This window comes from Tursiops truncatus, chromosome 10 (assembly GCF_011762595.2).
Source record: "Tursiops truncatus isolate mTurTru1 chromosome 10, mTurTru1.mat.Y, whole genome shotgun sequence".
In the NCBI taxonomy this organism is placed as follows: Eukaryota; Metazoa; Chordata; class Mammalia; order Artiodactyla; family Delphinidae; genus Tursiops; species Tursiops truncatus.
In genome coordinates, this window is record NC_047043.1 from 4,090,932 (window position 1) to 4,379,289 (window position 288,358).

A 288,358-nucleotide genomic window follows, 5' to 3' on the forward strand; every position below is an offset into this window, starting at 1 on the left:
CTAATGACCTCCGTGAGTCTCTGATTTATGAGGACTGGGGGGCCTGGGGTGCAGGGCTTCCAGGTTCCTCAATTTGTAATAAATACTGAGATTTAGAGAAACCGAGAGGCGGCAGGACAGCTCTCTGCATAATTACACCTCCCAAAGGATGTCTAAATCTCTCCTTTCCTCATGCATGCCCAGATGGGGACAGGGCCTTCCTGGAAGAGAGACATGGTGGAAGATGACAGAATCCAGGTGGCACTGAGAAGAGGTGGGCTTCAGGGCCACCAACAGCGTGGGAGCCTTGACCCAGCTGTGGCTGCCACCTCTGAGAGGGGCCCGCCTCATTTCCATTTTCCAGGACGAAAGTCCTGCTAAAAAATTAAAATAGCTTTGGAATAACCAAGTTCTGGCAAGTGATGGAGGATTTGAGAGCTGATCCGTATTTAGCCTCTTGTCCATCGTTATAGGTACATTTCTTACCTATCATCAGACACTTAGGATTAAAGTAGGTGGGTGTGCATCCCAGACCCAGCCTTTTGTCCCTTTCCTGATAGGAAAGTAGCAGCCACTTAGCCGCTGTGGCTTCTGGTGGCCACCAGGGTATTTAAGACTGTGTAGCAAAATTAAGGATGGTGCAGAAGATGGTCACTCCAACCTATGGGAAACAAGGAACACCTTTTGCCTTGGCTTTATTGGAAGGACCATTATGGGGGTGGGGAGGTTCACAACTATTTTTGAAACATGAAGTAGCAGTGTGTGTGCATGTGTATTGCAGAAGATGGGAGTATTTCTAAGGTCTGCAGCAGCTAAAATGCAGCTGGTCCACCACAGTAGGGCTCTGCTACCCTCATTTGCCAGTGGGAGCTGTGCTTTCCAGCCAAGCTCTGGAAAAAACGCCACTGGGCCTGTCCATGAACTCCCTCCTGGCCTGGCCTGGGGACACCTTGCAGATGGAGGAGGGAGGGGGGAAGCAAGAAAGGTAACTACTCTAAAGCTCCGAATTGGCTACCAACTCCGCAGAAGTGATCACTGGACATTTGGGACATGCTCCTCTTGGGCAAAGTCATTGGCACAAAACAAAATATTCTTTCAGTCTCTCTCCTAGAAAGAGGAAGAGGGATCTGCACTCCCTTGCTGCTCGCGAATTTTCTTGGCGGGCACCGGAGGGGAGTTTTATTAGAGGAAGTGGACAAAATAGGGGAGTGCCTTTCGTTTTAAGCGAACCTAGTAGAACTACCAAAAACGCCCCTCAAACCAAACCAACCGTTCTTCAGGAAGTGCTCATTCGCGCAGCAGGAAAGGGAGACGAAGACGGCCTCAAAGCGCAGCGAGGAACTGCCAGCTGCTCTCCAAACCCTCGTCCCCGGTTCCAGCGCGTGGATTGCGCGCGCCTCTGTGCGCGCGGGTCAGGCTGCGGAGGGTGGGACTGGGCCCGGCGGAAAGGATCATCCTCTGCCCATCCCAGGCCACAGGGTCCCCTTGGGCGGGGCAGGCCCCGGCAAAGGCCTGAGGGTGGGAGCCAGAAGGTGAGAAGGCGCGGATTCGCACTGGTGCCAAATACAGACCGCCGGCGGGAGGCGGGGCGCCCTCCCACCTCCGCAGCGCCCCACCCCCCCCCGAAAGGAAACCTCGAGGGCCAGAGAGAACACTTACGTGCACACGGTCTTGATGTTGGTCTTGTCATCCAGGCCCTGCGGGTAGTTGGCCATGCTGTCGCCCAGCTTGAGCAAACAGTCCGAAAAGCCCTTAAAGACCGCATCGCACTTGCCCGCTGCTCTCACGGCCTGCACCAGGTACGCTGCGGGGAGGAGGGAACACCGGTCAGCAGGACCGCGACCCCGCCCCGCAGCCCGACGGCCCGCCCGCCTGGGCCCAGCGCGCCTCACCCCGTCCAGCGGTGTCCACTAGCGCCCGGGCTCGGGGAGCGCCAGGTCCAAAGGTGAATGAACGGTTTGGCCCGAGAACGAGCGACCCGCACCCAACTGCGCGTCTTCTGCGGATGGCCGGTACGTGAGCGGTGTGGACAGGGGAGGCGAGGCCCTTCCTATTGTTCTACTCCCTCCCGCATCTGGCTCCATCTCTTTTTCTGTTTCCATCGCCCCCTCTTCTCACCTCCCCCGCCTCTTTTATTTCTCTCTTTCTCCTCACTCCCTCCTTCGTTTCCCAACGTTTCCCAGCGAGCCCGTCAAGGGTCTCCAAGTGAGATCTTCCCTTTCTGAGGTGACGGAGGGGGTCCGAAAGCACAGCGCGGGGGCGAGGAAGGGGCTGGGAGGCGGCAGAGCCGGGGGCCGGGAGCCGAACCGAGCGCCACGTCGGGCGAAGAAGCCTCAGGCTCGGCGGGCGCTCAGCAAACACTGCTGAATGAACAAACTAATAAAGTCGCTGGAAGCTACCAGCAGCCACCGACATGGATTGTTTCACTCTAAGACCGACTGTCTACCATGCAGTGTGCGTTCCTAGTGAGGTCCTCGCTCCCCGACCCCGAGAGACTGGGCGAGGGGACGAGTGGTCTGGGGCAGTCGCGGCCCGGCAGAGTCAGGATGTGTCTGAGCTAATGACCCCGGGTCACCTCCGCGGAGGCCAAACCCGTGAGGCCGGCCCCTTGCTTCCTTCCGCCTCTATCCGCGGCTCGGCTCCCCTGGAAAGACCGGCCACCACTCCCGCCAGCGGGAGGTGGGGGGGTGAGACCCTTCCTCGCCAGGCCCCAGCAGTGCGTCTCAGGGCCCAGATGGCTGCCGCCAGGGGCTCTCGGCCTCCAGCTCCGGGCTCTCTCCAGAGGGGACCGGGATCGCAGTCTGGGCGGTGGGAGGAGGTGAAGGAGAAGGGGTGGGGGAGGAAGAAACCCCGGCCGCACCGAGGCCCTCGCTCCTGGTCTCAGGTCGGCCAGACCCCGCGGCTCCAGGCGGCCGGCGCGCTGCCGTGGCCATTTCTCTCCTTCCCAAGGCCCACGAACTGGGCTAAAGATTCCGAGACGAGCGGCCAAAAGCACCCGGGACGCCAGGAGGGCGCGCATGAAGCGCAGATCTGCGCTGCTGGGGCGAGAGGAGGGGAGAGAAGGGGCGAATCTTCTCGGAATGGAATTCGGCCTCCAGTGCCTGGACCCTGAGCGCCGGGCCCTTCCCGGCAGTGTTCAGGGCGCCGCGGCTCGCGTGTGGGTGTCTCCGGGGAGGACCTCACCACCCCAAGCCGCCGGTGCCCAGAGCCGGGCCAGAAGCAGGCGAGCGGGAAGGTGACCGAAGCTGCAGAGGCCTCCGAGAGCGCACCGTTTGCAAATTGCTGCAGGAAGAGCTGGGCGGGACTTGCGCTTTCTAATCCGGAACGGGAAGCTCTGGGGAAGGGACTCGACCTCGGCTCGGGCAGATACGTAAACCGTTATCTATCTCCCGGTCCCCCTACGAAACAGTAAGAGCCCTTGCGACTGCAAGTGTCAGCTAGAACACTGAATAAACGAATCTTTGTTCCAACAGAACGCAGTCCCGAGGAATTCAACCCTGCGCGGCGCCCTCTATAATCCGTACCACAGATGCTGCTTTGCAGCGAGGAAACGAAATAAAATACAGTCCATCCTCCCTCCCGCCCTGGCACCCGGCCTCTCCTTACCCCTTACCTCCACCCCCAAGACTCGGTGGTGAAAAAGTTGCCCCTAAGATGCATTGACACTATGTTAAAGGAGAATTGGGGTTCGCCGGGGTGGGGGGCGCGGGAAGCGTTCCTGTCGCGTTATCTTTCCAGGGGCTGCTGGAGGAGAAGACATGTCACAGCGCGCATGTGTGTGTGTGCGCGCGCGTGTAAAATAAGAAGTCGTGAAAATTTCTGTTTTTTTTTTGCAACTGTGACTCCGCGGTCTCTGGCTGGCTGGGGAGGCCGGGGGCTTGCGCGCGGGAAGTGTTTCGCAGGCTCACGCCTCCGGGCAGGGGGCAGCCGGCGCGACCCTGTCCGTCCTTCTTGAACCCTCGTTCAGCGAGGCTCGGGCGAGCGACCCAGGCTACTTCCCCGTTCTCTGCGGTGTCCGCGTCTTGTGCCTTTTCCTTCCGTTCATTCATTCGTTCGACCTCTCATTCATTCCAAACTTCCTCCCGCCTAGCCTTCATTTGCCTTCACCACCCCTCCACCTTCCCGTCCCTGCCCCACCCCCCGCTTTTCTTGCCAAATGTCAGTGATTTGGGACAGTTCCCAGCTGGGAATTAATAAAGATCGAGGCTCTGGTGCGGGAAAGGGCAGACATTCGGGAACAAGTATACTCCATTGCAATTCCACAGCCAACAAATGGTCATTTTCGGGCCGAGGTTACTGTGTTCCAAGCGTATTTCGCATACACAATCGCTGTCTTTTTTTTTTTACCCCATCCATAGTAAGGTTATTTCCTACCGGGAAAGCAGATTACAATCCCTATATCAAAAACAACTGCTGTCTCCGGCTCTCTAAAAATCTGCAGGCTAACTGCAAAAGCCACATCCAGTTATTTCCAAGATTTAAGGGATTTGCTGCAATCAGAAATGTTCTTTATTTATTGCAGCTCTTTGCACTAATGTCAAAGATTCAAAACAGCCAGATTCAAAACAGCAAATCGTTTCTTAGAATTAAAGGCAACGTCAACATCCTGCATCCACACATTCTAAAGCCCCTACAATGTTCATGCAAAAAAACCAGATACTCAGAATCATGTCAAATGCATACAAAACCCACTGCAAAGAATCCATTTTAATATGCAGATAACTCCAAAGCCTGTTTCCCCCACATTTCTCGTGAAGAAAAATGTTATGTATTTCATCTCCTGCCCCAAATCGATTCCCTAAAGCCCCTCCACCCCCCGCAATACTGCAAGGATTTGTCTGCAAAGAATGCTACAGCCTGAAGTGATAGGCACCAGCAATTCCCTCGTCTCCAGAAAACCCGTTTGAAGAGTTTCTATTTTTTCTCTTGTCCGTTCTATTAATAATCTGCTTCACTTTCACTTTTAGGCCACATTAATTAATGCTCTGACCCGTATCAGAGATGGGGGTTTTCTAGCGCTCCCTTCCATAATGCCTTCTTCATTTTGGATGAAAAAATGTGAACTTTTAAACAACGACAGTGTAGCTAGGACTCAAGGTTCCTTAACATAAAATGGGGACTATATAAACCCACCCGTAATCAGTCCCAAACAAACAAAAATAACAGGCACCCAACACGACATATTGCAAACACTTCTTAACCCCTTCTTATAGAGAAAATACTGATGCCTATGTGGAAAGGAACAGGCAAATGAGCATAGAAAATTATATCCACATATATTTAGCTGAACTCAAGCTCCTCAATGATAAGCATATTAAAAGATGTACTCTGGGGTTCCCTATCATTCTCAGTTTGCCCCCCAGCCCGGTCTGCGTTGCCCGGTATCAATGCTGCAGCTAGGATACTGGGGCTGGGGGGGGGTGGCGGGCGGGAGGATGACAAAGTTCTAAATGCTGCAGTCTGAACCCCAGAATATCTTTGCTTTCTGCACATAAACTTTCCAGTTGTAGCTGCCTAGCCATCTTGTTCCTGCATTCACCTTTTGACCCTTAAAAATAATACCTTGCAGTATCGCAGGGACCAGTGCATTTCCCCAGAGCGCACCAAACCTGGTGAACCCAAGAGAGGGGAGCAAAAACGGACGTGCGCTTTGGAAAAAGGGGGAAAACCCCTCCAGAAAACGCCAGCCGCACACATTTCCTGGCGAACGTTTGGAGTCTCTCTCCCCCCCCCCTTTTTTTTAGGAAAACCAACCCGGGACGCCCGAGTCCCTTGGATCCCATGTCCCACCCCTGGAGGTTTGCCGCCTTCTCCGCACCCCAGGGCGGCCGCGGGCCAGTCGGTTCCTTTGGGCACCTCGGCCCCGGCCGTCCGCCGTACCTCCGCGAGCCCGGCTCGCCGGCCACTTACCTATTTGCACCGCGAGGATCAGTGAAATATATCTGCCGTTCAACTTAAGTCCCATCCTACGTTTAGTCAAACCATTTGCGACCGCAGACCTTTAAATAGTTAGTTTAGAGAACGCGGGGGGAAGCTGAAAGATAGGCATTGCCAACAAGTTCCAGGAGCGACGGAGACTTTATGCACGGGGAAGGCAGAGGGAGGAGAGAGAGAGAGGGAGCGAGGAAGAGAGAGGGAGAGGGGGAGGTGCTGGGAATGGTTCACTCCATTAGGAGGGGCGGAGGAAGTACAGCCTCACGCCCACGAGCAGGCCTGACGTGGGGGATGACACGGAATGATTCTTTTTCAAAAAAAATAAAGACACCTTGGTAGAGAATCGCCATTTATAGTCATCAGAAGCTCGAATTAATCAGTTATCTCCAATTAATGTGCGATCCGAACGAATTCTCGCCTCTCGGAGGTGACCATTTCCCCAGCCCCGCGGCCGCCCACCCCCCGCCCCCCTCCTTCTCGCTGTTCCCGGGCCCCCAACCCCGCCCCCTCTCTGCGCAGGACCGGGGCTCCCTCTCCCCGCCCCGCCCGGAGCCGGGGAGTCCTGGCGCGCCCACTCGATTGTTTCAACCTGCTCCCCCTTCCTCCACCAGCAACTCGGCGAATCCAGCCTCCTCCCTACGTTGCAGCGGGGTTTAAAGCAGCGAGAGCGGGAGAGGGAAGAACTGCTCAGCCGGCCCCGTTAATTCGACAGGCCCCTGGGCCGCCTGCCCCGCTGCACTGGCCTACTCTCTTCCTCCAACCCTGCAGCTGCACTCGGGGCACAACCTGGAGCGCGTGAGCACACACACACACTCACGCCCGCGAGCCGAGCGGAGCGCCCCAGACCCTCCCGCACACACGGCACGGGAGCGCGCGCACACGCCCAGGCCCGCGGGGTTTAATCTGCACACGCGGGGGCCCTGAAATATACACCTCGCGTCTTCGGTGACGCCCCCGCGGGCGAGGGGCCGCTTCAGGAGACGCGGCGACACCTGTATTGGGGAGCGGGGAGAGCAGGGAGGAAGGAACCTCTGCAAAGACGATTTTCGGACACTAGGGATATACTGACTCGCAGAGCTTTCGGAAATTTACGAGGCGATCGCTAGTGTGAGGGGTTCCTTCTGATCCTGATGCGCCTCTTGAGGTTATTTGTTGGGCCGCACACACACGCACACACGTACATCACGTACGCACACGCACACCCGCGTCCACACACACCTGCACTGTCTTTTGATGCTCGGGCGCAAACCCTGTGTAGACGCAGCCTTCTCTGCAACCAAGTGCTTCTGCAGCTGCGCCTGTGCCCGTGCGAGGTGCTACCGCGACAGCGTGAGTTAAGGATGAGAGAGGAACAGAGCTATTTTCTTTCTAAACGCGGTTAAGCTTTGGTTTCCTTCCCTTCCTCTGCACCAAAAGAAGCCTAAATCCTAGCTTCTTTAATCAAATGCTAAGGAAGGAGCCGGCCGACTCTGAGCCCGTGAAGAGAAAAAAGAAATGAAAGATGAAAAGGACCCGCTAAATCTCCCAAAATTACAGGAGAAAACAAGATATTAAGTAAGCGGTAGATATGCAGACGGATGAAGGCGATATTGAATCGAATCTGCTTCTCCAGGCACTGTGCCACCTGCGCGCCCATCTCTTTGGAGATGCAGAGACAGAGAGAGGGCGAGAAGGGGGCAAAACAAGGGCGGTGGGACGTGCTGTGGAGGCTGAGGGGATGAAGGGGTGCGCGGGGGCTCTGACTGCGGCCCTTTGTGACGCGGAACGTTTGCACAGGGTGGCCCCTTCCCGCATCCCGCAGGTGCGGTACACCCAGAGCTGGGGGCCCGAGGGCCAGGGTTCGGGGCCTAGGGGCGGGGCCTCGTGGCCCCACCCTGTTGACGTCACCAGGCGGACGGGCTGGGCGGCAGTGGGGGGTAGCCCTTCCAGCGTCCAGGGGCGGTGTGGCAGCCCCGGGTGTTTCCTTTTCCTGCGCTCTGAGGCTCCTGGAAGAGCCGAAAACTTGGGCGGCCAGGGGGCGGGGCGGGGGCAGGTGGCGAGAGGCGGGTGTCTCTTGGACCCGCCCCCGACGCCCTCCAATGGCAAGGCGAGAGGTTGGTCCGAGGGGCGGGGCCTCGGGGAGCCGCGGTAGGCCCCGCCCACAGCCCCGCCCCACCCCTCGGGGCCCCGCGCGTGCTGCCCGCCAGGTTTATCCCTCCTCCGCCCAGAGTTGGGGCGCCGGCTCCGAGCCCAGACCGTTGCAGGGCCCGACGGGGGGCGGTGTAAGGCTTTTTGCCCTTAACGTCCTTGCCTTTCTCCCGCTCACTCACCCGCCCTCCGCTCCCGGATCTTACAAGACGTCGTTTTCTGAGAGTGCCCTGGGATTTCCCCATCCCACCCCCTGTCATCCGAACTTGGGGCGTTGGGGGTGTGCAAGCTGGCAGCGCTGAAGGGCTAAATAAAGCAGAGTGAAGCAGAGGGCGGGCGGTTTGCGCGTGCGCACGGCCACCAGCTTCGGGTGGGCCGGTCCTGGGTCCCAGCCCATCCCGCGGGGTGGGGCGCGCCGTCGCTGGAACCCCGCTGGCCTTCCCTCCACTTTCCTCCACTTGCAGCCCAGCCTCCCCTCGCTGGTGAGGGTCGTTTGGAAAGTGAGGAAGTGAGAGAGCAGAGTCAGTACTGTGCATAAACGATATTGGGGTAAATGGTTGAAAGCAGATGCTAACAGTGTTTTTATTTTTTAATTCTTAATTTAAAAAGTACTGGTCTTTCTGCCGTCGGGGCTCCAAGAGAGGTTGGTTTTTCCTAATTTCTTTATTAAAGGATAATGAAATCCAGGGTTGCCAACGCATGCTGGCTCTTTGGGAACATTGCGGGCAATATCCACGGTTGAAGGTGGCCGTGGAGAAGGTTTCCTCCTTTCCTTTCTTAACTTGAAATGTCTACTCCACGTCATACTTGAGGCGAAAAAGCAGTGGACTGGACACGAGTGGGGAGACGCAGGTCCTAGGCCTTGTGTCGTCAGTAGTGCGGTGACCTTGGTCTGTCCCCACGCTTCTCTGACTTGCAGTTTGGTAATCTGAAAAAACAGCGGAGATCGGACTACGACCTGATCTCCAAGGCGGTTTTCGCCTTTGGTGTTTTGTGGACTGGAGGTTTTCCAGAATACTGTGGATGTGCAGCCCGAGGAATAAAGTCCATGCAAGGATGCTTGTTACAGGTGCCTTCTTGCAAAAGGCACGTTTCCTTTTGATAAGCAATTTCGTTTAAAGTTAAAGAAACATATGCAGTTCAGGATTAAAAAAACCAAGAAATTGGTGCTGTTTGGATCTGCATATCAAAATGAGCCAGAGGTACCCCTCCCCCCCGAAGGTAGGTCTGCATAATTAAGGCATAAATGTGCAAAACTCCTGTCCCTAAAACTGCCAGAAAGAGACCACGTCTAATTTGAAGCCTGGTTGGCACCACCTTCCTTTCGCGGTTCAGGGTCCTGCAGCTCCCCCCCACCGCACGCCTCCGCCCCCAGCGGCGCATGCAATGTTCCACACACATGCGGACACCAGGTGTGGCTGCGTGTGTTCTTGCACTGGTAACAGGGCAAAGCATTGAGCCAGTCCATTTCCCAACTCTCTCTACCAATCCATCCTAAGTGGACTTTCCAGATGCTACCATTTTAAAAACACCCCTTTGAAATTATTTGCGAGAGCAGTAGCCAGGTCTACTAGGAAATCCCACCTCTTCCTGGGTCAGAAAAAAATCCACTGCTGTATTAGAATGGATTGCTCTAACGATACATCTCTCTCATAAATTTAGTCTGTCATTTTTTATACCTTCAACTAGAGTCCTTAATCAAAAATATGAATATTAATGTATATAGCTCTTTTATTTAAAATGACGACAACCATACCATATTTAAATAATCATGTGAACCAAGAGGGGGTTAACCTTTTTTCGAGATATGGTGGTAGAGTCCTAATAAAAACCCACTTTGGGAGGCTTGGGTCTCCCTTTGCCTCTGCTACTTGGTAAGGTGATTTTTCACTCTTTGATCACTGCTTTAAAATTAGTTGAGACGTCTAGGACTTAAATCTATGGCTGGCAGAAGAAACTTGATTTTAATGCAGAAATCTGAATCCTGGGAGCAAATGTTATGTTTGAAATGTATGCGTGTGATTACCTTTCTATTTAACAATAAATACTTTATTTTTTTAAATTAACATTTTTATTATGAAATAGATGCACAAAACAGAGCTGCACAGCTCAGTAATTTATCACAAAGTGAACATCTATGTGGTCCCCCTTCAGACTGAAACAGAACATGACACCTAAAAGCAATCTGTATTCCTAGATAAGATCCTAAATCAAAAAGGTCAGAGAAATCGTTGGGACAGTTAGCAAAATTCGATTGTGGTCTGTGAATGGGACGTTAGTTGGTACTAATGTTGATTTCCCAACTGGAGAGTTGTAGGGTGATCACACAGAAGGTTGTCCTTGTTTGGGGTGGGGACACACTGGAGTACATAGGGGAGATGAGATGTCATACCTGCAGCTTGTTCCCACAGGGTTCAGAAAAGGAATAGCAGTAATGGGGATAAATAGACAGCAGTGGGACAACACAATAAAATGTTAAATTGGAGAATCTTTGTGTGAAGGGCTATGGGAGTTCTTTGTACAGTTCCGGCAATTTTTCTTTATGTTTAAAGTTATTTCAAATGAATTATTTTAAAAAATCTACTCCAGGTGGTTTAAGGGCTTAGATAGCGCCCCGCCCAAAAGCTTTAAAAACTAAGTGAAATATATATCAATAGATGAATATTCTTAAACTTTAAATAAGCATAAAAAGCATGAACTGGAAATGATTGACAAATTTGACCATGATAAATGAAAAACTTCTGTTCATAAAGTAACACCTTAAAGGAAAGGAAAGGACAAATTACCAAAATCACCAAAATTGGTATCAAGAACTAAAGAATTCCTGAAACCATTTTTTTTTTTTTTTTTTTTGCGGTACGCCGGCCTCTCACTGTTGTGGCCTCTCCCGTTGCAGAGCACAGGCTCCGGACGCGCAGGCTCAGTGGCCATGGCTCACGGGCCCAGCCGCTCCACGGCATGTGGGATCTTCCCGGACTGGGGCACGAACCCGTGTCCCCCGCATCGGCAGGCAGACTCTCAACCACTGCGCCACCAGGGAAGCCCTAAACCAATTTTTTAAAGCATGTACACATGCACACACACACACCCTGAAATAAAACTGGGCAAAAGACGTGAAAAGGCATTTCACAGAAGAGAAAGCATGTATGGCTTATTCCAGGAATGTAAGCAAAACTGGCTTAATGTTCAAACCCTCAGTGTCTCCATGTCTTTCGTATCCTGAGAGCCTCTCCTTTGGGGATGATCTCACCCTGGTCCATGTGATGTTTTCTCACCACCACACTCACACCAAACAGTCGTGGTGAGACTACTTCATAAACCAGGTGTGTTCTTCTCAATGAATCTCCTTAGGGAGTAACAGCATGTTGACCCGTTCCACCTCTGGGGATGTTAACCTCAATTGCCTGGTTTGTCAGGTGTCTCTTCCTCAACTTCATCATTTCTCCCTGTGTAATTGGTAAGTGTTTTGGAGGGAAGTATTCCGGGATTACACTGATTTCCTAGTCTTTATCATAACTCCGCATGAGGGCCCTAGCATCCCCCGAGCACTCCCAAGTCAACCACCTCTATGATGGTTACCAAATGGTGATTCTCTTTTTTCCTCATTTCTTCTAAATTTGTTACTTGACATTCTACTGTAAGGAAGAACTTCCTTCTTCCCACCCTTCTTTCCCTTCTCCTTCCCCCTCTTCCCTCCCTTCCTCCCTCCTTCCCTTCTCTCCTGCCTCCCTCCCTCCCTCTCTCTTTTTCTCCCTTTCTCTCTACCTTTCTTTATTTCTTCCTCTTTCTTTCCTTCCTTCCTTCTTTCTCTTTCTTTCTTGCTTCCTTCCTTCCTTTATTCCTTTATATCAGTATCATCTCATGAATTTCTGTTTTATTTAATGTGCTGTAATCCCCTCTCATTCCTATTTTAAGAGTCTCATGCTCTACTGACTGAGCTAGCCAGGTGGCTTAGCCCCTATTTTAATGCTCAAATTGTCCCCTACTTAGCCGGTGGGGGCCCCTTCAAGCCGATTTTTGTGTCCTCTCAGTGTATCCCGATCATTTGTTGAGAGTTCTTACTAGCTGACACAAAGGGATATTCTGGGCTCGCTTTGTCTTGACCCAGCCCTGGAATCAGTCCTTTCTCTAAAAGCTCTGCTTCTTTGCAGTTTCAAAAGCAAGATCTAGGCCCTGACAGTGCCTGTCGCTGTTCGGGAGCAATCGTTTCTGGGCCTCCTCAGAAGACAGAGTTGGGAACGGGATGTGTGTTCACACGCACGTACATACACAGTCCTAGTTATTTCACCTGCTGCAGGAGCTTACTAGCTGTTTTCAGGGAACTTACTTAATTTTGCAGCTCTTCCTTATTTCTTTCAATGGAATATAGTTTGATTCCATTATTTTCTTTTACACCTGGAGGAAGAGTTAAAAGTGACATTTGTCAAGTAGCTGTTTATCCCCAGAGTGAGAGCTTCAGCAGCACATCAGGATCCTGTGTCCACACAAGAAAGAGCAGCCACTTCTCCCAGCAGAGCCTATGGGTGTCGTCTTTCCTCTTCTTAAAGTATTCCATGATTTTTAAAAAATAAGTTCAACTGATTCATCTGTTTGAAACTGTCATTTTACCAGATGTATATTTTTCCAACGATACTTTTGAAAAACGTGATTATATTTTCAAGAACGTGTGCTGCTCAAATGCTGAGACGGTCCTGATGTGGAGGCCAGGCTGGCCACAGATGTCATCGATTATGTTGTGAATACACTGAGAAGGGAGCTTGGCTGGCAGCATGGCAGCCACTGCCTCTCTCCCGTTTCCGTCCTTGTGTGAGGCTGGGCTCCAGGACAGTCTTTATGAAAACTTTTCGGATAGACTTCCTTTCCATTTGTGGGTATAAAGAGGGTCCTGGTGATAAACTTCTGGGTGTCAATCCGTCTCGCCCTGACAAAACAGTGAACTCAACCTCACCGGCAGTAAGTTCCTGATGGTCGTGAATCATTTATTAACACAGAATGGAAATGATCACACTGTAGGTCACACTTGGTGTCAGACCAACGTGGGATCTGAGTTCTGGCTTCCTCCCTAAACGTATTTGCTGTGAAAGGATGGTCCAGTTATTTACTCCTTTAGGCTTCAGTTTTCTTACCTTTAAAATGGGGAGAAAGATATTGACCATACGGGAGTTGTTGAGAAGAGAAAGCGTGGTGTTGTATTTAACAAGCTCACTGTGGGGCATGGCCTCGGAAGAGAGGAAACCTTCTCTGCCTCCCGGGCTTCCGTTTTCAGACCGCAGGGGTTCTCACCCTTCTTACTGGGGGGGGGTGGGCAATGGAGCAGCACACTCTGGGTCTCTCTGTCTCAATTTCCTCCTAGTTCGTCTGTGCCTGTTTCTCTGGAGTCCCTTCTCCCAGTGATTCAGGTCACTGTGCTGTTGGTCATGTCTTATGCTGGCGATGGCCTTCGTTTGTTTTCAGGAGCCTCTGAGATTGGTCCACCTCTGGACAGCTTGCTACGTTCGTGAACTTGGAATCTGCTCTGCAGCCTGCTTACCTCTCTCTCCTTCCAGAGACATGTGGGCGCGGCACATTGGTCCCAAGATTGGAGTGGGCAGAGGGAGGCCCACTTAGGCCTCAAGATTAAGCCATCTTCTAGGCTACAGGGACATATGGTACAACACAGGGAATATAGCCAATATTTTCTAAAGACTGTAAGTGGAGTGTAACCGTTAAAAATCACATAAAATTTAAATAAAAAAATAAATTAAAAAAGCCAGAATACATGCAGAAAAGAAGAGGAGATTAAGCCATCTTCTCTACTCGAGTTTTTATTAGAGGTTTGCTGTGAGATGCCAAGTGTTTGCCCAGATGGATGAAGCTCTTCTCTGTTTCTCATCAGTTTGTGTTCATGTGTGTACTCTGTTCAGGACCTTGGGCCAAAGGAGGGGTGAACAGCACCCCAAAACCCTGACACATTGCACATAGTCACTGATGAAAGCATATGTGTAAAACACATAACCCTGGGTGAACCTGGACCCCCAGGTTTTTTGAGGGAGCCTGGAATAAAGAATTTGAAAGAGATTGAAGCAGCCAAATCTGGATTGTAGTGATGAAGCACTATTTCAAAATGAATAACTCATACTTTAAGAAATAGACTGACGTTAAGCTGAGGTGTGATGGTCTCGCTGGGGTTATAGGTTATGGGTTGAATTGCATCCTTCCAAAAAGATGTGTTGAAGTCCTAACCTTCAGGACCTCAGAATGGGATATTTGGAAGTAGGGTCTTTATAGAGGTAGTCAAGTTAAAATGAGGTCTTCAGGGTTGGCCCTAATCCAATATCACTCATATCCTTATGAGAAGGAGAAATTTAAACACAGAGACCGTCATGTACAGAAAGAAGATGATGAAGACAGCAGCCATTCAACGATGGAGTCAGGATTGGATGTTGCCTCTTTGAACCAAGAAATGCCAAAGATTGCCGGTAAACCACCTGAAGCTAGAACAGTCTCCCTCACAGGTACTTCCTCAGAAGGAACCAACCCCGATGACCCTGGGATCTCAGACTTACAGCTTCCAGAACCTTGAGACAATAAATGTCTGTCTTCTAAGTCACCCAGTTTGCGATGCTTGCGGCCGGCAGCCTTAGCAAACTAATCCATAGAGCCAGACGTGACACTGCTGGCGGGGGTGGGTCACCCAAGGGAGCGGGATTCCTGGGAGGAAGCAGTCTTGGAGAAGGAAGTGAGGCGGGCTTTAGCGTGAGCTGAAGGAAGGGCTTCCTGCCTTCTCTGTGGCCAGAGCTCCACTGGGACATGGGGAAGGCTGAAGTACTTCCACTCGTGGTGGACGTCCACCAGCTACTCTGTCTGCAGGAAGCAGGCGGGAGTGAGGCAGAGCCCAGCACAGTTGTGGGCTGTGGTTGTGGTTGTGTATTGTTTTCTGTGTTGTATTTCCCTTCCGTCACTTCTGATCCTAGGAAAGTCTCGCTAAGAGTTTACAGCTGTATCGTGAGAAGTGATGCCCCACATTCGGGATGAAGGATTCAAGAGGTGAACAGAAGGCACCAGAAGAGGCACAAGTGCTGTCCTGGGGCACCCGCAGGCCTCTGGATGGTGTTTGAACAGGGGAATTTGAGGGGAATGTCCCTGGCCCATTGGAGGTGGCCCTTTGGGAAATGCTTAGAAATATCTGGGCGAATTTTGAGGGAGTGGATAATTGGGTAATTCACAGCAATAAGTCTCACCACATTTAAAGTGTATATAACTGAGACATAATTAAATGAGGGCATACCTTTACTCAAATGATGTCTAAGGAGGATGCTTCCAGGCTTAAAATTCTATTATTTTAATTAAACAAAACTGCCACTGAGTAGTGACTAGCTGTCACAAGCCACGTGCTTGCTTCTGCAGGTGAAGGAAAGTTGCCTTCGGACCCTCAGGCAAGGCCGTGGTAGCCTATCTAGGGCCACTGCTCAGAAGCAGGAACATACTGGCAGCTGTAAGGAGTGACAGCTGGCTGCATATGCAGAAGGCACAATTTTCGCATCTGAAAAACCCGTTGGGGCTGGTGGTTGTGGGGAGCTGGGTGATTTCTAAGATTCTTTCCAGCACAGTAATTCCATGATTCTGGGAGGACAGAAGAACTAGTGGGTGTCAGACCAACAATCTGAGGCTATTCAGTTTGAGGACAAACCACCCTACACATTAAGAGCCCCAAAGAGTACGAAGTATTAACGCCCATGAGTAAACTAAGAGAGCCTTTACGGAGCATCTTCCATAATACAGGTGCAATCTAGGTGTATCGGGGGAGCAAAATGGACCTGGTTTCCAACCTCATGCGTCTTAGGATCTAGAAAGACACAGGTAAAAAAACTGATGAATAATTACAAACTGTGAAAGGAGCTCACACTTCCTCATGGTGTGAGAAAGAAGAGCTATAACAGACAGAATCTCTTTACATTGAGTAATTGTATCAGTGTCTTAGAGCTGCTATAACAAATGACCACAGACTTGGTGGCTTAAAAGAACAGAAGTCTATTGTCTCACAGTTCTGGAATCTGGAGACTTAAAATCAAGGAGTCACAGGGCCATGCTCCTTCTAAAGTTTTTCGAGAGGGTCCTTCCCCTCTAAAGGTTTTACAGAAGGGTCCTCTACTAGCTTCTGGTGGTTGCTGGCACTGCTGGAATTCCTTGGCTGGTAGCTACCTCCAATCTCTGCCTCTGTCTTCACGTGGTCATGTTCCCTCTGTGTCTTCAAATGTTTCTCTCGTTATGAAGATAGCAGTCATTAGATTTAGCACCCACCCTAATCCAGCATGACCTCATCTTATCTTGGTTACACCTGCAAAGACCCTATTTCCACATTCACAGGTATCTGGGTTAGGACTTGACCATGCCCTTTTGAGGGACACCACAGCAATCATGGAGGTTTTCTCTGAGCAGTTGATATTTAGGTTGAGACCTGAAAGAGAAAAAGCAACAGCTGGGCAAAGAGCAAAGAAATCATAAAACTTGAGGTGGGAAGGAACTTGCATGTGTGAGTCTCAAAGAACCCAGCCAGTGAAGGTGGGGTATAGTGAGGGGACAGCAGCGGTACCAGATGAGTTTGGGGCCAAGCAATCCACCTTAAGGAATTTGGATTTTATTCTAAAAGCTCTGGGAAGCCCTGGGAAGCCATTGGAGAATTTCAAAGGAGGGTAGGGTCACATGAGGGCGGAAACGTGACCTGGTCTGGACAGGACAAAGAAGAGCTCTGTGGGTCATGGAGTGAATGGGGCCAGGAAGAGGCGGGGAGTCTGTGCAGGAAGCTATCGAGGTGGCAGGTGAGAAAGGATGGAAAGAAATGGGTGGATTCTTCAGACATTAAGAGACCGAATCAACAGGACTGATCTGGGTCGATTGATTCCTAATATAGGTCTTGGTCTAGAGACACAAAGTAAATTTTTAGGGACTTGCACGTAGCTTAACTCAGCTCATCAATTTAACTTATAAAAATTAAGTAGTATCCACATCAGAGCTTGAGTCCAATGCCTTTTACTAGGTGTTGACAAAAGATGGCCCTCAGGTCACATTTGACCTGAGATAATTTTTGCGTATTCTACGCAGCATTTGAATAACAGGGAGAGATCGCATAACAATCTAGAGTGCCAGTTGCTCTTGGCAAGTCAGGAAAGCTGGCAGCAAAGGGACCCGCAGCCTTTCTTGGCCCAGCGAGCTGGAATTGAGCACAGCTTTCCCCTCTAGACAGACAATGGGCTCTCCGGTCATCCCAGCCTGCGACTGTGTTTTGCTGTATCTCCAACGTACTTCTCTTATTTAACTTCACCTCCCTGGCCCCTGTGGGGCTCGAGTTTGCTCCTCTAATTATAGGAAACAGAATGGTTTCGTTTTGTGCGGCACCTCTGCATATGTCCCTGCATATATGAGCTTGCGTGACAGTGGGTGGGTGGGTGCTGGAGCACGTGGGATTCAGGCTCCTGTCTTCCTCTCTAGAGACTTTATAAACTTGAACCAGAAGGAGTATGACAACGCCAGAAAGTGGTCTGACTGATCCCATGTAAGGATTCAAGTATTAAATTCAATAGAGCTTTTGCTTCTTTTCCAAATTTTAGTTCTTCCCCCTGGAATTATCTGGCATTGGTCATGACAGCCTTTCAAATCACAAAGGACAGTAGTTTATGCACATCATATTCTGTTTAAGAAAGCAGGCAGGGCTTCCCTGGTGGCGCAGTGGTTGAGAGTCCGCCTGCCGATGCAGGGGACACGGGTTCGTGCCCCGGTCCGGGAAGATCCCACATGCCGCGGAGCGGCTGGGCCCGTGAGCCATGGCCGCTGAGCCTGCGCGTCCGGAGCCTGTGCTCCGCAACGGGAGAGGCCACAGCAGTGAGAGGCCCGCATACCGCAAAAAAAAAAAAAAGCAGGCAAATTTTGAGGGGATTTTCACAAACATGATGAAATCCTAAAAAAGAAAGCTTGTATTCGACTCCAGTTTTCAAGGAGATTAATCTTCTTAGAATACGGCAGTTCCTAGGATTGTTAGAAAGAAAGCGTTTCAGTAATTATAAGCGCCTTGGAAAATTGATTTGTGTATTTCCCCCATGAACTGATTTCTAAATTGTGAAACCACAAGGGACTGCAAATTGCATACAACTTCAGCTATGGGAACAAATGTTTTCTTAGCAAAGAAATATGTCTAAAGCTAACGTGAGATAATCTCTTAGCCAGTCTCTTAGAGGCATGCTGCCTGCATATCTAAGTGGGCTTTTGTTCACAGGCAAGCGGCTAAAAGGAAATTCTTGTTTCTGCTCATGAAGAAGTAACTACCATCTCCAGGAGAGTCACAGAAAGGAAATGACTGTTTCCACTTACATGTTCTCCAAACAACAATAAAATGTTTATTAGCAGCAGAATGAAAGGACATATTATACTTTAGATTCCTAGAACTTTACTGAGCTTTATTCCCTGTACCCTTTGGCCTAATTGTCTAGTGTCTTGTCACAAAACAGGATAAAATGTACCGGAAACTTGTGACAGATTGTTCCCAGTTAGAATCTGCCTGAAGTTGAGATGACATCTACAGTCTCCATTAAATGATGGCAATGGTGGCGTTCTAGTGGAAAAGTAGGAAAGTGGTTTTATTAATGTATGTGTTTCAGTTTTGGTTAGAAGCAGAACTCCTTAATAACATTTGTGTTGGAAAATACGGTCTGTCTTATTGGAGTCCCTTATGTTTCTCAAAAACTAAAGTGGAGAGAAGATGGGGATGGTGTGCGATTTGACCAGCAGTTTGTCCAAGTTTCTGTCATTCTTTGGAACCCAACGAATTGTTGACGATTCTTTCTTCAGCCTGAATTGGTTATAAGGAAACGTTTTTCCTCCTGCCTTCCCTCCCTCCCTCCCTTCCTTCCTTCCTCCCCTCCCCCTTCTTTCCTTTAATATAATGCTTGAGGGTTTTTTTTGTTTGTTTTTTTTGTTTGTTTTTTTTGCGGTACGCGGGCCTCTCACCTCTGTGGCCTCTCCCGTTGCGGAGCAACAGGCTCCGGACGCGCAGGCTCAGCGGCCATGGCTCACGGGCCCAGCCGCTCCGCGGCACGTAGGATCCTCCCCGACTGGGGCACGAACCCGCGTTCCCCGATTCGGCAGGCGGACTCCCAACCACTGCGCCACCAGGGAAGCCCTGCTTGAGTTTTATTATATTAAATACATGCATAGATGAATGAATAAATATCAGCTCTCAGGAAAAACGGTTGTATCCTAGAAATACGTCTTAAGCAATACGTCCGGAAATTGGATAGCCAAGAAGTGATTTATGATGGAGCTGACCAGTCAGTGGAAGTGCCGCCTCCGGTTAGGCAGGTGAGAGAACATTCTTGTACTCGTCAGCGGGAAGTCAATATTCATTTGACATTTAAATCAATAGACCCACTTTGGATGGCTATGAGCTCCTTTCCGTGCCTGTGGCATTCCTGTCTGAGTCCGGGCATTTACCCCAGCACATTTCACTGGTCTTTCCCAACCTTCGCCGCCCCGTTTGCACCCTGGAGGACCCAAAGAGGTGATTTTGCAGCACCTGTACCCCCGCTGCCAGAACGCTGCTTGCACCCCAGGCGAGCTGCTAAGGCAGTGTGCAGTGGATTTTCCGCTCTCTTGGGTACTACATCACATTGAATTTAACTGAATAAGAGACAGCATCCATTTTCCCTTGGACCCTGCCCACTGGTTACAGAATGGCATTTGAAATTCTTTACTGAAGCCGACTAGTATAATGTCAAGAGCTGCAGATTGGGGGTGGAGGGAGGAAAGTGGTGGTGCATGCAATGAGCATTTTCCTTTTTCAAAGCTGAAGCCAAGTAGCGTTTACCCCGCCTTGGCATGTAGGTGTACAGATGTGTTGGACTCTTCGGTGATGTTCTGGGATGTTGAGGAAGCCTGGTAAATGAGACTCAGGTTCACTCTAGTCTCCACTAATCGAAAGTAGAAACGTCTGCCTGCTTGCCTGAGAGTATCGACATCAGACTCTTGCGCCAGTACTGAGTATTTGCTCAGAGACCATTACAAAGTAATTGAAACATGGGTGCACATCCCCCAGTCTAAAGATCACATGTATTTATTGTGCTTTTTTTTTTTTTTTTTGTATCTCCCACACTGCCCAGCATTGTGAGGTGCAGAAGAATGATGCTCTTTTGGTGATAAAAAGACTGATGTTTACATTTTTTTTACTCTTTTCTGAACACTGGAAAAAATGAACAATTAACATGAGAAAGGATGTAATTTAGGTAATATAAAATGTTTAATTCAGAAAAGAGAAAGTTCACGATAGGCCCTTGTAGTTGGAAAGGTTTTTTCTTCTCCAGACATTTTCTCCTCTCTCTTGCCACTCGCTGGATAAGATACTCATCCTTTGGGCTTCTAAGATGGGCACGTCTCATCCCTCTATTTGCCACATTTTATTTTATTTTATTTTTATTTATTTATTTATTTTTTGCGGTATGTGGGCCTCTCACTGTTGTGGCCTCTCCCATTGCGGAGCACAGGCTCCGGACGCACAGGCTCCGGACGTGCAGGCTCAGCGGCCATGGCTCACGGGCCCAGCCGCTCTGCAGCACGTGGGATCCTCCCCGACCGGGGCACGAACCCGTGTCCCCAGCATCGGCAGGCGGACCCTCAACCACTGCGCCACCAGGGAAGCCCTGCCACATTTTATAATGATTATACATAGGGTGACTGGACATCCCGGTTTTCCCAGCACAGTCCTCATTTATGTCTGTTATTCTAGAATAATTATAAGTGGCTCCCCCTTGTACCTCCCAGAGTCCCAGTTTAGATTATAAATATAACACAAATATAAACTGAGGACCACACAGCCCTGGCTTTTTAAAATACTGTTGCAGTCAAATAAGCACAATCTAGTAACTAAAAGTCATTAAAAATGTTTCCTGTGTCTCGGGAAGAACATGAAAGATGATCTAAGTTATCATCTACAGCGGCATTCTTCAGAAATCTGTCTCCTCTCTTTCCTAAATGCCTGGTAGCAGTGGCTGCTCTAAAGCCTTTCAAACAAAACACCCCTACCTTCCCCAACACCGACCCACACCTTTTATTTTGTCTTTCTGGCTTCTCTCTCCCTTTCTCTGTCTATGCGGGTTCTCTTTTTCTATCCATTCTCTTAACTCTGTCTCATAAAGTCCCTGAAGGTAACTGGGCAAAGGTAGAACTCTCTTTCGGGGGTGAGGTGGGGAAAGATTCTGAATTGGCCAAAGTTGTCTTGAGTGGGCTGGAAGTGAGAGGAGGGAAGGCTGAGGAGTCTCACTGGTGACTAAACGTTGCCTCTGTCACAAGTTATCTGAGAGCCAGTCTGAGTTTTGCATCCTAGTGGGCAGCACAGTGTTGGCAAAAGGAGCTACTCGACATGTGAGTGAATTGACGTAAATCAAGGAGGACTTTTACCTGGCTTTGAAGGAGGAACAATATCTGTGTGGGTGTAGAGGCAATAGGAGGAATTCCAGGGAAATAAGAATTAAGGTGTATGAAGTTGTGGGTTAATGTGTGTGTGGTGGGATGTGAAGAGACTGGGGAGATGGAATTGGGGACTCTCAGAGGGGAAAAGTGAGGAAGTCTACTGGCTTCCAAAAGTGGAGACAGCCGAGGAAGAGCTCTGGAATTCTGGGAGAGAGCTGTGCAGTAGAGAGCCAAGGTAGGTTCACGAAGTAGGGAATGACATGGTGGCAGTCATAGTTCAGATTAATCTGCCAACTGTGTTTGGGGCAGTTACTATGCTTGTCCATTGGACTGCAGTGTGATGGATAAAGAGCATATAGCACATAGAAGGAACTCAATAAATGATGGCTAACATCATCACCAACATCATCACCCCCATCACCAACATCATCACCCCCATCACCAACATCATCACCACCGTCACCAACATCATCACCCCCATCACCAACATCATCACCACCGTCACCAACATCATCACCACCGTCACCAACATCATCACCCCCCTCACCATTATCACCACCATCACCAACATCATCACCACCATCACCAACATCATCACCCCCATCACCAACATCATCACCCCCATCGCCAACATCATCACCCCCATCACCAACATCATCACCACCATCACCAACATCATCAACCCCATCACCAACATCATCACCCCCATCACCAACATCATCAACCCCATCACCAACATCATCAACACCATCACCAACATCATCACCCCCATCACCAACATCATCACCACCATCACCAACATCATCAACCCCAACACCAACATCATCACCACCATCACCAACATCATCACCACCATCATTTTGATTATTGGGAAAGTCTTGAGGCAGAGAGATAAACTGGTGGGTTGTTTAAGGGAGGTATTGTGGAAAGAAATAGAGAGGCTTCTCTGGGAAGAAAGGAGAATCCATACATCAGAAGGACTGTGTGGTAGAAGAGGGAGGAGACACCTTTCTTAGAGCTCCTTGGGTGAAGTTAGGATGAGAGGAGGGAAGCTTATTTAGGCTCAGCATTAATGAACTTTCTCATACTCAACATGCCAACCATTCAACAGATTGTTCCACGAAGAAGGGAGCTCCCTGTTGTTGGAAGAGCCAAGCAGAATCTGGATAATCATCTGCCAGGGATATTACAGATGCTTTAATAAACATGTGGAAGAGAGGAGTTATTTCCTCTGAGATTCCTTCCACCTGAAAGATGCAAGGATTTGTAGACCTTTAGAGTGTGAGCCAAGTTGGTAGCAGATAAAATGGCACAAAAAGGTCATGGTCTACACCAATGATTCTCAGTTGTGGGTGATTTTGCCCCCAGGGGACACTTGGCAGTGTCTGGAGACATGTTTGGTTGTCAGAACTCAGGGGAGGGTGCTATCGGCATCTAGTGAGTAGAGGTCCAGGATGCTGTTAAACGCGTTGCAATGCACAGGACAGCCCCTACCCCCAAGAAAGGGTTATCTGGCCCCAAATGTTCATACTGGTGAGGTTGGAGAACACTGGCCTGTAGTTTCACAAGTCCATTGACTTCTTCTGTTGAAGAGTGAAGAGAGTTGCTGGGTGGATAAATGTTGGCTCACATTCACCAGGGAGTATTTTCCTAAGCAGTGAGCCAGAAATACTGCCGAAAATGCCCTTTCAGTTGTGGGTTTCACACACATCTTAAAGGTTCTTCTTTTTTCTTCAAAGCTTCTTTGAAGTCAGTGAAACTGGTTAAGAAATGCAGTAGGTGATAAGGACAAACTCACTGTTCGAACTTGTTTGAAACCTAATTCTGGCTGCCATCCAGGAGGCTCTATGGAGTGCAGGCTTGTATTCATCATACTTCCTGGAGGGCAAATGACTTCCTTGAAGGCTGAAGATGAATAAAGAAGGTTCAGGTTTCACAGATTTTTCTTGGTAACCTGGCCATTTCCTCATTTTGTACATGGCTCACGAATAGTTATGATGACCGTAGGTCCAGATTTGCCTGAAACACTCATGGTTTGCCCATAATGTACTGGGGTGATTGTTAATAGTACTTCCTTTTATCAACAAAAGTGTCCTGGCTTAGGCAATAAATTATATGGCCACCTTAAAATTAATTGACCAATGGGTATTTTAATGATACATTCACACCATTTTAAATAATATGCACTACTTAACGTTTGCACTATCAGTTTAAAAATAACTCCCCAATAATAATTTGATTCATCACCATCATCACAATAGCTAATTTGAATAACTTGTCCAAAATAGAGATGACCTCTCTCCTTCAAGCCCCTTGTCAGTCCATTTCCTCTTGTGATCCACAGCCCACATTTACGACTTGCTTGTGCAGACCGTGGAGATTAAATCTGTGGCCACAGAAAAAAGTAAGTAACTTGCGAAGGGCCTTTTGACCTTGCTCTGACCATTGCTCAACCCAGAAACACATTTCTATAAGACAAACAGCCCTTCTCTAACCAGTTATGCAAATTCTTTCTAAATCACAACCAATTCTGTATTAATTTTTACATCCCCTTTTGTCTTTTCTATCCACTTCTCAACTCCATTTCCTAAACCAATGCCCTTTCTTCAACTTTGATTCCCAAAGAGCTGATTTTGAAACACGGTTTAATTGGTTTCCCGAAGCATGTAAAAAATGATAGATCTGATTAGGCAAATCCGTATTTTACAAATGCAATGTATACAGTCTCACCATAGAATACTTTAAACAGAGTATGACTTCTGTTCCATGAAGCTTTCTGGCCATATAGACCACAAACTACTTTCTATTTGTCTAGATTGTATTTTTCCTGCATTGTTTTGTCCTATATTGTACTCTCCTCAGCTCTTTGGGGAAGGGAAATGTTTGTTCAGCAGGTGCTATGTATGGTAAATTGCTGAATGCATTTATGCTGTTGTATAAATAATGAACATTTCTGCATTCGCAGATACTTTGATAGTCACAGTGATAATATGTCTCCCTTATTTTAGCAAAAAAAAAAAAAAAGGATGTAAGAGGTTTACCTTGCTTCAGCAGATAAGACATATCAGGCTGGCACATGACCTTATTTTTCTTCTTAAAACTGGAGTGAGGCAGTCCATGAGATTGCTCATAAAATATGCCAGTTGCTTAGAATGCAAAAACCATGATATTCACTGTGCTCAGTCTTAGAATTCATCTCATTTTCCCTTCCCAGTTGACTCCCCCAGTTTAGGACTCATAGGTTAAATCATCAGGAGATTCTTTTCCTACTCCTTCTCTCTGCCCTCCCAGCTTAACAGGTGATAGCACACATGTAGTCAGAAGCAGGGACTTGGGGATCCATCAGGAATTAGAAAATCCGACCTATCACTTACCAGCTGTGTGACCTTGGGCAAGTCAACTAATCTCTGTGGGTCTCATTTGTCTCATACGCTTTAGGGGTATAAAAAAGGCTCATCTGATAGGGTCATTGTGTGTATATCTCAAGCACCTGCAACAGAGTAACACATAGAGTAAGGCAGCAACTCTTCTTTGTAGGTGCTCCCGTATCCCTACCATTACACGTCCCGCAAGTCAACTGTCATCATCTGTTCAAATACCTGTCCTCGTCACAAGATGGTGAGCAACTTAAGGGCGGGGGCAAGGCTTATTCATCTATATAGCCCCAAAGTCTAGCTTAGCAAATTTTAAGCATTCAGTACCTATTTTCTGAATCAATAAACCAGTAGAAGAATTTGACAGTTTTCAAGGGTGGTAATTTATTGTTACCCTCTCTCCCTACGTTCAAAAGAATTCCCTCGGAAAGTTCCAAACTGTGAAGTGTTCAGGCTCTCCCATGATTTTGAGTACAGTGTTTGATTTGGCTTTGGGGATAACTGTCCCTCTATCCCCACAGCACCAGGGGTAGTCACAGGCTGCCTCTCTGGAGTAGATGCTGTTGGCGCTCTGCCCATGTCATCTTTACTGGGCAGGTGCCTCCAACTCCTGTTGTCTGCTAACAGCACATGGCGGCAGCCCTTTTTGGAGATTTCTCCTCCACTAACAGGAGCCCCTTGCCCACAGATGCAGGGAGATTCTGTCCACCCTCCCTGCCAGGTAGCCTGCTGCTGCCAATGACTAACTGATACAGGCTATATAGCCAGTGCAGCCATAAATAACTAAATAATTTATTAAAAAAAAAAAAGAAACTGAGGACTGGGAAATGGAGTGGCCAAAACTGCAGTTCACCCTTGATTAACGGGGTTTGAACAGCGAGGATGCGGGTCAACTTACACACAGATTTTTAAAATAGTAACTACTGTGGTACCACGTGATCCACTGTTGGTGGAATCTGTGGATGCTGAGCTGCGGACACCAGGGCCTCCTATAAGGTTTACGCAGATTTTTGACCGCGTGGGAGTCGGTGCTTCTAATCTCATCATGGTTCAAAGGTGGCTGTATCAATTTAAATTCCCACCAACAGTGCAAGAGGGTTCCTTTTTCTCTGCACCCTCTCCAGCATTTATTATTTGTAGATTTTTGATGATGGCCGTTCTGACCAGTGCCGGTTTATGGCAAAGGATCAAAATGAGTTTCTTATGAATGTTTAATAATTCTCGACATTTGACAAAGGAAAAGATTATTAACAAAAAGTAGTCTTAAAAGCATAAGTCTAGAATGCCAGAATGTTCTAATTGCATCACTGACAGAAGTCCAGGTTAACTTATTTGTGGAAAACTAGCTGTTTTCCAGAACACTTGGAATAGGACATTCTTGTAAGATAGGGAAAGAGATGACAGAACTGATTTTCCAAAGACTATATTCAAGTCTAGCAAAACTAAACTGAGTGTACTTTCCCTCTGACAATATCAAGATTTTGTAGTGCTTCAAGTTGGAAATTATGAATATCTGTTAACTTAGCCTTAGAGATATGCAGCAAAAAATCTAATAATAGAGATTGTTCATTTATTACAACAGAGAGTTTGGAGTCAATGCATAAGCTGAGTTGACCTGATTTGCATGTTGGTCAGTAGGTTTCCAGAAATGGGTCCTGTGACCACACACAGCATCTTCACCCACAGAAAGGTCCATGTGGGTGGTGCTGGAAATGATATTAAAGACCGTTTATTCTAACTCACCTATGTTATTTTGGAGATGAAGAAACTGAGGAATGGAATTCCCTGGTGGTGCAGTGGTTAAGAATCTGCCTGCCAATGCAGGGGACACGGGTTCGAGCCCTGGTCCGGGAAGATCCCACACACCGCGGAGCAACTAAGCCCGTGTGCCACAACTACTGAGCCTGCGCTCTAGAGCCCACGAGCCACAACTACTGAGCCCACGTGCCACAACTACTGAAGCCTGCACGCCTAGAGCCTGTGCTCTGCAACAAGATAGGCCACCGCAGTGAGAAGCCCACGCTCAGCAACGAAGAGCCAGTGCAGCCATAAACAAACAAATAAATTTATTTAAAAAAAAAAAAGGAAACTGAGGACTGGGAAATGGAGTGGCCAAAACTGCAGTTCACCCTTGATTAACGGGGTTTGAACAGCGAGGGTGCAGGTCAACTTACACACAGATTTTTAAAGTAGTAAATACTGTGGTACCACATGGTCCACTGTTGGTAGACTCTGTGGATGCTGAGCTGTGGACACCAGGGCCTCCTATAAGGTTTACGCAGATTTTTTGACTGCATGGGAGTCGGTGCTTCTAACCTCATTATGGTTCAAAGGTCAACTGGATACATGTAAAAAAAACACGTAAGAGCTCCTTTCACCATGCTCTCAAGCTGGAAAGGCTGCAGCAGCTCTTGCTGTGTCGTCCTGCACTGGTCAGGCTAAGAATGAGCCAGGGTCGACAGCAGTGTAGGAGGGCTGCGAAGGGCATGTTTTCTCCCACCCTCTGCGGTTTAAGGAAACACTTGTCCTTGTATCGTTGTGGCCAAAGAGGTGAGAGGGGAAGGGAATTGTGATTTAATCTGCTAGTAGTGAGGTACCTCCACCTGCACCCCTGTACCCTGGGCTGGTTCAGGATATTCTAGCATCCCCTGTGGCTGACGGGGTCCACACGGCCCATACCCGGCTGAGAGTAACCTGGAGTAGAGGGAGAGATTTGGGTATTGGGGCACGAACACCTCTGGGAGGGTGTGTGGATGTTACATTTTCCCCTCCTTTCAGTCTCAGGGGAGCCCATCATGTTTCAGAGGTAAGGAAATGTGGGGGAGGTCCAGCATTTGGGTCTTTAAGGGTCCATGTGCAAGAAGACTGGATATCTTGAGTGGACCCAAATGGACATCCAAACAGACTGAAGACTTGAAGATGTGGGGACAAAAGCCGGGTGGGATTCACGGGACCCTGTGGGTGGACCCTGAGCACAGCACGGGTGCTGGAGCGTCGCTGCACCAAGTCATGGGCCAGCAGGTGCTGCTCGGAGCGGATCACGCGCGGCCCACACCAATGACAACTGATGCTGGAGCGTTCAGAGCACTCGGAGATCGTTCAACGAGCTGAGTCAGGCTGAAGACGGAGGAAGTTACGAATGAAGGCCATTGCGATTCTGTGTGCAGACTGAATCCTAAATTGGGGGTTCCCTTGTTTGCCTTTGCTATCGGAGAGCAGCGGATCGAAGTCCATCTATCAGGAGATTTGAGATACTGCAGAGGGCTGTTCAGACAAGCAACACATGTGTCAAAAGGGAGGTAAAAGGAAGGGCAAAGAGTAACCAATAAATAAATAACCTCCAAGCAAACAAAGAAACAAACAAAACCCCTCACCATCACCACTGGAGATGGCCTCATTTTTAAAAACACAAAAGCCCAAAAACAAAATATACTATCCCTGTGCCATTGTCTCTCAGGAGTTATAAGCAGCTGAAGGAGGTGGAAAATAGATTGCATTAGTAACAAAACAATCGCCCATGACAGTTTCAGGAGGAATGGAATATTAGTTGAGAAATGATACAGACAGCTGTGAGAAAACACAATGCGTGAAGTCCTATGTTTCTTTCATAAAGTTATTTTTAATGCTAGCAGGCAGAGATATTTTTTAAATGACTCTGTGCCCTTCCTAAGCTCTGAAGTCATGTTACTTAAGACTTATGGTTATTGGCAATCAGGACAGTCACTGTCAACACTGTAGGTATTTGGACAGGTGGAAGGTGGTATCAGAATCTGGAGCATGACACGTCAACGGTGCCTTTTCCATGTGTCTACAGGGAGCTGCTCCATCACCAGGTCCATTACTAAGGTCAGATCAAGGGCCCCTCTCTGGGCACAACCCTCCTGTCTCTCTGAGTAATGACCCAATGTGTATTCTTTCTGAGGATCTTTGAAGTAGATGCTTAGATGCAGCATGTTGGCATTATGACCGTATTTTGACGGAGGGAAAGGAGCTGTAGAATTTTGGCGTTCCATCACTGAAACAGGTACTAAGGTCAAGGTGCCAAATGTATAGCTGACCTCTGTTTGCTAGACGAGCAGCAGTTCTAAATCCCTCTTCCTCTCTTACTTGTGTACCCACGATGGTGGTATCACACATTGCCATGCATATTTCTGGATTTTGATGAATCCCTACAGAATGTTGCAGAGAAGTAAGGCAAATAACATTACATTTTTATGGCATTCATAAAATATATAGTATAAGCATGTAAATAATGAATCAGCCTTTTCGAGATCTCAAAACTTGTCCTTTTACAAAGAAAATATTGCTCATCTAATTTTTTTTTTTTTTTTTTTTTTGCGGTATGCGGGCCTCTCACTGTTGTGGTCTCTCCCGTTGCGGAGCACAGGCTCCGGACGCGCAGGCTCAGCGGTCATGGCTCACGGGCCCAGCCGCTCTGCAGCATGTGGGATCCTCCCGGACCGGGGCACGAACCTGTGTCCCCTGCGTCGGCAGGCGGACTCTCAACCACTGCGACACCAGGGAAGCCCTGCTCATCTAATTTTGAAAAAAAAATGATTGAATTTCTGAAAAGAGGCTTCATGTTTCCAGAGTGTCACTCCATAAGTAATTTTAACAAACTAGAAAGTATGTGCTATTAAAGAATAAGAATAAAAAAAAGTTATTTCATGCAAAAATTACAGGAGGATTTATTAATTTTCAAAATACTCTTATTATAATATTATTTATTTGTCTACCTTTGATCGTGAAGTAACAGTTGGCACGTGACTGACCAGCATGTTCATAGCATCCTTCTCACTCATGCGCCCTGAAGGTACAGACGTACCTATGTTTCTTGACCAACAGTCACACTCCTCTTTAGGTCAACAGAAAAATCAAACACAATCAACTATAAAATTGCAACTCAGAAGCACTACAAAAATGCATAATCCCTAAATATATTTTTATATTGGAATTAAATGTTTTGTTGTTTTTATTATAAAACACAGTACATGTTTATTGCATAATCTAAAGACAAAGTATATAATGAAGAAAGATGACTTCGCCCCTACATAAGCACAGCCTACAAATAAAACACGATGAACAGTTAGGAGATATATATACTTTAACTCTATCTATCTATCTATCTATCAATCGATCTATTGATCTATCATCTATCTATCATCTATCTATCTATCTATCTATCATGTCTAAATCTTCTTTTTTTTCAATGGGATCATACTGTAACCTGCTTTTAAAACTTAGCAACACAGCATGGATAGTCTCCATGTCAATACATACAGAGCGGGCTTCCCTGGTGGCGCAGTGGTTGAGAGTCCGCCTGCCAATGCAGGGGACACGGGTTCGTGCCCCGGTCCGGGAGGATCCCACATGCCGCGGAACGGCTGGGCCCGTGAGCCATGGCCGCTGAGCCTGCGTGTCCGGAGCCTGTGCTCCGCAACGGGAGAGGCCACAACAGTGAGAGGCCCGCGTACCGCAAAAAAAAAAAAATACATACAGAGCTACCACATTCTTTTCATCACCAGTTAAGTGGAGTAGTTGGAGAGGAGGCCACCGAGGCAGGCAGGGGCCAGCTAGCGCAGGGCCTGGTAGTACATCTGGATTTTATTCTAAGAGCAATGAGAGCCATTGGAGGAATTTAGTAAGAGACACAAGATCAAAGCCCATGGTGGCTGCAGTGTGAAGAATGGGTGGACAGAGGATGAGAACAAATTTAGGGAATGAACAGGGCTCCGGTTGTTTCCACAACGGGGATGATGGTGCCTTAGACCCAGTGTTACCAATCTGCTGATTTGAAAGGCAAAAATACCTGTCATTTGACTTCGAATTTCTCGAAGGCTTCAAGCATTGTTTGGATTATTTTTTTGGAAAGTAAATTGTTTATACATTTTGCTTGTTTTGTTTTTTCTATTCTGGTGTTTATTTTTTCCCTTCTTTAGTTTACAGAGCGTTATATTTATTAAGGAGTTTAACTCTTTGTCATCTAGACGACATTTTCTCCTCTGTCATTTGTCTATTCAATTTGTTTATAATATCTGTTATGAAAATTTTTTTCATTGTATTTATTTCTCTAACTTTTGAAATGAGAAGTACATTCACATAATTCAAAAATTAAAAATAAATAAAACAAAGTTGTGCAGTGAAAAATCTTTTTCCCACCCCTGTGCACCCCCATTCAGTGACTTTACTGCCCAACTGTGACAGATACTACTATTATTAGTGACTTATGTATTTTTCCAGAGTTTATTTTTGTGTATAGAAACAAATACATATATAGATAATATAGATGTCGACTTTTCCTTCTTTTATACACAGAAGGTATAAAATGATACACATCATTCTGTACCTTTTTTAAAAAAAATTAATAGTACATTTTGGAGTTCTTTCCATATCAGTACATAGAGACCTTAAAGCTTAGAGTGTCTTGATAAGAAGAGCTTTCCATCTTTTAAAATTATAAACATAATTTCTCATATTTCTTATATTTTGATAGTTTTAATTTTTACATTTATATATTTAACATCTGGAAATTATTATCATGAGGATTGAATTTAACATTCTTTCTTTCTCAAAAGGAGATCCAATTGTCCCAACACTGCTTATTGAATAATCCATCCTTTTCCCACTGATTTGAAATGCCATCTTTACCCTACGATAAATTCTTATAAATGACTGTGTCTGTTTCCAAAATCTCTATTCTATTTCACTGATTGATTTGTCCGGGCCAGAACAGCACTGCACTGCTCTAATTTCTCCAATACTGCAATGTATTTTGTTAACTGGTAAGGCAAATATCCTCCTGTCTTAATTCTTTTCTAAAATTTTCTCATTCTTTCCTTTTCTTTTCTTTTATAGGTGAACTTTATAACTAATCAGTCCAGTTCAAAAAATCTTGTTAAATATTGATTGGAGTTGTATTAAATTTATAGGTAAATTTGTAGAAAAATCTTTAAATGCTGACTTTCCATTTGGAGAATAAAATGTCTCTTTATTGATTGAGCCTTCTATGTTTTTCCTTTATAGGTCTTTTCTACTTCTTAAGTTAATTTCTAGTTACTTTATATATTCTTTGTTGCTATTAAGATGGCTGACTCCCTTTCTCATAATATTACCCAACTGATTATTTGTCTCTGAGTTTTATAAATTTATTTATTTTTATTATAGCCTTTAATATAGAAAATTCCAAACATACACAGAACTAAAGGCAACATGCAATAAATCTTTGTGTTGCTATCACCCAGTCCCAACAGGCATCATCCCACAGCCAATCGCATTCCATCTGTATCACGTGCACAGTCCCCAGCAACTTCAGGTTATTTTGAAGCAATTACCAGATATCTCATTTCATTATACATTTCTAAAGGATACAGTCTCCTTTCTAAAAAAAGAGTATAACTACAATACCATTAGCATGCCTAAATAATATTAACAACAGTCTCTTAATATCATTAAATGTCCAGTGTTTACATTTCCCCATTGTCTTTATTTTATTTATTTATAAAATAAATGTATTTATTTATTTATGGCTGTGTTGGATCTTTGTTGCTGCGCACGGGCTTTCTCTAGTTGTGGCGAGCAGGGGCTACTCTTCGTTGTGGTGCACAGGCTTCTCTCATTGTCGTGGCTTCTCTTGTTGCGGAGCACCGGCTCTAGGCGCGCAGTCTTCAGTAGTTGTGGCACGCGGGCTCAGTAGTTGTGGCGCGTGGGCTTAGTTGCTCTGCAGCATGTGGGATCTTCCCAGACCAGGGCTTGAACCCATGTCCCCTGCATTGGCAGGTGGATTCCCAACCACTGCGCCACCAGGGAAGCCCCCCATTGTCTTTATTTTTAAAGTTTATTGGAATCAGGCTATAACATATTCCAACACGTTGTAATTATCTGATATGTCACATACGTCTTTTAATCTACAGGTTCACCCCACCTCTTTGTTTGTGGTAGTTGCTGACAAATTTTTCTGTGTGGATCCCGTGGTGCCTGTATTCCTTCCAGTCCCCTCATCAAGGCCTCTCAACTCACTTCGGTTGGTTGTGGCTCATTCTCCTGTGGATTTCCAGGAAAGGATCATGGGAACACGTTCCTGAGTTCTTGAATGTCCACAACAGCTTCTCTGCAGACTTCATGTTTGAATGTCAGTTTGATTGATGTGAAATTCTTGGCAATTGTGAGGTTCTTCTGTTCTGAGACTGACAGACACCCTGTTATCTCCCTCTGTGTCCTTCTGCACAGTGGCTGATACCGCATGGATCTTGTGGCCCTATCTGTCCCCCCCCTCGCTCCTCCTGTTTGAGGTTGTTGGGAATATCATATCGTCTACTTTTGTTGTCGATGTTATCTGTGCCTTATTGGTTATATGATTCTAGTTTCTCTTTTTTATGATGGGAGGGGGTATTCAGGGAGATTAAAAAAGCTCTATAATTACCTCAACTCAACAACTTACCAAAAAGTATGGCTTTAAAAAGTTTTTCTAGTCAGCCCTTCTGATTTTTTTAGGTGGAAAATCATACCATCTGCTTTTTATTCCCAAGAGTTTGTTCTTGTTCTCATACTTTTCCTCTGCTGATTTTCTTTTGTCTTCCCAAACTTCTCAAATCTCACTGAGGGTTCAATCTGGAATATTTTAGAAGTTCTGTCCATTACTGCTTTAATTTGGTTTTGGTGGGAGCAAATTGTTTTGATGACTCAGATATTTTATGTTTGTACTTTTAAGATTATCATCTAGGTTGGTAAGTTTTGGGAGGTGGTGTAGTCTCTATCAGTAGCTATGTGGACGACTGTCTGGCTTCCTGATGGGCTTCTTTCCCTTCCATGTGCCCAGCAGTGGCAGGCAGCTTTCGGAGGCCACGGTCTGAGTCTCCCTCAGATGTGGGGCTGTGAGAGCAGCTCCAGAGCTATTTCCTTTGGGATGTACCAGCAAGGAACAGGCTGGTGGGAGATGCCCTGATGGATGAGATAGGTAATTAGAGGACCTCACTTGGAAGTATTATTGGTGGCATTTACAGTGGTTGCTTACCATTGGTGATACTCAGTTTTGACTTAATAGTTATTTCTCCAACATCACCCTTCTCTCTCTCTCTCGAACAATTCAGAGGGAATATGAATGGGAGTAATGGCATTAGGGTTACACACACACACACACACACACACACACACACACACACACACATGCACATACAAATGGTAATTTATAAATGTGGCCAATGTAAAAGGCAAATTACTTAAAAATCCAAGTACTTTAATAATTAAATGTGACAAATTGTCTGTGATGCACTTCAGAATTGACAAGCCAGGGGTCTCAAAATCATAGCATCTTGCATGAAAATAAATGATTTCATACACACAATGCACTTCCCATAACACACTTTATATGTTGCGTCATACTGACATAAATGCCATCAGTTAAAGAACCTGTGAGATTCTTCCATTGAACCTGGGTCTAGTCAACATTAGGTAAAAGTTATAAGAGGTATACCTTATAAGCGATTTATTTAACAACTCATTAGTTGGTTTACCTTGAGTTTGATCAGATATGATTAATCACTAAGTCCTCTTTATTCACGCTATGCATACAAAGCTGAACTGTGAGGAAATATCTTTATGACTTTTGTGGTGAGGACACTTTCAAGGACAGAGCTCATTTTAAATGAATATGTTACAATTCATGATAATGAAGTTTACTCACTATTGAATTAGGAAAGCCCGAGTGAGGGCTATTGGCAGTGAAAATTCTCTCAGCTTTAACTTGGTATTATAGCCTAGAACTATGATCCACGTTATTTAGATGCCATGGTAGAAATGGGATCTAAAAATATCTTAGTAGATGTCCTCAAAGCAAAGTAGGAATTATCTCATAGGCAAAGATGGAGGAGGGGGACGTTCCTGTGTTCCCTCTAGATAAAAGGATTTTCAAGTGACACACGGGAAGGACACATTTTGACCATTATCTCTTTCTCTGGAAAGGCTGATGAAATGAGGACATTTTATTCACCCTTAAACGAGACAGCAAGCCAAGTGTCGTTAAAGATGGCTCTGCTCCTGAATCATTAAAGGGCAGTAGAGGAGCGGCGATGAAATATGCCGTTTTTTGACATTCCGTAACATTGCCCTTCGCTGCAGCTGCCAACAGTGAGCAGCTGCTTCTCACATCCCCTGCCATTTCCTAGCTTCGCTGAAAGAGGTCAGCTCTGTTTTCTCATTACGATCTTTCTACCAGCTGGACATCTGGATTCCTAGTCCTTGTGTATCCTAATTCAATATTTTCTTTACTTCGTAAATGACATGGTGGACAGATTGGGCAACCTATGGTAAGAAACATTTTTAGTTTGGTCCCGTGACTCAGCCCTAGCAATTTAACTCAAGAAATCAGCCCATGTGATACAAGCATCACTGTACTTTTCCATTGAGCTAAGACAGAGGAGTGCTCTGTAGGACACGAAGAGAGAAGGGAGACGAGGAAGCAGAGGTCAGCTGTTTGTTCCTGCTTCCCCCAGTTTGCAGACATGTGACAAAAGTAATGCACCTAAAGATGAAGAATGAATAGAGGGCCCTCCTTCTTTCAGTCACAGCAAACTCTGACGTTCTAGGGTTAGAAGATTTCACTTAGAGGGGTTTTCTAACTCCACCCAGGCAACTTGGTAAACATAAGTAAATAAATCTGAGACTGGAAATTCCCATTTAGATATTTGGGTTCAGTAACAGGAATATAATATCCAACAGGGCATCAGATGCCCTCACAAAACGAATCCTGAGGTGTTGGCCTGGGGTCTGCTTGGACCATGGTGGCCCAAGGCCAAGTTCTAGGACCACTCTGGAGAAGAGGCTTCTTCTGGGGTAGGTGTGAGGGATTCTAGGCCACAGGAAGGTCTAGAAGGAGATTCGGGGATGCACATTCAGGGCAGCCCTAGACTCTACTGTTGGAAAGGGCTTTATGCTCCCAGCTGTTGCTTTCTTCCCTCTGGAAGGTGTCTGGGATTCTACCTCTAGAGAGTCATCCTCTTAGCTTAGCTAATACCTCATGACGCTGTCATGACTTACACATGAATGAGTTAGATTTTCCTCCTGAAAGATGCTTTTGTGGGGAGGGGGATTAGGGGTCAGGATGGAGAAGTCCTCAATTCAGATGAAGGTGGGAGGTTAGGGCTGGGAGGAAGGGATGGTGAAGAGGAAGGGGTTGGGCACCATGAAATGGGAAAAGGGTACTGAATATGGGCAAGTCCAATGCTGCAGGTAAACTGTGCTGTTATCAGTTTGCTTATGAGTAGCCTTGGTGAGAATCCAAAATGAGACTCTCCTGAAAAATTGTGTAAGGAATTGTGATGATTCGTGACCCACACGTGGTTCTAAGGGACGTGGGGTGCAAAAGAGATCGCCGCACCTCTCGGATATTCCGGAATGATTCAACATCTTAATTTTTCTGGCTTGATGTCTCTGTCACCACTGAAACAGCTCAGAAACACTGCTGTTTTAGTTTCTGAATATGTTCTAAACCTCTGGTCCTCCAGGTGCGGTCTGTGGACCTGAAGCATAGGCATCACCTAGAAGATTGTTGGAAATATAGACTCTCAGGTCCCACTCCAGACCTCGTGTATGCAAATTAACAAGATCCCCTGGTTTCTAGAGCACCTCTTATAATTGGCTGCACAAATATTCTTTGTCAGAACAGGACCAAGTGACCTTTGTAGAGAGATGCAGAGACAGTTGTAATTTCTCATTACCAGAGCTGAACTCCCCCTTGACATGGCCCTGAGTGGGATCTGACTAATGTGGTTCGTTTAGGCCACATCTGGTCTCACTGGCAAAAAGGATTAAGAGCTTCAAAGGGGAAACAACATCACAATACGTCTGCTACGGAGACTCTTTAGTCCTTGGATAAAGATATTTCATTCTAAATCCCGGAGCAAAGCCAAACACTTGTTTTCATTTGTGATTTTTTTGTTCATGAGCAGAAAAATGAATGGGCCCATGTGGCAGCTGGAAGGTCCTATGTACTATTCCAGCCCAAGAATGACTCACAGCCCCTGTTTCCTAGCTAGAAGAAATAGGAACTGACTTTCCCATTGGCTCCCTTGATGATATTGATAATATTAGGTGAGTATTATTAGAGCCCCAAGACTGTATATTGTAGAAACTCTGATCTAATGTGAAACGCAGAACCTTTTCATAAACATATAAGGAATTCTTTGTACTTAAGAAATCACACACCTTGTAGCTTTAAGATGATGTACTAACTAAATCCGTCTTGTCATTTATCATTGAAGAAGGAAAAAAAACCGGTTGATCAAATAAGTCACATTGTGGTCAACGTCATCAACAGTACCTTGAAAGATCCCATCCTGCCTTTCAAGAGGCTACTGTTTTTTAAATTGAGGAAATACCTAGGAGAGCTTTTCTTTGTGAAGAAAAGAACTTAGTGCATCTGGGTTTTGTCTCCAAGTAGCTGGACTCGTGGTGTTTAGATCCTAAAGGGGGTGAAGCTCTTAAGATGAAGACTTTCTCCCCAAGAGGAGGAAGACACGAGTCAAGGGACTTTATCACCCGAGCCAGGACACCCTATGGTTAGAGCGGCCATCCGTCTGGGTTGTCCCGGACAGCCCAGTTTATGTCTGCTATCCCGAAGTAATAATTACTAGGCCCGTCTCTTCCTTTCACCCAGCTTGGTTTGGACCTTAGATTTTAGATTTATAAAATTTCATAGGTTATAAAAGTTCTGTGTGGTCATTTATACATGGTTTATAAGATGGTCACTATTACGACCCATGTGGTCCTTCATGAGTTGGTCCCGCCTACCATTCCAATTTCCCGGAACTCCTCGCTTCTCAGAATATGACATGTTTTATCCTCTGCGGCCTTGTGTGGGGCTCTTCTCTCTGCTGAAGGGAATTTATTTTCCCCACAATCTGCTCGGTCAATTCCGCTTTCTTCCAGGCTCTTCTCATGTTAACTCTCAGTGAAGGCTCACTTAGAAACCTCCATTCTTTGGTGCTTTCCCAGTACTTTGGTGCACTTGTGGAGTATGTATGGAATGTGTCCTCAAGCCCAGAGTGCCAATCAATACAAGTTTGTGCAAGGGAGAGAGGGAAGGAGGGAGGAAGAAGGAAAGAAAGAAGGAAGGAAGGAAGGACAGAAGGGAGGAAGGAAGGAATTAAACAGGTATTGAGGACACGGGGAGGGGAGAGGGGAAGCTGGGACAAAGTGAGAGAGTGGCATGGACATATATACACTACCAAATGTCAAATAGCTAGCTAGTGGGAAGCAGCCACATAGCACAGAGATCAGCTCGGTGCTTTGTGACCACCTAGAGGGGTGGGATAGGGAGGGTGGGAGGGAGACGCAAGAGGGAGGAGATATGGGGATATATGTATATGTATAGCTGATTCACTTTGTTATACAGCAGAAAGTAACACAACATTGTAAAGCAATTATACTCCAATAAAGATGTTAAAATAAAAAAATAGGTATTGACATTGTAGAGTCAATAGCTGCTAAAAACAAAAGCTGAATTTTGGGGGTAACTTTTATATGAGACTGTGAGATTTCTCTCTAGTTCTATGCCCATATTTATTTTCCCCTTGTCTTTCCCTCATTGTTGGTTGCTATAAACCTCCAAGGAAAACCTGAAATGTCTCGTGCACTTTTTAAGAGACAGAATAGGTGGAGAGAGGCAATGAGATTGCTTCTACTGCAGTGCTGCAGGAAGAGGACTCTGGCCAGAAAGAATAGGTGGAGACAGTTTTAAGAAGGGAGCAGAAAACCCGGTTCCTGAAGCTGGTGCATAAAATACAAAGCACAGCAGGGGGCTAGTCTGGAACTAAGAAGGGTCTCAGGTGTCTAGTTATAAGGTTGAATCTCAAAGTAATCGCTACATTTATTACAATACTATTTATGTAAGGACAAAAATGAATACAAGGGAGTTCTTATTACATGAGGATCTCATTAAAAGATGGACGCTCATAAAAAGAAGGTCTTAAGATGTCAGTGCATTTGGCAAAATATATGTTTCTTCACTTCCTCAAGCAGTGTTTCTAACACGTGTTCCAAGGACCACCTGTACCAGAGTCACCTGGGCTGCTTGCTAAAATGCAGATTCTTGGGCCTTTCTCCAAACTCACAGAACTAGCGTTTCCGGGGGCAGCTGTGGATACAAAATTTCCACAGGTCCACGAGGAGATCCCTGTATTTATGGTAGGTTGAGAAGCACATGAAGGGAGCAGTTCATGGCCTCTCCTCACCATTTTGACCTTGGACAGAAGTGAGCTTCTTAGAGGAATAAACACTTTCATGTGATGGTTGAAGTGGAGCTAAAATAGCCCATGAGACTCCCTGGGAAACCTGGGCGGGGGTGGGGGTGGGGTAAGCCATGGTTCTTCTTTTGGGACCAGTCCACGAAGTCCTTCTCCATGTTACTACTAGGACTGGCTAAGAGGCTCTAGAAAATTCCTCTCCCATGTTTCTTTGCAGCAGAGGTTGAAAGCTATTGGCCCGATATCTTCTTTTTAAATTTCCTTCACCAAGGAAACAGGCATCAGATTTTTCAGCTAACTTATTTTGGCTAGGTTGTGAACTTCCATAACAAGCTCTGTCCAGCTTCTGAAAATCTGTGGAGGGTTAACTACGTGGACCTTTGCACTCAGTAGCCAGGAGATGAGATTCAGGTCAGGACATGGGTTTCCTCTGGAGAAGGAAACATTGCCACGGCGAAGACTCTTACAGCACAATGGTAGACCCAATATTTTAAGAATCCCTCTGCTTTCCAGCTGTCGGTCTATGTTGCATACATGTTAAATTGTAGTGTGTGGAGTTGTTGAAACTATTCTTATTTTAAAATAATCTTTTCTATTATTTTTAATCATTGCCCACAATCTCCTAAATTCATTATTATTCCCAATTTTCAAAAATCCATATAAGAGGTTTGAATCCATGTAAGAAAGCAGATGTGTCTTTCCATGTGGTCTCTGCACTACTCAAGAACACATTATTCAAAATGATGATTTCTGTATTATTTAAGTTGTCTGTTAAATGTTGTTTTTAAACCAGTACTTCTCAATTTGCCTAATGCCTTGAATTGTCCAGCATTTTTAACACGGATATTGTGATTGAACCCACATCTCTCTGGTTCTTAAAATTACATCTGATTAGTTCAAATAGCACATACTAAAGAAAGTCTGTATTTGGTTTGGGACTTAGAGAGTCGGGATAATTTGCTTAGATGGCTCAAATAAATTAATCAGTCAGATTTCCCCTTACTTTGTGCCGCGCACTGTCCTCCATGGTAACACAAGTGCACCTTAAGAGTAAACTTGAATAGCCTTTTTGAACATGAGGGATCGAACACAAGGCATAGTAAGGAAGCATCATTGAGACAAACAGCACGTGTAAGGGTGTTTTGCTTGTCGCTAGTATAAGCCAGGGAGGAATCACCAGACACGACAAATCACTACCATTAGGGTTTATATTCTGGTGTTGACCGTCACTTAAAGGAAAGGTAAATTAACGATCTCAACGGAGAGGTTAGTCAAGTTGAATTCGCTCCAGCAGAGGGCACTGCATCTCTGTCCTTATGCATATACATTTAAATGACTATTATAGACTATGAAATATGCCCTATATTACAGCAGTGTAAGACTACTGTCTTACATAGAGTATATATGCGTATTTAGCATTCCTTTAAGAACTTATATTTCCCCAAAGGCTGAGAGGTTTCTTATGTACGAAAACATAGCTTGTAAATGAAACGTACATGGTAAAGCATTGAAATGAAAAGCAGGTACTGCATTGCTGTATATTCACCCATCCGTATTAACGCATTTCTGGAGTAAGAAAAGTAGGGATTTTTCTTTTTCTTTTCTTTTTAGCATCACTTTTGGCTTTTAAGATAAGGTATGACTGCATTTTTAGGTTAATTTCTTGAAAACGACTTTACAGCTAAAACGCCAGAATAAATACTGATTTTAAGGTTTACTTTTGGCTTGTGCCTGACCGTAGAGCACCGACCTGGTGTCAGCCAGGACCGTCAGCTTAGGCAAAGGGCGCGGAGGTCCGTGGCTGCAGCGCTACCCGGGCCCTTTGCGTGGTGCGGTGCAGGTGCTCGAGCAGGTGCTGGTTAAGCCCCGAAAAACATCACAGGGAGAAGCTGCGGTGAGAACACTTCCCGCCCCTGCTCCCACTTCCTCCTTTCCAATCATTCACGTTCAAACGCGCCGGCTGCCAAGCAATTTGAAGCAACAAGAGTATTAAACACAGCCAAGCAGTTTCTTAGAGTTGAGAACTCGGGCTTTTAAACGCAGAGCAACGAAGCTTTGCAATGCAGGGCTCATTTAGCTGCAGCGACGACGGAAGGGAAAGATCCTTTCTCTCCAATTAACCTGCAACCCACATTGCTCGTAAACGTTAGGGTTTCTAGGGAATAGGATTTGATTGTTGAAGTCTTCTGAATTTCAGCCCCACTGGAAAACGAATGTGTCTTCCTCTGTCTTTATTAAAGGAGAGCTTGCCCTTTAATTGTTCTGCAAGAATTCACAAATTCCTGTTAGAGAATCTACTGCTGCAAAGAGGGCTATAAATTGTGACACTTTCCTAAAGTGTAACAACATACAGGAAAATGTTGGATGTCAGCGGTCTCGATAATATATTTAGAAATATTTTGTTTCTAAAGTGTTAGTGACCAGAGTGCACTGGGGAAGGCCTGGAAGAAAGAGGAGAGATGTAGGCTGGACTCCACGAGGTTCTAGATATTCCAGAAAGTCTGCAGAAGTCTAATTTCCTTCCTGGAAAACTGCTAACTTTTTAAAGACACATTCTCCCTCATTTCTTCTTACTTGATAAGGAATAAAGTTTCAATTAGTTACTAATACATTTTTTCTTCCAGTTTTATTGAGATGTAATTGACATACAGTTCTCTATAAGTTTAAGGTGCACAGCATAATGATTTGACTTACAAACATCATGAAGTAATTACTGTGATGTGTTTAGCGAACAATCATCTTATGTAGATAGAAAATAAAAGAAAAACAATTTTTTTCTTGTGATGAGAACTCTTAGGATTTAGTCTTAACAACTTTCATATCTAACATCCAGCAGTGTTAATTGTATTAGTCGCGTTGTACGTCACATCCCTAGTAATTATTTATCTTATAACTGGAAGTTTGTGCCTTTTGACCACCTTCATCCAATTCACCCTTCCCCCACCCTCCAGTAACCACAAATCTGATCTCTTTTTCTATGAGTTTGCTTGTTTGGGTTTTTTTTGAAGTTTAATTGATTAAACCTATAGCACTATGTTAGTTCCTGGTGTACAACATAGTGATTTGCTATTTCTATACATTACAAAATGATCACCATGACAAATCTAGTTACCATCTGTCACCGTACAAAGATGTTACATTATTAGTGACTGTTTTGTCCAAGCTGTACATTTCATCCTGTGACTCATTTATTTTGTAAGCTACTGGTACAGTTTTAGCAGCTAATGCCATTAATATCCAGTTAAATACAGAGGCTCTCAGCAAATAGATATTTGCTAAACGAGTGGACTCTGGTAACGCAGGACTAAAGAAATCAGATCGTTTTCCACCGCTGTGGCTTTGCTGAGGCTGTTTCTGCTGCGTTGAACGACCTCTCCCCTTGTCTGTGCCAAGTTTAATCTTTCCACCCCATACTTATAAGAGGTTATTTGAAAAAAACAACAATCTAGTTTTGGCAAGGGTGTGTGTGGTGAAAAGGGCAGCCTGTCCACTACTGGATAGGACGTAACTGGTTTTACCTTTCTGACAAACAGTCAGTATGAGCCAGGAATTTCCCTTCCATAGATTAGTTGTACCAAGAAGCATGGGCAAAGATTTTTGGGCCAGTGAATTAATTGAAATATTAATTTTATAATGGGTCTTGGCTGGGTTACATCTAGACTAGGAAATGAATGGAGCTTGAACTAGGTAGGCAAGCCCTGTCCTGACATCTATTTAGCATCTGATGAAACGGAAACTGAGACGTTGTCTGAAGGAGCAGTGCAGATGGAATTAAAGAAAATCATTATGAAAAATTTCAAACACACACAGAAGTAGAGTAATTAATAGCGTAAACTTCCGTATACCTATCGCCCAGATTTAACGACTATCCAAATGTTGCAGCATTTGTGCCTATTCCTTGATTTTCTTTGCTGAAATATCTTCAAGCAAATCCCATGTAGCACACCATTTCATCCCTATGCACTTCAGCGTGCACCTCTCAAAAATATTAACTTTCTTATATTCCTAATGCTACCATCGTCCCTAACAAAATTAATATTTTCTTGGTGCCATTCGATACTCAGCTCATAACCAAGAAAAAAATTATTTGGGAGCGAGAGGTCAGGATCCAAACAAGGTCCATCCATCGCCTTTGGCTGTTAGGGGATGGCAGTATTAAGAGTATTTTCATTCGCGGTTCAGATATATACAGGCTTCTCAGCTAAGCAAGACAGGTGTAGGGTAATGGAAGAGAGATTGAAGGGGAGGAGAGTGAAGCCACTGGAAAACAGAACGTTTTCCAGCTGTTTCACAGGAGACTCTGGAGATGTGGCACCAGTAAGACCTAGACAGTCAGTGGAGGAAGTCTGGCAATGACTGATGTGGGGCAGTCAAAAGTGGCGGCGGGCAGAGCTCAGAGAGGGCGGGGCCCAGGAAGCGGGTGAGGCCAGGGGTGGGGCTTGTCTGTCCTGGAAAGTCTTTATTTTTTCTTCACTTTTGAAGGATAGTTTCACAAGATACATAAGTCTATGTTGATGGGTTTTTCTTTTTTGTTTCAGCGTTTTAAATGTTTCACTTCACTTTCTTCTTTTTTAATATTTAATTTATTTATTAAATTTTAATTTTTTTTAATTAAAGTATAGTTGACTCACAATGTTGTGTTAGTTTCAAGCTCTTTATATGTTAGACTGGCAAGGCCAGTGAGTTTGACATGGCAGAGTCTGGGGCAGTTGAGACCCGTGGAAGCAGGATATAGGATATTTTTATAGACCCCCCTATAAAAATGTGGACATTGATATGGATAAAGCGGGGATTATTTTGAATGTTGAACAGGTTTAGGAAGAGTTTAAAATTATTGTCTTTGTGATCATCAATTGCAAAAAACATTTAATAAATGCTAAGTTGGGATATAAAAAGCAATCAAGAATGTTCCTTGTCTTCAGTGGGCTTTAAGTCTAGATGAGGAGACAACACTTATGCATAGGAAAAAAAATAACAACAGAAGATATATCTACGTGTCTAATTTGTCTATGTGTCTAATGATACAGGGATACTGAGGAAGGATTTAAGCTTCAGAATTCTCCCTTGAGACAGAGATTTTAATACCAAGTTTATAAGACTATCAGGATAAAGACGTATTTTGGCAAGTAGCAACAAAAGGCTTCTTAGGCATTATACATCTTTATAAAGGTTAGACTTTTCCCTCCATTGTAAGTGGGGCAGTCAATATTTATAAAAGGTTGAAAATCATGCATAAACTTAATGTAGATCATACACACTCAAATAAAATTTCTTCTGCACTGAGAAAAGTTTGACTCAAGTACAAATGTAAATTTAAAGTTGAGGTTCTGCTCTATAGCTTTAAATGAACCAAATCACAAAAAACATTTCTGAAATATTTTAGTTTGTGGATTAAAGTCTGAGTATTCTTAAATCACTTGTAAGATTGTCTTGTGCTCATCTAGAAACAATCCATCCTATCTAGTAATTTAAAACACTAGTTTTACACAGTAGCTTAGTAAGTTCTTTTTTTTAAAGATACAGAGTTTTTCTTAAAAAGATTATGATTTCCTTTGGTGAGGGTCTCTTGGTGGTAAACTCTCCCAGTTTTTTTATTTGAAAAATGTCTTTATACACTCTCATTCTTGAAAGAGAGTTTCACTGGGTGTATACCTCCAGGTTTATACTCTGAATTTTAGGTTGGCTCACTCAAGGTATTATTCCACGCTGTTCTGTCATCCATTAGTATAACTATCTTTCCTTCTAAGTAAACTCTCTTTCTCTCTGGCTGCTTCTAAGATCTCCTCTTTGTCTTTGGTGTTTTGTATCCTCATGACAATGTACTTAGGTGTTCGTTCCTTTTTATGTATCTTGCTTGATATCATTGAATTATTCTAGATCTGTCACCACACAAAGTTGTTACAAGATTATTGACCATATTCTTTATGTGTACATTGTATCCTCATGACTTATTTATTTTATAGCTATGAGTTTGTATCTCTTAATCCCCTTCACCTATTTTGTCTGCCCTACCCCTACCCCAAGCAACCACTAGTGCGTTATCTGTATTTACAAGCCTGTTTCTATTTTGTTTTGTTTTTGTTTTTAGATTCCACATGTAAGTGAAATCATACAGTATTTGTTTTTCTCTGTCTGACATTTCACTTAGCATAATACCCTTCAGGTCCATTCATGTTGCTGCAGATGGCAAGATTTCATTCTTTTTTATGGCTGAGTAATATTCAATTGTGTATATATACCACTTCTTCTTTATCCATTCATCTATCAGTGGACACTTAGATTGCTTCCATAGCTTGACTACTGTCAATAGTGCTGCTATGAACATAGGGGCTTACACATATTTTTTTCAAATTAGTGGATAAATACTCAGAACTGGAATTGCTGGATAATATGGTAGTTCTAAATTTAGGTTTTTGAAGACCCTCCATACTGTTTTCCACAGTGGCTGTACTAATTTTCATTCCAACCAGCAGCGCATGAGGATTCCTTTTTCTCCACATCCTCGCTGACACTTGTTTCTTGTCTTTTTGATAGTAACCGTGTGGACTGGTGTGAGGTGTTATTTCATTGTGGTCTTGATCTGTGTTTCCCTGATGATCAGTGATACTGAGCTAAATTTTCATGTGCTTGTTGGCCACCTGTGTGTCTTTTATGGAAAACTGTCTCTTCAGGTCCTCTGCCCATTTTATAGCTGGGTTGTTTTTTGGATATTGAGTTGTGTGAATTCTTTATATGTTTTGAATATCCACCCCTTGTCAGATATATCATTTACAAATATCTTCTCCCATTCAGTAATCTGCCTTTCATTTTGTTGATGGTGTCCTTCACTGTGTGAAAGCTCTTTAGTTTGATGAGGTCCCGTTTGTTTATTTTTGCTTTTGTTGCCCTTGCCTGATGACACACCCCCCAAAATCACTAAGACTAATGTCAGAGAGGTTACTGCTTATGCTTCCTTCCAGGAATTTTATGGTTTCAGGTCTTACATTTAACCCATCAATCTATTTTTATTTTGGATATGGTGTAAGAAAGTGGTCCAGTTTCATCCTTTTGCACGTAGCTGTGCAGTATTCCCAACACCATTTATTGAAGAGACTGCCTTTTCCCCATTGTATATTCATGCTTCCTTTGCCATAAATTAATTGACTATATAAGCATTATATTCTCTGTTCTGTTTCATTGATCTAAGTGTTTGTTTTTGTGCTGTACCATACTCTTTTGATTACTATAGCTTTGTAGTTTACTTTCAAGTCTGGGAGCATGATACCTCCAGCTTTACTCTTCTTTTTCAAGATTGCTTTGGCCAGTCAAGGTCTTTTGTAATTCCATACAAATTTTAGAATTTTTTTTTCTAGTTCTGTGAAAAATGCCACTGGTATTTTGATAAGGATTGCATTGAATCTGTAGATTGCTTTGCAGTATGGACATTTTAATGCTATTGATCCTTCCAATTCATGAGCATGGTATATCTTTCCATTTATTTGTGTCATCTTCAATTTCTTTCCTCAGTGTCTTATCATTTTCAGAGTACACTTCCTTGGTTAAATTTATTCCTAGATTCAAGTTTTTTGGTTGTTTTAAGGTTGTATTTTCTTTACTTATATTTTTGAATCTCAGTTTTATTTTTTGTTACATATTAATTTTATATTCAGAAGTATTAGTGGTTCTGACTTTGTTGTTCCTTTTTTTCCTGCTGGCTCTCACTCATAGTACTTATCTCCATGTGTACTTTTGAGGAAGACTTTGAGCTATGAATTCATTTCCTTCAACTTTTATCTTTGGAAATGCTTTGAGACTCACATTGAAGTTCCGTTTCTTCACAGAGGGTTTGCATTATTTCTGCTAGTTTCCTGAAGCACTAATTATCTTAGATTACAGTAAATTAAATTATGCATTTGAGGCTTTTTTTGTTTGCACGTGGTGTGAACTTGGTCTCCAAATTTGTGTAAGAATCAACTTGTTGTTACAAATTCTTAAGGCAAGTTATTTGCCTCTTATTTAGTACAAGAGTTAAGTGAGGAACGTTTCCAACTAAAGGTTTATTTCCTCTTCACCCTTACAGAAAAGCTCTACACTTTTGGGGGTCTCAGCTTTATGTAGGTATTTTCTATTTGATTCCTACTTTGGTTGAACCCTAAATTTTATTGCCTGTTTCCCATGATCCATGTGGCTCCCACTGTGGAGGCCCAAGATCACTAGAGTTTGAAAGTCAACCTCAGGGAAAAGCCAGTTTGGATGCCTTTTAATCTAAACTTTTCGCTTTCATGCTGACTTTTTTCATGCTGACTTTTTTCCTTTGTAAATTCTTTGCTTTTTTTTTGGTTTTTGTTTGTTTTCTTTTTCTTTCTTTCTTTCTTCCCTTTTTTTTGGCTAGTGCAGCATGAATTTAATATCTTTTATATTTTACTGAGGTCTCATATTATTTACCTTTACATAGCCTTATTATAAACCATTTGGCAGTGTCTATCAAAATAGAAGTTCATATGCCCTTTGAACTAGCAATTCTACTTCCAGAAACTTCTTTGGCAAAGTACTCACATGTATAAAAATATATGCATATCTTTTTGTTCACTGCAGCATTATTTGAAACAGTGAAAAATAAAGTGTTCATTAATGACTACTCCATGCTATGGAGTAATGCTAAGCAATCATTAAAAAGAATGAGTAGAACTGCTTAGGATGATCTCCAAGATTTATAGATAGATGGGAAAAAGCAAAGAAAAAAGAACTCCTTAACTCTTCAAAGTACCTTCTAATTTTCAAATTTTATTTTTGATGTCTCAAAACATTCATAATAGAAGCAGTAGTAGCAACATTATATGCCAAAAAATAATAAAAAATAATAATTTGCTCTGCTGAATGCCTTTCATCTCTAGATTTCAAAGAGCATATATTATCATACCATTGAAGCATTAACAGACTAAACATTTATTATACGCATAAAAGATAAGATAATTTAAAATTTTCAAAATAGAATATTGACATTATAAAGGGCTTTTTGAAGCAAAAGCAATCAAATCTTTTAGAATTTTTTGACGGGTAGATAATTTCATCCACTACAATATTTTCCTTTATAATACCCAGAGACCATATACCTTTTACAAAGGACTTTAATTTTGCCGAGCACTATGGGTAACTTTTAAGTGACTAGAATAGAATTATTTCTTCTGCTAGACATTTTAAGATTATTAATATAGTGAAGTATTGATACCGTATTTTACCTACTAGGAGGAAATGATATTTTAGTTAGATAAATGACACTGTGGAAGGAGACAAACAACCTCTGTTCTCTAGGCAATTGTCGTATAACTAAAGCCAGTCATCACAAAGTACATAGGAAACTTTATGAAGCAGTTTGATTCAAAAAAGAAAGAAATGGAAAAAGATGCAGTAATCTTGATTAATCATCCTTGAATAGATGAAACTACATATTTTAACCAGACACCTAGAACTTTTGATAATAATTTTTAAAAAGCCCACTGGATTTCTACTACTATGGGGGAGAAGCTGTAACACTTTTGGAATGAATATAAATTTGAACCAATTTGTCCTTCAGTGAAAGCTGTACTTTAACAATCTGCTTCTTCACTGTGTCATGAGACACACTATTAACTTGCAATGTGTAGAATCTTCCTGAAAGCAAAGCTTATATCTGCATAGTACTCAGTTCTCAAGAGTGAGAGCCACGCTATTAGAAAGAGTTAAGAAACTCTCAACCTAACATAAAATAGGATGATAAGATAATTAAATCTGTGACAGTTTTATGAGTAATTTGTGTAGAATAATACTGACACATACATCAGGATGTACTAATGATGCAGTCCATATTCAAAGTTTACTTTTACAGCTTCTCGAGTCTCTTGCTTTTCAAACCATTTGGATTTTCCCCTTCTTCCTTTTCTAGGCTCTGAAACAGCTTATATAGTTTGGGAATTTAATTTCTTAAATGTTTGAGAAATGTAATTGTAAACCATTCTAACCCTGGAGTGTTTTGAGGAGATAACTTCATTTTCCCAGATATTTCCAAAGTTATAATCTGTGCTGGCTTCAACTTCTTCTTGAGTCATTATGGCAGCTTTCAGTTTTGCATAAAGTGGTCTACCTTGTTGCGATTTTAATTTTTTTAAGCAAAAGTTATACATTGTGCTCTATTATACTTTTAAACTCTCTTCTATCCCTCTGTTCTGTGTTTACTTGTTTATAATTTTGTGTTTACTTGTTTATAAGTTTGTGTTTTTTAACAGTTTCACAGAATTTTTATTTAAATATAAGGGATAGGACATATATCTGGAAAGATAGAAACCCAAACATTCATAGCAAGTATCCCTGGGTTGTTGGATTATAAGTGATTTCTTCTTTATTAATATTTTCAATGCATTGTGAATGCATCAATTTTTAAATAAGGGAGAATGTAATTTTTTAATGTCTTCATTTTATTCACACACTTTAGTGGTTGTTTCTCTGGGTGTAGAATTTTTCCTTGGTCCTTTGAACTTATTATTTCATTGACTTCAGGCTTCTATTTTTCCAGTTGAAAAGTCTGTTGACAGTCTGTTGTTTCTTTGTAGGTAACTTTCTCTGGTTGCTTTAAAATTTTCCTCTTTGATTTCAGTCCTATGCAATTTCACTAGAATGTTTCTATATGTGAGTTGATGTTTATTTATCCTGCGTGAGACTCAGAATTTCTTCTATCTGAAGCTTATCGTTCTTCAATTCTGGTAAGGTTCTAACATTTTTACATTGATGTCCCATTTTATTTATTCTTTTCTTCTAGAATTTCTGTTAGACACACCATATCTTCTTGTTTTATTCTCCATGTCTACTAACTTTGCCATCATGCCTTCCATCTTTTTATCTCCTTTTGTTGCTTTCTGTGTAATTAAAAAAATGTTATCCATTTCATTAACTTTCTCTTCATAATGGTCATAATTATTATTTAACATACAAAGAGTTGTTTATTAAAAATCCTTAAATTCTAGAAGTTGAATTGGTACATTTGCAAATCTACTTTTTTATTTCTCAGCTGTTTCATGTCTTTTATTATTTTGAACACACTTAATTGGTATTCTTTCTTTGGTCATCTATTATCTTACATTCTTGAGAATTCTAAACCTACTGTCTATGTCTACTGACTCTTGCCCATGGTGAATTATCTCCTCAACAGTTTTGTAATTTTTATGCAGATTCATTTTGTTTGGACTTTCCCCTGTGGAGCACCTTGTGGTCTGGGGTATGGATGCGTCCTTCCAGAGTGATGTGGGTTTGGCTCTGACACAGCCCTAGGGGTATCAGCAACCCAAGATGAATTTCATTTTATTATTTCTTGGTTTTGCCTGAGGTTCTGACTACAAGAGCGGCGAAATTGGAATCTCAAACTTGTATGATGTTCAAGGTTGGGTTTTAGAAATCTCAGAAGAGACCTATTTTTTCCACTCAGAACCCATTAGGTGCAAACGACCTTTATCTTCCTGTTCTAATTCACCCTTTGAGGATGCAACCCTTCAAAAGTTCTAATTCAGGGGAAAAAAAGTTGAATTCGATAGTTAGGGGTGGTATGCAAGAGCAAAGATAAGTAAATGGGAAACATGGGGTTAAAAATAACCTATCTGCACCACAATAACAATACTAACACGACTTGGTGGCAGGATATGGCTGTCTGCTATCATTGCATATGATGTGAATGTCTCTATGGAAATTCAAGAAACTCTACAGGTAAACTGTGGGAACTAATAAAAACACTTGGTAAAGTTGTTAGATATTGATCTATATACAGAAATCAATAGCATTCTTCAACAGTAGCACCAGTGATTGACAATGTGATTGTAAGAAAGACAACATTTACAATATTATCCCAAATTGTAAGACTATATCAGGAATACAGCTACAAAAAATATGACGCCTTCATGGAGAAAATTAAAAACATTTACTGTAAGACATAAAGGAAGATGTAAATAAATGTCGAAACATACCACCTTCCTGGATGAGAAGATAGTGTTGCAGGGGTTTTAATTCTTCCCAAACAATTTATCAATTCAATGCAATTCCAATAAAAATCTCACTCATCAACAATAAAATTCTCATAAAATTATTCATGGAACTCAGTACGCTTTTCCTAAAAGTCACGTGGAAAAGCAAAGAGTCAAAAACAGTAAAAGTTTTTTTGGAAAAGCAGTGACATCAGTGGTAAAAGTACAAAAGCAGAAGCAATAGAAGCTGAAAAAGGAGAAGGGAGGTACGAGACAGATAAAGACGTTATAGAACTATAATAATTAAAATGGACAGTAACATAAGGGAGGGGGGAGTAAGTAAAAAAGTAAGTGAACCAGGTGTTTGGAGAATTATATTACTGGGGAGGCGGTTCAGGAAATCTAAGGTGCAAAATATTTATGATGATCGTAAAATAGGCATCTTCCAATTTCCCATGGTTTACATGGAACTGAGGCTAAGACTGAGTATTCTGGACTGCTAAAGAATATTACTGGCTTCACTAACTCCCAATAAAAACAAGCAAAATAGAACCTACTTCACAGGTTTGTGTCTGTCTTTTATGATCTTTATGGTCAGGTCCTTTATGGAGAGGGGACAAGAACCCAACTCGAATTTGCGCAGCAAAGGTAGTAAGTTTGGCTCACAGAACTGGGGAGTCCAGGGGTGATAACAGTCAACCCGTGCAGGGCCAGGCACTGGTATGAGGGCTTCACTTCCATCCACCCATTTAAGCCTCACAACAACCCTAGTGAGATGGGTTCTGTGATCACTCTCGTCTTACAGGTGAGCAAAGAGACGCAGAGAGGTAAACAGAGCACCGAGAGATACATAAGTTGTGTCTTCTTGTCCATGGCCAATAAAGGACTTGGGAAACGGAATTCTAATATAGATTTCTAACATATTTGTTCAGGGGTGTGCAGTGTAAACTCCAGTTCCACGTCTCCTCTGAAACCTTCGGGGTCTGAATTGTTCACTAACACTTTGGAATGTTTGGTTTATTTGGGGAAACCCCAAAGAAGGGCTAAACTCTTCATCTAGTTTGATGTGGAGCAAACATAGAGACAGCATGTGTGGAAGAAAGAACCCAGGGGTAAAGGACAAAATGGCCTCTGGGTCATACTAAATTGTTTGGAGATTGCTCTGTGACTAGGGAGCCTTCCGTAAGTTTCTGTGCAGAGGCTAATACAACGAAAACAGGGTTATGGGCATTTCAGGCGATATGCCCAGGAAATAAAAGGTGGAAAACTTGGAGGCAGAGAGAGCACTGTGTGCTGCCTCAGCGTGACTCTAGGTAAAGTTAGACTAACTCAGAAGCATAGGGTTGTGGCCATAAAAAAAGCAAGAAGACGTGGATGAGGAAGGCATAATCATAGACAAATCAATGGCACCTGGTGATGGAGTGCATGTTTGGGGAAAGAGAGTGGGCAAAGTTTTTGCTGCTTGTGGGATCTTAGTTCCTTGACCAGGGATTGAACCCGGGCCCTTGGCAGTGAGAACGAGGAGTCCTAACCGCTGGACCACCAGGGAGGAAAGTGGGCAAAATTAAAGTTAACTCTGAAGTTTTAGCTTGGGCGATTGAGGGAATGATGTCCTTGGAAAGAAAAGAAAAATTACAATAAATAACAGGTGTTAGGGGAAAAAAAACCAGAATTCAATTTTAGACAAGATGAATTCAAGGTGATGGATAAGAAACGGCATCAGTTAGGGTTCTTGGAAGCAACCCAAATCAACTCCGGCTTAAGTGGCAAAAGAAATTTTCAGAGTGAGTTTGCAGAGTCTTCAGGAGAATCTGAAGAACCAGGCTTAGGCTACTCACCCTGAAACAATGTCCCAAATCTTGAGGTCCCCCTGGCACTGCCTCTGAGCCTGGGCACTGCAGGATGCCCTGTGTTTCGGCTGAGCTTCCGTGGAGTAGAGTGTGGTGAGTAAGTGTGGGACAAGGTCATGAGCCCCGGGAAAATATCAAAATTTCTGAAGAGGTCAGAGTTGGCCATCCCAGCCATTCAAGACAGTTACAGGGGAGGAGCGAGTGGGTGGTAATGAAGGAAGACAGGAGGTGTGGTCAACTCTTTCATAAGCATTGTAGAGTACACGCTGCACAATTGCAGGCCCCTTATGGAGAGCCCGGCTCTGGAGTGCTGTTCAGCATTTAGCTTTATGCATTTTCCTGAATATTTAATGTTTTCTGGCCGGGGCCTGGGCAGTGAGGGGGCAACCTCTATCAATATTTGAAATCTCTGGTTAAGTATAGAAGTTCTGCATGAGTTTCTGCTGATGTCTGCGTGACTGTAGGTCACGATCATGACTCTTTCGAGACTGGTTTACAGGGGAGACCCTGGACGTGCAGACGGACAGGTGAACTTCTTCAGGATCCACAGAACCGGGTCAAGAAACTAGTTCTCCTGAAATTCTGGTTGAGTCAGAAATTGCATTTGAACTTGATATTAGGCCATTAGCTGTGCTCTCTGGGATGGGCCAGAAAGGGGGTGAGGTCTTTGGAACAGATCTAACTCCCCCAGGGGTTTTCTGTGCCACAGGAGTGTAGGGTGTGTCTGGGTCTGGGGTTCCGCTGGGGCGTGAGGGGCAGGATGCGGCAGAGAGTCCTCGGGCCAGGGGTGCTCAGCTCCCAGTTGGGGACCATGATGTGACTTCATTACCTACAAGTTGCTGCATCCTCTGCAGTAAAAATTCAGTCCACGGCCTCATTAAAATGTGGTCAGAAGAGACCACCGCTTCATGGTCAGTGCAGATCCCCCAGACGGATGGGTTGTCAGTTGGTGTCTGTCTTGTCAGAGGGCCTCAGACGGCCCAGGGTAAATTCTAAGAAGTGTTAAAGGGAGGTGAGCTGGTGGGGTCAGGGCTGTCAGAGAAGTGGGGAGAGGCGAGGGGCGGGGCTGGCAGGTTGTGTGACAGCAGTGATCTGAGTGAGTGAGCTGTCTTGAAGGCTTATTTGTTGCAGTTTTGTGAAGTGAGCCTTTCCAGATGAATTTGAACAGATCATGTGAACAGCTGATGGCCACCTGATCCTCTCACGTCAACGTGATCTTTCTTTTAAAATTCTAAATTCTAGTCCTGTCTCTCTGTTTCACATGGATCTTAGGGGTTTCCATGAAAGCTGTCACGTATTTTATCACCTAAAGGGGTACTTCATCCACTGGGAAGCACCGTATAAATGTTAGTTATTTGTGTGTGTAGCACAAAAGGATGTCGACGTAGAGCAGTCTCAGTTTCTGAGATCCCACAGGCCTAGAGGCCAACCAAGCCCACGTTTCCAAGTGAGGGCTGAGAAGTCCATCCTGTCACCCACCACTCACCTTCCAAGCTGCAGGACTGGGAGCTAAGGATTTAAGGAAAGAGGTGAGAGATTAGCAAGCAGCGTCCTTCAGAGTTGTTGGAAGGTTGCGGCATCTCCCTTCCCTGAAGCTACGTGAGAGGAGCTTCCGCAGGAGCCAGGAGAAGCTGACTTTTGTCCCCTGGAGTGTGTAGGATGCAGACTGATGACTAGTCCTACCTGTGAAGGTGAAAGGCGTGCTGGTCTCCACTTGCCTAGCAAGGGAATGAGGAAAGAAGACTAGCTTGGATGTGAACATCACTCGCAGAGATGGTGGACCAAAGATGCATGCTTTGCCTGGGGACTAATAGTGGATGGTGCAGGTCTAGGGGTAGCACAGGGGTCCCATCCAAGAGAATTGCCTGCAAAAGAGGAGGGTACTGGCAGATACCAGAGGCCGGGTGAAAAATCACAAGTTTCCAGGTAGCGCTCATATGAAGGAGGTTAAATTTGGAGGATGCCCGTGGCGGGTGCCCCATCGCGTCTATCCCAGTGGGCTAAGACCTCTCTAACTCCTCGCCTCTCCTCCCTCCCCATCCCTTCCCACTCCCTGCCACGGAACAGTTTGGTGCCTAGGGGAGGAGGGACAGAAAAACCTGGCTGGCAAATAAAGAGGCAGGTGACATGCCCACCCTTCCTTACCTGCTTCACCTTTGAAGTACGACAGAGCTGGAGGGAAGCGGAAGGTAGAGTACAGTGTTACGGGATTTTGACTTTGACCTAGATACTAGAATTGCTGAAATGAGACTGTTCCTATAAGTAACATGGACCCAAGTCTTTTTGTTATCTGAGAGGGCCTGGAGAGAGGATGAGTCCTGCAGGATGTTTCACCCAGGGGCCAGGAACACACGAGCCCGCAGTTAAATTTGAGCTGCCTTTAAAGACACGGTAAGAGGGAAGAAGAAAGTTTTCTGCTTGGACCCTATAAAAGTGCCACTAGTTCAAAGACGTGATTGCAACAGACTCCTCGAGGGCAGGGAATATGTCAGAGACTCCTTTTTATCCTTGCGCTGCTAAGAATGGATAGTTCTTGAGCGGTAGATCTCCTTGTTGAAAGCCGGGGCTTTGCCTAAAGCTTGTAGAGGGCGCATCAGAATTGTCTGCAGGGCTCAGCAGAACACAGCTTGCTGGGCTCCACACCCAGAGCTGCTGATTCTGTTGGTTTGTTGAGATTTGGGGGAAGGAGCCTTTTCTAATGGACATGTTCCCAGGTGAGGCTGACACCGCTGGTCAGGGGACCACACTTTGAAAGTACTAAAGGAAATAGATCAGGGAAGGCGGGGCTCTTTGTCAATGAGCTTAGCCATTCATTGGTTCATAAATTAACTCAGCAAGTATTTACTGAGGGCCTGTCGTGTGCTCTGTGCAGGTGCCCATTGGGCCTGGGACCATCTAGTTACCTAACTTGTTCGATGAAGCTGCAGCCTTCCCACCAGGCAGGAGGAACGAGCAACCTCAGCTCAGAAACATCCTCTCCCACTCACACCAGTCTCACGCGATGGTTTCGGTTTCCTTGCTTGGCCTAGTTCTGGTTGGAATCAAAGCCCTGCTTCATATTTAATAGAGGCTTTTGTTCTCCCTTCACACAATATATTGATTCTTATAATTGGGCCTTTTTGCTTTTTCCCAAACTACATTACCCACATTAACAGCTAGCTTGAAATGCCATTATAAAACCATACGGGTCTTAGTGGAAGAGAAAGAAAGGAAATGAACCTCTCAGAGCTCCAGCTCTTCCAGTAAGGCGCTCCGTGGATGGGGAGGTCGGCACCGTTTGCTTTTCCGCCTCTCACTGGCTGCAGGTCCCCCACAGTTTTCTAGCCGGCAGGCCAACTGCTTATCCAGCCCTGCCCTGCACACCAGGAACGTTAGAACGTGGTGGGGGAGAGGGTCCCCTATGTTCTTACTCCCTCTTTGCTAATGAGACCTCCAGCCTGTGAGTCTGTGTGTACATTTGCACCCAGGGCCCTTAGCTTATTGCACTGGAAAGAGGGCTGCACAGCCCTGGAGAAATTCCCAGGTTAGCACAGCAGACCTCGTTTTCGTGGCTAGCGTTCCTGGGCTCTTTATGTAGCATTTTGGGCTTACTTAGCCAAGGGCGTGTTTGGTCATTCCAATGTTCCCAAGTTGTGGTTTTGACCTTTTCATTAGTATCAAGGAGATTTTGAACGTAGGTAATGACTTTTATTTGAGGGTTTTCCCCCCTCATCGTTTACTACTTACAGACAAGGGCAGTGAGGAGAGAGGAGAAAGCATCAAAGCCAAGAGAAGTTCTTCAGAAGAACAGTGCCTCACAAATCTAGACCGGGTGACAGGACCTTTGCTTTCCAGGTCCTGACACAACACTGGACACAGTTAGGGCCTGTATGTGTGCTTTGGTAGAACTCAATTCAGCCTATTTTTACTGAAGATCTGCCAAGGGTAAGCCGTCATGACGCGCCCTGGGTGGGGCAGCAAAATGGAAACGCAATCATTAAAAAGTCATAATCTTTGCCCTCTCGTTGCTCAAAGAAGTTATTGATGGTCACATTTATGTGTCAGCCTGGCTGGGCCATGGTGCCTGCATGTGTGGCCAGACATTATTCCTGATGTTTCCGTGAAGGTGTTTTTTGGATGAGATTAACATTGAACTTGGTGGACTTTGAGTAAAGCAGATTGCCCTCCTCAATGTGGGTGGGCCTCATCCAATCAGTTGAACGCCTGACTAGAACCAAACACTGATCTACTGGCCTACCCTGCAGATTCTGGACTTTCTAACACCCATAACCATGTGAGCCAATTCTTTAAAAAAGAAAGAAATGTATTTATCTCCTATTGGTTCTGTTTCTCTGGAGAACTCTAATACAGAGATTTGCACAAAGACACCAAGTAGATTGCATCATTGGGTGTATAGTGTAAGGAAAGTTATATGGGACTTGTTGAGAAGGGCCCTGAGGTATAGGTATAAGGTCCACACATGATGTGACCGGGAAGGGGATCTGCAGCAGAGAGCTCAACCTAAGCAAAGTGCAGACTCTCTTCCGGGAATGGCAGAGTCTAGGTGCCTGGAGGACCCAACGTGAAGGGGGTCGGTGGGAGATGAAGATGCAAGTGTAACTGAGGCAAATTGTAGAGAAGGTTAAGGAATTTAGATTTTATTCTGTATGTAGTAAGCATGTAAAAAAGAAAGAGGGCACATATTTCTACTTGGGAAGAGCATTCTGGTAGTATATGGTGAGATTTGTATCAAAAGGAAGGAAGAGACAATTTAAGAGGAATTGGAAATTGTGTGTAACAGACATAGCCTATTTATTTAAGGAAGCAGGGGAGTAGAAGATAGGAAGGCTAGAATGTGTAAGACCAGCTCCCTAAGAAAGAGGGGAGACCCAAAATACTCAGAAGTAGAGAGAAAGGAGCAGCAGAAAAGGAGGCAGACATGCTGGAGAGTGAAGTTTTTTAGGAGGCTTTAAGGAAGTTTTGTGTTTCAGAGTCAGGGACAGTTTCATCTTCTGGACTTGGTGCAGAGTCCCTGTTAAGGTTTCGTAGTTCCTCTTTGAAGATGAGTTCATCCTGGGCTGTTTTCTCAGGAATAGAATGGATTTGACCAGATCTAACTCCAGCAATGCTGATGCTGTATTATCAAACCCATGTACTTATTTGTGCATGCATGCGTGTGTGTGTGTATGTGTACGTGTGCCTTCTGCGTCTCCAGAAGAGCCAACAGGCACTGTGGGGTGGAAATTTTGACCTTCTGGTTCTTCCATAGCAGTTTCTTCCACCAAGCACAGGTAGACGGTGTCAGAATGTGCTGGCGTACTTCCTGGAACCTGGTAGGTGTTTGGCAATATCTGGTGAACAACTAAACATGTGTGAATGGGGCTCAGAGTCGATCAGAGGATTCAGAAGTTACTCTGAGTGTTGTGTTTTCAAATGTTGAAAGATAAGTACACACACATTTGTATGCACAGATCCACACACACACACACACACTCGCGCTCATTTGCTGTCTGCCATTTTGTATGCCTAGGATGACACAACCACAAGCCATTGAGACAAGGGACATGGCTCTGGTTCTTGAGAGAGAGAGAGTTTGGGGACATGTCTCAAGAGCATAGAAAGGAATGAGGCTTACTATTGTCCACACCAGAGGTTCTTCATCTTGGCTACATGTTGGAATCATCCCAGGAGCCTTTAAAGTGCTGATGCCTAGGTTCTGATGTCTTTGGAATGGGGTATGGGCTGAGACTCAGGATTTTAAAAGCCCCCTAGCGGACTCCAATGTGTAGCCCTAATTGAGAAACATTGCTTTAGATCCCTGCCGTCCAGTTTGGTAGCTGGACACATGACTATGGAACACTTGATATGTGACTGGTTGGAACTGAGATGTGCTCTAAGTGTAAAATACACACCAAATTTTGAAGATTTTGAAGACAGTATGAAAACAAGACTATAAAATCATGTCTCGTTAATAATTTTCACATTGGTGGAGGCAGGCAGAATAATGCTTCCTGGCAAAATGTCCATGTCTTAGTCCCCAGAACCTGTGACGATGTTACCTTGCACGGCAAAGGGATTAAGGTTGCACGTGAACTGACTGTTAAATAAGGAGATTATCCTGGATTATCTGGGTGGACCTGATGCAATCTCAAACGTCCTTAGTTGTGGAAGAGAAGGCAGAAGAGTCCACCTCAGAGTGATTTGATGTGAGAAGCTCAACCAGCCATCGCTGGCTTTGAAGATGGAGGAAGGGGGTCACAAGCCCAGGAAGGCGGGCAACCTCTAGAAGGTTGGGAAAGGGAAGGAAATGTGTTTCCCCTAGAGCCTCCGGAAGAAATGCAGTCTGGCTAACATCTTGCTTTTAGTCCACTGAGACCCATTTTGGACTTCTGATTTCCAGACAGCCAATCTGTCTTGTTTTAATCCACTAAGTTTGTGGTAATTTTTTTTTAATAAATTACTTTTTAAAAAAATATAATAGTGTTTATTTATTTTTACTTGTTGACAGTTTGCTTTATTTATTTATTTATGGCTGTGTTGGGTCTTCGTTTCCGTGCGAGGGCTTTCTCTAGTTGTGGCAAGCGGGGACCACTCTTCATCGCGGTGCGTGGGCCTCTCACTATCGTGGCCTCTCTTGTTGCGGAGCACAGGCTCCAGACGCGCAGGCTCAGTAATTGTGGCTCACGGGCCCAGTTGCTCCGCGGCATGTGGGATCTTCCCAGACCAGGGCTCAAACCCGTGTCCCCTGCATTGGCAGGCAGATTCTCAACCACTGCGCCACCAGGGAAGCCCTGTGGTAATTTTTTATAGCTGCATTAGGAAAGTTGTGACTTACATACTGAAATATAGTAATGTTTTGGACTGGGTTGAATAAGAAATATCAATAAAATTATTTTTACCTGTTTCTTTTTACTAGTATTTAATGTGGCTACTAGAAAATTTACAATCACACATGTGGCTTGCGTTACATTTCTATTGGATGGTACTGCTCCAGACTCTCTCAACCTTTGGATGGTAAGGTAGTATGACTTCTTCTGTCTACCTTCAGTATGACACTAGTCACCATGGGAAGAACAGTGACTTCTAGGAGGATTTCTGGACGGACTGAAGAGTTTATACTCTTGGCCCCTTCTAGCTTGTTGGTGAAAGGAGAAATTGTGTCTCATGCCTGGACTGTCCAATGAATAAATGGTCAGAGGCACTTCTGAGTGACAGCTTTCCAAGTTTACAGAGACTATGAAACCGGCCCAATCAAATAAATTATTAGAGTCTTTTAGAGAAGTAAACATGGGTTAGTATACCTCTTCAGTGTCGGAATACAATTCTCAACAACTGTGCAACTACTGCAGGACAGTAGTGTGGACCTGATCTGTAAACCCACCAAGACCATCACAGGCCAAACCCTTGGGTGACAACTTTGCTTTCTGTAACAACCGTGTTTTTGGTTACAAACAATAAATTTTATGTTTCGATGATTAGGATGGTTGCCTTTGCTTTTAGCAAACACGTGAAAAGTCAACCTACAGTGTCTGGAAGGGGAGAGAATAGGAGTAAAATCAGAGTAAAATCAAGGCTTAATTCCTGAACACACTTTCTTGGCAAGAGAAAGGCAAGGGGGAGGAATAGAGACTTAAGAGGTCATGACGAGGTAGAACGGCAGCCCTTGCTGCATTGGGGCATACAGGTCCCTCCTCGCCCTCCAGCACTCCAGCGAATACTTTGAAAGAAGAAATGAGGACAGGTTGACACATGGAGGCAAAGAGCCTCAAAATTTTCTTTTGTCATGAAATAACGGTTTCTTCCAAACTTGCAAACCTAGAGTGTTGCAGAGATTGTAATAAATGTTGAACTTGCAAAATTAATATTAAAGATCCTGGGTTTGAAGTACTGGGGATATTTGAAGAGCCTGATCACAACACTTGGAGCCATTTTGTGAGTCAAAGGACTTTTGTTCTAGCGGGGAAAGATGCCTAAAACAATCCCCAACAGTATGTAAGGTTCATAGCACGAATGACCACCCCCCTGGGCGTGAGGAGCTTGCATGGTGGACACCAACTCTGTAAGGTTCAGCCCTTGGTGGTTGCTCAAAATGATTGCTATCCATCCAGGAAACAAGCAACTTCCAATTTCAGCATTTTCCCCCTCAAACCCTGATTGTGCCACGTGAAACCGTGAAGCAGGACGAAAGCGTTTTCTGCATCTTCTCCACGGCCCCAGTCCAGTATCTAACACACTTCATGCTACTTTATTTTTCTGGCCAATCCCTATAATCCAGTTACAATCGATTTTTGAGCTGCCCTTGGTGTGGGTGCCCTGCCTCAAGCACGTGCAGTGACAGACGTGGACTCTGTGGGTAATAAAAGCAAGGTTATTGCAACTATCTTTTTAGAACCTCTTCTAATGAGCAGTCTCCACACTAGTTGCAGGAAACATTGTGACGATCTTACAGCCCTAAAGACATTTCTCCACTGTGGGTAAAGTAACCTATGATAAATGAACGGTTTCTCTCCTGGAGACTTCTGTCCACGTTTCTCCTTGTTCATTTGGTGTAAAATCAGTGATGGACCGACAAGGGTATCTGCCGTGCTTTAATTTCCAAACTTCAAGACGCCATCCAAACACAAAGGCTTTCACAGGCATAATGTTGATCTTGACTACCTTCCAGCAGTTTTATATCTTCCTTTCCTTGTAGCTAATGGATCAATGCTACTCACAAAGCCCAGTTTTTCTAGGGTCAGCTTCCTAATGGGATCAAGTCGTAGGATTTCCTTTCATCCTTCTATACCCTTCTGGGAACATCTCCCCCATTTTATAACTCACCTTCCTGACTCCCTTTGGTCCTTTTTAGGAAACTTTTCTTTCCTTCTGAATTCTTAGATCCGTAGGAGGCCAGTAGGAGCCCCACCAAGTCACCAAATCATTCTTTCACCTCAATGTCAGTCATGTCGAAAAACAAAAGTGCTGTTGTTTAGGTGAATGTGTGGCGTTTGGCTAAAAAGAGAGAAAAATAAAGGTAAGAGAATAATTCTTCATATTTTCTTTCTCTGCTTATCATTCTCATTTTTGTATGACATTGCCAAGGAACAAGATAGACTTGCTTTGATTTTCTTTAGTTGTTTCCCTCCTCTGACAATTTCTTAACTTACATGTATAAACTTAAGGGCCAGAGGCTGAAACAATGAAATCTCCAGTCAAACCAGGCAGTCTTATTGCAATTGATTAGATGTCTTTGGTCTTCCTGCGTCTCCCTGGACCACTTTCAATCATTGTCAACAGAGCAGCAGGAAAGAGTCTTAAAAATGAAGCCAGGTCATGTGACTTCTCTACTTAAAACCGTCCAACGGCTTTACTATAGACTGAATGTTTGTGGTCCCCCAAATTCATACGATGAAATCCTAACCCCCAATGTGATGGTATCTGGGAGGTGATTAGGTCACAAGGGTGAAGCCCTCAAGAATGGTATTAGTGCCTCATCCATAAAGGCCCTGGAGAGCTCCCTTGCCCCTTACACCATGTGAAGACCCAATGAGGTCTGAGACCTGGAATAGGCCCCTCACCCAACCATGCTGACACCCTGATCATGGACTTCCAGCCTCCAGAACTGTGAGCAATAAACTTCTGTTGTTCATGAGCTACCTGTTCTATGGTGTTTTGTTACAGCAGCCCAAATGCGCTAAGACAGGCTTTCTACTTCAGGATAAAGCAAAGTCCCTGGAATGGCTCTAAGGCCCTATGTGATCAGGTCCTGAGTCACATTTTGACCTCAGCTTCCAGACTCTCTCACTAACTCTGCTCCAGCCCCCTGATTCCCTTGCTGTTCTTTGTGCAGATAATCTCCCACATCAAAGTTTTGTTCTTGATGTTCCCTCTGGTTGGAAGGAATTTACCCAAGGGATGTTCTTGGTTTCGTGTATTTGTTCAATGTCATCTCTTCACTGGGGCCTTTCTTAGTCATTCCACTGAAAATTGTAACATCCACCTCACCATTGGGATCTGACCCTCCCTCTCCCCGTTCTCTGCTTTGTCATTCTCCTTAGCACTTACCTCCAACATAATGTCTATCTTTAATTAAATTGTAATTTAATTGAATGTACACTTTGTGAGGGCAGAGAATTTGTCTGTTTTGATTCCCGCTGTGTGCCCAGCACCTAGAACAGCGCCTGGCATGTATGAGATGCTCATTCAATGCACTGAATGAGGGGCTGTATCACATCACCCAACGGGGGGATAGAAATAAATGAATTTCTAACTGCGAGATAGAAATAAGTGAATTGCTTCCTCAGCTGTGCTCTGCTGTGACAAATGATTTGTGGCTCTGACTACAGCATTTGTGGAAGTTGACCTTGGTAATTAGTGGATAAAACTGATTTGTCATTAATAGGTTGAAAGTCACCAATGAGAGTAAAAAGGGTCACAGAGTAAGAAAGAAAATCAAAGCATCTTACTAACCATCACTAATAAGATGTAATACCAAAGCAGCTCATCAAACCACAGGAAATAAGAGAACAAGAACGTCAGCTAAAATACACTGCCATTTGGATGTCTTTCTGTGTGCGTTTCCCCCAGCTTTATTGAGGTATACTTGACATATAACACAGTGTAAGTTTAAGGTGTACAAAAGTGATGATCTGATACATGTGTATATTGCAAATGTTTACCAAAATAAGGTTAGTTACCATCTTCTTCACCTCACGTAATTACCATTTTGTTGTGTGGTGGTGGTGAGAACATTTACGATCTACTCTCTTAGCAAACTTGAAGTGTACAATACAGTATTATTAACTACAGTTCCCATGCTGTACCTTAGATCTCCAGAACATTACTGTTCTTGATGATATTAAAAACTGGGTTGTTTTCTTCATTTCTTTTCAGATGGCTCATTGATCGTGTAAAGAAACACAATTATATTTTGTATGTTGATTTCGTGTCCTACAACTTTACTAAATTCATTTATTATTCTAACAGGTTTTTTTTTGGTGTGTGTGTGGGAGGGAGTCTTTAAGACTTTCTATATGTAAATCATATCATCTGCAAACAGAAAATATTTAGTTCTTACTTTCCAATTTGGATGCCTTTTGTTTCTTTTTCTTGCCTAATTGCTCTGACTAGGTCTTCCCGTATTACACTGAATAGGAGTGGTGATAGTAGGCACCTTCGTCTTGTTCCTGATATCAGAGGGAAGCTTTCAGTCTTTCATCATTGAGTATGATGTTAGCTGTGGGCTTGCTATAAATCACCTTTATCTGTTGAGGTATGTTCCTTCTACATCCACTTTGTTGAGCGTTTTTAACATGAAAGGATGTTGAATTTTGTCAAATGCTTTTTCTGCATCTGTGATGATCATTTGATTTTTATCTTTCATTCTATCAATGTGATGTATTACATTTATTGATTTGCATACATTGAACTATTCTTGCATCCTAGGGATAAAACCTACTTAATTATGGTGTATAATCCTTTTCATGTGCTGTTGAATTCAGTTTGCTAGTAGTCTGTTGAGAATTTTTGCATCTATATTCACCAGGGATATTGGCCTGTAATTTTTTTTCTTGTGGTATCCTTACTTGATGTTGGTAACAGATTAATGCTAGCCTTGTTAAATGAGTTTAGGAGTTCTTCCTCCTCTTCAATTTTTTGGAAGAGTTTGGGGAGGATTGGTGTTAATTTTCCTTAAATGTTTTGTAGAATTAACCATTGAAGCCATCTAGTCCTGGAATTTTCTTTGTTGGGAGGTTTTTGATTACTGGTTCAATCTCCTTACTGGTTATTGGTCTGTTCAGATTTTCTATTACTTCTTGATTCACTCTTGTAGAGTGTGTGTTTCTAGGAATTTATCCATTTCTTCTAGGTTGTCCAATTTGTTGGCATGTAATTGTGTAGAGTGATTTTTTATGATCCTTTGTATTTCTGTGATATCGGTTGTAATGTCTCTTCTTTCATTTATAATTTTATTTGAGTCCTCTCTCTCTTTTTTTTTTTTTTTGCAGTATGCGGGCCTGTCACTGCTGCGGCCTCTCCCATTGCAGAGCACAGGCTCCGGACGCGCAGGCCCAGCAGCCGTGGCTCACGGGCCCAGCCGCTCCGCAGCACGTGGGATCCTCGCAGACCGGGGCACGAACCCGTGTCCCGCGCATTGGCAGGCGGACCCCCAACCACTGCGCCACCAGGTAAGCCCTCTCTTTTTTTTTTTCTTGGTAAGCCTAGCTAAAGGTTTCTCAATTTTATTTATCTTTTAAAAAATTCAACTATTAGTTTTGTTTATCTTTTCTGTTGTTTTTCTATCTTTATTTTATTTATTTCTGCTCTGATCTTTGTTATCTCCTTCTTCCTGTTAACTTTGGGCCTAGTTTGTCTTTTTCTAGTTCCTTGGGGTGTAAAGTTAAGTTGTTTATTTGAAATCTTTCTTTTTCTTTTTCTTTTAAATTGAAGTATAGTTGGTTTACAATATTATATTCGTTCTTTTTTCTTAATGTAGGCATTTATTACTATTAGAACTGCTTCTGGTCCATCTCATAAGTTTTGGTATGTTGTATTTTCATTTGTTTCAAGATATTTTTTCACTTCTGTCAAATTAAGTTTCTTATTCGATCCACTGGTTGTTCAGGGGTGTGTTGTTTAAGTTGCACATATTTATGAATTTTCCAGTTTTCCACCTGTTATTAATTTCTAATTTCCTACTATTGTGGTCAGAAAAAATACTTGGTATGATTTTATTCTTTCAAAATTTGCTAGGACTTGTTTTGTGAGCTAACCTATAATCTATCCTGGAGAATGACCTGTGTGCACTTGAGAAGAATGTGTACTCTGCTGCTCTTGGATGAAATGTTCTATATAGATCTGTTAGGTCCATTTGGTCTAAAGCATCGTTCAAATCCAATGCTTCTTTATTGATTTTCTGGATGATCTATCCATTGTTGAAAGTGGGGTCCCCCTGCTGTTATCTGTTAGTATCTGCTTAATGTATTTAGGTGCTCTGATGTTGGGTGCATGTATATTTATATCTGTTATATCCTCTTGATGAATTGATCATTTTATCATTATGTAATAACCTTCTTTGTCTTTTGTTAGCATTTTAGACTTAAAGTCTATTTTGTCTGATATCAGTATAGCTATCACTGCTCTCTTTTGACTTCCACTTGTGTGAAATATTTTTTCCACCCACTCATTTGAGCCTATGTTTGTCCTTAATGTTAAAGTGAGTGTCTTGCAGGCAGAATATACTTGAGTCTTGATCGTTGTTGCTGTTGTTGTTTTAATGCATTCAGCTGCTCTATGCTTTTTGATTGGATAATTTAATCCAACGTAAAGTAATTGTTGATAGGTAAGGACCTTCTAATGCCATCTTATCGGTAATTTTCCACATTTTTGCTGCTAGTAGGTAGAAGACTACATCTCATCACCTTGTTAAGTTTACTTATTAGATCTAGTCGTTTTTATGCAGATTCCTTGGGATTTTGTAGATAGAAGTCATGTCATCTGTGAATAAAGACATTTTTACTTCTTCAGTCTGATACCCTGTTCCACAAAGTTTTCACACCTCAGTAGCTTTGAATGTAATCTCTGTACCCTTAGCTCAGCAAGACTGTTCTGTTTGATTTGGTCTCAACATTCTTGCACTAAAATCTGAAAAGGACTTCCAAGCAGAAAGCTGGAGAGATAACAGGGCTCATTTTGTTGTTTCCCTTCTCCTAAGGATCACAGTTCTGCACTTCCTAATATTCAACATCTTGAAACACTTGTTTATTAAATTTTGTCCGGAGGAGAATCTAGCCTGGTACCACTATTCCACCGTGGCCAGAAGTTGAAGTCTTACTATTGCTTTAAAAAAGAACCTGGAGTCCTGTATCTCACCATTCACAATAGCTTCCTTGTTGACAGATCACATGTGTTGTTCAGTGGAAAATTATAATTCTCCAGAACTTGTTTCAGTTTATTTAATAAATTCACAGACAGACGGCTTGCCATCAGCCAAAACGTTAAAGATCATTCACAGCATCTCACATTAGAACGTGCATCCAGGATAATCCCCAGATAATCAGCATTTGCCACATTTACTGTAGGTTCTACAATAACAGGGTAGTTTTACGAATTAATTTTGTACACATTTCTCCATTATTTCAATTAATTCTTTGTGAACTATTTTGGATAAATTAGTCCTTTTGTTTTCTTTTACTTACATCTTTCCAAGTGGTCATGAAAAGTGCGTAAAATTTGGCAATTGCCTTGACAATTCTAATTGTATTTCTACTATTTGAAGAAAGCTATTTTTCACCTTGACATGTGTAAAAGTAAACCTCTTTATGGAAAAAAGTGTAGTAACTACAAACTCTTATAGCACTTCTACATAATGTTGTTTCTTCTCTGTTTCTTTAATATATTCATTCTTTACATTGAAATTTAAATGTAATCCAGACAAACAGAACCTTGTACTTGGTGGAATCTTTATGACTTTTGAGAGATTTAAATATAGTTTTCCAGTCTGAAAATCAGTCTGATCTAAGTAATTTTTTTTTTTAACATCCTTATTGGAGTATAATTGCTTTACAATGGTGTGTTAGTTTCTGCTTTGTAACAAAGTGAATCAGCTATTGATCTAAGTAATTTTTGTTTTGCTGAAAACAGTTCACCAACAAAATGAATAAAACAATGACAAAACCATAACAAAAGTTTTAGTTTTGTAATAGGCTACTCCAGATCTCAGAATAGTTTGAAATGTTAACTTTTACTACTAAAATATATTTTTGAGAAAAACATTTAAAAATTCCTTGTTTATTCTTAAACTCTCTGTTAACATTTTTGGGATACATGATCTTAAAAATCAAATCGTCTTTTACTAAAGAGAGTCTAATTAAGTTATCACATGTTATTTGGAAAGATCACAGTACAAGTTGAAATCAACAAATTTATAACATGAAGCTGCTACTGACTTCGATACATGCTCTGCTGACTAAAATTGTGTGTATTATTAACCATTACTATCATCCACTTTATGATTTTTATTTATCTTTATTTGAAAATTTTTGTTTCCTGGCTGGGAGTGTACTGGTTCTCATAATATTTTTTATTTCTTCTCGTTATTTTTATTATCTGTATTTTATTGGCTAACCTGATTCTTTTGCTTATGTTCCTGATCTTAACTATCATAGGTTTTGGTTTCCATTACAATAACATAAGAGAGATTTTTGACATTTTTTTCTTTTGGCATAATTTCCAACTTAAAGAAAAGTTGAAAGTACAATGCAAAAACTGTTCCCCTCACCCCGCCCCAGCCATTTTAGTGTCACTAGTTGACATGATATCCCGTCACTGGACTGAACAACCCTGAGTACAATTCCTTCAAACAAAGGCATTCATCTGCGTAACTACAACAGAACCATAAATATCAGAAAATTAATACTGCTATATTATTACTATTCTTCCTTCCAGTCATGTTTGAATTTTAGTATGATCTAGAATTTGGAAAATATCTCAAAATTTCTCTGGTAGTAATGCATGAACAGGAGCGATTTGAATGCATTTTAAAATTACTGCTATGTTATACCTAGTTGCATGACTGTGTAGTCAAATCACTATTACGGCATACCTTTGACTTATTGGTGTGTATGTGTAAGAGTTTGTCACTGGAATACTTGTTTCTTCAACTTACTTCATTGCATCAGTGGGAATTTTCATAATATTTCATCTGTAACTACCAGAATTTATTAGGATTAGGTGACTCAAGTCTGCTAAGATGTGACCTGATACTTGGGATGCATAAAACAGGTGAGTCCACAGCTGACATAATTGTTTGTGTGTGATAAACTCAAGAATTTAAAAAATCCTGTTTTATAGTATTCCCATAAAAACAGACATAGAGTGTTTAAAATTATATATGCTGTATTATTTAGTGCATAGCTGACAGAAGAGTTCTTTCATTTTGATTTGCTACTGATAAGACCTGAATCCTTAGTTAATCAATTTACACAAACTAGCTTCCAGCTCTCTACATCTTAAACCTTCTTTCTCCCACATACTTGCAGGGAGGAGTACCCTAAGTCACATTCACACCACGGTAGATTTCTGTTCCCTGCACCTTTGTGGGTAAGAGATGGCAGTATTCCTAGAGGTTGTTCTTACACTGAGACAAGCAGGAATGACTTCACTACACACAAGGGCACAATGAACCACGTAAGTGTGTCCAACTGAATACAAAGTGGATTTATTCCCAATTCACCCTTCCCTTATTTTGGATCCCCAAAATGCCAGTGGCTATCCAAATGCCCCCTGACTCAGAGGGAAGTGTGACAAAGGGAAACCTGCTAATTCAACTGATGATGGTTAAAATATCTTCCTTTTGCAAATTTTACAAGTATTTATGACCATGTGAAAATGGTGCCAGGACCCCTCCAGGGTTTAGGAATGCTGTTGTGCAAATGAGTGTCCGTGAAGCACAAGCTTTGTTACCTTCCTGGTTAATCTGCTCAGGGGAGTTTGCAGAGGGGTCTCTGCTCTGCGCACACATTTGGAACCTTGGAGTAGCTTCATCCTTCACCTTGGATTTCCTGGGCCCTGTCATTGTGTGACGCTATGAGAATCTGACCTTAAATAGTTTTTATTCTCAGAAAGTCCAAGGCATTTGGGAGGAATACAGAGAAAAATTAAGAACTAAAAAGTTTTTTAGTTTGGTGTAGAAAAAGAGTTTAAATGGTCTTTTTCGTGTGGACTATGAACCTCTCCAATAAGTGAAGATGAAATTAAATTCAACTGACATTTAATTGAGAACTTACTACGTGGAATGCATTATACGATGATGTGGACAACACAGAAGTTAGACAAATCATGTGAATTAACGAATCTTACCTAGATGGCCTTACAAAATGGTTAATTACACCTGGCTTAGGTGACTCAGTAAAAAAGATAATTTATTTTGAAAATCGGGAGGTATAATTTTGCACTAGTAAGCCTTAGCGTGTAGTGGCTATCTCCTTGAGATGAATACTTACCAAAGAGAAGATAACGAATTAGCTTTTTAAGACTAAAATGATTCTGCATTCCAATAACTAACTAGTAATGAAATCATCACTCTTGGTTTATAGAGTGGACTACCTAGACCACCAAGAGATAATCAAAAAAAGTATATCTTTACCATTTAACTTTGAAATAGCTTTTCACTCACCTTTTTCATGTCTTTTCTTTCTCTTCATATATGAGACAGAATTAAATGTAATAGAATCAAAGGGAAATTATCATAAAAGTCAATGAAATTAGGTCCTGCTGAGAGTGACTGCATCTTTAGAGAGAAAGACTACTGTCTTTACCTTCATCTTTATCTTAATCCCCAATCTAGAATCATTTTGGTGAGCTCTGAAGTTGACACTGGTTTTGTGCTCAGCACTGCCCACAGTTGAAGTTGGCTCCATTTAAGGGTCCGCCCCAGCGAGGCCATGCATCTACTTTCATCGCGCTTTCCTAGAATTTCAAACTCTAATATTTTTCATATGCACACGTAAATGAGCCAGAGGAGAGAGGGGATGCACAGGGGAAGCAAAGATGCTGAGAACCCCCTCCCCCCGAGGGCCAGGGAAAGGGGAGGGGAGAGAGCCGCTGTGACCCTGGGATGGAATCTGTGCAAAGAGGGGCCCTGAGTTGTGGTGGATCAGTTCCTGGGCCGCGCAGCCTCCCCCCCCCCCCCCCCCCCCCCCCCCCCCGCTTTCTTAGGACTTATCGCCAATGCATTTACTATCAGCAGATCAGAACTGGTCTTCTGAGACATAAGACATTTCCTTTTTTCATAGCGTCATTTCTTTTAATTCATATTTCTCTGAGGGCATAGTTCTCATACACTTAAAGCCCTCAGGATTTGGAAATAATCAACATCTATATTTCATTCTAAACGGGACAGCTGTATACCTGGAATGACAGGCTTTTTCTTTCCCAGAAAATTACTTCAGGGGCGGCAAAGAGACGGACACAAGAATGGAGTTTGAACATGGCTCTTTTTGTTCCAGGGCTGGTGTGTTTCCTGTGCTCTGTTGAGCTGAAGGACCCAGAAAGTGGGTAATTGCATCCTTAGCCCTAGTGCCTTGTTCTTTACAGAGCAGGCCATCCCAATTTTCTGTGACCTTTAGTCAGGTTATAGACCCTGGGGACCGAACCACTTCAGACAAAGAACCCAGCTCAGCTCCGCACCATAGGAGACTCTTTAGTGCCCCCTGGTGGATGAAGGAAGAGATACACGGTTCCCAAGGACGAAGGCCGAAGACCCAACAAATTGGTTAATTCTTCCCAGGGTGGAGGTGGGGCCGGTGGGAGGCGGAACGATATTGGCTGGATGTGGAGCTGGGAGGTTAGAGGTTAACTGGGTCCCTCCCTTATTCAAACGCTCCCTATTTTGTGGTGTCCTCCGTTGGGCCCAGGTCCTTCATGGTTGCGTTCACTCTGGCCTTCCACTTTGGCCCAGCCTTCCTGTCCAGGGGTCCCTAGCCCTTCCCATGTGAAAGGAGTCCCTCTCCCAGCTAACTCTGATGGGGGATGGGCCTCGACCTTGTCACACATTTTCCAGCTCTCTTGTTCCTGACAGCGTTTCCTCCCGGAGCTGTCTTCTCACTCCTAGGCATCTCACAGCTTACCCACCTTCTTGATGGTGGTTGGCTAGCAATGACTCAATGAGTTTTCCAATGAATTTGTGTCTCCATATATACGCAGTGTTTCTTGAACATCTGACCTCTTCCGACCTGCTAATATAATTAACAGTCATTTTTGGAGCCAGGTTTATTATTAGCTGCCCAGCCCTTAACACATCCTTGCTTCCAGACCTTTACCTGCTTTTATAATACCCCATGGTTGTTAATTGAAAGGCAACTGTCATTAAAAACTGGGCCTCGGGTGCTGTGGAAAACGCCTGGGAATCTACCTAATAAGTTGGAAGGCTCTGTCTTTTTGTTACTTTTACCATCTTTCATTACTAGCAGTCCAAGAGCGTATTGTCTTTATCTGATAAAAAGAGTTGGCCAGAAGGGTGTATTGATGAGGCCCAAGTTATGGGTTAAGAGAGAGGTAATGATATTTCCATCTACGGACACACTGCACATACAATCCATGATAACCACCTGGGCCACAGAAAGGACTGGATGACACAGTGAGCGTAGATGGGGAATTCCCTGGCGGTCCAGTGGTTAAGACCCTGTGCTCCTACTGCAGAGCGTAGATGGGGAAATGGTAGGTTTTCTGCCAAACACGGATCTTATAATAATAAATATTTAGACTTGGAAGTGACTTTAGAAATCATCTTATCCATTCTCTTGTCTAGTTTAGAACCTCATGAAACTATTCCCAGCAGATGGGCTGGCAGCCCAGCCTCCACTTGGGGACCAGGTTGGGGATTCACTACCCTGAGTGGTTGTTTGGTCCATGATGGGAAATTGTATTTGTGGGAAGGTCAGCACATAGTGCCTAGTTTTGAGATAGAAAATGAAAGCTCAGCTTTTCTCCCTTCTGTAACCTTAATCTCCAGATTCCCTCAACCCAGCCTCATTCTGAACCGCAGCAACAGAAGGGGCTCTAGGGTGACTGATGTCTTCTGCAGAGTTGTTTAAAACCACTTTGGCAGTAAGATGAGGAGGGAAGAGGCTATTTCTGACTCTTTGATTATTGTCTTGAGGGTGCTTGTGCATGGGAAAATGGGAGGTACATTTCTGGGAAAACTTGGTCAGGATAATTCAGGTTAGAATGCTTCAGGACCTTCCATTCCCAGGGAGGAGCAGACAGACAATGGGCTATGTTCAAACGAGCTGTGTTCAACGGCCGAGTTCTAACCCCTGTTCCCTTTGATATTATTTTGGCTTTAAAGCTGAGGTCAACGCTAGAAGGCGGAATGGTTAAGAAGGAAATGAACTACTGGAGATACAACATCCCTTTAGGATTTTAGTAGCATGAAAAATACTTGAATGGGAGTAACCGAGATGACAGGGCAGCCTGAATTGTGAGTGCCAGGGAGAGTAACCCTCCCTCCCTACTCTATTGGGTGGCCACTGTGATCATTCATTCATTCAGCAATGCCTATGGACAGATTATTCAGCACGAGGTACACAGTGATGTATGCACCAGAGCCACAGGGCTCTTTTTACAAGAGGAAAAGTGGAGAGCTGCCTAAATGGGATCTATTTTAATCGTTTGAAACTGTTAGTCATTTTTGGCAAAGGAAATCGTCGTGATGGGTCAGCCAGATACTACAACTTCTTTCAACATTTGGTAGGAATTGTCAGGGAAGCCATGCCAAGGCACAACAGAGATGGAAAGAGACAACCTACTTTAAGCTTAAGGGTTATTCATTCCCCACGTGTTAACATATGGTTTGCCATACAATCGCTACTGTATTTGTTGGCTTTTGCGTACGATGACGTGAACCCCAATTGAGGTGGTACGAATTTTAACTGTGAAGGGTGTCGGTTTTCCAGGTTCTTTTCTAAGCTGTGTCTGTAATGTGATATTGAAGTGAAAATAGTAATTCCCCTGTCTCTGGCATCCAGGTTTTGCCTTCTTAGCTGGAGAAGGAGATGAGCAAGCAGGTCCAAGATGCTCATTTAGGGGAATTCCCTGGCGGTCCAGTGGTTAAGACTCTGTGCTTCTACTGCAGGGAGTGTGGGTTCAATCCCTGGTTGGGGAACTAAGATCCCCCATGCCACATGGTGTGGCCAAAAAATTTTTTAAATTAAATTTTAAAAAAAGATGCTCATTTGGGTCTGATCAAATGGTGGTCTGTCAAGAAGTAAATCCTGAAGCTTGATGTCTTCTGTTAAGCAGGAAAAAGCCCAAAGAAACTGAATTAGAACTCAAGAAGTATTCATGGACAGCTTCTTAGGCCAAAGAAGGACAGCACAAAACTAAAAAATCTTGTGTAGCCAGACACTGTGACTTCACTTGGCAGTTCTAAGAATAGTTTTTTTTTACATAAATTTTACTAAGGCATAACTAAGATTAGCCCCAATGATCCCTGACTCCTAATATTCATCTCTGTGTGATTCCTTCCCCTTGACCTTGGGCTGGATCCAGTGACTCACGTTTCATGGATGTGACAAAAATGATGGGGTGTCACTCCTGAGGTTAGGTTACAAAAAGATTTTGGTTTCTGTCTTGTTCTCTTGCTTTCTCATTATGGTGGAAGCCAGATGTCAGGTTGTGAGCTGCCCTATGGAGAGGATGGCAGGACAAGGAACTAGGAGAGGCCTCAGTCAACAGCCAGGGAGGAACTGAGGCCCTCAGGCCAGCATCTGTGAGGAGCCCACAGATGAGCTCGAAGGCAGAGCCTCTCAGTTGAGCCTTCAGATGAGACCTCAGCCCCGGCTCACTTTGACTACAGCCAATCTTGAACCAGAGCAACCAGCTAAGCCATGCCTGGATTGCTGAAGTTGTTGGTTATTTCGAATGCTATGAACGTTTTGGAACACTCATCTTCTGGTGAATATATGCATCATCTTTCTGTCGGATATATATCTGGGAGTGGCATTACTGGGTCACAGCATGTATTCAGATTCAGTAGACACTGGCAAACAGCTTTCCAAAGGCGTTGTACCAATTCACACTCTAGCCAGCAGTGCCCAAGGCCAAGCTTTTATCTCACTGTTTCGGCAGGACTCTGCCGCTTCTCAATTCAGCGTGGGGCCAAGTAGGCCATGGGATTTTAATGGCGTATTTTATTGGTAACAATACTAATAATAAGAAGAATAACAGCAAAGCTAACCTTTTGCATACCTAATTATCTGATGTTTTAATTTTCAAAAAGCAATATACAGACAGGACTTCATTATGTACTATTACTTTATGTGTATCAAGCACTAATAGGACAAAATAGTAAGCGCTACTGAGAATACGTAGATACCATGGTTGTCCTTAAGTTAGATTTCTTAGGAGATAACCAGGATTAAAGGAAAGAGATGGTGGAAGTGGAACACTTTTATATTATGTTTTCAATATTGAGGTTATTTAGGTGAGCTCTGGCTTTGTTTTTTAGCTTAGATTTCCCAGATAACGGCTTCCTTTTCTGCTTAACATTGCTGGTGAGGAGATCACTGAAGCCTATTGTGTTTCATCATAGACAGTGTTTTTCTTGTATTACACCTAGTTTTCAATTTTATGTCATAGCAACGCTTCGTTGATCTATATGAGTTTTTAGCATCGTATACTCGGTAACGCTAGTTGGGATATTATCGAAGATACCTAGCTTTTCTTTTAATGATCTGCATGAAAAACAGATTTCTTTATTAGAGTCATATTTTTTGAATTCATGGTTATAGCCAAGAGAAAGAATAAGACTCATGAGCTCGGCCTTGTGTCCATAATACAAGCAGCATAGAGAAAATCAATTGGCAGCAGCGGGCAAATACCGTGGGCCCTCGAGCCTGGGCAGGCCTGGTTTGAGTACGGAAACACCTGGTGGGAGTGTAAGCTTGTCACTTAAAAATCCCTGGAAGATACAGACGTCCAAATCTGAAATATGGGTGATGCTAGCCATAGGAAACTAGCCCCGGAAACAGTAAAGGAGAAGCAAAGGATAAAATGTCGTTAAGAGTAGGAGAATAAAGATGTCATTATGGGAGGAAAATATTCAAAATCCGTATTACATGCCATGGTTCATAATATAAGGACATGTTCTTATAAGTTGAGGAAACTTTTCTGGGGGAAGGTATAGACTGGCAAAGCGGATGCCCTCGGCTTTCTGAGGAAGTGGCGGTGTCTGGGCTGGTGAGCGTGGCAAGGATGTCCAGTGCATCCTGCCACGGACGCGGAGGACTTGCTTGAATATGGCTCTTCTGTGGGTTTGGGATGGTGCTTTTTTTTTGAGTATAGGGAGTACATCGTTTATTGACCCTGTGTTCCCCCACTACTCCTGACTCGTAGGACAACAGGTACAGAACTGCAAGGGATCATCCCCAGCTCCGTGGATGGGGCAACTCATTATGACCCCTGGTGAGTACTCAGGACACGTTTCTAGAGGGCAAGACTGGTCTAGGGCCACTGCCATCAACTGTGGCAGGAAAGTGACATTTCCTATGTTCGTGGCTAATTTCCAACAAATCTTTATTAGGCTGTTAGGCTGCTTACCTGTAGCAGTGGCCATAAAATTTGGGTTTAGGTACAGCTAACATAAAAATAACTTAACTTTATTTCATTTTGTTTCACATAATTAGAGGTAAATCAGAGCTGACCTGTGGGTAAATCAAGGCATTTTAAGACGTTCAGGGAGAAACAATGGCATGTAGGTTTGTGACCAGACTCGTGAACTGTCCCCTGGTCCTTCACTGGAAAGCTGGGTTGGTGGGGTGTTAGGGGAACTGACATCTCTTCGAGGTTCTCGAAGGAATGGTCCTATTTCCTAAGTTTTTGTGAAAGAGCAATGCCATCCTTCACTGTTATGTCTTCTCTCTCATCTTCAAGTTATCCCTAGTGGTATCTAACCAAATATTGATGGAGACGTGGGTGAGGAAAGGCCTTGAAAATCATAACTTCAAAGTCAAGGTCACTTGCATTGCAGTAAGATATAACCAGAGCACTTAGCCCAGAGGTCTCAGAAAGGAGACCAACTTACTGATTAATGTTCTTCCTGCTTGGAGGAGATGCTCAGTGTTTTGAACTTTATCTTTCCTATCCAAAAAATATACAGAGATATAGAGATATAAAGTTTGTTCTTAACTTTAATCTCCACACATGTGAAGAGCTCTAACATGTGTCCTCCCAAGTCTAATAGTTTAAATATTGCCAGTTCCTTTAATTCTTCCTTTTAAGCTATGATGGCTTTGTTGTCATGTCTGGCACCTTGGAGAGGCAGCTGGAAAGCTGAGCCCAGCTAGGATGGTTGACCAGAGCATCTCCATGTGGCTTCTCCAGTATGGCCGACTCAAAGAAGCTGAACTTTCACAGAGAAGCTCAGGACTTCCATGGAGAGGATTTCAAGAGACAAGAAGTGAAAGCCACCCGTCTCCCTGGGTCTGAGAACTGATAGAGTTGTTTCTACCACATTCCATCGGTCAAAGTGACAGGAGGGTCAACCTAGTTCAAGGGGAGGGCAGCAGAGGTGGATCCCATCTCTCAGTGGAAGGAGTGACAATGATCTTATGGTTATTTATATTCTACCGTCATAAAATAACAAATTCTGATTGTAATTTTCTTCGTGCTATACTTCCCCATCGCCTAAACTTGCTCAAACCAGAAAGAAGAGAAAAGAGCGCCCTTCTGTGTTACAGGTACTTGCTTTTACTAATAGGAAGTAGTCATTAGGACCCGTTATGTTTGAATTAGTTTCAGGGTGGTGAAACATTGCTTAGATAATTACTGAAGTCCTAGAACTATGATTAGTGTGAAAATTAACGGGAGTTCATGAATTGTATTAGCAGCAAACTTATCAAGCATCTTTTAAAAATGTCCATTGTCTCTGAAGCTAGAAGATGTTCCTAAACTCCTGGCAATTGAGGTGAACAAAATTTCCTAGTAACTTTTCTTGCTGCAACTGAGGTGCTTTTTTCCCCCCTTCTCATTTATTTATGTGTTTGTTTTTATAGAGTGATTTCTGACAGACACATTCAAGAAGATGTTGATGTGGTTTTCTTGTTTCCATTCCTCCGTAGAGGCTTATGGGGGTAAAAGTGAGTCGAACTGAGCTGAGGTGCTGCGAGCAGAGGGAAGCTTGTCCCGAGGGGAAGGAGCGTCTCTGGAAGCAGTGGGCTCTCGTGGGTACAGCTTTGCCTTAGGACAGAGGTGAGCACGGCCCTAGGGGGCAAGATCCTGGGCCTCTAGCAGTCCCTGCCCCTGGTAGTGGGGATGCTCAAATTTTAGCGTCTAGGAACTTGCCTGTCACACACTTGGATCCACTTGTGAGATGCATGGCTCCCCTGACACACTTCCTCTCCCACTGTATCCACTTGGGCCCTAGTACACCTCATTTCCCGTCCCTGAACCCAAACGTAGCCACGCCCCGTCGTCTACCCTCCTTCCTGACCTGAATGGGTATTCTACCCCGTACTCGCTTGTCCCTCCTGGACCCACTGTAGTTTTTAGCTCTGAATCCAGTTTTTTCTTTTTCTTTCTTTCTTTCTTTCTTTTTTTTTTTTTTTTTTTGCGGTACGCGGGCCTCTCACCGCCGTGGCCTCTCCCGTCGCGGAGTACAGGCTCCGGACGCGCAGGCTCAGCGGCCATGGCTCACGGGCCCAGCCGCTCCGCGGCATGTGGGATCTTCCCGGACCGGGGCACGAACCCGTGTCCCCTGCATCGGCAGGCGGACTCTCAACCACTGCGCCACCAGGGAAGCCCTGGATCCAGTTTTTGATCAGCAACTTCTTCTAGCCTTTCTCCACAACACAGCCTACAAGGAACAAAGTCTAGTTCCTGGAACTGCTCCAACTCTGACTCACACCTGCACTTCTGTGGCTAAAATCTCTGTAGCTACCTTCTAATGAATGACCCCATGAGTCATTAGGATGTGAATACAAAGAGTGCTGCCTCTCCTTGCTGGATACTCGCCATCCCCCCAGACCAAGGTAACTGCAGTTCCCAGGAAGGGTCGTCCTCTTTCCCTCATCTAGGCTGTTACCTGAGCTCTTCTCCGTGTAATGTTCTCCAACTTACCTCTTTTCCTTTCGATTTTTCAAGAGGCAACTTAAATCTTTTCTCCGTTATTCTTGGAGGTACTAGGGGATGTTTCTCAGGCATCTTTTTCTCTTTATTCCCGTGGTACTCTAGATATATACCTCCATTAACATACCTATCCCCATCTAATTACAGATTGATAAATATATACTTTATACATATTTCATCTATTTCTCTCTCTGGCTTCCCATCTGGCGTTGTGCACTCTCTCTGGGTAGGGACCATGGGCTTTTTATCTCTGAATCTCTAGCATGATGCTTACTGTTCAATAAATACTTGTTGAATTCATGCTTGCGTACAATAGTTAATGAGTGATGGATGGTTAAATGGATGGTTGGAATAAAGGATGGACAGGTGGTTGGAATGCTGGCAAGCTGGATGGTGGGAGGATGGCTGGAGGTAGCAAAGATGAATAAACGGATGACTGGGTGCACTATTTTAGAATAACATTGGAAGGATGTTCATCGATGATAACTTTACACCTGGAACTTTGTGACTTTTGATTGCCAGTGAGTGTAGCACAAACTCCTTTTCATCTCATGTTCCTATTACAAATTTGTGCATTTTTTATTTGTTATTATACTGCAACTCTTCAAAGAGTTTTGAGTTGGTTTTAATTCAGTATTCTTAAAACTCCGGGAGATAAAATGAGATTTAAAGAGCGTACAGTAAAGCAGAGGCTGATTTCACTGCCTGCTCCCACCCCAGCCTGGTTTGCCTCCATGCCTGGCTTCCTAGGCCTTTTTAGCTTCTCATCAACAGGTTGGAAATAATAATATTTACTTTTTTAAAGGGTTGATACAGTAAAATTATTTGAAACACAACCATATTCATACAATCTCTCTCATTTCTCTCTTTCTCACTCAACCATCTCTCTCTTTATCTATCTATCTATCTACAGTTTTGCATGTGTTGTTGTTAAGGCTTGCTTGATATACTCCCAGAAGAACCTTGTGAAAATAAAAGTATTGTTACCCCTCTTTAGTCATCGAAGTTATAAACACAAATAAGGATTCATTAAAAGAATAGAGGACTGGGCTTCCCTGGTGGCCCAGTGGTTGAGAGTCCGCCTGCCAGTGCAGGGGACATGGGTTCGTGCCCCGGTCTGGGAGTATCCCACATGCCGCAGAGCGGCTGTGCCCGTGAGCCATGGCCACTGAGCCTGCGCGTCCGGAGCCTGTGCTCCGCAACGGGAGAGGCCACAATGGTGAGAGGCCCGCGTACTGCAAAAAAAAAAAAAAAAAGAATGAGGACTATAACAGGCAAAAACTAGAATTTAGAGTCTCTGCTGCCATCTGAGATACACTGCTTGTTACCAGTGCTAAAATATGATTTTTAGAAACACAGCATTATTACACAGTGTAGAGTCCCAGTTGTCAAAGGGGATGGGCTGGCTCTAAGGTAGGTATGGCGAACAGGTTTTATTCTGAGTGCCAACACTCCTTATCAGTTGGTAATAGCTGCTTGGAGCACTGTGTGCAGAAGGATCCTGAGGCCCTATCTAAGATGCAATTGTTCAGTGACGTCTGCCACGAATATAGGACCTCTGGTACATATCTGTCATATATTTCCCATCTCTGTTCTAAGACCACAAAAGGTGTCCGTTATGATAGGTATTCCTGCTGGCTTGTCCACTGAGTCACCATAATGATTCATGGGATTATTCATGAAAAAGTATCGACAGAGATTTTGCAGTTTCTGGAAACTGATTTTTGAACCACACTTGCTCCTTTGGTGCATGAGGTTAATAAAATATAGAGAGAGCAGTGAGGCAAGCTAACTGTAACATCATTACCCCTTCGAGTCCTTTTCTCTAAAGGAGAGATGCTTGTTTCACTCTCCAGGGTGGGTTATCTACTGCTAAAGAAGGGTGGTTTCTTGAGCAGCTGTGGTTAGTAACATGTTGTCTTGAAAAATAAAAGTGTTCACTTCTGTGCAGATGCAAATACAATCAGAACTTTATTTTAAGCTTTGATTACATTCTAGTTAATAAGAATATACTCTATTAAGCCAGTTTAACAGTCCAGCTAAATGCATTTCAGTTTAGAATTGAGTATTGGAAGGCTTGGCAAATGCTGGAAGATTACTTAGTACGGTTAGGTATGATGTACCTATAGAGGGGACCAGCGGACCCTCATGGATTCCTGGTGCTGAAGGAACAGTCTCAAAGGCTTAGAAACGTGCTTGTAGAGACCAGAGAATTTCATTGGGACGTTTCCCCAGCTTCCTTCTCATTGTTCATCTTTTCTTTTCTATCTTTCTTTTCTTTTTTTTTTTGCTAAGAATCACACAGTCTACTGACCTAAATCCCATTCTAGGCATATCAATGGGTGATTCTGACAATAAATCAGCCTTGCAAATAAATATCAGATAGCCTTGTCTGTTGGAACCTCGGAGCCTAATACAAATGATGTCAGCATCCTCTGTCATTGGGTGTGTGGTAGCGCTGGTAGTTTGCAGGGTGGAGTCCATATTACCTTGTAGCACCTGTGTGCCGAGCTGAGGTCTCAACACGGGTGATGTGAAGGACAAGAGAATTAGTGGCTGCCCATCCTTCCACGTGTCTGGTCACCAAATCTGCCAGCTTCTCTAACTTGTTGGGTTTATTCCATCTCTGAGACTGTATCTGGACCTGTGTCATTGTACAAAGGAGATGCTTCCAGAGAGACAGGTGAAGTATAATTACTAATTAAAGAGACTAATTGCTCACCCTTACTGTCCCAAGTCGGCCTTGTTACTTTCTAGTACTACAGCCCCCAAAGGGTTAAAGTTAGGGCTAATGTTTCCTGCTGATCAGGCCACAGTGTGACAACTCCTATAAAATGCACTATCAAACTACATTATTTAATAGTTCTGAGTATTGCACCTGCTTTCTTATCTCCTCTTGGGTGATTAAGTTTTCCACAAATGCAATTTGTTAATGTGGGGCCACATCTTCTCACAAGGTGAATCTGTGAAACTTGGCAGGCTCTAGCTTTGCTGCAGGTGCAAGATGAAAGACCTTTCCCTGGCTGTGCCGAGAAGAAAAACGATGCTGCGCTCAATTCCTGGGGAAAATATTCCGACACAGAGGATAAAACTGATCCCAAGAAAGGGGACTAGAATTCTAGGGCCCAAATCATGTGCTGGCCTCCTGTTTGGGGGGCACATTACCCTGAAAAGGCTGAGCGGCGCGTGAGCAGCCCTGTTTTACGTGAGGCCAGGTATCGAGCCAATCCCCTTCCTAAGGGAAGTCCTCCGGCACTTGGAGCTGCAGCCATCTGAGATGAGAAATGATCACTTTTACTCTTATGACCTGTGAGAGCTTAATGAGGGCTTAATTTAAGCTAATGCTCAGAATCCGTTGGAAGATGGAGCGATTAAAAACTAACTTCCACATTGAACAGCCACGCTGAAAAGTGTGTCTTCAAAATACGTGGCATCACCACTCTGGGGCTCGACCAGTCCTGTCCGGGTCCTCACAGCTAAGTTAAAGCAAGAGCTGACTATTTTTGCATTAGAATTTCCTTAGCCAAGACTACAAGGGGCCAAGTGCTCGGACCCATCTCAGCCCCCTGCGCGTCTACATAGGCGGTCGTCTCTGGATCTGCAAGTCCAGCTCGCCGTACACGTGTCTCAAGGAGTCACTGGTCAGGCTGGCCATCAGCTTGCGAGGGCCAGAAACCCAAGGCCGACACACCTCCTCCCATTTCACGGTGGAGTTGGGCCGGATTTCCCTGAAAGGATGGAAGAGACAGGAAAGGTTTTATGCTCCAGAGAGGCAGCCCCAGTTTCCCACCTTGACCAGGAAGCAGCAAGGCCCCTGCCTGAGTCACTCTTTCTTTCTTTTGGTTGATGGTGGTTGGAAGACGGAAGGGCCAGGGTGGCTGATGTCCAGTGGCCGCCCGAATGAGGCCCCTAGATGAGGCTCGAGCAAAGACAGCCCCGTGGGCCCTGGTTCCTCCCGCACAGATGCATCAGCTGGCCCTCTGGTGGACGTGGTCCATGCAGTGTGTGGTAGAGCTGAGCTGAGCACCCGGCCAGCCATGAGCCAGCTGAACTTCAGCTTATCCCCAGGCTTCTACAGTAGCCTTGAGGACATGACTGATCTCCCTTGGTTCATCTGTGGGCTAAAGTACCCTCCTGGCATCAGACTTCTCTCTGAACCCCCAGCTGCCTTTACTGAGGTCCTGACGCTCTAATGGGTTCTGGTCAACCCCCTGGGATAGGCCTGTTCCCAGGCCCAGGATCTGGAACGTCACCCAGCATGCTCTGTAATTCAAAATCCTGTTTCAGCCAATTGATTTCGGTCCCTTGCCCACACACCTTGCTGCTACGCGTTTGTTGCTGATGCCCTAATCCATCCTGAGGGCGGGGCCTTCAACGGTCCTGCTTTTCCTCATCCCCTGCGGCCATGCTCTGAGGTCTTCCTAAGCGTCATGGCCAAGCCCAGCCCAATAGATGACGAAGTCAATCAGGGTGGGGCATTTAGGCTTCTGGAGTATTTCACATATCCCGCCCCCGCCGCTCCCAATGGGATATAAGCTCAGGAGGAGATTACGTGCAGGTTTTATACGTATGAGAGTCCCCTGAGGTGGACACTATGCGACAAATTTTCTAGTTAAGAAAAATGAAGGGATTAAACACGGGAGGCAACGTTTCCATGGTCACACAGGTGTTAATGGGCAAAGGCAAGATTTGGACCCAAGTTTATCTGTTTCCAAAGCACATGCTCCTTCTACTTCTCTATACTAGATTTCATCCTGTATCCTCCAATGAAATGCCTTTTCCGACGGCTCTGCTTGCTTTTTCATATGTCTGATTTCTCAAACAAGACAGATGCCCTTTTGTTCAGTATTGAGAGCTTCCTGCAGGTCTTGTTATTGGAGGATTCCTGGTCTCCGCTCTCTGACTCAGGCCAGGCATGTGCTGGGCAGCTTTGCGTATAACCCTTGGCCTGCACTTTTCTGGGAAAGCATCAGGGATTTGAATGGAGACCACCACGCATGTCTTAAAAAGAGAGAAAAGGGACCAGACTCTTTTTATGGGGTTACTGGGGCACAGCATGTCAGAATTGGAAAGGACTTAGAAATCACTTCATCCGACTGTCCCATTTTACAGACGAGGACTCTGAGGTCCTAAGGAGCCTGTGGAATCTTCCACAGTCACAGATCCTGACGGCCCAGACCCTGGAAGAACAGAGACACACACTGGGGACACAAAGAGGGTGCTCAGAAATGAAGAACGTGTTGTGCAGAGGAATTTGGTAGGTAGATCCTTAGACCCCTGAGCGAGGGCCCAGGGGATGGGAGGCCACTTCCTACGAGCTCCACGGGGTGGCCTGGGAACCAAAGGAGCTGACGGCAGCACTGTGGCTTTGAACTGGAGCGGTGGTGGGAGGGTGGCACAGACGGGGACTGTCAGTGAGTCTAGAGTGGTTCAAAGGCCTCAGCTACAAGAGCCCCCGTTTGCCCTTGGAGGTCAGGGCCATACAGCATCACTTTAGACAGAGCCAGAGCGAAGGAGAAATATGGGGCCATCCACCTGTGCTTGACCTACTGTACATGAAGTTAGAGTCCCATGATATCCTCAAAGATCACTAAAACAACATGAATTTTACCTGGCTGCAGGTGTACATCCTCTGGGATGAAAAGGGGAAAGGCTTCAAATCTTAGAAATCTAGCCGCTAAATAAGAAATCCCTTTACTCTTGTATCTGTGGCCAGTGAATTGGGACATGCCTCTAAGGCCAGGGGACTCCTCTCTCTAGGGCTGCCCCAGGCACTGGTTCTGAGAGTCTCAACGTCTCAATTAATTTGTCATTAGCTCTTAATTTTTGTTCTTTAGAAATGAGGCTATATACATTATCTTATTCAGTTATAGAAAAGCCAAATTATGTGACAAGCGCACACCCAGGGCCTACATATGGGAGTATTTTTCCAACTCAGTAAATTACTTTTATGATTCAAGGTTTGGAAAACGCTGAGCTCACGGCGGGTTTCCTCACCTGTAAAAGGTCTCTATGAAATATTGAGAGGGGTGTGGAGAGGGTGGGCGAGTTAGTATTTGTGCTGCGCTTAGAACCGCGGCAAGATGTGGTTAAATACCACGTATTAGACATACGCTGCTGCTGCTGCTTTGCTATTATTATTGTCACCATCACCTTTGTGGTCATCATTTTCTGCCTGAACTCCCTGCAACGTAATTTAGGAAAGTTCTTCTGGCTTGTATGCAGAGGAACAATTCTCTACAATTCTCTCTTAATTTAAATAATCTTTTCAGTATGAATATAGGTTTTTAGATATTTATTTCTCAGTAGCTGTGCTGTTTTTACCCTGATCCATTCATGCTTTCTTCCCCGGTTTTCCCAAGTGATCCATCCAGAACATTTTGCAAAGGAGTTGTCCCACTTAAGGATATGGCCTGCGGCCTAGAGTGCAGGCAACTCCCTCAAACAGAAACTGTAAACCCTGAGCTTTACTTCATTGTTTGGTCTAACTCATTAACGCGTCCCCGTAATGATATCCATCCATGTATCTATGCCCACTCATGAGCATCACTGCAGATACTCATGAAGAGACACATGCATGCCTAAGTATGCATTTACCTACAGAAAAATGCATGCACAAAAAAGAAAAAAATCATTTCCCCATCTTGCTAAGGGAAGTATAAAAAATAAATAAATAAAGTTCAAAAAAAAAGTGGAGTAATACTGGAATAATCCTATATTCCCAGGGATAGACGTTGTGATAAATGTTTCTCAGTAATGCGCTGAGCAATCGGGATACGCCGGCCATTTATCATCTTGCGCACAGGCAGGCGTCGGGGATTATTACCGCAATAAACTGCAACTATCAACGGTTTGTCCTCCACGCGTCTAGCCCTCTGTCCTACTTGAGAGACTCAAACTTGAAAACAAAATCACAAAGTCGGAGAACTTTTCTCTTAAAATAACTTACGGAGCCTCATCATTTTTTAAAGAGAAAAAGGAATCTGGAAGATGAATTGTTTGATGTTGCAGAAGTATCAAGTGCAGAAGCTGGACAGCTGCTGGTCTGTGGGAGTAGCACCTCCGAGCACCTGCAGAAGGCGTGGGGAGGTCGGGGGGAGGAGGGCAGGAAGGTAAATCATTTTGGGGAGGAGTTGACTGTGTCCTGACTGAGGAGTGGACGCGGTACTGCCTATTCCTCCTTCAATCCCCTGCTCGCTAGCTCCCGCCTTCCAGACCCTCTGCTTGGAGCTCCAGACCCCCTAACGCCTAGGGCCCTCGGATGGGCAGGTGGGGTGGAGACTCCCTTGACTATTCAAGGCGTGGATCTGAGAAAGGAATACAGTCTTGTGAAGGGTTCTGGTTCTACAGAATTGCACTTCTTAAGGGTCCAAGTTGTCACATTGATCTGCCGCTCTTTGATCAGGTCTTGGCGGTATAGGGTACACTGCAGTGTTTCAACCATCCGAAAAGATGGTTGTGGGTGCTGGCTGGCTCAGGTCCGGGCTGTGAAGGTGTGAGGAGGAATCAGGAGGAAACAGAGAAACCAGTGGTCTCTCCGAAGTCGCAAGCCCACCCTAGGTCATAAGTATTTTCTATGTCAAGTTATTTCCAATTTTTGACAGTCTCTGAGAAATAAAGCTTCCCTTGCTTTGGAGAGATCCACCCTCTGGATCTGGATCCCCATAAGACATTGAGGACCTGGCTTTCTGTCTGTTACTGATCTGCCATAGACCTATGCGCTGAAGGTGATTACCGATAGAGTCAACGGCAGAGTGCGGGCAGACATTTGCTTTGTGTCCACCGTGTAGGGACTGGACTGGCCTCTTCCATCCTTTCCCCAGTTCATCCCATTTTGTCCTACCCCAATGTCAGATATTAACAGTAAGAAATGCACCTGGACAGTCAACCCTCTTTGAGCCCTGTGTCTCCTAAATGGTGGGTCATTGCACTGCGCTAGGACTCATCTTTCTTCTAATACACAGATTATCTCCTTCCTTGCATTGGTTTGGGATCAAGGTGGAATTCTTGCACAGCCAAGGTGTCAAAATGGCCAGAGGTTGTGGTACCCTCAGATGAGGCTTTTTGGAGAAGGAAAACTTGGCTACAGCAGGGGGCTGTTTTAAAGAAGAAATGTGTTTCACTTTGCCTGAGCGATACTTGCATCTGATTCGAGTGGGAAGGTGTGAGAATGGGTGAGTGAGACTGTCGTTTCTGATGAAAGCAGGGCTAGCTCTACTGACCTCTCCCTCTAGCTGGGGTTGATTTCTAGTTTAATTTTCTTTTTCTTGCAGCTTTCCTATTAGCACAGGAATGTTGTTATGTTTTTGCATTTTTAAAAAAAGCACTCAAATTATTTTCTCTGTTGTTTATTGCATCCTCCAGCATCAGGTACCTCTTAAATGATGGGATGCAGAAGCTGTGAGCACTGTAGTTTCAAACAAATGCAGCGAGCCCCTAGTGCACACATTGTCTTTAAAGGTGCTTCAGAAAGGGTGAAAGAGGCCTCGCATTTGTCTCACAGACTCCGAGCGGGGTAGCTCCCATAAAGGGCATTGGGGAAATGCCTAACATATCTGGGTCAAAAGGCAGTTTCCAAATCCCTGCACCTCCTTTTTTATACCTTAGAAGGTCACCCCACAGGCAATATGCTAGATTGATTGATGCTGACAGGGACTTCTTTGTGGTAGAAATGAAAGTAATAAACCTCAAAGATCGGGATGCATTCTGGGTGTCACACTTTAAGAGGAGTACTGACCAGTTGGAGGATGTGGGAAACCACGTTAGGGATGAGGGGAATGAAGTCAGTGTAGGAACAGAGAAGACGCAAGGAAGACTGGACAGCTGTTTGCAAACATTTGCAAGCCAGTAGATGGAAGACAAATGTGCCTTACTCTGTACACAGGTCCAGATGACGGGGTTTGGATCATCGGTGGGATCGAAAGGTGGAATTGTTTTCTAACGACTAGAAGTACCTGAACACGGAATGGGCTGTCTTGTTGGGTGACACTCTTTGTCAGTAGAAGTCACAGAAGCTGAGAACTGTAGGGCACAATCTAATGGCGCGAAGTGTGGAAGAAGCAGAGTTTCATTCGTGTTACTACGGAGCGCAGGGCGGTCGTTGGTCCCTTGAATAGGGAACCAAGTCTAGAACGCTCTAGGCTCACCTTTGTTTTACTGAAAGCAACAGTTCTAGAGAGTGGGTTGGTAAGATCTTGGAGGTGGGGTTGGAAAGAAAGGACTCAAGAAAAGGGACATCTTTCAGCGTGATACCTCCGTAAATACGAGAAGAATGAGTACACGAGGAAGGAGTATGGCAAAATTCTTGAACTTCGGGTTCTGCAGTCAGCCAGCCACGTCTGGATGTTGGCTTACTTCTTTAAAATGCACAACTTGGGACAAACCAGTCAACCTGCCAAAGCCTCAAATTCCTCCACCACCAAAGCGAGCTAATTACAGTGCTCACCCCATTGAGGTGGCTTTAAGGATTGAATGATGGAAGTGTTGGTCACAGCAACACTGCGCTTTTGGAGGTAGCAGCTTCTCAGACATGTTCGCTGGGGATTGGATGTGAGTTTGGAAAACATGGAGAGAGACAGAACTTCCTACAACCCCACCTCACCTCCCCACTTTCCCAGCACTCACTGGAACATCTTCCTTTTGGGTTTCGTCACTCCAGGACCATCCAGGTAAATCCAAATATTTTTCAGAGTTTCTTTTAAAGGATTGGTGAACTCAACGGTCACAACCATGTCAGAACCGACTACCTGAGCGCCATGGACCTAAGAAGTGAATTGGGAGAGAGAGAAGCTCCTTAGCAGCACATAAAGGCCTCTTATGCTCTCCTGTATCTTTAACCCTCTTTACTTTTTCTTGTGTTTTACAGCATGGCCACTTTTTGGCAAGGGAACCAGTGCGATGAGGCTATCGCTTTGACTGGGGGATACCTATCGAGAAAAAGATGGGACAATTGCTAATTAGAATCGCACTCGTTTCCCCATTATAAAAACCACCCTAATTAGAATTGAGGTGAACAGCCGTGGCCCCCAGCTGTGGCTTTCAGCAGGAGGTGGAAGTGCATCTGGTGTAGCAGCGCTTTCCGTGGTGAGGGCAGCCAGGCGAACTCTGCTCCTGGAAGGGGTTCAAGTTTCCTGCCGGGACAGGAGGCATCCCTGAGTTCAAGAGGAAGAAAACACTCCACGGGGCCTGCGCCTTCTTACTCGGAGGCACTCTAGAAAGAAATATGTCCGAGGAGGGAGGCCTCACCGTTGAACTCGAAGGAGAGGAATCTGGACACTAAAATAGGCAAAAGGGACTTTTCCTCTGCAGTCACGGCATCTGCGTCCAGGAGGCTGTAAGGCTTTTTGTGGTGAGTTTATCCATCACAAGTGTCAGAAGTATTGGGTATTTGGCCAAGTGGCCAGAGTTCAAGGACAGCTCCGACGCTTACTAGCAGTGGGGCCTTGGGTGACTTTTCCAACCTTTCTGAGACTCAGTTTTCTTGTCTCTGAAACAGGACCGGCATTCCTATGGGGTAATCTATGTAGAATGCTATTATTATTGTTGTTGTTATTATTATTAGTTCTTATGCTGTGTTCACGATGTACCACACACTTGGGACTATATGCTTTCCCAACACCAACACGATGTGCTGGAAAGTGACCAGGGGGCTATAGTATTTGTTTGTTCATCTAGGGGCTTTGTATGCCGAATGGATGGGTCTGTATAAGCTCTAAATAACTTGGGAACGAGATAATATCAGTAGTTCTTCCATCACAGGAAAGGAGTAGGTTGAGTTAACGCATACAAAGCAGCCAACACAATGCATGGCACATTGACAAGGGCTCAATACATTATAGCTCATACTTTTTGGATTAGCAATACTTGGGGTAGTGTGCTTTATTCACCTTATTCTAGCCCACTTTCAACTCCAGTATCTAGCTGGTGTCCAGTACATATTTGTTATATTAGGTTGACTGCTTACAAATGAAATTTATCGGTTGGTTGAGTTTTCTATACATCAACCCAGGCACTATACTGCCTTATTTTTTAAGCGGTCTATAACACAGGAAAAATCATGTGGAAATGAGCCTTTCTCATGAATAGAGGGAAAGAGGAAGGCCATTGCCCAGAGAAGAAGATTCTCGCTCATTGGCTCTAGCATTAAGAATTAGAACCTTATGGCTTTACTCTTTCTTTTTTTTTTTAACATCTTTATTGGAGAATAATTGCTTTACAATGGTGTGTTAGTTTCTGCTGTATAACAAAGTGAATCAGCTATATGTATACATATATCCCCATATCTCCTCCCTCTTGCATCTCCTTCCCACCCTCCCTATCCCACCCCTCTAGGTGGTCACAGAGCACCGAGCTGATCTCCCTGTGCTATGCGGCTGCTTCCCACTAGCTATCTATTTTACATTTGATAGTATATATATGTTCATGCCACTCTTTCACTTCGTCCCAGCTTCCCCTGCCCCCTCCCCGTGTCCTCAAGTCCATTCTCTACGTCTGTGTCTTTATTCCTGTCCTGCCCCAGGTTCTTCAGAACCTTTTTTTTTTTTTTTAGATTCTGTATATATGCATTAGCGTACAGTATTTGTTTTTCTCTTCCTGACTTACTTCACTCTGTATGACAGTCTATAGGTCCATCCATCTCACTGTAAATAACTCAATTTCATTTCCTTTTATTGCTGAGTAATATTCCATTGTATATATGTGCCACATCTTCTTTATCCATTCATCTGTTGATGGGCACTTAAGTTGCTTCCATGTCCTGGCCATTGTAAACAGTGGCTTTACTCTTTAAGACATGTTGATGACTAAATTTATGTCCATGGGATTTTAAAAATCTATATGAAAATTGCAACCAATTCTCCATGGTCATTACATTCAAGTCTCCACCCGCTAAGGTGGGATGGGTGGAGGGCTGGGAAGAGGAGTCGGGGTGGAGCAGACACTGATTATGGTGGTGACAACCGCAGGTGTCACCTACAAAGCATGGATTGCATGCCAAGCAATGTGTCTCAGTGGTCCTCAACCTACATGCACAGCAGAATGTAAGGTTGGTTGAATTTGTTGATGCTCAACCTGTGGATATGGGTTTTGGTATCTGCAGGGGTCCTGGAACCAATCCCCACGGATACCGAGGGATGACTGTATAAAAGTGCATTATTAGAATACTTTACATAGAATCTTTGGTTTAATTCTCAAGTGCATCCAACATATTTTTCCTAAGTTGAAAAAAATTTCAGAACACTTTTTGGTTTCTAAAAATACAGGATAAAGATAACATTTACAAAAGCTGTCTAAGTTGGAGAAAGTGGGACTGCTTTAGACACACTATTGGTGAAACTGTTTGCTATGATCACTTTGATTTTGGGGGAAAAATATTTTGGAGTCATCTGCTTTCTTCGTGGTATGCTACTGAGATTACGGGGACAACCCCTTAAAAATCTGATAATAGCTACTGACCCTTCCTCCCATGGACAAACACACAGTGACAAATACAAGACACATACACTTTGCAGGTAGTTTTAGGGGGTTCACTACAGACCCAGGATATCTATCCATGGCCCTCAAGGGACTGATGGGCTCCAAGTTAAGGATCCTTTACATACTGGCAGGCTACCTCTACAGGAAGATTCTTCTGCTGTGGAAAGCAAAGTGGACCCTTCCAGGTGACTGATGGCAGAAATAAGGGGAATTTAGTATTTGAAAGGCTGGCCCAGGGTTTGGGCCTTCAGAGATAGGCTTTAGATCTGAATATGATTAGAAGATGAAGCCTCCTCAGATAATTTCACATGTCATGCCTAATCAGTTTGCTTCCAGATATGACCTCTGTTATTAGCTGCTGGCACGGGTATATAAATACTTCTCAGCCTTCCCTGATACTGGAGCCTGAAGGAGGGGACCCTTCTCGGGTCGTAGAGTGTTTCTTTTGCAATTAACAAAGGCTCGTGTCCCTTTTCTGACACTGGTCTCCTGCACCCGGATTTAAACGTCCTTTACCTGACTGCTGAGATAATAACGAAACTTAGAAACGCAAACCAAACCAGATCTAAAGCCTGCCCAACACTCAGCACCACTGTCTTCTCTTAGGCAATTGAAGTGGAGGCATTTCCTCCCGCTTTCAAGGAAAATGGAGCGTTATACATAGTATTTTCATATTACGTGTTGATTTAAGTGGTGTGCAATTCGCAGTGTGTGTTCACTATAGAGAAGACCAGCCATTACCTGGACCAGAGAAAAGGATGAAGCATACGTCATACTCAGCGACAGCAAATACTTTTGCACCTTGATTTTTTTCAATATCCCATTTAAAATATTTCTGTTTTTTTTATACCGACATAAAATATGATGCATCTTCAAGTTAAACACCCTTCACCGATATCGACATACTGAGTTCTTGTCTTTTATGCTGTTTCATAATGATCAGTATTCTGTTTCTTTGATAAACAAGAAAGTTACTAAAACACACACACACACACACACACACACACACACACACACTTTTGGGAGGAAATTACTTTTTAGGAAATCACAAGCTCTCTTCCATGGAGTATATGCTTTATAATATGCATAATAACTGTATTCAAAATCAAAACTGAAATGAAGGAAAAAGTTTGAGAAAGAATGAACCTAGTTGTCAATGTAATTCACATGATTTCTTAGTTCACGTCACAGCCCTTACTTCAAGTGCTGTCAATCATGGATTCCACGAATTAGTGGAAAATGATTTTTCCCCTCCTCTCCACCCTACGGTCACTGCTGGTAACAAGCAGTTGCTTGTTTGCAAACCACTTCACCAGCACCGGCACCACAGTTGCTTCTCACTAGCCCACTTAGGTTAGCCTTAACTAAATAATGCAAATTTTTTTTTTACGACGGTCAGGTTTTACGACAGTCAGGCAATGTTCTAAGTCTGCACCGTCCAATGTGGTAGCCACCAGCCACAAGGGGCTATTTAAATTTAACTGAATTAAAATGAAATTAAATTAAAGTTCAGTTCCTTAGTTGTCCTAGCCACAGTTCAAGCACTCAGCATCTACGTGTGTCTAGTGGCTATCATATTGGAAGGTGCAGTTTTAGGGCATTCCCGTCATTACAGAAAGTTCTACTGGAAGATGCTGCTAAGTGATTTACTTATATTAACTCATTTAATCCTCACGACCCTATGAGGTAGACGCTATGAGAATTCATTTTACAGATGAGGAAAGTGAGGCACAAAGAAGTGAAGTGACCTGTTCAAGTTCACACAGCAAGTAGGGGAAGCGGACTTGGATGCAGACAGCCTGGCGCCAGAGTCACTGCTTAACCACCTGCTGCGCTGACTCTGGTAAGTAATAACAATAGTAGCAACTCACATTACTTTTAGTGTTAACTTAGGCATCCTTTCACTTACATTATCTTGTTTGATCCTCTATGGACTCGGCAGTGGACATTAACATTATCCCCATTCTATTGATGTGAAACTAAAACTTAGAAGACAAACAAAATCCCCAGGTTACAGAGCCTGTAAGTTGGCAGGACCCAGATATGAATCTAGGTCTTTCTGACTCCAAAGCCTTCATCTTTAAGCACTACATACACTGTCATCTCTGACAGCAGAGAGGCAAAAATAGTAACCTTTTCTGCCGAAAATAGTTTCTTTATTTCCTGAAACCCACTGAAGAATCATTTGCAGTATTACCTTTCGCCATCACTAAGCTACCAGTTGAGCACAGTGATTACAACTCGATTCTGAGCTAAATTTGAAAACATATATATTACTACTCAACTCCTTCTTTTTGACTTTATGGGGAAAGAGGCAGATTTCTATCCCAGAGTAAAATGTGACAAGGTAGACCTGAGGCCTTGATACGCTGTATTACTTGATGATTACAGGATGTGCTATTTGGGGTAAAGATAGAGACATCATTTAAAAAAAAAGAGCTCAAGCACACTGTAATCATATGACGAGGTAGATGAGATTTGTTGTTCTTGTTGTTTTACTTTGCTTCCATGTGAACAGGGATGCACGGGGAGCGTGTTTTAGGAACCCCAGCTACAAGTGGTTTTCGTTTTCATTCTCAAATGCAGGTTGTTCTACAGCTGTGCTGAGAGGGAGGGGGAAATGCTCCCCTTCCAGTGGAGGCCTCGCTCACGGAGAGTCTGGGACGTGCTCTCCTGGCCAATGGAGTAACCCACTGCCTGATCCTCCAGGACCAACAGAGGATGGAGAGAGAGTCAGCTATCCGAGCATGTAAAGCCATGGCTGGTGGTACCCTGCCTGGGACCCTCCCCAGGTCCGTGGACTTCACCTGCTCAGAGAGCCTCATGGTGGGACCTCACAGACAGACTTTGATTTTCTCCACAGATGGCTTACGGCAGCACTGAGGGCACCGCCGTGGTGGCCGGGATGAAGACAGGGACCATGGTTGGGGGACGCTGAGGGGAAAGCATGCTGGACACAGGGTCTGAAGACCAGGGACCACTGCTGTGTGTCCTCGGGCCGATCACTTGAACTCTCTGGGCCTCGGTTTCTTATGAGGTTCTTGGGAAGATTCAATGTGACATCGTACGTGAAGTGACCTGGCAGAGCACCTGCAACATCGCAATTATTGACCCTAAATGCCACGGAGGTTTGGAGGGAGACAGTGCTGCCAGGGTGAGCAGGAGGACTTCCTCAGCCTCAAGTTCCCCGTGGGGAGTGATGTGGATTCGGGTTCTCAGGCGCCAGAGCCGAGAAGCACAGAGGAGAGGAGCTGGCGGCCTCCACGGACACTTTCTAAAGAGACGTGGAGAAGCCCACGCCCCGTGCCCTGCTCCAGCCTCCCACTGAAGGGCTGTGGACACGGCAGGGGTGCGTCCTGGTGACTGGAACACGTGTCAGAGTCACGGAGAATCCACGGGAGGCCCGGAGGAAGAAACATGCTCGGTGGGAAACATGGCAGGAGAAACGGTTTAGGGGTTGGGGTTCGGGATAATTAGAACACAGAGTTTTGTTCATTTTCTGCCTTGATGGAAAGCTGCAGATACTTAGGTTCTCACAGGATGAAGTGAAACTGCAGTTAAGTCTCACCACGTACCTGGTGGCTGTCAAGCATTTGGGGACACTCGCTCTTCCTCAGGTGGTTCCCCAGTTTTAACCTGTCCTCCGGTTAAAAAGTAAAACAACACATGAACTGGGATGTTGGAGGAGCAGGGCCCAGGCATCCGCCACAGCATCCCTGCCGGCTTTGCTCTTCTCTGGTTAAAGTTGGGGCTGCCACGGGCACGGGTAGAAGAGGGACGAAGAGGATTTTACAGTCGACCTCAGGTGAGTGGTGGGCTCCGGTTAGAACCCAGCAGCACAGTGCTGGTTAAGAAAAGCCAAGACAGTGTCTTGATTCCGAAGCGATCTGGGCGTGGAGCCGGCGCCGGTGCATCTGTGCTAGTTAGGGAAGGGAGCCCCTTTTCCAGTGGACGCAGCGTCCTGCCAGGCTGCGTGGCTTGGTGAGTGGCGAGTGGGCTCGATTTGGTCCCTTCATTATCCACTGTGTGGGCACAGCTCCCACAAGTGTCGGATCCGGTCTGGAGTGGAGACACCCAGAGGAAGCCACCACCCGGGAGGGCAGCAGGGACCTTCCCCACGTGACCTGCCTTCTCCTCACTGCTGCAGGTCCTGAGTGCTGGGAGGACATTCTGCTGGTTGATGTCTAGGAATTACCCCCTTTCCTAGGCCCTGGCTACACTGCCCGGTACAAGAGGAGTGCCCCAAGCTGTGAGGCCGTGGTGGTCGACATGTGAGAATAGAGCAGCTGTGTCCTTGGAGCTGACCGGGGGAGATCCCTGCTGAAAGCAAACTTAGCAGCCTTTCCCCATTTCAAAGAAAAAGTCAATAAAAATATTTTCAATATTGAGTTATCCTCTGATAATCTTTAAAGCATTGGCTACAATTTATTTACAGAGTGGTCACCAAATAACTCTTTGTTGAATGATTAAATACATGAGTGAGTGACTAAACATCGGGATGGAGAAATACCGAAAAATTCTTTTGGCCAACAGAACAGATAAGTAATGAGCAAACGCATGTTGAAATCATGTTAATGCCACTCCAGGACAGCTCCCGCACTTGTGCGGACTGTGCACGACCTGGGGGTGGCGGAAGCAGGGAGGCGCGTTAAAACGCGTGTGAAAAAAATCTCGGAAATGGTCAACTGTTCTTATTTTAAATGTTTAAAAGATTTTTTTTTTTTTAAATCTAGGGGCACCTGTTGGTTTATGGTTTGTTCATGGCTGTAACTTTTTAAAATCACATACATAGAAAGTGGTTTTATTTTTTTCCCAGCAAAATTGTTCCTCACTCATAGGAGAGAATGAGTTCTATTGGTGTCTCATGACGTTCTGAAAAGGCTACAGGACTGTCCTACATGATCATACTAAAGATGCGGTGGGACCCGAGCACTTTTAAATGCCGCTGGGAGTTGTTTTCCCAGATACTGAAAGGAGGTCATGGGGGAACACGTGACCACCTCTCCTCTGTCCCCCAAGTCTCCTCCAGGCTCTTCGGGACCGGCCCCCTCTCAGGAGGCTCCCACAGGGAACAATGCACGTGCTCAATGCCCAGGGCTCGGTTTCAAGGCCACCAGGTGAGCATTGGCCAGAGGGCGGCTCCTGCCCTGAGCAAGTGTCAGGGGCTTGACTACAGAACCCCCGGCACAGAGAGGACTGGGCAGGCAGGGAGCAAACACCAACCAGCAGCCACCGGTCCTGGCAGGAGCTAAGCATTGCAGAAACGGCCCAGATTCAGTCCTTAACCACTTTGGGTTTTATATATGATTGCAGTTAACATTGGGACTAGTATTATGAGTGTGTTATTTTGCAAAAAGGGACAGGGAAGTTCAGAGAGAGAGGATGTGTGTGTGAGAGAGAGAGAGGAGAAAGAAGGAGGATGAGAGGAAGCAGGGAAGGGAGAAAAGGTCTGGAGACTTGGTGGTGGCTATGCCGCGCGATGGAAGCTGACAGAAGCTGGTCTGCATCACGTACTTACTGTGATCAAGGTACCATGTTAAGCTCCTTATAAGGATTATTTCTATTATCCCTCCCAGCAACCCAACAAGGTCAGCAGTATTCCTGGACCCATTCTACGTCTGAGATGTTGACGAATTAGCCCAGAGCAGCCCAGGTAGAATTAGGAACCCGGGATGTCCGGGTCCAGCCATCCAAGCCCCTGTGCTGGGCGGCTTCTCTACAGAAGGGGCTGTAAGGGTTCCCCCCACCCCGGCGTTCCTGCTCTAGTTGACTTGGGTGAGGACGTGAAAACTGTGAAAGCTTCACTGCTCCCTGAGACTGGGAGGAACCCACCGGCACGCTGCCCCCATGTCACACACCACGACTCCTGCAAACCAGCCTCTAGCCGGCAGACCAGCTGAATTCCCTCTGTTGCCCCCGTCTCCTCCCCCAAATAACTGTTCCTTAAACATCAAAATGCTGAAGAATCTTTTCCTGACTTAAAGCCTCTTAACAACAATCAACACGTGGGAAGGCAGAGACAAATTCTATGCCTGATTTTAATAAAATATGCTTTTCTCATCAAAATATTTTGATAGCCTGAGAAAAGAGATGTGTGCTCATTAAAGTTTAATGACTGTCTCTCCCTGCCGTTTTCCATATGAGGATCACACACTGTGACTCACGCATGGTGGGTGCCGGGATGAGTCAACCGGGAGCGCAGTTTAACCCAGTTCCGATATCTGTGCTCACGGGGATGAATGCAGTGCAAGACTGGGTCCTTAGGAGGTAAGGACGTGTCCACTGGCCTAACTGCTTTGGTGGACAGTCATGTGGATCCAGACAGGCGGGCCCCATCGTGGTCCAGGTTGGTGTCTATTTGCTCTAGAAAGGGAGCTGGGTAAGAAAAGCTGCAAACTAGCCCACAGGCGGCTCCAGCCCCCAGGCTGAGCTGGGTCTCCCAGAAGCCAGTGCTTTGGCCAAAGGCTTTGAAGAGAAGGGAGAAAGCAAGAGGTACCGACTCTTGGGAGGTTGGAGTTGACAATGATGCTACATTGATGCTCTAGAACCTCCACGGAAGCCCCCCTGTTCTCAGATCACTTAGGAAGCTCTCAGCCAAACCTTTTAGCCTCCCTTCAAAGTGGCCCCAGGCTGCCTTGCTTGGTCTCTCTTCACTAGTCACCTGCTTCCTGCCTGCGCTCCCGCTGTGGCGGCTTCCAGCTGCTCCCCACACTGCCCTTGCTTATGTTTTTTGTTTTCCTAGCATCTGGAGTGGTCTCTCCATCCATCTCTACCGGCTGAATGTTATCCACTCACCAAGGGTCATCTACGGTTCTACAGCCTTAATCCTTGACACCCCACTCCACTCCAACTCCTGTGATCTCTCCTCCCCGGAAACACCAGGCTGTTCGGTAAATGCAGTCACCATCTTCCATTCTGGTGAAGGTTCCAGTGTGAGAGCAACATAGCCGAGTCTTTACCTGTACTAGCTTCCAAATCAGTAAGATCTGGGTTAGAAGCTTCCTTCCCTCCCTTATCAGGCAGGTGATCACAGGCAAGTGGCTTGTGAACAGTAACAAGGACAAAACCAACAACCAACGCACACTCGGCGTTGACCGTGAGCTAGGCATTAGGTCCCCATTATTTCGTTTTACACTCACAACAGCTCTATGAAGTAAGACTTGCCATCGTCTCTGTTAAACAGCTGAGAGAACAGGAGCTAAGAGACAGTAAGTGATGCGTCCAGGGTTACACAGCTAGTGTGTTGAGGAAACAGGCTTTGAGTTCAGATAGTTTGGTCCCAGAGCCTGTGTTTTGACCACCATGCTACAGGGCACTGCCTTCTCTGGGCCTCTCAGATTTCTCATCTGTAAAATGGGTACAATACTGCCCACCTCGTAGGGTGGAAATGAGGATTAAATAAGATAGTACAGGAGAAGCATAATAGCATAGACCTCAGTACTCGTAGCTACTGTCATTGTCAGCACTGTGTGCCGGTCTCACCACCCCCCCCCTCCCACCTCGGAGTGGGGGGATCCTCCTTCCTGACCCTTGTCTCTCACACCTTCTCATCCTGTACCTTCATCATAGTGACCTTGGGAGGTTCTGTAAGCTGTGGGCCAGTCCCAGGCTCAGAGAGATGGACCAAGTGTTCTAGCGCTTTCTTAGAACCTGGGGACATGTGTCCCTCGTGGTCTGGACCTCTGAGCCACCGTGCTTTTGTACTTTTCAATGCATTTAGCTTCCTCTCCAACTCCTGTTTATGCAGTTTATTTGACTCCTGCCCTGAGGTCTCCTGGGTAACATTTGTTTCAAGGTCTATTTCTTTTCTCCTCCCTTCCCCGCTCCTCCTTTTGTCCGTGTCCTCTCCTCCCCCCCCACCCCCGCAGTCGCTTTCAGGATACCTGCCGTCTGGATACCCGCGGTCCGTACCCAACGCCTCCAGTAGACTAACTAGCATCCTGGTCGCCAGTCCATTAGCCAGTTTCTGGAATTGGAACCTCTCACAGCTCAGGGACACCTGGCTTTCAGAGTATGAGGGACTTTACCCAGGAACACCTCTTCCGCGGCTGGGATTTAGTCTGTCCTTGGCGCTAATACAGTTCATGAGGTTAGCGGTTAAGCGACCGCTTCTGTGAGCATGCACCTGCCTGCTTTCCTGAGCACTCCTGGACCAATTTCCATCTCTCTCCTGCTGGAGTCCCAGTCAAATGACCCTACCCTCTAAATGCATTACCTCTAAGAACTGCCTTTTTGACACCCTTATGGAAATTGAAAAGCAACACAAAACAAGGCAAAAAACCCACACAACTCTTTGTAAAGTAAAGTACACCCTCCCCGTCCAGGTCACTTGAGCTGCAGGAGAAGGGATTTGGGTTCTGCCCGTGGGGAGTTAAACTGCTCTCTGAGTAAACTCGGAAGATGACTAGTCAATAATCCTTCAGTTAATGAGGTCTAAAAGATGAAAGTTATCAGTTTCCTGTATTCATCCAGTTTATTACCAGCGGTGCAATTAAATTCTATTTTATGCTGGGGTTGGATCACTTCCCAGCTGGGGAGAGCTCTCTCCTGAGCCCTTCGCAGGGACAAGCTGTCAGTTCATAATTAGGTGAGTGTGTGGGCCTCACCTCTGGTGGGAAAGGTTCAGAGGCTGAGCTCCTGAAGCAGCGGGAAAGGAGGCCTCCCCCAGCCTCCGGGAGAGGCCTGTGGGGCACCGCAAATGTCCCAGGAGAGCCCGTCACGAGGGCAGCCGCCACGTGGCGGGTGGGCAGGCCGCCCCGGTCACAGCACCAGCGCCTTATGCCCAGGGGAGAGGCAGCTCCTCTGCAGGAACCCCAGTACCACTTCTCTGTTCTGCATTCTTCCCTGTTCTGCCTGCAGACCTGCACCCCTCACTTTTATGCTGTCTCTTAAGGCCTCTTGTGTAGGTGGTACTGTGATGGGCCTGTAGCAGGTGACCTGGGTGACCAAGGAGGCGCGAGGATTCAAGCCTTCCTAGAAAAGGAGGGCCTGGGGTTCCTTCCTCCGGGGCCCTACATGTCGGCCTGCATGGGACTCATCGTTCAGTAGCCCTCAAGGGCCGTCCACACAGCGCTGGACCCAGGGGGAAGGCTGCCATTTTGAATGCTACACAACGTTATTAGCTTTACAAGTGATTCTTAGCCAACGATTCAGAAGAGACACAAGGCCTACCGCTCCCTGCCCGCCCGTTGCCAACAGCCCACCTCTAGAGGCTCTAACATTTTGATTTACCCACCACGTTAGAGGGACGCACCTTCAGCTCTGTGCTAATCACTCAGTCACTTGGAAAGGTCTCCAAGCCCTGGATAAGGCTGCCATGAGATGTCACACCCCAAGAACCCTGATGGACGCCTGGGTTTCTGCTCCCTGGGCAGGAGGTGTCTCGGGAATGTGGCTACGGACGCTGCCAGTGATCCTGAGAAGTGGGCGCAAATAGGCTGCCATATTCGCCTTGCCCTTTCACCCATGCTCACCTCTCCACTGCCAAGTGCCTTTGAGACATTTGGACAGAGGGAGCGGCTAATGGAGAGACAACGTTAAAACTACTAGTAGCCAAACGGACAAAAAAGGCCCTCCGGTGATAGAGGTCAGAGCAATGGCTGTCTCGGTGACGGAGGAGAGAGTGATGGACTGCAAAAGGCGTGAGGGAGATTTCTGGGGTGTTGGATGTTACACATCCTCTGTGTCTGCATCTGGCTGGTGGTTGCCAGGTGTAGACACACATGACAAGTCATGATCATCACACTGACGTTTCGGTTTGTGCATTCTACTGTATACAGTGATAGCTTCATGGAAAACGGTACAGTCCTAAACGCAGGTGGGAGGGATCCGGGCGGCTTCTGTCTGATGCCATGCCTGACCTACTTTATTCTGGAGACAGTGAGCTCCAAGTATCTGTATCCTTTACACATCTCTATCTTCCTCCACAAGCGTGTTTATACCCCCAGGTTATATTTATATCTGCGGCCACGTCTATATATTTAAATCTGGAGAGGAGAGAAGAGTGTTACATGTGCACGTCAGTGTATAGGGTGGTTTACTTCTTTCAAAGAACAGGAGGATCCTAGTTCCTTTTTTTTTTTTGGAGCAGAACACACTTTCTCTCTCACACACACACACACACACACACATATTCATAAACACTAACAACCTTGCCTTTCTCCCTCATCTGAGAGGCTGAAACTGACCTTGATGATGACCTTGGGGATGGTCAGCACAATGGACTTCTGCTTAGCCAGAACATCCTTGGTCTCATTGACACGGGCTGTGACAAAGAAGTGCAGGAACGCCTGCTCCAGCAGCTCGCCCATGTACTCGCCCGCTTGAATGAGCACCTCCTCTTTCTTGACTGACGGCAGGAAAAAAAACATGGTGGTGTCAGGACCTGGGATAGGAGCTGCTTCACTCTTCCCTGAGGGCCCCATCTTTGCCACGCTAGCACAGTCTCCACCAGGAACACACACGGGTGAGGGCAAGTGGAACACAGAGCCCATCAGGGACAAGAAGCTCTCCGGCTTCTGGGGTAAAGAATGTGCTGGAAATTTCACATTCAGTAAAGTCTTCCTAGAGAAAACGTGTCAAATTTCCCAACAGTGCTTTTGCTGTTGTAAAATGCAACGTGACAAAGAGGTTTAAAATCAAGGACCAAGGGGTGTTAGCTGCGGCTGCTTGGATTTAGGCAGAAACAGTCCCAAGGTGACACATGTGGGGCAGTGATGTCCACGGCCACCGTGTCACGGGCCCTCCTGTGATAAGACACATCTCACGCAGGCCACGGGCCACGCTCGAGCAAAGCTGTCAACGGCCTAAACCTTTTCCCTGATTCCTTTGCTCCACACTTTCTCTCCAGCTTGTACTGTACCAATCTGACTTGATTTTTCTATTTAAGAGAAAGAAGCAGTTGAAACCAGTTTTCACCGTAGGCATGCAACTCTCTCCCACCCCTTCTGCTATTTGCAACTTAAAAGACCTCTGTGATCTCAAGGCACCGACAAGGGGAGCATTTAGGTGCTGGGGACGAGCCAGTGAGGATGACAGGTGGAGGGGGGGCATGGTCCTGGCCCCCCTCTGCTCACCATCCGGGCTGAGGACGGGAATCCTGTCTTGCGGCTCTGACCGCAGCCGTGAGGTTCTGTTTGGCTGTGCTGCCCAATTTCTCTCACTCTCGTTTCCCAGAGCCCAGGATTCTTAAGGGCAAAGGGCAGTTCTCCTGCCGGCCGAGCCCGGGCCTGGGCAGAGCCAGGGGCCTCCATCCCCCTGCATGGAATCGAATGTCTCCACCATGGCTTCCCTGCTCAATGTCTGCCTTTGGCCAAAGATTCCTCCCTCTGGTGGAAGTTATTGAAGGAAACAATTCCCAAGGCTGATAGTTTCAAGTGCAGAGGGTGGCTCGTTTTAGCCCTCCCTCACGAGCGGCCGTCCAGGACCCAGGACGCAAGACCCTGTGGGGTGAACTCCAGGGCACAGGGAGGCCTCCTGCCTTTTGGGCTCCCGGACGACGGTGCATCAGGCCGTGGCTACCATCTGCCTCAAGGTCTCTGCATGGATGAGTAGGTGCTGTGACCACCCAGTCTTGGCTTTACCTCACCAGCACTTAGGGACATTTAAAAACCTGCCCTGTTGGATCCCACCCCAGGCCAATTCAATCAGAATCTCGGTGGCTGGGGCCCAGGCTTTGTTTTAAAATTCTGCAGCTGACTCTTACGTGCAGCGGGGCTGAGAAGTACTGCTCAACAACTAGGGGGACCCGCCCTTCCCGCCGCCAGATCAGCCCGGTAAGAGCTGCCACCGGTTCTCTAACCCCACCCACACTTAGGGAATCAGGATCTGTGTTTGAATATGATGCTCAGATGGTACATATTCAAGTTTGAGGGGCTCCCAGAGATAGGAGGTTGTAGCAGGAGATGGGGTGGTGTTAGGGTAGAATTGGGTGAACTTAGGATGGTCTCTGTTTTGAAACGGAAAGTCTTGCACCCCAGAATGCACCCAATTCCTGGCAAAATGGAAAGGATGGTCATCCTAGACCAGTGGTTGTCAACGGGGTGCAATTTTGCCCCCCAGGGGTGTTTAGTAACGTCTGGAGATGCTTTTCGTTGTCACAGCTGGAGGTTGTTACTGGCACCTATTGGGTAGAGGCCAAGGATGCAGCTAAACATCTCACAACACACGGGACAGGCCCCGTAACAACTGTCCAGTCTGAACGTTCGTGGTGCCCAGGCTGAGAGATGGCCACGGGCTATGCAGAGTTATTGGAACGTACTGGTCCGCCCTAGACAAGCAGTCAGCAACTCAGCCTACTGCCTAGGGCAGTCCCATTCCACTTAGAGCTGGCCTTCGGAATCGAAGACCTTGTCTTGACCTTGACCCTCGAATTCTGCCTTTTGGGTGACCTACTCATGTCGCCTCCTTTGGGACTGAGCCTGGACCTTGCCTCCTCCATGGCTCCCCGAGCAGTGAATTGTCCAGAAGATTAAGGCTCTGTCCGTCAGTTGGAGACAACCTCAGACGAGCCCGTGGGGGCTGTTTTCACTTCGCCAGATGGAGCGGCAAAGTGACAGGCCTTGAAGAACATGCATTTTGCCTCTAGCTGCCTCCGGTAATAATAATAATAAAAAAAGGACATCCTCTGGCTATTTCTAGAGGGCCGTGTTTGACCACTGGGCTGTTTAGGTTGGCGAGATGTGCTTGACATCGTTACAGAGGCTCTCGCTGCCTTGATATCAGCCTCGGGACTCTTCATTCTCTGAGGTAGAACATCCTCTAAATCTTGGCACTAAAGAAACTGGGCTGTGTTTCTGAGCCCAAGGGAACAGGGCTCCTGAAATAGCACATTATGTAAATGCTGTGTTTTGCCACCACACAAGAAATTGTTCTAGATAAAGTTTATTAAACGTGGCAAGAAGAAGAGATTTTCATTCTCTGAGTGGTGGAGCTGGGACCCTGCCAACACCATTTACGGTGTCTGGGGAAAGCCGGGGGGGTGGGTCACAGACAGGAGCTGCTTCATCTCTTTTCCAAAGAGCAAAGAAAACTAAATATAGCCAAGTGGAAACGATAGCACCTTTGAAGGTATGGGAGGTTTAAGTTATTCAGATCTTCCCAGCTGATTCTAGCCTACACATTCCCTTTCATCATCAATGTGGAAAATACGCTTCCCGTTCTACTTGGAAAACTTTCTTTGCGACGGACTCTCCTAGGATTGTACCCTGACCTGCTTGGTCGAGGTCTAGAATCCTGTGGCTTTTTGCCATATATTGCAATTGATTTTAGGTTGCAATATGCAATTTATCGCATGCCGTTAGTGCCACCTACATGCAGGGGAAAGCAAGAAACAGTCTTCAACTCCCTTCAGGTTATTGAGGACAAGCCTTGGGGTGGGCTGAGTGCGTGGGAGCTGTGTTGATACTGAGTCAGGCTTCGGTATCCCTAGATCGACGGCTGAGATGGCTCATGTGTCATGCCGTCTAGCCCGCTACCTCCCGTAAGCTCATGCTCTTATTGGATCATGGAGAGAAGGGGAAGGAGATTGCGAGATGGGACTCTAGTGCGGAGGGAAAAGGATGGCATATCGTTCCTTGTCCAGGGGAGTGAGGGGCAGCTGGACCCCAGGCAACAGGGCACAAGTAAAGGGTGGGCCTACTTAGGGCCCGAGAATGCATGGAGCTGGCTCACCACACCTGCCTGAATAGGATGTGGCCTCTGGCACCTGCTTTGCCTCTAATTACTATGTGTGGCCTTGAACACGTCAACTCACCTTTCTGGTCTCATTTTCCCAAAGTGTAAACACGTTGGAAGTTAGCATTTATGAGGAGCCTACTTGCGGGAAGCCTTCCGCATATATTATCTCATTTAGTTTCCTCCACAGCCCCCTTCTCTCACGCCACCCATCCAACCTGTCAACCAATCCCGAGGGCTCTACCTTCAGAAAACACCCGGATCTGGTAGCTGTCACCACCTCCCTCACCTTCACCACCATCTCTCACGGGACTATTGCAACAGCATCCTAACTAGTCTCTAAGCTTCAATTCCACACCGCCTATAGTCTGTTCTCAGCACAGCAGCCGAGTGATCTTTCAGAACCCAAGTTAGACCAGGGCACACTTCTGCTCAACACCGTCTTACGGCTCTGCAGCTCACTCGGAATCACAGCCAAACTCTTTACAAGGGCCTCCAGGTCTTTACCTGGTCTATACCCACTAGCCTCCCCTGGATGCCTTTGCTCTTGACCCTGGTCTCCTTGCTGCTCACTGAACACACACATGAGCTCTGGCCTCAGGGCCTTTGCACTTACTATTTTTTTTCATGGCTGGAAAGCTCACTCCTTCCCTTCTGTCAGATTTCTGTTAAATGTCACCCTATCAGAGGGGCTTTCCTTGACCACAGCCCCCACCCCCGGCACTCCGTCTTCCTTGTCTTGCTTTGTGTTTTCCTATTCTACGCAGAACCATATATATTCACTTGTTTGATTGTTTATTGTGGAGTCCCCATCTTCCCCCCAGGAGACCATCAAGAAGCAACTCATTGCTGTATCACCAGCACAAAATAATACCTGGACTTGTAAGCATTAAATAAAGGTGTGTGTGTGTAGCGGGGGTGAACCAACAACCCAGTGATGTGGGTAGTATTGTTCCCACGTGCAGATGAGCTCAGATTACTTAAGTAACTTGCCTAGGGACACACAGCTAGTAGGTGACACAGTCACAGCTAAAATCCAGATTTGTCTAATTCCAAGGTTCAGGTCCTCTAAATCCACTGAGTCTGTCTGTCCTAAGCAGCTGTGATGACTGTTTTTTCTCCTGAGTCCTTTATACTGACTACGTGTTTCTGTAAGAATTACCTTTCTTCCAAGTGCTAGACCTTCCAGGTTCCAAAACCAATTCCGTGGTGATTTCTGAATTGGTGGCTAGTCTGCTGAATCGAGGGGGATTTGCTTCCTTCAAGATGGAGTAGGTTTCTTGAAAGTAGGATTTTTTAGGGCTAGTTTCTCATTTTTCTGGGAATATCCTTCTGAAGCCTCCCAAAGGTACTTCCTGAGACTCGGGACAGACACCGAATCCAGGAAGCTTGAAAACAAGTGGGACGTGTGGTTTGGCCACCCCAGGCGGGATCATAGTCTTGCCTGCCTCTGTGTTTAAAAAATTATTATTCATATACTTTTTTTCCATTTCTTTTCCTGACTCACCTGTCAGGTCAATGGATCTGGTGCCCTGCCATGTTGACCCTTTCAACATGTTCTGTTTTCTAACTCCGTGTGCTCTGCCTGGAGACCAGGTTCTTCTGGTTGGCTCATTTGGCCAATTGAGTGACCAGCTGTTGTGCACACTAAACACTGGTACCCAAGGGAATGAGACAGGTCGAAATTGCAGTCCCCAGTGCAAGCTGCGGCTTTCTCAATCCCAGTCCTACTTAAACTAGTCTGGAGTTTTCATAGCGAAGAAGACGCTTTGGAAGGCCATGTATGCAAGGGAGGGGAGGGATCGAGGTGCGGGAGAGGCCCCCGGGAGATGGCCGGGAGAGCAGAGCCTCCAGAGCTTCCTGGACAACACATCCCGAGGCTCGAGTTTCCTCTCCCAAGGATGGGCTCTCCCGACCCTGTACATCAGACAGCCCACCCTGCGGAGCTTAGATCTCCCTGCCCCCTACATGGTAAAGCCAAACACACCATTCCTGCTGGGCGGCCCCCCAAAGCTGTCCCTAAGTTGGGAGAGAGGTACCGCCAGCGGACCTGCTTTCTGAGACACAAGCGTCACCAACTCTCCTGTTCACACCCGTCCCCCTGGGATCTTGTTAGAATGCATGGGTCTGGGGTGGGGCCTGAGAGTCTGCATTTCTGACCAGCGCCCAGTAGGTGCTGATGCTTCAGATCCTTGGCCCACCCAGTAAGTAGCAAGAGGTTCAGTGACATTTACTGTTCACGACTCATGGGGCTCTAGGCTTTGAAGATTTCAGTGCTCACTTCTGTGCACAAGTCACGGAGATGAAAGTGGGGGCCTTTCTAGGAAGAGTGGGTCCTGCCCTGTGATTCATATGCTCCTGAGCTCTGGGCCAGGGCTTTAACTTCGACAGGAAGCTATTAGGGAACATCAGCAGAGAGCCAGACAAGGAAGCAGGTGACACATCCAGGAGAGAACAGCCCCCCTCGTTAACTTACAGGACAAGGGCTCCAGTGTCACATCGAATGTCTTGTTCTTGAATTCTGCCTTGGCGACCCCGGTGTAGAAGGTGATATTGCCTGAGAGATAGGCTGTGATGGTGTAGTGGGCGGGGCCGTTGTTACGGAAGGTGATGGTGACCTTGAAGTCTCTTCCCAGCACGACATTCTCCACTTCAAAATTCATGTGGACATCAGACCTCGATTTGACGACGCCCTCTGTGTTGAGGGGCTTTTTAGCCCCATACATCAGGGCAGTTTCTAGGGCCAACCTCTCTTCTTCTTGACCTAGGAAAGGTGCAGAGATAAGGCCAACGTAAGCCACCCGAGAGAAAGTCACCTTAATGAACAGTGTGCTGTGGGCACTACTTGCAGGGCTTGCCGGGCTGCCTCTGTGAGCCACAGGCTTCCCTCTGGGGCAGGTGTCATCATCATCCCATGTTATACATTCTGCAAAATCAAGTTCCCAGAGAGTTAGGACCTGCCTGGCTGCCGGGTTCGGCCTATCTGAACAGGGGTTACTACAGAGCATACTCCAAGGGTTGTTTTTCCAGGGTCACTGTTTCAGGGCTCAGCAGATAGAACTGACAAAACCTAACTCTTCTCAAACTGCGGGATTACTTGGCTTCCCTCCCAATGTCCTAGCCACGTAGCCGGAAGAGTTGCATCTTGCCTTGCACCTTCTACAATGTGAGTTTTCTCCCATTCATGGGTCTGCCCGGCAAGACCTGTCTTCCTCATGTCTCTTTCCACTCGGACCTGTCCCACTTGGCTTGGGAAAGCTAGTCATGCAGATGGCTAGCAAAAGAAGAATCACTTTGAAATAAAAATGCTGGTTTTTATATTTCCATTAACTTTTAAGATGTTGCCTCTCACTTAACTAATAGCAAACTGCAACGAAAATGAAGAGGTTAGTTAATAGTGCTAACAAGCATCACTGAGAGCTAACTATGTGATGGGTGTCATGGGAAGCGCAAATTGTGCTCTGTCTCATCTAGTCCTCAGAAGGACTCTGCAAGGCAGGGACCATTACTACCATCGGTTTCCTTGTGTGTAACATAAGGACGCATACGTGGCAGGGTTGGGAAGTGGTTTACAGGTAGGACATGCGTAAGGATTGGCAGCTACTGGGACTTTGCAAAGACAGAGAAAATGCCAGCACGTGTTGCGAACAAATGAATGTGTATTTCCGCGTGTGCACTAACAATTTCTCTGATTGTCAAGACTGCGAGAATGTGCCAGAAACAACTGGTCCAGGACAAGCATTGGCTAGAGCACATGTTTCACAGCCGACAAGAGGGAGATAATACTAAAGGGAAGGAGTGGCTGTGATAGGGAAAGCACAGTGAAATATTTTAGCGGAGAGCATCTGGCAAATAGGTCCCCAAGGAAGAGAGCGTTAATGATCATGGCTTTGGACGGGCACCAAACATGCATTTAGGCGAAATGTGGGAGGTGAACGCCAGCAGTGGGAACGTGGTCATGGTCAGAGAGGTGCCTCGTGGGGAGAGGATGAGCTGGCCGAGTGGAGGAGGGGCGGTGGAAGCTTCTGGGCTCTAGGAGGGACTTCACAGCGGCTCGTAGGTGGAGGAACCTCTAGCTTCCTTCTGGGGACCAGCCTGTCCCTCTGAGCAGGAGCTGTCAGTGAGGCAGGCGAGGGTTTCCAGGAAGCACAGGTCCAGGTAAGAGGCAGAATTGCCAGCTCGCCGGAATCCCCGCTCTCTGCAGTTGTGGTCTGAGCTCTGATGTCTCACATAACTCAGGGCCATGAATTTGGGGTCGAGAGAATGATCTAAAGCCAGATCACATTTTCTGAGGCTCCTCTGTGGCTCCAGGACCAAGGTCAAAACCACCCTTCCATTAACTGGGTGTCATGAGAGTTCCCTTTATGTCTGATGAAGCCTCTTCTCATTGCTCAGGTCTTAGCTCAAATGTCACCTTCTCAGAGTGTCCCCCCCACTTCCGTTACTCTGGTCCTCTCGTCTCTCACTAACACTTTACCTGGTTTTCTTTCCTTTTCCCAGTACTCGTCGCTGTGGGACATTACTTCCCTCAGGAGAAAGTAAGCTCTGTGTCCCCAGGACCTGGGACCCAGCCTGGCACAGAGGCTCTGGAGGGCTGGGGTTTGGAGAAGCACTTTGCCTTCACGTAGGGACACAACTTTCATCTTTATAATAGATATGAAATAGTCCGGTTTAGGATATCTGCTGTTCGGTTAAGCTCACCTGTGCAAGTGCCACCTGAGCTACCATTCCTTCGATCACCTCATGCTAGTTGTGCCCCTGTGATGTCCAGGCACGGTGCCAGGCTCAGATGAGAAGCGCAGCCCTTCCCACCCGGGTCTAAGGGCACTAGTGCAGAGGGATCACCGCACGCGTATCCGTCACAGATGCTGGGTCAAGCGTTTGTGTGTGGTGCAGGGAACACGGGGCAGAGATTTGACACCACCCGGGGGCAGGGGAGGCTTCTCAGAGGGTTTTTCCTTCCAGAGCGAGAGCAAAGGCATGGAGGCAGGTGGGAGCCTGGCTTGGCGGAGGAACTGTCACAGCTCACCTAGCTGCTGATTTTCACGCCTGTGGGTATGGCGAGGAAGAGCTGCGAGGGGCCCAAAAGGCAACTAGCAGAGGCTTGGCGAGCTCTGGCTGGAATACCCTGCAGGCAACGGAAGCGAGTGAGGGCTTTTAAGCAATGCGGCAACAGGTTGAGATTGATGTCATTAAATATGTCACTTTGGAGGCAATGACTTAAACAGAGGGAAAGAGGGTGAGGAGGGGAAGGTGGCATTGGGAAGCTATAGCAGTTATCCAGGAGAAAAATCATCAGGGTCCAAGCCAATAGTAGGAGCATGGTAGTAATAATAGTTACCAGCAAGAGTGGAAACTAACTTTTATTGGCCATTTATTACATATCAGGGGCTATGTTAAGGGGCTTCCACACCCAGCACCATTTGATTCTCAGGGAGGGGCCGTGGAGATGGAGGGGAGGAGATAACTTGGAACTATTCCGAAGGGGACTTTTAGAGGATTTGCTGCTTGACTTATTCTCAACGTGCTAAGTTTGGGTGGGTCATGGTTTTCTTTCCTGGGGCAGGGAGCACGGGAGAAATAGATCTGGGGTAGGGAGGGAGTGATAGAAGGTGGCATTTGGGAAGGTTCAGTTTTGGGTTCCTATGGGACATTTAGGTGAATGTGGGGCTTAAAAGTGAAGTCTAGGCTGGAGACAGACTTGGGAGAATCAGTATGTGTGTGCATGTTAACACCAGCTACTGGGTAGGAACAAAGCCTAGAAGGAAGAAACATTCTGAGGGGGGCAAAGAAAGGGGAGCTCTGAGTTGCAGAAGAAGATGGAAAAATGAGTCAGGTAGGTTGGGATGGAACCAGGAGAAAGCTGTATCATAGGAACAAAGAGAAGAGAGAACGTCAAAGCAACCTAAGTGTCCAATCAACAGATGAATGGAAAAGGAAGGTGTGGTATGTACACACAATGGAATATTACGCAGCCATGAAAAAGAATGAACATGTTGCCATTTGCAGCACCATGGATGGATTTGGAGGACATTACGCTAAGGCAAATACGTCAGACAGAGAAAGACAAATACTGTCTGATATCAGTCATATGTGGAATCTAAAAAACTAGTGAATAGAACAAAAAAGAAGTAGACTCACAGATACAGAGCAAACTAGTGCCTACCATTGGGAAGGTGTACAAACTATTAGGGATAAAATAAACTACGAGGATATATTGTACAACATGGGGAATATAGCCAATATTTTATAGCAACTATCAATGGAGTATAACCTTGAAAAATTATGAATCACTATATTGTACACCTGTAACTTATATAATATTGTACAGCAGCTATACTTGAATAAAAAATAAATTAAAAAAAATTAAAAAACAATTTTAATTAAAAAAAGAGAGAGAATTTCAAGAATTGTGAGTGAGCAAATAGCATCAAAAAATGCAGGAGGTTTTAGGCAAGCTGAAATCTGCAAAATGTTTATTCTACATGGCGATCAGATGTCTTGGCAACCTTGAGGAGAAGGGCTTCAAGGGTGAGCAGGTGGCAGACCTCAGGGCACAGTGGATGAGACATGAAAGGAAAAGGAAAAGGATGTTGGGTGCGGGCAGCCGCGCAGGCAAAGAGAAGAAAGGATGGACCATGTTTGCAGGGGACTTTATTGTTGAAAAAGAGTTTTGTAAATTTTCTTAACACAGGTGACATGGTCATGGGAAGGAGCTAATAGAGAAGGAGAGATGAAAATACAAGTGACAGAAGGTATAACTGTTGGAACGAAGAGGAAACGGGACCCGGACACCATCACAGAAGAAGACTTCGCCGCAGGAGAAGTTCTAAGAATTCTAGCTTTCCAAATTTTATAGTTTCTTCATCTTATATTTTAAAGAAGGGTATAAACTTGACATTAAGCTTTAGCTCATCGAAGTGAAAAATGATCTTTCCACAGTCTAGTTAATTAAAATAGTAAGTACCTAAATCTGGTAATATTTTTTTCTCTGTTTTCACTGCCACCACAGGTTAGTGGCCACACTCAGCATTTGTAGAGAAATTATATAAGAGATTCAATAATGAGGACCAGGGTGGCAAATGCACAGGCCCAGATGCTGGCAGTCTCTCCTAGACGCCCCTGGGGTACATGGGTAACCACTCACCCTTTCCCACCGCATACACAGGAGCGGCGTCAGCTCCCTTCTTAAACGCCACTCACTCCATCATTCCCAATGTTAGAATATGAAATCCACATGCCATCCTTGATTAAGAAGCCAACGATCCACCTGGAATCAGACGCCAGCCCAGGAGCAGGATGGGATGCCTCTGAAACTATCTATGCGGACTTTAGGGGCTCTTCTGCTTGGACAAGCCCCCCCCCACTTTCCACTCCTCTGAGCCTTGCCTTCTTGCCAGACCTTGCAGGTCTGGACCTCAGCTGTCTTCCCCGTTCAGAGCTGGCACATTTTACTTGTTTTAATCTGGGATTCTCCCTTGGCCAAGCTCCTGACTCCTCTTTCATGGACTGACGTCTGACCCTGATTTGGTCTTCACCACCACCTCCGTGGCTGACCACGCAGGACATCTTGCTGAGCAGTTTAAACAAGATAGCTGGTCACTTGGACGGCTTCCTAGAGGACGGCTCAGCTCTTGTTCTAGACACTGTCTGCTCAGGACTCCTCCACACTGGGAGAGTTTATCCACAATCCCTGTCCTGCTGCCTTTTCCTGGAGAACTCGTTCCCTGGGGAAAGGGTCATCCCCATGTTTCCCTGTTTGTCCTTCAGACTCAGGGAGCCCACAGCTAAGGTCCTCCAGGATCCCTGAGCATCTGTCCAACCACCCCTGTCCTAGGCATCCAACACACAGCTTCCCGCCCGTCTCTCTAGCTATTACAGATGGGAAAGCAGGGCTGTGTGTGTCTCCATCCCGACAGTGTTTGGAGTCTGGAGGGTGGTTAACAGCAAGTAGTTGAAAGGATGAATGAATAAATACGTGGATGTTACAGCCGGTTCCTTTCATTCCTATATGGAATCCTTTTTCCTTTCCAAATCTTTTTGCCTGTCACTCTATCACAAGAGGGCATGGGTCATTTGTTTTGTTTTATTGTGCTTTTTTTAAAAAAATTAATTTAGTTATTTATTTATTTTATTTTTGTCTACGTTGGGTCCTCGCTGCGGTGCACAGGTTTCTCATTGTGGTGGCTTCTCCCATTGCGAAGCACGGGCTCTAGGCGTGTGGGCTTCAGTAGTTGTGGCACACAGGCTCTAGAGCACAGGCTCAGTAGCTGTGGCGCACGGGCCCAGTTGCTCCACGGCATGTGGGATCCTCCCGGACCAGGGCTCGAACCCGTGTCCCCTGCATTGGCAGGCGGATTCTTAACCACTGCACCACCAGGGAAGCCCTCGCTTATGTTTTTAAAAACTCTCTTTTTAGAAAAAAGCCCAAAAGAAAAAAGAATCTTTTGTATCGAGGTTGTGCAGTGGATGAAAACCAACAGAAGAGAAGAGCTATCTATTTCAGGAATACAGCAAAAATTCACGGGTTCAGATGGCACAAATCCTGAATTTCTCAATTCAGCAAACTTTCTCTTTATAGTGCAAATTGCTTTCGTAAATAAGAGCAGGGAGACAGAGGATCTAAAATATTTAAAACAAATTCTGCACTCAGCATTTCAGGAACACTGATGAATATTTAGGTATATGCAAATGACCCTTCATTTTTATCCATTTACTAAAATGGCCTTTGCCATTCCTAAGAAGCTCTGTTGGTGAATCACTTGTAACATATATTCCACGTCCCCATGAAGACATCCAAGGTCCTCCACCTCCTGTCCGCCACTGACCTTGGGGAGACTTGACTCCAGCCTCTGGGCACTTAATGAGCTTAAGGCTTTAGTAATGTCTGCAGGACCCTAAACACACCGGCTGATTCACACCCCATGGCCTTGTCATATTCTCTTCTCCTGGAAACCCTGGTCCAGCTTCCTTAACTGTGGTCTGGGACTTCTCTTATCGGGCTTTGTTTTCCTGAATCTCTTGGTTGGACTGACTGCCCCCTTCTTTGTTTTCAAAGCCCTCAGCAGAATGAACCTATCACTTGCCCAGAAACTGGGTTCTACTCACCGTGGGGCTCCCAGCACCAAACACAACTCCAGGCATAGAGCAGGCACTCAGTACGATGGAGACGGGACTGAACTCAACAGCTCCATTTCAAACATTCCACACACGAAGAGTTAACAAAAACCACCTTAACATTATTTTATGATTGAAACGGGCCTCCGTTCTAATTGGCCTGAATTAGTGAGACTGCAGTGTCCTATTAATGTTGTATCATCTACCTCAGGGGATTTCCACTATATGTCAAGGGAGCAATGCATGTGAAAATAGTTTTCAAGGTACTAAATAAATGTGAACAGGTATTTAAATTTCATTATTGAACTAAAAGTACATTAGTTATGTAATGTTTTCTAATAGGATTATTTGCAATTAAGATGCTTTCATATTTTTATGAACAAGAACACATTCTATATTCTGTTAAAATAGACGTGACTTTAAAGCATTTATTTCAAAAGCCATGTGAAGCAGAATTCTGCTCAAAGCAAACAAACAAGTAAAACTACAATGACACGAGAAATTGTAGGTGTGATGTGTATTCACTCCAGTTCTCTCCTAACTTCCAAATGCTGCAAATGGCCATGCCTTCTCCGGAACACGTCTTCACGGTGACAGTGACTGTAACTACGAAAGTGCCAAGCAGACCTGGGCAGAGCAATCTTCATTCGATTGCAGTAACTTACCTTCTTGGAATTTGTAGGTGTCAGTAATGTCCTTTATGCCATCTCCTCCAACTTGCTTGGTCACGATTAATTTCCCAATGTGGGTGGTATCAAGGGTTTCAACCACATGAGTGCCATCTTTCTTAGCTGTAATGTAAACAAGATCACTGTTGACCTAAAAACAGGAGAGGAGACCATTAGCCAGCATCCAATGTTCCTGTCACCAAAATCTCTAACTCTCAATAGTGTAGCCATGTAGGGTCCCTGGAGACAGCATTATTCATTGTGCTAAGTCATTTACGTGCCAACCATTTCTTTCTTTCCTTTCTCCTGCTGGCAAATCCTACCTCCTAAGGCAAAGCAGAAAGTACCCTGTTACTCTCCTCAGACTTCTTTAAGCTGACAGTGATGGCGTGACCTACTTCCAGGAAGAAGAGAAAGTCTGCTGGGTGGCTCCTGGGAGATTTTTCTCCAGGTAGATGCATAGGTCCAAATCCATCAAGATGTATACATTAAATGTATGCATTTTAAATATCAATTTTACCCCATTAAAGCTTAAAATAATTAAAGCAAGTAAATGGAGAGAAGAAAGGCTGTGATAGGCAGAGGGACTGGCCGCTTCAAAGGTTCTGAGGAAGGTATTTGAGAGACGCACTGGATTAGCTGCAGGGAACACGGGCTCTGATCTTGGGTGTGTACTTTTAGAAAGTTACCTTGTCCTCTCTGAACCTCCGTTCCTGCTTCTATAAAATGAAAATAATTACACTTGTTCTGCCAGTTTCATAGGAACACCTTGGGACTGAGCGAGATAGAATCTATGTGAGCATGATTCTTACAGAGGTTTGTAGACATCAAAATTGAGTAAAAATGTAATGATCATTGCTAGGTAATGGGAAAACTTGATGATAGATCCCTAGCTCTTAAAGATGAGGTTTAAGAGAGCAACTTTGCTTTCTCACAAAATGTTCTGAATTTACGAGAAGTCTGATCTCTGTTAAGGAGAAAGGAAGTAGTCAATATTTATTGACCCATAATGTTTCAGGGACATTTTTAAATGATTTAATTTAAACCCCACAGCGACAATCCTGTGAGGTAGGTACTATTATCCCTCTTTTATAGGCGAGGCACCAAGAGTCAGAGAGTCAGCAGAGTGTTTGTGGTCACATGGCTGGGAGGTGGTGGTGAAGAAGTACAAATGTGGGCAGGGGCATGCCCATTGCACATGCCCTGACCTTCGCCCTGGGTGGTCATAGCACATGCCCTGACCCTCACCGTGGGTGGTCATAGCACATGCCCTGACCCTCACCCTGGGTGGTCATAGCACATGCCCTGACCCTCACCGTGGGTGGTCATAGCACATGCCCTGGCCCTCACGGGGGGGGGGCGGCCATAGCACATGCCCTGGCCCTCACCCAGGGTGGTCATAGCACATGCCCTGACCTCCACCCTGGGTGGTCATAGCACATGCCCTGACCTTCGCCCTGGGTGGTCATAGCACATGCCCTGACCCTCACCGTGGGTGGTCATAGCACATGCCCTGACCTCCACCCTGGGTGGTCATAGCACATGCCCTGGCCCTCACCCGGGGGGGCGGCCATAGCACATGCCCTGGCCCTCACCCAGGGTGGCCCGTGCGTGTGCCAGGGAGCTCCGCAGCTCACTACCTCTCCCGAGTCACCCCACAGGGCCATGGCACCACGTGGTAGGGAGGCGCTTCCAGGCCCGGGGCCTGGGTGGTTCGATGCTGCCTCAGGTTTCTGAGGGGTGATGGTGTTGGCCCTGTTCCTCAGCAGAGTATCCAGGGCTCGGTGGCGAAAGGCACGTGCTGTGAAAGGCTGAAATGCGAAACCAGGAATCAGGACAAGAGAGGACAGAGCAGACACCTCAAGGATATTTCTCATTTTGGAGAAAAAAGTTCAAGGAAACTTTAAATGAGCTTCCTGAGAATTTCAGCCGTCCCTCTGGCGGAGACCATGCAGGCATGGACTGCTCCCTCCTCACTTGCGAACTATAGCCACAATGATGATAAATGTCCTCTTAATAAACAACTCTTAAAGCAGCTTTCAGTTTTCCAGGGAGACAAGGCTAAATATGAAAGTGGATGAATCCTCGTCTCCCCTTGAGCATAGCTTAGGAAATTTATGTAGGCTAAAATCTCAGGCCAGCCCACTACACTGTCCCTTGTGAGGAAAGGAAAGGAGAAACACACACATAAAATGGCTTTTGCATATGTATGTTGGGCGTGAGGGTTTAGGGAAAGGATCCTTTCCAAGTGACATCCGCAAGCTTTCTTTTCGGTTGCAGCCGCTAGCGTGGCGGTTCTCCGTCCTGACTACTGCACATTAGAATCACCGAGGGGCTTAGAATGTATGCCAGACCAGCTGGATCTCTACGGTAGAACAGTCATAAGGGGAAGAAATATTGGACCTAGGCTCCGTGACTTTGGGCAAGTTACTGAATATCTCTGAGCCTGGGTTTGATTATACCTCCCTTGCAAGGCTGGCAAGTAGATAAGCAACACCTGTGAAAGTCCTGTGTTAATTTCTTTTGAGTGGAAAGGAGTCTTCGGGACCCTCTGGTCTTACCCATACGTTTGAAAGGGCTCTGGTCACGCAGAACCTGGGCAACCCAACGTGAGATACGGCTATTCTCAGCCCCACCACCCCTTGCTTCTTGGCGAGACACAGCCACTTCCAAAGTGGGGTGGACAGTAGGAGGAGAGCTTTCCTACCAGGAGGAACAGGATGTGTAAAGACTCTGATACGAGAGCGTGTTTGGATGTTTCAGGGCCCCTGGGGCTCAGCAAAGGTGGGCTGGGTCCTCAGGCTAGAGAGGGGCCTCTCTGCAAACTTCTGCTTGTTGCCCAAGGAATGTGAACGTGTGTCCACTGCCGGCAGAAGCTACACTTCTCACCTCTCAGGATGGAAGCAGCTCTGGTTTTCAGGACCCAGGACAGTGTCTGCTCTCTTCATCTGTTCCCAAGGGGAAGTAACTGCCCTGCAGGCTGTGCTGAGAAGGGGGTGCTCCTTCCAGGGCTTCTGAAGGAACGCAGTGGGTGCCCACCTGGTCCTGGAGCCCTCCTGGCACAACTGCCAGACGTCGAGCCCATGCTTGCCACTCCTTCAGCCCGCGGACGCTGGCTACGCGGCCACACTCCCGTGTGCGCCCCCTGCTGCTGCGTACGTGGGCCTCATCTCCCACCAGGACTGCCGGCACTTGAGGGTGCCACGTGACCCCTGTCTCTCTGGGATACTGCTCTCAGCAGTGTACCACGCACACGCTTTCGCTTGCTCTATTCATTCATGTATTTACTGGTGGCTGCCGTGTACCAGACCCTGCTTTCAGCGATGAGAAGCCAACAGAGCCCACCTGCGTGGAACTTACATTCTAGCAGGGAGAGAAATAATAACACTGAGTCAGAGTACAAGGACAGAAACAACAGGGCAGGTGGTGACGTTTCAGGTGCGAGGTGGTGTGAGTGAAGGTCTCTTCGAGGAGGTGAGCTGAACAGAGATCTGGACGCAGGGAGGGAACAGGACATGCGAAGTGGGGGAGGAGCTGTCATAGCCAAAGGAACAGTATGTGTAAAGACTCTGACAAAATAGCAAGGTCAGTGTGGCTGGAAGGAAATGAGCAAAGGGATGGGGGTGGAGGGGAAGCCAGGGTCCATATCGCACAGAACCTTGTAATGATTTATGCCTCAGTGTATCGTAAAAGTGATGGGAATCCGTTAGAAGGTTTGGGGCAGGGGAGTGACACGTTTCTATCTACATTATGAAGGATACTTCTGGCTGGTTTGTGGAGAAGAAACAGGAAAGGGGCAAGCGAGGAGGAAGCAGATGATTTAGGGGCAGACGTCCCAGATCTCAGTGCTGTTCAGAGCTCAGAGGGTAATGATAGAGATCACTGGCGTGGTTGGATCTGTGATCTTATTGGAAGGTATTATATCTCCGTTAAGATGCCTGAGGAAGGTGAAGAAGAGAAGCCAAGATGATTTCAAGTTTTCATAGGTTATTTGAACAAATGGGTGAACTATTTTAGATCGGACTAGGGGATGCCAAAAAACGGGCTGCATCTCATAAGTGGCAGCAAAATGAACAAGCTTGAATTGAGAACGAAGAATCTGCAGAGAAGCAGTTGCACAGTTAGCACACAGGGAACTGCTGGCCCGGAGCAAGGGAAGGTGTGGCCTCCGGAGCAATGGGGTGGTGACTGCGGCCCCCGAGGAGCCTGTCACTGCTGCCGTGAAAATTAGCTCCGGGCCAGGGAGGGAAAATGGGTGCGTGCATGTGCGTTTGTGTGTGAGTTTGAGTGGGATGGCGTGAGGGGGTCAACAGACACACCTAGAAGAAGCTAAGACAGAAGAGAAGCAGCAGCTCCTGAATGCTTAGTGAACGTGGGAATTGCGTGGGAATTGGGAAAGTAGCCCCGACACTAAGAACCGTTCTGCTCTCTTTAGGAGCCGCAGGTCCCCAGGAGTCAGGGAGGACGGGCCGAACAGCCTCCAGAACCAAGAAACTCACCGCAGGGCTGAGGGCATGAGAAGGGAGGCGGGTAGAGAAGTAAGCTTCGGTCCCTGGAAGAAATCTAGAAATGGGAAGGAAGCGTAGATTTCCAAAATGGAGGAGAAGAGGAGAAGGGCAGAGGTAGGATGCTTTTCGTGCATACCTCTCTTATTTGGGGTCGTGCTTTCACTACAAAAGCCCTGAGAAAACCAAAGGAAGTCAATGAACATGATGCTTGATCTGGCCCGGAAATGAGTAAGGAGTGACCAAGAAAGTCAGTCTGCCGAGAGGCAAGAAAAGGCACGTTCCGGCTGACGTGGCTGGGGTCAGGGAGAGGCAAGCTTAGGCAGCAGGGAGGCGAGAAAGGGAGGGAAGATGCTGTCTAGAACCTGAGTCACATAGACTCTCATTAAAGTGAAATCCGACGCGCCCCATGGACTCCTACTTTAGAACCCTTGAGAAAAGGGTCCTCACGCACTTTTCAGCAGTTGGAGCATCTCTTATAAATGGCTCAGCCCTGAAGCTCAGCGCGTGCCAAAGCAGCAATCCTACACGCTGTCAGACCAGTCTGCAGTGGGTGAGAGAGGAGTAATTATAACCCGAGAGTCCCGCCGACATTCACAACACCGCGATCTATATTTAATAACAGCTCTTGGGCAATTCGCTCTTGGAGGGAGGCTGTTCCTCTCCCCTTCGCAGCAACAAAGCTTAATGAAAATACAAAAACAAGGCTTGGCGAGTTTTAGAGTGATTTCCCATTAAGAAGTGCTCATAGCATCAGAAATGATCAGACGGCAGCTGGGGAGGACTGGATAAATCTTTAAATCTCAAAATGAAGTCGAGAGGGTGAAATTCCAAATACGGTCTGCCTGTTCTCCCAAGGCTTCTAGAAACTGTGATGGTGGGAACAGTAGAAGAGACACTGTTCCTTTCGTGTAATTCACATTTCCGCTTTTGCTTATTTCCGAAACATTTCCCAGGCCCGCCCCCTCCTGCCCCCTCCTTCCCCGCCTGTCGCCGTTTGTCTGGTTTGGGCGTGGAGTAACATCCCAGCCTTCCCGTGTTCCCCGCACCCCCGAGGCCTTCCCTTCAAGGCCGTGCTGCACAGGTTCCCGCCCCTTCCCCGTGGGAAGCCTGTCGTTTACAGGACGAGGTGCCCGTTTCTCAGGACAGAAGGTCCCTTGTCTAGTTCCCTCAGCTGTCGTCATTTGACGCCTCCCAACACATCACTTTTCATGAGCCTGTATAGTTTTTCATTGTCTGCACGTACCATTCGGGGGCTCAAGTTTTCTCCTCTGTGTAAAGTTCTTTCCTTCCTCTGGCTTCTTTCTTACCCTCTTCGCCTGAATAATCACTAATCATCCCTCCAGACATGCTTCAGGCTCTGCTCCCTCCAGGTAGCATCTCTGGCCCTCCTTCCATGGGCTCCTGTAATACTCCACTCATCGTACCGCGGCTATCACGTAGCTGTCCTTGTATCTGTCCCCAGATCACGCTCCCTAGACAGGGGCTTGTGGCCTTTGCTGTCCTGCCTCAGTTCCTAGCTCATATGTCTCAATTAACTTCAACGCGAGTCATTTATCACCCACATTGCTGTCTGACATTTAGTTCCACAGCATTCCTTGCGTTATTGTTATTTAAACGTTGCTGTGTTTACCTACCACCATCTCCATCAAGAATCCAGTTACTTAAGGACATAGGCTTCTGAATTCCCACAGTGTCTGGCACGTAGTGGGAATAGACATGTACTCATTCTAGAATAGTAGCAGAAAGGGGTGTTTACTGGCATGAGCTCAGGTGCCTCCCTGGCTTTAAATCTTAGCACTACTCTTTGTTGGTTAGATGATTGCGGGAAGGTTATTTAACCACTCTTCGCCTCATGTTTCTCTTCTGTAAAATGGGAAGAATTATAACATCCATTTTAAAGGGTTGCTAAGAGCATCCGATGGTAGGCAAAGTGATTACGTAGCAGTAGGCGTTATTTCATTGCGTTCATTCGTGAAATTATACTCTAGGTCAGTCCTGCCTCTCAGCCTCTCATAAACCTCTGTTCCTCACCCCTACCTTCAGCAGCCTCCTGGCCTTCTCCTTCACCTGATGTCTCTTACATTTAATTTGACTTTCTGAGCTCTCTTTGGAGCACCCTTGAACTGCCCTCTCTGCTTCCGACCTCCATCCAGTTCTTGCAGAATTTCAGACCCTTTCCCAAACCGTCCCTATCCACCCTTTAGTGTGCAGCATTCTAGACCCTCTTCTCCCCTCCGTATTCTAGCAGCTGTACTCTCTGTCTCCACTGTTGGAGGATGGCCTGGAATGGCAGGAAATGGACTGGAGTTCCCAGACTAAGACCGTAGTTGGGGTGTGTTCAGGTGTTGTTCCGTGTGCACTGTTGGGCTAGTCTCAGGGTGAAGAAGTACACTCTGCCGTTTCAATTCACGGACCGTCTCCACCAATTTTTTGTTGAGTGATTCATTTAGTCACTTAATTTCTTGGGAGCAGTTGATACCTACTTCAGGGGTCCAGAGAACTAAGCTAAGGTTAGTAAAGCAATTGCTTTCTGGCAGAAAAATCTCAAAACATCAAGGAGAGAAAAATGTTTAAGTAAGAACTGCATTTAGCATGCAGTGCCTGGGGGTTGGAATGATGTCTAGTTAACTTTGTAAACATGAAGCATACACTATGTACCTGGGAAATTTAGAAGTAACAGCCCAGTACCTTATTTTTTGATGTGTTAAGAGGTTGGGAAGGAAAGCAGTTCTTTTCCCCAGCTTCCCACTTACCTCTGCAAAAACGAAGGGTGCGTCAAACTGGAAGCAAACATTGCCGTGCTTAATGGCTTGAACAGAGGCCGGGCCGCACCGATACATCCCTGTATCACACAGAGGAGGGGCAGCATGAGTTTGCCATCTTCAGTTCTGTCCAGATACAGAGCTGATCTGGATCATAGCCCTGAGGTGACTCCGTAGAGACAAATGTTCCTCTACTTCATCACCGAGGTAGCCCCAGTGCTTTCCATGGCCGGAGCGGGCCATGGACTCACGTGTGTAATCGAGAGGGAATCGTTGGAAATGACTCTGCAAACCAAAATTTGAAGCCACGAAAAGAATATAGGGCAACACTATTTCTGCATCTACTCTTCCAACTACAAACAGACTCAAGTGTGTTGGTGCCCAGCCGCTGGCTTACACAGGGCTTATCCTTTCATAACTCGTATCTGGAATGTTGGAAACAGTGATCCGTCCTCAGTGTTTGTGTTGTTGTTTTCACTTTTGTTTTTTGTGTTTGGACGTTATGGACACATGTCAAGTTTAACTGGAGAATCTGGACATTAGCCACACACATGGACCAGGTGCACTCAGGAAGTCAGTAGGCCCACGCTGACTGTCACAAAGTCCTTTGAATTTTAACCAGCTATCTCTTGTTAATAAGAGATTAGCTGCCGTTAGTCACCCAGCTATCTCGTCATGATATATAATCCGGAACACCAGAAAGTGTTGAAATTTTTCTCTTAAAATCCAGTATTGTACTGGCGTTCCCTTATGAGTATGTAATGAACGTTTTTGTGTATATATATATGCACACATCGATATCTTATATCAACACCTGGGGAGAGAAAAGTCATGTCCTAGACCACTGATTTTTATCATCATGCTAAAGAGAAATGGGGCCTCACGATGTGTGTGATTTTATAAAAATTCGGTGGGAGAGGGGGGTCATAGCTGCCACTACTTAGCACACATGTTAGAAGATACGTACCTACATACTCAAGTTTTGAAAGAAATCACACAACCTAAAAAGAAATCAGCGTCTGGAGAAACAACAAGTTAAAGGATGATCTGTAATTATTTGTTGAGTGCTTTATTTTCACCACTGCCATCTATCTTATCACTGTTTATCAGGCAGGGCTGAAGTCTGTTTTATAGCCTAGCAAAAGTGCTTACCCAGATACATTTTCTCTTGTCTTCAAAACTGCTTATCAAAGCAAGAATCGATGAGGTTATATATGTTAAGTTTTATGCTCTTTTCCCCCCTAGAAGTTACAAAATAATCAGAGTGAAGACGACCAGTGAAATGCAGTTAAACCTGGCTGGCAGGTAGTCAACCCTGTACATGCGCCCAGGAAGCACACTTCTGATGCTGTTCCCACTGGGAGGGAGTGTTTCCCACACATCAAATGCAATCATAAAAGCAAAATAAAGATGGGCAGTACATCCATTTCCCTGAGGGAGGATGCGGTTTTTACCGTCGCTGTTTTCCTGCGGGGTGCTGTCCACGACTTGCCAACCTCCAAATCCAATGGGAAGATCAGGCCTCGTCATCCAGGCTTCGTTCCAGCAGTGGTAGTTCCTTAAAAAACACCACCCCAGCGAGATTAAACTTCCCATCACATTCAATGCTTCAGGAAATCAAAAAGTGACCAAAAATCCTGTGACTATGCTACCTATAAATTATCAGAATGGCTTAAGCTAGCTGGAAGCTTCCCAGAGATATACTGGGGCTCTAGACTTAAGTTTTCTGTGCACGTCCTTTCCCACTGGCACCCCTGGGACGGCACTCATATGGCTGGACATTGCTCTCTCCCCCACTAATATCAGCTTCAAGGCCACCCAGAGATATTCTAATCAATGCCTTAAACAATTTTGATCTTAACCCTTGTCTACTGCCTAATGAAACAGAATTTACTATGGGCTCAAGGGATATGGCAGGGAAGAAAAGGTAATGAAAACTGAGATACATATTATCTTTGAATTCCTTTTATATTTATATGTATATTAGATTTATAAAAAGCATATCCCTTTGTAACGATTAAACAACAATGCTTTTGTTTACGGGCTTAGACTATTGCCATAGAAACTGTAATGTTAACTCCTGACTGTAGCTGTCTGTAATTTGTGGCAAATTTCCATCTGGTGTCCAACAAGAAGGAAAGGTTGTCAGGGTAAGTGTCTCTTTACACTTTATCAAAGGTGGGTGACCCATGAGCTGAAGGCCAGGCAAAACTTTTCAGACTTAGCAAGTGACCCTTGAAACAAGAGCATGGGATAAAAATATCATAGGGCTTCCCTGGTGGCGCAGTAGTTGAGAGTCTGCCTGCCGATGCAGGGGATACGGGTTCGTGTCCCGGTCCGGGAAGATTCCACATACCGCGGAGCGGCTGGGCCCGTGAGCCATGGCCGCTGAGCCTGCGCGTCTGGAGCCTGTGCTCCGCAACGGGAGAGGCCACAGCAGTGAGAGGCCCGCGTACCGCAAAAAAAAAAAAAAAATCATCACGAATTGTATTATTACGTCCTTGGAAAGACCTGAAATTATGTGACGTTACAGAAACAATGGGAGCACATTAACCTGTCGGCATTACAGAAAATATTCATATAGTAATAACAATCTAATGGTGGCATGAGGTAGTTACAGCAGTCTTTATAGCACTGGTGAATTTCAGATCCAGCTACCATCCACCCATACCTCAGTGTCCTTCACTGTCAGTAATTCGTGCATGTGCCCATCTCTCTCTGAGTTCAGCTCATCTTCGATTGGCTCAGTTCAGAGGTATTCACTTATCTATGGGCCCATCATGCACCAGGCACCATGCTGGACACCCAGTCATGATCAAGTCATAGGTTCTTGCCCATAAAGAGCCCCACGACTGAGGAGGAATGATGAACACAGAAACCAATTGTGAAAACATTTCATAGGTTTGCTGTGAGGCTTAAACAAGCTAATACGTGTACAGCACTTAGAACGGGGTCTGGCATATGACAAGAGCTCAAACATGGTAACTCTCCGACGTTTAAAAATAATTGATTGAAGTGATGCATGCTACAGGGGAAATTCATTTGGGGTACAATCGGGTCTCAGTCGGGAAGCCCTTGGGGCAGGAGGGAAGGCACCACAGCAGAAGTGGTAGTTGAGCTGAGTCCCCCAAAATAAAAGGGAGTTCAGCAGATTAACAAAAGAACTAAGAACAAAGCAGTGGAGACAAGAAATAGCCAACATGGTGTGTTTGGTGACCTGTATGCTGTTGTGGCGGGTGAGTAGCATGTCTGCATACTTGTGTGCATGGGAGAAGAGGATTGGCAGGTGAAAATGGGCAGTACGTCACAAGACGGTCAGGTACGCATAGTGCAACTGTAGGCCAGGCACTGTTCTAAAGTCTTCATGTACGTGAATACATATGATGTTCCCAGCACTCTACGAGAAAGGTATTGTTATTATTATCCCCCACTTACAAGGGAGGAAACGGAAGCACAGAGAGGTTAAGAATCTTGCCTGAGGTTGCACAGTGTGTTAGTGACAGAGCTCCAGGATCCATGCTTTTAAACACTGAGCTATGTTGTTGGTGAGGATGAGATTGTGAGATCCTTTTATCCCAAGTTAAATATTTTGGTTTTATCCTTGGGCCAGTTAAATTTGCAGATCTGTATTTGTGGAAGCTGGGCGAGGACCAGAGACTGAGCTGAGCTTCCCCTCGTCACCGTGGAGAAGGAGAGGAGCTGTCAGAAGGGAACTGTGAGTGTTGAGGAAGATTTTGAGTTTCCAGGGAGTGTGATGGTTCCATTCACCAAGACCGAATGAAGGAAGAAGAGAAGGTTTGTGTTGGGGGCCGGTGTTGGGTGGGTGACATGTTCATTTGGGACATGATGAACTCGAGTGCCCGTGAGAAACTCAAAGGATGAAACCCAAGAGGCATTTTTATGTACACACGTGACACTCGGAATTTGACGTAGGAAGCCACTGGCGTCTTTATTGCTGATGGAGGAGAGTGGTGAGGCAAACGCCAGATGCAGAGGGAACTGGAGGGGAGAAATGCGGAGTGGATTTCTCCCCCAAGGGTGACCTAGGTTGTGAATGCAAGAACAGATGATAGGGCAGTGGCTAGAAAATAATGCAATGTGGGAAGATTGTTTTGATTATTTTTACGTTAGGAGAGATTGTCATGTCTATGGAGGAAGAACCAGTAGAGTGGGAGTGAGATAAAGATAGAATAAAGGGAGAGATGGAATAAAAAAAGGCTCAAATACCAAGGATGCAGGAGGATGAGGTGGAGAGCAGCGCCATGGACAAGTGTGGGGAGCGAGGCATTGTCTGCAGGGGACGGGGGTGCAGATGTAGGTCAGGGTCAAGGTGTGAGGTGTCGGGGCACGAGCATGAGGCTGGCTCCCACCTGAGAGCCTCTATCTTTGCTCTGAAGCTGGAAGGAAGGTCACGGTGGTCAGGTAATAAGCAATGCTAGTCCCCCTTAAGAACGGTAAACGTTGCACCATCAGGCAGAGAGATCCAGAAAGAACAGCAGTGAGACACTTGCAATCCCACATGGCCACAGTCACGCTTCCTACACAGCCTGCGATGTTTAGCAACCCTGGCTTTCACCAGCACCGCCCTAGGGTAAGAGGCCCCAGAACCTCCTTATTTAAATTCAAGTATCCTGGGCCAGGTGAGCCTTGAACAAGATAAATAAGCTTTGCATTTCAGATCTCAGGTAAAGACATTGCTTTGAGGATTTTATTTCCTTTCAAATGACCAGGAGATGGGGAAAGGTTTCTTCTCTCTGTACTCACTGTCTCTTCCACTTTCACCTAAGACTGAGACCTTATTTGTGTGTTTGGGGTGGAAGAGTTTAATAAGAGGGTCAGGAACTTGTAGCAGTGGGTGAAGTGAACAGAACTTACGCTCTGGAGGGGTTGGGCCTTAGTCAACGGGTGGAAGGCCAGTAGCTGGGCTCCCAGATTGCCACGAGCAGAGGAAGACGTTGCAACTTCTGAAGAAATGGGGCTTTTTCCATCATGCCATTCTCTCTGCTCAGGAATGGCCAGGGGAAATGTGTCCTGGGCCACATTTCCACACGAGGGTCCCCTTTTGGCTGGATGTTCCGTATTTCTGGGTATACACGCCTGCCTTTTGCACCTCAAGTTCCCCTATGAAAGGGGTTAACATTTACAGACATTGCTGAATTCCGTTTACCTACTATCCAGGCTGGGAAAATATATATGCTTCCTGGAAAGTGTTTTTTTTTTTTTAATTTTAAAGCTTTTTAACCTAGATCTGTATCTAGATAAATGTATCTTGCTGTTTCATCATATGCACTTGCAAAGTGTGTGGATTCATTTTGTGACCTCCGCCTGCCTGTTCACCATCGCATTCCCAGAACTAGAACTGGCCCATAGGAGGTGCTCACAAAGTATTGGTTGCTTGAAAGTTAAGGATATCTCCCAGCAAGGCAGGCAGGCATAATTAAATCTTTGTGTGTTTGTTTCTAAGATTCACGGTTTTGTATTTTCTCAGAGCCTTCATTTGAAGCCCGACTTCCCACCATACCATCAAAATACGCAGTGTCCTTTTAAAGTTAAAAAGATTATCAACCTTCAATGTGATCTAGTATCCTTGTTGCCTCTTTCTAAAGAAGCAGGGTAGAAATTAAAATAAAGCCCCCATCTCGTCGAAAGTTATTTAATCAAATTGAAAATAACTTCTTTGGGGAGATGATGGAGGTAACAAGTGAGCATCACATCTTTACTATGTTACTTCCTGTATGTTTCCTGCAGCGGCAGCTAGTGATTTCTAGAACTCCTTTCAAGGATGTAGGAATTTGGTAGTATCGGAGCAAAAGACGCAGAGAATCTTCACCAAAAGCAGAGCCTCACTAGCAAAGCAGCACCATGCGCTGCTGGAGGACCCTGGAAGGGACGTGGCAGCATTGGTTTAGTTTATCCTTTGATTTGGTAAACTCCTTTCCTTAGAATTACATACATGCAGAGATAAGAATGTGAAATGTTCATCCTTGCATAATTTTTAAGAAGGAAAATCAGAAACTGTCCAGTATGTGATTAACTATTTTAAATCACAAAATAAAATACTATTCAGCCATAAAAATCAGATCTGTATGTATTAGGTAGGGAAAATAACCATGGCATATCAATTTTTAAAAATCACGCTGCAGAACACCAGGTACAGTGTTCATCGTGTATGTATATATGTGTGGAAGGCAGAACGTGAAACGATCCTCACACTTGTATAAATCCCTCCCTTTGAATGTGGGTGAAGTCTATGAATAGGATGGGATGTCGCTCCTGTGATTACATTTTTACATGGCAAAGAGGATTTTGCAGACGTAATTAAGGTAAGTAAGCTGTTGATTTTGAGTTAATTATAAAGGAGATTATCATGTGGGCCTGACCTAATCACGTGAGCCTTTAAATCTGGGAGGTCTGGGACATAGCAAGCTAGAGATTTGAAGCAGCAAAGACATTCTCCTGCTGGCCTCGAAGAAGATGGAAGCTTCCATGAGTTCTACAGCTGCAAGGAACTGAACTTTTCCAAGAACCTGAATGAGCTTGGAAGAGAGCCCTGAGCATCAGAGGGGACCACAGTCCAGGCTAACACTTTGATTGCCATCATTTGAGACCCTAAGCAGAGGACCCAGTTAACCTGGGCCCAAACCCTTCGCCTACAGAGACTGTTGGATAATAACTTTGTGTTGTTTTAAGCTGTCAAGGTTTTGGAAATTTGTTATGCAGCAATAAAAAAATGAATACAATATGCAAAGGGACCCATTAAAGAATCTTTAGCAAAATGTTGTAAATGTTCTGAGTAGCTGGAAAGTGGATGACTCTTATTTTTATACTTTTTTCTGCAATGTTTGAACTTTTTATAATAAATATATACTAGTCCCCCTCACCCCCCAAAAAAAACAACCATTAGCAGGACTCTTTTTTATTAAAGAAGGAAGAGCACAGTTCTAACAACTGGCTAAGGTCACATCCAGGGTGACAAGTGCCCATGGGAGGGTGCAGAGTGGACAGAAAACACAGCTGAGACCAGGATGGGCTTCGGGGCTCTGTGTGCTGTAAGTTCAAAGAAAATAGAGTGGATAATTTAAGCAAGGAGTCCTTTACTGCCTTTAACTTGGCTAACTGCTTAAACATTCCACAGGGTCATCTCATCTGCAATCTGTGCAGAAAGGTTTTCTTCCCTAAAAGGGAAGAAAGGAACGTGGGACTGTAATTTTGTTTCTGCAGCGTTATTAGGGCTCAAGGGAGAGCACAAATAAGCCTGAGAGAAAGCGGGGGCAGAGGTGTCTTGGACCAACTTCAAGTGTAAACCAAGTCTTTGAATTCTTTTATTTTACAAATGGCAGGGGGTAGAAGAAAGACCCTGGTCTGTCTTGCAAATTATTTGTGTTTGTCGCAGATGGGCACAGCCCTACCTCTCTGGCCCTGTTGTTATACTCCTGACACAGGCAATGATACTGGTGACAAAAACGACAGCACGCCCTGGACTTGTTAAACTCTGGTCACTCCAGTAACGAAGGGGGGTGGGGTGGGAAAGAAGTAGAGCCAAGTTGGTGGACTCTGACGCTTGCCTAGTAGGACATTCCAAAGTGGAAATAAAAGCTTGGACCAAGAAAAACCTTGCCAGTTGGGAAAGGTAATGAAGCAAGACAACAGAAAGGAATTATTCAGAGGAAGGGAAGTATGCTGGAGGAATCTTTTATGGAGCTGGGGGCTGGGAGAACCACGCTAGTGCAGAATGCAGCTGTTCATTGTTGGAGTGCTGAAACCAGGAAGGGGCATTTGGAGTTCCTCTGGGGTCTTCTCCACTGAAGGCAAAAGTCCAATCAGGCGGAGACCAAGCCAGTGCCCCCTGTAGGAACCAGTCACCCATCAAGAAAAAAGAGAAAGTAATGAAGGTGTTTGTTTTTGCTTATAATATGCAGGGAAGGGATCCTATGATGTTCATTAAGAAGTCACAGTTTAGGGCTTCCCTGGTGGTGCAGTGGTTAAGAATCTGCCTGCCAATGCAGGGGACACAGGTTCGAGCCCTTGTCCAGGAAGATCCCACATGCTGCGGAGCAACTAAGCCCGTGCACAACAACTACTGAGCCTGTGCTCTAGAACCCGCAAGCCACAACTACTGACCCTGCGTGCCACAACTACTGAAGCCCGTGTGCCTACAGCCCGTGCTCCGCAACAAGAGAAGCCACCGCAATGAGAAGCCCGCGCGCCGCAACGAAGAGCAGCCCCCGCTCGCCGCAACTAGAGAAACCCCGCGCACAGCAACCAAGAGCCAACGCAGCCAAAAATAAATAAATAAAATAAATAAATTTATTAAAAAAAAAAAGAAGTCACAGTTTAAGCACAGTCTGATGTAGCACGAAAGACCCAGTTAAGGGGCTGAAGATAGCACGTGTGAGAGACCAAAATGGAACCTTCAAAATGTTCAGGAGTAGATGACACCCATCCACATGAGCCACGTTTGACACCACTACTTAGCGGAAGGCCTTCTGTAATTCTGCTGAGTTTCCCTTGCTGGATTTACTTTGAAAATAGCACCCTGAACCCCTTTACCTCTCCCTCTTGCATAGCAAATTATCAATTGATATTCCTGCTGAAAATTAAGAAAAGATTGGATTTTGAGAATGACTCTAAGCTATAAAAAGCTTTCTATAATAAATTCTGGCCAAGCTTATCCATAATTATTGAAAGGAGTTTTAAAAAATAGAGCCAACTATCTTAGTAGGTACCAAAATTACTGCTTTGCATTATAAAGCTGTTTGTGAGTATACTATTCTAAAAACTCTTATTTATATGACATTTTTCTAGAGGTCTTATTAATCATCAAAAGAAATTAAATTGCATTCAGTATAGCTTAGGTGGTACATATTTTATTAGCTTTTAATTATTTGAAAACTGGTAACTTTTGATCAGTATATATGATGACTCTCAAGCAGAATTTATGATTAACCAAAACATGACATTTTTCTTGTTATGAAAAATGCCTTAGTACTTTCTATGTGGTTTATTAGATGGCTCCCACTTTCTTTTTCATTCTAATTTCCTGAGAGGTATTTGTAATGACCTCTGATTTTATTTACCTCCCAAACTCCTTCTTCGTTCACCCTTAAGTGGAACTCGCGTAGAATAGGAACTGCAGGCACTCTTTGGAGATATTGTAGCCGCAGGACTAGGGTAGATATATGAAAGGAATGGGAAGAGAGTCTAGTGCAGTGATTTTCAACCTTCAAAAATTAATGTCCCTTCCTAGTTTTAAAACAAATATTTTGTAACACCTCTATATTATACTGAAATGAAATCCACAGATTTCTATACACAATTTCTAAAAGATAATATAATGCCCTATAATGTATAGAAGAAATGAAGAAATAAAAATACATAAAATAATATGTATTTCAGATATATGTTAGGAAGATGGTATTAGATACCAAACTATTCCTACAAAATGTAAACCCTTCAAGGGGTGTGGTAGGCCCCCAATTTGGAACCACTTGTAGGGTGGTTAAAAGTGTGTTCTGGAGAAACACTCCCAGAATGACAGAGTAAGGGCCTCCAAAAATCTGCTCCTTCATAAAAATAATGAGGATACTAACAAACATGATCAAAACCGACTTTTCCAGAACTCTGGAAATGAACCAAAGATTTGCAAAAATATAAGGAGGATTTATTCAACAAGAACAAAAGAATCTCAGAACTGTGAGCTTTGTGACATTTTAATTTGCCTTATTTCCACCCCTCTCTCCCTAGCTCCATGGTAGTCTTGAAAATGAACAGCCTTACAACTATGGTAGCCATAAAAACTTGCAGCCTAGCAAACAACAAAGAGGAGAAAATGGGCTTGGAACTCCCTAAAATTCAATAAAAGAATTGTCACTATTAACCTGTCTGGCAGCCCTCTGAAAAGTTCCGTTCCCAGGGCTTATTTTTATTTGATCTGATTCAGAGCTTACTATGTGCAAATAGCCCTACCTATAGGATGTTTCCAAAACCAATTAGAAGCAACTGTTTAACATTATAGGTACCTGAAGAGGTGATACCAACTGGGGATAATAAAAGGCTGTCCCAAAAAATTTAACAGGAGGGACTGAAATTTCCTTAGGGGACTTCTGACACACTCCTGAGAGTCTAGACAGCCACACAGATGTGCAGGTCTGTAAGCATGCCCAGGAAAGCCCCAACAAGGTCCTAAACTCTCACCTCTGGCTGAACTTCAGATTCTGAGCAAGCAGGAAGTGAAGGCTACAGCAGAATTGTGTACTTCCTGCTGGAACACTGAAGACAATTAGCTGTCCACTGAGTTTACCCAGCAGAGACTTCAGTGGCCATGCATGATGAATACAGACCTTAAAGAATTAGTCCAGGAAAGTCACTAAACACACAAACAAGAGCAACAACAACAACAAAACATCAACAACAAATTCTGGAGATCAGGATATCCTGTTTGCAGAGTTAACACATTATATTATTTAAAATGTCCAGGTTTTAACAAAAATTACAAGACACAAAGAAATAGAGAAGTATGGCCCATACACAGTGAAAAAAAGAACCAGTCAAGGGAAACTGTCACTAAGGAAGCCAAGACACTGGGCTTACTAGAAAAAGATTTTAATTCAGCCATTATAAGCATATTCAAAGAACTAAAGGGAACCATGGCAGCAACGTCTAACTAAATGGAGAATATCAATGAAGAGATAGAAATTATGGAAAGGAATCAAACAGAAATTCTGGAGCTGAAAAGTATAATAACTGGAATAAAAATTTCAAAAAAATCACTAGAGGGTCTCAAAAGCAGATTTGATCAGGTAGAAAGAATAAAGAATCAGTGAACTTGAAATAAGTCAACTGAAATGATCTAATCTGAATAACAGAAGAAAAATATGAAGAAAAATGAACAGAGCCCCAAGGCATGTGGACCATACTCATAATGAAACTCCCTGAAGGAAGGGAAAGAGAAAGAATCAGAAAGAATATTTGAAAAAATAATAGCTGAAAACTTTCCAAATTTGATGACAGATATTAATATACACATCCTAGAAGTTAAAAGACCCAAAGAGGATAAACTCAAAGGGATATACACCTAAAATCCTCATAGTCAAACTGCCAAAGCTGAAGATAAAGGGACAATCTTGAAGACAGCACACAAAAAAAGTGATTTGTTATGTACAAGGGATTATCAATAGAATTAAAAATGACTTCCTATCAGAAGCCATGGAAGCTAGAAGGCTGGTGACCATGGTTAAGTTACTGTGCCTCAGTTTCTTCACTTATAAGTGAGGTCAATAATAGTAGTACCTTAACAGGCTGTTAAAATGATTAAATGAATTAATACATGTCACCCACTTAGCTTAGGGCCTGGCACAAAGAAAGTATTCCATAAACATGAGCTATTTTGATTCTTAGAGGTGATTCAATCCTTCCTTCAAGACTCTGGTGCGGATTCACAGCATATATTCTTAGTTCTCTAATGACAGCTCTCGTGGTCTATCTCCAGGTGATTTTCTCAAAAACTATTTGGCTGACAGTAATGTAGTTAACTAGATAATTTATTTGAAAAGAAATATCTATGGTAGCTGTTCAGAATTGGTAATTTGGATACATCACAGGATAAGTTTACAAACTCGTAAGCATCTTAAACAGTTTGGCCTATATTCAGAATATTTCTTCTTTTTTTTTTACTTGGAATTCATTTTTGGATAATTCTTCTTTTCATACACCATGATTAAAAGTTAGGGTAATATAACAATATGAAAGTTCAACTAGTTGGAACGTACTTTGTACAATGTACAAAGTGGATCAGTCTGAATTTCAAAAATGCACCTATGATGTGCAAACCAGCATGCCAAGTGTGCAGACTGCAATTAGAATGAGGATTGGTGGGACTGGCTTAAACCCAGGGCTGGCTCCCAGGTGTGAAAGCTGCTTAACTTCTGCTATAAAAGTTGCCTTGAAAGAGCTTTGTTTATAGATTCAACGCTACCCATTGCAGCAGAGTTTTCTGCATTTGGAGTGAAAAACACAACAAAACAATAACAACTGTACTCTTTCTGAAAAGTACTGAAGGAAGTTGGGATTTATTTATTTTTTTTTTAAGAATCAGGTGCATTGAGGCCAGCCAAAGAGCTACAGCAACTTTCTGTGGCTTGTTTGATCTCTGTCTTTTCTTCCTGGAGAGCTGACATGAAGACGGTTTGCAAAGCAGCACCTACATGTGGGTGAGTGGATCACAGCCTGGTCCTGTGAAGGCAGGCAGATCTTCACTCAGAGCACATGACAGAACCCGCTAACTGTGGGAGGAAAGGCCTGGCTGGAAGAACAGTGACATTTATTTAAAAAATAATAATTTTGGAGCTGAAGGTGACCCTATACCTCATGAAATCCAAAGCCATATGAGAAAATTAAGGCTCAGAGAAATCAAGCAACTTGCCCAAAGTCACTCAGCTCGTCAGTGGAAGAGCTGATCATATTGCCGTGAGCCATGGAGAGAGAGGGAGGGAAAGAAATTGTAAGAATAGTTTGACTTGATTTGGTGTTTTTCCGTGAGATCCTAAGGAAAAACAAAATAAAACTGTAATTTCTTTCCACTTGGATCACTGACTATTTCTTAGATTGTCCCAACTTTGAGCTGAAACTGATAAATACAAATTTGCTAGTTCACAATTATTTTAAAACATTAAATTGAGAAAGCCAGTTTAATCAAACTTACTTCATTTGAAATGAAAAGGCAATAAAGGAAAGAAAGACTCTTGTTAATTGTTTTAGCATTCATCATCTTTCCAATTATCTTTAATATCATATGAGATGCTTAAAACTCTGAGTTCGGCAATTTTCTACATCTGCCGACTGGCCAATCAGCTGGCCTCTGAGAAGCAGAAGGGTCAGCTTATGGGCCTTGGTGCGCACACAGGTGCACAGCCCCTTCTCTTCACATCCTGAGGGCACGAGTAGCACATGTTTCTACCCACCCACCCCACTTGGAACTCCATCGTCCAGGGGTGAAGACCTTCCTCTGGGAACGTGAGCGGGATGGAAAGGGGCGCACGAAGGAGAGGCCTAGAAGATGGACCAGAAGGGGGCAGGGTCTAGGAAGCTGTTGGCGCCAAGAAGGACTTTGAAACATTGTTGACTGTCAGACCCTCTAAAACTAAGAGTGAGGGGTGGGTTTGTCTTAAAGGAGGCAGAACCTGGGATTGGACAGAGGGTAGGGAAGCAGGAGAGGTGGTGATAGATGGTAATAGTGACCCACCCCCATCCCCATCCCCAAAGAGTATTGACTCCATCTGCCTCTTGTGAATGTACAGCCTTGGGGGGCATTAGCCCTTCCAGGAAGAGGACAAAGTGCTAGATGTTCTTGAGGTCGTACAAGAAGGAGTACTAGGGGCTGGATCTTGAGAGAGTGAGTTTCAATATTCAACAACTGTAGTCATAATAATATGGGATAACTCTGCATGAAATTCCATTCCTTCCTGCCTGGTCCTTGAAACAGACTGACCTCTGGTTGCCTCATCTCAGCCCCTTAGACTTATACCCCTGAGTTTTATCTGTGGTCCAAGGTCGTTTCCTGGGCATTCCATCTTTGAACAGCACAGCCAGAAGATTGCAGGGGGTTAACGGCTTTGAGTCTACGGCCGCTGACCATGTGAACAGCCTTCCCCCTGCTCCCCTGGGTTTAGGACGGAAGCCCCTTCCCCTCGTCTCCGTGACTCCTGGCTCACCTTGTAGCCCACCTTATATTTTTATAGCGTGTACCGTGTGTGGTTGTTTCACTCATGAACACTGGATGGAGCTCCTCAAGGGCAGAGACCTACTTAATTTCCTTCTGAATCCTTAGTGTCTGGTATTTGGAAGTATTAGTGTATAATAGTGTTTGTTGAATGAATTAAATGATAATTATCTGTTAAATAAGCGTTTAACATTTTTTCCAACCAATTCCATTTATCAAGTCCTTGCTCTTTGCCTTGCACCCTGTTGGCAAAACAAAAGTAAAATACATCAGACAAGGCTTCTCCCATGGGGGTTGCATACTGGTGGAGGGAGGTCAAGAGGTGGACACAGATCTTCCACCCAGAATCATCAGATCTGGCTACATGCTCTCCAGCAGTAGGACACAGGATAACACTTTCATTTAGAAGGAGAGGAGCCTTTTCCTGAAATACCTTTCATGACCCTAATAAGCACCACCATCCCTTTCTTTTAAAATTGTTCCCATTTCCAGTGTGACCGTCGTATGATGAGGTGACCAAGCTGAGTTCTATCAGGAGGTGGATGAAGGGTCACTTTACTCCTGCCCATCGTGAGCCCCATATCCCTGTTCACGGTTTAGGCTGCAGCCGGACACTGCACAGGCATCTTCATTAAACTGTCCACCGTGATTCACGGATGCCACCCCCCAGAGGTTACACATAATTCTAAACCCATCGGCACGCTGGGGACAGGAGGCTTACATTGCTCCTTCCAGGGTATGTTACCTAGTGTTGGCCCTCCTGGAATTTCAGGTGGGAACCCGAGGTGCAATTCTGCTGCCCAGCTGTGCCCTTCTAAGGTTCCTCGGGCCCTCCCTCTCCTGAATCGCTAAGAAGCCCACTCTTCCCTCTGTCGGGGTCAATAGCATGTCCACTCTGGGCAAAATTGCTGCCCCTGGCAAGGTGAGGCTCTCTGGGAGAGGAAATACACATGTGGGGACCTAAGGTGGCAGACCAGGAAGCAGGCCTGTAAGCAGTCGGCGCTGGATGGTCTGCGGTGGTAAAGGGAAAGGGTGAGAGCGCCGGGTGAAATCCAGACTTCACCCCCCTCGGCTCTGGGTCACACTGAGCGCAGCACACCTTCGCCTGCATCCTTGAGCTCTCCCTCTGAACCCTCGTGCTGCCTTATTTCTGCTTTGGGGACGCGGGACCCAGCTGAGCCGTGGAAAAGAGGATGCCGTGGGTCACCAAGACCCAACTGGACAAATTAATTTACCACATCCTGTACCATCAGGACCTCAGTGTCAAAGAGATGGTGGAGACCCAGGAGAGAGAACCAGGAAATCATTCTCGTGGCTTCCTTTAGAAAGAGGGGGGCAGGGGCCACGTACAACCAAGAGTTTGTCTGAGTGGAGCCTGCGGAGGGAAGTGAGGCTGGGGGGCTTGGGTGAGGCTCCTGAGACCCCCGCTGGGAAATTTGTCGGGCCACGTGTTGCCAGCCATGCTGCACTGGCCTCTGGGTGGTCAGCTGATGCCGACCAAACCCTCCCTGCCCCGCCTCAGCCTCTGCTGCCCCCAGCCCCACCCCTGCTCGCCAACCCTGCAGCTCAGGTAGCCCCCATTTCTTACCAGTGGTCATTACTAATCTCATCAGCAGGGGCCAACTGGGCACTCCCTCTGGGCCTGGCACTGTGGGAAGCACCTTAAATTGCCTCGTTACATTACCATTTAATTGGTAACTACTAAGTTTACCCTCATTCTACTAATGAGGAAGCTCAGAGAGGTAAAGCCGTTTTCTCAAGGTCACACAGCCAGCGACTGCCCAAGCCAGAGCTTGACGTGAGGGGCGGCTGTGGTGACCATAAACTGGTGGACGTGTCCAGGGACAGCCTCCACCAGCCCCCTCAATCAGGGAGGGGCTTAGAAATACTTTTGGTTTTCTGGAACCTCTGTAACTTCTAGGGTTCACTGGTGTTTGCACTGAGGAGGCAAGGTTTCTGCTTTTGTTTTTAAAATGCCCCAAAGTGACAGAAATAGCAGAGTCATCTTAGGACACTGGGCACCCCTCTTCTTCCGACTGCTTCAAGGTGCTTAGGTTGATGGCAACATATTGCCTCCAAGAAATTCCAGCTGTGTGACTAGTAATGAACACAATAAGGGCAGCTAACAGTCATTAGGCACCTGTTATGCTCGGAAATTTTGTCATCTCCACTTTAGAGGACGAAAGAGAGGCACAGAGAGGTTGTGCCTTGCCCAAGGTCACACAGCTGCTTGGTGCATGCCCCAGACCCGACGGAGCCCTTTAATCCCTGTGCTCCACGGTCTGGCGTGTCCCATTCAGTTAGTCAGACCGTCAGCCACCCTCTGTGAGCCAAGCAAAGGGAAGACGAGAAGCCTGGGGCAGTGGTCTGGCTGTGAGGAGCAGGGCCCCGGACCAGGGAACATGGTCCCAGGGTGATGGGATATGTGGGGAAGACAACGAATGGACAAGGGTGATAGAAACAGGGCAAGGAATTCGGAGCAGAGAGCTGACGGAGGAAAGGGTTACCAAGAACAAGGTCTTGTCAGCTTCACACTTCCGTAGCAGTTTGGTGAGGGGCATCCTCACGAGGTTATTTGCTGGGGTGCCCGTGGGGATTTACGGTGGGAGGCCTTCAGATCAAGGAATCGGGAGGAATAATTCTGAGCGGCAGCTGGCTTCAAGGGCACTGAGTGAGTGAGTGTGTGAGTGTGTGTGTGTGCGCGGCGGCGGGGTGTGTAAAGAAGAGGTGAGCAGTGCAGGATGCCAAATAATCCTTATTTTGCCCTTTTGGGCTGTCACAGCAGGCTTAGGGGGTGGCTATTTGCGTCTGTTTTTGTCGTTCCACATACATGCAGGGCTGCGGTGCTGTAATTCCAAGGGCTTAACTTAAATGGTGCTTCAATGTGCCTTTCAGTTTACCGGGGTGAGGCGTTGTCTTGGCTATAGCCGCTAGCTAGTCATTGCTCAGCTCTTTCCCTTCAGATGGACTGCAGTGTGTTTTATTCACAGTAGCGCTTTGCTACTAGTTCAGTGCTTTCCTTCTCTCCCCATTCTCGAATGAGCGTTCACCGGCACCGCTGAGTTACTACTCTGCCCCTACAAGTGTGAGCCATTCCTGCAACATGGGGCAGTTAAGACCCTTCTAACTTTTAATTTCTCTTTAAATGAGCTTATACCTTCCTACCCTCCCCATCTGGATGCTTTTACCACCGCCAGTGTTTTAGCTTTACTGCTTCTGAAGAACCACTCTAGGAGACACACTTTTAGTTCCACTGAGCCAAATTCCACTGAGCTCAACGCCTGGCAATTTCCCTCCCATAGAGACCTTTGTAAATATCCTTTACGTTTGGATTCTCGGGAGTTTTTTCCCCCCTCTTTTGGACAAGAATAAAACAAGAATATTGTTTTGGACTGAGTGGGTCCCAATGGAAAAAAGAAATTTCTTTGGAATCCTAAACTCCCTGCAGCCAGCTTGTGGTATAGCTGTTCAGGGCAGTGAAAAAACTGTGTGGTTGGTATTTGGTAATAATTTCAGTTTTATTTCCACTTCTATCTCTGAACGAAAGATGAGGTCACAGATCGGGGGAACCACATCTTTACCTTCAAAGAGCAATCCTATATTGCAAAGGCCAAAAAAAAAAAAAAAGGGTTGTGGTTTAGGGTCAGATGCTCTTGGGTTTTATTCTTAGCTTACCAGATGTATGACCTTGAGAAAATTATTTTAACCTCTCTGTGCCTCAGTTTCCTCATCTGTAAATGGAATATTAATAAGCACCCACCTGATAAAACTTAAAAAGCTTAGGTAAGATCATGCTCACGCAGAGACTGGTACACAGTAAGTGCTCAGTAAACGTTGGCTATCTTACTCTTAGAGTAGAGAATGCTTGGCTCCGGTGTCTCTGCCATTCACCATAATAGTCATACACTAAGGTAGAGAGGAACTAGTGTAGGCTCTGGCCACTAAAACCATGGCCTTTTCCAGTGGCTGCTGTCGTAATGGGATGATCGATCGCCATTATACGAAGCCCAAACTGCCTGTTCAGTAACATTTCTCATTCATTAGCTAAAAACAATCTCTGACAATCAGACTTTTCTGCCTATGGTATCGAATACTCCTTAAAATAGAACAGAAAGAAACATTAGACCGACTCTGTCTCCTGGTAAATGTATGTCACTTCGACTTGATATCAGCAAATGCCCTTGTAAATCAAACTCACCACACTGAATCCTTGGTGAGTTTGGAGTTCACATTCCCATCTTCTTCCAGGAAGATGTCCAACTGCAAATTGGCATTGTTATCATGGGCTGAGAAATAGTTGGTAACGACTCTCGCCGGTATCCCGAGGCATCGCAAAACTGCAGGAGAGAAAGATGGACCACAACTAAGCACATCACCGAGATGTGATACATACAGAGTGAACAATCCCCTCTCAGAAGGGACCTTCCTCTTTACCAACATGGACATGTTGTTCTCAAACGTCCCACACTGAGGAAGGGGGCCTGTTGTCAAGGATCAGGGCTGCAGAGAGAAGCCTCACTGCCTGATCGTACAAACTGCAGTTGGCACCAACCGAAGCCAGTGGGAACGGGATCCCAGGAACAGGCTTCCCGTTGTTTAGCTGCTAATCATACGATCATCAAAGTAGGACTATTTTAGTCCAGCTCATGGACTAAAATTTCTGAAAATAAAATTTAAAAACCTCAGCTAATAGGAAGTTAGGAATTTACCAAGCAGACCCTCAGTGCGGTTTGCTTTCCCGGCTGGAACGTGCTCTTGTGACACTTGGTGGAGGGTGACAGCACAGATTAATTTTAATCATTAGATAATAAATTACCTGGTTGCATCTCTTGCCGTATATGCACCTATCAATTAAACTTAATCCAAATGCCCTCCCTGGCTGCCAGGACGCCAGACCTCAGGGCTCATTGAAAATAATTCAGCTGACACTTTTAAGATTAATGAGTTGCCTTCCCTTTTTTTTTTCCTCTCAGAATTGTTTAGCATTTTTAACCAAAGACCATCCACCTCCTTCAACAGAACACCCTTGGAAGTCCAAACTTGAATCTGGTAGAGACTCAAGGGTCCTCATTAAATGACTGAATCTTGTTTTAAATTAATTTTTATTGGAGTGTAGTTGGTTTACAATGAGGTGTTAGTTTCTGCTGTGTAGCAAAGCGAATCAGTTATACAGATACATGTATCCACTCTTTTCTAGATTCTTTTCCCACACAGGTCATTACAGAGTACTGAGCAGAGTTCCCTGTGCTCTACAGCAGGTCCGTATTAGATATCTATTGTATATATAGTGGCGCGTATATGTCAATGACTTAGTCTTAACACCCCAAACGTCACCGATGGCAGCCACTACCCGCCTCTCACTTCCATCTTCCTCTATGATTTACAGCCCCTACACTTGCTACAGTTTTACCAAAGAAATGATTGGCGCTCTAGTTCTATTTCTAGCTTAACACTAATTCACGTGATTACAGAATCTGCCGAACTCATAATTTTAAGATTGGTGAAGTCTGACATGGGGACACCAGTGCCTCCTTCCCTCCAAATTTCCTTTTCAGGTTTATCCTCACGGTGACATCACACGTTGGGCCTCTGCCTTTTCTTATCACCAAAGCCGGTGTTCAGGAAGAGATTCGAGGACGCTTTTATACAAAAGGCATACATGAATGGAAGGTGTTTACTATTTTATCTGGTTCTAAACCTAAAGGAATTACACCGGGAGAGTGAAACTGCAGACATCAGGAGGACGTGGGGAGTCCTTTCTCTTTTCCTGGGATCATTTCATAAGAGAGGCTGCCTCTACTGAGCACCTGTACTTAGACTTGACTTGGGAACCATGAGGGAGGGGGGTCTACCTCCAACTGGTAGGCCTTCGTGAAGTTCAGGCTTCCATGTGGAGCTTGAAAGACCAGCCCTTCTAGGACACTGACACATTGGCTACAACGCCGTTCATTGCTCCCAGGAAATATATATTCCTTTAGCCCTTGGGTATACGCAAATGGCTAAGAAAATAATCTTATCCAGTTTGACGCCATGGAGAAACAAAACACACAACCCAAACTCATGATTTCTTTCCACTTGGATCTCTGACTAATTCTTAGACGGTCAGAACTTTGAGCTGAAACTGACAGGCTTCATAATCATTTATTAAAAAATGGTCTCATCCTGGCTTCCAGCCTCCAGATCCTCCTTGATTTTTCTGATTAAAAAACATGCTAACTGGGTAAAACAGTCTTTATTAATGAGCCAGCAGGAAGGACACTTTGACTTGCGCTTAATGTTTTGTTTTTTTTTTTACAGGGCTGTAGAAATGGCGTGTTAATGAAAATCATTACCAATGATGAAGACATACTGAAATAAATGTTTTTTAAAAATACCCACTGAATTAACAATAACATTGTCTGGGCCGGGACAGACAAATGCCATATTGAAAAATGATGCATGAGGCTGAAGAGAACAATTCCGTTCCCATATGTTTTCCTCTATGGATTGGATATTGGGTGGATTAAAAGCAAAAGGGGAAGCTGGGGAGTGCAGATTGTTCATTAAGTTCTGGTATCTAATTGCTCAGGGGCATTGAGACTCACATACAAGAATGAAGATGAACCCACCTGCCACAGTCCCTTCCATAGCTGGAGTAAAAACTAAGTGGGTATGTTTAGAAAATTCTCAGTGATAAACAGTAAGCAAATAAGCATATTTACAAAACTGCTCAATAACAAGCGGTACATAGCTTATTATTTATTATTTTAAATTTTGCTAATTGAGCCTTTTAAAATGTGGGGATTACTAAGAAATAAAACGGCATAGCCTTTCCCTCACATCCTTACGTGGCCCCGGAGACGCTCCATTTCTCTGGGTACCGAACGATGGATTATGTAGGAAATAGTCCATCATTCTTTCTATAAAGCTTCGGCAGTCAAAGAGAAACTAGGACCATATTTGGCCAAGTACAATTTAATTATGTATTGGCTGCGTCCCAGAATAGCCACCCACAAATTCTATAGGTGCAACAGAGCTTGCTAGGTTGCTTTGCCAGGTTATAGATAAGATGTCTTAAGGTGAAATTTCCTTTGCATTAAAAATATATTACTCAACTGGATACTTACATGTGTTAAAGACACCAGCAAAAACCCAGCACTGACCATAGCGGACTGGATTCTCAGAACTCCTGTATTCCAACAGGATGTCAACACTTCCAGTCCAGGCTGATGGGGGGATGCCATAAGCATAGACGTTGTCCCAGCATCCAGCGATGACGCCTTCATCATCCTTGGCGTTAATCTAAATGAGACCATGAGAGGTGAGAAGGGGTCAAGGTCATTTAGAAGAGTCCTCTCCAGACTCTGACACTGGGCAAGTTAAGGTTTCCAGTGCCTTCTGTATTCCTGCATGATGAAAACAGTTCCACTTCTGTTCAGTTCACTGTTATTTGTCAGGGAAAGTGATGTGATGATGAGAGTGTGAGGGGAAACCAAATAACAGAGACTCCCTGTTATATAGCGTATGATTGTCGTAAGGTGGTGTTGAAAAGCAGGCAGGAAGAGTTGTCATGTTTTCTCACGTGCTTGGGAGAAGATACACACAGGACCCTTGGTCTGGTTGGAATAGAGCTGGAGAATGTGTGAGGAAGAGAGGAAGAAGACCTGCAAAAGAAGACAGCTCAAGTAGGGATCTTGTCTCGAAAGAAGGAGAGTTAAAAGCTGACAAATGACAGAAGATGTTAGAGTGGGGGCCCAGAGTCTCATGGTCTAACGAGTTTTGACTTTGAGGATGAGTGGCAGACTCTAATAAATTGAAAAAGTAAGCAGATGCTGTCATAGGAACCATTAAGAATTAATAAGAAATTAGATTCCCATGGGTGCCTTGCAGAGTCTGTTTTTTAAGAAGTTGCATTACAGAAGTATTTTCTTTATGACTGCTTAAGGTGATTAAAGTTGCATAATTTTGTTATAATACATAAAGGGCCTGGGGTATTATAATACATAAAGGGCCTGGGGTATTATAGTTTAAATATAAGGGAGACTTAAGCAAAGAATGGCAATCAAATATTTGGGAAAACCTGGCTACACGTTCAGACCACAGTCATTTGGTAGCAGCAGACCTGAAGTGCAGGAATCTTTCGTGTTTAGACAGTAAAACGGGGCAGGAATAAACAGTTTCAAGGCATCCTGTCAGTTTCCTGGGGGTCACTGCTGAGTCTTACTTCTCTTGCTGTAGCTTTCATTATGTTTAATTACAGTCAGAATTTCTAGGTGGGGAGCATTGGGAGTTCTTCCAAAAACTGATGGTACTTTAACAATGTTTATACGTTGACATGACAATGGTTTATAGACTTGCTCTTCAACATGTGGTCTGTGGACCAGCGGCAGTGGAATGCCCGGGAACTGGCTGGAAATGCAGAATCTCAGGCGCCTCCCCAGACCCACTAAATCAGAGCCTGCCTTTGAACAAAATCCCCAGGTGATTTTTGTGCACATTAGTTTGAGAAGCATAGGTTCAGACTACACTGAAAAGACATTAGTAAGCAAGGTAGAACATATGATTGAAGCAGGTGTGTTTGGATTATGACAACCATAGAAGAGATATTAAAATATGGTGATTTTTCTATGTGTTCATGGCCTTGCTAATTAACAGCCCACCCCCAGCACTTGCCCAGACCCCTGTCTTGGGCTTGCTGAGTTTAGTTTTTAAAAAAGTCTATCCTCCCCAGTGGGTCGTGAGTACATTGAGAACAGAGATGAAAATCGATGCCTTTCTGACTTCTAACAAGTATTGGCAAAGAGCAGGTGCTCAATAGCTGTTGAATAATCCGTTGTGTATTCAACAAGCATACAGGCATTGCACATCTGAGTAAGAGTAAGATCTTCTCTGTGAAAACAGATGGTCTAAAACTCATCAAGCAGAAGTAAATGTTACCAATATTAATACAGAAAGATGTACAGGGAGAGTTGGGTCCCAACAGAAGGAGTAATTAGTTTTATTAGAGTGGAGGGTGTGGTGACGGTTGTGGGCTGGATAGGGAAAATGACATGAAAGCTAGGTCTGGAGGGGCTGAGGTCCAGAAAAGGTTATCTACATGGTAGAGAGAATTTGAATAATTGCTTTGTGTCATGAAGAAATATGGCAACTTCAGGGACCTACTGCAAGTATCATGTAAGTAGGCAATACTGGATGAAGTAGAAACTACTAGAAGAAAACACTGAAGATGTGCAAGCAACTTCTATTTTTTCCCCTTTGACTCTGTCCAGTTAGGTTAAAGGGGAGGTAACTACCCAGTTAATTTGTTTAATGTAGAAAAAAATGAATCCGTTAGAGATTACTGAAGGACCCCATTCAACTAATTGCAAACTCCTTCCTTTGAGGTTAACTTTGACTTTCTCCTGGAACTCCATGAAATGACTGGAGTGCAGCAGGGTTTAGACAACAATTTTGGTTCTATTCATGATCAATAATTCTCCTTGCAGTTGAAATGATTATTTACATCTACATCTATTATAGTGAAGCCTGAAGAGTGCCTTGGTAGGCTATGATGTGGTTTGGTATTTGTGAGTAGGTAGGTTCAGCTTTAACTCACATTACCAGATTCTTATCCTTATCATTGAGAAATAGGGTAGAGCAATGAATCTCAGAGGTAAACGTTCCTAAGTTATGGTTCTGATGACTGATTTTCAAACAGACAGCCATTAATTAAAAGTGTTATTTATAGCATACAGCTGAACCCAATCAGCCTAAGGGAAGAGTAAGGAAAAAAAGAGCTCTCTCCTCTCCAGACCTTTTAATTCTTAATGCTGAGCTGTTCCCCTGTTGCTAGATAAATCACAACTCTCATTTATTAGCATTTAGCCAGATTAGCTACTGTTTTCTAATTAGAATATTGATTTCTGGGGAGCCCAGATTCGGAAAGAGATAAGTCTTTAGTGACAGATGTAAACGGTTAAAGTAATAGCCCCCTCCCTAGACAACAAGATATGTTTGGGGGACACTTCAAGGGCATGCTGGTCCCTTGTCAGTCCACAGCTGACTGTGAGCACCCTATCATGAACTCTGAGTTGAACCAGTGAGAGAATGAAATGTCTCCGTCTTGCATCACTGGTGGTCAACAAGAAAATATGAACCCAGGACTTTGGACAGGGAGCATTATCCAACTTCATTAAGGTTTCACTAAACTGTCCTCTCATAATACCTACAATATTGGACAAAATTTAAAACCAGCCCCTTTGAAAGTCACTGTCAGCCACCACAGTGGCATAACGTAATTCAATAAACTTCAAAACCTGGTCCAAGAAAAGGGGAGGATTTTGGAGTGCGGCAGAGGGGCAGCGTGGCTCAGCTCTAACCCTGACCGCCAGGGCTTCAGAAGCCCTACTGTCAAGTCACCAAAATCCTGAGGTTGCTCATTTGTATTTCCAAATCTGGAAAGAAACAAACTGGATTAAAATGCTGATCTTTTCCTTGTTCTGACCAGAATCTTGGAAATGACTGCTGTGGAGAAGTGGGTGAAAAAGGGTCTGCATCCCTTAAAAGGTAGAGATTCTGGGACTACAGTGGAGAAATGATACAAAGCCTGTTGAGTTATCTCCATGTGGGAAGGAGATCTACCTCCAATTAGGTAGAGTAGATTCTAGAATGAGAAATTTAACAGAATCCTAAAAGAAAGAGCAGAGCCCAAGGATTTTAACAGAGTTCGCCATCTCGTCAGCTAAACTCCCTCCTCTGCTTCAGTCTGTCTCAGGGTACAAAAGAGTAGAATGAAATACATTGGCCTCAAACTGTAGTTCAGAGGTTAAATCAAACTCATCTTGGATTGGAGAGTCAAGATTTTATCTACAGTATATTACAGCAAATAGGACACTTGGAGAAGAGTTATGCAGGTATGAGCATGAATAAAAAAGAAAAGCAAAGAGGAAAGAGAGAGAATGGAAAAACTATACATAGAAGAAAACAAAATTAAGGAACATAAAGGAGTTTCTCACAACCTCCTAGGAGATCACAGACCTAAAGGAACACACTGGGCACCAACTCACATCATCATGCAACTAAAGATAAATTATAAACTCTAAGAAACAGAATAGATAATGTTCAAAATAAAATTAATGACATAGAGGAGAAGCTTGAGGTGAAGAAAATGCTAATGAAAAAGATAAAGAGATGAAGTTATTAGAGAGAAGCTAATAGTTATGGAAGACAAGGATGATACAACATAAGGATAATTAGTATCCTTGAAATAGAGAACCCAACAAATAAAACAGAAGATATATTCATGACATAACATAAGAAAATTTTACCTAATTGAGGAAAAATTTAATCTATACATTGGAAGAGCAATCTGAGCTCCAGGGTAATGCAGAACGCTCGTTACCTGGGAACTTTCATTAATTAATCTAGTTGAACTTAAGCTTAAAGAAATCATTGTTCAGTCCTACAGACAGAAAATGCAAATTAACAATAAGGGGGAAATGGGGCTGTCTTTAGACTTCTCCAGAACAACCAGTTGAAATCATCCACATTTGCATCGTCCTGAGAGGAGGGTGGACCCAAGAATATTATGCATAGCTAAGCTGTTCTGTGAGCATAAGGACAACCAGCACACATTTTCAAACATGAAGGATCTCAGAGAACACAGGACCCATCACAACCCAACCACTTGAAAAGTGATATCAAGATAATTAAGGGATGAACCTAGCACAGATCCCCGTAACAGAGACTCTGTGGTAAAGGTCCAGGGGTGAGAAAAACCCACATACGTGCAAAAATCTTTGGGAATCATAGTAACAGAATGAATATGAATTTTAAAACTTGATAATGTAAAAACAATGATAATCCTAAGAAAAAATTAGACCTGAGGGAGGAAAGAGGAAAGGAAGAATGGAAGTGCTGTTTTAATGTGTTCATCTCTCTTAGTTAACCAACACTACCTAAAACATAATTTAAAACATATAATTACTTTACTTTGTACAAGAATGTTCCTAACAGCTTTATTCATAAGAGGCCCAAACTGGAAACATCTCAGATGTCCATCAGCAGGTGAACAGGTAGACAAACTGGGATATAGAATACGATAAAATACTGCTTTTGCCAGTGCAAAGGAACACATTGAAGACACGTGCAAGAATTGATTGAGTAGAAGAAGTCAGCCCCAAATAGTACATACCGTATGAATCCAGTTATGTGAGATTTAAGAAAAGGCAAATCAGGCTTCCCTGGTGGCACAGTGGTTAAGAATCTGCCTGCCAATGCAGGGGACGCGGGTTCATGCCCCGGTCCGGGAAGATCCCACATGTCACGGAGCAACTAAGCCCGTGCGCCACAACTACTGAGCCCGTGTGCCACAACTACTGAAGCCCGCGTGCCTAGAGCCCACGCTCCACAACAAGAGAAGCCACTGCAATGAGACGGCCGCGCACCGCAATGAAGAGTAGTCCCCGCTCGCTGCAACTAGAGAAAGCCCACGCGCAGCAACGAAGACCCAACGCAGCCAAAAAAACAAAAGTCACATTTATTGTAAGCAATCAGAATAGTGGTTGCTTGCTTCTGGGGATGTGGAATGATTACAAGAGAGCACGAGGGAAATTTCTGGGCTGATGGTAATGTTTATATTTTGGTTACATTGGGGTAGTGATTACCCCAATCAAAACTCATTGAATGTTACATTTAATACCCATACATTTCACTGTACGTAAATTTTACTTCACAAAAAACACATAAAAACCACAGGAACTAACCCTAACCTATACTGGAAAGCGTATAACCACTGTCTGCAAACGTGCTCTGCTGTACAGACTTGACACAGGCTCTGACAGGAGTTGGTAATTAGCTTCATTTCTTATGAAAATCTTTACAACTAGAGATTATTAACCTTGTCTCCCTTGGTAACTGAGGATTCTTATTTGGCCCAAACATATTTTACTAATTGACAGTTGTGAAAGAAATAACAAAAGGTGGACCGAGAGAGAGAGAGAGAGAGAGAGAGAGAGAGAGAGAGAGAGAGAGATACTGAGATCTTAAGCTTTCCAAGCGCTGTCTGCTGTTTTTCATTGCTATTCCACTGCTGTGTGGGGCAGGGCTGGTGTATAGAATGGACCTCCAAAAATATCTGAATGAACGACTGGATGGATGAATAGATGAATGGAAAAGGGAAAGAGCAGAACAAGGAGAGGAAAGGAAAAGGGTGCCAAGGGAGAGGAGAGGGGAAGGAGAGAGGGCAAGAAGGGAGGCAAAGTGCCCTGAGATGGCATATCCTAAAGGGCGGTGCTGGCTTTGCTGCACTTCTATTTATTCATCCTGGGGATGTCTGACCCAGGAGACCAGAGCAGCCCTGACTGCACAGCTTGGAAGGAGTGCTGAGAAGCAGCCCCGTGTTTCAGAAATAGCCAATGTGATTACAAAACAGATGTAGCCCTGAAACCTCATTCCGGGAAGCAATTCAGGGAAAGCAGACATTTAGATTGGCTGTGATTATCACATTCAAGAGATGCCTTGTAAAAAATGTCTGTTTTTCTCCCAATATATGGGGAGCACAGGCATAAGAAATGTAACCTTAATAATTGAGAAGCCAAGCTGTTTGCCCACAAATGGAAACTTCATTACATTGCTAGTTTTTAACCACAAGAGAAGAAAATGATGTCTGAACAGTTCATTTGTCTCCTGAACCCCTCCACCCCAACTTAAAAGAGAAGGATTGAATGAGACAGGGCTTGTAAAAGGCATTACTTTTGTACCCTAGGAGGTCATGTGATATGGAGAGAGGACAGGCAGAGGACAAATACAGGGGACATGTAACATCGTGTGTGGAACAGTGGGGTCAGGCAACCTGAGATCCATTTCCAGTTTGACCGGTGACCTTGAATAAGTCATTTAACTTCCTGATACTTCCGTCTCTTCACCTGCACATTGGTTATTTATGAAACGGATACGGTTTCTCAAAATTGGCTATGAAAACAATTTCCGTTAGGTAAATTCTATTTTCCTACTGGCTTCCAATATATTTGTCGATTGTTAAAAATTCTTCGATAAACAGAAATGAAAATCCCTGGTGAATGAGGTGACCTTATGGCATTATGTTTAGTTTGAAAGGTACTAGAGATCGTCCTGACTCTGTACCTCCCATTCATCACTGGATTCCCTTAGCCATTCCTAAACCTTAGGAAGGTCTCCCGTGCTTGTGGGTACCTTGACTCCAACTTTAAGATTAAAAAAAACTTATTAGAATTAGTATTTTACCCTGTTGAACTACAATCAACGTTTTTCGTTAATCCTAACCGGTAGATTCTCCAAAGTTGCCACCCGTGGGAGCTCTTGATTGAGACTGGAAAGGTTATCAAGAGCAACAGAGACCTCTAGCTTTTTCTCCTCTACCAGAGTGAGGAATGTCATTCTTGACATTCCTGGGCATGAATCATGGAGAGAGAAAATAACAATTTAAGATAAGAAAGCAGATAGGGTCAGAGCTCCAGGATCTCTGGATGGGGGCTGAAATCCACGAAGGAACGTACATCTGGCAAATGGTCACCAGCCTGGAAATTTTAACTCTTAGGCATCTGCAAAATTATGCAGGCGTGTGAGTCATTTTGCCCCTTTTCCAAAACACCAATGGAAGTCATATCTTTACCTTCAGAGGGGGCATGGAGTCACACTGAGTGCTTGTACCACTCCCATTAGAAGTTCTGTTTGGCCGTTAGATAAATCTCTGACGCAAGAATGGGGAAACAAAAGTATTATTACATAAATATGCTTTTTCGATAGAGGAAATTTTTCCAAAAACAAGATCCATAAGGGGAAACGCGAAGAAGCTCCTCGGTGGGGAAATGGTTGGGGACGATGGCTCTCAAGCACCTGAGTCCTCAGGTTTCTCCAGGACAATTCACTCCAAGAAAGGGGGTTTTTAGCTGCTTATAAAACAAAGGAGCAGTTATATAGTGCTTTAACATTTGTATTTATTTTTTTTAAATAAAAGTTTTAGGGAGCTATGCTTTGGCTGGTCTGTAAGATCAGGGACTAGACTTCATGTATTTATTTCTGATTCTAAAGTTCATTTGGGGTAGCTGGGTGGAATTTCTAACCCAAGTGAATGTGTAAGTGTAGTCTGAATGGTTGAAATAGTTCGTTGCTGAACGTGAAGCTTTCTACGAGATGACCAAGTAAACAACTGGGGAAAAATAAAAACGCCGTTCTGTAGTAGCTTCCTGTGAAGCTGTTTAGCAAAATATCAAAGGAGTGATGTCATGCATGATTTCATGCATGGAAGAAAAAAAAAACAGTCTAAATACTGGGACAAGAAGAAGGGGAAGAAAGATGGACAAAGCGAAAAGTAGCTTTATTTTCAGTGTATCTGTGAGATCATGTATGCTCGGGGATCAGAAGCTCTGAAGTCCACTCTGCCTGCAAGGTCTACAGTCATTCGTCTTGTGTTGGGCCCTAGGGAACTCCAGGACCTATACTTCCACTTGTGGTCAGTTTGATTTACTAGCTGGAGTGCAAGATTTCCTTTTTATAACACTAAAGAGTACACCGAACATGACTGGTTAAAAAAAAGTTCAATCTTGAGCTAGTTCCCAAAAGGCACAGTTAGAATAGGGTATTAATGGGGATTAATGATGGCATCGTGTTTCGATGTTAGCAAAAGACCAGGGTTAAAAATAGATGTGTACACCTCAAGGGAAGCAGGAAAGCCCAGGCTGGCGGCGGTGTAAAGACCGGTATTTAAAAATATGTCACTAGTATATTGATAATTTTTCTTCTCTCCCTCCTTCCAAAATTTCCCCCCAAATGTCACTTTTTAAGAAAATTGTAGTTGAAACAAATAAGTCCCCAGAGGGGCAAGTTTCCCCTGACTACATGTTCCTGCAGTGCTTTTGGTGATGGCTGTTTGGGTATAATTTCCACCAAGGAAAAAGGGTTTCCGTGAATGGTAGCATGGCTTATTATTGCTTTGGACCCTTGTCAGTTATTCTGCCACCTTTTCATCCAATATCCCAACATTTGTTAGGTCACTGCTTTGTCCTGGGAAACCTCTGAGGAAAGCTTGAGAGGTTTGCTTTCTCCTACAACCCTATGCTTATTTCATCAGAGACTTTGCCATAGTGTGTTGAAAGGTTCTACTTACAAGTCTGTCTTCTCTGTTAGACTATAAGCTCTGTGAAGGCAGAAACTATGTTTGTTTGTTTGTTTTTACAACTGTACCTAGACTGGAGATTCTCCATAAATACTTGTTGAATGAATGAGTTACTACTGAGTGTTTTACTACCATGAGCATCATTACAGCAATTACTACCATCACTGTCACCAATACCACCATCAAACCATACTTGGTACTTAGTCTTCCTTGGGAACTCTTTCCCCAGGGACCCAATGCCTCTGGCTATTTAGAATTCTCTGATTTATGCCTTTCTTCACTTATTCCCCTATTTCAAAATTCACCTGTTCTGGAACCCATTCTCTTGGGTCCTTCTTTTCTAGGAGCTAGCTACCAGTGACCAGTGACCTTGGATAAGTCATTTAACTTCCCGATCCTTCTGTCTCTTCATCCTTACATTGGTTATTTATGAAATGGATATAGTTTCTCAAAATTGGCTGTGAAAACAACTTCCATTAGGTAAATTCTATCTTCCTACTGGCTTCCAATTTATTTGTCAATTGTTAAAAATTCTTCAATAAACAGAAATGAAAATCCCTGGTGAATGACGGATTAACATGAGGTACGAATTGTGTCATTGGTGCTTGTGTGTTGGTGGTGGCCGTCTAAGGTCTAATATGACCTGAGAGCAAGGACAATATCTAGTTCCAGCTCAACCACTTATTTGTGTGTGACCTTGAGTGACATCGTTTCCAAGGGCCTCCACCCCTTTACCCAGAAGACCCCTGGAGAGTCTTCCACATCTCATGTCCTGGTTCTGTGTGCATTTCGACACAGATCTCCTATTAGTAAGTCTCAACCCAAAGGAGGGAACCTGCACCGAGGTGGGGTGCTAGGGCTTCCACAGTGAATAAACGAGCAGTATCCACAGGGCCAGCGGCCACGGCAGGGCCAGTATGGGAGAACTTCTCTGCCCAGAGCTGCTGCCACACCCAATCAGTCACGAGGCAGAAGCAGGTAGGGACCAGTTACCACCCAGCAGTAAAGGCAGGCTACTGTCACCGTCTCTCCTTTCCCCAGGACCCTGCTGTTCCCGTCACGTGGCACAGCACACCTGTCTTGAGCGTGTGACCGGGGCTCAGAGTCCATGTCTGGTTACTTCACTGTAATTCCGGGTCCGTGATGGAATTCTTTATTAGTGCCCTGTGAGCAAGGTAAGCTTTCAGATGGCACAAAGCATCCTTCTAACGTTTTCCTGGCACATTTCCTAGCAATTGTCCTGGTGAGGACTGTCACATAAGGTACGAGGTGGAAAGCAAACAGTAATCAAGTAGTTTAAAGGAGGACGTATAACTGTTGATACTATGTATAAAATAGATAACTCCTGAGAACCTACTGTATAGCACAGGGGACTCTACGCGATGCTCTGTGGTGACCTAAATGGGAAGGAAATCCAAAAAAGAGGGGACATATGTATACGTATCACTGATTCACTTTGCAGGACAGCAGAAACTAACACAACATTGTTGTGTCTATTGAAGTATCAGGAAGTTAAATTATTTATTCAAGGTCACAAGGTCACTGGTCACAAAGCAACTACACGCCAATAAAAATCAAATAAATAAATAAAATTTTAAAAATGAAAAAAAAGGAGGACGTATAGCTTTGGGCAAGGTTTTTCTTTTTTCTAATCTCAAAAAATTTTTTTCTCTCTTAAATCCATCTGCAGTGTAGCTTCGGTAAAATGTACCACTCACTATTTAGAAAAACCTAACTAAAAGTTCGCTTACGTGAGGTTATAGCATCTCAGAACCAATCCCCAGGCAATGAGCTTTATAGGAGTTTTAGACTTTCCTGTACTTTAGACTTTCTTTCCCCTGGGAAAACCCAATAGCCCAAGGCTGTCCAGATTGTCATAAACTTTCCTGATTTTCACATCAAAGTGAAGTAACAGCAACTCAAAAGAACTAAATATTGAATTTATAAAGGGAAAAAATAGAAGAAAGAAGAACATTGTTTTGAAGGAGAAAAGGGAATTCTTGCTGCCACCGGGAATAACAAGTGTGATTTGAGTACAGAGACAAAATTTCATTTTAAAGATAAAGGAGGCCCCGAGAGGCTGAGTGATTGGCCCTGCGTCACACAGGAAATGCGCGGAAGAGTCAGAACCCAGAGGTCTGATGTGACCTGGACCCGGGCCTTCCCGCAGGATGCTGCCTGCACTTTCTCTTCAGCAGAAGAAGGAAAGCCAGCAGGCTTTGAATAAGGTAAGAAAAGAGATCCTCCACAAAGGCAAGAAGAGAGGGTTACGTTCATCGCACAGGCAGGGAAGCTGAGCCTTCGAGGTGTTTGGTGCTGTGGCCCTCACTGGGGGGGATTTTGACCCAGAGGGACATTTGGAAATATCTAAAGACATTCTTGGTTGTCGCAACTCCTGGCATTTCTTGGGCAGAAGCCGTGGATACTGCTCAATATCCTGTCGTGTGTAGGATACCCCCATAGCAAAGAACGGCCCAAGGTTGTAAACACTAGATGACAAAGATTTTTATCTGGGGACGGTAAAGGCAGATTCAGATCATCATCGTCATCACCCTCATCAGAAAGTTAGATGAGGCAGATAATAACCTGAGTTATTATCTGTGCTTCGTACAGCACCGAGCACCCAGCTCCTTTCTGCAAATTCCTGGCCAGGCTTCAGTGCCAGACTTTGCCGTGACCACAGGAAGCAAATGTGTCTTTGGGGCCCCAGTCACCTGCTCTTGCCTCCTGTCCCCTCTCCACCTGCTGCAGGTGCCCAGCCAGGACCAGGCTTCTCATCCCACTCCTTCGTGGCAGTAACTGAGCCCGGAAATCTCTGCCTTCCATCACTGTCACCTTGGCATGAACTGCAGTCAGTGTGCTACCCCTCCCGGAGAATTTGCCTGTCGCGGTGTATCCTGTTCCAGTATTTGTATCCTATGAAAGGAATTTCCTGCCTCAGTGACCAGGCTGGGGAGATGATGGAGAGCTTTGAAAATGACCATGCAGCTCCCTCTGTGCCCCCTAGAAAACACCCACAGGCCTATCTGCTCGGACCCAGGGCTCTGGCTAGACTCAAGCAACTTCAGAACATTTTCTTTCTGGGCTCCCTAAATACATCTTCTCATATTTTAAAGCAAATCTTTATTGAGAAATGTGAGGGGTTTCTGTTTTGTTTTTTTCTTTCAGTCTTTGCTTAACTTCCCTCAGCAATTTCATGATAGAGTTCCAGGATTTGTGAACAGGAGAGGAACTCCCTGAGTGACCAGAAAACAATTGACTTTTTGGGAAAGTTGCATATTTTTTATTGATTTTTGGAGGCTCCATATTTTATTTTCTAAAATCATTATAACTGAATAGATTTTGGAAAGATTCACAGAGCTCTTCTAAGGATTAAAAGACATAAGAGATATAAAAAGATTTTGAAAACTCTCAGACGTATATTTTGTGTATGTAAACGATGGTACTGGTGGAAATAGAGATATTGCCCAGGGTGGGCCTCTCCCCTAACACCCAAGGCCTCTCCCTCAAAAAATAAAACCAAACTGAACCCCCGAAATTGATTCTGTCCAGTTCTAAATCTTGTGAGTTATAGATTTTCAAAATCAGAACTTCATAGGATTTTACGATTAATACGATCTCAAGGCAATTTGCATTAGGATTCTCTGCTTAATTCAAGGCTTAACAGCTTCCATCTGGCCAGATGCCACCATAGTGTTGGGTTAGCTGCTTCCTGTTTGCGTCCCTCTTGCTTTGGCTTGTGTTAGGTAGTGATTTCTAGACTCGTAAATATACCCACAACATGTGAGTAAGCTCGGGTTGACGAGCATGTCATTTCAGAGTGCCTAAGAAGGAATTAATTTCTATCTAACCACTGCGACAACTGCTTCCCGTCTCACTGCAAACCTGTCATGATGACTTTACAGGAGAAAAGGGAGAATTTTGTCATGAAACAGGGAAAACAGTGACTGACTGCAGGTCTACTGCATGTTGTAATAAATAGCTATTATAAAGAAATTCCCAAATTCTTCAGAATCCATTGTCTTTTCACTTGCATAGTTTACGTTGCATACATAAACTAACAACAGAAAACAAAACTGCCTTTAGATATTAGTTTTTACCTTCTCTTTTTAAGCTCCACTCTTCGTAAATTTACACATAGCCTAGTTACTAATAAAACAATCTTTGTTCTTAAGAGCTAACCATAAATTACATTTCATATCATTCTCAGTCTAATATCTTTATATGAACAATATTTGATTTTGATTTTATTTAACTTAAACCAAACCCAAAGACAGCATTCTTTCAGATGGATTGTTTTTTTAAATAAAGCTTAAGGAAACTGGTAACAAAAAGGAGTATTTGTTGCTCAGTCTTTGATGGTGTGAAATAGCATCTAGCTTGATGCTTTTTTCGGGAATAATCTGCTCGTCAATCAGATTTGATTCACTTCCATGCACCAAGGGCAGGATCTGTGTGTGTGGCACGTTGGTATGGTCCAGGACTGCACAGGACCCGGTCCGCACGACAGTACAGTCCAGGACCTGGGCAACACAATTAATTCACTGCCCAGACCTGACCCCTAACCTTCCCACTCATGAGAATTGTATCTCCTCTCTCAGGAAGCCGTTCCGTTGCAGGGTCTGTGCATTCCCCGAGATGTTTCAGGATGTCCTGCAGAGACCAGCAAGGAAGGTAGAAAATGTCTAGCTTTGGAGTCAGCAGACCTGGGTTCTAGCTGAGGCTTTGTCACTGACAAACTGTCATCACACTGTTTCCTAACTTGTAAAATGGCGTGGGTAATGTCACCCCCTCCCCACTTATCTCATGTGAGTACTGTGAAGAATCAAGGTCCATTTCATAAACTATAAAGCCCTGTGGTGAGGTATCATTGAAATAGAAGCTAGGATTAGTCATTTATTTCTTTACTCTTACTATGGGTGTGAAAATGTAGAAAATTTCCATCTTGCAGGGTTTTTTTTTTGATGCTCTTTGATGTTTTTTTTGTTTGTTTGTTTGTTTTTTTTGCGGTATGCGGGCCTCTCACTGCTGTGGCCTCTCCCGTTGTGGAGCACAGGCTCTGGACACGCAGGCTCAGCGGCCATGGCTCACGGGCCCAGCCGCCCCGCGGCATGTGGGATCTTCCAGGACCGGGGCACGAACCCGCGTCCCCTGCATCGGCAGGCGGACTCTCAACCACTGCGCCACCAGGGAAGCCCTCTTTGATGTTTGTTTGTTGATTGATTGATTATAGTTGCTGACACTTTGTCATGGTCACTCTCAGCCCCTAGGCAAAGATTCTTAAGAATAAGTGATCTATATCGTCCACGTCATCTATCAGCATTTGTCTGAAGCCAAAGCAACACACAGTACTGATGTAAGAATTTTGTTTTACGGCACATGACAAGTTCAGGGAATTACACACTCTTCCAAATAAAAGTTTATTATGTGCAAGTCACCATTTCAACAGCACTTAATGAGCTGACATCTATACTGAGGCAAATGACATGCGTAATCGATTTTAGTAATCAGTGGTTGTTCTTACCATGGCAGATCCAACACGACTGACTTTGATGGGATTCCCTCTGCCAGAAAGGTCCATATTCGCTCTGTCCATCACATACAGGCAAGCGTCGAGGATGCCATCCTCAAACTATTTGGAGAAAAAAATTAGAAACTATTTAATGTCCCCTCTGAAAACAAGATATTCTCTGTTGAAAAATAAAATGAAACCACAACCTCATGTTTAGAAATGTGTATTTCCTAGATGGTAATCACTCATAATCTTTAGCATGAAATATCAAGGTGGAAGGAAGGAGACACCCTCTTTTATTTTTTTAGTAATTAAGAACTTAAATACTAGCTAGAAATACAAACAGAACTACTAGCGAGCTGATGTACTCAAGAGTCAAGAACTGACCTGAAGTTCTTCAGAAGATTGTAGGGTTAATTTAGAGGATCTCTCCAACATATTGGCTCCAGCGAAAAGGCAAGGGAATGAACCATTTACCAAAGTCAGGCCAAAGTCTCAAGCCCTCAAAAGTAACATGAGTCCTTGTGCATATCGACAGTAAATGGCTCTCAGGTACTTCTCAGGAAGGCATTTCAGGTCTGCACTGGAAACAGTAGGAGACCTCACATAGTGAGTGTCTGTCTAAGGTTTCCTCTCGTCTGAGATAAGGTGGACTCCAGGGTCAAAGAGAGGGCAGGAAGGCTTAGAGAAAGGAGATCATATTATCAAGGGAACCATCAGGTAGTCAGTTCAATTTCCTTAGAAAGAACTCCTAGCCACATACAATGCCCAAAATTTCCAAACAAGGAACAAAGACAAAATAGTAAAAAATAAATAAATAAAGGCAAAATTGGAAGATTACACTTATACTGTACCTCATTGTACAGAATATTTCCCTGAATACAGAAGCCTTGTATATTATCCACCCAAGGGCTTAGGACAGAAATCACAATTTTAATGGCTAATTTCCATGTAATTCCTCATTAAAATCCAGTTAGAATAGCAGCTCTGCGTGTATCCTAAACTGATGTGATAGATGCAGAAATGGGTAATTGCACTAGCTCTCCAGGTGAATAAGAACTCATTACTCTGGTTCTTATTAGGCAGCATCTTTCAGCTGCGTCTGTGGGGCATGACAGCCACGAGCTGGAAAGGTAAAGACATAGAGAACTACACTACAAACTACTGGCTTTGCTGGTTGCTCGGACTGAAGTACACAAATTAATGGACTCCAAATGACAGTAGAGACAGGCAGTGGCTGTGCTCAAGGGCATCTGTCCAAAGGCAGGCTGTCTGGGGAGTCCACGATCATGCTTGGAACCCTTTCGCAGTCCTTGCTACCCACCTAGATGACATTTTCCCTTGTTAGCTCTCTCTCTATTGCCACACTGGGGGCATAAATAGAATGACGCCTAAAGGTTAGGAATTAGGGACCCAAGGCGAGAGCACCAGACAATAAGCAATGGTCCCGGGTTGTATGTCACTCAGGAAGCGGAGGACTTGGAACCAGGGAGCCAGGCAGGGACCCCAAAACAGGGGAAGAGCGTGTAGATCATTAGCCCGGCAGGACGTCAGAAATGCAGGCGGGCAAACCTGAACACTGAGAAGGAGCAAAAGGCATAAAGCTGGGTGGACAAGACAAGAGCCAATGATGACAGCCCAGTGGTCAGGCTCGAGCAGGGCTGAGCACGGCAGGGAGAGCCCATATGGAAGTTTAAACAAGGATCTCACGCCAAGAAAGTATCCTGTGACCTGGTGAGGCCAAGTTCTGGGAAATCTGCCCCTGGATACCCAGAACGATGGTGCACAATTGCAACCATTTCAGCCAAAACTCTGAGAAATGACACATTCGCCTGCCCTCACGTTGCTAATGGAAAGTCGTTTCTGAATCACAGGACATGAGTCTGTTTATGGAAATACGGTAAAAATATTCATTTCCTCCATTATTAAAGATGCCAAGCTGAAATAGCTTGAACCACTGAATATCTCAGATGAAATACCATTTGCTACCTTATATCCGGACAGTACTTTGAGGCTGCAGCTGATAAAATGTCTCAAGGTGAAAGCCCAGTGGGCCCTCCTTTGACTAAATGGTAGCATTCTTTTCTAATTAGCATATCTAATCCTAACCCTTAAAAAAAGGGATTTCTTTGAGTTGGGCACTTGCCTTCCTGCACCCTTTGCATTATTATCAAAACACTTTTCCTTATAAGAAAAGAAAAACATGGGTTCATTCCAGGTTGGAGAGCAGAGTCTAAGCTCGTGAGATTTCACTGTACTGAGTTGGCAAAGCATTGCTCACTGGAATGTCATATCATCCACACAATCTCCCATCTCTGTAACATTGTAATAACCGAAAATATGTGATTTCAGCTGATGAATTATGCAGGTGCCTTTCTAAGTCTCTACTCCCAGGCCCATCTTGGAGTCTCAGATCCTGAAAAGCAGGAAATTGTGCTTGTCTAATATCGACAGAGAGCACCCTGCAGTGATACATGGGGCTAAAAATATTAAGTAAAAATGTCCTTGACAATGACAAATTTTAAGTGGCTCACCTGACCATAGCTCCAGCTTCTACTCTTGATGTCATTGAAGTCTCCATAAAAAATAACCCCGATGTCATTCAGGACATACTCTTCTCTTTCTTTTTCATTATCCAGGTATACAGCATCCTCTGCATTGAAATGTAAACATAATGACTATTACCAAACCAGAAGGTTTTCATATACTTGCAAGTTTGTTTTGGTCCTAAGTTGCTAAGTGGGAAAAAAACTAAATGGGAAAAAAGTCTTTTGTTTCACTAAAGGTAGCTCATTTCACAACGTGTAATTTTAGCAACGGTGAACATAATTAGTGGCCTAGATCAGTCTGTAAATGATGACATTTGTCAGCAAAATGCTTCCATAAGTTCCAAGTAGCACAATTAAATTGACAAGTCCCAGTAAACATTTTAGGATTCTGTTGCATCAGTGGTTTCAGAATCAGAATTTTATAATGCAGATAAAAGTCTGTAACACAGATCAAAAAATAATTTCCAAAGTATTCATGTTAATAGAATTCCAAATGATTTTAAAACAAGTCTGGGGCATATTAGGAGGCTGGAGTACCATCTGTCATGCCTGGTTAGTGGCCCATAGGGACGGGAGGAGAGAGGCTGGGCTTTGTCTCCTTTCAAGGAAAAATCCTTGTGCATGTGTTGGTAAGTGTGTGTCCAATCGGCCTCCCTGGTCATCTTCCTCCATTGCAAGGACTTTTCTTCCCTGTGGCTATAATCTCAGGAAAACCTCGCTGCCCATCTGCCCGCTCAGTAATCAGCTGGTACTGATTCCCAGGCCAGGTGTGAAGGCAGAGAAAGCATCTTTAACACAGGCAGGACCATACAGGCTGTAAGTTATACCCAGGTCAATTTGCAGGCTTGGAAATGTTCGATTTTGGTTCCGATCGGGGACATCGTTCATCACATTTCTCTGGCCCTACTTGCCGTCCTAGTACCTTCTCAGGGATCGTTCCTCCTCATTCCCTGATAAGGTTTTTACCATCCCTCTGGAGTAGTGGTTGTCAACCCTGGCTACACATTAGGATCATCCGGGTAGATTTACAAACTCTTGATTCCAGCCGAACTCTAGATCGACGGCATCAGAATCTCTGGGAGTAAGGCTGAGATCCAGGCATCAGGGTCTTTACATTAATTAATTAACTAATTAATTAATGTTAAGCTCCCCAGCGATTCTGATATGCAGCCGGAGTTGAGAACAGATGCTCTAGCCCCTTGCTGCTCAAAGAATGGTGGAAAGACCAGCCGCATACAGCACCACCTGGGACCTTGTGAGAAATGCAGAATCTCAGGGCCCAGTTCTGAGCTACCGAAGCAGAATTTGCATATGAACAAGGTTCCCCGGGATTTGTGTGTACATTAAAGTTTGCCAGGTGCTGCCCCATCCAACCGGCTTGGATCCCCCATTGGGCGGTATTACAGCTTTGACAGAACCCTTCGGCGATTCTGCGGTCTCGTCTGCTCTCCGGTACTTTCTTGTAACTTCCTTTCCAATCTTTGCCTCTTGCCTACCATTAGCCTGGTTTCATGCAACAGTAAATACAGACACGCATACACACATCTACATATTTACTAGTGTCCAATAAAGTACACACATTTAAAGTGTATAATTTCACGACCAAAATAATAAACATGTCCGTCGCCCCAAAAGCTTCCTTGTACCGCCGTGTAATTCCTCCCTCCCAGTCCTCTCCCTGATGTCCCAGCCCGGCCAGGGAACCATTCATCTGCTTTCTATCACTGTAAGTTCATTTGCATTTTCTACAAGTTTACATAAAAAGAACTGTACAGTGTGCACACGTTTGGGGGTCTCGCTTCTTTCACTCAGGCTCTTTCTCTTGAGACTCACTCATGTCGCTGTGTGCGTCAATAGCTTATTCACCCTAAAGCCATTTTATCTTTCTAGAAGAATCAGAGTTACAGGACAGACGTGCCGCAGCCTCCCCCCAGCCCTCGCCAACGTGAACTTTGATGCTTCAGACTTTTGGCCTTGCTGGGTTCCGTGGTTTTGCCAGCAATCTCTATACAGTCATGTGACTCCTCAACTGAAATGACAGCTTCATTTCCAAGTGGAACAAAGCAGAGGTAACATATAAGGAAGTGACAACAGAAATAGCGAGGTCAATAGTCCGGAGTAAAATCCTAAAAGAATACATTTATTTTAAAATAAAATCATCTCAGAATATGTATAAAAGGACATTGACCGTTTACATGCACCCCTTTTACAGCCCGCCCCCAGATGATGCTATCAAAATGGCCTGAAAAGGAAAGGCTACTTTTAAAAAATTCCTCTATAGTAGTGGTTTAACTGTTGTAAGTATTGTAATAATAAACATCTTAGCCAAGTGCGTTTCAAATGCCTGTTATTGAGATAAAACTCCTCTTAAGGCCACTGAGGTCTAGAAGTGTCATTTAGGAATGTTTCAAGATGTTTTCCTTATAATATGAGATGTTTATGGACTTGCCCTATAAGATATTAGACTGTATTATAAGCTACTATAATTTAAACAATTGGTATAAAATTAGATTAATGGGTCAAAATAGGTAGCCTGGAAATAGATGTTACAATATGCGTCTGTCTCTATGAAATAAATTTATGATGAAAGAAATGTTATAAATCAAAGAGGGTGACTGGAGTGTCCATTAATTCAGCTGAGAAAATTGGCTGCTTGGGAAAAGTAAATTTTTTGTACCCCAGAATAAACTGAACATTAATTTAGAATCTGAATTTAAAAATACAAAGCATAAAAAAATTCCAGAGTAAAATAACTGTGAATAGTTACTTGGTCTCCAAGTGAGAAAGTTTTATCAAGACAAAGATAAAAGAAAAAAATCAAAAAGGAAATGATCACTGCATTTTATTTGATATAAATATAAAACTTGAATTTCGGATATAATAAAATATAAAGTCTACAACAAACTAGAGAGATATTTGCAACAATAGAAAATGTTAGTAAATTTTCCTTACATGTAGAGAACTCCAATAAATTGATAAGAAAATCATGAAGTGTATAAAAGAAAGCCAGTAAAGGGAAAACCAGTTCACAGATGAGGAAACGTGAACAGAAAATAATTTAAAACAACTTTAAGTAGTAATTCAAGAACTGCAAAGGCTTCAAAAGAAATTATATGTATATATTCACTTGTCTATGTATTTTATTTTATAATACTCAGTACCAGCTACTGTGTGATGAATTGCCAATCTACTGATGGGACTGTGATTGCTACAATATTTTAAAAAGCAACTTGGCAATTGTATCATTAGCCTTCAAGATATTCATGATCTTTGATCCAGAGCAATGAATCTATCTTCCATTTGGTGCTGTAACTCCTGCTACTACAGACCAACAGCTGAACTGACTGTAAGAATGAAAGCTTTGGGCTTCCCTGGTGGCTCAGTTGTTGAGAGTCCGCGTGCCGATGCAGGGGACACGGGTTCATGCCCCGGTCCGGGAAGATCCCACATGCCGCGGAGCGGCTGGGCCTGTGAGCCGTGGCCGCTGAGCCTGCGCGTCCGGAGCCTGTGCTCCGCAACGGGAGAGGCCACAACAGTGAGAGGCCCGTGTACCGCAAAAAAAAAAAAAAAAAAGAATGAAAGCGTTAAAGGGCTAGAGTACAAAATGAAGTTTTCCTTCAAAATCTTCATTAAATGGCTCTAAGAAGATTGACTCATCTTTGAAGAGCATCACATCGGGTGAGACTCACATGATTGCTGACCCTCCCCAGTTCCCACCTGTTTCTGTAAGTTAGTGTGCTTAACTTCCTCTCTTAATCTATTATATATGAGATCTTTTCTTTGTCTGAGTCAAGAGAAAGAAAAACTTATCGAATAAATAAATTTAATAAATAAAACATATTAAATAATTCTTTAAACAGTGTAATTTATTCATTTAGAGTGTGCCAGGATAAATTAAAAGAACTTCCATCTTAAAATGCTGTGTGAAGTCTATTGTGTAAATGGAGGTATTTTGTAAAATAACCTTAAAACTGTAAATTGACATGTTTGGTCAAGTTTAATTTGTTTTGTTTTCTTTTCCTTTTTTCATTTGAAAACTACTTTAGCAATAATTCCATGATTACCACATTCTGCCATTAAGAGATGTTTGTTAGTACCCTAACACTGCAGAAATCTTAATGAGTATGAACTCATTCTATCCATCCTTGTCAGTTAAGGTATTTGCTTCTTGACAAATAAACCCTTTGATACTTTCAGCCTCAGAAATCAGTCTCAAAGCTATTTCCAAGTATAGTTTGTGTGAAATAAAAATGTTTAGCTTTGGGGATAATTTTTCCAAGCTGACATCCCTTGAGCAAGATACCTTTTTAGTGCTTTTATTTGGTTAGACTACACTTTTTCTGAAATATTTTTGTAACACGTAACTTTTTTTTGTACTTTTGCCATTTGAAAATGTTGTGGTGTAGCTGGTCTGTAATCAACTTGCAAATTGAAAACTACCGTTGGCTTTGTAAGTCAAAAAATAGGTGATTTTGTCCTTGTATATTGTCATTCCATCTGCAGAAATCCTATTGATCTTATAGCTACTACTGGTTTCTTCACAGTTCACAAATGAAGAACTTCAGTGAATGCGACTATTAATCCTGTTGGGAGGTGAATCTCATTTCACCAGAATTAATTTCTGTTTTTGCACTAAAACGATGATGCAGGGTGAGGACACATCACTCTGAAATTGGAAGACGTCCCCACTGAAGGCTCCGAAGTGGCCTGCTCAGCTGAGTTCCAGGTTACTACTCATTATTTTGTTCACCCATTGGGGAATTCGATTATTTTATGTGTTGGGAGACGGCCATTCTAACTACTGTTGACTACCTCTGTTTGGGGAAGATATAACAAGAAAATAAGAAAGAATGTACACGAAGGGCGAGGCTGGCTACTTCTTCCCATACATACTTCCCAGAAGTTGTGCTTTCACTCATATGACCGACAAATAGATTTTTGGATTCACTATGATTTTTCACCAACAAATATTATTATTAACAGATTTTCCTATTTCCACTAGTCCTTGCAATAGTTTGTAGTGTTTCGATCAGAACATACTGTAATAATCAAAAACTTAATTCCATTATAAAAAAATATTGAATAAAAGGCTTTTCAAAAAAAAATAAGTTGAAAGCATCATAACAATTCATGATGCATTTTCTCTTTAGAAATCACATTTTTGGGCTTCCCTGGTGGTGCAGTGGTTAAGAATCCACCTAGCAGTGCAGGGGACACGGGTTCAAGACCTGGTGTGGGAAGATCCCACATGCCGCGGAGCAACTAAGCCCGCGGGCCACAACTACTAAACCCGTGCTCTAGAGCCTGTGTGCCACAACTACTGAAGCACGCATGCCTAGAGCCTGTGCTCCACAACAAGAGAAGCCACCACAATGAGAAAGAAGCCTGCACACCGCAATGAAGAGTAGCCCCCGCTCGCTGCAACTAAAGAAAGCCTGCACACAGCAACAAAGACCCAACGCAGCGAAAAGTAGAAAAAAAAAAAAGAGAAATCACATTTTTTAGTTCTGTCCACTGAAAAGAACTAGAAAAAACAACCAATGCAATGGCAACAGCAAGTACCCTTGAGCCCAGATTGTGATCTCTAAGTACCATTCCTCTCCACCCACCCCCCATTAAAAGGTACCTGGGCTCCTTAAGAAAAAGCAGGTCTGGGTCAGGAAATGTACGAGACTAGACTGAAATACTTCTTCCTACCAGAAAACAAGGAGGTTTTAAAGATTCTAGGACTCATGACGAAGGAATCATAAATCAACTTGAAGGAGCTCCCAATGGCCAAGAATGGGACAATTCAAATAGCAAAAATAATAGTCACTGCAAAGTATTAGAACATGTGAAATACTTCAATATTTGTAGTTTCATAGTGATTTTAAAAATTCATTGGTCACCTTTATAGGGTGCTGAGAATCAACTCCTTATTTAAAAAACTTAGAAATAGGAAAAGAGCCATGCATTTAGACTTTATTCTATGACTGCTACCTCAAGGCACCAAAATAATAGATGCTAATAAATGCAGAAAGAATGGTAGATGAGACCAGCACCATTTTGCAGTCCCTAATGAAATAATGGATCTAGGCTAAAAACATTTGTTAAAAGGCTAATGGGGAACTTCATAACGGATGGATGAGACTGGTAAAACCTGACCCTACTGATAAATCTGAACATCACAAAGAGGGACAAACAGACATTATGAGTCTCCTGACGGGACGAATGCCCCAGGAAGCACACAGCATACGACTTAAGAAGTATATAGTTCTTAAGTGTCCTCTCTGCCCCCCTCCAAAGAAAACAGAAAATAATTCACTTATAGATGAATCTGATTGAGTCTCTAGATAGAACTAACTGCTTAACAGAAAATACAGGGGTTAGAGAAACACTACACCCATGCCAGCATTTGTTCTCTCGTCTTTTTTTTTTTTAAACATCTTTATTGGAGTATAATTGCTTTACAGTAGTGTGTTAGTTTCTGCTTTATAACAAAGTGAATCAGCTATACTTATACATATATCCTCATATCTCCTCCCTCTTGCGTCTCCCTCCCACCCTCCCTATCCCACCCCGCTAGGTGGTCACAAAGCACCAAGCTGATCTCCCTGTGCTACGGGGCTGCTTCCCACTAGCTATTTCACATTTGGTAATGTATATATGTCCATGTCACTCTCTCACTTCGTCCCAGCTTACCCTTCCCCCTTGTCTTTTTGATGATGGCCATTCTAACAACAGTGAGGTAATATCTCATTGTGGTTTTAATTTGCATTTCCCTAATGACTAGTGAGGTTGAGCATCTTTTAATGTACCCGTTGGCTTTTCATATGTCTTCTTTGGAGAAATGTCTATTCAGGTTCTTTGCCCATTAAAAAAATTTTTTTTTTTTTTTTTGCTATTGTGTTGAAAATACCATATTTTGCCTAGCATATTGGCATATAGTAAAACACATGGTAACACCTGGTGCCAATGAAAGTTTAAAGAAATGGATACGCTCGTGTGCTGTGGCTGTATTATAAACTACTGCATCCTTTTAAAAAAATTTGGCAGTATCTATGCAAATCTAAGATGTGGATTTCCTTTGACCAAGCAAAGGTATTTCTAGGTATCTATTCTACAGAAATACATTTGTATGAAGGTGTGTGAAACATTCATTGTAGCACGGTATACTACAGTGAAAATGAGAGGAAATCTAAATATTTGTAAATAAAAGACCAAATCAATTATGGTACAACCATACCAAGCAGTCACTAAAAAGAATATGCTTGTACGGATATAGAAAACTCTCCAAGGTATGTTGTGCAAGAAAGTATAGAGAAACGTGCATAACACAATCCCACCTGTGGTTAATAGAATCCAAACTCTATAGATGTACATATGGACATTAATATGTAAAATTATAGCAAAATATCTGGAGTGAAATACACAGTTGAAGTTTGTTTTCTCTGGAGATGCTCTAGGATTGGAGCGTAGGTGTAAGGGAAAGTCCACTCTTTACCATTTATATACATACATGTGTGTATATTTGAAAGGGCAATGTATTCAGCTAATTGTCAATTAAAAATTAAAACCATTCAAAAATACATTAAGTGAATGGAAGTACACCAAAATGGTAATTGTGATTTGTAGATCTCTGCGTTCTTTTTATGCTTTCATTATTTTTTATTTCTACAATAAGACTTTCATCATGAGAAAAAAGTTATTTTTTAAAGTGTGGTTGCGTTTACACGAAACCACCTATTTAAGAAGAGGTTAACAAGTTTAACTTTGTTGCATTAATTTTTCTTCAAGAACAATATGGTGTGTTCTTTTTTTATTATCAATGTCTTTATTAAATATCTTTGTACAATGATAACTTCCCCCCTTCTTTAAGTCTCCCTGTACTCTTTTCTTCCCAGCACAAGTTGGATTAAGCCTTGTTTTGTAGTGTCCTACGGATGCTGCAGTGACATTCACTCCACTATATGGAAATTGTTCCGTGATTTAATTATTTCTTGAACAAGTATGTGTTTAGTATTTACTCCATGCCAGAAACTTTCTAAGTGTGGTACAAAAACAAACTCTTTAAAACTCATAACATCTCTAAGAGGAAGGCATAATATTTTTCCCCATTTTGGAGATGAGGAAACTGAGGAAGAGAGAAGTGTCCATCCCAAGGTCATAGTGCAGGTAAGAGGTGAAGCCAGGATTTGAATACTAAGCTGTCCCCCAAGTAGACTATGACTCTGAGTCCAAGGGATCAGGGCACGGTCTCCCCAGCGTCCAGCACATTGTGCCTGGGAACGTGGCACAGTAAACGCCAACCGCAAGAATGAGAGATGGGGATGGATGTCTGAGCTTTGAGAGTGAGAGAGAAGTCCAAGAAAATGAAGGATTTATTTTTGGGCTTTGGGTTATTATTGATGGGAAGTCATAAATTTAGGTGGCAAACCATGAATAGGAAGGAGTTCTGCAGCTCGAGCCCAGACCATCCTTTTCCTTGCAGCGGCTGAATTAAACCTTACCTCAGACTCGGCGGGCGTAATCATGAATCCACAGCAGAGGGCAAGGAAAACAAATGGGGAGGCTTGAATTTAATTTTAAATTTATTTATGATTTTAAAAGAAGATTGAGGGCGGAAAGAAGAGCTTTCGTTCCTCTGTTTTTATTCAGATCTGTCACTTTAAAATATAGTCCAAAGCTAGGGTTAAAAAAAAAAAATTACATCCCCATGGAAACGCCAAAAAACTCTCTTTGTTTGATATGCTGACAAAAAACAGGAAAACTTAATCATTTGCCTCTTGAGATTTTTGGTGTTGTTTTTTTGGTGTTGTTTTTGTTTGTTTTAAAAATTCTTTTGTTAGAGAGGTGTGGTGAGGTTTTTCTAGATCTGGGGGGGCACGGAGGGCACTATTATACTATGAAAAGGAAAAATGAGCTGACATGTCACTGTTCTAGTGGCCCAACAATCTGAACTGTTATTGATAGAAAGCAGAGGTGTGTGTGTGTGTGTGCTCGTACGTAAGGGTGGGGACTACGCTTCTCAGTTGCGTGAGAGCTGATAGGAGAAGCTAGGTCTAGAGAGCTCATAGAGTTGGAACGGAAGCACCATGGACCCGTCGACATCCTCTTGATCCCATGAGACCTCTGGCAAACCACCGTCACCACAATAAAACTCACAAGAAAACATGGCGCCATTGGTGATTATGCAATAATACCTCCATCTGCTTCACCCAGCACCTCTGCCACCAGAACAGACCTTCAGCATGCCTTGTGAATAACCACTCTTCCCGGGTGACTTACAGGAGGCAAGTAGTAAAGAAGAACGGCCTCATTTATTTTACGATTCCTCTGGTGGGGCAGTCCAAAAAAGAAAACTGGGGGCTGAGAAATGCCGGGACTCACTTCTACGGCTGATTTCTGGCACCCTTGGAAATTACAATTTGCCGCCTTCCCCCTCAGAGAAAGTAAGAATTTATAACAAACCTGTAAAAATGAATGCTGACCATATTGATTTTAGTATCTGTACAACCTCTTAGGGAGAAGGAGGGCTATTCATCACCACGTGGGTAGAAAATTTCCCTTTGCTTATGTACATGCTATTTTAAAGTTAAAGCAAGTCCCATTTCTAAGGTCATTAAGTTCAAGCCTGGCAAAGGGATCAAAGACAGTTGCAGAGCTAGGGATGCTATCGTATACTCGATCTCTGAAGAGACTGCCGAAGAGCTTAAATCAGAGTTTGGTTCTGCTTCTGATCCTTTGGAAGAAATAACGGCTTGGCCTCTTCAAGAAGGCAAAATGTCTCACGTTTTTAGTGAAGGGAGAAATTCTGAACGAGGGATCAGGAATAACCTTTACTTGCCTCCCCTTTATATAAAAGCTGAGTGTCACTAAAGAAAGAGGCAGGACGTGCTGGGTGAGTGTAATCGGTCTTCGAGGGGGTGCCTTCATCTGGGGAGCAAGTGTGACTCCAGATCAGAGTCGTCGTGATATGTTTTTCCATCTCAAAGTAAATCCGACGGGGCGGTGACCCCAGCAGGCTGTGTGCGCTGTAGGCACGTGAGTCCCACCCGTGGGAATCGGGAAACACCGCAGTGTATTAGGGACTGGCATTTCCAGAGTCTGCGCTTTTTTCCTGGAAGGGTCCAGAGCCACTGTCTTCCTAAAACGGGTTAAGTCAGCCTCTCTAGAGGCCTGCCTTTGTACCTGTGAACTCTGGAATGGAACGAGCCCATGAAACCCAGGCAAGCGATTCCTCAACAGTTGGGTCTATGCGTGTTCCCGGCAAACACGCCGCATTACATTACAGCTCAGGCCAGCTTGGGAAGTTTATTTGATTTGTGTTATTTTTCCAGTTTTGCTGGGTAAGGAATTTTCAGTGTACTTAAATATCTTCAGAAGACAGACTATTATTCATGAAGCAATTCTACAAAGAAAATATCTGATATTCTTTACTTAGCACATTTCCCCAAAGGGAGCCTGTGCCCTTGCTGGGATGCTTAATTTCTCTCTCTCTCTTTTTTTTTTTTTTGCAAAGGAAACTTGTTTGATCTTTTAGCTATCAACCTGGTTTTATTTTTATTTATTTATTTATTTTTAATGGCAGGCTTTCCCAGGGTTCATTAGAACATCATAGAAGCATCTACCCCTTGTTTGTCTCATGACACAATACAGGGTACCCATGGTTCTGGTTCTGAAAATGAAAGAGCTTACCCTGACCAAATCAGGGTAACCAGGTTTTAGCCCCAGCTTGTTTCCTGATTTTTCTGTGTGACCTTGAAAATTTTATGTAATACCACAGGGTCTGTTTTTTACTCTTGAAATATGAGGTTAATAATCCTCTCCCTGCCTCTTGCAGTGCTGGTTATCAATTCAATCCAGCAAACATTCATGAGTATTAACTCTGGGCCTGGCACCGTGTTAGGCTGAATGAGAAAAGGATCCTGCTTTCTGAAACACAGAATGCAGGAAGATACCTGCTTTGAGCATCATTTGAAGATATAAAAAAGAAACCCGCCCACCTAAGGAATTATAAACGACATGAATCGGCAGATGAATTCTGGAACAGACTTTCCAAACCTGCTCCTTCCAGAAACAGCTTTGGACCTTGAATCTGGGGTCATCGATATGTCACTGAAAATAACGTTCACTGTGAGCTCTCTGGGCTTCCTTCTGATTGCAGTGTCACACTGAATAATGCTCACTCGGTACAAGAAGTAAGAATGAGACTCTAATGTGTTAGACACTTGCAAGAAGGATATATGCTATTTCATTAAACAGAAGGTTAGAATAAATAAAGGCTTAAAAATTTCACATAAGCTTTATTAAAACTTCATAAAAATTCAGATAACCAACTATCTGACTGCTGTTGTATGCAAGCATTATTCTAGGGGCTGGCGAGGGTACAAAGATAATCTGCTGACCCGTCTCTCCCTACTCCCCAGTGAGGCCAGTGCTCTGCTACTATTACATGTTCTTGTTGTGTCATGACTTCTTTTGCAACTGCTATAATTCATGTTTATTAGCAGCTCATTTGTGAAACCTTTGCCAGAGGCTCTTTGAGGGCAAAGACTGTCTTTCTCACTACCATATTCGAGTGCCTACTTCAGCATTGATCCTTAATATGTGTGAATGAATAAATAACATCGCTGTACTACCCATGGGTAATTATGTTGTCATGAGCGTTGGGGGAGATATACTATTAATATTTGTGGATTGATGGATGAATGGCTCTAGCCTGAGGGCGTAAATTCTGTTCTGGGCTCAAGGGTTTCCAAGAGAAAGGGGTGTTGTTCATTGTTACCCCAGGAATACCAGGCCTGGTACATTACTCCATTCTGTACTGAAGGGTCTAAAAGACCATGTATAATTACAAAGCACATAGTATAAGAACGAATGTTATAATAAAATACAAGTTGGTCACATGTTTTTACTATTAAAAGCATCCAGGTACTGGAAAGTTATTGATTTCTTTACACTAAATTTAATAGATTTCTTTGTTTAAAGGAAAATGCAAAAATCACATTGAATGAAAAGTTAGAAATACCACATGCTAATTTAGTGTCAGGTGCTAAAAGAGAGAGAAATCTACACACGTACCCACAACACATGTCCCCCATGCATCATGTATGACTTTGACTTTTTCCAAGATGGTAAGTTGTGAGATTACATTCACAACTTGTCTGTGATGATAAGTGCAGTGAACCTAAAAAGCATCTACTTGGAATTATTAAATCAATGCAGCAAACATTTATTAAACATGAAGTATGTACCAGGCACTGTGCTAGGTGCTAGGATGAAGACTGGATTTAAGGGAAAATCAGTGATGGGGAGTGAGGTGGGAAACAAGTGATTAAGAAAAGCCGAACCCCTTGAAAATGACTGGTGCCCTACCAAACAGAGCCATCAAATACTGACCCGAGTACTGAGCACAGGACGGGACACTGAAATCTTTCAGAACACACTCTCTGGCACTAATGCTAGACTACCAATCTGGAACAGTTTGAACTTAAATAGGGAAGTACATTCAACCATTTAGAGTTCCCAAGTGGTCAGAAAAATAAGATGACTTCACAATAAACACCCAGCTCACTCCTGCTGCCTTTGTGGGTACAGTTTTCTCTCCAACACCCAGAGAAGGGCTCTTTCCTGGAACGGACCTGAAGCCTGGTGAGCACAATTAAATTAAAAAGCTAACCAATAATTCTCCGGACGTCCACCGCTGCCCTCAGTAACGTGGTACAGCTATTGATCCCCACTAATGATTGAGTGATTAAGGAGGATAAATTGCCTATGAATACAAAGCAAGCTGAAGGGCTCCCAGCAACAGAGCTGATCATTCTTTATCAATCAGTGCTGTACTTGCCTGTGTAATTTCAGCGCAGTGTCCTAAGACACCTTGGACATCACTTCCATGTCAAGAGTGTGGTGTTTTCAGCATCTTTGCTCACCTGGCTTTATCTTGACAGCTTCTGATTTCCTCTTTTGTTATCTTTTCTCCTTGGGCAATGGCCTCTCTTCTTATGTACTTTCTAGTTGCCAGATCATATCTCTAGGAGTCCATTGTTACGAATTAGCGCGTGCAAGCGCGAAACTGGTTGACTGTCAGGCAACAGCGCATTTGGTTGTGTGTGGGGTTCATCATACGGATCCCCTGGTTGGATTATGCTTTGATTTCTAGGCCGGGAAAACCACAGCAGGAGAGAAATGAAGAGATGACCTCTTTCCCCCATTCCATTCACATCCCCGGGAGAGCTCAGTGAGCATTAACATAAAAATGTAAAAAGGTATTAACTTAAAGGCTGGTGCCAGAATTTTTCTGGCGGGAATAGCTTTGGAAAAGTGTGTAGAAGCACAGATGTGTAGTCGACTGTTGGAGAAGCCCAAAGAACGAAATCAAAAGGCTTGCGGACGTGTTCTGCGTGAGAGAATAAGAGAATTTGCTCCTGAGAGAGGATGAGAGAGCAGAGTTTGGAGGACAAGGGAAAACAAAAGGGGAGAGAGAGGAGGCAGTAAAAGCTGGAGAGAGCCTGGAATTAGGGTTAGGGGGGAGCCAGTGGAATTTTAAGAAGAGTGAACACAGTCTCCTGTGTTTTGTAATAATTATCTTGTGATTATTATGTAAACCAGTGGTCCTGTGAGTGTGGTCCCTGACCAGCAGCACGAGCATCCCCTGGAAACTGGTTAGAAATACAAGTTCTCAGGCCCCACCCAGACCTCATCAATATGAGAATGCTGTACAGAAACCTGTGTTTTAATAAGCCCTCCAGGTGATTCTGATGTGGTCTGAGTTGGAGAACCACGGCACGGTTGGGGTCTGTGTACCCGCGAGTTCCTCATCTGCGGATTCAACCAACCGCAGATTGTGTACTATGCTTACCATCGCTGTTGGTTGAATCCGTGGCACACAAGGACTATGAAGGGCAAATACAGGACTTGAGCATCCGTGGATCTGGGGTATCTGTGGCTGTCCCCGAACCAATCCCCAGGGGTTCCGAGAGACGACTGTAAACCTTTCTTCCTCTCACCGCCCCACACCGAGTGGCAATTAATGTCTAGACATTCATAGATGTCTTGGGTAACTGTTCATGATGTTTCTAAGACAGCACAGGTGTCAGCACTGAGAGATATAGGATTCCTACACGTAGAGATGGCCACAACAATATCCCTAAGAAATTTGCAGAAATGTTTGGACTTTCACAGGCCAAGGAATTAAGGGGTTGTGGCAGTTTTCTCTGGGTTCTGGGGACCGGGGCAGACCCACCTGCCATGTTCATGTAGTAAGCCTGCTTCCCACCTCGCAACTCTTATGTCTCCTCCAACAAGCTTCCAATACTCCCTCCTTGCTTCTTGATCTCAACAGATGATTTCGCTTTACATTTTACTGAGAAACACAGAATCACAGGAGGGAACAACCTCGTCCTCCTTCCACTGAGTCTAGAAAACCTGCACCTTCACCCATATCCTACTCTGCTCCTGTCACCGTGGGGGATGGATAGTCCCACCTATCAAGGGCTTTTCACCTGTTCCCTAGATCCCACCCACTCAAGGATTTCTCTAAGTCAGTGACTCTCAACCGTGTCTTCAAGAATCATCTACAGAGCTTTTTGTAAGCCCTGGATCCCAAGCTGCAGAATGTTTGGGTGGGGAGACCACGGCATCAGTGGCCAAGCCCCCAGGTGATTCCAGGGGGCAGAGAAGGCTGTGAACCACCACCCTCCCTCTGGGCTGTAAACTCTTTCTCCTGGTTGGTCTCCAGCACCAGAAAATTATGTTCACTCTGTCCTGTCTTTAAAAATTCTCCTTTGACCTTCGTATCACCATCTCTGTTTCACAGAAGGTCTTCTTGAAGGAGATGGTAATACCTGTGCCTCCACTTTCTCACCTCCCATTACATTGTAGCCCGTGCCCATCTCTCTGGTTTCTGTCCCCATCACACCAGTAAAACAATCTTTCTAATTTTCCCAATGACTTCTGTATTTTCACAGTGTATGGCCACTTTCTCTTCTTATCCTACTCAACTAATAAGCAGCATTCCAAAGAGCTAAAGCCTGTCTCGTTGAATCAGTTGGTGCTCTGACTCTGTGACACCACGTTCTTCTGATTCCCTCTTACCCCACTGGCTACTCTTCGTCAATCTCCCTGTCCTTTGTTTAGACTCGAATTGTTGATTATACTAAATCCATCCTGTTCTTCCTTTAAACTTGCCGCTGGCTCCTGCTGGCGGTCATATTTATATCTCTAGCTCAGCTGTATCTCCTCTGAGCTCTAGACTCACCTATTCAAGTGCCTACTAGAACTCTCTGGTTTTATTCTCACCTTCCGCTGATCAGCAATGCCCCTCTGCTCCTTTTCTGTAATGCAGCATCTAGTGGTACCACCATGTCATCTCTAGATCTATGTCACTCTTTCGGAGCAGAGGTACCTGGAAGCTGCTCACCATGGCTACAATGGAACACCAAGGCAATGATCAGGTAGTTGAAGGTTATTAGACCATCAACCTCCTGAATGGTCCTCCTGTAAAGTCAATAGGTCAGGCAGCATGACTAACCCTTTTCACCTCTAGAAGAGAGGCCACATTAAGTGCAAATGCATGTAGACATGTGTCCCATCTTACACAGATGATGTAATCCAGAAAAGCTGTTAATAAACCAAAGTTTGGGCAGATCATAGCATTCTTTAAATACCTTAGGGTGTTGGATAGTTATATGAAGTTGTATGATTTTCTTTCTCTAATGCAAATAAAATCAGTAACAAATTCTTGGTTTACCTATTTTATAAGTATGGCTTTTTAAAATACAATTTTCTTATATTAGGCCACCACCTACGTATTCCACCATCTCAGCCCCCCTTGCTGATTCCTACTCTGTTATACCCCTAAATGTTAGGGTTCTTTAGGGCTTGATAGGACATCCTCTTTCCTTCTTTATCTTTATTTTCTCCAAAGGTGCCAATAAGTCCCAAATTCACATCTCTGATTCTCATCTTACATATCAGGATATCTCCAGTCATTTCTGGTTGAGTGTCTACAGTTATCTCCAAGTAAACATTTTCAAAACATTAGTTTGTCTCTACCCCCTCACTCCCCTCAGTCTTCTCCATTATCCACTCATTTGCAGTTGTATCTGGTTGGCAAGGTTACTATAAACAGATCCCTGTACCTTTGAACTGCACATGGCCCAGTTAGCAGCTCCTGTCACCATCAACTTTGAACACTTGTCTCATAGATAAGGATTATTGGGTATAGGATGATGGAGGTGGTGAGTGGGGAGGATAGGATTAGCTCAGTGACATCTATTAGAATAGACAGTTCAAAGAAAAGGTCAGTAGGATCCAGGTTTATGTTATACAGAGTAGAAAACATTGTTGTTCACTTATTATCTATATGTAAGTTCGGATCAAGCCTGATTTAAGTGCAACTCTCACGTTCAAAGTCAGCACTAATATAGACCCATTTTGGAAGATATTGGAGAGCAATGCATATGGAATAAGATGATGTGAGAAGCCTTTGGTCCCATCAGCTTTTATATGTTTCATTACCTTATTTCTTAAGATCTAAACGTGGACTCTCTTCCCTCAATTTTGCTACAACATTGCATCTGCCTCTGGAACTTAAAATCAGCCTCATGCCAAGTATGGAAGCAGGGGGCAGACAAGGAAGAGCAGAGATGCGGATAGGGAAAAGTACTGTGTGTGACTGAGTTTTTAAATTGGATTGGTAGAGAAATCCTTGGACTTGACTGAGTTTATTTGACTATAACCAGATTTAACTTCTGCAGCAGCCAGAAGGGAAGCCTCAAAATAGCAGTAGAGATTAAGTTGTATTATATTAAAATAAAGTTACATGTTTGCATCTCCAGAGTTACAGTTTATGAAGTGTGCACGCACTATGCGTATAAACAAATTTGTAGAATCTGTTAGACATTCAGGCTTTCTCGTCTTGAATTAAGGAGACAGAGAAATTAGTTCCACTACAGACAGGGTCAACTTTATTCTATTTTTCTGAAGCCAGATTACGGATCCTAAGAGTTTTTTTAAAAAAATTGAAGTATAGTTGCTGTACGATATAAGTTACAGCTGTACATATATAATACAGTGATTCACAATTTTTGAAGGTTATACTCCATTTATAGTTATTATAAAATACTGGCTATGTTCCTCCTGTTGTACAATATATCCTTGCCGCTTATTTTATACCTCATTGTTTGTACCTCTTAATTCCCTACCGCTATATCGCCCCTCCCTCTTCCTTCTCCCCACTGGTAACCGTTAGTTTGTTCTCTGGGAGTCTGCTTCATTTTGTCATATTCACTAGTTTGCACTTTTTAGATTCCACATATAAATGGTATCATACGGTGTTTGTCTTTCTCTGTCTCATTTCGCTTAGCATAATGCCTTCCAAGTCCATCCACATTGCTGCAAGTGGCAAAATTTTGTTCTTTGTTATGGCTGAGACTAGATATATAGATATATACCCCACATCTTCTGGATCCTAATAGTTTTGAAAGTCAAGTTAAAGAAACCCTTTTCGTTTACAGAGCAATAACATACACAGAGGGGATACCATCAACATATAGCTCCACAGTTAACTAATGGTGCAGCTTTAGGCAATCTTCAATTGTTTCCTGCAATAAATCTATAGCAGCATTAACTTCAGGTTATGTCCTCATATACAGTGAGGACAAATTTTGTATCTTTTTCTATCTTTAAAACATGGAAAGTGTATGTAGGAAAGGGACGTCTTGTAGAATAATTTTGCCATCATCCAAAAAGAGACGCATTAGAAATATAGGAACTATTTTTGTAATAAGAAAATAAATCCCTGGCCCTTACCTTCACACCAAGGATTGAAGAGAATGTACGTGTCTGTTTCTGGGTTTCGGCTGGTGCGGATTACACCATAGGGGGTCCAGACAGCAACATACATGCGGAACTTCCCCACAATGCAGTCTGGAGAAGACTGGATGGACAGCCGGACAGACCTGTCCTCTCTCGTGATAACTTTGGCTCCCCACTTGCCACTCTGCAGCTCGGAGACCACAGAGACTGGGATGTAGGTTCCCTTGTTCTCCTGAGGGTAGCGACCTATGAGAAGAAAGAAGAAGTATAGTGTTAAGGAGACTTCACAAGCCATTTTTGTTCTCACTCTGTCACCTTTATAGCGAAAGGTGGGAAATAATTCATTAGACTTGAAATCCTGAAACTTGGGTTGGAATTTCACTTTGGCCACCAACTTGCTGCCTGATGGTAGACAATTTTTGTAACTTCTTTGAAGGTCAGAATTGTCCTGTCTAGATTTTAAAAAAAGAATAACAGTGCTTACAGAGTTTTTTGTTGGTTGATCAATGAATTCAAATAAGATGTGGAGATACTAACCTTGGATGCAGAAACAAAAACAGAGCTTATAGGGTAATGTGAAGTCATCAGTACCTGAAATTCTGCCCTCTAAAAACGTAGAATTGCTTTTTTAGGGGTGTAAGGCAAATGTTTTTGTTTATTCTGAATACAATTTTACTATTTGTTATACTACCTATAATAGAGCTACATTTATAAGTTGTCCATATGTCACTATTTTCGTGTTTAACTGAAACGTATTTATTGCCAACATCATTAGTAATTTAGGCTTATGTCATGGGCAAGAATTCAGGCTCCGGAGGCAGATTGTCTAGGTTTGAATCTTGGCTATGCTACTTCCTTTACTTCCTTACCTTTGTAACCTCTGGCAAATTACTTGACCTTTACAGATCTCTATTTTCCTCTCTTTTTCTCTATCAATAAATGAGAATAATAATACTACACAACTGTTATAAAGCAGAAACTAACACACCATTGTAACGCAATTATACTCCAGTAAAGATGTTAAAAAAAATAGTGCACAGTGATGAAATAAAATAATACACGTAAGATGCTTTGCACATAATTTCTCATGCATAACAAATTTTTAGCTGTTATTTCAACAGGAAATTAAACAGCAGGGTATTTTACCGTATGTCCAGGCTCATCATACTTTATGTATAAGCTATCTCAGGGTAAATCTTATTTCTCTTTATTGCTGCCATTTTGGGCCAAATTCTTATTTCATGAGGTTGACCCCAAAACTAAAGTTTACCACTGGGTTCCTGGAAAATCAAAGTCTTCACTGCGAAAGTCAAGCCTCACAGCATTCTTTAACTCTTTGGCTTACAGTTCAATTTATAGTTTGGTTTACAGAATAGTCAAATAGATGGATATGTTAAACTGGAGCAAATCTTTCATTTACGAACGTTTCCCAAATGTATTAGACATTCAGTTCTTCTTGACTTGAAGAAAATTACAAATCAGACTAATACGTCTAAATTATTTCGATTGTAAGCAGAAGAAGCTTTAAAACGTATTCACTTCAATTGCTTAACATAAACCATGTAGAGAATTCTGCATGAAAACAAATAAAAACAATGATTCTTTCTGGCCTCTCCAGTGACTGAGGTCTTTAAAGGATTCCTTGGTAGGCATATTGTTGAAGATAGAGCATTCGAAGGAGGTCGTTCCATAAGCTGCCACTGTGCAATTCTGTGAGATACTTATTCTTAATGAAAATAAATGTATACAGCGCAAGCCAGGGAGAAAGATTAGAACCCCAGTGCTTTGCTATTGTTAGGGGTGTCAGTTTATCAACACTCAGAATGAATATTATCATAAATCCAATAAAGCCTTGAAAATGTTTTTCTGCCAAGGTATGACAGTGTGTCTAGGTGGTGTTCTTGGGAATACGTGGGGCTCAGCTTCCCGGAGCCCGGACATAAATCCACCTGCAAGAATTGTTTGTTCCAAAGGCACAGCCATCCCCATACCTCCTGTATATATGCTCCTCTTTGTACACATTCAGACTGGGGCGTGAGTTTACCCTTTCCTCTGGAGGCATTGTTGCTCTCCGGAGCCCCCATCAGTGCTGAAGTGCAGACATCAAAGCAATCTCGCCAGCTAAAAGGACCATAGTTCATTTATTACAGTGACTCCTGGCAGCTGTTGCCACTAAATACTGACTCTCATTTAGAATCCACAGTATTAAATACGACACAAGTTTGGTAAAAGTAAACTTTTGGAGATAAAATGTGTGATAATGACAGACTTATTAGATTTAGAGAAAAAGGATGAAAGGAATTTTAAAATGAACTACATAAGCAGGTTCCTTTAGGAATACCAAAGGATTAGGAGAGTGTATCCAAAGCTATGTGCTATGAGACTCCGCTTCACCTTTGTACTAACATCCGCTATTGTCAGGAGTATCGAAATAACCAAGACAATTGCTAGTTTCCATTATTCCACTTCCTGTTATGATTTCAAAGACATATTAAATTTTATGTATCAAATTCAAGTTATACATAAAAAAGTAAAGAAAAAGGAGAACCATGGTTTTTTTCATGCTGGCTTTGAGCCCAGTCACAACTTAATCTAAAGGCTAGTTTGTTTGAAACTTTTTCCTTCCTGCAACGATATTGTCTACTGTGTGCTGGGCATTATTCTAAGTGCTAAAGACAGAACAGCAAACAAAACAGACTCCTGTGCTCATAGAGCTTATAGTCTATGGAAAAAGCCAAGCCCGTGCTATTTATGATACGCATGTATTATTTTATTCCTTATAACAAACTGCGAGAGGGAAATCATTATCAACATCCTAATTTGACAAATCAGGAAACTAACACACAAGATCATTAAGCAATTTGTCCAGGGTGATACAACTAGTACCCAGTGGGTTGAGATTTGAACCAGTCAGTCTGGCTTAAGAGCCTGGGAGTTTCACTTCTAAGCTCTACGGCAGTTGTGTGTGCAGACAATGCTTTGGTGTTGGTGAGAATTGTGATGAAATTCTGACTCTGCAATTAACTCTTGGTGCTACCTAGGGCACGTTTCTTAATTGTCTGAAGTTCCATTTCCTTGTCTCTTTGCAGTCCTGGAAATGGGAAGAAAATAGCTTTTGTAATAGAATGAAAGCTTTATGCCTGGCATGCAGTAGAAGTTGACTCACGAGACGTTTATTGTTTGTGTTTTAAACATAACAGTTACTGGAAAGGAAAGCTAGAAGGAAGAAGGGGTGATCTCCCCCCACCCCACGGCCTTCTCTGGTTCTAAACCTGAAGAAAGTGGGCGTCCCGGGGAAAGCAGGTTACTTTTCTTGAGGGAAGTATTGTGTCCAAGGAGAAAGCAATAAGCTGGCTCTGACACTTACTGTGTGATCCTGGCAAAGTATTCATCCTCTCTCAACTAAAATTTCACGTATTCTGTAAAATGGGGATAATATGGTCATAGTTTGTGATGGGGAGGACAGCTTAATAAATGGTAGTCATTGTTATTTCCCCCTTTTCTCAGGCTTTCTGATTCCCCTAATTCGTCCTTTCTCTGTTCCAGGACCGGGAAGACAGGATGGGTTCCCTAATAGCCAACCTAAAGAACCCAAATCTACTTACAAAGGCAAGTTTATTCAAGATTCAAATATACTGAGCTGACTAATATTTCCATCTAGAAAACTTGCACAGCCTCTGCTCCCCCCATCCACTCCCCCCACCAAAGTGATGGCATTCAGTGTTAACCAAAAAACCTTAATAATTCCAGAATTATCACAGAATTATCTAAAACCCGCCCTTCACTAAAAAAATCTGGTTTTCTGAATCACTATGGTCACTGTCATCTCCATTCATGACTTACGTAGGAGGCAAACTTTATGGTCCATGGGCCAAATGTAGCTTGTTGCATGTTTGTGTAAATAAAGTTTTATTGGAACACACTCATTCATTTGTGTATTACTGTGCTACAATAGCAGAGTTGAGTAGCTGTGACAGAGGCGATACGGTCTGCAATGCCTACAAGATTCACTGTCTGGCCCTTACAGTAAAAGTTGGCCAACCTCTGCCTTAGAGAGTTTTATATTTTATTTCTTTAAGGGGTGATTGATTACAGACACTCAGTGTCTAAGACTTGAGCCTAAGAAGAAAATACCATCACCTAGTTTTTTCTTCAAAGAGAAATATGTTACTAAACTAATAACAAACATCTTCACTGCTATGGGGTCAACATTTAGTTTCCTTAAAACCTCCTAGTTAAATCCCTCACAGTCTCAGAGGGTATTGAAGACGTAGGAAATGGGTTGTAACTTTTTACTGATTTCACTAGACACTGCTAAAATGTTCCAGTTTATTACTGTAAAAGTTGTTTAGCGTTGCCAAGGCAGTTCACAGAGAGATGGAAATAAAGCACAACAGGAATGGAGGTTTATTTCCCCGGGTCCCTGTGAGGGAATGTTTACAGGTGGGAAACTGCGGTTCTGTGAGGTTATCACATGCAAGACATCCGTATAAGTGGGCAGAGGCAGACACAGGGCATGGACTGAAACCTCTGTGCTAGAAAGCCCGTTCTCCTTTCCCTGCATCATGCTGCCTCTGTGGGGACGGTGGGAGGATGCTGGAGGGATTACAAAGAGGAGGAAGCCAAGAGAAGACTAAAGGTGCAAGATTTGACGGGATAGGAGGCAGAAGGACAGTTAGGACCGCAGTGGTGGATACGACATGTGTGAGGCAGCAGTGTGAATCCCAGGGCTTAATCACTGGTGGTGAGCAAGAAAACCTGGCAGACAGGGCCTTACAAAGAGGGTCTCTGGGGCTTCCCTGGTGGCGCAGTGGTTGAGAGTCCGCCTGCCGATGCAGGGGACACGGGTTCGTGCCGCGGTCCGGGAAGATCCCACATGCCGCGGAGCGGCTGGGCCCGTGAGCCATGGCCGCTGAGCCTGCGCGTCCGGAGCCTGTGCTCCGCAACGGAGAGGCCACAACAGTGAGAGGCCCGTGTACCGCAAAAAAAAAAAAAAAGAGAGAGAGAACAAAGAGGGTCTCTGGGCTGCGAGGGACATGAGTTGGGAAGGTTTTTAAGGTGATGTCAGTGACAAAAGGGAGAAGGGAGAAGGAGAAGGACACCACTCATTCAGTCAGGCTGTGTGGCACAAGACCAGCCTATGGAGGCAAATCAGGAACATTCCAAAGGGCCAAAAAAGAACCCAGATTCTCAGGCCTTTTCATATACACCGTATGGAAAAGCTGATTATTAATGTGAGACCTGATGTGTCAATAGTACTTCAGGGTCTTGTCAGCTGCTCCGTAACACCATGTTTAATTCTGAATGTAATGATTTCAATGACAGCTCTGGGGAAGAATTTTCCAGGATCGAACTGTGAGTGAGGAAGTTGTGACAGAGTAGTATTTCATTTCACTAAATAGCCCTCTCCCCTCAGGAGGCAGCACGTTTAAGAGCCCTCGATCAGCCTACACTCCGGAACACCCATCCATCAACATCCAGGACGACCCAACAGCTACCCTTGGCCGAATCTGGATGTGAACTTCGGCTTTCCAGAGGTGACCACCATGCGCACGTTCGCTGAAAGGGAATAATGGCTGCACAGACGTTTGTTTTGCTTTTTTCCAAAATTGTGTAACTTTCGTGTTAAAAAAACTCTGAGCAAGAAGAATAGAAGCAGGAAATATAATATCCCAGAAAGGATTCTCATCTTGTTTTTAATAATGTAGTCTTTGAAATTGGACTACTTACTAACCATGAAAAAATATAGTTACCAATTGCGTTCTTTCACACTTAACTAAAATGGGTGTCATTTTCCCAAGTGATCTAGAAATTAACATATGCTCTTAGTGTAAATGTTTGTTTTCATCTGTAAAGCATTTTTCAGGCCACGCTAATACTCCTTGTAAGGGAAAATTCGCTTGGACCGTACGCCTGTATTCAAATGCACCCATGCCTTCTTTTATCTGACTCTCTCTTTATGTATAATATAGACGTGTGAATACAGAGAGAGGCACCTACCTTAACATCCCACTGCGTGTAACCGGGAGGAAGAGGATGAAAATAGTTAATTCCTTTACAGTTTTATTCTTTACTGACCTTGGCTCCATGGGCCTGAGGTTTTTGCACGGCTTCTTCATATTCGTGTCATTTACGTGGTGGGCAAGAGAAATCCACCTCCAGCTCAGACTCAGCCCTACGTGACCTTGGGGGAAACTTGCTCTCAATCATTGATTTTACAGACCTGAGAACCCACTGCATGCTGAGCCCTGCATAGCTAGCACTGCGCAGAGGAAGGTACTGCATTTAAAAAATTAATGTTTTAGTAAGTGGATGGCTTGGAATGTTTTTACATTAAAAACATAATGTCCTATGTGGTGATTAGGGTCCCAGGTAGTCCAGGAAGGCCACTAATTAGCCTACAGTGTGGTCAGCTTAGTTGAACAGGGTTTGCTAATAGAATCATTCTGACTTCACCTTGCTTATACCTAGAACCTGGGAGGACACAGGATGGAGGAGGACGTTCCTGTAATTGAAGAAGGCGCGCCTGTCAGTCACTTTTCCCTGGTGCTCCGACATGTGGAAGCGTGAACCTCAGGACACCCCTACTTCTCATCTCTTGGGCAATCATCCACAACTCAAGCGGCCATAGTCTGTGTTCCACCTACGCTATACTTAATGATAATACCTTCGGTCATGAGAGTCTTAATTAATCACCAGGAAACCCCAGACAAAACTTTTCCTCCTTATTAACTTAGATATCTATTTTTCTTATTAACGGAACTGAAGATATTGTTCTTTTGCTCTATAGCCCCACAGGATACCACAATGCCTTGTAGGTGCCAATAAATGTCAATGGACTGAACTGAGACTTTTGCAGATGCCGAGTCCCATTAAGAACATCACCCAGACCTTAGAAGCCCTGGAATGAGAGCCTGTGGTAACCAGTTGTCAATTCCAAGCACCCTTCACAAGAGACAAAAATTTCTGCTTCTAAACTTTTTCCTTCAAGGGGTACTTTTCATTCATATATAAATACATTTCAAGCTGAGCTCTGACTCCACCTAACTGCAGACTTTCTTGAATAGTGAATTCTTATAAGAGGATTGTCTCTAAGGGACTCATGAATATATCATGTCTCCAGCTGGGAAGGTAAATTTCACGATGTTAATTCATTTTTCCATTTGATTCATTGGTTTTTCCCAAGACACACCTTTCATGTTCAAAATAATCAATCTGTTTCCAGATGGGCCCTGGAAGTATTACAGTGACAGCATGATGCATGGGGCAGGACTGGAAGTGTGACTACAGCAGCCTTGTCAAGGGAGGCAAACCTTGTTTTAACTGTCTTAGAATGGAATGGCAGTGCACAGGGACCGGGATGGACTAAGTCTCTGAATAACTTTTAGGGACACCAGGTTACCAACTACGAAAACAAAACAGCACCACCAAAAAAGCAACTATCAAAAAAGGCACAAAAATCCTAGATGGTAACAACTAAGAGGAAAGCAACATAAATGTTCAAAAGCGAATCATTTCATTACAGAACTCAGGAACCTACGCCTTCTATCTAATATCTTGCCAGTGGGATGTATATGTAAAGTTTACTTATCTATATTTATTTATTTGGATGTTTTCTAAAGGAAGAAGACTTCCTGGAAATGTTTATTCTAGCAAACCAGAGAAGGAAGGGAAAGCTTCTTGAGGACAGGGACTGACTTTTGTTTAACTTTGTACATCTGGTGCCTTGCATCATCTTGGAACATAGTAGGCTCAATAAATATTTGGTAGCTTGATGATAGCTATATATTTTTTTTTTTTGCAGTACGCGGGCCTCTCACCGCTGTGGCCTCTCCTGTTACGGAGCACAGGCTCCAGACGCGCAGGCTCAGCGGCCATGGCTCACGGGCCCAGCCGCTCCGTGGCATGTGGGATCTTCCCGGACCGGGGCACGAACCCGTGTCCCCTGCATCGGCAGGCGGGCTCTCAACCACTGCACCACCAGGGAAGTCCGACAGCTATATTCTTTAAGGTGTCTTGTCTACCTTATGTCACTTTCAACACTTCCTAAGTCTCTTAAAACATTTTTTGGGGTAAGGTGTAATTCTGTGAAATATATATGAAGCCAGCACTGTGCAAGGTTCTTTGAATGATTCAGGAAAGATAATAAGGCCATGCCTGCAGAGGACGGTCGGCATTGTGAAGTGCATATGCCTTCGATGACCGACCACGGTAATAATCTGGACATGAGGAGACAAGGGCCTGGCCCAGGGTGTTGCCAACAGCACAGAGAGGAAGAAAAGGACATGGGATAAAATTCAGAGGACACGTCAACAACATGGAGATAAGATAATTTCTTCCTGGGCGAAATAAGACCTCACGGCTCCTTCAACAAAACTGACCACACTTTGAACATGCCTCCAGCATGCCGAAACACAAGTCATCGCAGCTGCTTGGTGCAGTGGAAACCCAGAGAAGGAAGCAGGTAAAGGTGCTACAAAGTGAGAGAGGATCCCTCTGAGAAGGTGGCTTTGGGATATAATCTTAAACGTGGACAAGGCAGGAAGGAGCCTTCCTAGCGGAGGGAAGAAGGAAAGCACGCATCGTGAGGGAACCACGAGATGCCTGTGGTACGAGAAGCAGCTGATCTGGGCAGGGTGAGGACCAGAGGGACCTTTGACACTGTAAAGGCATCTAGGCTGTGTCCTAGGAAGGACGGGAGAGGGGACAGGAGAAGCTTTACTTCTTCAGGAAGATCGCTCCGGCTGCAGGAAGGAGAATGGTTTGCTAGGGGACAGGGGTGGAGGTTCGAGGGTTGCCGGAGTACTGGGCTGTGGCATGACGTCATCCCTAGAGTGATACTGGCTGGCTCTGGAGGGAAGATGAGTGCCGGGACGCAGAAGAAATACAGGCTTGGTCAGGGATGAGATGCTCGTTCTCAGTGAGGAGGGTGGAGTCAAAGGTGACCCCAGGGTTTTTTCATTCTTCACCAAAGAGTTTTTGAGTGCCTACTAGGTGCTAGACACTGTAGATATTGGGCCACAGCCACAAGAAAAACAGCCATCTCCTCGAACCCTGCGACTCACGACCAGGCTGCAAGCCCAGTGGAGCCTGCTTCTTTAAGGCATCTGCTCCAAAAGCAGGGCCTGCTGTGATTCACTGCTACACAGATTTACTCAAGGAAGCTAGTTCTCTGGGAATTCCCTTAACCCCATGTGTGTGTGTTGACGCTGGAGAGAAGACAGAATATTTTTAGTCTTTAAGAAAAAATAATCAACATAAAATCTCTACGATTTAGATGAAGTTGGTTATAGAACGTAACATTGCACTGAAGATTGGTTCATACGGTTGATCCAATTCCTAAGGAACAGGAGAAATAGAAGTCGGAGAAGGTGGAGTTGAGGTCCAGGCTGTCCACTGGGGAGTAATAACTACTGTTTGTGCTTATTTACTGAGCCTGTCGACGGCCTGGCCGCTCTCACACCCAAGGCCCACACCTCCCAAGACCCTCTTCTGGGTTCTCAGGAAGCCCCCTTCCCAGGATGCATTGCCTTCTGGGTTGCCCTCTGAGTAGGTTTGGCCAGTGAGGGGCTCTGGAGGCAGATGGGGAGATGCTGCATTGTGTGTCCCCGTCTCTCTCTGCTTCTTGGGGGGCTGAGTCTCCTCCATGGCTCCCAGCTCTCAGCAGTGGCTGCTGGGTTCTGGTAAGACCTCCCCCTCCTCCACGTGCCCCAGGTCCACAGTTTTCTGCTGATACTAACTCCTGAGTTGCCTCACTGTGCCATCCGTTTGGCTTCTTAGCTGTTCTCTCACCAGTGTAATCAATTCCTTTGATTAAACTTCTGTTGCTTATAAAACCTAGAGAAGTGTCCACTTTATGCTCTGGGCCCTGAGCCTGCAATGTGTCAGATCTTGTCCTAATACTTTATATTGGCTTTAGGAGTTACGTCCATTTAGTATCTGGGGAAACTGGGGCTCGGAGAACTTAAGTAACTAGCTCTGGGTTACACAGCTATCAAGTTGCAGAACAATGATTTGAACTTCCAGGTCTGTTTGTTCAGTCCAGCACTCATGTCTGGGGAAGGTAATCAACCTCTCTTAGTCTATTTTCCATCTGTAAACCAGACATTAAAAAAGGTGAGCACTGAAATAATAATGTGTGAAGCACATGTCATGAACTGAACAAATTATTATTTTTATGGCGTCTAACGGTTACGACAGCAAATAAAACTCCTTAGACCTATTTTATTTTTATTTCTGAGCATGAATTAAAACGGGGCTGCCGATGTGGCGTGGTGCAGGGATTTACTCAGCATTTCCTGAGCACCGTTTAAGTGCCAGGCACTGTTCTAAGTACTGAAAATATAGCGATGTCTACACGGGTTCATGGAGCATACCGTCTAGTGGGGGTAAACAGACAATAGACAAATAAATACATACAACATCAAACGAAGATAAATGCTATAAAAACATAAACGAAGCAGCTAAAGGGGACAGAGAATGATAGGGTGGGTGCTGATAGGGTGGGGGGTGCTGATTTGGAGAGAGTGGCCAGAGCAGGACACTCTGGTAAGGTGACATTGAGCAGAGGTGGAAGAGCAGGGAGGAAATGAGCTGTGCAGACACCGAGAGGGGAGCATGAAAGTGCGTGCAAAGGTCCTGAGGACGGTGTTCTCAGCAGGCGCCAGGAGTCTGATGTGCCTGGAGCAGAGAGAACACTGGAGAGAGCCGTGGGAGATGGGGTGAGAGAGCCGGAGGATCAAGCAGGGCCTTGTAGGCTGTTGTCAGGATTTGGGAATTTATTCTTCTTGAGAAAAGAAATCAGTAGAAAACAGATATGGTCTACCTTAAGTCCTTCTAAAAAGTCACTCTGGTTGCCACGTAGACTGTGGGAGAGTAATCGAGATTGCTATGAAGATCTCCTGACTCCCCATGATACGCCCACATTGCTTTTTTGATCATGAAAATCCTTCCAATAGAGGACAAACTAGAGATACGGCTAGAAGATTTCTATCCCTGGAAAGAAATCCATTTGCTTCAATGTGTTACTCTGTGATGTGAAACCTGATTACCATAACTTTCCTAAAAGCTGGTTTTCACAGCTGGGAGAGACCTGGACATTGAGGTAGGGAGGTGGTGTGAAACATGTGGCCACTTGAAGTACAAAGTTTACCTACACCACAGTTTTTTTCTAGGGGAATCTGTAGCCCTTCTCTGGCATGAGTCTGAATGAGGTTCTGTTGTTCTAACAACCCATCGAGGTTTATATCCACTAGGATCTAGTGATATTGGGGAGAGAGGATGCTGGTTTCACAATGTCTAGTTTATTGTACTTTGATGGAGTCCATGATTATGAACCACATTGCATACTGGCCTTTTGTCCCTCCTCACTCCAACTGTTATGAAACAATTTCAAATGACGAAGGATGTTTACACATTTCTCGGGATTCTGCCATCCACAAGCTGGGCCCTGGAAGCCCAAGGAAGGTTTGGAGTGGGTGGGAAACACACTGTGGACTGAAAGTAGGGATCACTGACCAGATGCATGGCAGCTAGCAGCTTTGGTGCCTATCTGTTTCTCAATCAGCTTCAGGAAGCATGCCATAAGGAATTCTCTCTTATAGGAACTGAATCTCCTCAACAAATGGCAATTCTGTGGAGTTAAATTCCATTTGTTTGTGTTGTATCCATCATGTAAGCAGCCCGAGGCTAGCGGGTCTTATGAGATTTAAGACGTGTCATTAGCTAACAAAGATAAGATCAAAAGTTTAGCTGAATGTTTTCCAAGCAAAACAGATCTCTGATGAAATTTTCACTAAGACAGTCAATGCTTGTTAATAATTTAATGGCAACAATAATGGGGAAAAGAACAAATCATTGGTAATTATAATAAAATATTTCTCTGTCTTTGGAATGCAAATATGTGAATGCAATACTGTTAAATGAGTTCACATCACCAGAGATGAGGCCACATCACATCACTGAGGCCACTTGGAAAAGTTTCCAACGGGCAAAATTTAGGACAATTTGAACTTCAAATGAATTAAAGATAGTAACAGATTTAAGTAACCTATTTAATTAAAAGAGGAAATCATGAATTCATATTGATAGCAATCATTCAATCAGTAAAAGTTTGATGATAAATAGAATAATTTCATAGTCTGAAGGTACTTGCTTGTAAAGCACTGAGTAATTACAATGGGAACAAAGAGTAACTTGCAGTGGAGGATCCCGACAGACACCATTGTGTTGGATTCTGTGATGTGCTGCCCAGAGACTCCTTCAGGAAGGACAGATTTATCCATAGCTGCTGGGATTGATGGCATAAAATGGTCCTTGGTGGGTCAGCCCTCTTTGGGAGTTACCAAAGCTGAAGAAAACTGCCTCATCCAAGGTTATACCTCATTTAGGAGCAGTTCACATCCAACGGGTGATCAACATGGGTGTACAAAGGTCGAGTTCAGGTGCCCCCATAACAAGAGAGCTCTGAAGAGCCGTCCCATCTCCATAGTTCCTCGTGGGGTCAGCTGTGGCCTTTGCAGGTACTACTTGAAGCTCAACTTCTCTTTCTGCCCAATTCTGCTTCCACAGAGGTTAATCCCAAGGGCATTCCATAATCAACTTCTTGTATGCTAATTTCAAAGTCTACTTCCTAGAGAACCCAACTTCTATAGACTGAATATGCGTATTACCCCCAAAATTCATGTCATAGATGCCAAGGCTTCACTTAAACATATACTAGAACATTTGCTAAATAAGGCTTCAGAGTAGCTCATAGAAACACTAGTATTACAGCCCTTTAAACAGTTCGCTAAAAGCTCCACATAACTGACAGTGGGGCCTTTGAGAGGTGTCTAGGCCGTGGGGTGGAGCCCTCATGAATGGGAATGGTGTCTCTATAAAGGAGACCCCAGAGAGATCCCTCACCCTTTCTGCCATGTGAGTACACAGTGAGAAGACAGTCATCTGTGGACCCGTAATTAGGTCCTCACCACACACTAAATCTGTCAGCACCTTGAGTTTGGACTTCCCAGCCTCCAGAACTGTGAGAAATAAATGTTTATTTATAAGCACCCAGTCTACGTTATTTGTTAGCAGCCAGAACAGATTAAGACATTGACCTATAACTCTGCCTTAATCAAGTAATCAAAATTAATTAAGGGGATCTAAAAAAAGTTACGTGCAACCGGGTAGGATTCACCGAGAAGAACTCAGCACCACTTCTGTGATATTTACTGCCAAAGATACATAACCTGATTGTAATCACGAGGAAGCATCAGACAGAAAAACCCAAACTGGGAGGTATTGTACAAAATCACTGCCTTATAATCTGCAAACGTGTCAAGTAACGGAAGTCAAAGAAAGACGACAAAAGTGTTCCAAATTGAAGAAAACTAGAGACGAGACATGACAACAAAATGCAACATGTGATTTTGGACTGGATCCCCTTGCTATAAAGGATATTATTGGGACAACTGGTGCCACTCAAATGGGGTCTGAAGATTAGACGATCATAATGTATCAATTATAATTTCCTGATTTTGGTGGTTATACAGGAGAATGTCTTTGCTCACAGGAAATACACACTGAAGTATTTAAAGTATTCAGTGATGATGGGACATAGGGTTGACAGCTCTCTAGTGGTTCAGGAAGAAAAACAGAAGTTCTTTGTACCACTCGTAAATTTTCTGTAAAGTGGAGTTTGTTTCAATTTTTTTTTTTAAAGTTTTAAACAACAAACAACAGAACAACATGGGTAACCATTGTTTGTACAATTATCTTGTATATCCATGTTCTCCTTTTTAAAATGTTTTTATTTTTTGGCTTTAAAAATTTTTTTAATTTTATATTGGAGCACAGTTTTCTCCTTTTTCTTTTCTTTTTTTAAAAAAAAATCCATCAGTGACGTAGGTCTTTAAGTTTCTTAAGATGAGCAGTAATTTTTGAGCTTCTTCTCTTTGGAACACCTATATCGACTCTTCAAGAATACGTGGTGAAGGGAGCCTCCGAGTTGCCCCACACTAGGCAACATCCTATCTCTCTAGGCTCATCCTTCAAGAAGCATCAGCTCTAAGAGAATATGGGACGGATGAGGAGGAAAATGTCAAGGAGGAGCTCAACTCCTTGCATAGTAATGGAAACGGGATCCAAGGCTGAAGAAATCAATATGGGGGCCGCTACTTAGTAGAGCATTGAAGCAGGGATGGCTGAGCTCCCACAAGGTGAGGTTCACTGTGCCACGCGAATCTAGGGGAAATGAGGCAGAAAGCAAAAGGAGAGTGCGTTCTAACCTCTGAAGATGATTACCTTGTATTTGTGCCCTAGATTAGCTGTGAGTTTTTCCTTGAAATTTTATCATGATGGTTATAAACACAAGTACTGTCTTTGTGAATCATCTTTATTTTTAAAATTTGGCTAACAATCCGCTCAAGTGTCTTTGACATGTTTAAAGCAATTTGTTTCCCAAATATGCAAGTTAGAAAAGATGGAGACGATGGAAAGGAAGTAATGGAGACAGTGTGTCATTTTCTATCACTTGGAAAATATGTTGCACAAATAAAAAAAAGTTGTTTGATGGAAAATGTCACCCTGGCTGTCTCCACTGCTTCATTTCCATCATGTTAGTCAGAAAAACACTGTCTTTGTATAGTTAATTGCTTCAGAATACCAAGGGCTCTTGTCTACCCTGTGCACTATTTTCCAGTGAAAATAGCATATACGTCCACCTGACTTTGAGATGTTGGACCTCTAACGTGGCTTGTCCCTTCGGGAGCCAGTTATGGGGCTGAGAGGGAAAGCTATTTTGTCTTTTTATTTTCCCAGTCAAGGAAACAGGACTTGAAATAGCATTAGTTCTTGCAAGTCCAAATGGAAAGCATGACACCTTCATTGGAAGAGTTGATAACATTGTGCTGACGACTGCTTTCCAAAAAAATCCAGCACGTGTGTTTCTCCCCAGGTCACACCATAGTGAGAAGTGCTGCACACACTTCATTTAGCTGCTGGACTCCTGGACATCTCCGGCCCCAAGATACTCATTCTATGGTGTCTGGTTTAGTCTGCGGGGGCTGTTATGTAAAATACCACTCACTGGGTGGTTTAAATAACAGACGTTCATTTCTCACAGTTCTGGAGGCTGGGAAATCCAAGATCAAGTTTTCTTGCTGTGTTCTCACGTGGTGGGGGAGAGAGAGAGCTCTGGTCTCTCTTCCTCCTCTTAAAAGTATACAAATTCCATCATGGGGCCATACCCTCATGACCTCGTCTAAACCTAATTATTCCCCAAAGGTGCCACGTCCAAACACCGACACTTGTGAATTTGGGGACCAAAACATTCAATCCATAGCAACGTCTCATCCCTCTTCTCCATCCCCTCTCCCTTACTAAAGGCCTTTCAGTTGTCCTGCCCAGACTATACCTTAACCCATCCCCTCATACCTGGTCTCTTCCCTCAAGGAGGAATCAGTGGAATTCAGATCCTGATTACTGGCTGGTCCTAATATTCCTGACCTGGTGCTGGACCTGGGATCTTAAAAAGTCTTGGAAGGACACAGGGTCCACTGAATGGGAACTGAAGACAGGAACCCATCCCCCTCTCCAAGCTGATACAACGAATGGAACTCAGCTATGGTAATTTATTCATTTGAGATGTTAGGGAATTCTTTTCATAGTGAGTAAATATAGAGGTGAGAGGAAGTACAATGTCTTACCAGATATGAAAATTTAAGCAAGAGTGGATTTGTTAGACACTTGCCATTAGCTGTTAGCTAAGACCAGTTCCCTGGATGAGTTGTCAAAGGCTTTTTTACGGGGTGCAGTGTGGAGATGTTTGGTGCCATAAGCCCAGAGGAAGTCCCAGCATAAGTGTTTCTGAGCCACTCAGTGGGTGATGCAAAATTCTTGATATATTTGGCAGACGCTGCCTCAGTTCCCCCATATGCATAAGGTAGATTATAATTGTGACTACCTTCTATGTCTAAACTGCTCACATTGAGAATGATCACACACCTGGTTTCCATGCTGGTCAAGCCACCCTGATGGGACTCTGGCCTATTTATTCCCCTATTTGTTCCAAGTTGCTTTCAGTGCCCACCCTGTCGAGTCGTAGTCTTCTCCCAGGTGATCTGATTGAACATCCAGCTAATTCAAGGCTGCCACCCCTACCCAGAACCCTGAAGGGTTAGAGTACTGTAGCAATACCCTGCACAGCCCCCAAACCAGAGATCAGGAGAGAGGCTTAGCTCTAGTCTGCTGGAGGGCAAAGGTGGTCACCTTCTTACTCAGTCCCCTCGGGTAGCTTGCATCTCTTTGCTCCTGCAGCGAGGAGATGCAGAGGTGCCCATACTGTGCCCCTGATGGCTTGCTGGGGCCCGCTTCCAGCTCTGTGCCGGCTTCTTCTTCCCTTGCCTTGCCTCATCTTGGATGGCTGTTTCTGCTTGACCTCACCTATGCTGGATGAGCTCACTGTCCCCAGTCTGCACTTCCAAAGCTAGATCAACACTACACCCCACTCAGTCCAATGATCTTGGTTACTCTTCTTCTCTTGAAATGGATTTTCTGTGCCCTGTTTGGACACTGATCCCAACTGTTAGCATCACGAGATTGCTCCCTGTTCCCCTGTATGTTCCTCTAGCTGTCTAGTAGCTTCCTCTCACCTCAGCTCTGATTTGACAATCCTATCCAAGGTTGCCCAGCTTATGCTTCTTTTCCTAGCATCCCATCTAGTTAGTCACCTTCCCTCTCAAAAGTGTCCTGGTTTGGAGGACAAACTATAGGCTTAGCCATGGAGCTCCATCAGACCCTGGTCTGGCCTTGGGCGAAAGTATATTTGATCCCTCTGTTGGGCATGGGTAGTTCCCAGATCTATAAAATGAGTGGGCAGAGTGATGGCTAAGATTCCTTCCAGCACCCTAACATTTCTGTTCTGTGATTCTGTGAAATATACCAAGCTTTGGATTGCTTCCCCTTTAACAATGAGCAGATGCACATTGTTAAATGCACAAACATTTAGAGAGGCGTGCTTTTCAGAGCAGCCAGTCCTAACTGGATGCTGGGCAGTTACTCCCGGGCACTTCTCCTCTTTGGCTCTCAGTTTTTGCCTTGAATATAAACACAACCCTCGACATCTTCATTCAACTCATGGTACCCTCCTCTCCTGCATCTCTCTATGTCTGACTCCCCAGGGTTTTCGTCTTTTCTCTCAAAACTTGTTCTTGGACTATGCATCTCACCTCTTTAGGATACCGCCCTCTGCAGAGTGTCGGAGAGTTATTCTTCAAAGCCAAGCTGTGCAAATTTACAAACGGGGGTCAGTTGGGTAGTATTATCTACCCTCATGGAGCATTTTCATTCTGTTAGGGGAGCTTCAGATGTTATGTGTTAATTCAGAGAAGTGACTACAATGGAGGAATTCAACACGCTGCTGCTGGAATACCTTTCACGTCTCATCATAGAGACACTTGCCTCTCTACCTGGCTATAGACTTGGCAGGCAACGATCTGATGTTCATCAACATATGGCTGGTGAACATAATGTGTGAATGAACGAATGAGATTAAAAATTTGTTTTTATTACAACCCATCTTATTATCAGTCTACACATTACTGCCCTGAAGCCTTTGCTTTTTAAGTATATTTGGTTTCACAAAGTGTGAGAATCTGTTCATCTCCAGGTTAGCAGGAAAGCAGAGATAACAGATCTCTTCTCTCCACTCTCCCCACAGGCATTTCTGATGAATAGATAAAGGGGGTGGATATCATCCAAGTCTCTCTTGATCTGTCACGAGCACAGAGACCTACACCATTTATCGAGCCCCCTTTAAACTGTTCTTGAAAACTAATGGTGACTTAATTGCATTTGATCATGTTAATGAGATTCTGATCTTTGACAAAAGATAGTTTTTCAGGGCTCGTGTTTTAATCTGACATGACGAAATGGATGGTTTAGGAAGCGTGACGATCTTGCTGCGTGGAGAATCCAGATGCCACCCGACACATGCAGAGAACCTGAGCTCTGAATCCTAGTTAGTGAAGACGCGTTCTATAAAAGGTGGGCGCATCCTTTGTGGGATGGCCAGAGTAGGTCTCCCACACCACTGCAAGAATGAGTGGTGCCCAAACCCCAAACGCAGCTGTGAGATTTGATTCAGTTAAGGATTCCTTTGTCATTAGAAATATCGGCAGAACAATAAGCTCTTGGACTTCCAAGAAGGCCTTCCTCCCAGCCTGGAGGGTGCACATTTCCTATCCCTGTTGTGAAATTCCCAGTTCCTCGGGATCCATCTCAAGGACTACTTGCCTTGTCCCGAGACCTTAGCTTTCAACTCTAACCTAGGTCCCTCCTGACTGCCCAGCATAGTGACTACCTGCCTCTAGTACACATTTCTAGTAGGTAATTGTATCCGTTCAGCACTTGATTATATACTGTATAGTGATATTCGTTTACTGTTTGTGGACTTCTTCACACTCCAACTATAGTAAGCTCTTTAAAGACATGAATAATGTCTTAAATCCCCCATCTCACATAGTGCCAGACACAGCAGAGGTTTCTGCATCAGAAATTCACTGGACCAGAGATGAGATGAGATGTTATAAAGGCACCGTAACAGAGTGGAAAGGAGGTAGAGAGGAGCCTGAAGAAGCCACAGCAAGACTCCCCGAAGCACATCCAACAGGACAGCAAAGGAACCTCTAAATGCCTAAGCTGGGCTTCAGCCGGAGATGCGACAAAGCATTTACAGCATCCAGCCCAGCTCCCTGAAGCCTGAGGAAACACCTACAGGCAGATACAAAGATGGCTGTACCTACCTCCTGACGGTAATTTGCATTATTCTCCTAACTAAATGAGAAATATCAAAAGGTTCATCCATGGGACCGTGTGTATGTATGAGAGAGAACAAGAGCAGGAGAGAAACAGACAGAAACGGAAGTAAGAGAAATTATAAGAAAGGGTAGAAAAGATCAGAAGGGCTGAGATAATGAGAAGAAAGAAAAGGGGGAAAGGATAGTAAAAGAGAGGTACAGCGGTTTATAGCCTGTCTTATGGTTGTCTAATACCTGTCTGGTTCCAGCTGCTGTTATAGTAATGTTTTATGAAAGTTATACTTCCTTAAGGAACACTATAAACATTTAGCTTTCCTATACAGTTGCAATATTCCAAATAAGCCTGGTAACTGGGTGATCTTATTAGCAAGCAGCTATCACTAAGGAGTTCCAAGAGCTTTCCAGTTGTTCCCTAGTCGGTTCTTACAACATGCTCGCGGAGTAACGAGAGGGCACAGATTATGAATAATTTGTCCACTTTCATCCTTTCTTCAGTGGGTTTTAATTTCAATCAGTTGCTCTCTCTTTTCACGGACTGGAGACTTAAGACCAAGGGATAACAGTGGACACATTCATTTTCATTAAATGTTTTTTTCACCCACCTCTGTCACCCCCAACTTCACAAACTGCAAGAACTTAGAATTTATGTGGAAAAGCCAGAGGATGCCCACACGCTATAATCCCTGAGTTCAGATCACGAGTGCTGGGAGAGTACAGTTTCAGTTATGCGATGCTAGTTAGCCAAGGTTATGAATTCTAATAAGTGAAAGAGGTTAATGTGAGACACAAGTATGGAGATAGAACAGAGAGAGGAGCTAGGGTGAAGGCAAACTCGGGGAATAAGAAAGAGAAGGAGAAAGGAGGGCGGAAGTCAGGAATCTGTGAGCTTTCTCATTCCAACATCCATTGTCCTTTATCTGTGCTCCCCAGAGCACACTACGTGTGATGAGACACACTGACAATTCCGGTACCCTCAGGATACTGAGCTTTGCTGAGAAACTCAAGCTCTGTAGGATGGGATTAGGTCACGAGGCAGGGAAAGGGGGCTCCCTGTAGGTCTCTGGCACTAGAATGTGCCTGGCAATCCCTCCTACTTTGAGACTAAACAGCCTCTGTCACTTCAGCTAGAACTGCGGGCAAATAATTCTGGGCAGAACTTGGTCTGTGGTTTGCCAGGGTTCCTATTTGACTAACTGAGCTGTCAGCATGGATACTGCAGACACGGGAGAGTTTTGTTTGGAGGTTCAGTGGTTGTTATCTTTTCTTGCTGCCAGGAGAGAAAAGACAAGAGAGCAGTGGTCTCCTCTTGGCCTTTTGGACAGCCTTTTCTTATTTAGTAATAGTCCTTCCCTGGAGAGCCTCCCCCAAGCCCGCTGGTGCTAAGGTCCTTAGGGGCTATAACCCTAAAGGGGAGAGATGGCAGTCTTCTTCCATTGCCCTCCCTTCAGACCCAGGATGGAGTGGGGCGTTACAGAGGGCATATTAGTCATGGAGAGCTTGATCCCACAGAAAGCTGCTCGAAGAGTCTGGCTAGGCTGGGACCTCAGCAAATGTCTTCATTTACGGGGGGAACAGTGAGGAAGATCAGAGCAGAACAAATGAATTAATCCACCAAACAATGTAACTGGGATTCATTCTATGCTTTTACTTGACAATGCATTTGTTCTCTTTTAAAGGGCCAAGGTGGACAGGCCACTGGGCTAAGATTCTGATGGTCTGTGGGGAGGCAAGGACAGGCGACCTCCCCTTCACTGCACCATCCTGGGTGAATCATTCACTCCCTGTGAATTTTGTTTTCCAGATTTTCAATGAGGTTTATTCCAACCTCCCACTTCCCAGTTTTGTTGTGAGAATGAAAATGTGCTATCATGTATGTTATCTCCTATAATCCATGAATAGCTGTTGGAAGTATTATAATCCCTTTTTTGTTCAGGTGAGAAAACAGTCACTGAGGGGGTTAAGTGAGACCACCATTGTTCTAAGTGGTGGAACTAGGATGCTGACTGGGGTCTTCCTGACTCCAAATCATCCCCCCTCCACTGCACTACCCCCCAGCCCTTTTATCAAATGAGCTGTCATCCCTGAAATGACTCCAAAGAGCCAGCCACTACAGCATACTGTGCTTCCTCAGACCAAAGTGCATTACTTTACTATAGGTGAGTCTTGTTTGACTATGCAAAGAAAAACACCACCAATTTTACTAGAGGAAAAATCATTCATAATGATGCTTACACGTTTACCTTGTCATCTATTAGTAAGATTTCAAGTCTCTTACTTATGTCCCCAACAATAATCTCAGACCTCCAGTTTATCTTCCTTACCCTGCCACAGTAATCTAAAAATTAAAAACTTAGATCTTTTAAATCTCTGCTTAAAACTCTTCCATAGAGGCTCCTGGCTACTTATAGAAGAACATCTAAACTCCTTATCTAGGTGTACAAGATTGTCAATATGCTTCCAAGTTTTCTTTCGCCACTGACATTTCCCATTTTTTTCCCATTCCACTGGGTCAACCTCTACTCATCCTTTGATACCCAGCTCAAATAGCATTTGCCGGGGGTCTCTACCAACTAGCTGCATGGTCAATCTCTCTCTCCAAGGTGCTTTCCAGGTGTTTTGTCCAAGAGGCTGGCATTGAACTCAACCTCCAGTGTTCAGACTATCCTCTCCAGACTCTTCGAGGGCAAAGGATAAACATATCTTACTACTTTAATACCAATGCAGTGCTTTGCACAAGAAGCCAAATAAAAATCTGGAAAATAAATATATAAATATAAAAAAGGAAAGTAATCATTTTTGAAAAGTTACTGAATATAAATGCCAAATTGATAGAGTTATTTTAATGTTGGCACAAAAAGTGTCAAAAAGAAAAAAACAGATATTATGCTAAGTTACCATAGCGCATTGACTACAAACGCATGCAAATTCCATCATCCACTCTTCTCAGTGTTCTGCAGAATAAAGGTAATTTGCAACTGTAGTTTGGCATTTCCTAGAGTGAGTTCTGCCTTTTCCTAAAGGGTATCATAACAATAAAATAGGGTGGAGTAGTGTTTGCAGTCAAACCATTTTGGGACAGTTAGGCTAAAGAAGATTCTTTTTTTGACTTTGTACCCCCTCAGAGCCTTTAATATACTAATGTGTGTTGGAGCTCTCCAAGGAGAGGCAGGAAACACAGCATGACCCAAATACATTTGACCACAGAACTTTTCTTTTCAAGGAACATCACACATGACGGGTGTTCATAGAGAGCACACTCTGGGTAACACTGTCCTAGATTCTTAGATGCCATTATCAGTCACTTCATAGAAGCACTTAAGAATGAACACGCTGATCGTCGCTGCACAAACACACAGCAGCAAAAATCTGAAGTGACATCCTGTATCAGTGTTGCTTCAGAATCATGAAACAGGTAGCCCATTTTCATCAAAATCCTGCATAAAATAGTGGGAAGAGCACAGGCTAGGGAATTTCTCTACATCTTTCGAGCTGTATGACTTGGGGCAAGACATTTGTCAGCAGAGACACTGTGCTGTGTCTGTGACAGCCAGGGATGGTGATTCTGAAACATAAGTCCACCGGGGTGCTTAGTTTTTAAGGATTTGGGTGATGCTCTCAGATATGAGAGATGGTCCTTTTCCTCCCTAAGCTCCTGTAGCACCTGCTCACCTCCTAGGTCTTTGATAAAGTTGAGGTCATCAGGCATGATAATCAGTTTCCGATCTCTCCACCAAATATACTAACACGCACCCTACCTCTTTTCCAACACCCTCAGAAGATAAAGTCTTCTTCTGTGTCTTCCCCTCATCCAAGCCACTTGACGCTATGCTTCTATTTTTTCCAGCATTCTCCTGAATCTTCAGGGTTCTTCCTCCACTGCCTTCTTCCCTTCTGCCTACATACAAGTTCAAGTACCTCCAGTCCTAAAACAGACACCCAAGACAAAATACCCCTCTTCTTACTCACATTCTTCTCCAGATATCATCTAAATTTTCTTCTCTTCCAAAAAGATTAAACAATTTCCTCTTTAAACACCTAATTCTCTTGGATTTAGTGGCACTGCCCTTCCCTGATGGCCCCTCTACTCATCTGATCACGTGGTCTTTGTCTCCTCCAGGGGTGGCAGCTCCTGGACTGACTCCCTAAAAGTTGATTTTCCCCAAGATTTAAAGCCTCCGTCCACTTCTCACTTGATTTATGTTTTCTGAATGATCTTGCCCATCTATGTATGTATGATACTCAAATTTCCATATATCCAACCCAAACCTCTTCCCTAAGCTTCAGATTGATATATGGGACCATCGATTGGACATATTTACCTGGAAGTCCCTCAAGTACTTCAAACACAGAGGATCAAATAGAACCTCATTTATATCACTACTGTTTCATTGGCAGAGGTCCTATGCGGTGTGATTAGGAGAGAATGCCTGGGCTCGAATTACAGCCCTAGCACTTTCCAGACGTGACCTTGGGTAAGTTCCTTAATCACTGCGAAGATGGAGATAACTACAGTCCAATGCCCAGAGGGGTGCGTGAAGAGTTAAATGGGCAGCATGTGGCACCTCTGCTCAGTACCCTGTGCCAGCAGGTGAGCTGTCAATGGGAGCCACTAGCGTCATTATCACTTCCCACACTCAGTCTTTCTCTCCTGAATTCCCTCCACTCCTTATCTCATCTGGGAGTGCTGGCAGCGCACAAGCCAGCAACCTGGGGCTGTGGCTGACTCTCCTCCCAGTAACTCCATGAAGACTACCAGTCACACGTCCAGCAGATTTTTCCCTCCTAAACGTTTCTCAAATCCCACCTCTCCTCTCCATCTCTACAACCACTGCCTGAATCCAGGCTCTCACCCTCTCTCCTTTGAGCACCTTCTCTCCAGTCTCAAACCCTCCAAATAAGAATCGTTCATGTCACTCCCATCCTGAATACACAGCAGTCTGACACCCCAGCTGGCTCTAGATAGACACTACTCAAGAAATAGGTGAAATAGAAATATTGAAGTCTTGAGGCCATTTCAGTGTCTTAATGGGGTTAATAATGCAGAATATAGGCAGTTGCTGTGGTCCTATTAATGCTTGGGCATGTGATGACTGTACCCATGAATGACCTCCATCATTGTGCTCAGAAAAGGCTGTACTTTTGGACTCCCAGGTTTGCACAGCTGGAAGGGACTTCCAGCACACACCACTGGGTGTCTACCAGCATCCATGCTTAGCTCCCCTTGTCCCTCTCTGAGGAGACTGGAAAAACGAACTACTTTCACAGCTCCTCTTACAGGTAAGGGTAACAAATGAGACATCAATAGTTTGCTGGGGCTTCTGGGAAAACTTTGCTCTTCTGATGAGAGGGGCAGGCTTTGCTGATACCATCCTTCCCCTCTTCTTTCTGAGGTACCCGGAAATATGAACCTGGCACCGTGGGAGCCATTGAGGGACTGAGGAAAAAGATCAAGAGAATGTCTGAGGTGCTGGCCTCGACATCCCTGTGCTCCCGTAATGGGACTCCAGGGAGAAAGGAACTTGCCCAAGAACCCTGCAGCCACTCTGGACGGCTCACTGGGTAGGGGGAGTCTGTTGTTTTGATGGGGGGACAGCTGGTAAGGAAGATAGCTGCAAATTCTTTCCTTGGAATGACTGCCTCAAAGAAGTATCACACAAGTAGGGAGCCCATGCTAAAGTAACAGCAAATTAACACCGCAAGCTGTTCTAGGTTTTCACAGCCCCAGCTACGGGTTAAGGAAACCTGTAATTAACGCTCTGCCCCATGCCTTCCATGATTTGTCATGGCTGCAGGCTCAGGGGTGGAAAGAGAGAAAAGGCCCCACAGATGACCAGGCATATTTTCTAGTCACACCCACCTCCTCAAGTTCATTAACACCTCCCACATAACTCACAGAGATAGCGGTGCACGGCCAGCAACTAATGAACGCAGTTATCAAAGCGCTGAGAGCGTCTGCAGCACAAGCTAGTGAGGCCCTGGCAGAGGAAAGCCAGTAGCTCCCTGTTCACATTCTCTGCTCCGAGAACCCAGTGTACAATGGTTAAATCTGGGACCACCCGAGAGACTATTTACTTGAATATTTAAAAAGAAAGAAGCTTGATTTGAAGGCAGAATCACATATAAATAAGTCCCATGACTCTAAGTTCTGAGGACAGCCACAGAAGAAAACTCCAGGGTATTAAGACATCCCAGCTCATCTTATATAAAGTCACAGGGAAAGACAAAAGAACAATAACAAAGAAATGCAGACTGGAAGCAAATAAGTGTGGTTATTTTCTCCATATTTTCAATACGACGATAGGTCTCTCTCTTCAATAGTTACATTCTTTAAAAGTAGTGCGTAAATTGGTCTTTGTTGATAAACCTAACCGTCTTATAAACACCCTAAAATAAATATTTGAAGAGACTTTTATGTGTCCTTTATTTTTTTACGAAGTATTCTCTTTTCTGTTTTTTAAATCACTTTTTCACATTCTAGCTTTCTTGAAACTGAGGTACACCCACATATCCAAACATTTGCACTGAATTTCATTTCCAGTTCACACTCGACAGTTACCTCTTCTCATCAGAGCAATTACACTTTTAAAGATGGAAGTAGAGTCGATCTACAATGTTGTGTTAGTTTCAGGTGTACAGCAGAGTGATTCAGTATTTTTGCAGCTTATACTCCATTAAATGTTATTACACGATAATGGGTATAATTCCCTCTGCTATACAGTAGAACCTTGTTTGCTCATCTATTTTATATATAGTAATTTGTATCTGTTAATCCCACACCCCTGGTTTGTCTCTTCCCCCTTCTTTCTCCCCTTTGGTAACCACAAGTTTTTTTCTATGTCCGTGAGTCTGTTTCTGTTTTGTATATACATTCATTTGTATTATTTTTTAGATTCTACATATAAAATGATATCATATAGTATTTGTCTTTCTCTGTCTGATTTATTTCATTAGCATAATATTCTCTAGGTCCACCCATGTAGCTGCAAATGGTAGTATTTCATTGTTTTATGGCTAATATTCCATTGTTTGTATATACCACATCTTCTTAATCCAATCATCTGTTGATGGGCATTTGGGTTGCTTCCATGTCTTAGCTATTGTAAACAGTCCTGCTATGAGCAGTAGGGTGTGTTTATCTTTTCTAATTAGTGCTTTGGGGTTCTTTAAAGATATATACTCAGGAGTGGAATTGCTGGATCACATGGTAGTTCTATTTTTAGGTTTGTTTTTTTTTTAAGGAAACTCCGTACTATTTTCCATAGTGGCTATACCAATTTACACTCTCACCAACAGTGTAGGAGGGTCCCCTTTTCTCCACATCCTCTTCAACATTTGTTATTTGTAGATTTTTGCTGTTAGCCATTCTGACAAGTGTGAGATAATGCCTCATTTTGGTTTTGATCTGCATATCTCTAATAACTAGGGGTGTTGAGCATCTTTTCATGTACCTGTTGGCAGTCTGTATATCTTCTTTGGAAAAATGGCTATTCAAGTCTTCTGCCATTTTTGATTGGATTGTGGGGGGGGGGTGACATTGAGTTTTATGAGATATGCTGTTTTTTAAAATACATAGATTTTTTTATCTCAAAGGCAAATTTGCTATGCTTTCCCTCCCCCACCTTTTTGCTGAAGGAACAAAAGACATTTTATAAAAATGTCTTTTTATAAAAAGAGAAGACTTTAAATGCTTACTGTAGTGGATTCTGTGGTCTGCCACCTAGACCTTTTGTGTTTAGGACACAGGCATCCTTGCCCCGATGCTGGGAACGCTGGTGGCTCACAGCTCTCATTGAACTGGTCTCATGGGTTTACCCTCAGCCATGGAGACCCAACTACACCAATTTTTCCCTCCCTGGGGGTAGCTTGTAGCCAATGACCATCAATGCTAGAGTATAAATGACCCATGCCCTTGCCCCAAGACTGGACAACTCTAAAGATACAATCCAGCTCTAGAGCTCACCATGGGATCCACTGAAACATTTGTTCATTGGAGTTCAACCCCACTCTCTGCCCAACACTGATCCCTTCACTCCCACACTGATGTTGACCCTGAGAGTGCTCCCCAGTAAACTCATTCCACACAAATCTCCTTCTCAGAGTTTGCTTCCTGGAAACCCAATCTAAGACATTCATCTTATTCTTCCTAAGACTTTCATTATTCTAGTTATTTTATGAATGGGTGTGGGAGAAGATCTGAGACCTCAGCCAAGTCCAGTTCAGGGACAGAGCTTCCCCGTCCTCTTCTCACTGCCCTAAATATTTGGCTATAAAGGTGAAGGTAAAAATTCCCATTAAGTTGGAACAAAACTACGGGTATTTACTGAAACGCATGGAGTGATCCTTTTACTAAAAATGTGTCAAGGACATTTTAATCATATCTAGTCCAAACAAGCATGTACACGCACACACGTATATACAAAAGAAAGAGAAATGAACTTAGGGAAAGAAATAAAAATAAATTTTCATCATATTTTAAAATATTGTTTAAAAAATTATCTGTGGATTCTTCTCACCTGAAGTACCCATTATTAAAAAATATTAACAATAAGAGTCTGTTCCCTAAATTAAATTGGAGTTATTTCACTTTGCCTAACACACAGGAACAGTAATTTCGTTTTCCCTTTTCTTTTCGCACAACTGGGATAACAAACAATTCTGTGTAGAACCCAAGCACTGCACTGATGTTGTTTATTCTGACTCTCAGGGATCTCTTTTCTCCTCTCCCCCTTCTATTCTGTCTTCAACTAATTTTCCCACATTTATATACAAATTTGCATTGTAAATTCAAGTAAGCACAAACCATGTTCCTCAAGTGATCGGTGGCCATAGATTTTTTTTCCCAAGGAGGTATTTTTAGTTTTAATTTTATTACATTTAATTTCTTTATATTTATTCCCACAGGTCAATGATTTTACATAGATGCCTCCATATAATCATATCATGGTCACTTTGTTTCCTCCCTTTCTTGCTTGGTTCCCTTTCCTTTTGCTTCTCTTGCCTTTATTTTGGCAGTATTTCCAACATGGAACCCGTATCAACACCAGTGTGTGTGCTTCATATTCTTTTCTGAACTCACAGTATTGATCTACGCACATATACATTTACACACACATGTACAGAAGATCTTATGTACACCCTTCTACATTTTGTTTTCTCACTCACTACCTCTCTTAAAGTCACCTGGCATGGGTCAAATGCACAACCCATTAGGTGACCATATCACAGTATTTTCAACCATTCCACTAATGAGAGTTCTTTACTTTTAGGGTTTTATTTGTCACCATACACAACGCTGCAGTAATAATACCCACTTTTTAAAAGTGGATTTTAAGATTTTAGATATCATTGGTATAGATTTTTAAGACTGGAATTGCTAGGTCAAAGCTCATATGTATTTCTAATATAACAGATATACCAAATTGCTTTCTAAAAACCTTATTAAATTACACATATATCAGCCCTGTATGCTTTTCTCTACGTACACATTAACATTTTATGCCAATTGTATTCACTTTTATTTATACCAGATTTTTCCTGATTAGGCAAATAGTATGTTGATGTTTGGCATTATATCAGACCCATCTTAGAGCATAGAGTGGTCCAGGGGTTGGATGTAATCCCAGCTCCAGCCAACTGTTAAAGTATGATTCCAGGAAATAACACAACTATACCTTACCCTTCCTCCATTATGACCCATGGTATCATGACTGTCATGAAAGGGGCTTGCACATGGCACTCACCAATGACATATTCCACCCTGAAGAGGTCCCTTCTAGGGTTATAGGGACGATTGAAGTCGATCTGGATGTAGAAAGACTGTCCTCTACGTACAATCAGCTTGTTGTTGCTGTATTTGTCGGTGTGGTGATCCACTTTGTTGCTGTCCCATCTCTCCTTGAACAGGTGAACACCCGTAACATTAAGGTAGTCTATACACAAAGAAAACAATCAAGAGAAACCATTGAGTAACTTTGGTTTAAACACAAACTCGAAAAACAAGACTATTTTCCTGAAGACGCAAGGTAGTAAGGTTTATTAGATAAAACGCTATACAGGGGGCTGGTAGATTTGGGAGCCAGTCTCTTGTGACAGCCTTGTTTTCAAAGGAGATTTTTTTAAAAGCATTTTCCCCTTCTGATCTCATCTCAGACCACACGGCACTCACTTTGGGATAATAAAGCTGTGTTGATAATGCCTATCAATAGGTCTAGATACAGAGGAACTGGCACCCGAGTTCAAGGCTTCACTTCCGAGTCTCACGTTGGTTTACGTTATGTCAGGTGCTTCCCACGATGACTACAGCCTCCACACGTTGGGATAAGCAGGGGATGCCACTTCAATTTTCTTAGCTTTAAAAAGGGAGGAATCAAATCTGACAAAGCCTGCAAGGGATGTTCTAAGGACAAAGTTGATCATCAGTCCAAAATTCTCCTCTTACTTCAGGGAAGGTCAACCCACAGCCCCCTTCTTTAATTCTAAAAGTAGATCTTGTCCTTCAAAGGCAGGAAACAGAGGGAACAGGCATGGAGGAAGGGTACCAGCATTCCTATGAGGTAGGTAGGATTGCTTCCACTTTGCACAGGCTGAAACAAGACTCAATTTCCCTGGCTACTAAACAGCCAATCTGGAAGCAAACCCTGGTGTGACGCCGAAATCTACAGGCTTTTCCTCTGATTTTTGGAATCGGGAGTGTAAGTGTCAGTTATATATTTACCTGAGACACGATAGCGCTGGATAAAAGTTAGATGTCCTCTTGCTTTTTTCCCATTCCCTCTGCAAATGATCACTGAATGTGAAGATAACTCTAACTACCTGTCTACACTGCAGTTTAGAAGATCTAGTCTAAAGACAGATTTCTGTGTATGCATTTGGAGTTCTAAAGGGGCACTGGAGAGAGAAGGCTGGGCGAGGTGGCGGGTGTGCACTGGCCTCTTGCCTTCCCTCCCTTTTCCTGACCTTGACTGCTGCATGGTTTGTCCTCATGGCCGTGAACTCAGTGTACACAGAGAGCTGGGGCTTCACCCTGAAAGGGCTCAGTGATTTCCTCCGCTTTTACACAGGAATCCTGTGCAGGACCCCTGGTGCTCTCTGGCCTCATTTTTTCTCAATAGGCAAAATGGAGAAATTGGGTTCATTAAGGTACTCTATAGGTCTAAAGTCTAGGAGTCCCTGCAACACCCTTGATGAATTCAAAGTCCAGGTAATCCTGAGTTTGAATCTCAGGTCTCATAATTACTTAGGTAAGGGATGTTGCCTCTCAGAAGCTGAGTTTTCTCACCTTTAAAATGAAGATACTAATATCTTGAGAATTTCTACAAAGATTCAATGACCTAACAGCGCAATGGGTCTGACTCTATGCCTGGTGCACAGTGGGACCAGAGGCTTCCTTCGAGCTTGCTGACTATGAACTGCCATGGTGCCACTTCTTACATGGTGCTCAATGGACTATCCTGACGGCAACATTGTAGCAAACAGAAAGTGCAAGATGCAATTTTATTTTTGCTTCATCTCAGAACCCTGTAGTACATGGTCCCCTGAAGGGCAGTTTCCTTCCGTTATGCTGTGATGTGAAGAGGTTTATTTCTATAGCTCTCTCTTCCAAGCTGCCTTCCTCCTAAGTTCTCTGGTCTTATTAAGGTCACACTCCCCAGTGCTAAACCAGCTTCAGAAAGAGCTGGAGAATCATAAACGTCCCAACTGAGAAGAGCCTTAGTAATCAACTCATCTGGCCCTCTTTCTTAGCACCATGACTTTTAATAATGTTTTGTTTTATTTTTTAAAAATGTCTAAAAACCTAACTCCTCAGAAAAGGGTTTAATCAGCTCTCCATTCATCAGCACCAATGGAAGGAATATACTGATACTGCACTGTCACAGACTCTCAGAGGGCAAAGGTACTTTCTGGACCATCTGGTAGACCTGCTATGTATTGCATGAAACATCTCCATGAAAATCCTAATACTTAGGCTTTTAGCCTCCATCTGAACTGGGAACCCACTATCTTATAAAGCAAACAGGCCATTTTTAAACCACCCAATTATTTGAAAAATCCTTATAAGATGAACTGACATCTTTTTCCCTGTAATTTTTCTAACCATAGATCCTGGTTCCAACTTCTGCGTAAATATAGAATAAGTTCTATTCATTTCATCTGGCACTCTTTTGGTATATGAAGACTATTGTTAGGGTTTCTCTGAGTAAAACATTCTCCACATCTTCAACTGTTCTTTAAGAAATTATTTCCAGACCTTCTACCCATTACTGTGTTCTGAAATATACATATTCCATTTTACGTATTTCTCTCTTATAGCGTTTTTCCTAGAATTAAGTACATTACTCTGGTTATGGTTTTTCCAATGAAAACCAATGAGACCACTGAATCTTTCAAAATAAATAGTATATTTCTATGATTTCAATCCAAGATACCATTAGTGTTTTGAATACTCTTTTTTTTTTTTTTGCGGTACGTGGGCCTCTCACTGCTGTGGCCTCTCCTGTTGCGGAGCACAGGCTCCAGACGCGCAGACTCAGCGGCCATGGCTCACGGGCCCAGCCGCTCCGTGGCATGTGGGATCTTCCCGGACCGGGGCACGAACCCGTGTCCCCTGCATCGGCAGGCGGACTCTCAACCACTGCGCCACCAGGGAAGCCCTGGATACTCTTATTGTTGATTTACATTAAGCATCTGATGAAGCAAAATGCTTAAAAATACATTCTGATGTCACTTCTACCAGTAGTGGATTAAAACTCAGTCCAGACCCCTATAAGTCATTTTCTCATGTTGTTATTCAGCCATTTCTATCAATGCAACTGTTTTTTTCTTTTTAGCTCAGTTTTAAGGCCTTACATGTATTCACATTAAATTTCGTCCTGTTGTATTTGGTTAATTGCTCTGAATTCTTAAGATAACTTTAGACCCTAAGTATATATTCACTATATTAACATCCTCCCTAATTTCCTGTCCTCCAGGAATTTCATAAGTGTGCTATTTTATGTTGCCATTCAAGACATGGATATAGATGTTGATTAGGACACCACCAAATAAATGCAACTTAAGTAAATGCACAGTGGTGGATACTGAAGAGTGAACAGGTAATTATGATATAGTGTCATGAACACCCTGACAAAGGAAGTATAGGAGTCTGAGTAGGGGAGGGTTTCTGGCTAGGAGCCCCTAACCCAGATTGGGGGGGGGGTGATTAAGGAAGCTTTCTGGAGGAAGTGAGGTATAAGCAGGGGTCAGGAAGCTGAGCAAGTTTTCCAGGTAAAAAGAGAGGTGGGGAAGAGGGGAGGATGAGTGAAGACTGAGGAGAGAGAGTGCGTGGTTTACTTTAAAAGCTGAAAGGTGATTGGTTGGCCAGAGCGTAGCAGTGGGACCACAGTGGAAGGGAAGGCAGGAGCTGCTCCTGCAGGCCTTGCAGACCGTGTTAAGGAACGTGGACTCTAATTGCATTAGGGATCCAGTGAAGAATCTGAAAGAGCAAACGGACATGGTTAGATTTGTGCCTGTGCAAACGTAAACTGCTTCTTCCAGTGACAGAGGGGAAAACGGATTGGGCGGTGGCAGTGCTGGAATTCCAGGTGAGGGGTGGGGAGCGTCCAGTCTGCCTGTAGGGAGTGAATGCCCTGGTCCTGGCGCACTGCCTTAACAAGACGTAGTTTAGGTTGAAAGAGCCTTCTCATCACCTAGGCTCCATTCGCCACAAACAGGAAAGGAATTTGCTTCTCCCTGTCCAAGCCCAGTTCCTCACAGAACAGAACAGAACAGAGCAGCTCATTGCTAAGCTACTTTTTTTTTTTTTTTTTGGTTTTGAGAGAGATATTGTAGATGGAAACTTGGCAGCCTGCTCTTTCAAAGTGACAGCTTTCAAAAGTCTACCTAACGCAATTTAGCTTAATTCCAAAACATCAGAAAATAGACTGCTAAAGAAAAAATCTCTCCTCATGAGCCAGCTGCCTCCCTGTCTTCCTACCCTTCCCCTAATATGAAAAAAGTGGATTAAAAGTGGATTATTTTCACCTTAGCTGGTAAAGATATTCTTCAGAGAATGATTATACCTGTCACAGATGGAACCTTTAAATAAGTTAAATGTTTAGGTTCATATCCTAGGAATTCCCTAGTGAACTGAGATCTCTATGCAATCTTTGGTAATATTATTACCAAACTATAGGTGTAAATACTGTCCATGAGGAGGTAGCTCTGTTTATTGTGAAAACAACAGGGTGAAGTTTCCTTTCTCATATTCCTTTTGGACACCCAGAATTTTAAACTTTCATTAACTTGAATCCTTAAAAACATTTTCTTAAACAGCTTATTGTTTTCAACCGTTGCTATTAAAATATCCTGTACTCTGTATAAGAAATGCTCAGCGGAAGCTAGAAAGAGAGAAATGAGTCTAACACCTCCAGGGACGAAAATCCCTCTATATTTCTATTTCTCTATTGGTCTATTTCTCCTCTAGCCGGAAGTATCTCAACAGCCTCCAAATGTGTCTCCTTCTCTCCATTTTCTCCTATTATTTTTATAAACATAATTCTGATTCTGTCATTTGCTATTTAGAATCCTTTGCAAGTCCCCCGTATCTGCAGGAGGAAAGGTAAGGTCTTCAAGGCCTGTTAGGATGTGATCCCTGCTTACTTTTCTCAGGCTCATCTCCCCTCTCTTGTCCTCACTACTTGACACACACTGTGCTCTCTGCTAGAAATGCCCTTCCAGGCACTTGTCTGCCCGGGGCACGCCTACCTATCGTCTAAGACCTAACTCAGGTGTCCTGTGTTTACGAAACCTTCCTCGTCTCCTTTCCCACTCCACCGACACCACTGGTCATTCCTTTTCTTTGTTTGTTTCATCTACTAGGTGGACAGTTGCTTGAGGCCAGGTATTGACTTGTTCATTTTTGTGTCCCCAGAGAAAGACTGGGATCGTTCCCGACACAATCATTAAACATTTTCCCACAAATCAAGTGGAAAGTGTGAACTGGTTCTATACAACATCGTTTCTTAATCATACATTGAAGGCCTGTTTTATTCTTTCAATAACCTCGAATCCAGAGAGGTTTACTCTGCACAAAGGCGAGATGGATGACTAACTAGTCAGTTAGTTGATTTTGTTCTGACGCGGAGTCGTGGGAGGGAGGAGACGATCAGAAAGGCACAGACCCCATTACCCTGAAAAATACTAGATCCCACTTGCATTTGATTTTTTTTATAGATCTAGCTTGCTTTCCAGTTTGAATTCAAATTGCATTAGACCTGCCAAGTGAGTATTATAATTACTACTGCAAATTGATCACCTACTGTTAATAACACAGAGTCAAACCAGCCCAAGAATATAAGGTTATCTTCCGGAACATCTCCTGCTAAAATAACCTTCCAGACCTGGAAGGCTCTAGAGAGATTTTCAGAAACACCAAATGAGCATGCGAAACATTAGAGATGGATGCAAATCCAAACAATCTGAGGGGATTTTCAGATATTTTTCTCGGCTACAATTGAGTTCAAAGGGGGCATTAAGGATCCCTAAAAACACAGGAGGACATCAAACACCTCCATGGACTGGCTGGTCCCATCTCCGGGGTTCCACCGTCACCTCAAATATCTCAATGTTTCTTAAATCTCATGCTGCCACATGGGAGGGACCTTATGTACGTTTGTACATTTTGAAATACAGGCAAAAATAATTCTTAACCAAATAGTCACTGAAGTTGTGAATTAAAGGTATTACACACGCTCAATATATATTATATACATCGATTGCCACAAGACTGTTCAAAGCGAAAAATCTGGCATTTTCCCTCTCTTGCCTCTCTGCCCTTCTCAGTCAATTTCACAAGAGTCGCATGCTAACGGGACACTTTGGAAAGCTTCCATGTAACAAATGTGGAGAGTTTGTCTTAGGGCTTTGTTATCCTGGAGGCAGTCATCCTCAGGCAAGATCACGAGGTACAAGCCCTCCACTAGTGGCCACTGAGGAAACTGCAAGAAGACGGCACTTAAACCCACGTGATTAGGTCTTAGCAGGGACTTGGGGACAACTTGAAAGACTTAGTCCCAGGACACCCACTTTTAGTACAATTAAACAGAGATTTGAAATGTGCAGGATAACTGGGAAATGGACCTCCTTGATCAAGACAGTGTTCTTTTTCCTCTGTTCTACTCATCGGGGCCTTACTGCTATACTTCCTGGGTTCAGAGGTCCTATCTTCAGAGCATGTAGCACTTAGCTCATCTGTATGAGAACTACGAAATGGATGCGTGTTTAAGAAACCTGGAACCTGTTAATAATAATAAGGTTACAATGACTCTAGGGCTGATGAGTCATTAATTTCTCAAGGGATTGATTTTTCACTGGACACACATTCCTATGCCAGGGCCTGTATTACGTACCCCAGAATGTCACTTGGATTGTGGACACATATGACTGCCAAGCAAATAATGACTGATCTTTCAAAATAATTCAGTTCAAACTAACTCCCCACCTCTGCCTCCAAAAAATAAGTAACCAAAAAACCAGTATCCCAGATTTTTAAAAAGTGTCCTACCTGCTCAAGTTCTTTGGCAGTTTTCTTACTGGCAACATTTTGGTTCATTTTAATTCTATGGGGGCTGCAGGCTCGCACATATCCCCCTTAGAATCAAGGTTCCCTTGGGTGGGTTCCTGACCTTGCAGAGGTATGATAAGCTGCACATTCTGAATCAATGAGCATGCATTGATTGGGTATTCTCACAGCCACTGGTCATTCGATCCTCACGGCAACTGTGGAGTAGGTATTGCTCCCATTTTGCTGATGGGGAAACTGAGGCTCAGAACACTTACATGACTTTCTGGGGGTCCCAGGGTGAGCAAATGACAGATGTGGGACAGGACCCCGGGTCTCTTGAGTCCTGGACCAGGGGACACTTTGCTACACCTCACTGCCTCAGTGCTGCCTCCCATTTCTCCTGTGCCCCTTTCTCTTTCTGCTCCCCCCCCAATTCTTCCAGCACTTTGCCCCCCTCTCCTGGGTCCCAGAGTCTTCTCTGCTAGAGGGGAATTTTGCTAGAAAACTGAATACACCAAGATAACTTGCTTGGTAATTTGACATCTGTACACTTTCCAATTTTATTTGCATTTAAAAAGAAGGAAGGAAGGAAGGAAGGAAGGAAGGAAGGAAGGAAGGGAGGGAGGGAGGGAGGGAGGGAGGGAGGGAGGAAGACTCCTAGACTGAGAAGTGAAGGAGTAAACACCAAGTGCTTACATTGGTTTCCATTTCCCAGCCTATAACATGGGGATTTAGATGAGTTGACTAGCAAGTCCTTTAAAACTCATTTCTGTGGTTCTAATGGTGGCGTTTTAGAGAGTGCAGCAGCTAGTAGGGACAGAGCTCGGAACTCCAAGTTCACACCTTGTCTTGGTCCCTCGACTCAACCGAAGATGCCCTTCAGTTCCGTGAGCCCCCTGCTCCCAGTTTGGATGGTACCCCACGGGTGGTACTGGATATCTCTCTGTCTTCGCAATTGGATATCACACCGTCCAGACATGATACTAACACAATCAAACTTGCCCACCAGACCCAGGCTGTTCTCTGACTTTCTGGGTTTGTTCGTAATCCACATTGTCCTTTCCCTTTGCTTTCAACCTCTGGTCTCTTTCGGACAAGGCAGATTAACCACACACACAGGGTGATCGTGGGCACCTACCCCTACAAGTGGGTGTTTACCCCCCAGTGAAAGCACACAGAGCCCCTCAGGAGCAAAAGTGGGTTTGGGTGCATGTGTGCAACTGACAAAATGTGCTCCCGCTGGATGCCGTTCAGGGACGTGAGTCTGAATGTCCCTGCCATGGCCCAAGGGAGCGGTGTCTGTGTCACCAAGCCACTGCTGGTAACTGGGTCCCGTCACAGCTGACAGGGCTGAGTGGAGGTCAGCGGCTGGCGGCTGCTCCCAGAGCAGGTCCCTCCGGATGGGCGGAGACAAGAGCAGGGGAAGCAGCTTGCCTCACCTGCCCCCCAGCCTGCTCTGGAGAGAAGCAGAGGGCTTCCATCCCCATTACCGTCAGGGTCCAGCATCTCTCACCAGCTCTGAGACTCACAGCGATGGATGCGGGGACGGGGCAGGAAGGAGGTGTGAGCTAGACAATCACAAAAGCCACAGTGTTTTGGAAGTGGAAACTTCCAGCTAGAGAACATTCTTAAAAATAAAACAGTAGGGCTGGAAGAGGACTCCGCTAATGCCCTTGTTTTGCAGAGGTGACTTCCTTGAGATTACAAAGCCATTAAGTGGCAGAACTGGGACAAGGATCCTGGCCTTTTACCACTCAAAAGAGGGTTTGGGAGGCCCTTTCTTTAAAGCCAGAGACTGGTCGTGGACCAGTGTTTGTGGGAGCTCGGTGGAGACAGAGGGTGCTGAGCCAGCACCCGCAGGGAAGGCCGGCCGTGGCGGCCCAGGAGGTGACTGTACCTTGCAGGTTGAAGCCCCGGGGCACCAGCCCATGAAGCTCCATGGTGGGGGGATCATTCTCTGATGCGTTGGAGGTGTTGGGGGGGATGGCTCTCCTGCCTCCAAAGGTGGCCCCCGAGGACTCCGACATTCTCAGCCTCACAGGCTCCTTGAGGGGAGAAAAGGAGGCACGGAAAGGAAGGTGAAGCCAGTTGCATTTGTGATAAGGACTCAGAAACAGGGAGACACATCTGTCTGTGACGACTCTAGAACAACACATTTTGAGTTTCGCATAAATGAACCCTGAGACGTGGCAGGAAGGATGAGTCTAATGATGGAGTACGGTTCCCCAAGGATCTCGGGGAGATTTCGTGTTTGTCAAAACATATGGAAAGCAGAAGAAAGAGGGCTTATTTGAAGAAATGAAAAACGTAAAAGATTTTGGAAAGCAGGGTCTTTTTCTCATTCCCCCTAAAGGCAATCTCTTGAAAGAAACGTTTGCTATCCTATGCAGGTATCTCTGCCCATTTTATATAGACTTATGAGGCTTACGTCACTATAAGAATAAACTCATACACCCATGTCCAGATCAGTGGCAGAGTTACCTGCAGAGCCAGATCCAGAGAGGATCATGGCATCCTCTCAAGCATTCATGTCTGCAAGTTAATTCAGCCAATATTTATCGAGCCCCCCCATGCATTCTGGGCACTTGGGGTACATCTGAGAACAAAACAGGAGGATGCTTGAATTGAAAGCTTCCAGTCTAGGCGGGGTACGGATGAGCCCACCAAGATTCTTAAGTGAACTCGCTCGGTAGGGTGTGAGAAGGTGGTCGCTGCCTTGGGGTCAGGACCACAGGAGGCGGGACAAGGGAGGTGAGATTTGGGGTAGGTGAGGCAGAGGCCACTGCAATATTAAATAGGGCTGTAAATAGCCCGCTCGCTAAACTTACTGGGTCAGCTAACACTGCCCTTGCTCCACGCCTGCTTCCCCTTCCTTTGGAGTTTGTGTGGACAAACAACCCGTTTAATCACCACACCTCCCCGTCGGGGTCTTGTTGACCAACAGACCAGATGAAGGGAGATCTTGTTTCTGGCTCCAATGAAGCTTTCCCCTTGATCACCTGGATTACCCAGTCACGACTCTGTTTCTTCGGCTGTTTTCCGCACCCTCAGAAGATGAGAAGTAGCCCTTACAGAGGCGAGGGGAGTAGACTGTCCCAGAAATGTGTGGAGCGAAAATGGAGCACAGCTGGAGCCCCTTCCTAAGGCACTGGGGCTTGGAAGCAGACAGTAGCGTTTGGAAGTGTAAAGTCTGGGTGGGTATCCAGAAATACCTGCGGCCAGATTTACAGGCTCTGGCGGGTTAAGGGGTGGGGGGAGGGGAGAGAGAAGGGTTACGGATAGAGAGAAGGCAGGAAAAAGCCTTCCTCTGGTGGGGAGTGGCTGGGGTGGGCTGCAGGGCTGCTAGCGGAGGGGAATGTTTGGACAGAGCAGTGCGGTGGCCCGCTGGGAGAGAGAACCATTAAAGCAGAGACTGGGGCGCCCCAGGTGCTGCCCGGGTGCAGGCCAGGCTGGGTGAGCGCAGGTGGGCAGAAGCGCCCCCTTCTTGTCAGGTCTGGGCTGGGGCAGGTGCTCCAGTTCGGCTGCCTGCGGCTGGGGGGATGGGGTGCCAGCGATGGAGAGCGGAGCTGGACCACTCGCAGTGCCAGCCAAGCAGGTGTTCTTACCTGGCCCTGCCTGCCCCCTCTGCAACCTTCTGCATTCTCTCTCCATAGTCCGCTCCCCTGAAGAAAGGGGTGGGGCTGTCCTTTGGGGGAGCACCCCAGGTGCCCCTTTTCAGGCAGCAGCGCCTTTAGGGAAGCTTCGTGGGATGCCTGAGAGAAGGCCTGCTCGGAAGTGGGGCTGCGTAGATGCGGAGTAAGGGGCGAAACGGAACTGGACGCTGGGGCTGCTCCCGATACCCGCTGCCCCGCACTCCGGGCACCAACTGACGGATCGGCCCGGAAACCCAGGGGCAGGAGGTGGACGCAGGGCTGCGGGATGCCCCGGCAGAAGGGGCGGCTGCTTACCTGCGGTTCCCTCCCGAAGTGTCCCAGCGCAGGCTGGCTTTGGGCGTCTCTGGAGTACTCCCTCCAAAGGACACAGGCTAAACGACAGGAAACTTAGCTCTTAAATAACTTCCTAAGGACCCCCCCCCCCCCGCTTCCTCCCCCCATCCCGCAGCGTTTTCTCCTCCCCCTTCTCGAAGGCTGGCGAAGCAGCAGCGTCTCTGGGACTTGCTGGTCACCCAGCCATGCTGCTGTTATTCCGGCATGACCCCCCCCCCGGCCCCCCTTTCTCCCAGTTTCCAACCTGGTGGCTGGGAGCCCCGGGCAGAGTGCCCTGCAGTGCCCGGCAGACTCCGCCCCCTTCCCCTCTCCCACTTTGGTCAGAAGGCTGGGAAGGAGGGGTCTTCCTGCACAAGGGAACGTTTTCGCCCTCCAGGATTCCGAGGGCGGCTGGTGCGGCTTGGCAGGAGGGAGGGTCTGCCCTCCTACAGACAAGTAACGGACAGCTGTGACCACGCACAGCAAGGAACGTGTCCTTGTTGGGTAAATAAAGCTGAGGGGCATGGGCTACATTCCTGAACCATCCACAGAGCCTCGCCACCATCTAACCACAAGATTTCCTGCCCGGGGTGGGGGTGGGGGGATGCCCAGCTGGAGGGAAGATGAGTAAATACCTTTCAGAGTGTTACAAAAATTAGAAAATAACTTTTTTTTTTTTTTCTGAAAACCATTTTGGTTTCTTTTCAAATAATAGAAGAAAAAGAAAAGAAAAATTTCCTTCTAAAATTTTCCATACTTTCTTTTCCTCTGAGTCTTTATATCTCTATAGACTCCTATTTCCAGTCGTGGCTATCTCTAACCTTCTTTACTGTCTCCGTATTTCTGACCCTGTCACTTGATCTAATTTACTAGGGAAAAAAAACGATGCCACTGTTTAAGAATTCTCTCAGTTTTTTGCTACCAAATCTATGCACTCGCCTGCAAACTTACCCATCTTTTCCCTGTTTCTTCTTATTACTACAGTAGAAAGGTTCCCACCTTGTCCGTGGCCAAGTGCGCTGTGTCCCCCCTTTGCCTGTGTTCCCTGTCACCTTCTTCAGGGCCTTGCTGTGCGGCTTCTCCACTCTCCCTCCTGTACCTTCAGGCTCCCTGTCTCTAGCAGTTCCCTCCCATCAGCATGTATTCAATTTCAAGTCTCTTTAGTATTTTAAGAAACCCTTGCTCAACCCACATCCCCCAGCTATCGTTCCTTCTCTCCCCTCTTCGTTGCCAGCTTCTGCCCCCATCATTCTACGGAAACTGTAGTTCAGGGTCATCCATGGCCGTTGCTAGATCCAAAGGACAGGATCCAGTTCCCATCTACTTAACCTTTGGAGGCGCTGAACTCTGTTGCCCACCCTCGCCTTGAAGGTCTTTCCCCCGGGCCTCTGAGAGATGCGCTCTCTAGAGTTCCTCCATAGGCTACACAGACTCCCTTGATGATTTCAGCAACTGCCATGATTTCAGTTTCCATCCTGACTTCTCCCACATCTAGGTCTTTAGTCATAATCTTTCCAGAGCTTCAGAGTCCCCTCTCTAACTGCCTACCAGCCATCTTCACTTGGCATGTCCCAACAATAACTTGCAGCTCATCATGTCTAAGATGAGATATATAATCTTCCCTAAAATCCTGGACCAGGAGTGTCCTGGATTCCTAGCTACCCTTGCCCACGTGGTCAGCCCTACACCCTCCAGATCAGGTTACACAGTTGCCAGGTCCCCCTGGGATTCCTGGCTGTGTTGTGCCTTTGGGACAGGCTTGCTACCCTCAAAACCACTACCACAGTGACACTTCTGGCCTGAGACTCACTGATTATTGTGTGAACATGCATACGTGCTGGTTAACTTTCTAACTCTACCAAACCACCAGGCGAGGAGAGTGAAGCACACGATGGCTTTCTCTTGCCCAACAAATAGTGTCAGTAACAGAGTGCCCGAGGGGACCACGCCGTAGCATGGGTGGTTGAAGCCCACCCACATCACAGACCCTTTGCCCACAGTCCTGGGTCTTAGAAATCAGCACAAAGTTTTCTGACCATACGGTGAGCCTTTGCTGGGTGAGAAAATGTGACCTCTGCAGGGGCAGCTGGGTGCATACACTCAGGTCTAAGGTGTCTTGTCTCTGAACATCATTTGCTTGGCATGGAGGTGGCACAGGGTATGTATTTAAGGAATGTAGCAGCTGGTGTTCAGCTAGGAAAACAAAAATGACTTGAGGTATTTTTAAAAGAGGGAATTTAACGCAGAAGATTGGTTACACAGGTGATGGAAAAGACAAGGTGACAAGTAGGGGCAGATGAGGCAGCAAGAGCAGGGAGGACGTGGCATCAACACGGCATGTGGGCTGGGGTTGCGTGGCCGAGACTGGAACCGCCAGACCTCCACCCTTTCCCAGAAACACTGTCTGGGCTCCCGTAGGAGGAAGGACCCCTCTAGCTCGTTTCTTTCTTCTCCGTCCTCACTCCCTCCACTGTCTCCCACTTGCCGCAGTCAGTTACAGTCAGTCAACGAAGGGGTCAGGGAAACACAACCTGCAGAGATGGCGTCACCATGCCTGTGATGGGGGGAAGGGCCCCAAGACCACCCGAGGTTCAATGAATCACAAGGTGGACCCGCCAGCCTGTCATCCTCACCGCTATGATTTAGGACAGCAAGAAGGTACAAAGCAAAATCAGCAAAGGGAAAAAGCACATGGGGCAAAGGCCAAAGGAAGCCGGGTACAAAGTCACAACGGTCCTCACCTGCGGGAGTCGCACAGCCCACGCTTGGCTCCCAGCTACACACTGTGACGACACGTGTGAAATGGCGTCACCAGGGAGACCATCAGAGACCCAGAGCCCACGAGTTTTATTGGAGCTGCTCACAGAGGCCCCCTCTGCCTGGCACGGACGAGTCTGCAGGCTCCCAGGAGGAAGCAGGCGCTCGACATAAACCACCCCGACTGTACAACGTAGGCACCTCGAGCCATGCCTCTAGGTCAAGGAGTGGTGGGACGTCTCCTGCAATCGGAGGCCCCCTCGCGAGCAGGCCTCTCTAAGGAGAGTGGGCAGGGCTCCGGGGGGGACGCCTTTCTTCACAGCCTCCCCACGCCCACCCAGGCAGATTGGAGCAGAGACAAGGTGGCCTCAGAGCAGACAGTTCCAGGATTGGCACATCAAGCCGTGGACCTTTCATCACGGTACGTCCAGTGCCTCTCGCTCCCTTCCCAGCATTGCTGTAGGGCCACAACCATGGCCTGGAGAGAGGAAACTCCAGTGGGAAAGTCACTGGGAAAATGGAGCTCTTCCCGCCACGTCCCCTGGCCTCACGGGCTCGAGATGGGACCTCTGGGGAGACGTGCATCCTCTCGGTGCATAAGCCCTGACACCTCTTCCCATTTCTCTGCAACCAAAGGGGTCACGATCCCAACATCCTGTTGATAAACCTTGAAGAAAGCTCCAATTTATACCTCGTTGTCTCCTCCAGGGGCAGGGCAAGAAGGCCTGAACACATCACCTAGGGATCCTGGCTCCTGTCAGAAACATGTAGCAGCCTTTGGGAGCTGTAGGTAAACAGGAGGTGCGGGGTGGAGGGATTCCAAGTTCCCTTAATTTGACTCTTTGATTCTGAGTTTTCACTTATATGATATGGACACTCTTCTCTCCGAATAAACTACCATCTTTCTCCTACTTGGCAATACCCGGGAAGCGGACTATTTGCTCAGGGGATGACTTTTCCAGCAGACTCTATTTGATTTACATGCAAAACTTCACATCCCAAACAAACAAACAAAAATCTCAGTCACGTCTGGACCCTACTGGTTTTTTCCAGCTGCAACAGGATCTGGATTTTGATGGTTATAGATGCAGTGGCAGAGGGAGGTGAGTGGATATAAATAACAATGAGTCTTCAAAGATGCCAAACCTCTCAACCTCTCCCTGTCTTGGGGGAGCCTTTTTCCTCCAGTGCCCTTGAGCCTTAGGAGTTGGGGGAAAATTATCCACTCCGGAAGGAGGTGGGGCTGGGGGGAGGATGAGATTCAGGCTGAGCGAAAAGTTTACAATCACAGCTGTGAACAGTTGGAGAGGGAGTGGCCCTCTGTCTCCCTTCACACCTTTCTCAGAGCCTCAGGGGAGCCTTCACAACGTCTGACCACGGTATTTGAAGCCCCAAGAGGGAATTTACAAAGCACCATCCCAGCCGCTGCCACAACAGAGCTTGGCTTCTGAGAAAGGACCCTTCCTCTGACAGAGCTCCTTTCCGTCTTCTTTTAGGAGAGATGGAATCCACGCCAGTGCGCCAGTGACAGCTCTAGAGGGCAGAAGCTTCTCCTGCTTCAGCTTTCCTGGGCATGGTTCCCTCCGGCCAGCGCTTTGCGTCACCCTTAATCTACCATCCCGGGGAGCAGTGGATTGCAGGGCTGTCTCCCCGTGGCTGCGCCCTCCAGGAGGACACACGGAGGAAAGCTGTCTCCTCCTTAGGCGTGAGAGTGAACTAATGCACTTGTGTGCTTATCACTCGCGTGAACATTTCTGTCTTTATTACTATTGTTATTTGTAATTGTGGCAAAATACACGTAACGTAAAATTTACCATCTTAATTATTTTTCAGCGTACAATTCAGTGCTGGCCAGTATATCACATTGTTGTGCAACCAATCTACAGAATTTCTTCATCTTGCAAAACTGAAACTCTACACCCAGCGAACAACTGATCTGAGTGTGTGTGTGTGTGTGTGTGCGCGTAAGGGTATTTGTGAAAATGTGCCTGTATGTGTGTGCCTGTCTGTGTGAGTGTGTGATGTGAGTGTGTGTCCAGGGGCAACGGGAGGACTGCAGAACCACCCAGAAGATGCTTCAGCCTTGCACTGGCTTCCTAGCGCCTCCAGAGTTCTGACTGGACTGGTTTAAAGACACTCCAAGACTTCTTAAATTTAAAAGACTATATAAAATATGAGAAAAGTCAACTAGAACTGGATCTCTTACAGATGAAGTCTTCCAGGTTTGAAGGCAGGAGATCTTCTAGTCAAACGTTGATGACTTAAAGATATCAAGAGTGGAGAGGGCTTCGGAAGCTATAAGCAGCTCCACCAGCACTGACACAGGGCAAAGCCTGCTCGGTTTGTTCAATTCCATTCCTTACTCTGGTGGTGCACAGACTCCATGACCACAGAAGCAAATAAGAGATCCCACATCTACCTTTCCCATGTATCTTGCCTTTTGGGCTAAAAAGCATTCCGTGATAATAAAGCATTGTGAAAACACAGCAAATAAAATGGTAACATAGCAATGCACACGAACATAATGATCAACAGAAGTTAAACTTAACAGTAATTCCACAAATTTGTAACAAAGGTGTTCATTGAAAGGACAGCAGCAGTTGAAAACCACATGTAGCACCAGATAACGGGGGCGCACTGCAAACAAGGCTTGCTTCGTTAGAATTGCCAGAATGCCAGCTGTGTGTGTGTGCGTGTGTGCACACATGTGTGTGCAGGTGTGGGCTCCAGTCCAATAGGAACTCTGCAGGTCCTAAGGGTAATATGACAACTGACGTTAGAATCTAGGCTTCCTCACCTGCTACCTGTGTGACCTTGGGCCAGTTACTTGATGTCTCTGCACCTCAGTTCCCTCACCTGTAGAGCGGCAATCGTGAGCGTGTCTACCTCACAGGTTCTGAAGATCAAAGAAGAAAATACATCCAAAACACCGTGTGCAACCCCAGCACAGCGCTAACATTGAATATTGCCGGTAACAGCAGGTGTGAACTGAACAACCTCATGCATTTTAACTTTTTCTAAAAGTTGATATTACCTTTACTTCCTCATTATCAGGGAAGAGAACAGTTAACTTGCTAATAATTTAGGATGCTTTGGTGTGTGGGGGAATCAGTGGCAGTGCTTTTACTATTCAGTCCAGTAGGTCTTCAGGAGTTACGTCTGCAATTCACTCTTGTCAACGGGGGATTCCATTTATAACTGGCCGGTTGCAGTTGTGTATGTGAGAATACGTACGGGTGTCTTTCTAACGAAGCAAATGAAAACCCTGGCAACACAAGGAAGCTGCCAGGGGAGTGGGTCAGAGAAGGATTTTAGATGAAGTATGACAAGCGAATGGACCAGCTTTTGTGTGGTTGCCCGCTGCCTTTGGAAGCCCGCATCCGAGCAGGTCAAAGGGCAGACCTGCCTGGGCATCTCACCAAACTCCTCTAATGAGGCCTGAGGATGCCAGCTCCAACGCGGTGCCCCAGTTTACGGCACTCACTTGTCCAAGGGCCCTGCTGCTGCCTGTTGTAGATGTCGACGATGTCACACAACATCTTCTTGCTGGCCAGCCGAAGCGCTAGAGCCAGGCCGGCAGGACTCTTCTAAAGCGGAGCAGAGCAGAGACAAACTAAACTTGGAAACAGGAGGAAGAGCTTCCAGTGAGGTCAGGCCGGAAATGGAGAGGACCTGATGTTCTGCAGGGTCATCACAGCAGCAGAACTTCTGGATAAGCTCTATGAATTTCTAAAGCGAGCCAAAGACCGTTGCATAATCGCACGTGTGGGCACCAAGATACAACTGAGGAATGGAACAAGTTCTCGTTTCTTCGATGCTCACTCTGCAGTTTCTGCAGTGAGGTTTGCAGACGACTGTGCCAGAGTCCTTCCTGTGAATGTGTTTCTTTTTGGTGCATTTTTCCTAGCACAAAGGTAACTAGGAATTGTTCAAGTAGCATCTGAAATACTAGCTGTACCACATGGGCGTGATCCACCAGAAACACTTGGTGTCCATGAACGTTGGTGAATCTATTCAGCGCCTGAGTCACTGCTACCAACCTCTTCTCTCTGCACTTTCACTGATTTCAACCATATACACTTGGAAACTTCAGGCAAGATTTCCTTTTGAGAGGGATATAGGGCTACAGGAAAAGAAAACCTAAGTATGTCATAGATGAACACAACCAAGTTAATTAAATCATCTTGAGACTAACATGGCATGGCTTCTTTTAGTCTCTAGTCCCATGAGAGTACCAATTTAATTTCCCATAGTGCTAAGTTCTCTCTCTCTCTCTTTCTCTCTCTCTCTATACATAATAAATTATATAAATAATTTATTAGCACGACATTTATTTTAATTTTCATACGGATACAATTATTTATTATGCAGGAATTCTGTGGTATATATGTATGTATATTTACAAATATATAAAATGTATACTCCATGTATACATAAAGCATATATATGTATTTATGTATGTGTATAATGGGTGTCATAGGGCTGAACAGCCTAGAAAGATACAGAAATCAGAAGCATTTTATTTTGATTTTTAATATTTGGCTTCAAAATACTTTCATTGAAAAACGCAGTTGTATCCTCTATTACTCCTTAAATTGGGATTGATTATAGAAAACCCAGTTGTGATCTATCGTGACCTATGAATACCTCGTGGCTGTAACTTATACCATGTGAAGCTCTTTCATGATGGCCATTTAATTCTCTAAACAGCCCTCTGCAGCATCTCTGTTCACAAATAAGGAAACTGAGGCCTGAAGACACAAAGGGACTTGTTCATACAGCCAGTCAGTTACACATCTGGGACTTGAACTGAGGTTCACACAGTGGCCGCATCAATTTACACTCCCACCAAGAGTGCAAGAGGGTTCCTTCTTCTCCACACCCTCTCCAGCATTTATTGTTTGTAGACTTGAACTGAAGTTTGTTGCAGAAATCAAATTCAATGTCTCAGCTAAAATACACTCTCACCAAGCCATCATCTCTCCCTGACTCAAAATTTCCCTTCAACCCTACATGTTCTAAGGTCCCTCTAGAGTGGGGCTCCTGGAAGATGCCAGTTGCCTCCATCCATCCTCCGAGTGGTGACGGGTAAACAGGCACCTGCTCAGGGCTTTTTAAGCGTACTGAGGAGGAGACGGTGAGGGATGTGGCCAAACCGTACCTGGTGGAGGCCATCCGCACAGGCTCCGGACGCGCAGGCTCGGCGGCCATGGCTCACGGGCGCAGCCGCTCCGCGGCATGTGGGATCGTCCCAGACCGGGGCACGAACCCGCGTCCCCTGCATCGGCAGGCGGACTCTCAACCACTGCGCCACCAGGGAAGCCCGCCGGTGTTTTTCTTATTGGACCTCCATATGGGCGAGGGATTCTGCTAGGTGCTGCAGGGGATTCCTTGGGGAGCAAGAGAGAGATTGTCTTTTCCCTCAAGGGCTCACAGTCAGCCCCTAAGCTCACCAGTGAAGGGAAAGAGCAACGTTTATCCCGAGTCCTGGACCCTTCAGCCCTGATCCTCCCACCCCCGAGAGCTCCTTCCCATGGCTCGGCCTCATGGAATTTTGCTATTCCTGCTCATCCCCTGCACCCCCCTGGTTACCCAGAGCAAGTTAGAGCAACCGGTTATTCTGAGTGCGACGGCCAATCTCCTATCCTCATTCCAACCTCACTTCCCATCTCTTCGTGTCTAACCTGAAAATGCCTTTCAGCACAGGCAGGAAGTATGACAGAAGAATGTTCCGGTCTAACAAATGATAGTGGAAAATGCTCTTTGCTGCGGGGCCTTGGCGATCCAAGCGCACCGCACGTGTTCGCCAGCTGCAGTTTCGATGGTTTCTGTTTTACCCGGCATTAATTTTTTATGAAATCTCTCCAGGGCCCAGGGGACCCATCATTGGCTTTTAGCTCTTTATTCTGCACTGGCGTGGCTAATTGCTGAGATGGTTCCAGGATAAGACTCGCATTTCGGGCAGCTCTGATGTATTTACCAGCCTTCTCGTCTGCAGGCCGCCTTACATCTTTGTGCGGAATTTTAATGTTTTTCCTTCAGAGGGGAGCTGAAGGAATTATTGGGCTATTAATACAGTCGCCTTGTTTAGATCAGTTTTTCACATCGGTGGCATAACGTACAGAACATTGCCAATAACAAACGTCAGATTCTGTTCAATGACTTCAGTGTGATTCTTAAGAAGAGCACGAAAGCTGTGCAGCAGAGGCACGGCGTGTTTCACATGACGTCTGCTCTGGGAAGGAAGCAAGCTTGTGTGGGCAGGTGTGACCTGAAGTCTGTTGGACCCAAGGGACCTCTTCCATGAGCGCAGCTCTGATTTTGCATCAGATGGTGTCTGGGTCCTTTCATGCAGCTAGTGGCTCTCACAGCCTGTCCCTGGACCCTCTTTGCTGCCCCCATTACCAAAGCACCCCATGGACCATTCAGAAAACACCGTGATGTAAAAAAGAAAGGGTTTGAGGAGTCGCTGAGTGCCAAGGGTCTACACGCAAGACCAGTGCTACGATCTCTTTCTCTAATTTCGGATGTCCTTTTCCTTACCAACTTCATATGCTTTCTGAAAAATAAGAAAAAAAAAACCAAAAAAAACCCTTGGTCATCTGGCCTTCTTTCCTTAAAGTGAAGCCAATAGAGGCATAACAAGGATCTGCCTGTGCAGCTAATTTTCTTCTAACGGTGACTGTAGCTGCATACTCTTTGCAGCCCTCCTGCAAGGTTGCCCTGAAAGAGAATTTCACAGCCTTGACTTCTCCAATGGTTTCAACTGCTTACAGAGTCCAGATTTTGCGTAAGCGGCTGTGTTTGGCAAGAAAGACTTCATTTTGGGCAGTTTTGCCTTTATGGCACTAATGCCAGTTTCCTGACAGTATCTCGGGGAGACTGGACCTTGGGTTTGTCTGGGAGATATCCCCCCTCTCTGGTGGTGACAGCTCGAAGGTTATGAGTCTTCATACCCTTGAGTGTCTGGCTTTTGACCCAGCCTCTGGTGAGGACCCGCCCCCTCCACGGTCATTAGCCTCCTTTCTTCTGCAAGCACCTCCCATCTGCTGGGCAGCCTGGGCACTACTGTTAAGTCCGAATTTGCTAGTATTTAACTCACTCATCACAGACCATAAAAGCCTCTGCTTCTTGAAGTCTCTCAAGTGTGTGAAGGCAGGATGTGTGGGGAGGAGACGCCTCTGAATGTGTGTTTTACGGCCTGTTCTCAGGGCAAGGGGGTATTGTTCAGCCGCATTTGTTCCGTCCTTGAAGACAAAAGGCAGTGCTTCTAGCTGAAGCTTTGGCTCATTCAGAAGGAAGCAATCAATTCAGTTCTGCAAGTATTCATTGAACACTTCCGATGACCTAAGAACAGCGCCAGAAGGTGCAGGGCAGTGCCTCTCAAACTGCAGTGTGCAGGAGTTGCCCAGAGAGCCTCTGATTAGACAGGTGTGGGGCAGGGTCCAATCAGTTTGCATTTCTCAAAAGTTCCAAGTGGCTTCTGCTGCTATCTGTGGACCTACTTTGAGCAGCGTTGCTGTAAAAGACCCTGTAATGAATGTGTTGGAAGGACATTCAAACACATTCAAATCAGAGAGTAAGACAACCAATAGTATAGAACCAAATAATCCAAGTCCCCAGGTGCACTCCGGAGATGGGGAATGCCCAGGGCTTTCAGAAGCTGATGAGCCTAACGTGGGACCAAAGTCGCCTCTAGTCTGGGGTAGCGTCTTGGAGGCGGCAGGGTTTTGAGAAAAGGGCATGTTATGGATGGGTGGAGAAGAGAGGGGAAGGCTTTCCAGGAGAGGAGGCTAACGGTGCTAATGAATGATAAGAAAGGTGATGATGTATGGGGAGTTTGCTTGGAGAGCGGATGAGGTTAGTTTTGCAGGGTTCATAGTTTCTGTGGAAATAAATGAAGACCGACCAAACGAGAACAGGAAAAGGCTGTTTACTCTGAGCTTGCCACAGCGAAGGAGTCAGCCACCGTCACTTGCGTTCCGGCAGAGACTCAAAGGCAGACAGCGGAGTGAGATAGCTGTAGAGCGGAATACAGGGAGGCTCCCGGTGTGCCCTGATGGGGGCTGCTGGCATGGGGGGCTGTGGACAGTCAGCCAGAGGCACAGCATCCTAGGTGATTTGTTAGGAATGCGTGCTTGTTTTCTCTGTTTAGTCCTAAGCTGGAAGAGGGACAAACATGAGAGAAGCCGCCTTAGAGTCTTGAGCATTTGGAGCTGATCGTCACAGAAGTCCTTGCTTGGCTTTCCGGATTGCTACCCAAGATAGCAGTCAGGCTCCCTGAGCGTCTGACTCCCAGCCACTGGCTTCCTGGGCTGGTTACTGTAGATAAGGGGTTGGTTTCCTTGTTGCTGGCTGCTGGCTGTGGGTCAGGGCTCTATTTTTATGCATGGTCTGGCCATGGTCTGCATATTCCGTCTCTCATTTCTGTTTTAGAGACTATAGGGTTTTGTCCTGATGTCATCCTTCCCTTCATTCTGTTTTCTGTTCCTATTTGGCGAATGTGGGCCTATATCCTCAATCCGCTTGGCTGGTGGATTTCCAGTGCCCCTTTCCTTTTGTTCTGAGTTCTCAGGAGCCCCTTCTATGTTCTGTTTACTCTATAATCCCTCAGTTTGATTGCCCCTGAGTAAAGCCCAATTCTTGGGCTGCATTGCTACTCATAGGGCGAAAGCTATGGCTTGTCTCACTGCAGAGATGCCAGGGCTGCTCGGGTGGCGTCAAGGACTAAGGGTCACGGTTCTCCCCTTGGCCTCATGGGAAAGGACAGTCGAATGCTCTCCACAGAAGCTCCCACGTCTCCAGACAGAGAGGAGTAGTGCAGATTCCTGTTGGATGGTTGCAGCCACAGGCCCCGATACCTCTGCTGGGGGCAAAGGGGAAGCCTGCAGGTGGGGTCCTCTGTTGCCCAAGCCAACATCCGACAGTCCTGCGGGTCCCAAGCAAGAGCGAGGTCACCTGTTTTCCCAGCACCCACAGCAGTGCTCCCCAGGCATCACACTGCACGAATGCCCCTCTGCTCTCACCATCTGTCAGTAGATGCTTTGGGCTGCCAGTTTGTATCTTGCAGCAGAAATGTCCTTCCTTCAGGTTTCTTGACTAGCTCTTTGACGACGGTACATAACATTGTAGCCACCTCCCTGCTTCCGCAGGCAGCTCCACCGTCTTTATTTGTCCCATTTCCCTTTGCTTTCGGAAACGCCCCTTGACGTGGCTCAGGGCTGTGTCCAGTGGGCTGCGAGCTCCTAATTAAATTCTGTAAGTGAAGCTCGTGTGCTGGTGCATCTTTCTTTTTTTTTCCCCTCTCAATTGCTTATTTGCAGCACTTAAACTCATTTTCATGGAAAATTTCAGCAGGTAAATCCGTCGGATATTAGATTAGTCCAGTAAAAGAAAAATGGCCCTAGGCACTCAATATAAAATACCTTAGCGTTTAGAAAATGCATAGCAAAGATTTATTATTTACTATAAACACAGATATTATCAAAATAAATAATACATCTGGAAACTAGGACTTTTCAGCTTTCACTGCAGATGTGTTCAGTATGTTTGGACATACGTATTTTTTCCTGGGAAAAAATATTTTTGTGTTTGTTGCACAAGAGGTGAAAAGTGAAGGTATAGAAATAATGATTCTGTTATATATATTGAAATAGAGATTCCTATCTATCTCTCAATGCCCATTTTCCCTTTCTTCTGCAGTGATTGAACCTCCAATTTTTATCTGAAGAATCCTATTTCCCAACTTATCTAGTAGCTGGTTACAGCCAGGAGACTGAACCCTGGACCACGAGAAATAAATGGAGATGTGTGTGAAATTTTTTGTGTGAGTCCTTAAAGGTGGAATGTGCCCTTTCTTGCTCTAGTTTCCTTCTTGCTGGATGGAATGTGAACGTGATGGCTGGAGTGAAAGCAGCCTCGTGAATCACAATGTGGAAGCCTTAAAGATGGTGAAAGAAGCAGCAAATTAGAAAGAGCCTGAGCTCCTGTGGCTCCTATTCCAGACCTGGACCGCCTAATTAGACACTTAAGGTGAGAGCAAAATAAACAGGTGTCCGGTTTAAAACACGGTTGTTTTTGTTATTTTAATCCCTTGCAACCAAACCTAATCCTAGCTAATACACACACCAAAATAATCAAAGAGCCAGGAACGAATTTGCATCACTCTTCGAAGGATGGGAGGAGCACGTATGCTATGTAGGACTGCTCTCCCCTGTGTCACTCTAAATCAAGGCAGAAACGTATTCACTGGACGTGCAAAAAGCAAGTCATCATCGTCACAGGCTTTAGAGTGTTAGAGCTGCTCACACCCACAGGACAATACAGGCATTTGCCTTTGTGTTGTCACCAAGAATAAAGTAATGTCATATTAAATATGTAAGCAGTGATGATCTCATAGCACCAGGAAAGCCTCCCGTTAGAGATGATGGAAGGATGGGTTCTCTTTAAAACAGACAAGCGATCAAGCAACAACAACAGCAACAAAACCAGAAGAGGGTTAACCAAATACTAGGATGGTAAAAGCCAGGCTTCACGATCTCAGTCTCAAATCCCTTCAGGGACACGCAGGCAATGTAAACGTGGTGTGATTTAAGACTGCTGGAGTGGCAGGAACTCATACTCAAAGCCTGGGAATCGTGCTCTGCCTGAAGACACTCAAGTGTCTCTAAAATATGCTTCTGGACGCATAAAACACGTCTGTGAGCTGGTCCTACGCCTGAGCCACGTGTGTGCCCTGGTCAATTTCGACCAGCGTTTGCATCGGGTTAGGGTAGATTCCATTCTCGGGGCAAGAGAGAACCTCAGGCTTTGAGGAGTTAGTAATCGAGGGGAAGAAAGCGAGATGGATACAATTCCCGTCTGTATGAAGATTTTTAGAGCCTGAAGCGCCTCACTGGGATCCGGAGTTATAATTTGGGAAGGTTACCTTGGAGCTTGGCCTTAGATATGGAGGCTGAGGGAGTGGCCAGAGCAAAAACCCAAACCCCAAGTACTAGACAAACAGAAGAAACACATGCACAGTCAGGCTGGAACCAAGAGATGCCTAATTTATGTAACTAAGGTTTCAAACCCAAACAATAAGCCATCAGGGATTTTTTTTTCCCTTTCCAGCTTTACTGAGATATGACTGCGTAAGTTGAAGGTGAGCAAGACGAGAAGCCGTCAGTCTTTGCAGCATAGGCTAAGAAGTCACCTGAATGAGAAACAGAATTTATTTTTTTTCAATGAAACAAGATGAAATTGATGTCTTGTGTGTCATATACCCAAATCAGGGTTAAGTTCAGGAAGGATAATAGGTAGACAATATGAACGGACAGGCTGATCATCATTCCTCCCGTCTACCTCCTCAAAAATACAAGGCTCAAAATAATTACATAAAATCAGGATTTATAACAAAACCTCATGTTGATGACCTACTTGGTCCAAGTCCCCTTTAATTTAAATCGGTGATGTGATCTTGGAAATTATTAGTAATACATCTGTTCCCTTCAACCTCTAATTTAACTTTTGACCAGTATACAACAGCAGAGACTGTTGTTAAGACAGGCCATACGGACCCAGCTCCCTACGTGACAAAACTGACAACAATTCAGAAAATTAAAACACATTTTCCTATAACATTATTCTTTTTCCCAGTCACAGTACTGTACCTGAATTAACATTACCTAGCTAGAAAAAAAAAAAACAGTTTCATTTGGGATAGTAACGGGATAGAGTATTAGAAGACACTATGAGAAACCATATACTAAAAAGAAGAAAGAACCACAAATTCTAGGCTCTATCCTTACACGTACTCTTCACCTGTGATCTATCTTCACCCAGGTGAAGGGATAGAGCCTGTATGAAAAATCGCCAAAAAAGCTCAATATATAGGAATCAGCATATTGACACCTAAAAGGAGGAAAGCATGGCTCCGTGGCATCAGTCTGATGTCTCACATCTACATTGTGAGACAGATGGAGAAACAAGCTGACTTCCAAAAGGTCACTGATTTTGATATTCCTAGGACAGAAATGCTTCCAGCCGGGAGTAAATCCACAAGTCACTGAAGTGTGGAGGACTAATCCACTTTATAGCCTTCATCAAATATTTAGAGATGGTACAGTACCCACTGGAAAAAACTGAGAGGATAAGAAAGGAATATTTAGGGTCTATGGTTTAAATATGCACAGGCCAGACCCTTTATTAAAACATCAGAATTATTTTTCTCTGAAAACAAGAACCTTTTAGTGGGATTTGAGAAACAGTTGATGAGACTGTGTATCCCAAAGGTATTACCAGTTTTACATACATCTTTATGTAGTAACACTAAAATCCCAGTTAAACGTATTACAGAATGGAAGAGGCTGAGGGGTCACAGGCCAGATAAATATGCTTGGTCTGCTGGACCAGTGACTGATTTTTTTTTTACATTAAGGATTTGACATTTAAGATTTACATCAAGGTTTGGTTGCTGGACTGAAACAGAATACCAGTGAGAATCTCCTCACGAATCTCTTCCTCCCAAAAAACTGTTTCAGAGACTGGGGAAAAAATTCACTAAACTGTACGTGGTTATATTTAGAGAAATTAATTATAAGGCTTCAATATGTGAAGCTGGTCACTAGAATGAGAGTTATCCTGGGATCCACTCCAAATAAAATGAAATAATACATTAAGCATAAGATCCAAGTAAGAAACTTCTTTCTGAATAATTTTAAAATTCTGCACAACTAAACAATGAAACCCAAAGAATGAAGCCACAATAAAACTCGGTTTAGTAAGATACAGAAGGTTATGATAAAAACAATAGTCATTGAAAATTAATACAGTTTTTCTCCCCAAGTACTACAGTTCTTTTTCAGAACATTGGATGCCATTTTAAAATTTTATTGATAAGGGACAAAATAACTACACAAGACCAGAGTACTGAAAGGTAATCTATATCTTCAAAAGAAACTAAAGGGTATTGTAGACAATTATATCACATAAACGGCACTTACCTTTCTCCTCAGTTTGAGCTAAGTTACCCGCCAGCTGTTGGAATCCCTCTGCAAAGGAAAAACAATCAGAATCATGTGTCTTGTTTTTGTTTTTATTAGTTAAGATGAAAAAAAAAGGCTAATGTTGAAAGCACAATAGGTCTGAAATAATAATGCTTAAGTTAAAGTCGCAGCTGTGCCACCTTTGGTGGTGCAACCTTGGGCAGTTATGGGGAGAGGGAAGGGTGAGCTGTGACAGGGCGAGAGAGAGGCATGGACATATATACACTAACATATGTAAGGTAGATAGCTAGTGGGAAGCAGCCGCATGGCACGGGGATATCGGCTCGGTACTTTGTGACTGCCTGGAGGAGTGGGATAGGGAGGGTGGGAGGGAGGGAGATGCAAGAAGGAAGAGATATGGGAACATATGTGTATGTATAACTGATTCACTTTGTTATAAAGCAGAAACTAACACACCATTGTAAAGCAATTATACCCCAATAAAGATGTTAAAAAAAATTCACTTAGTTTATTTTTTGTCTTGAGTTTCTTTACTATAGACTGGGGAATTTGAATAGATTATCTCTAAAAGCTTTTCAAAACCGGAGGTTTAGAAAGTTCTATGCAGCTATTCTCTCCTTTAGGAGTTCCTGGGAGGTTTTGCTGTCATTATCCCATAACACCCATTGGGAACACTATGTACCGTTTTCTCCTTCGGTGTCCCTCCTATGCGACCCCCAGGCTTGAGAGTAAAGTCTTCTTTGCTGGTGATTAGTTCAGAAATGGGCATGTGACTCAAGTCAGGGGCACTGAAATCAAGGGTTCTGGGCAAGTTCATTCTTGTTTTTCTGGGAAAACTTCTGCTCTCTTTCTCTGGACTTGGTTGGATGCAGAATACGAAATCTGAAAAGTTATCACTCTCTCTCCACCACTCTAGAGGTGAAGCCAATGATTTGAGAAAGTCTGAGTCAAAGGACTACCAGGAAAAATGGATCCAGACCCTCAGGATTAAGTCAGCATTGAAACTGACCCCACTCTGGACTTCTAGTTACGTGAGCCGACACATTTCCTGTTGCTTCAGCCAGTGGCGCTGGTGCTTCCTGGTTCTTGCGGACGAAGACTATGAAATCTCCATTTTGTTGTGTGTGAAGTATTCGTTCATGCGAATCTTCCCTCTTCACTCACTCGGCGCAGAGGAAGCACTAAGACTGATCCATCCGCAGTGTGTCTGCTTGGTCTAGAATCTCAGAAGTGTGAAGACCCTAAGCTATGAGGTTGTTACGTAGAGAAGCTGCATTTCATTCATCTTTGTTCCCCTAGTACTTGGCACAGGGTCTGCTAGAGGGTAGCTGCTTTATAAATGTGTAGTAAATAAATAAGAAACAATAGGGCTTCCCTGGTGGCGCAGCGGTTGAGAGTCCGCCTGCCGACGCAGGGGACGCGGGTTCGTGCCCCGGTCCGGGAGGATCCCACATGCCGCGGAGCGGCTGGGCCCGTGAGCCATGGCCGCTGAGCCTGCGCATCCGGAGCCTGTGCTCCGCAACGGGAGAGGCCACAACAGTGAGAGGCCCGCGTACCAACAAAAACAACAATAAACAATAACAAAATAAATAAATAAATAAGAAAAAAAATATCGGTGTCTCACATTTATTGAGTGATTACTACTTGCCAAGGCACACTATAGGTGTTATTCCTTTCAGAAGTTCACAACCCACTGAGATCAGACACCAACATGATGATTCCCACTGATCAGATAAAGTGAGAAATTAGGTAACTTTTCCAGGAGTACTCACAGGTTTTCAATCGAGCCTTGCCCAATTTCAGAGCCCAAGTTCTCTATTTTAAAGTTCCAAATAAGTAAATAAATATTTAAAGTGCAACTATTTTAGAGGTTTTCTAGTTCAGTGATACTCAAAATGTAGTCCAGGGACTGGCTACAAGTCCGCAAACTGTTTGCACTATTCATTTCAGTTGACATTTTTTTTTTCATAGCAAGACTTTCCCAAAGAAGGAAGCATACGTTCTATCACCTTAAAGGCGAGTCTTCCTCAAGAAAGTTGCCAGCTTTTCACCAACAATGCAATGTTTGCAATGATGTGCTGGTTCAGTTCATTACCTGAAAGCAAAATCTCTCACTATATGGTAATGCCATAGAGAGAGAGTTCATGTAACGGTGCAAAACGTTTTTCTTGCTATTCCTTTCAAGTTACTATTCAGCCCATAAAGACTTCCTCTTCTCTCTGATATCACTTCCTCTTCACTCCTCTCCCCATCTCCCCACACGCCCCTCAGTGTTTCCCCTCCTCGGTTCACTCACTCCCAGGGTCCCAGCTCCATCCTAGGTGAGCCCACCAGGGCCCCAAGTTCTGAGCGTTGGTCCTGACTCTGGCTAGGACACGTGAAGGCAGGTCCTTGCTGTGCTTTGAGGGAAAAGGCCTGAGGTCCTTCAGATTCCTCAGAGTGCAGCATCTGTAGAACAAGTAACCAGAGAAAACACATCAAAACCATCCCTATTTTCTAACATTGGCCACTTATGGAATAACCTCCATGTCATCTTGTTAATAAAGCACTGTTCTTTCCCCTAAGGAAAAAGAAGGAAAGAAAGGAATGTGAGGGAATAAAAATCCTACCCTAGCACACATACACCTGATGGTGCTCATCTTTCCTCAACATGTTGAAGAATATGAAAATGACATTCCCCCTTGCGTGGCATTTGGGATCCAGCGGTCTTGGACGAGCACCCATCTGTCAGACGCTAATGCAAAATCGAAGAGAACATAAAATGGCCCTTTAAGAAAATTAAGTGAAGATATCACCTTCTTCATTCTTTTTTTTAAAAAATTTTTATTGGAGTATAGTTGATTTACAATGTTGTATTGCTTCCTGCTGTACAGCAAAGTGAATCAGTTATACATATACATATACCAACACTTTTTTAGATTCTTTTCCCATATAGGTCATTACAGAGTACTGCGTAGAGTTCCCTGTGCTACACAGCAGGTCCTTATTAGTTACCTATTTTATATATAGTAGCGTGGGAGATAAACTGGGAGGTGGGGATGGACATATACACACCTTCCTCATTCTTTAGGGTTCCTTACTCTGAGGTCAACTGCCATCTGGTAGATCCATAAATGGAATAAAAAATGTTATATATTTGTGCAATTTTCTGGAGAGTCTGTGACTCCAAATGGGCTGATGACACGTCCTGATCTGCATATGCCCAGTGCCGAGAGAGCAGTCAACTATGTGGTTTGTATATTGTGCTCCTTCCACCCATGGGTTTATGAAGGCATACATATTTAATGACATTTTATGAAAATAAGACAAGTTAATAAACAAACTGGTATAGCATAACCACGAAATTCTATGCCATGGCTTCAGACTGCACCTGTGCCTTTTCCAGCCATCTCACAAATACAGGGAGGACTGAGCCTGAGATTCAGGAACTTTATAGCAAACCTTTCACCCCTAATGGGAGAAAAAAGTAAAGGTAGGTCTTAATTTATGTGGGTCGGTAAAGGAAGATGGAAGATTTGAGTTTCATTTGGAGATGGCTAAAGGAAGAGAGCATATGACTTAAAACAAAATAAAGCTTGGGAGATACTAAATGTCAATTTGGAATTTAGCGAATTTAGCTCCTCCTGTTATGAGCCACTTTGGGGTTCTGCACAAGAAAAGTTTTGTTTTTTTTTTACAAACTGAAAGAAATCTCTTTTAATTTTTCAGTGATGATGGAAACCATGTCATCTCTGTTCTTCCTTCAACCTTTAGTTTGCTTCTCCTTTGGAAACTAGGTCACTTGTGAAAGTACAGTAGTACAGACCCTCATCTTTACTTTGTGAACAAATAAGGAAATTAGCTTGTTCTACATTCAACCATACTTTTCAAGAGAGAAAGAGGACAATATATAACAAATCTTTACTGAATTAAAAAACACATATTATTTTTGTAGAGATAAGTTTAGATATTTATCAGTTAAGGATTTTTATATTCATTTGTAAAGTCTTGTATCTTAAGAGAGACTTTTGCAAATAAGTACATGGGGTTAAACATCAATTGTTTAATAAGTTAAGCACGAAACAGTTAAAACCATCTTCCTTCTTCACTGTGAGTCTTAGTTACCAAGAGCTTTACTAGGTCACCGAATGTCTCTCCATGGTCACCCCTGACATTTTCTGATATGCTTCCCAGAACTCAGGACCAAGGAACATCTGGTGCCACATTTATGATTTATCATTACATAAACCCAAGATGCTGAGAGTGCCCACATGAAAGAAGCACATTGCAAACACATTTAGTTCCAATAATGATCACTATTTCATTTCTGCTGTTAACTTTTCAAAGAACTTCCACAAATGAATAACATGAAATCACATTTAACTAGCACTCTTTCATCTACAGAACCCCTTTTACATGCATTATTTCATTTTTCTTTGACAAGAATTCTGTAAGATAGATAGGACAGGTATTCATACCCACATTTTTTCAGATGAGAAAATCTAGGCTAAGAAAAGTAAAGGGTTCTGACTGGGTAACACAGAGAGTAAGGGGTGACACTAGAAGTTTTTTAGTTCTCTTTTCACCATACCTCAATGTAACTTCTATTTAATCTCTCCTGTTGATCTTAGAACCATCTTTTCAGATAATTACATGAGATATGATGAATAACATTATTAGATCAATATTGTAATTAGAATGTAGTCTCCGGTTGGGTAGTAATTTCTTCAAGAAGCCACTTCTGCATTCTAAAAAATAGAAATGGTGTCTGATTTGAGTTCTCTGGATACAGTATTTTTCCAGACCCCAAGGCCAGAGAAATAAAGGAAGCTTTTAAGAGTGGGGAATGTGGAGAGGAAGAACACTGAATGGTAGAGTCCAAGACCAGGTGGGAGTGGACCCACACCTAAATGGCTATGTGGCCCTTGTCAAATCACTAGGAATAGGTGCTAACTTTGTAGACTATTGGGCCAAATACTGTGGTAGTTGCCGTAATTTCTCCTACGGTGCTCTTGAAAACCCGTTTTCCAAATAAGAGGAGATTAACTAACTTGCCCAAGGCTATGTAACTTGGAAGTAGAATTGGAGTATTTGGCTCCAAAACCCTCACTGGTGTCAACGTCCTCATTGGCGTCAACATCCTCATTGGCTTTTTGACTGCAATGACCTTTGGAAGTCCCTTTCTTCTCTTGAGTTCTGAATCTACTTTGGTATTATAGAACCAGACTGTCTCCATTGACCTCATTCCCTCGTAGTGTGGTTTTCTGAGGACCATTTGAAATTTAAGCTAGTAAGTTGGGATGTAGCCTAAAGAGCATTATGATTCAATAGTACTAGTTTCTTGTGATTGTTGTTACTGCTTTGGGTTTTAGGTTTTTCTAATTGTTTACTAACGTCTGGTTTAAATTTTATTTGTTGCTCCAAATCACATATTTTGAAAGCCTACTCATACCTTGCTTTTTTTTTTCCTGCTACACAAATAAAACATCATCTGGCAATAAGAATAACTCTCTCTTTTTCAAAGAGCCTAGCTTGACACACACAGTTCTCCTTGTTCTTTTCTTTTAAAATTATTGTAACTATTCTTGCCCATTTACCCTCCCAGATGATTTTCAAATCAGCTCACCACTTTCCATGAAATATCCTAGTATTATGTTAATTGAAATTGCATTGTTTATACATTGATTTTAAAACAATAGCTGTCTTTAAACACTGAGCCTTCCCTTAAATAAATAGGATCAATTTCTTTGATTTACTCAGATTTTCTTTTTATGTACTTCATTAAAATTTATACTTTTTTATCTGAATATTTATTATTAAGTTTATTTGGGTTTTATAATTTTTATTCTCATCATAAATTATTCTTTCTCTTTATATGGTCAGTTGATTATTATTTATAAACAAAATACTGATTTTTGGACGTTGTTCTTGTAAGTGCTCACTTAGCTAATTCTTTCAGTAGTTCAAATCATTTTTCAGTTGATTTTCTTGTATTTTGAAAACATACTGCCTTACCATCTGCAAAAAACCCTCAAAGTTCTCTGTTCTCCAAAATTTAAAACCCATATTACTTCTTGTTTTATTGCATTTTTCAGAACCTCCAGAATAATGTTGAAGAGTAGCCATAAATGTTGAAAATTTGTTAATTTTATTCTAGTCTTTTCTTATTAGACTAGAGTTCAAGTAGCAGAAACAGCATCAATAGATATGAAAATTATAGAGACTATTGTTTCATATTACTAACCTGTCATTAAAGGCGTTTGTAGCAAATCTTACTTTGACCAGCAGCGTATGAGAGGATCTGTCTAGTTAATCTTTAGGCTGCATTTTGTGTTCAGTAATTATAAGAAATGAATATAATAAGTTTTAAATGGTTCTGATGTTGAAAAGACTGTAAAGAGATGAACTACACAATGGGCAACTTAGCATATCTTTTCATATTTACTGATCAAAATCTATATTGATTTTGCAAGATTATTCCAGGGAAATACATTTTGGATGGTGGTAGATAAATACATTCTCAAAATGGCTCAAAATTTACCTCATTCTAACACAAAGTGTACTTAAACAATCACTGCTCTTGTCTGGTTATTGCTGTACTTGGAATACACAATTCTATGTTTCTGACAATGTATTCTTTGCATTTCCATCAGTTAGGTTTATGAAATTTGTGAATTTCATATTTACTGAACTTTTAACTTCTCATCTTCAAATGACTGGCTTGGCTAAAAATTGCTGCAGACTACTAAACGTTCTGTGCAGCGCAATGCTGCGGAGGTCTGCTAAATAGACTTTCCAGATACATTTCATCATTTCACCTCCTGCTCTACCACAGTACTATAAATGGAGTAATAATATTTCTCACTTGCTTCTATGTCTACCCTTACAAGAAGACTGTAAAAACAAGAATACCTTCTGGGCATTGCTTTCTGTATGAGCTCTGCCAATCATAATCACAACAGTTACCCATTTTTTAGGAATCTAGACCTGGATTAATATGGGTTCTTTCACTCTCACAAGGTTTGCATCTTTAAAGGATCAGAGGTGACAGGGGCAGAATTTAAAAAGCATAATTTATTACTGGACATGGTATTAATCCTTAAGTGTCTCTACACCCACTTGTACCTCCAGACAAACTCCCATCTGGTACCTCCTTGATGGTTGAAAGATGGTTAAAAAGCTAAGGAAGTGAGTACAATCCATATTAGCAATTTGACCTTTTGAATTATTGGAGCATCTGCTCATAATTGTTTCTCTTCTATTTCTGCATATGTATGTGATACAGAATAGGACCATGTGAGGCTCCTAGGCACAAAAGCCTTTCTGTGTCCCCCATTTCTTGATGACAGGAAATGGGCTTCATTCAGCCTCCAGGACCTTCCCTGAGTTCCAAGGAGAAGGTTCAAACAGATACTAATTAGGGAAGGGAGGGGATGTGGAAACAAGGGAGGAGCAGTCAAAAGAAAAAGTAGTGCAGCCTTGGGGCAGGGTCCTGGTTCCGCCTCAAGGGATACACATCACAATATCTTTGAGCTGTTTTGCAGATACTGAAATCCCCACCAGGTGGGAGAAGTTAACTGTGCGCTGCCCACAAGCATGTAGACCCCAGACCGGTTGGAACCAGAAGGTTGATGATGCTGACTCCCACTTACCTCCCCACCAACCAATCAGAAGAATGTCCATGAGCTGATCACGCCCCCTTTGCACCATTACTATAAAACTCCTCACTACCTGCTCCAGGTTGGGACACACAGTTCTGAGGGCTTTCGCCCACTGTGGCACCCTTTGCCTGGCAAAGCAATAAAGCTATTCTTTTCTACTTCACCCAAAACTCTGTCTCTGAGAATTAATTTGGTGTTAGGGTACAGAGGCCAGATTCAACTTCAAATGCTGCATTCACTAAATATACAGTTAGCCGAGAGTAGTTTTTGGGGGGTTTTTTTGAATTTTTTTTTATTTTGAGAGTAGTTTTTGTAAAAGTAAAGAGCTGCTTAGTGAGGGGTCTCTTGGCCCTTTGCTTGATTCGTTACTGCCAGCACAGCATTAAAATGGACTATTTTATAAAGCAGTCAAGGACTTAAATGATTTAAGGATTTAAATAATTGCTCAACCAGCTAACTGAAATGATCTAACAGAGCCTCACAGAGCAAACTATCCTTGCATGATCCTTTCTTTATTACCTGTTGGTCCTCTAACAAGGAACAGCTGCACAGACAAGCCCCCGGTAGCAGCAGTTCTAAAAGGATAAAAGTGGAGAAATAGTAACTTTACAGTGGAGAATCTGGTGGGCACCCCCTTCATCAAGGGATCAAAGTAAGTGCAGCAATGGAACAAATCAACATCCTATGCCCCCTAATATGATGCACTGAGAACACATCACTTTTGAGGTCTTACTGCCAAAAATGCACAACCTGCATCTCATTGTGAGGCAATAGCAAACAAACTCAAATTGAAGGACACTCTACAAAATATCTGGCCCTCTCTTCAAAACTGTCAAGGTCATGTTTCCCATACCTACTGGCCCCACATATGATTCCAAATGGCATTCCCAATCCCCAAGACCATATTCTATGGCAGATCCAGCTTTTACCTTCCACTGCCCTTTCACATCTCAGTTCACACCTGACTGGTCCCACTGTAACAGGGAAGAAAATAATCTGACTCTATGTTGGATCTGTTTCTTTCACTTTGACCTTTGCTTTCCATTGCTTTTGTTCTGTCTATAGCTATAGGCATACATAATGGTCTGCCTCTGGGAACCCTGCCCCTCTGCCTGAATATTAAACTAAAGTGCCTTTGTTCAGCTCACAGGGGAACACCCTGACCCTGCCCACATGTGAATGGCTGCAGAAAAGAAGCAATGAACACATTCCCTCCCCAAGGCTGGCCAAAACCAGGAGATATTTTGCAAGACTTATGACCTTTGACTTTACTTCCTCACCTCCTCCCCAGCTCTGTTCTATAAAAGAAACTAGCGTCCAGACCCGATAAGATGGTACTCTAGGACACCAGTCCACCATCTCCTCGGATGCCCAACTCTCCTAATAATGTCGCTATTCCTTGCCTCAACACTTGTCTCCCAATTTATTGTCCTGTTGTGTGGCAAGCAGAGTGAGCTTGGACTCGGTAACACCACTCACACTTTTGTGAAAGGACTTAAGTTGACCACGATATGCACAGCAGTGCTTGAGGACAGTTGTCCTATTCATATGTGGCTTGAGAGGGAAGAGGTGATCACCTGGTCTCCCGGACCCTCAAATAGGGTTACATCCTGAGATTCTCCTGGAATAATAAATACGATTAGCAAGGACCATCGTCTCTAATATAGTACTTCAGACAGGCTGCAAACTGGACAATACTTCAGAATACTTTTCACTTGGAAGAAAATGCCAAAATGGAGAAGTGGCCCGTTCATTTCCAGGAAGTTAAAAAACTGCTAGGATTCATCTTGGAAACAGCAAACCAAGTAGCCAAAGTGGAAGTGTGCAGTAAAGATGATGAAACAAAATTACTCCCTATAAAAAGCCATTACTGTCCTTTCTGCAAAGCCCTTTCCCCAAGAGCATATGTATAGAAGTGGGTGGGGCATAGGAGGGGCAACAGGCTGCTAGTCCAGGCAATTTCCAGGGAAATTAAAAGAGAACTGAAACCTGTGAGGTTCCCCCTCCCTAGCAAGCTTTCTGCCTTTCTTTGAATCTTTTTTCTAGACTCAGAAGGTCTTGGTAAATCTGGCAGCTGTCACAAAATACCATCTGTCCTAAGAAAATGGGGGCAGAGGTGGCTGTAACCCAGGGGATTTTTCCAAGTGCTGTCAGCATGCATTTCCACTGGTAAAGGAGCACGATCAAGTCCCTGACAGGAAAGTGAAAACCTTACACAGCAAATCTCTGAAGTTGCACTTACATGGGAACAGGTGAAGTTTCGGGGGTACGACTGGGGTGGTGGCTACCTGCCTGTGAGAGAAGGGAGGGTCTACAAAGTCCACACATGCAAGAGAGAGAAGGAGGGAGAGGGTTATATAAAGTGGGCAAAGAGTTGGCCATGTGAGAATCTACCTGTATCTGGTTACCTGTGAGGACTGGTCAGTATTGGTTAACTGGTCTACCAGCTGAGAGCAGCTCCCGACCTGGACCGTGTTGACATTTAAATGCTGTAAGCGCTCAGTCTAGTTCAGTGACGGATTCAAAACTGTCCTTATAAGCCCCCTTTAAAGAAGTCAGTCAAGAATTTGAGAGGAAATCCTTTTAGCCTCGTTCTGCCATCATCAATAAGAGGTTTTTCTCCAAGTTGCAAAGAAAGCCATCTACCTAACATTTAGGATAAACTCGGGCTGCTGATTCTTCCGGGTGTGTAAGCAGGACTTGGTTTTGGAGCAAGAGTTTTTTGCAAGAGTTTTTATAGAGTTTTCTTGCAAAAGGCTCGATTTTGCAAGAGTCAGAGCACTGATCGCTTATATTCCTCCTGCAAAACTGTGTCTATGAGGCATGTTTGCTTGAGATCACCCCTAGTGTTTCTTTAGCCAAGGCCCTGGCCGTTGTTCAGAGCCAGTATTAGGACGACAGCAGACTTGCTGATGAATAATTCAAAGCCTGATACCCATGCAGTTGAGGTGTCCCAAAGTGCAGCAAGAGCTCCCCTGCCCCCGATTCCAGCAGATGTTTCAGAGGAACTGGGGAGATGCCTCTGAAAACTAAAACCTCAGCTAGGCAAGGCCAACTGTCCACAGATGAGAAAAGCACAGAAATAAGTGCAAAGGAAACACAAACACACACACCACGCATCCACCACACGCACACACCACACACCCCAGACCACAGCCACATTAAATCCCACACAACACTTCACATATATCCACACACACCACACACATATACACACCACACACATACACACACACTCCAGACACCCACACGGCACACACACTTTTCAATTCCGCAGGATACTCTTGAGTACTTCCTTCTCACACGTAAGAGACGGCATGAATTACACGCCTGGAAAGGTGTCTGAGCCACGGCTGGTGAAAGCTCTTGCAGGCCCATAGGTGTCAGAGTCACAAGGCTTCTCAGCACCAAAGGGGCTGCTGTGACCTCTGGGTTTGGGAGCAGATCCCTTTTCAGAAGCTGCAGAACCTGTTCATCTGTCTGGAAAGAGCTTCAGTCCGACGCTCACTTTGAGGTGTACGCTGAGACTTACCAGGCACGTGCCGAGCTGTGGGGGGGATGGCAGTGCCCTGCTTGTGGGAAATGCATACGTTCTACCAGAGTCTGAAGCATTTAGGCTACATGTCTAGGCAGGCGCTTTGCCCTTCTGGTTATTTTCTCTTAGCTCTGGCTATGTCTACCAGGTGGCTGGTGGTGCTTCTTTGTAAGATGATCAACGAGCCAAAATGCCATGGGGATGCAGGAATCTCTCTTGTTACACTGGGCTTCATTTAGAAATAAAGTTTATGTATATATATATATATATATATATATATATATATATATATATATATATATAAAAAAGTGTATATATATGGGCTTCCCTGGTGGCGCAGTGGTTGAGAGTCCGCCTGCCGATGCAGGGGACACGGGTTCGTGCCCCGGTCTGGGAAGATCCCACATGCCGTGGAGCGGCTGGGCCCGTGACCCATGGCCGCTGAGCCTGCATATATATATATAAAAGTATATATAAAAGTGTATATATATATATATAAATATATATAAAATTGTATATATATACATATATATAGACACACACATATGTACTGTATATATGTATATATATAAACTTATAAACATATATTTATATGTATATAAACATACTATACATACATATACACATACTATATATTATATACACATACATCTATGTATACATAGTATATATACACACTATATATTATTTTGTTTTTGTTTTTGTTTTTTTTTGCGGTACGCGGGCCTCTCACTGTTGTGGCCTCTCCCGTTGCGGAGCACAGGCTCCGGACGCGCAGGCTCAGCGGCCATGGCTCACGGGCCCAGCCGCTCCGCGGCATGTGGGATCTTCCCGGACCGGGGCACGAACCCATGTCCCCTGCATCGGCAGGCGGACTCTCAACCACTGCGCCACCAGGGAAGCCCCACACTATATATACATACATCTATGTATATATCTTTTATTTAATTAACAAACAATTAAATACCAGTTCCTATGTACACATACATACCAGCTACTATTTGTAAGACACTCTTTTAAGTCCATCACAAAAGATAATTTGTTTAATCTTCAAAACAACCCCAATGCTACAATTGCTTCTCTTGTCCGACTTTACAGATGGGGAAACTGAAGCTTGGGCAGGTGAGGCAACACACGCAAGGTCGCAGAAGCAGTATGTGATGAAACCTGGATCCAAACAGAGCCTCAGACTCCATAATCTTGGCATTTGTGATATATTCCCACAACCTGCTTGCTTTTCTGCTGAGTAGGGACCTGGGAGGGAGAATTCAACCACATTTAGTTCGGTAGTATTAGGATAGTTACACGGGTATTTTTCCTACAAACTCTCTAAGATGGTTTGGGGGTACCTGCATCTATACCTTCTGACCATTCACATTCAGCTTGGCAAAGCCTTAGGCTTTGTGTAAAGAGAGTTATAGAAGATGAATTTGTTAACACTGCAAACAAATGTTAATTGTGATGCAATTCATAGTAAAGAGTGTGAAAAGCCAGAGGGAATCTACTTTCACCAGAGTTCATGTAAGCTATTCATTTATTTACCTCAGGTAAAAATAGAAATGTTCTAAATCATTTTTTTTTAATGCTACCAAAGGGTGCAAAAGACAAAAAAATATAAGTGTAAATGTCTTCTTATTACCTATGGGAAAATTCTAGGCCTTCCTCTTGTTTACTGGCTATTACTGACTGTCACTGACATTTTCTGCTATTTTTATCTGCTTTTATTTTATTCTCATTCTTAGGGAATTTTACTCAGGTGTTAAGTTATACATTGAAACTACTTCTTATGTAACATTGTTTGAATGTAGTCATCGTGTGAATGTAGGGTGTAACCAAAGATATTCAGGGGTTAAGGTCTTTTTTCACAGCAATAGCTGTTGCTGTGGACTGTGGAGTGTCTGAAGGACATTCTGAGATAAGAATAAGATTTGAAACTGGAGATGGGAGTTCAGATCCAGGGCCCTCATCACCTTCCTTCCCCGAGGAGGGAGTCTCGGGAAGCAAAGATGCCAATGTGGGAAGCAGGTGGCCCACGGAGCTGAGAAAGCTTTTAAGGATTGTAATTCCCCTCGTCCACACAGGGCCTGTGATAGACGCCAGGAGAGACCGTGTCCTCTGATGCTCCCCATTTCCCTGAGAGCTGTGATGAGAACAGACACATCCAAAGTAGCCTAGGGGCAGGCAGGGCCCAGACCCCCGCAGAAGAGAGTCGCCCAGTTTAGGAAAGAAAAACATAGAAAGGACAGTTAAATTCAAATTTCAGGTAAACAGCAAACAATTGTTTAGGGTAAGTATATCATGGAACATGATATGCTTAGCACGGAGCATATTTATACTTTATCTATATTCCGTTTGGTAACCCTGCTGGGAGGCAGTGAAGGAGCAGATGCATGGAAGCCACTCGACCCTGCTGACAGACAAGTCCAATAGTCTCTGCATCTGCTTTGCCCAGATGAGAACTGAAACCGAGTCCCCCTACAACTGAGTTCCCCCGCTGAGTTTATGATTAATCTCTCTATCCAAAACTTTATTCCCTTTCTTATCCTGCCCCTGTCCCCCTCAGGATCGAGGAACATCAAAGAAAAGGGAGAAATTGAAACCAAGCAGGACCCCGCGGGACCTTTCTGGGTACAAAAGCCCCACAATGTCCCCCATGTCTTGTTTGTAGGAAAAAGTACCTTCCAAGGCCTCCCCCGAGGTCCACAGAGCAGGTTCAAGCAACTAATGCTTAGAAAAAGAGAGTCACAGGACTCCTGGTTCCTTCTGAAGGAATATACATAACAATGACACATATCTTTGAGCTGTTCTTTAGAAACTAAGAGTTTCTAAATCTTTATTAATCATGTATGGTTGGGCTTCCCTGGTGGTGCAGTGGTTGAGAGTCCGCCTGCCGATGCAGGGCACACGGGTTCGTGCCCCGGTCCGGGAGGATCCCACATGCCGCGGAGCGGCTGGGCCCGTGAGCCATGGCCGCTGAGGCTGCGCGTCCGGAGCCTGTGCTCCGCAACGGGAGAGGCCGCGACAGTGAGGGGCCCGCGTACCGCAAAAACAAACAAACAAAAAAAACAAAAAACCTCAGCTTTCTAGAGAAGCACAGTCCTCCTGAGTAGCTTCATCTTTGCATCATGAGTCTTGTTTTAAAAGAAAATCAAAGTGGTACAATTTGTTTACACTATGATACTTTCTAAATAAACTCTTTTAAAAAAAAACAAAACAGTCTGGTCTTTCCTTAAATGTTACAGCAAAACAGGTATAAAATAGAGAATAAATTATAGTTTATATTTACAAAAGAGCTATAAGTGCAGTATAGATCATAAATGTATTATTTAATCAGTTTAGTACAAAACTGGTTTCCTAGTACATGATCGTGTAAAAGACCTTTTAAAAATATTCTCGGGCTTCCCTGGTGGCGCAGTGGTTGAGAGTCCGCCTGCCGGTGCAGGGAACATGGGTTCGTGCCCCGGTCCGGGAGGATCCCACATGCCACAGAGCGGCTGGGCCCGTGGGCCATGGCCACTGGGCCTGCGCATCCAGAGCCTGTGCTCCGCAACAGGAGAGGCCACAGCAGCGAGAGGCCCACGTACTGCAGAAAAAAAAAAAAAAATTCTCAGATTTAATCTGAGAAGATCTTACTTTCTAAAAGAGGAAACCGTGATGCTGACCACAAGCACCTAGACTCCAGACTGGTTGGAACCAGAAGGCTGATGATGTTACCTCCTGATTACCTCACCACCAGCCAATCAGAAGAAGGTCCACAAGCTGATCAGGCATCCTATGACTCTCTCCCCTAACACCGTCTTTAAAAGACTTTGCCTAAAAGCCACTGGGGAGTCTGTGTCTTCTGAGCATGAGTTGCCCATTCTCCTTGATTTGTGCCCTGCAATAAATGCTGCACTTTCCTTCATCACAACCCAGTGTCAGTAGATTGGCTTTGCTGCATGTTGGGAGAGCTGACCCAAGTTCTGTTTGGTAATAGCATTATAAATGAATGTTTTTATGCTATCGGGGTATGAGTATATTTTGGGAAGTCTCTGCTCAGCTGTGAATGAGAAGAGAGTGTTAGTACAAAATGGTGAGACTGGAACTCAGAATCCAAGCCACTCCTGACACTGTGTGTGCTCTTGGACAGGTCAGGTAACATGTAAGGAAGGAAGAAGGGACTAAGATTTTTGTCACGTGCAAACCATGGTTCAGCTTAATCCTTAAATTGGGATAATATCTACCTACTGATTATGGGATTTGTGAGGCTTAAATATCACCAACCATAAAAGCCCTTTTTGCACACAAAAACTACACAAAAATATCACACAAATACAAGATATCATGATCACATTCACCAACTAACTATACAAATTGGGGAGGGGAAAGGGAGGAGGGGGAGCAGGGGGCTCTTCCTCTGGTCTCTGTCTCCTTGATATTCAGCATCTGAAGTGTCTTTCATATATTAAGGAAAGTAATATCACTATGACGATCTCAACTATTATTAATTAATTCAATTCAAGCTGTGGGTAAGTGAATGACTCAGCAAAATTTGATGGTTTGCTAACAAACTTTTCAACTTAGAGCAGCTGGGCTACTTCACAACTAACCAAATATATGTCAAAGAAAGTTAAGCCTTTACATATAGGACAGGTGTCTATCTTTCAACCTCTCTGAGCCTCAATTTTGTTATTTATACAATAAACTAATAACCTTCTACCTGTTGTGAGGATTAAATGAGGTTTACAGACATATATAGCACTTTGGGGAATATAATATACAATGTAAATAAAGTTGCATTTGTGATATCCTAACTGAAATAAAAACACCCAAAGTGTCAAAATCATGGCATATTTTTTTTGTCATCTAGTTCCTAAAGAGATTTTTTTGACTGTATACCTCTCTGAAATAAAATTACCCCTGCTTTCTTTCAGCTAAAATTCAAAGTATTGGGGAGACTTTTATGCAATTTAGTTTAGCAGTTTGGAAGGATGTTGACTATTTAAAATGGGTCTTTTTTTTCTGAGGCTGTGAGAGCCTCAAGATGATTTTGGCGTGTGCAGATTCACCCTCTGACAATTCCACATCAGCTTTGGGAAGCTCTCCATCTTTCACATGCAGACAAATTTGTTAATAGTGCCGACAAATGAGAATTACAGTGCAGTTCAGACCAAGAGGTGTCATAAGTCAGAGAAAATCTGCGTTGGCAAGAATCATCTAGTGGATGCGATCAAGACAGCTCTGAGCTGCAAGTGTCACTCCCTACCCTGTGGAGGTCTCCGCTGAGCAGGTAGGGGTCTTCCTTACCTTGAACCACTGAGCAATTGGGAGCCTGACTAATATTTATAATTCATGAGAAACGGAGCCAGTGCACCTCAGACATTTGCAGAGCATTGCAGTCATTAACGAAGTGGGGGAAGTGATCTGTTCCCTGGTGCCCCCCACCGTGTTCATTTGAATGTGTGATCATTAGACAACGCCAGACTCTCTGGGGCTCCGTGCCCAGAGTGCATTATACCCTGGAGAACGTGAAAACACTTTAATTAACAACAGGAGTGGGCAGGCCTGCTGAGTGCCTTCTGTTACCATCTTCAGGGCCTGGAAAGTCAGCACTCAGTCATGACCCTCACCATTTTTATTACCAACGTACAAGAAAATACTAGGAAACAATTTCATTTACAATTGATTTGGAAAGACCACTAAATATAAGGTATTTCTTCCCATTTCTACCTCTGGCACAACTCTATTAGTAATCAACATCACAGCAACACATACACAGATCCACTAGCATGCTTACACACACATGCATGAGACATGAACTTGATATTCCTCTATATTCCACATGCTCTGCAAACAGTACAGTACTCCGGGGTGTATAGATGGATAACACGCCAAACTGGCTTGGAATATGCATTCATTTGAATGTGCAAATTTATATTAGTCAATTAGTCAGATAAATGATTTGGTTCATTCATTCAAATAAAATGCTGGCAAATTCCTAGCATATACCATCCAGCTGAGAGATGATGCGCTTTCGCTACTTGTTTGCTGGTTTTTAAATGAATGAGTGATTTCTGCCTGAACTGGGTATATTTAAGATGATGTCATACTCAACCAAATTTTGCTGCCGTATCCTCTGTTAAAAGACAAGCTTGTTGAATTGTTGAATCTTCCACTTCTGTATCCAGAACTGATCTGCTGCCTTGTGTGAACGTGAATGTGAGCAGAGCTGGCTGCGTGCACGTGTGCAGGCTGACCCTGGGTGTTGCCCCCATGACTTGGTCTCTAGGGCAGCTTCTTGGAAAATAGTTATTCTATAACAGGCACTCTGGTATGACCAGAATTCACTTAATGAAGACTAAATGATCATATCACTCCATCAGTTAGTAAGCATTTATTGAGCATCCACTGGTGTCCCACGAGCATCTACATGGGCTCCAAAAACAGCGAGCAACCCAGACAGAAAGAGAAGACAAGTACCTGAGACACAATTGGAGAAAATCAAATGGTGATGTGTGGGGCTGGGATTTTAACCTTCTCGAAAGCATACTGTTCTTCCAGGCATATTGGGGAAGTTTTATTTTTGCTTCTAAGGGTAGCTAGGAGGAGTGAAATGGATGGCAATCTAAGGAGCCTTTAAAAAAATAATAAACTTAATATTTTAGAACTTTAGATTTATAGAAAAAGTGTGAAAGTACAGAGAATTCCCATATACCTCATATCTAGTTTAGTCTATTATTAACATCTTACATTAGTATAGTACACGTGTTACAATGAATGAATCCATATTGATACATTATTGTTAATTAAAATCTATACTTTATGTGAACTTCCTTAGTTTTTGCCTCGGGTCCTTTTTCTGTGCCAGGATTCACATTACATTTAGTCCTCATGCCTCCTTAGGCTCCTCGGGGCTGTGACAATTTCTCAGACTTTGCTTCTTTTTGATGACCTTGACAGTTTGAGGAATACTGTCAGGTATTTGGTACAATTGGGGTTTGTCTGATGACTTTCTCGTGATTAGACAGGGGTTATGGGTTTTGGGGAGGAAGACTACGGAGGTCATGTCACTTTCACTATATGATGTCAACAGTGCATACCATCAACACGACTTGTCACATAGACACTGTTTTCCTCCCCAGTAGACTATTGCCTAAAAATACTTGAGACTCTGCCGGCAAAAGTAAATCTACAAGGGATCTATCATTTCTACAGGCTCCCCTATCCACCTCCTGGACCATGACTGGCCTCTTCTTTCACTTCAGTGGTTTATGATACTAATATTTATCTTGAAGCGTGCTCTTTCCCTAGTAAACATCATTTTCATTATAAATGTTAAATTTTTTTTTTTTTTTTTTTTTTTTTTTTTTTGCGGTACGCGGGCCTCTCTCTGTTGTGGCCTCTCCCGTTGCAGAGCACAGGCTCCGGACACACAGGCTCAGCGGCCATAGCTCACAGGCCCAGCCGCTTCGTGGCATGTGGGATCCTCCCGGACCGGGGCACGAACCCGTGTCCCCTGCATCAGCAGGCGGACTCTCAACCACTGCGCCACCAGGGAAGCCCAAAATGTTAAATATTTAAGATGCACAGAGGTCATTAACTATCATATAGAGAATATAGTTTCAACCCCTTTCTAAAGAATCAAATAAATCTTCATATACTTGATACCTAGCAGGACTCTGCGGGGCTCCTGGGCACAAGAGGCTTTCTGTATCCCCCATTTCTTGATTACAGGAAATGGGCTTCATTCAGCCTCCAGGACCTTCCCTGAGTTCCAAGGAGCAGGTTCAAACAGATACTAATTAGGGAAGGGAGGGGATGCAGAGACAAGGGAGGAGCAGTCAGGAGACAATAGTGCAGGCTTGGGGCAGAGTCCTGGTTCTCCCTCAAGGGATACACACAACAACATCTTTGAGCTGTTTTGCAGATACTGAAACCCCCACCAGGTGGGAGAGGTTAACTGCATGCTGCCCACAAGCAGGTAGACCCCAAACCAGGTGGAACCAGAAGGTTGACGATGCTGACTCCCACTTACCTCCCCACCAACCAATCAGAAGAATGTCCATGAGCTGATCATGTCCCCTTTGCACCATTACTATAAAACTCCTCACTACCTGCTCCAGGTTGGGACACACAGTTTTGATGCTCGCTGTGAACCCCTTTGCCTGGCAAAGCAATAAAGCTATTCTTTTCTACTTCACCCAAAGCTCTGTTTCTGAGAATTAATTTGGTGTCGTGGTCCAACAGGCCGGATTCAGCTTCATACTTGTGTGTGAGGAGTCTTGGCATTTGAGTGTTTTAAGAAAAAGCGGAACATTTACATTTGACTTGTTCATGATCTTACACTTCAAATGTTTCTGTCACAGCTTAGTAGTTACAGGTACATTTTTTTTTTAAACAAAACTCCTGGGACCGGGTGGAAACACAAATATTACTGAGCATCTCCTCTGCACATTGTACTTAATTTAATAATCACAGTAGCCCTATAAGTCAGGTACCATTATGTGCATTTTACAGATGAGGGAGTGGTTCTGGGACACCAGGTGACAAGACTGATTAATGATGAGCCAGCATGTGTGAATGACCCCCATTATTTCTGTGATATGACCCACTCCTGCTGGAGTTGAGAAGGGAGTGTAATTGGCGGAAATGTTCCCCTTAGAGGTGCAAGACTTTTGGCCTAAGAGAATTTCCAGGCTTCAAGAATCTTCTAGAAGAATTTAAGTTTTTATTCTCGCAGACATTGTCACAACCTTTGCATGCTTGATAAAAAAAAAAAATTTACACTTCTTCACTTAATCTATATTTAGACAATGGTTCTTGCTCCCTTTTTGATAATAATGTTAAAATAAATGTCTTTATTATAATTTCTCACAAAAATTTACAGGACTTTCCCAGAAAGCCAAGTAAGGGTGCCTTTGATAATAAAGTGGAATAGAAAAATACTTCACGGTAACCAATAATTGATCAATATGAAAATAGTTACAGCGATGTGACAAAGTAGAGTTTATAATACATAAAAAAGAGTTCAAAAAGTTAATGAAAAAAGAGCAATCCAATGGCATCATGAGCAAAGCTCACGAGTAGGCAGTGTTCAAATGGAGAAGTAAAAATATATTTTTACTAGTAAATATATGAAAAGATATTCAGCCTCTTTACTAATCAAATAAATGCAAATTTAAACAACAGTATGGTTTTGACACATCAAATTGGCAAAGATTTAATATGCAAATACCCAGAGTTGGCAAGAATGTGGAAAGGAATGACTTTTTAGCAATACCTATTATAGCTTTAATGTATGTTTCCTTTGAGCCAAAAATTCCACTTATAGGAATTTATCCTATAGAAATATTTGTCTAAGTATGCAAAGATATATTTCCCAGGATGTTAAATGTCATTGTTTACAAGTTACAAGAAAGAGGAAACAACTGAAATGTCAATTAATAGGGGCTTGTTGAAATAAATTACAGCACACACATACAGTGGAGAGCTATGCAATCATTGAAAAATATAAAGTGGAGTTCTGTACGTCCACATTATGTTTGGAGTGAAAAACAATCAGGTTGCTGAAGAGTTTGTATTTTTTTAATCCGATTTACGTCAACATATATGGCTTAACCTAGATATTTTCACACCTCTTTTGAATGTAGCAGTGAAGGGGCTTCGTAAGAAAGAGAATCCCAAACTCAGGATGCTGTCAACTGAAAAAAAGAAAAAAAAACCCTCACAATCTAAAAGTTGAGAGTTCTATTTTATTTGGCAGAAGTGTTTAGGACTTCAAGCCGAGGAGGCAGCATCTCGAGCAACCCTGAGAATACTACTCTGAGGAGGGGAAGGGGGAGACAGGATATACAAGAGCTTTGTAACAAAGGGCAGGTAGTCTGAACGTCAAAAGATTATTGTTAATTAAAGAAAACTAGGAATCTCAAGTTAAGGAATTTAGTGCTTTTCCAAGTATGGGAAAATGCAAGAATGTGGCTCACTGAAATCATTCCTTTGATATGCACCTCAGCTATCTCAGGCCAGGATCCTGTTTTCACATTCTGAGTTTCCTCTGGGCTCACCTTAGGGACTGGCTGCAGTCTGATGGCTGCTAGATAGCAGGTATTCTTTGTTCCCTTCCTGAGTTCCCTCAGGGCTCACCAGCTCACCTTTGGAGGTGGCTGCAATCACTGATGGCTGGGACATCCTTCGTTTACTGATACTGCAGGCAACATTCCATTTCTCAACGCTCTTAGTTCTTTGGATAGGATTGTGTATTCATCCGCAAACAGACCAGAGATTTAAGAAAATGTTTGTAAGCAGAGTGAGGATGTTACAAGCAGAAAGTTCAGAAATTCATTGAAAACACATTGGATTGAAGTCATTTTGTATTAACTGTCGTGGTAACTCCAGGAAAGCAGAGAAGTTACATAAAATGATTCTCTAAACACATAGATTGCAGTCATTGAATGGTTTCTAATTTCTTTAATATTTTCTCTGATTTCTTTATCACATACTGAATATTATAGAATAGAAAAACACACAAATATTATATAAAAGGTTCCTATACTATTCAACTTTAAATAATTGCTCTTCAACTCTAATTAACCCATTTGAAAAAAATGTTAGTCTGAAATGTCTCCTGAAGCTTTGTCCCTGCTTAGTCAAGGCTCATTTAAAGAGGGGCTTATCACAGCCATCCTCAAATAATTTGATCCTCTAGAAATATTTTAGTTACATCACACCAATGAAGGTAAAGAGCTGAATGCAAAGAGCTGAATGCGGGCTTCCCTGGTGGCGCAGTGGTTGGGAGTCCGCCTGCCGATGCAGGGGACGCGGGTTCGTGCCCCAGTCTGGGAGGATCCCACATGCCGCGGAGCGGCTGGGCCCGTGAGCCATGGCCGCTGGGCCTGTGCGTCCGGAGCCTGTGCCCCGCAACGGGAGAGGCCACAACAGTGAGAGGCCCACATACCGCAAAAAAAAAAGAAAAAAGAGCTGAAGGCAAAAACTACACTCAGCCTAAGGGGTAAAACGTTATCTGGAAAAGCACTAGTTGACAAAAGGTGGGTTTTCACCTGCCATGTATGGAGCAGACCTGCTGTGGGTCGCAGGCTTTCAGCGGAAAAGGAAGCCTCTGGGGGCCAGGGTGGAGGCTACCCTCTCCACGTCTACGAAGCTTGGGCATCCTTGCCTCTGACTCATAGAGCAGTAATACCCCCTGTATCTTCTTGCATAAATCTAGGGCTTTACATATGTCGCATATCTTACTGATGCTCAGTCCAATTTTGGTTTAGAAAATAGTGACTGTGTAACAGGGAAGAGCCGACTCGGACTCCATGTTGGATCTGTTTCTTTTACTTTAATCTTTGCTTTCCGCTGCTTTTGTTCACTAAAAGGATACTGTCTATACATAATGGCCTGCCTCGGGGAACACTGCTCCTCTGCCTGAATGTTAAACCAAAGTGCCTTTGTTCAGGGAAACATCTGGACCCTGTTCCACCTGGGGATGGCTGCAAGAAAGAAGAAATTAACACATCCCCTCCCCCAGGCTGGCCATTGCAGGGGATATTTGCAAAACTATGGCCTTTTTACTTTATTTCCACACCTCCGCCCCCTCTCTGTGCTATAAGAGAAACTGGCATCCAAACCCCCGATAAGATGGTTATTTTGAGACTTTAGTCTGCCATCATCTCGGTTTGCTTTCCGAACAAAGTCCTATTCCCTGCCTCAACACCTCGTCTCCAATTTATTGGCCTGTCGTGAGGCGGGCAGAGCGAGCTTGGACTGGTAACAACTCCAGTCACTTCTAACACGAAATGGTAAAAACTGGCTCACAATTACACAGATCTGGAAAGCTGTCAACAGGATACCTGATCATCATCCGAGTATTGGAATTTTGAGTAGAAAATGTGGGCACACAAAATACTTTAATGGGGATGCACAGAAATGCCACCTCAAACAACAGCCAGTAGGGAGAAAAGAACAAAACATGAAGCACCTGTAGGAAATAAATCAGGAAAGTATGGCAGCCTGGTTGCACCCAAGGAGCGCCTTGAAAACAACCAGCTCTGGAAATAGTAGCAGAATTTAGCCCAGTCATACATACAGTCTGGCCTGTGGGCTGCGGTTCATTCAGTGTGGTCTTTCTGGTAACCTCTACTCACAAAGATGGAGCTCGGCCACTTTTAGTACATCTTTCAATCTGGTGTTCACTTTCAAATTGTTGCATAATTACATGGAATAAGCCATACTAAGTTTCCTTTTTTTTATTTTTATTTTTGGCTTACCAAGTTTTCAATGGTAACGTGGAAACCTCAAAGTCACCAAGACTTGGATAGGCCTTCAAAAGTCCAGTTGAATGAATCATAATCTCTTTGATCTAACATCTAAATGGCAACCTCTTCAAGGGTCTTATTCCCTATATATGCATTTCTCTTTCTCACGTCACAAGATCTAGCCTTAGACACACAAGCCAAAACCAGGGGAAAATTTCTGAGCCTAAACTGACAATTTGTATTTTTTTTTCCAAGCACTGTGCATGATTCCGCATTTTGTTTTTATTTAGCAAAAGAAATTTTTTTAAACAAATTAGATATCTTTTATCACTATCATCCCAATGTATCATACTGCTTGGGACATTGTTGACAATAAATAGTTAAGAAATAAGGGAAAGAGGGGAAGGAGTTTATTTGAGAGATTTGGGACTTAGCTATTTGCTCATATCCTCCATTCTCAGATTTCCTGCAGCGGGAGTCAATTACTTGCCCAGGGAACACCAGAAATTTCGCAGTGTTTAAAGAAAGGTAGTGGGGCAGTCCTATTTCAACCGCCAGCAAAACCCAGGGATGGCCACAGCACAAAAAGGAATAGAACACAATTTCAAGGCTAAGAGTAACCAGTGTAATGAGCCAGAGCCCCTAGCCTCTGAGTTGTGAAGACAAACCCAGGTCTGGAATTTTACAGCTCATGGGTCCACAAGGAGAGAGATTTTTTTTTTACGAATTTATTTATTTATTTTTGGCTGCATTGGGTCTTCGTTGTTGTGCGCGGGCTTCTCATTGCGGTGGCTTCTCTTGTTGCGGAGCAGGGGCTCTAGGTGCTCAGGCTTCAGTTGTTGTGGCTTGCGGGCTCCAGAGCACAGGCTCAGTAGTTGTGGCGCATGGGTTTAGTTGCTTCACAGCATGTGGCATCTTCCTGGACTAGGGCTCGAACCCCTGTCTCCTGCATTGGCAGGCAGATTCTTAACCACTGTGCCACCAGGGAAGCCCAACAAGGCGAGAGATTTTAAATAGAAAGGACTTTTTATAATTATCTTCCTAGTGTCCCTGTATGTCCCTGAACAAATAAGATGTAAACAACCTTTTGTAATATTGTAAACAATATTCCTGGGTCTCCACCCCTCCATTCTCAAATAGACTTCTGGCTACACTCAAACTCTTCATGAAAAGCTATTGATTAATTCAACAAGTATCATTGAGACAATAATATGTACCAGTTGTGGTGTGGAGATACAGCTGTGAGCAGGATAGTCATGAACCCTGCCCTAAGGAGCTGACAACCTAGTGCAAGAGTCTGGCTTCTCCTAGGGCTTGTCTCACTTGCCTGAGTGCTAGTTCTGTTGGCTCCCAGGGATATCCACTGTTCTCCTCTCCCTGTCCCATTTGCTTGGAGATGAGTGCTACGATTAGCCATACCCAACCAGCTCTGCTGTCAGTGCCCAGAACATGGTGCTCTGATGGTGCCCATAGAACTGCTCCAAGGCTGGTGGTACACCTGTCAAAGTTGTGAAGGACCACGTCCAGGCTTCCATCGGCTGAGGATGCTGAAGCTACTGGCGCCATTTCCCAACGTGGCAGAAGTTCCCTCCACCAATGTCGCCAACATCTTACAACTCCGTCAGGTGACTGTGACCATTGTTAAGAGGAAAAACAAAGGAAGGTAAACAGACAGAGAGTAATGGCAGGGATAGTCCTTTATATACAGTCGTCAGCAAGGACCACTATGACAAGGTGATCTTTGAACGGAGACAGAATGAAGTGAAGGAGGTGGCGTATGAACATCTGGGGGAAAAACATCCCAAACAGAGGGACCAACAAGTGCAAAGACCCTGGGTTGGACTGCACCTGACATCTTCAGGCAACCCCAAGGAAGCCAGTGTAGCTGGAGGAGAGAGAATGAGGAGGAAATGAGGTCAAAGATTAGGCGGTTCTCCTAGGCAGATCACATAGAGTCTTGCAAGCCTTGGGAGAGACTTTATATTTTCTTCTGAGTTAGATTAGGAGCCATTGTGGGAGGTTAAGCAGATGAGTGACATGATTTGACTTAGGTCTTAGAATTATCACACTCTGGCTGGAGTGCAGCAAACAGACTGAGAAAAACCAAGAGGGGAAGTATGGAGACCACTTGGGGGCTATTGAAATAATACAGGTGAAAGATGATGGTAACTTGGATCAGGGTAGCAGCAGTGGGGTTGGAGGACATGGTTGGACTCAGAATTTGCTGCCATATTGGATGTTAGGTGGAAGGGAAAAGAATTAAAGTTTTTAGCCTGAGTAACTTGAAAAATAGAATTAGATGTCTTTGGGATTGGAAGGTCTGACAGAGAAGCAGGCTGGTGGGATAAGATCAAAACTCTGATTACGAATGTGTTGATTTCAAGATGCCTATTAAGCATCCAGTAGAGATTTTGATTAGGCAGCTGAATATACAAGATTAGAATATAGGAAGAGATTTGAACTGATGATTTAAAATTGGGCATCTTCATCATACAAATCAATGGGACTGAGTGAGATCAAATAGGTACTAAGCATTGATAAGTAAGAGAAAGTGTCTGAGAACCTCTTCTGAAGGATTCTGGAGGATTCCAAAACTTCCAGAACTATGGAACGAATGAGGGTGCGGCAGAAGAGCCTGAGCAGGAGCAGCCAGTGAGAGCGGTACCCCGAAGACTCACTGAAGAAAGCAGATCAAAGAGTAGGGAGTGACCAACTGTATCAAATACTATTGACACATTGAGTAAAATGAGTCTGAGAACTGACTGAGACTTGAAGACTAAGATTGTCAACATGGAAGTCATTAGTAGGATGAACATTTATTTCCCAAACTGGGACACCTTTGAGAATGAAAGAGGATGTGTATTAGTAATCTATAGCTGTGTAACAAATTATGCCCAGAACTTAATGGCTTAAGGTAATAACAAACATTTATTATCTTGTACAGTGTATGTGGGTCTAGAATTCGGAAGTGGCTTTGCTGGACAGTTCTGCCTCAGGACCTCTCATGAGATGGGATTCAGATATCGGCCAGGGCTACAGTCATCTGAAGGCTTGGCTGGGGCTGTAAGATCTGCTTCCAAGGCGGCTCACTCACATGGCAAGTTAGTGCTCATCGTTGGCCGAAGCCTCTGTACTTCATCACATGGGCCTCCCCACAGGCAGCTTGAGTGTCCTGACAACAGGGAATCTGACTTCCTCCAGAGCAGGTGATCCAAGAGAGCAAGGCTGAAATGGTCACACATTTCAGTAGGTCAGCCCTACTCAGTCTGGAAGGGGACCACAGAAGAGTGTGAACAACTGGGATAATTGGGAGCCATCCTAGGGAATGGCTACAAGAGGACGTTATTAATATTTATGCCCAGACAACAAATATAAACAAGGGCCATCTCAGGCAGATAGAGGTGCACATTCATCCTAGTCTGGTGACTGAGCAGAACAGTTTCAAGAGAGTAGATTGATAGAGATGAGAACTGTACCAGTGAAATTCAAAGCCAAAACTTTTGCTCAAATACTGGATGAAAAATGAGCTCTTTTCCCCTCTCTTTCCACTGGGCTTGAAGCTGATAGAATTGCAAATATGAGTGGTAAATACTTTGCCATTAACTTGGGGTCAAGAAATAAAACCAACAGAGAACCCTCCACCAAGAGGTGGAAATTCCTGATGGTAACATTGTTGGATCCAGTCAAGCCTACAGCTTACATTAACTGGAAGCATGATCACATTCTCATTTCACCCCCTTTAAAATACTTAAGTTAGATTTCTCAAATTTACAATCCCCAAATAATCCAGATCAATGCCTCCATTATTTAAGTAGATCCTTGTGGACCACAATCCACTAATCTCCTAGACACACCCAGACATGTCTTTGTGCAGGGTAAAGGTAGATTAAGCTCAGTCTGATCTCCCTGCCACACAGGAAGGCTGTTCAGGTCAACTCCTTTAAGAACATTTGCTTATACTAGCATGTTAACTGGTGACTAGGATCATGTAGTGGATTTTATACGTAAGAGTATATATTGACAATGAGTTGGTATTGGTATTTGAGCAACCCATAAAGGTCGATCTTCAGGACAGGCAATGCCACAGGTACTTTTTTAGAAACAGCTTTACCCTATGAAACATGGTGGGGGTGGGGGTAATTATTGAAATCAATCCAACAACAAAAGCCTTGCCTGCTGGACCATCCATCCTGGACCAAACTGAAGTCCATCTCTACAAAGGAAAAGAAAATGTTTTCAAATTCCACGCTAGTTGCTTTCTCTTCTCTTTTTTTCTAACCTCCCTTCAAGATCTTGTTTCCTTCAGTCATCAGGCAAGAATAGAACTGGATTTTCACAGCCTCTCAGGAGGCCTCTTATTACTCAAAATAAGTAAACTTATTTTGCATTTGAAAAAAAAAAAACTCTGTAGGTAGAAGGATTCAGAAGAGAGACTAGAGGTGAATAGAAAAAGATGGCAGTGGCTGAAACCAGCCTTTGGGCTCTTTCTTGCAGAAGGGCACCCCAAACTGAGATTCCCTATACTGCTACCTCTTTGGAATGCACATCCGGAGGCAGAAACAGAACTGAGCTGTGCATGCAGAAAACTGAATGTGTCCATTGATCCAGCAAGTCTGAATAAATTCTCATTCTTGTTAACATAGCAATTAGTCCTCACGGCCACTGGAACTTTGAAACAAGGCTGTTTTGGTGCCACTTGTCTTACTCCCCCATGTTACCCAAACATGAAACACATCCAAATTGAGACAGAACAAACTCCCTTAACTTTCAATGACCACCTGCTTCAATTCAGGAAACAGGCTGAGGAGAGGGAGAAGCGTGGAGGTGACATTTAATTTCAAGATCTCCCCACTGCTGCCACTCAGCGTCAGCATGCTCCCTCCAAAGAGCACAAACATTTCCTGAGCATCTACTTATACATGAGGTGATTTCTGATACATGATCTCATTGAAACCTCACAAGTAGGATTTGCAGAAGCTTATCTTGAAGAGGCACAGCTTATATGGAACGCGTACCTATGGTAGAAACCCTGGCAATGGACAACATGTGCTAACGGGTTACACCTGGAGCCAAGAAGCAGCGGAGCCAATTCATGATCCCAAGTCCGCCACTGCCCTTGAGATGTGGCCTCAGCAATACCATCTATACTTCAGTTTCCCTTAAAGTGCAACGTACAACGCTAAGCTAAGCAGAGGAGTGGTGTTACCGCACTAGATGTAGCACTCTGAGCTTCTTTAAAGAGAGGTGTTTTGAAATGCTCAGCCTGATAACTATTGAGTAAATAGGCATTTCACACTCAGACTTGCCCAGTGGGTGTGCAGAGGAGGATGTAAATTGATCCCACTGCTCTCTCTTTGTGGTTCCATGTTTCCAGATGGTACATTCAATTAGAGTTTATCTCAGCATCTTCAATGAAATCTATTGAGAAAAAATAGTTCATTTTAATAGTGTACACTCTACATGGGGGCGGGGGGGGAAGCATCTCGGCATGCTATTCCTAACATGCTATGTTACTTCTCCGTAGAGCATGGCATGGGACCTGACATAACTTCCCCCGCCAGACTTGTACAGAGAAAAAGCTAGTGTCATTTCCTTTATTGAGTTTCTCCCCCTTGAGCAGGGTTTCTCCACCTTGGCCTGTTGACACTTGGAGTGGGGGCTGTCCTCCTCACTGATGGCTTTTATTAGCATCCCTGACCTCTACCCACTAGATTCCATAGCAACCCTTTAACGGCCAAAAACATCTCCAGACCTTGCCAACTGTTCCCTGGGAGTAAAGTCACCCCTAGTTGAGAATCATTGCCTTAGAAGACAGATAGTAACTGAACTACAGAATGTTTGAGTTATAAGGTCTAGAGGGCTGAGTGATCATTTATGCAATCATCCGTTTCATAGATGAAGAAACTGATGCTAGAGAAAGTTGGTGACTTGCTTCAGGTAACACAGAGGTAAGCGGCACAGCTAGTATTAAGGATCAGGTATTGTGACTACTCCCTGGTTACCTTATCTAGCTCTTGGGAGTGGTGAAAGAATTATATTCTTATCTACTTGGTCATATTAGGAAAGAGAAAATGAATTTCCTTTAAAGGGAGTCCATTAAACCTAGAAGGACACGTTCCAGATCTACAGGCATTAGTTTAGGCCATTACATTATTATAACTCTAATCCAAGTTCCTCTGAGGTCATGCTGATTTAGGCAAAACGACCCTTGGTCAATTTCGCTCCCCTCTCCCATCCTTCTGTTCCCTTCTGTGCCTGGAGAGATAGCATTATTCCCAGGACCTATAGTCATAGAGCGTCCTACAAAGTTGGATACACTCCAGCTTTCTAACATCACCCCATTAGGCAACCCAAACACACGGTTGTAGGGTGATGAATGAAGTCAGTCAGTCTCCACCACTACGGCTTCCTTCCTCAGCTCACTGGAACTTTCTTTCTCCAGCCTTAGAATAGCCTATCCCCTCCCAGTCACCAAAGTCTCACCCACCTTCAACCAAAAAACCCTAAAGTGGCCCTAATGTGAGAAGATCCATGACTTCCAAATCTGAAGTGATCTTAAACACTTTAACTGAAAATTAGTTTCTTCTTTAACTACATCCACCAAGTTTTTGGCCTTGCCCAAGCATCAACAGGTAATGTTCTGACAGAGACAGAGAGCAAGAAGGATGTTTGTGGGACTTCCCTGATGGTCCAGTGGTTAAGGCTCTGTGCTTCCACTGCAAGAGGGTACGGGTTAGATCCCTGGTCGGGGAAGTTCTTCATGCCGCATGGTACAGCCAAAAAAAAAAAAAAAAGATGTTTGAAGTAATATGCAAATGTAATGCAATGGATTTTCACTTACGACTCATAGAACCAGCTCTCATTACTCTGCGGTAACTAAAGATTTCAAATACTGTCCCTTGGGCTTGACATTCCCTTCCCACTTTTATTCATCAAGCTCTACCCCCTTCTCCTCTAAAATGCAGTGTAGGTATCTCCAGGAATCTTCTCCAACCCTCTACCCGCCCAGTTGGAGTTAGATGGCCTCAATCTAGGGCCCTATGGCATCATGGGGACACATCTATTGCCCTTACCATAGTTTTTCTGAGTTGCACATAGACGAATATGCTCCAGGAGCAAATAAGAATTATGGACGTGTATAGGGTATCCTGCTTTTACAACAACATAAAACAAAATCTGCTGATCTATATGATTATTGCAATACTGCATAGAATTTCAGAATGGTCAGTTCTCATAAATCTATGGCTTTAATTGTATTGTCAAATAAATAGCTAATTTTTTTCTTCTGATTTAGCTAATTCTATAGTCAGCGTTAGCGCTGATGACTTTCAGATACGGTCTACAAATGCTCACCAAATCTGGCGTGGCACACAGGTGCTCACACACAATTTGCATAATATATATCCAGTTTCCCTTGCCCCCTTCCACACCACCTGCTGAGGTTTCCTGGGCCGCCCCCTATGCACACATCCTACTGCTTCGTCCACAGCCACCCACCCACACTTCTATGCTGAGAGGTCTGGGCAGCTGCAGCACAAGGGCTAGACTCCTGGGAAACAGGACTCCCAGTATAGTGAGGACCAAAGGCAGGTGAACAAGTGAATAAGACATGGTAATGAGTGTGCAGAACCCACAGGGCAGGCTGTTTAATCCTATCTTGGGAAATGGGCTCCAAGAAACCCCCCTAAAGAAAATGGCATCTAATTAAAATTTAAACACGCACGATCGAGGCAGAGAGATGATGGGAAAGGGTTGCAAGTAGAAGTCTGAGTAACGGAGGATGTTAGAAAGCTCGGGAAGGGAGACGATCCCTTTCTGACTTAGCACTTTCTGAATATCAGTGACAGGTTAAAACGAGTTTGCCCTCAGACAAAGCTTCATGACGACATAGTTTCAGGACAAGGAGAGAGTCCCCTGAAGTCCCCAAATATCTCCCCATGTGTTCTGTAGTACCTACAATTAACTGGGAGAATGAATGTTTCATTCCATAATTAGAAATAAAGCACCTCGGGAGAAGTAATGTGTTAATGTTTATAAATTTGGGGCCAAAGAATACAAACAGTGATGTCAGATCTTTTCTAATTTCCTAACGGCAATGATTCCTAAAAATCCAAGAGCATAAGAATTACCTGGGCAGCCCATTTAAAAAGCAGGTTCAGATATTTATACGCACATATACGGCAGCATTATTCACCAGAGCCAAAAGGTGGAAGCAACCCAGGTGTCCATTGACAGATGAACTGCTAAAGCAAATGTGTTACATACACACAATGGAGACTTATTCAGCCTTAAAAAGGAAATTCTGACACATGCTACAACATGAATGAACCTTGAGGACGTTATGCTACGGAAATAAGCTAGTCACACACACACACACACAAATATCATATGATTCCATTTATATGAGGTCCCTAGAGCAGTCAAATTCACAGAGACAGAAAGTAGAAAGTAGAAGGGTGGTTGCCAGGGGCTACAGGAGGGAGGAAGGGGATTTCGTGTTGAATGGGGACAGAGTTTCATTTGGGGAAGATGAAAAAGTTCCAGAAATGGATGGTGGTAATGGCTGCACAACAATATGAAGATACTTAACGCCACCAAGCTATGCACTTAAAAATGATTAAAGTGTTCGATTTTATGTTGGGTGTATTTTACCACAATTAAAAATAAAAAGGAAACAAAACAACAGATTCCTGCTGTCAGAAAGTCTGATTTCATAGGCATATCTGCTACAGTTTCATCAGGAGACAGAATTCAACCCGGACGGCTCAGGTGAAGGGACTAAGATGAGGGACTGCTTACTTAGCTGTGGACAGAGGTGTTGAGGCACCCAGAGGCAAGTGACAGAAGGATATGACTGCTCCAAGGGCTGAAAAGGCAGAGGACGGAGACTGTGTTACCCTAGCCTGGTATGAGCTGGAGCCAGGATGAGGCCCAGTTGAAGACGAGGGCTGTCTGCCAGGAACAGCCCAGGAAGATGCTGGTACTGCAGAGATGTGAGGATGGGGCAGGAAGGGAATTGAGGGAGCAGACCCATCCCGCCCCCCTCCTGTTTCTCATCTCCCACTGGGACCTCCCATCCACTGAACCCAGTTAGGAGCCAGATAGCAGACTAGGAGCCAGGGACACAGTTAGCAAGGGTCAGCCTGGCAGGGCACAGAGCAAGCAGAGAAGGCGGGGGATAGGTCCGGGAGAGGCAAACAGAACAACCAGCACTATAAGTCTGGGTTGGGCTCTGGAATCTACTTTTTTAAAAAACACCTTCAAAACTCTTTCTGCAGCCCTTCCAACTCTCCCCCTGCACCACTCCGTCCCAAACACATCTTAAGGACATTGTCTTAGGGGAAGGGGCCAGGAAGCAAGAAAGCACTGAGCAGCAAGAATTGTTGAGAAAGGTGGAAGTGGGGTAGATTGAGTCGACAGAAGGGGTGCAAGACACGTGTCACAACTGTGATCCACAGACCGGTACAACTGTCCCCCTTCAGTTCCCAAACCGAATCTGTATATGGGGACACCTTCACGTACTACACCACCTCAGCAGGCTCTGGATCTGCAATGCATACAGCCGTGGTTTCTATGAACAAGTAGGCACCTGAACTAGATTTATCTCTCTGAGAAAGCAAACCAGTTCTCCTTTGCAGCCCCAAATATATAAAGCATACCGAAACTATAAGCGTAATTTTTCTGAAGACTGCATCCACTTTCAAATAAACTCTCAGATGAAGTAACAAACCAATATATTTCTAAGAAAGCCAGATGAAACCTTGTAACACGTGTATAAATACAAATAATTTGCTACATGTGGGCAAGTAAGAAGTAGCTATTTCAAGAAATCCTAAATTCTGTAGAAGTTAAGTTTGAGGCTCCTAATATGCAATACACATCAATCGCGGGCTTCTTTCTCATTTATTTACTTATTTATTTAACATTTACTGAATCCCCATGATGTGCCAGGAGCTGATCTAGATCCCAGGGCTACGTGCGAGATAAAACAGGTACGACCCGGACCCCTGTGCAATTTAAGTAACTGAAGATGTGGCAAACTGGTTTTTACACTCTGGATTTCAGAGACTTAAGTGAAGGTGCTAATATTCTCCTAAGACCAGTGAAATTCTAGGCTGAGTCCCATAAATTCTGTCCCCAAAGCTTGGCAGACCAGTTTTTTTTTTTTCTTGCTCTTTTTTTTGGGGGCGGGGGGGTTTCCCAACCATACCTAAACTGTTAGATTCGTTGTGTTTTAAAAATGAGTACTTCAACGTGCAGTCCCATCCAAATGGTTCTGGAATACAACTTTAAAGAAAACCCCCAAACTCAAGGGTGTTTGAAATTGAAGTCAAAAACCACCTGGGATTGTTCAGTTAATAGCCTCTTTTGTGTTCCTACAGACAAAGAGAAACAGTACTCCCCTAAGGCACATGGCCACTGGATCATACTTTATTTGTCACTGACATACCAGCTCTAGCCAGGTCAATCAACTCATCCCAGTTTTAGCACTGAGAGGTCTCAGGTCCCTGGAAATTCCTCAGTCCTTGGGAAACAGAAACAGTTGGTCACCTTTCCTCTAACACAATACTACCTACCAGCTTTTTTTCTTTTTAAGTATCACTGATTTACAATATTGTGTTAGTTTCAGGTGTATAGCATAGTGATTTTTTTGCAATTATATTCCATTATAGGTTATTATAAGATATTGGGTATAATTCCCTGTGCTCTACAGTAAATCCTTGTTGCTTATCTACTTTATGTATAGTAGTTTGTACCTGTTAATCCCATACTCCAATTTGTCCCCCACTTCCCTTTGGTAACCATAAGTTTGTTTTCTATATCTGTGAGTCTGTTTCTATTTTGTATATACATTCATTTGTATTATGTTTTAGATTCCACATATAAGTGATATCCTGTAGTAGTTGTCTCTCTCTGTCTAACTTATTTCCCTAAGCATAATATTCTCTAGGTTTGTCCATGTTGCTGCAAATGACAATATTTCGTTCCTTTTTATGGCTGCGTAATAATCCAGTGTGTGTGTGTGCGCGCGTGCGTACGTGCATCACATCTTATTAAGCCGGTCCTCTGCTGATGGGCACTTGGGTTGTTTCCATGTCTTGACTATTGTAAATAGTGCTGCTCCTAATACACTTTTCCGTGTGAATGAATGAAGAAATGACTTAATTAAGAAATATGCAATATCACCCTCTCACTCTCCCAATTTAGTTCTAAGACATTTTCTCATGTAAAATCAGAAAAATGAGACTTTCACACACAAGGCTATTTCCATTTATAATCATTAAAATGAGATATTTTGGGTTTGAATCTTAAAATATTGAAAATCCACATGTAAACTCAGTCAGTATGCAATATGTGTTTTAGGATTCTTAGAGAAAAATGTCTCAGTATTTATTTTTGTTATACTCGGTTACTTTCATTCAGTCAAATATAAGTGGTGTGAACAAATGGATTTTGGAAAACGGATTTTGAAAAATCTGACTTTTTTTTTTTTTTTCGGTACACGGGCCTCTCACTGTCGTGGCCTCTCCCGTTGCGGAGCACAGGCTCCGGACGCGCAGGCTCAGCGGCCATGGCTCACGGGCCCAGCCGCTCCGCGGCATATGGGATCCTCCCAGACCGGGGCACGAACCCGTGTCCCCTGCATCAGCAGGCGGACTCTCAACCACTGCGCCACCAGGGAAGCCCAAAAATCTGACTTTTAAGAAACAATCTGATGGCTTTGGGGCAGTCATAAATCTGAGATTATGGCTTTCTTCAAGGCAGAAGCAGGGAGGCATGTGTAAATGTTGTTGGTCTCACTTCCCCCTTCCCCAAATGGCCAAAAAGAGCCACATTATATATGTAACATCCTCTTCACATGAGCCATAGGACCCAGACAAGTTCACTTGTGTTTCATCATTGAAGTTAACCCATGTCTCGTGACCTCATGCTTAGTGAGCCGTCACAGGAACCGTGACGTTCCATGGCACTCGGGTATTTCCCAGCCCAGTGCATCGGGAGAGGGCAGGCTGCTGATTTAGTCTCTCCCACTCCAGAGCCTTATTAGCCATTATCCTTCGTGGCTTTGAGGTGAGATCTTGGCATGCAGTAAAAACTGCTCATTTCCCACTGTTTCTCACATAACAGGCAAATTTATTTCCCTTAGAAAACAGGAATTGCAGGTGTAAACGCCATCCACACAGCTATTTCACTGCAGGGACCACCCCTTGAAAAAGGAGTATGTTTTCTGTGGTTTAAACCAAGTTCAGAAAGGAACAGCCACAAATTTATTTTCCTCTTTCTTCCTTCCTTCATTCACTTTGAATTCCGTTTGTTAACTCTTTTTATATTTAAGTTGGCTGTTATGATGTGCAATGTCGATTCCTTTTTTCAGCTTTATTGAGTTATAATGCACAAATAAAATTGTAATATATTTAAAGTGTACAATTGGATGATGTGATATATGTATACACTATGTAAGGATTCTCACCATTGAGTTAATTGACACATAAATCACCTCACATATATAACTTTTTGTGTGTGTCTGAAAACACTTAAGTTCCACTCTCTTAGCACATTTCATTTATACAATACAGTATTATCAGCTATAGTCTCCATTTATACATTGGATCCTCAGAACTTATTCATCCTGTAATGGAAAGTTGGTGTCCTTTCAGCAACCGCTCCTTATTGTCCCACCCCCTACCTCCTGGCACCACCATCCTGCTCTGTCACTTTCTATTAATATTAAACTTTGTATTAGATTCCCCATATAAGTGCTATCAGACAGTATTTGTCTTTCTCTGGCTTATTTCATTTAGCACAATACTTTCCGGGTTCACCCATGTTGCTGCCAATAACAGAATTCCCTTCCATTTCTTTTTTTTTTTAATTTAAAGGCTTTTTTTTTTTTAATTTATTTTTGGCTGCGTTGGGTCTTTGTTGCTGCGTGCGGGCTTTCTCTAGTTGCGGCGAGCAGGGGCTACTCTTCATTGCGGTGCGTGGGCTTGTCATTGCGGTGGCTTCCCTTGTGGAACATGGACTCTAGGCACGAGGGCTCAGCAGTTGTGGGGCATGGGCTTCGTTGCTCCGCGGCATGTGGGATCTTCCCAGACCAGGGCTCGAACCCGTGTCCCCTGCATTGGCAGGCAGATTCTTAACCACTGTGCTACCAGGGAAGCCCCCCAGAGTTATTATTTTTCAGCAAGCTAGCCCTCTGTTGACATTGTGTAGGGTGAATCGGCAGCAGGGAAACCCAAAGGTGAATGTTGCTTTAGTGAAGGCAAGAAGTGATGACGATCTGCATTAGGACAGTAGCAATAGCTACGCAAACAGGAGAAAATGGAGGAGGGGATAAACTCAGGAGACACTATGGGGGTAGAGTAACCAGGATTTGGTGACTGATGTGATGTAGGGGTGAGGATGAGGGAGGAGTTGAGGGCAATCCTGAGGTTTCTGAGGCCGGACGATGGAGTGGGTAGGGGGAGCATTTGCTGAGATGGGAATAGAGAAGGGGGAGCAGATGGGGTGATGTGAAGGCGAGTCAGTTCCACTACAGGACATTCAGTGATGTTGAAATGCGTGTGTGACATCAGAATGGAGTTGATAAAAGAGCAGCTGAGGGCTTCCCTGGTGGCGCAGTGGTTGAGAGTCCGCCTGCCGATTCAGGGGACGTGGGTTCGTGCCCCGGTCCGGGAAGATCCCACATGCCGCGGAGCGGCTGGTCCCGTGAGCCGTGGCCGCTGAGCCTCCGTGTCTGGAGCCTGTGCTCTGCAGCGGGAGAGGCCACAGCAGTGAGAGGCCCGCGTACCGCAAAAAAAAAAAAAAAGAGCAGCTGAAACATCAGTCCAGACCTTGGGCATCAGCAAAGGTCCTATTTAAACAGCAGGGCTGACGAAGGGCAAACTTTTGGACAGGCAAGTTTGTCCCTGGGGCCTTCCACCTCCTGCCAGGTCATCTCTCTAACCCCCAGGTCCTGGGCCCACATATTCCCAAACTGCCTCTCCTCTTCCTCCCAGACTCAGGCGCCCATACACTCAGTTGGCTCTGTGGGTTCTGAGTCACGTTGAAGGAAGACATTGCTAGTCATCTCCCAAGGGAATGCTAGTCTGTCCTAAGATTTCACACCTGGTAGCGTTTCAGGCAGTATCAAGGTGAAGAGACGAATTGCAGCCCCTGCCTGGGAAGGAATTTTTTTTTTTTTTTTTTTTGCGGTACGTGGGCCTCTCACTGTTGTGGCCTCTCTTGTTGCGGAGCACAGGCTCCAGACGCGCAGGCTCAGCGGCCATGGCTCACGGGCCCAGCCGCTCCGCGGCATGTGGGATCTTCCCGGACCGGGGCACGAACCCGTGTCCCCTGAATCGGCAGGCGGACTCTCAACCACTGCGCCACCAGGGAAGCCCTAGGAAGGATTTTGACTAAAGATGCAGGCTCAGTGCTCCCAAAATCACACAATCCCTCTCGGGTGTCTCAAAGGGCTCTGAGCACAGAAATCATGCTTTGACCACCTACTTTTGGCTGCTTCTGACAAAATGCCTTAAGCCCTAAAATTTGTATTTGAAAATCGAGAGTCGCACATCTTGGATCTGCATCTGCGAAATGGGTTTGTACAATGCTTGGAAAGTTCACTTTCCTGAAGTTGTAGACGCCAAATGGGCCTTAGTCTTGGAGAAGATCATTGATGCTACCATCCCTCCAGCATCGTTTAACGTCTGAATTATCTTTCTGTTTGCCACTGAAGGATTCTCTAGGATTCTCGTTAGGATCAGCTGTGGGCCAATGTCTGTCAAATTTTCGGTTGCCCTAAACCACCATGAAGAAACATGCCCTTCCATTTCAGGCCTGCCAAGTCCTGTTCTCTGCTGAAGAAATGGATACCTTCCACCCCAATGCTGATTCTCTCTCTCCCAGGCCCTTCTCTGGGCCTCTATGTCCTGTGAGTAGCAAGTGTCACACAGACCAGCCCCAGGGCTGCCCACCCAACTCCTGGATCTGCCATTGAAGCAGTGAGAGCGCCCTTCAGCCTCCTCAGTTCTCTCTTTATCGGCACCCTGCCTTGTACAGCGGTTTTGACACACGGAAGACACAGTCAACTCTACTGCCCTGCTGGGTCCCCCAAGAAATGAGCTTGCCTGAGATCCGCCTTGTCCGGGACACGGCTCGGAGCCTGGCCAGAGAGAAGCACTTCTATTCCTTAGACAGAGAGAGCAAGAGGAGACACGTGAGACCAGAGCTAGAGGAGACGGCCTCACAGGTAATTGTAAGTGGCCTCCCAGCCCCAGCCGCCTTCAGCCCCAGGAGGACAAGACAGTGTGTACGTACTTCCCAGGTGCACAGGGCAACCCAGACTCAACCACCAAGGATTATTAAGGAGGAGACGTCGTAGCATGAAGGCTCCCTCTGTTTTCCTCTTGCAAACTACATTTCTGACAGTCTTCACCCCAAAGCCAGTGGGAGTGACAGCGTCTTTTCTCATTCTACAGTCTGACCTGCTGGGGAAGATCTGAATTTGCAAGTTCACTTCTTTTCAAGCTGCGGATCCTTTGCGGTGAAATGATACCAACACCCGCTGAATTCCAGGCGGTTGTCTCCACTTGGCTCCCAGGACCCGCTCCCTAACAAACCAGCTCAGGATATTAACTCCCCCCTTTTCAGATTTCAGATGATGTTTGAATAGCTTGCAATTGTTGCTTTCCCCCTTTCCACTCAGGTCTGAGTTGAGCAGTCATGGACAGACAGCCCTACCTCTTCCAGCCAGAATGAGAAAATCCCAAGGCTATCAAGGCTCAGATCTGGTGCTCAATTAATTCACCACGTTTGTATTTGTTGTTGTTGTTAAATGGACAACATAATTCTGGAAAACGATAATTGCATTCTCAGTCTCTGCACAGCCCAATACAACAGCAATTAGCCTCATGTGATCATTTAAATTCAAATTAATTAAAATTGGTAAAATGAAAATTCAGTTCCTCAGTCACACAAGCCACATTTCAGCCACATGTGGTTAGTGGTTACCACGTTGAACAAGCACACACAGAACGTTTCCAACTTCATAGAAAATTCTACCAAATTAGTTCTTAAATAATCACTGTTTCAACTATTCCATTTCTGCCCTTTGATTGTGAAACGTAACTACTTCTTTTCCCGTGGCCCTCCTGCCACACACATAGGATTGGTCTAATAATGAAAAATCACTGGTTACAGGGTATGTTTCATTTGTATTAGTGTCTTAGTTGCTGTTAGCATGTTGATTCGCAGAATAATGTACCTGCTGGGCTTTTGACTGATTTCTTTATTATTTCACCAATATAATTTGCTTGTGTGGTTAATAGAACTTATTTCTAAGCTTTATTCTATTTCCAGCTGCTTCCCTGTTCTTGACATTCATCCATTTATTCTTCATTCATTCACCAGATACTTACAGAGGGTGTATTCTCCATGCTCAGAGAGTGTGATGTGTGAATTTCAGACAAAAGAACGTGATGATGAAGATCTGGGGCTCCAGTGTCCTCTGTCTGGCTCTGTCACTTTCCATCTCTATCTCTCATTTCCTCATTTGTAAAATAATAATAATAATATGGAACTCATGGGATTATGAAAATTAAATGAGCTAAACCATGTGCAGTTCTTAACACAGAGGTTATCATACCCTAAGTAGTCATCAGTGTTATTTTAGTAATCAACCTATTTACTTTCATTATCGTTATTAAGGGGTGGTATTTAGGGCCCCCAAATAGGAAAGAATCCTGCATGCCTTTATTCTCAGTGTTGTCTTTTCTTTTCTGGCCAATCGTTCTACAAAGGAAATGGAGAGGCAAGACTAGGGTTGTGGGTTGTGTGAATATGCAGTTTCTTGCTTGGACAACCATTTTGACAGTTCTGCCAAGTGGTGAAATTTCCTGTTCTTTGTTTCACTGCTTTTCTTCCATGAGGAAGCTGAAGAGTGACAAAAGCAAGCAAATAAGAAATTAGATTCTGAAAATGCTTGCTAATCTTCTACAGAAGAACACAGCCTGTTTTAGGGCACCCATCCGGGATAAAAGGAATTGAGTTTGCCTTGCTCCCTCTCTGTCTCATTCCCTTCTTTTTAAAATGGCTTTCCTTTAACAAGAATAAAACTGGTGATGAAAAATACACCACCTTTATTATCTAGAAGCGCTTTGGATTTAGTAGAAACTCTTTCAAAGAATTCCAAGCACTTGAAGCACTAGCTTCTTTCTAAAGCCTATCCTCATGTGTGGACAGATTTAAGGAACTCTAGTGCATTCAGGTGACCTGCACTACTTCTCCACCTGTTCTAGGCTTTACCCCCTGCAGTGTGGCTTCTAGCTCCACCCATCTTGATGAAATTACTCTTTGAACCTTCCCAGGAATATTACAGTTTGACTTCTCTGCTTCCTTTGCCATTGCTAACCAACTTTAAAAATTTATCTTCGGGGCTTCCCTGGTGGCGCAGTGGTTGAGAGTCCGCCTGCCGATGCAGGGGGCACGGGTTCGTGCCCCAGTCCGAGAAGATCCCACATGCCACGGAGCGGCTGGGCCCATGAGCCGTGGCCGCTGAGCCTGCGTGTCCGGAGCCTGTGCTCCGCAACAGGAGAGGCCACAACAGTGAGAGGCCCGCGTACCGCAAAAAAAAAAAAAAAAAAATTTATCTTCGACATTCACAGCATTGTTTCTGCTCCTGGCCTTTAAAACTCTCTAGATTGGGTTACACAGGGATGCTCTTGTATTAAAATTTAATATTATCTCAGATATAGTATGTTGATAGTATGCTATTCACATTTTTGGATGCTGTAAAGCTAAGAAAGTTACCTAAAGTGATGGATTACACAATAAAGACAATGAGAAATCAACAGATGGGAACAATGAACCAGTTGCAAAATCTTCATCTTCCATGCCTCCAAAACAACGTTCAGATTGAGGACGGGAAGAAGAGAAGTGGGTAAAATGTAAGACGGTTGGAAGTTTAATAAGGAAAATTATGTAAGTGAATCTGGGGGCATGCTAAGAGAAGTTTGGGATACAGAACAAAAGAGTCTAACTTTTCTCGTTGATTGACATAATGATTGACTTAGCGGCTGTAAAGCACCCAGGGGAGTGCGTGCCTGACGCATACACTCGATGCCAGGCGCTCATTTCCCTTTTCTCTCTGGCCAGACCAGGGCCAGAGCTTTGTGAACCCTTCCTGGGCGCGTGCACTTTACGATGGACATTGACATGAGGAGCTCTCAGGGGGAAATAGCCAGAGAGTGAGGATATGGAAACCCATAGCCTGTAACTCAGCGGGGCGAGCTGTCTGTCCTCATATCTCCAAGGCTTTCAAAGCACTTTCTGATTTAGTGCGTCCCCAGAATGAGAAGGACTGCTGGATGGGTCAGGCTGGAGCTGTGCTACCCCTGAGCTGGCAGATCAAGGTTGAAATGAGCTGCCTTTGGACTGTCTTCTACCCCTGCCATTTCCTGATCTGTGATGTTTCCAATGAGTATAGACCGTAAGTTCCATGAGAGCAGAGGCTGTAACTTCTTTTATACCCCTGAACCCCACATCTAACAGCACCTGGCATATAGTAAGCGCTCATTTAACGGTGTGTTGAGTTGAACTGAAGGTTATTTCTCCCCATAAATGTGTGTGTTCCTGTGGTTAAGCCCTGGTCCATTTAAGCTTCTCTCTCACTGTTCTCTCCTCCTGATACCTCATTCGCTCGTGTGGTTTCAGCCTTCAGTTCTCTACGGGGAAGGTCCCTCCAGGTCTGACGCTTCATGCCAGGTCCATATTCCCAATTCCACGCTGGGGATTTCTAACTGGAAATTTCAGTGTCTCTTCAATTGCAAAATTGCTAAGCCCAAGCCCCTCATCTTACCCCCCAGATCAGCCTTCCATCCAATGTCCCTGTTTCAGTGCTGCCACCACCATTCCTTCAGTTGCCCGTCTTCTCGATGACAATGCATAAGCTGGCACCTGGCGTTCTGAACGTGAGACGTACAGTGTAGATTGTGATCAGCCCAAATGGAGGCAATCCCAGCTGGTCAGGGAGGCTATAGAGACTCAAAACATGGCCTGGTGTATGTGCCACACAGGTGAGGGCGAAGCTAATTCGGGTCAAATGCAGATTTCTACGTCCACGTAATGACTAAATTCATGACTATCACCGTCTCATCAATAACAAAGAAACGAGATGAAGGAATGCCAGCTGTCTCCATTCAATGTGGGTTTTTACTCCCTGCCCCCAACCATTTAAGACATCCTTCAATCCCAGCTTAGCCATTGTTGTTGAAGACCTTAGTCTGGCGCCTAAATGGAGTAGATGCTTAATAAATACACGTTGAATAAACGGAAATAAATTTATTTTCAGGGAGAGTGAAATAACATTAATTGTCATCTAGCCCCACTTTTCTTCTGGTATAGGGCTGTGGCTATTAAGTGCTTGAAATACGGCTAGTCTGAACTGAGATGTGCTCTAAGTATAAAAGACTCATTGGATTTTATAGTCATAGAACGCAACACATTTCATTAATGGTTTTTATATTGAGTACAGATTACATGTTGAAATGATACTATTTTGGGTGTACTGAATTAATCACATACATTGTTAAAAATATCACCTGTTTCTTTTATTTTTAATGTGGCTTCCAGAAATTTTAAAATTATATGCATAGCTCACACTATATTTCTCTTGGACAATGCTGCTGCGGACCTTCAGCATTAGTCAGGGTTCTCCAGAGAAACAGAACCAATTGGGGTACGTATAGATATAGACTAGACACAGACATAGACACAGACATAGACATAGACATAGATGTAGATATAGGTATAGGTAGAGATATAGAGGTATTTTCATTATAAGGAATTGGCTTATGTTATTATGGAGGCTGAGAAGTCCCAGCATCTGTAACCAGTGAACTGGAAACCTAGAAAAGTCAATGGTTAGTTGCAGTCTGAGTCCAAATGCCTGAGGACCAAGAGAGCAGATGGCATGAGCTCCAGTTCCAGGGCAGGAAGAGATCAAGGTCTCAGCTTGAAGGCAGTCAGGCAGGAGGAACTCGCTCTTACTCAGGGAAGGTCGATCTTTTTGTTATATTCAGGCCTTCAACAGATTGGATGAGGCCCACCCACATTGGGGAGGGCAATCTGCTCTACTCAGTCCACTGAATCAAATGTTAATCTCATCCGGAGACACCCTCACAGACGCACCCAGGACAGTGTTTGACCAAATACCTGGGCACCACGGCCCAGTCAACTTGACATAAAATGAACCATCACGCCTTCTGTGGGTGACCTTTAGCCCCTGTCCACATTTCGGTGATGAAGAGGAATTCTTTGTCCCATGGGGTACACATTTCATTGGAGGGTAGCAGCCTATTGAAAAAGGATATTAAGCCTAAATTAGTTTGTCTATCATTTTCAACCATCACTCTTAGGCAAGGCCTCCACCCCAGTAACTTCATCGGTCCAGTGAGGCAGTTGGACGAGATGCTCCTTAGCCCCTCTCCTTATCTAAAAGTCTAGGAATCCTCAATTCCTTCCCTGTTCCCCCTTCTACACGACAGACCTCCAAATCCCTGCAGGCAGCCCTTGGATCTCCCCTTAGTTTCTCTACCAGCTTTTTTCAGCTCCTTGGCACTTCTGAGAGTTTTGTAAAACATTCCCTTCCCAGCAAAGTCATAAAATATCTAGTTGGAGCCAGTCTGAGGGGGAGGCAGCTCACGAGGCTCCAGGGGAGGCAGATGCTGTACCCTGCTTTGGGACACGTCTATACCACCTCCTGCACAAGGGAGTCCCCAGGAGGGGCTCCTGGGACGGCAACTCCCACTTCACTGCAGAGAGAATGCGCTGTTAGTCAAAGAAAAGAGATGCACCCATGGCTTCAAAGAGGGGAAATAAGCGTGTTGTTGTAACGTTTTCCTTGGAGGGGGTCCCTGGCAGCATTACCTGAGCAGCCTCTTTGGCAGAATGACTTCAAAGGATAATGACTTCAAAGGATATTCCCCACCTAAAATGTCAAACACACAGCCTAGAATTACACGGCCATGGCTTCATTCTTCGGCTCCTAAAGATTTTATTTTCTTCAATTTTTTGAAGGATCTTTAAAGAAAATATCCCTTAAAGGGATCAGACTGTACACCAGTATCAGTCAGTGAACTCCTTCATTATTAGTGTGTCTCTCTTTTTTTTTTTTTGCGGTACGCGGGCCTCTCACTGCTGTGGCCTCTCCCGTTGCGGAGCACAGGTTCCGGACGCGCAGGCTCAGCGGCCATGGCTCACGGGCGCAGCCGCTCCGCGGCATGTGGGATCTTCCCGGACCGGGGCACGAATCTGCGTCCCCTGCATCGGCAGGCGGACTCTCAACCCCTGCGCCACCAGGGAAGCCCAGTGTGTCTCTTTCTTACGAGTTATAGCTGGTGCTCAGCTTGGCAGTACTGCATTTGTGTTGGGCTGCACGTTGAGGACAGTTATCTACTCCTGGTGTGTTCTGTTTCCATCAAAGATCGTATTTCCTTATTTTCCAATCACTTAAGGAAAATTGCAACTCCCAACGACCAGTTGTTTGCAAACCTGTTCAATTGGTATAGATGATCTAATCAGATGCTCTGTGAAGTCAGGGACCATGTGCCTACTTCTCTGCGTCCTCAACACCAAGGATCTGCTGATACATGTTTGCTAAATTAAGCAGAATCAATATATGAACCCAGGCTTCCCTGTTCCTATGTTAGCCAGGGGTAGAATTCAGCATGGCCTGTGTATCTTTTAGTAATTAATTTAATATTTACTTGCCCACAACATGCCAACCGTTGGCATTGGAGAGCTTGAGGAGTGAAGGCAAGTAACAGGCAATCATAAACCCGCGTGTTGCGTGTCATGTTGGGGTGGTGTGTGCAAAAGGCAGCCAGCGCCTCAGCACCATCAAAGCCAGCCTGGTCCTTTAGAGCTGAGGTTCCTTCTGATTGGCCAGAAGAGACTCAGCCTAGCTGGTGGGGAGCGGGCAGTTGACCTGTGAGCCAACAGGAGCAATGAACCCACACTTTGAGCATTGGATTTAAAGCTACACAACCCTGCCCTACCGCCTTTTGGTTGCCCCTCCGACCTCTCAGACACTGGCTCCATCCCTGCCTTCCTTCTCCGGCCACTGCTGGCCTCCTCACCAGGCCCTCCTGGCTTGTCCTCCACCATCTGTCCCAGCTCCCTCCGCCCAGGAGGCACGCAATCCCGGTTTAGCATCTTTTTCCCTCTGGGTGCGTTTCAGAAGCCTGGAGCTTCTTGGCGAGCTCACACTCCAGTTGGAGGGAGGCTGTGTGGTACAGAGAAAGGGCCCTAGAGTCGGGGGATGAGAGTTGAATCATGGGCCCACCTATCAGAGCTGGGGGAACTCGGGCAACTCATACATCATCTTCACCTAGAAAATGAGGACAATAATGTCTGTCTCAAAAGGGACAAAATGAGATGATTGTGTGAAAACGTTCTGTAAGCAGGAATAATCTTACCCAGAGGTAAGGGTCCCACCGTGGCCCTTAGGAGGACCTGAGTGGACAGAAGCTCCACACCTGAGCAGTGGTCCTGTTTCAATTCTGTTCATCAAATGACTGAGAGATTTCAAAACTGGAAAACCCCTCTTGCCTATTAAACATCTCCAACGGGACGTCCCACAGATACCCCTTGAATCTTTCTGGCTTACTCCAGTTTGTTCCTTAAGACTCCACTGAAGCTCTAACCTATTGGAAGCACAGCCTGATATTTCCCTCCCCCTTTTCCAAGATTCGAGGCTGAATTCCGTGCTCCTCATGGCACCCAAAGCACAGCCCCTGTTAAAGCCCCCATGTGACCCTGACTTTCCAGTCTCTTCCCCTCTACGAATCCCTTGATGGTGGAGGCCACATCTTTCAGTTCTAGATCTTCAGTACACAGTAGGTCCTCAGTAAATATTTCTTGAACAAAGGGAATTGTGGACTCACCTCTAACATGCACATTTTCTGCTTTCTCTGAACAACCTGTCAACACAATGTGACCGTAATAGTTCTGTTCCCCCAATGGAATTGCGCACTTTGAGGCTAGGTGTTGGCCTGATGATGGTGTGGTACAATAAGAGGCAGAGAAGGAATCCCAGGCATCAGTGGTTTCCCTCACGTACTCCTTTACTGCAATATTCCTGCATTACAACACTGCTTATTACAATAATGCCTATTTCCCTTTGTCTTGAGATTCGGCAGCTGCATTACTAATAAAGGAAATGCCTTTATTACACGCTTGGAGTCTGTGTTCAGAGATGCAGGCAAATGGACTGCGTAAACAAAAGTCACAAATAAATAGGTGTCACGTTACCCTAAAGAGCCCATTCTGGAATGGCTGGAGTGTCACGACCTCACCGGATGTAATATAATGTAATGATTAAATGCCTCGACTTTGGTGTCCAATAGACCTGGGCTAAAATCTCAGCCCTGTTTCTCATTAACGATGTGATTGTAAGTGATTTTCTGAAACTTCCTGGGCCTCATTTTCCTCAGCTTTATAAGCTTTTGCTCCTCACATATTTGTTCTGAGGGTTAAAGGAGGTAATGCACATACAGCGATTAGCACAGTCCTGGGCACCTAGGCAACGCCCCCCGCCTGCCAGTCCTTGCGTTGCTGTTGTTGTTATACTTATCACTAGGAAGTCACCCCTTCTTCCTCTTGTTGGCATTCCCCGCCCATCTCTCCCAGTTCTAAAGATCTTTTTTTTTTCCCCACATTCTTATTGGAGTATAAATGCTTTACAATGTTGTGTTAGTTTCTGCTGCACAACAAAGTGAATCAGCTATACGTATACGTATATCCCCATATCCCCTCCCTCTTGCGTCTCCCTCCCACCCTCCCTATCCCACCCCTCTAGGTGGTCACAAAGCACCGAGCTGATCTCCCTGTGCTATGCGGCTGCTTCCCACTAGCTAGCTATTTTACATTTGGTAGTGTATATATGTCCATGCCGCTCTCTCACTTCATCCCATCTTCCCCTTCCCCGCCCCCCATGCCCTCAAGTCTGTTCCCTATGTCTGCGTCTTTACTACTGCCCTGCTACTAGGTTCATCAGTACCACTTTTTAAAATTCTCTATATATGCGTTAGCATACAGTATTTGTTTTTCTCTTTCTGACTTACTTCACTCTGTCTAAAGATCTCAAAGACAGCATGCTCCACAAGAATTTCAGTTCCTCTGACAGAGTTATGGATTTGTGTCTGTTTGTAGATGGAGAGAGTTGCAAAAAATATCAAAATTCTTCACCCCTCATCAAACCAAGTGTTTCTACAAATATTCAATCACATCTCAGCGTCTTAAGAACAAAAGGATTCCAAACGTTTATTCTTTTCCTCTCCCTGGTGTCCAGCCACCTGACTGGTGCCCCCTGACCTCCATAGCAACATGTACCCTGCAGGAGAACCATATTCCACCATCTAGGTAGTTGCTATGCATATCTCTTGCTTTTCTGATCAGGTTGGTTTCCATGGAAACAGGAGAATTTACTCCCTTTTCCTGACTTCCTACTACTGCAGGATGTGTGGGTCAGGGAAAGAAATGCCTATTTCCCTTTGTCTTGAGATTCGGCAGCTGCATTACCACAGCCGTAGAGCCAACTCTATACCCTGGAGGTGCCCAGGAACGAACGGCGAGTTAATGAAAGAGTGCATGAATAAACAACTAAGAAAGCCAGCTGAGAGAATTGTATTAACCATGAGTTGCACTAGTGCTAGACGTCAGGGAAGAAACCCTCAGGCTTTTCTGGAAAAACACTCTTTCGTTCTCTATTATAACATGAAGAAGGAGGATGAGGAAGAGGAAAAAGAAGGACTTAGACACTTAACGGGTTTCCCTGGTGGCGCAGTGGTTGAGAGTCCGCCTGCCCATGCAGGGGACACGGGTTCGTGCCCCGGTCCGGGAAGATCCCACGTGCCGTGGAGCGGCTGGGCCCGTGAGCCATGGCCGCTGAGCCTGCGCGTCAGGAGCCTGTGCTCCATAACGGGAGAGGCCACAACAGTGAGAGGCCCACGTACCACAAAAAAAAGAAACAAAAGAACAAAACAAAACAAAACAAAAAAGAAGGACTTAGACCCTTAAAAATTTTATGCAATTCCATTTATGTGTATATTGTTTTACAAATTGCAAGTTATCGTCTTGTTCATTTAATACTCAATTAAACAACTACATGATGTGGCTACAGGTTGAATAGAAACAGTTCCTGCCCTCACTTCATAATAATCCTGAAAAGTATAAAGGGTATATAACTGGATTATCCCCCATGTAATGATGAGCAAACTGAAACTTGCTCAGAGTGGACAATTACTTGTCCAGGAGCACACAGCTGGTCAGTGTGGGATCTGGGACTTGAATCCAAGGTTGTGCTCTCTGCCTATACCAAGCTACCGCCTTTATGCTTTGATGAGGTCAAGCAGCGTTGAAGCTACTTGTGAGCCATAATAAATGTCCTAAAATATGTATACTGGGCCAGAACACTTTATGCATATTCAGGAACTCAAAGTATGTGAACCTTGTTTTCCTAATACAGTTTATGCCCAGAATCTGAAAAGGGAAGATTAGATCACATTTATAATACACATCTAGACAGTCAAGAATTAACAGCATTAATCTCCAGGATGCAATTATTGCTATACCAAGCTTTTTAGCTATCACATAAATAAGCAAACCAATTTCAATACCAATATGTAGATTTGAACTACGGACCCTGAATCAGATTAAAAAGCAACACTTTGCTGAGTCTTGAACTGATAGCAAATACTGGTTACTGCACCAGAATCAGAAGCTAAATTCCAAGGAACCACCAGTGAACCATTTCAAACATGAATTAAATTAGAAAATCCTGGACCTGAAAATCATAACGATGTCTAGAACTAAATGTCAACCATTCCAACATTCTTTTCATTTTAGCCCCTAGAATTAACTGACCAGGCATTCGATAGAAGAAGGACGGGGCTGCTGCTCTCACGCTAAGGACCGGCCAACATGGCAGCCAAGTTCACCCAAGCCAACACAACTGACCTTGTCATTTGGAAACCAATACGGATTGAAAACAACAAAAGTGTAGAAAGCAAAAACTCTCATTATTCACTGGGAGCCATTTTTGCAAAGAACTGCTGCAAAAGCAAACTTCACGTTTCACTCTGTTGCAGCCCCAAGTAACTGAGAGTGCGGCTCTTCCCCGTTTATTTTTGTAACATCACACGCCCACAGAGAGTTCACAGGCAAGCTAGCTGGAGGAAAGGCTGCTTCTCCCTTTTGTACCACTACCCTCAAGAGACAGGCACTCCAACTGCTGCTAAGGAAATCTAATAAACATGGTAACCAGGAAAAAGAACCAGAGGCAATCAATTGATCGATCGACCAGATTACTGAATTCATTTTCGATTATGTCAGAGTTTGAACAGTTTGTTGAGCTCACGGTGCGGAGAGTCAGGAATTGGAACAAGAAACAGGTGCAATTAGAGATGGAAGGCAATACTGGATGGGGTTAATGGAGTGACCTGCTGTAGTACGTGGCAAAACCCCTCTGGTCATTTCCTTTCTCCCACTTCAGACAGGCTTCTGGCGCCACCACCCCACTGAAATTGCTTTTGCCAAGATCCCAACTTGAAAAGTTAAATTTCCTGCTTACAAGAAGCCGTTGACCCTGCAGGGTGCATATAAATTTGATTCACCATCAGTCAGGCATCCAGGGTGGCCCTCCTAACTTAGGCAGGGACCAAGCCTCATAGAATTGAACCTGCTACAGAAGACCTTTCCTATCCCATGGAAAAGACATTATGAAGCTCTTTTCATTCATTCACTCATTCAACAAATATTTATTCCCTCCTCGGTGTCTGGCCTAGTTCTAAGCACCGGGAATGTGCTTAAGCATTTGAGTAAGAAAGACCTGATTCTCGCTCTTGTGGGGCTTATAGTGAGCCAATAAATAAAACGCAAATAAATGAACGCAACCTAGGACAGCGTAATGTGAAGGGGAGCTATCTGACCCTGCATGTCGGGGAAGGCCTCTTTAAGGAGGTGATGCTTGAATGACATGAAGAACTTCTGTGTGCCCTACCCAAAGCTGCCCCCGTCCCCAGTGACAGCACTCTCACAGTTGTTCATTCTCGCTCATGTAGCATCATATTTTCCATCTATACTGAATCATTCCCGTCTGCATACCATTGGCCTGCAATATACCTCCCAATAAAAAAAACCCTTTCTCAGCCTTATCACTCCCTCCAGCTTCTACCCCATTTCATTGCTCTGCTGTCCTTCCCTGTGGGAGTTACCTCCCCATCTCCTCTCCTTCTCTACTGGACCTGCTTCAAATCCACTGAAACTGCTCTTGTCAAGATCCCCGCTGACCATCAGATGGCCCAATCCTATGGTCACTTCCCCAGTCTCACTTCCCCATTGGTGCCCGGCACTGTCCATTCCCTTACACACAGAGCTCTCTCCTGTAACCACCTGGCCACCTGGAGGAAGCTAGAAGTCCTTGGGGTGTCAATGCTTCCAGGAGCAGCCATCAGCCAGTGACAGATGGGGCAAGTGTACAGATGCCTCCAATGGGGTGACTCTGACCAGGTCTGTACAGCTTCCCAGAAGCCTCCAGTGGGATCGAGCCCCATTTCCCAAAGTGAGAACCTTCTTGTGAGTATACCCTGCAGAGGCTTTTCTGCCTTCCCTGTCTCACTCCCCTAATCCTTTCCTGGTGCCCCTTAGAATCACCTCTCAAATGAATTGCTTACAGTTCATTCCTTGTCCCAAGATCTGCTTCTGGGGATGGGGTGGGGGGATCCAACTCTGGTAGATTGGTGGCAAAAATAGCTTCAATTTACCCCTCATCCTATCTTCTTTACAATGTGACTCTGCAGCTTCTCCCATCAAAACATGAAGACTATTTCCTCACTCCCTGAAAGTGGGCTGACCTGGTGAGCTGTTTTACCCAATGGCATGCAACAGAAGTGACAGGGGGCCAGTTCCAAGCATAGGCCTAATCGATCACTACGTGCTTCTGCTTGCTCTCTTGGGATCCCACCGCTGCTATGTTAAAAAGCCCAGGCTAGCCTGCGGAATAATGAGTTCACATGTGAGCCAGAGCAAGTCATTTAAGCTCCCATATGTGAGACAGCTTAGCCAAGATCAGCAAAGCAATCTGCAATTAACCACGGACGCATAAAGTAGCCCAGCCCTCAAGCATAAGAACCACCCAGCTATGCCCAGCCTAAACCGCCATCCTACATAATCATACGCTAAAGAAATGTTAGCTTTTTAGGCCACTGGGTTTTGGGGTTACTTATAACGCAGCAGAAGCTAGCTGTTACACCTGCCTAAAACAGCTGGTATCAGAAGTGGTCTTAGGAGGAATCCCAGGGTGAGATTCTGGAATTGGCTCACATACTAACCAGACGACTGCAAGTACCCCACCTCTGGTGGTAAATGTGGAGGTGATAACCCCTGGCATGCGGCTTCCCAAGTACTAAACCCCTCACCTTTCTTGCACTGGGATGGGGTAGAGGCGAAAAGAAATACACTGGCTTCTGCAACAGCTCTAGCACTTGACATTTATGTAGGCAATGGTAATGAGGATTGCGGAACTGCTTGCCTGTTGCTAATGATCACAGAAGCCCCGAAAGAAGAAAATGACAGCTATCAACTCCGAGGTCTGGTATGAAAGCCAGACGTCTATATGGCAATGTTTGGAGGGATGCTCATCTCCTGTAGCCTGAAGACAGACTGTGTTGAATAATCAGGCACAATATTTGATTGTAACTGTGGTGGAGATAGAAGCCACCTACACAAAAGTCAGGGTTCTGTTCCAGAACGAGTGGCACATTGGGATGGGGAACTTTGGGTAGATACACTTGAGAACCTTAAATCTCTCAGATTAACTTGAATAATCGCATGGGTCTACTTCCCCTTTGTTAGAAGAGAGCGGTCTCATTATCTGGAGACCATACAAATGCCTCACTTGAGGTGAAAGTCTTGCAAGATGACATTTATCCTTCTCAAGATGTGGTCCCACCTCCCCTCATTGCCTCTAGACCAATAACCAGGGTCGTTTCTGTAAGGCACAAGTGGGAAGTATTGACCATTTTCTGGGAAGAAAGATATTATTCACCACAAGAACTGTAGGTTCTGGCAAATATGTAACAGCAGAAACCAGAAGACTGTGAACCCGGGAGTACATATGGAGGGTGCTGGACCAGGGCCCACTGACTGGAGGGGGGTCTCCTTGAGGAAAGACCTTGCAATGTAACAGCAAGAATCACAGTAACTGTTGTTCTAATCCTTCCCCAAAGGCTGCTTAGCAGAACAAATATAAGTTGGAGAAAGAGGAATGCCCCGATCTTCTGACAGCTGCTGGAGAGGGTCTGAGCTGACATAGGTGCCATGAAACCGCAGACACCACCAGGGCGCCTTGTTAAAGTTGAGATTCATGGGCGTCAAGAGATAAATGGGGTCCTGGCCCAAGTTCATCTTACAGTGAGTCCAGTTGATCTATGGACCCAGCTGAGGTCATTTCCTTGGCCCCTGGTTGCATAATAAAGATGGATATACATAGCATCTGGCAGAACCTTCATATCGGTTTCCTAACCTGCAGAGTAAGAGCCATGAGTAGGCAAGGCAAGGTGGGAATCCCTGAAAATGTTCCCCTTTCATCAACTAAGGTAATAAAGCAGAAGTGACACTGCATCCCAAGGAGAACGTCTGAGATCAGTGCCACCCTCAAAGATTTAAAGCATGCCAAGGTGGTGGGTCCCACTATATCCCTATTTAATTCAACTACATGACCCTTGCAAAAACCAGATGGCTCATGGTAGCGGATGGGTGATATCACAAACTTAATCAGGTGATATAGTCCCAATGACAGTTGCGCTGGATGTGATAGTTCTACTAGACGTAGAGCTAGGTCAACACAGCCTCTTGCATTTTATATGTGGATACTGATTTGGCAAATGCATTCTTTTCTCTGTCTATCAAGAAAAGGATCAAAGCCAGTTCACGATAACCTGGGACAGATAACTCTACATACCATCTTCACCTGTTCTGATCATTGTTCCATTTAGTCTAGAAGGACTTTGATCATCTGGACACTGCATGACAAATCGTGCTGGTCCACGACATTGATAAGATCATATTAATCGACTTGGGAAGCTGGAAATGGCAAGTGTTCCTTATCCTCTGGTAAGACATGTGCACACCAAAAGGCAGGAAAAAAACCCTGCAGAGATTTAGTCAAGTTTCTAGGAGCTGTGCTATCTGGAGCACTCCAGGACTCCCCCTCAAGATAAAGGATGACCTATTACACTTTGCCCTTCCTACCACTGAGAAAGAGACACCATGTTTGGTAGCATCTTTGAAATTTGGAAATATTATATATTACCTTGGGAAATCCGGCTCTAACCCATTATTGGATAAGACAGCTGCAAGTGGGTCCAGAGCAAGAAATAGCTCTGCAGCAGGTTCAAGCTGCAGTATGAGCAACTCTACTACTTGGGTCATAAGATCCAGCAGATCTAATGGTGCTAGAAATACCTATAGTAGAAAAGGACATTGTGTGGAATCTCAGGTAAACCTCGGTATTGGAGACACAGTGAAGAGCCCAAGGGTTCTGGAACGAGGGAATGCAATCTGCATCAGAGAACCATTGACTATTCAAAAAGCAGCTCCTGGCCTGCTGCTGGGCCATCGTGGAGACTGAGTGTCTGACTGTGGAACATCAAGGGGTTATGTGACTAGAGCTGCCATCAGGAATAGGGATTCATCACAGCCAGTAAATTATAGGACTGGTCAGGCTCGGCAGCAATCCATCATTCAGTGAAAACTGTACACGTGGGATTGGGCCCCAGCAGGTCTGGAAAGCACAGGGAGGTTACACGAACAGGAAATCCAGACACCACTGCTACATACATCCACTGCACGAATGCCTTTCCCTCAGTTCACAGCTATGTGAGCTGAAGAGTAGATTACTTACCAACCACAGCCCTACTCAGGGAGAGGAGAACCCTGTGACGGCACCATGGTTCTCCTCTCCCTGATACAGAGTGAAGAGGAGAAATTCTCCCTGTGGACACAGCCGCATGCAGTACCCCTGGCATCACATTTGTATGGAAAGAGAAGCGGTACCTAGGTAAGGCTATACCTGGCTCCTTGGACATCGGTTAATGGCTTGTCTAGGTCAGCGGTCTAGGTGCACAAGTTAGAAATATCAGAGACAAGGAGGTCTGGAGGAGAACATATTCGAAGGACCTGTGGGAATGGGCACAATATGTATGAGTCTTTGGGTCAATGCCAGCAGCAAAGCAGGTGTGATGATGGGCACATCACTGTAGGATGCAACGTTTCTACCCTATGTCGCATCCCCCAGAAACTACCAGGCTGATAGAGTGTTGGATGGCCTCTTAAAGGCACAGCAGAGGCAGGAGCTTGGCTCAGCAGAGACACTCCACAGAATTAGCAGGCAGCATGTCATTTGGGATACAGCATATTCTTGGAACCATTACATGGCCATTATAGGACACATTATCTGTGAGAACTAGACTAACGAGTCCAGGAACCAAGGGTTATAGGAAGGAGGGGCTTCTTCCATAACCACTTTCAGTGACTGACTTGGGGAAATCTGTGTTTCCTAACCCTATAATTTTAGATTCTTCTGGGTTATAAGTTCTGATTTCCAGGGAAGGGAACCCAGACTTAACCGCAGGTGCTCCATTAAACCTTTTAAATACAAAGGAGCCCCTGGTCATCTGGGGCTCCTAGTGTCAATGCACATGCAAAAGCAAAGAAAGGGATCGTCACACTGGTGGACGAAACCAACCTTGATTATCCTCAGGATCTCTGACTGCTGCTATAGATAAAGGGGGTCGGAGGAGGGTATCAAGCACGCAGGCATGGCTTTTTGTGCTTCTGTGTCCAGTGCTAACCACGCATGGGGAAGTCACAGCAACCACAGTGCGGTAACCAGTGATTCAGAACTCTCAGGGGTGAATGTCTGGGTTATGGATTATTCTAGCAAACTAAGCTAGCAGACGTGTTGAGCAAGGTTAAAGGAGAATCCAGAGTGGGTCGTAGAGGACATATCTATTATGCCTTTAGGATAAACTGCAGCGGCAGAGACTGGGACTTGTCCCGTTAATCTTCCCTTAAGATAGGATAGAAGTTGATCACAGCAGTGCCAGTGTTGACGCTTCACCCAAGGAATCCTCTGGACATTCACTGTTCCCTTATACAGAGGCGGCCTTGTGCTGTGAGCTCCTGTGACCCTCTTCCTGGGGGCAGTCCCTAACCACAGAAGCATGTTTGATTTATGTGCAGGACTGGCCTGGAGTGCCAGGAAGTTAATTTCCTCAAAAGGAGACCTCGACTAATGTCAGTTGAGAGTTAGTGGATAAATAACAAACCCCCCTCGCCCTCAGGTAGGCCAACTCTGAAGCAGATTACACAGAATTTCCCAGAGACCCTCCAGCGGGGCCGAGCTCTTCATGCTGACTCATGTACCCCATACTGCGTCCCTTCCCTTCTTTGTCTCACTACTTCAGCCCCAGCGGTTCC

At 44.3% G+C, this 288,358-nt stretch overlaps 2 protein-coding genes across 4 annotated transcripts in view; both read right to left on the reverse strand.

Annotated features, from left to right (window-relative positions):
• The window catches only part of NRN1 (neuritin 1), an 8,629-nt gene extending 2,543 nt beyond the window's left edge, over positions 1-6,086 (reverse strand). The window contains exons 1-2 of one of the 2 annotated variants that reach the window (XM_033863791.2): positions 5,890-6,086; positions 1,639-1,783 (exon numbers count right to left, since the gene is read on the reverse strand). In XM_033863791.2, the coding sequence (XP_033719682.1) occupies positions 1,639-1,783; positions 5,890-5,944 (200 nt within the window). In that variant the 5' untranslated portion in view covers positions 5,945-6,086. Of the gene's footprint in view, positions 1-1,638; positions 1,784-2,839; positions 3,415-5,889 lie in introns of those variants that run through there. The other variant, XM_033863790.2, reaches the window with a different exon arrangement.
• Positions 6,087-80,430: 74,344 nt separating this feature from the next.
• F13A1 (coagulation factor XIII A chain) lies at positions 80,431-217,074 on the reverse strand. 2 transcript variants are annotated; one of them, XM_033863792.2, is made up of 16 exons: positions 216,947-217,074; positions 216,664-216,740; positions 214,614-214,761; positions 205,917-206,105; positions 177,371-177,622; positions 159,560-159,678; positions 157,038-157,145; positions 142,509-142,683; positions 139,601-139,739; positions 123,140-123,243; positions 121,677-121,765; positions 114,413-114,566; positions 107,107-107,394; positions 101,144-101,304; positions 88,107-88,243; positions 80,431-82,210 (listed from the first exon to the last, which is right to left on the reverse strand). In XM_033863792.2, exons 3-16 carry the CDS (start codon positions 214,741-214,743, stop codon positions 82,057-82,059), a joined length of 2,199 nt encoding a protein of 732 aa, XP_033719683.1. In that variant the 5' UTR covers positions 214,744-214,761; positions 216,664-216,740; positions 216,947-217,074; the 3' UTR covers positions 80,431-82,056. The 2 variants fall into 2 exon arrangements, with proteins under 2 accessions (XP_033719683.1, XP_033719685.1); XM_033863794.2 differs by lacking the exons at positions 216,664-216,740; positions 216,947-217,074 and adding an exon at positions 216,322-216,337.
• Between the last annotated feature and the right edge of the window lie 71,284 nt (positions 217,075-288,358).

Bases quoted from the DNA above. Each gene is read 5' to 3' on its own strand.
- F13A1 (XM_033863792.2), bottom strand. From the start codon at position 214,743: ATGTCGGAGTCCTCGGGGGCCACCTTTGGAGGCAGGAGAGCCATCCCC. The intron at 177,623-205,916 runs GTGAGTGCCATG...TTCTTCTCATAG, and splicing joins CAGGGTGGAATATGTCATTG to GTCGCTACCCTCAGGAGAAC. The intron at 107,395-114,412 runs GTAAGTTACTGC...CACCTTTCCTAG, and splicing joins CACCTACAAATTCCAAGAAG to GTCAAGAAGAAGAGAGGTTG.